Source organism: Lucilia sericata, unplaced genomic scaffold (genome assembly GCF_015586225.1).
Source record: "Lucilia sericata isolate MDLA Ls3-8-SP2 unplaced genomic scaffold, ASM1558622v1 Contig000859F_arrow, whole genome shotgun sequence".
NCBI classification, from domain to species: Eukaryota; Metazoa; Arthropoda; class Insecta; order Diptera; family Calliphoridae; genus Lucilia; species Lucilia sericata.
The window spans coordinates 1-205,726 of NW_023994850.1; the positions used below are offsets into that span (position 1 = coordinate 1).

Genomic DNA, 205,726 nt, shown 5'->3' on the forward strand with positions numbered 1-205,726 from the left:
TGTGTTTTTTCCACTTATCTTAACTGTGGCTTTCAGGTTGTACATTCACCATTTTTTGGGTCAACTTGTTGCTATAAATACAACCTTCAACTTTGGCCTTTAAGGTTGTATGTAGAGAGGAATTTGTTTTACCAATTTATTTTATTTTTCGCCATATTAAACAATATTATTAAAGAATATAAAAATAACTAAATGTATGAGTTGTTAAGTGACCGTACGACGGACATAACGACCAAACGGTTGCTTGGTTTGATTGTAGGCTAGAGGTTGTTGTTATAAATGTTTTTATCACTTTATTATCACTTCAACTTGAATGCACTCATTGCTATAACAATATCTTTCTCACTCTTTCTTATACATCATACTAACAGCCTCCACTCGCACTTTGCAACATTTTTAATATTGTTAAATAAATTTTTATAATATTATAAATTTTTTCAACTTAATTTTTTATTTGTGAAGGCGTTTAGTCAGTCGTTTAGTCAATTAATTCACCATAGTGAACAGTTCATAAAAAAAATTACACACTCTCACTCATTCATTCATTCACTCAGTCTTACAGATGACAACAAGTGGGAGATGGATGTCTTTTAAAACATTAAAAATAAAATTATGAAAAATATACCACCTCATACTTGTACTAACAATGTTGCTGGAAAACAAAGAAACAGCAACAAATATGATGTGGGGGGAATTTATGTTCATCAGACACTGTTGGATACTTTTTGTACGTTTTAGTGTTTTGTTTTTATTTAGCTATTTATCAACTCACCTGTTGTTATCAAACATGTCTGATGGAGACGAGTAGATGTTGGATCAAGACCCTACTGACACACACTGTGCGAACTTCAACAGGAAAAGTGGTAGACTAGACTCGACTATAGTCTAGACTAAACTATATACTAAACTGTAGAGTAGACTATAGACTAGACTATAACTAGACTAGACTATAGACTAGACTATAGACTAGACTATAGACTAGACTATAGACTAGACTATAGACTATAGACTAGACTATAGACTAGACCATAGACTAGACTATAGACTAGACCATAGACTAGACTATAGACTAGACTATAGACTAGACTATAGACTAGACTATAGACTAGACTATAGACTAGACTATAGACTAGACTATTGACTAGACTATAGACTAGACTATAGACTAGACTAGATTATAGATTTGACTATAGACTAGACTATAGACTATAATATAGACTTGACTATAGACTAGACTATAGACTACAATATAGACTTGACTATAGACTAGACTATAGACCAGAATATAGACTATACTATAGACTATTCTATAGACTTGACTATTGATTGGCTATAGACTAGACTATAGACTAGACTATAGACTAGACTATAGACTAGACTATAGACTAGACTATAGACTAGACTATAGACTTGACTATAGACTAGACTATAGACTAGACTATAGCCTTGACTATAGACTAGACTATAGACTAGACTATAGACTTGACTATAGACTAGACTATAGACCTAGACTATAGACTTAGACTAGACTATAGACTTAGACTATAGACTAGACTATAGACTTGACTATAGACTAGACTATAGACTAGACTATAGACTTGACTATAGACTAGACTATAGACTAGACTATAGACTAGACTATAGACTAGACTATAGACTGTATTAGACTGTAGACTAGATTAGACTATAGACTAGACTATAGACTAGACTATAGACTAGACTATAGACTAGACTATAGACTAGACTATAGACTAGACTATAGACTAGACTATAGACTAGACTATAGACTAGACTATAGACTAGACTATAGACTAGACTATAGACTAGACTATAGACTAGACTATAGACTAGACTATAGACTAGACTATAGACTAGACTATAGACTAGACTATAGACTAGACTATAGACTAGACTATAGACTAGACTATAGACTAGACTATAGACTAGCCTATAGACTAGACTATAGACTAGACTATAGACTAGACTATAGACTAGACTATAGACTAGACTATAGACTAGACTAGACTTTAGACTAGCCTATAGACTAGCCTATAGACTAGACTATAGACTAGACTATAGACTAGACTATAGACTAGACTATAGACTAGACTATAGACTAGACTATAGACTAGACTATAGACTAGACTATAGACTAGACTATAGACTAGACTATAGACTAGACTATAGACTAGACTATAGACTAGACTAGATTATAGATTTGACTATAGACTAGACTATAGACCAGAATATAGACTATACTATAGACTATTCTATAGACTTGACTATTGATTGGCTATAGACTAGACTATAGACTAGAAATAGACTAGACTATTGACTAGACTATAGACTAGACTATAGACTAGACTATAGACTAGACTATAGACTAGACTATAGACTAGACTATAGACTAGACTATAGACTAGACTATAGACTAGACTATAGACTAGACTATAGACTAGACTATAGACTAGACTATAGACTAGACTATAGACTAGACTATAGACTAGACTATAGACTAGACTACTAGACTAGACTATAGACTAGACTATAGACTAGACTATAGACTAGACTATAGACTAGACATAGACTAGACTATAGACTAGACTATAGACTAGACTATAGACTAGACTATAGACTAGACTATAGACTAGACTATAGACTAGGACTAGACTAGACTAGACTATAGACTAGACTATAGACTAGACTAGACGACTAGAGCTATTGACTAGACTATTGGACTAGATAGACTATTGACTAGACTATTAGACTAGACTAGAAGACTAGACTAATAGGACTAGACTATATGACTAGACTATAGACTAGACTAGACTAGAGACTAGACTATAGACTAGACCTATAGACTAGACTATAGACTAGACTATAGACTAGATATAGACTAGACTATAGACTAGGACTATAGACTAGACTATAGACTAGACTATAGATAGACTATTGACTAGACTATAGACTAGACTATAGACTAGACTAGATTATAGATTTGACTATAGACTAGACTATAGACTATAATATAGACTTGACTATAGACTAGACTATAGACTACAATATAGACTTGACTATAGACTAGACTATAGACCAGAATATAGACTATACTATAGACTATTCTATAGACTTGACTATTGATTGGCTATAGACTAGACTATAGACTAGAATATAGACTAGACTATTGACTAGACTATAGACTAGACTATAGACTAGACTATAGACTAGACTATAGACTAGACTATAGACTAGACTATAGACTAGACTATAGACTAGACTATAGACTAGACTATAGACTTGACTATAGACTAGACTATAGACTAGACTATAGACTTGACTATAGACTTGACTATAGACTAGACTATAGACTAGACTATAGACTTGACTATAGACTAGACTATAGACTAGACTATAGACTTGACTATAGACTAGACTATAGACTAGACTAGACTATAGACTAGACTATAGACTAGACTATAGACTAGACTATAGACTAGACTATAGACTAGACTATAGACTAGACTATAGACTAGACTATAGACTAGACTATAGACTAGACTATAGACTAGACTATAGACTAGACTATAGACTAGACTATAGACTAGACTATAGACTAGACTATAGACTAGACTATAGACTAGACTATAGACTAGACTATAGACTAGACTATAGACTAGACTATAGACTAGACTATAGACTAGACTATAGACTAGACTATAGACTAGACTATAGACTAGACTATAGACTAGACTATAGACTAGACTATAGACTAGACTATAGACTAGACTAGACTATAGACTAGACTATAGACTAGACTATAGACTAGACTATAGACTAGACTATAGACTAGACTATAGGCTAGACTATAGACTAGACTATAGACTAGACTAGACTTTAGACTAGCCTATAGACTAGCCTATAGACTAGACTAGACTATAGACTAGACTATAGACTAGACTATAGACTAGACTATAGACTAGACTATAGACTAGACTATAGACTAGACTATAGACTAGACTATAGACTAGACTATAGACTAGACTATAGACTAGACTATAGACTAGACTATAGACTAGACTATAGACTAGACTATAGACTAGACTATAGACTAGACTATAGACTAGACTATAGACTAGACTATAGACTAGACTATAGACTAGACTATAGACTAGACTATAGACTAGACTATAGACTATAGACTAGACTAGATTATAGATTTGACTATAGACTAGACTATAGACCAGAATATAGACTATACTATAGACTATTCTATAGACTTGACTATTGATTGGCTATAGACTAGACTATAGACTAGAATATAGACTAGACTATTGACTAGACTATAGACTAGACTATAGACTAGACTATAGACTAGACTATAGACTAGACTATAGACTAGACTATAGACTAGACTAGACTAGACTAGACTATATAGACTAGACTATAGACTAGACTATAGACTAGACTATAGACTAGACTATAGACTAGACTATAGACTAGACTATAGACTAGACTATAGACTAGACTATAGACTAGACTATAGACTAGACTATAGACTAGACTATAGACTAGACTATAGACTAGACTATAGACTAGACTATAGACTAGACTATAGACTAGACTATAGACTAGACTATAGACTAGACTATAGACTAGACTATAGACTAGACTATAGACTAGACTATAGACTAGACTATAGACTAGACTATAGACTAGACTATAGACTAGACTATAGACTAGACTATAGACTAGACTATAGACTAGACTATAGACTAGACTATAGACTAGACTAGACTATAGACTAGACTATAGACTAGACCATAGACTAGACTATAGACTAGACTATAGACTAAACTATAGACTAGACTATAGACTAGACTAGACTATTGACTAGACTAGACTATTGACTAGACTATAGACCAGACTATAGACTAGACTATAGACTAGACTATAGACTAGACTATAGACTAGACTGTCTGTAGTCTAGTCTATAGTCTAGTCTATAGTATAGTCTATAGTCTAGTCTATAGTATAGTCTATAGTATAGTCTATAGTCTAGTCTATAGTCTAGTCTATAGACTAGTCTATAGTCTAGTCTATAGTCTAGTCTATAGTCTAGTCTATAGTCTAGTCTATAGTCTAGTCTATAGTCTAGTCTATAGTCTAGTCTATAGTCTAGTCTATAGTCTAGTCTATAGTCTAGTCTATAGTCTAGTCTATAGTCTAGTCTATAGTCTAGTCTATAGTCTAGTCTATAGTCTAGTCTATAGTCTAGTCTATAGTCTAGTCTATAGTCTAGTCTATAGTCTAGTCTATAGTCTAGTCTATAGTCTAGTCTATAGTCTAGTCTATAGTCTAGTCTATAGTCTAGTCTATAGTCTAGTCTATAGTCTAGTCTATAGTCTAGTCTATAGTCTAGTCTATAGTCTAGTCTATAGTCTAGTCTATAGTCTAGTCTATAGTCTAGTCTATAGTCTAGTCTATAGTCTAGTCCATAGTCTAGTCTATAGTCTAGTCTATAGTCTAGTCTAGTCTATAGTCTAGTCTATAGTCTAGTCTAGTCTATAGTCTAGTCTATAGTCTAGTCTATAGTCTAGTCTATAGTCTAGTCTAGTCTAGTCTAGTCTATAGTCTATAGTCTAGTCTAGTCTAGTGTAGTCTAGTCTAGTCTAGTCTAGTCTAGTCTAGTCTATAGTCTAGTCTAGTCTAGTCTAGTCTAGTCTAGTCTAGTCTATAGTCTAGTCTAGTCTATAGTCTAGTCTAGTCTATAGTCTAGTCTATAGTCTAGTCTAGTCTATAGTCTAGTCTAGTCTATAGTCTAGTCTAGTCTAGTCTATAGTCTAGTCTAGTCTATAGTCTAGTCTAGTCTATAGTCTAGTCTACTTAGTCGTAGTCTATAGTCTAGTCTATAGTCCAGTCTATAGTCTAGTCTATAGTCTAGTCTATTGTCTAGTCTATAGTCTAGTCTATAGTCTAGTCTATAGTCTAGTCTATAGTCTAGTCTATAGTCTAGTCTATAGTCTAGTCTATAGTCTAGTCTATAGTATAGTCTATAGTCTAGTCTATAGTCTAGTCAATAGTCTAATCAATAGTCTAGTCTATAGTCTAGTCTATAGTCTAGTCAATAGTCTAGTCTATAGTCTAGTCTATAGTCTAGTCTATAGTCTAGACCATAGTCTAGTCTATTGTCTAGTCTAGTCTATAGTCTAGTCTATAGTCTAGTCTATAGTCTAGTCTATAGTCTAGTCTATAGTCTAGTCTATAGTCTAGTCTATAGTCTAGTCTATAGTCTAGTCTATAGTCTAGTCTATAGTCTAGTCTATAGTCTAGTCTATAGTCTAGTCAATAGTCTAGTCTAGTCAATAGTCTAGTCAATAGTCTAGTCAATAGTAGTCTAGTCTAGTCAGTCTAGTCTAGTCTATAGTCTAGTCTATAGTCTAGTCTATAGTCTAGTCTATGGTCTAGTCTATAGTCTAGTCTATAGTCTAGTCTATAGTCTAGTCTATAGTCTAGTCTATAGTCTAGTCTATAGTCTAGTCTATAGTCTAGTCTATAGTCTAGTCTATAGTCTAGTCTATAGTCTAGTCTATAGTCTAGTCTATAGTCTAGTCTATAGTCTAGTCTATAGTCTAGTATATAGTCTAGTCTATAGTCTAGTCTATAGTATAGTCTATAGTCTAGTCTATAGTCTAGTCAATAGTCTAGTCTAGTCAATAGTCTAGTCTAGTCAATAGTCTATAGTCTAGTCTATAGTCTAGTCGATAGTCTAGCCGATAGTCTAGTCGATAGTCTCGTCTAGTCTATAGTCTAGTCTATAGTAGAGATAGAGAGAGAAAATAAAATTTAATATAACTTTGCCTATTTATATTTTCAAACTATTTCTTTTAGCACTTCTAACACCATCCAACCTTCAGTTCGTATAGTTTTTCCCTGTTCTGCGTAGTTTATCAAACAAAATACAACATGTTGGAGCCAACTAGCAGCAGAATGATAAACAACGAAGGTCTTTAAACAAACTCACCACAACAACTAAATGTCAGACGTATACGCGCGGTGGAGCTTTCAAGACGTTACAACAACGGAACGCAACAATTTGTTTTAAGATTTAATTTAAACGATTTCTCAGTGTAAAACGGGCGCTGCTCTGTATATTTTTTAGTGGAGCTAAAATTACAATAATAATAAAAACAAAAACACAAGAAGAAAAAGTAAAAAATAAAACGAAATGTGTTAATTTTACAATAAATACTTAATAGCAACGATATTTATAATAACAACAACAGCAATACAATTTGTTAAACAGTTTAAGTAGTTGTTGTTATTGGTAAAGTGAAAGAATTTCAAAAATAAAAACAAAAAAGAAGAGAAATTCAAAAAATAATAACAACCAAAAAAAATTTTGGTAAAAATAAAATCGAAAAAGTGCATTAGCTCAACAAAAATCAAATAACACAAATTTTTTATAAAAAAAATAAAATGTTCCAAAAAAAATTAAAATTATCTCTTTAAATTGTGTTTTGTAAATGATATTTACGCCTTAAGTTTCAATTAATTAATGAAATTTTTTAATAGTTTAATTAATCAAAAACCCATACAATTTAATTGTAAAAAAATTCAGATGATCATTTTGCTTGTTATTGGGTAACTGATCTCTGCGTGTGTGTTGTGTTTTTTTTTAAATTTCTAAATAAAAATTTGATATTTTTTTGTTAATGATTGTTGTAACTTTTCGAAATAACAACAAATTAAGCTACTGTAAATTAAAACCAAAATATATTATTAAAAATAAAGCTTAATATTGATGAGAAACTAATAATATAATTATTTTTTTTTGTTAAACAAAAAGAAACATATTGGGAAAAATATATTGAAATATTAACTTATTATGGGATTAAATTAATAACTAATTTGTTATTTTTTTTTCTGCTGTTCATCGTACACTTGGAGAAAAAAGGTAAGTTTTTTAAAATCTTGAAATATTAATATCTGTTGGAGATCAACGGAGATAGACTGAAGACTCCACTATAACAGACTTTAGTCTCGACTATAGACTAAACTATAGACTAGACTATAGACTAGACTATAGACTAGACTATAGACTAGACTATAGACTAGACTATAGACTAGACTATAGACTAGACTATAGACTAGACTATAGACTAGACTATAGACTAGACTATAGACTAGACTATAGACTAGACTATAGACTAGACTATAGACTAGACTATAGACTAGACTACAGACTAGATTATATAGACTAGACTATAGACTAGACTATAGACTAGACCACAGACTAGATTATATAGACTAGACTATAGACTAGACTATAGACTAGACTATAGACTAGACTATAGACTAGACTATAGACTAGACTATAGACTAGACTATAGACTAGACTATATAGACTAGACTATAGACTAGACTATATAGACTAGACTATAGACTAGACTATATAGACTAGACTATAGACTAGACTATATAGACTAGACTATAGACTAGACTATATAGACTAGACTATAGACTAGACTATAGACTATAGACTAGACTATAGACTAGACTATAGACTAGACTATAGACTAGACTATAGACTAGACTATAGACTAGACTATAGACTAGACTATAGACTAGACTATAGACTAGACTATAGACTAGACTATAGACTAGACTATAGACTAGACTATAGACTAGACTATAGACTAGACTATAGACTAGACTATAGACTAGACTATAGACTAGACTATAGACTAGACTATAGACTAGACTATAGACTAGACTATAGACTAGACTATAGACTAGACTATAGACTAGACTATAGACTAGACTATAGACTAGACTATAGACTAGACTATAGACTAGACTATAGACTAGACTATAGACTAGACTAGACTAGACTAGACTAGACTATAGACTAGACTATAGACTAGACTATAGACTAGACTATAGACTAGACTAGACTATAGACTAGACTATAGACTAGACTATAGACTAGACTATAGACTAGACTATAGACTAGACTATAGACTAGACTATAGACTAGACTATAGACTAGACTATAGACTAGACTAGACTAGACTATAGACTAGACTATAGACTAGACTATAGACTAGAATATAGACTAGACTATATACTAGTATGGACTATAGTCTGACTATAGTATGTACTATAGTCTGACTATAGTATGGAATATAGTCTATAGTATGGATTATAGTCTGACTATAGTATGAACTATAGTCTGTCTATACAATGGACTATAGTCTGTTTATAGTATGGACTATAGTCTGTCTATATTCTGGCTATAGTCTGACTATAGTACGGACTATATTCTGTTAATAGTATGGACTATAGTCTGGCAATATTATGGACTATAGACTGACTAAAGTATGGATATTAGTTTGACTATAGTATAGACTTTAGTCAGACTACTTTATAGACTATAATCTGACTATAGAATGGACTATATTATGGACAATAGTCTAGCTATATTATGAACAATAGTTTCGACTACTTTTTATAAATTATGCTTATTTTTGCTCTAATTATTATTAAGGAAATATGTTTTTTTTTTTTAATATTTTACAACCTCATATTAACGTTCTTGACCGTTTCGGTCATAACTTATTACTTCTATAATTTTTGCAAAAATAATCAGAAAACTAAATCTAACTAATGTCATTAAAATTCGTTCAAGGTTTTAAAATAATCAGCAGCAATACAATACAAATTATAAATAACACTTTACGGTTTAATTATTTGTTTATTTTTGTTAACAAAAATCTACAAATGTCTGCAAGAAAATGGTCTGTCCCTCATTTGGTCTCATATAACCATTAAAAAAAAAACTATATAATTTACTAAAACATCATAAATAACCCAAGTAATATACAAACTGCAAAAGTCTTTAGGTGGACGGACTGACAATGCAAAACAAATTGTAATAAACACCTGTTTTATGTTATTAACACTAAACTAAAGCTTTAAATGAATAATGTTTGTTTAAATAAAATAAAATAACAATTAAGACAAAAAACACTCAACACTAGGTTTGAAGTTTTATTAAAACAAATAAACTTTAATTGATTTGAAGGAATTTTGTAATTATTATTAATTTTAATTGAAATAATAAAAATGTCATTACGGAATGTAAACAATAATGAATATTAAGATATTTCGCATAAAATTTCGATTTAGAGACAATTTTCTTTTTTTAGAAATTTAAAATTTTAGATAATTTTTTTTTTTTATAGAAAATTTTTGGAGAAATTTTCTTTTTACAGAAAATAGTCTAGTCTAGGCTATAGTCTAGCCTATCGTCTAGACTATAGCCTAGTCTATAGTCTAGTTTATAGTCTAGTTTATAGTCTAGTTCATAGTCTAGTCTATAGTCTAGTCTATAGTCTAGTCTATAGTCTAGTCTATAGTCTAGTCTATAGTCTAGTCTATAGTCTAGTCTATAGTCTAGTCTATAGTCTAGTCTATAGTCTAGTCTATAGTCTAGTCTATAGTCTAGTCTATAGTCTAGTCTATAGTGTAGTCTATAGTCTAGTCTATAGTCTAGTCTATAGTCTAGTCTACAGTCTAGTCTATAGTCTAGTCTATAGTCTCGTCTATAGTCTAGTTTATAGTCTCGTCTATAGTCTAGTCTATAGTCTCGTCTATAGTCTAGTCTATAGTCTTGTCTATAGTCTTGTCTATAGTCTAGTCTATAGTCTAGTCTATAGTCTAGTCTATAGTCTAGTCTATAGTCTAGTCTATAGTCTAGTCTATAGTCTAGTCTATAGTCTCGTCTATAGTCTAGTCTATCGTCTAGTCTATAGTCTAGTCTATAGTCTAGTCTATCGTCTAGTCTATAGTCTAGTCTATAGTCTAGTCTATAGTCTAGTCTATAGTCTAGTCTATAGTCTAGTCTATAGTCTAGTCTACAGTCTAGTCTATAGTCTAGTCTATAGTCTCGTCTATAGTCTAGTCTATAGTCTAGTCTATAGTCTAGTCTATAGTCTAGTCTATAGTCTAGTCTATAGTCTAGTCTATAGTCTAGTCTATAGTCTAGCCTATAGTCTAGCCTATAGTCTAGTCTATAGTCTAGTCTATTCTATAGTTTATTCTATAGTCTATTCTATAGTCTAGTCTATAGTCTATTCTATAGTCTAGTCTATAGTCTAGTCTATAGTCTAGTCTATAGTCTAGTCTATAGTCTAGTCTATAGTCTAGTCTATAGTCTAGTCTATAGTCTAGTCTATAGTCTAGTCTATAGTCTAGTCTATAGTCTAGTCTATAGTCTAGTCTATAGTCTAGTCTATAGTCGAGTCTATAGTCGAGTCTATAGTCGAGTCTATAGCCGAGTCTATAGTTGAGTCTATAGTCGAGTCTATAGTCTAGTCTATAGTCGATTCTATAGTCTAGTCTATGGTCTAGTCTATGGTCTAGTCTATAGTCTAGTCTATAGTCTAGTCTATAGTCTAGTCTATAGTCTAGTCTATAGTCTAGTCTATAGTCTAGTCTATAGTCTGGTCTATAGTCTGGTCTATAGTCTAGTCTATAGTCTAGTCTATAGTCTAGTCTATAGTCTAGTCTATAGTCTGGTCTATAGTCTAGTCTATAGTCTAGTCTGTAGTCTAGTCTATAGTCTAGTCTATAGTCTAGTCTATAGTCTAGTCTATAGTCTAGTCTATAGTCTAGTCTATAGTCTAGTCTATAGTCTAGTCTATAGTCTAGTCTATAGTCTAGTCTATAGTCTAGTCTATAGTCTAGTCTATAGTCTAGTCTATAGTCTAGTCTATAGTCTAGTCTATAGTCTAGTCTATAGTCTAGTCTATAGTCTAGTCTATAGTCTAGTCTATAGTCTAGTCTATAGTCTAGTCTATAGTCTAGTCTATAGTCTAGTCTATAGTCTAGTCTATAGTCTAGTCTATAGTCTAGTCTATAGTCTAGTCTAGTCTATAGTCTAGTCTAGTCTAGTCTAGTCTAGTCTAGTCTAGTCTAGTCTAGTCTATAGTCTAGTCTATAGTCTAGTCTATAGTCTAGTCTATAGTCTAGTCTATAGTCTAGTCTATAGTCTAGTCTATAGTCTAGTCTATAGTCTAGTCTATAGTCTAGTCTATAGTCTAGTCTATAGCCTAGTCTATAGTCTAGTCTATAGTCTAGTCTATAGTCTAGTCTATAGTCTAGTCTATAGTCTAGTCTATAGTCTAGTCTAGTCTGTAGTCTAGTCTATAGTCTGGTATATAGTCTAGTATACAGTCTAGTATATAGTCTAGTATATAGTCTAGTCTATAGTCTAGTCTGTAGTCTAGATCTGACGGTTTCTAGCGGTTTATGTAACATGATATAACGGGAAATGGTGAATTATATCTGTTGAGGCTCAATTCTCTCTTTAGAGACATTTTTGCAAAATGTTCTCTTGAATGGAATTTATCACTAAATTCTTGTTGTTTTTACAGTTCTCGACTTTCTTACGAAATGGTATGAATTAAAAATTTTATGTAGAACAATTCTTTTGACACATTCATTATCTCTCGGCCATTAATTTGTTTTAATTTTATTCCTAAAGTCACTAAACAAGTTGTATTAAATAAAACTCAAGTATTATTAACTTAAACAACCCCCAGTTTAAAGTTGAGTTTATTTTAACTTGTTTTGGTTTCGGTATTTATTTTTACTGTAAAAACAATTTAAAAATTTTTAAGGTTGTATTTAAGAATCTCATTACAGACAAGTTCATAGTCATGTCAAAATTTGTCATTTGAGGTAAAATTAACAAGTACAACACTTGTGTTTTTAAAAAAACTAATTTGCTGGTGCCAACGATTTGTTGAATTGGTTGCCATTAAATATTTAAAGAAAATTATACTTGTAGTTTATACTTAAAAAAAAAAGTATTTACAACAAGTGTGTTTGGTACAGGTTAAAAGAAAAAAATATGAAAAAAGCCAAGTTAACAAGAAACTTGAACTCCTACTTAATAATGTTGTGTGTATAAAAAACTTGTTCTTGTTTAAATTATTGTTAATGTTGACATAATTTATTTAAAATTAGAATATTTCGTTTTATTATAACTTTAATATCTGGTCTTTAAATACAGTTAGATATTTGTTGTGAAAACAAACAAATTATTATAATAAATACTTTTAACAAAAGACAGACGGACGGACGGATAGACGGACATGTTTTAGTTTGGATTTTTTTGTTTTATAACAAAAGTTTTTTTTTTTTAATAATTTAAGAACAAAAAAACCCCCAAAGATTTTTGTAAAGAATTAAAATAACATTAACCTTTCTGTATTAATGAGCAACTGTATTAAATACTTATAAAACACATGTCATCTGAAGTATTGTTTGTAAAGCTTTTATTAAACCAATATTAACATGAATTTATAATAAATATGTTTTTTATATAGAAAAAAAACTTTGTTAGTGTTTATAGCTTTTAAATGAGCCAGGTTTTTAACACCTGTATTTAAGAAAAAAAAAAAATAACATCATAATTTTTGAAACAGTTTGGTATTGTTGTGTACAAAAAAATCTAAAGATTTTTAACAAAAAGTATCAGGAATTGTTTAGTTTTTTCGTAAATTTATTGTTTTGTTAGCAGAATTTATTACTTTACATTTGAACTATTTTCTTTAAAAACCATAATTTTTCAAATCAAACAAACAATTGTTTGTTTTTAGGGCCCATTTAAAAGTTTATGTAACAAACAGTAATTTAGTGATTTAATAATTTGTTTATCTTGTATAGAAAGGTTTTGATTTTAAAGAAATTTATGTTTTTGAAAGTTGTTATTGTATAATTAACTTGATATTATGACAATAATTTTAAATAAATTAAGAACTATTAAAATACGAAGTTTTGTTACTAAAAGTCCACAGTTTTGTGAACAGATATATACATATATATTGATCTACTATGTGAACTGTAGAATGAGATTTGTAAACTATAAAATTGAGACTGATCTATAAGCCGATCTAGCCTATGGACGAAAGGAATAGCCTATGGTCTCTGCTCTGCTTCATAAACTGATATATATACTGACCACAGACTGATCAATAATCTAACCTACAGACTGATCAATAAACTAATGTACAGACTGAACTATAATCTGATCTATAGACCGAGCTCTTGAATGTTTTAGGACTGATATATACGCTGGTTTATAGACTGATCTTTAGACTGATCAATAAACTGCTCTGTAGACTGGTCTAAAGACTGATCTATAGGTTGGTCTATATACTGATCTATAGGCTAGTCTACAGACTGATCTATAGGCTAGTCTATATACTGATCTGTAGTTAGTCTAAAGATCAAACTATAAACAGATCTATGATCTATAGACTGGTATGGACTGATCTATAGTCTAATCTATAAACTTATTTATACTCTGATCTAAAGAGTGGTCTATAGTCTCATCTAAAGACTAATTCAAAATCTGATCAATACACTGACCTATAGATTGTTGTATAGACTGATGTATAGACAGGTCTATGGACTGAACTATAAAGTTATTTATAGTTTGATCTAACGAATAGTCTATTGATTACACTGATCTATAGACTGGGCTATAGACTGATCTATAGGCTGGTCTATAGACTGATCTATAGACTGATCTATAGACTGGTCTATAGACTGATCTATACAGTAGTCTATAAATTGGTCTATAGACTGACCTATAGTGCAGTCTATAGGCAGATCCATAGTTTGATTTATAAACCGATCTTTATATTGATCTATAGACTGGTCTATAGACTGATCTATAGACTGGTCTATAGACTGATCTATAGACTGATCTATAGACTGGTCTATAGACTGATCTATAGACTGGTCTATAGACTGATCTATACACTAGTCTATAAATTGGTCTACGGACTAGTCTATAGGCAGATCCATAGATTGATTTATAAACCGATCTTCATATTGATCTGTAGACTGATCTATAGACTGATCTATAGACTGGTCTATAGGCTGATCTATAGAATAGTCTATAAACTGATCTATTGACTAGTCTATAGACAGATCCATAGATTGATCTGTAGATTTATTTATAGACCGATCTTTATATTGATCTGTAGACTGATCTATAGACTGATCTATAGACTGATCTATAGACTGGTCTATAGACTGATCTATAAAATAGTCTATAAACTGGTCTATAGACTGATCTATTGACTAGTCTATAGACAGATCCATAGATTGATCTGTAGATTTATTTATAGACCGATCTTTATATTGATCTGTAGACTGATCTATATACTTCGTTTTAGACTGGACAATAGACTGATCGATTGTCCATAGATTGATCTATAGACTGATCAATAGATTGATTTATAAAACGATCTTTATATTGATCTGTAGACTGATCTATAGACTGATCTTTAGTCTGATATACAGACTGATCTATACATTGATCTACAGACAGAACTAAACTGATCTATAAACTGACCTATAGATTGAGGTATAGACTATAGAGCAATCTGTAGACTGATTTATAGACCAGTCTCTAACTGATCTCTAGACCAGTTAATAATCTGTTCTAGAGATCTGCATTTGGTCCGCTCTATACATCATTCTAAAGTCTAATATATTTTTAATTTCTTTTTAAAAAATTACACATTTTAATGAAGAAATTAAAATCTTAATAAAATAATTATAAATTTCTTTTAAAATTACGAAAAATCTCTAAGAATCACACTTATAATTACTATGATTACAATTATTTCATAAATATAAAAAAATTAGTTAAAACATTTATTATTTACTTTCTTTTATTAACTAAATTGTTAACCGAGTTTATGGCAAAGAAAGAAGAAGGAAAGAAAAGAAAGATATACTAATAAAAACCATGTCACGTTTTGCTCTAATTTTAAATATGTAAATTGTTAACTCAAACTAAAATTAAATACATACAAACAAACAAACAAAAAAATTGTATACAGTTTGTTTAACTTTATGTTTGCTGTAACGAAATGTTTTTCATTTTATTATAATGTTAAACAGAATTCTGTGATAATTTTATGACTAGATTTACAAAACGTACTAGAAACACACAAAGTGGAAATACAAATAAAAAAGAAGAAAATTTTAAAAAGCATCAAGGCATGGAGGAGTTATATGCTGCAATAATAATCTTAACACAGCACCATCAACATCATCATCATCCGACCAATAGCATTCTAATCATCATTCTAATAACAATCTCACCCACGTGCTGGAAGTCATAAAAACGTTTCGATTGACTTGAAGGTATTTAATGTAAATTTTTCTAACTTTATGACATGGCCATCATAAAAATTAAATAAAAAATTGTAGGAAAAAAAAAAAAGAAACGACTGAATGAATGAGCGCGAGCGTGTTGTCTGAAAAATCTGTGTGACTTCTATAAACATTGATTTAATGTTTTTTTCCATTGTTATTGGATTTGGTTAAAATGCACTAAAAAGTCTGTAACAAGTCTTTTTTTATAAGATTTTATTATTATTTTTTGTTCATTTATTTGTTTGTTCAAATTTTTAAATAAGCTTTTTAGTGGTTTCGGGAAATGTGTTACCAGATGCTGTAAAAAAGTAAGAAAGGGGATCAAAAAACACAAATTTTTGAACCCCCGCATCATAGAATATACTCTGACCAGTAGTTTAAACTATAGTTTGATCTTTATACTATTGTCTTATGTATAGAGTGAACCGAACTGTAGATTGATCTATAAACTGGATTATAGACTGAATTATAATCTGATCTTTGGACTGGATTATAGTCTGATCTATAGCTTGATCTATAAACTATTTTATAGACTGAACTTATCTAGACAAAACTTTAGTCTAATCGTCTATAAAGTGATCTATCCAAAGACTAAACTACAGTCTGATATGTATACTAAACAGTCTGATCTCTAGTGATCTACAAACTGGTTTTTACTCTGCTCTATAGTCTGGACTATAATAGTATGATCTGTAGACTATAATCTGATCTGTGAGTGCAGTATGATCTATAAACACAGTCTATATATAAGACTGAACTAAAGTGATCTACAAACCGATCTATAGTCTGATCTATGGACTAGACTATAGTCTGATCTAAAGACTACAATACAATCTGATCTGTACAATAAAGAGTCTGATCTACAGTGATCTACAAACTGCTCTATAGCGTGATCTACAAGCGATTTTATATTCTGGACTATAGACTAGACAATAGTCTGATCTATAGAGTGATCTATAAACAGATTTGAAATCTGATCTATAGACTGGTCTGTAGACTGCTTTACATAATGGCCTGATCTATAGACTGAACAATAGTTTGATCTATAGAGTGATCTACAAACAGGTTTGTAATCTGATCTATAGACTGGGTTGTAGATAGCTTTATATATCGGTCCACAATTCTTATCTATAGTCTGATCTATTGTTAGACACTAGTCTTTTGTAGATTAGCCTTTCAGCTGCTTTAAGGACTGAACTGGTCCTTCGCTTTAGTGAAACATCTGGCCACCTTGTTTACCTTAATATTTGTTTAGAAATGTTCTAATAGTGGCAGTGCATCTGTTTAAAAGCTTTTTTTATACCCACAAACCACAAAAAAATATTGAGAGAAAAAATTTGTATTTAAACAATTTGAAAAAAAAGCGCGTGTTGCAAGTTAACAAGTTTATTGACCGCATTTTGGTAATGGTATCTATTTTTAAACAAACTTGTTGTTTTTCTTAAAGCTTTTAAAAAGCATTACAAAAAACATATAGTTAAGATAATATTGAAGTTGTAACGAAAAATATTTATCTCTTTTTTGGTTTATTACTAAGAATTTGTTAGTTTGTTGGGTCTGTAGGCTTCAAAATTATGACACTTCTTAACAAATAAAGAAAAGTAGAAGAAGAAAAAAACGTTATTGTTTTTTTAAGTTACGTGCAGTTATTGGTTACGAACGCTGGTTATTGTCAAAGATGATGGTTTGGTTGTTGGATTTTATGTTGACATTTGAAATATCTTAAAGCTACTTAAGCTTTACTTGTCATTCTTTCTTTAAATGAGAACTTATATTTGTTTTGGTTCTGTTGTTTTGACTCCAACTCTGTTGGCCAAACAAAAACAAACATTTCTTTACTCTTTTAACCATAAAGCCTAAAGTTGAAAAGAACCCAAATAAACAAATGAAAACCTAGAAGTAAACCACCTACTTACAGATACTTGCAACACATATTAATATGTATCTGTGTAACTTTAAGTATACTAATGTTTATGATGATTCTTGTAATAATTCTTTTCCATAAGTTGAAGATGATGATGATGAATGCATTATAATGTTAATTTAGTCGTGTTGTTGCAGTGACGTCTGTTGACAATTCCATTGCATTATAGCTTCTGCTCTTGTTTTAAAGAAAAATTCATTTATTCTTAGAATTTTTATGATGCTGTTGTTTTAAACTCATATTTTAACTAGATACTGTATCTTGTTTATAAACATAGAAATTGTATAAACAAATGTATTTGTTTTTCTATTTTTTTTTTCGTTCCCTTTAACCAACTTTTTTGTTTATTATAGCTTACATTTCTTTTCGAGAAATTAGGTTGATGTTGTAGATAATTATTTTATATTTAACAAATGATAGATAAGATATAATTGTTACAACAATTACAGGACAAAAATAAAAGTTTGAAAAAACATAACATTTTAAAACTAATTAAGTGTAAAATTTTGGGTGTTTCTTTATGTTAAGATTAATTTGAAATGGGTTAATGTTTAAAGTTTAAACAACTCTTTAGAATATAGATAAAATCATAAATTAAAAAAAAATAGAAAATTTAATAAATAAAAAAAAAAAAAATTCTATGGAAAAAAATTTAAGACATTTTCTATCTTTTTAAATAATTGTGAATCAAAGGAAAATTTAATGAAATAGTTCTCTTTAGAGTCTTAACTCAACATTGATCTATAGTTTGATCAGTCTATAGTCTGCTCTATAGACCAGATTATATTCCGCTCTATAGATCTGTTATACAGATCTTTAAATAGTCTGCAGTGTAGATCAGTCTACAGTTTGCTCTATACATCAGTCTATAGTCTGCTCTATAGATCAGTGTATAAACTGGTCTATAGATCAATATATAGTCAGCTCTATAGATCAATATATAGTCAGCTATATAGATCAGTATACACTCTGCTCTATTGATCAGTATGTTGTCTGCTCTATAGATCAGTATACAGTCTGCTCTATAGATCAATCTATAGTCCGCTTTATAGATCAATATATAGTCTGCCTTATCAATCAATCTATAGTGTGCTCTATAGATCAATATATAGATCTTTCTACAATCTGCTCTATAGATATGTCTATAATCTCCCGTATAGATCAGTCTATAGTCTGTCCTATAGATCAGTCTATAGTCTGCTTTATAGATCAATCTACAGATCAGTCTATCGTCTACTCTATAGATCAGTCTATAGTCTGCTCTATAGATCAGTCTATAGTCTGCTCTTTAAATCAGTCTATAGTCTGCTCTATAGATCAGTCTATAGTCTGCTCTATAGATCAGTCTATAGTCTGCTCTACAGATCAGTCTATAGTCTGCTCTATAGATCAGTCTGTAGTCTGCTCTATAGATCAGTCTATAGTTTGCTCTATATATCAGTCTATAGTCTGTTCTCTAGATCAGACTATAGTCTGCTTTATACATCAGTCTACAGTCTGCTTTATACATCAGTCTACAGTCTGCTCTATACATTAGTCTGTAGTCTGCTCTATAGATCGATCTATAGTCTGCTCTAAAAATCAATTTATAGTCTGCTCTAAAGATCAATCTATAGTCTGCTCTATCGATGAATCTATAGTATGCTCTATAGATCAGTCGACAGTCTGCTCTGTAGATCAATGTAGTCTCTATATATAGATAAGTCTATAGACTGCTCTATAGTCTGCTTTATAGATCAGTTTATAGTCTGTTCTATAGATGTGTTTATAGTCTGCTCTATATATCTGTTTATAGTCTGCTCTATAGATCAGTTTTTGCTTTATACATCAGTCTTTATACATCAGTTCTATATATAGCTCATTACGTCTACATAGTCTCAGGGGAGATTGTCTACTATTTTAGTACAAAATATACAAAATTATTCATGGGGTTATTATTTCTCTACTCAATTTTATTAAAACCTTGCCTGGCATTTGTCTTTCAAACAAAATATTTGTCAAAAACGTATTTTTCCGAAAAAAAAAAAAAATATATTTCAAAAATTTATTTTGTTTACATTTCACAAAAAAATAACAAAAATAGTTGGAAATTTTAATTTTCTGCAAAACAGAAAAAATGTTTGCATTAAATCTTTTAAGACATCAAGCCACTAGACAAATTAACAGAAGGACGAGTAAGTCTAATGAAATTCTTGTTAAAAGCAGAGAGAGAGAGAAAAACAAAAAAAAAAATTAAAATAAAATTCTTTTTGAAATTCTTTACTTAAGGCTGCTACATGCAAACACGTTCGAAGGCAAAATTTAAGGATGGTGGAGAACATGCCACATTTAATGATATGCCCATACCACAGGGTAGTTGGCAGGAATACAATGCACGTAGACAAAATCGTTATATGATGGTATTTTTAAGTGGTATCGCTTCATTTGTGGCTTCAGTGATATTTGTAGGTGAAAAAAAGGGGGAGTTAAAGGGGGCTTAATATATTGATCTATTTGTGTGTCTTTTTTAAGGTGGCCAAATCGGGTAAAATGGAACTTAATTATACGGTGCCGGATTATCCCTATGAAGAAGAGGAGGAGTAAAAGATTTTAATTTAGGGACAAACAATAGGTCTTTTCATTTGCTTAATATAGCAAGAACTTTGGTTTATTTTATTAAAGGGGAAATAAAATAATCCGAAGTATTGATATATTGGCTATTTGGAAAAGATTTTTTATGGTAAAATTAAACTTGTTCCTGATTTCTAAACCCCCTTTTTATATTTAAAAATAGTTTAATATAAATAAAACTCCAATTTTTAAATGTATGTAGGAATGTAAATATTTCTTAATAAATCTCAAACTTATAAAGAATATGTTTGTATGTATAATGTTGTCAACTGAATGAATGCCTAAACGCCTGAGTAAGTTTTTAAAAACCAAACGAATGGAACCCTTTCATAGGTATTCAAACCATAGATAGTTATTGTGGCAATACATGCTATACCGTTCAGTTCTATTTAAAAAGCATAAAAATGCTAAAATTAATCAAAGTTGCTGTTGTTGTTGCTGTAGTTTAATGTGTATTCAAATCATAGTAATTTGTAGCCTTAAACATTGTGCTGAACATTGAAGCGTTACAAAAACGTAACATTTTACGCTTGATTACATGTTTTTGTAAACCCACATTTTTAAACCACTCTGCTACAACAAGAGAGATTGGAGCAAAACAAAAATATAAACTGACATAGTCATCATACCCCAACTACCAACAACAACTTTCATACTCATCAGCAACATCCTGTGGCGGTAGAGCAAAAAAGTAACAAAAACAAACCAGGCCTTCTCTTCAGCAGCATTGTGGCAAAAGTGTAACAGAATCATAACAAAAAACATTGCTTGCAACATGTACCCCAAGAGGGTGTTAAGTCTAAAGCTACTGGTGTACAACAAAAAAACACTAAAGTTTTTGTTGTTGTTGTCTTGTCTTGTCTTAAAGCTAAAAGATTCTTAGCCAAAATGACAGTGTGTCGAGCAACAGGTGTTTTTCCTCTCTCTAACATACTAAAGATACATCAAACACTTCTTCGTTATTTTCGTAAGAAATCAACTTTACTGTGAGAAACAGAGCTGTTAGACTATTAATTCAATTTTCTCTAAATAACAATTTCGAAAAATTTTAAGTTTGAAGATTATAGGCTAGACTAGACTATAGACTAGACAATAAACTAAAGTATAGATTAGACAATAGACTAGACTATATACTACACTATAGACTAGACTATAGACTAGACTATAGACTAGACTAGACTATAGACTAGACTAGACTATAGACTAGACTAGACTATAGACTAGACTAGACTATAGACTAGACTATAGACTAGACTATAGACTAGACTATAGACTAGACTATAGACTAGACTATAGACTAGACTATAGACTAGACTATAGACTAGACTATAGACTAGACTATAGACTAGACTATAGACTAGACTATAGACTAGACTATAGACTAAACTATAGACTAGACTATAGACTAGACTATAGACTAGACTATAGACTAGACTATAGACTAAACTATAGACTAGACTATAGACTAGACTATAGACTAGACTATAGACTAGACTATAGACTAGACTATAGACTAGACTATAGACTAGACTATAGACTAGACTATAGACTAGACTATAGACTAGACTATAGACTAGACTATAGACTAGACTATAGACTAGACTATAGACTAGACTATAGACTAGACTATAGACTAGACTATAGACTAGACTATAGAATATCTATAGACTGGACTATAGATGGAAATTCTCCTTAAATTTGCTTTCATAGAAAATTTTCCATAAATTAGCTTTTTATAGAAAATGTCCATTAATTTTTTTTTTTATAAAGAATTTTCGTAAAATTTTATTTTTATAAAAATGTTCATAAAATTTTATTTTATAAAAATTTTTTTTAAATATTTGTTAGTTGTCATAGAAAATTTTCGTAAATTTTTTTTATAGAAAATTTTCTAGTCTATAGACTGGACTATAGACTAGACTATAGACTAGACTTAGACTAGACTATAGACTAGACTATAGACTAGACTATAGACTAAGACTATAGACTAGACTATAGACTAGACTATAGACTAGACTATAGACTAGACTATAGACTAGCTATGACTAGACTATAGACTAGACTATAGACTAGACTATAGACCTAGACTATAGACTAGACTATGACTAGACTATAGACTAGACCTATAGACTAGACTACTAGACTATAGACTATGGACTATAGACCTATAGACTAGCACTATAGGACTAGACTATAGACTAGACCTATAGGACTAGACTATAGACCTAGACTATAGACTAGACTATACACTATACTATAGAATATACTATAGACTAGACTATAGACTGGAAAATTCTCCTAATTTGCTTTTCATAGAAAATTTTCCATAAATTAGCTTTTTATAGAAAACTGTCCATTAATTTTTTTTTTTTATAGAGAATTTCGTAAATTTTATTTTTTATAAAAAATTTTCATAAAATTTTATTTTTAATAATTTTTTTTTAAATATTTGTTAGTTGTTATAGAAAATTTTCGTAATTTTTTTTATAGAAAATTTTCGTAAAATTTTATTTTGATAGAAATTTTCGTAAAATTGTATATTTTTTGGAAAATTTTCGTAAAATTTTATTTTCTTAGAAATTTTCTCTTTATAGTAAATTTCTAATAAAATTGCACTTTTGTCCTTTGTTTTCCTAAAAAAAGTTTTATTTAAGTTTTCATTCTTTCTAACAACTGCCAAGATCATAATGCCAAGAAGTGTTATCATAACATGATAGTGGCAAGTTAAACAAAAATCCGCTACTAATGCCAAATCAAACAAAACAAAAACAACCAACTCTCTTTTCCTACTTAAAGATCATTTGCCATCACTTCTTTAAGAAAAATCTGTAACAAACAACTTGTTTTAATAAGATTTTTCCGATCTTTTTCATTATATAGTTTTTTTTTTTTTTTTTTGTTTAAAACAGAAATTAACAGTTAAAATGTTGAAAAAAAAAACGATCTGTTTTCTTTCACAAAGCTAATATGCTTTATTAAATAGACTAGAGTAAAATAAACTAAATACAGAGATAATGAATGTTATACAAAGCCCCGTACATATCTATTGTGTAAAAAGGAAGAAGACATGTTCATTTTCTACATAAAAAAAGATACATATTTACATTCTTAAGATAAACGCTTGTCGTCTAGCCAAACTGTATGGCAGCAGTTTGAAACAGTGCACCACTGATCATGATGACACTGATGCATATAGACGGGCCAACTGAATAATGATGATGAGGACGCGCCATGATCAACATGTGAATGAATGTGAATGATGATACCGTGTGACGAAGAGACGTCTTAGGAGTGAAGATATTAATACTTTTGGCGGCATTTGTTTTTTGACTTTCACATTGTTGCAAAAGTTGAGAAATGAAACTGTAACACTGATCTGGGTATTAGAAGTTTTTGCTTAATATAAAGTTCTTTTTTTGTTTATATCTAAGTACTTGGTAATACTAACTGGCTTTTTATTAAAAAAAATCTACATTTTACTATTTTATACAATTAATTAAATTTAATTAATTGCTTTGAGATTGCAACAATGTATGAATTTCAATTCAAATCTTTATGTAAGAAGATCATTAGAGATACATATAAATGTTTTTTTAAAAGTGTGCTTTAAAAATATGCATGACTTACATGGAACTGTGGCGAGTTTAATGATTGACGTATTTTGCTAGATAATTAATTTAATTTTGGTCATCGAGAATATACTATAGACAAACCTATAAACTAGACTATTGACTTGACCATAGACTAGACTACACTACAGACTAAACTATAGATTAGACTTTAGACTGAATTACAAAATATAGACTAGACTATAGAATAGACTAGACTATAGAATTGACTATAGACTAGACTATAGAATATAATATAGACTAGACTGTAAAATTGACTATAGACTGAACTGTAGAATAGACAATAGACTAGACTATAGACTAGACTAGTCTAGTCTATAGTCTAGTCTAGTCTATAGTCTAGTCTATAGTCTAGTCTATAGTCTAGTCTATAGTCTAGTCTATAGTCTAGTCTATAGTCTAGTCTATGGTCTAACCAAAAGTCTAGTCTATAGTCTAGTCTAAGTCTAAGTCTAGTCTAAGTCTAGTCTATAGTCTAGTCTATAGTCTAGTCTATAGTCTAGTCTATTTTCTAGTCTATAGTCTAGACTAGACTATAGACTAGACTATCGACTAGACTATAGACTAGACTATAGACTAGACTATAGACTAGACTATAGACTAGACTTTAGTTGAGACTCTAGTTCAGATCATGTATAGTTCAGACTTTAGTCCGGACAACTGTTTAAACTATAATCCAGACCATAGACTATATGTATATAGTTCAGACTCTTTTTTACCGACTAGACTTTAGTTGAGACTATAGTTCAGATCATGTATAGTTCAGACTTTAGTCCGGACAACTGTTTAAACTATAATCCAGACCATAGACTATATGTATATAGTGCAGACTATAGTTCAGACTCTTTTTTTAGCGATTTCAATATAGAAATTAATTAGAAATTTTGTTTATTATTTGATAAAATCTTCTAATATATGATGAAATTTTCTTGTGATTTTAAAACATTTGTTTGTTTCGCTCATATTTGGCTACATTTATGATTATATCAGACATCTCCTTGAGATGTATTTCTTTTGAAATCCAATTAAATAAATTGAAAATAACAATATTTTTTCATAATATTCTGCTGTTTTTTTTTCATGCCTTCATTCAAGTATTAAAAAAAAAGATGATCTATAAAATGCATTTAGAACACGCACTTTTAAAAAATATTTAAGCAAAAAGAAAAAACAACTCAAGTAACCAACAATAACAGTGATTCAAATTTTTTCATATAATAATGAAGAAAACACAAAGAAATTTATACAATTCCAAAGAACATACGATCTCTGGAGATAAAATAAAAAATTAATATAGAAATGAAATAAATAAATCGCAACTTGAGGCTGAAATATAAAATAAATAAAACACTTGTTAATCGAGCTTAACTGATGATGTTGATGATAATGATGATGATGATGTTTAAATATATGATCAAATTGTATATTTGCTCATATTACTCTATTGATAATCTTTTCTCTAGAGTTGCTTAATGAAACTTCATTATCATCTTCATTTAGATGATGTTGATGCTTTGCGATTTTTATAGGAAGTTTATATTGTTGTTTTGATTTACCCAGCTTTAGCACAAAATGCAGCTGTAAATTATTAAAATTATATAAATGATTTTCTAGTTTTTCTCTTTCTTTTTCCTAAGTAATTGAAAAAGATATTCTTCTTTATTTTTTCAATTAAATTGCAAAAAAATCTTGGAAATTGTGCAAAAAAAGAGATGCATTTAAACATCAACGCTTGGAAAATTTTTTCCTAGAGTTTCTACAATCACCATTTAATTGTGAGGCATTTGGTCATGCTTTAATGAGAGTTTTTTTTTCAGATAATATTACTTGAGACAGAATTTTTCCAAAGGAATCATTTGGCTAAACAATTGATTTTATTTATAAGTAATGATTTATTTAGGAAAAGCACTTGTGCTTATGAGTCATCGGCAGTAAAAACATAGACCAGATTATAGACTATAGTCGAGACCCTTAACTGAAGACAAGACTGAAATGTTTTAAAATTTATTAAAAAATTTCCTTTTTTCTTTACAGGTAATTAGCCAAAACTTATTGCACAACCTATGTATGTTTTAAATAGTAAGTAAAATACATATTTTTATTTTTCTATTATTTAAATAACATATTTAAAAATTCACTTTTTCTTAAAATTTCAAAATGTATGCATAACCAAACCCATGCTAGTTAGTCATAGTTTGTATAGAATATTAATAAATGGCTAATAACTTAACTTAAGGCTATACAAATAATTAAGCAACAATTTAGCAGAATATAAAGAAACAGAAACAGTAAAAGAAAAAGTTTTTAAAAACAAAAAAGAGACAAACAAAAAACACACCACAAAGATGTTTTAAAATACAAAACAATACAAAATTTCAATACTTAAAACATAAAGCGCTTCATTAAGAGATTATTTAAAAGGCAGTGATGGGCACTGCTAACCATTAAGTGCAGATCAAAACATATATTAACGAATCACAGCCTTCCCACAACCATAATATGTAATTTTTTTTGGGTAAATGTCAGTATTTTTTCTCCTTTTACTAACTATACAAGTTCTTTATGTGCCCACCGCTGTTCTTTTTATGAATGTTTAACAAAACACTGCTAAAACATCAACAGTATGAAAAGATGTTTCTTCATTAGTCAAACACAAAGAATTAAAAACAACAACAGATAATTAGGGGTTTTAAATCGGGTAAACCAAAGACGAGAATAGAGTCGTGACTCGAAAACAGTCAAGAGACTAGACTACGCTATAGCCCAGACCACAAACTAACCTGAAGCTCAGGCTCAACTAGACTAGAATATAGACTAGACTATAGACTAGACTATAGACTAGACTATAGACTAGACTATAGACTAGACTATAGACTAGACTATAGACTAGACTATAGACTAGACTATAGACTAAACTATAGACTAGACTATAGACTAGACTATAGACTAGACTATAGACTAGACTATAGACTAGACTATGGACTAGACTTTAGACTAGACTATAGACTAGACTATAGACTAGACTAAACTATAAGCAAGACTATAGACTAGACTATAGACTGGACTATAGGCTAGACTATAGACTAGACTATAGACTAGACTATAGACTAGACTAGACTATAGACTAGACTATACTAGACTAGACTAGACTAGACTATAGACTAGACTATAGACTAGACTATAGACTAGACTATAGACTAGACTATAGACTAGACTATAGACTAGACTATAGACTAGACTATAGACTAGACTATAGACTAGACTATAGACTAGACTATAGACTAGACTATAGACTAGACTATAGACTAGACTATAGACTAGACTATAGACTAGACTATAGACTAGACTATAGACTAGACTATAGACTAGACTATAGACTAGACTATAGACTAGACTATAGACTAGACTATAGACTAGACTATAGACTAGACTATAGACTAGACTATAGACTAGACTATAGACTAGACTATAGACTAGACTATAGACTAGACTATAGACTAGACTATAGACTAGACTATAGACTAGACTATAGACTAGACTATAGACTAGACTATAGACTAGACTATAGACTAGACTATAGACTAGACTATAGACTAGACTATAGACTAGACTATAGACTAGACTATAGACTAGACTATAGACTAGACTATAGACTAGACTATAGACTAGACTATAGACTGGACTATAGACTGGACTATAGACTAGACTATATACTAGACTATAGACTAGACTATAGACTAGACTATAGACTAGACTATAGACAAGACTATAGACAAGACTATAGACAAGACTATAGATTAGACTATAGACTAGACTATAGACTAGACTATAGATTAGACTATAGACCAGACTATAGACTAGACTATAGACTAGACTATAGACTAGACTATAGACTAGACTATAGACTAGACTATAGACTAAACTATAGACTAGATTATAGACCAGACTATAGACCAGACTATAGACTAGACTATAGACTAGACTATAGACTAGACTATAGACTAGACTATAGACTAGACTATAGACCAGACTATAGACTAGACTATAGACCAGACTATAGACTAGACTATAGACTAGACTATAGACTAGACTATAGACCAGACTATAGACCAGACTATAGGTCAGACTATAGGCCAGGCTATAGAGCAGACTATTGACTAGATTTATGACTATAGTTAAGGCTCTAGATTAGATTATATTCGACACTCTCGGCAAAGCTAAAGAATATAGACTAGAGTATTTATAATAGATGCCCAGATTCTTTAATTGTTAAAATGTTATAAAAATTGGTCGGAATTCTTAAAGAAATTTACAAAATCCCAGGGTCTTAAAAAAGTTTTGTTACTGCAAAACCTCTACCGATAACTCATACAAACCTGCATATAAAGAATTTATTGTTTAAATTTCAAGCATAAAGAACTTTTTTACATTGCTCACACTTTTATTTGTTGAAAATTTTTAAAGTAGCATAGCAGAGAGTTGAGCTATATTAGCACACAGCAATAATATTTAACAAATACAATAGCTAAAATGAGAACAACACGCTTAATATATTGGTCAAAAAACACGGGCAAGAGAAATTTATAACATTTCTTTGTTTATTTATTGTTTAATAAACAAGAATGTTTTTTTTATTATTTATTTATTTTGTTAAACAATATGATGAAAAAGTATTAAAGCCAGCAGCAATATATTTTTTAAATAAAAATTTCATTACAACAATACGAAGTCATCATAATGAACAATTTTACGAAGTATTTTAAATGGTAGTAGGTCACTGAGAAAAGTAAAGTAGAATTTTTTTAAATAACTGAATAAAAAGTATGCAAAAAATTTATATAAATAATTAAATTTATTGTCTTTTGTTTGACAGAGACAATGATATAAAAATTAGCAGTAGTTTTTTCTTTTTGTTTATAAAATTTAGCATTCTAAAGAATACTAATTAAGATTGAAATAAAATCTTTGTCATTTTAATAAATATTTATAAAAGATTTGTTATCAAACTATAAAAGACTAGAATAATGAATGAGTATTAAGTAAGTAGTAACTAATTTAAGCATTACAAGTGGCGAAGCAGATTAACTGGAATAATGCATAAGTAATGGGTAGCTATTACTTCTAGCATTACCTCTGAATATGAGCTTTAGTTTACTTTATATTTAGACTTTTAAAATTTTCTGTTTTAAAACTCTTAAAACATTTTCTCTACTTTGTGAGCAAAATTTTTAAATCAAATATTAATATTATTTCTGTTACAAGTGTGTGGTAACTAAGTCATGGAGAAAGTACACCTTGACCAGTATTTTGAAGTTTGAAATGTTGTTGTTGTTGTATTGCATACTACTAGTTTTGTTGTTATTTAATTAATTGCTTAGAAACATTTAATTAGTAGGCCGTATTAAGAGAGGCAGGCAAAAACTGAAGAAAAAAAAACAAATAAATAACTCAAAAGCTCATTAGCTGGATAATTAAAAATTAAAGTTTAAACAAACCAACGATTCCAAGAGCTTTTTTTAATAAATGTTTAAAATGAAACGTTATAAACAGAAAATTATAACGTTTAAGCGGAAAAAGTATTTTTCCTACTACTTTTTTTTTGCTTTTGTAGTAATTTTCTTTCTATCAAATCGATTTATTGTTATTTTTCTAGTTTTATTTAATACCATTTCTGTAAATTATATAAAAATATTTTGTTGTTAGAGGATTTTTTTTCTTTTTCAAATTTTATAAAAAAAACTAAACAACAAAATAAACATGTCTACTGCATGGCAAGTAAGTAAAGTGCGAGTATATATGTGTGTGTGTGTTGAGGGAACAGGCAGCGTAAACAGTTTACAATGCGAACCACATTCTTAAGTCAATAATGTGGTACTTGCAGTTAAATGAACATTCCATCATCACATCGAAACTACAATGCAGCCTTTAGCACAAGAAGAAAAAAAACATCACTTCAGTTTACTTACAGTGTTAAGTACAGAAAACTATAAACTAGTAAATACCAAAAGACTTCCCTGCAGTTCGGAACGAACACCACGACCAAATTAAACAATAGGAAAGAGCTCAAACTATAGACTGGACTATAATCTGGACAGACTATAGACTAGACAATAGTCCAAACTACAGACTACACTATACATAGTCCACACTATAGTCCAGGCTAGACTATAGTCCAGACTAGACTATAGTCCAGACTATAGACTAGACTATAGTCCTGACTATAGACTAGACTATAGTCCAGACTATAGACTAGATTATAGTCCAGACTATAGTCCAGACTATGACTAGACTATAGTCCAGACTATAGACCAGACTACAGTCCAGACTATGGACCAGACTACAGTCCAGACTATAGACCAGACTACAGTCCAGACTATAGACCAGACTACAGTCCAGATTATAGACCAGACTACAGTCCAGACTATAGGCCAGACTATAGTCCAGACTATAGACTAGACTATAGTCCAGACTATAGACTAAACTATAGTCCAGACTTTAGACTATACTATAGTCCAGATTATAGACTAGACTATGGTCCAGACTATACACTAGACTATGGTCCAGACTATAGACTAGACTATGGTCCAGACTATAGACTAGACTATAGTCCAGACTATAGACTAGACTATAGTCCAGACTATAGACTAAACTATAGTCCAGACTTTAGACTATACTATAGTCCAGATTATAGACTAGACTATGGTCCAGACTATAGACTAGACTATGGTCCAGACTATAGACTAGACTATAGTCCAGACTATAGACTAGACTACAGACTAGACTATAGTCCAGACTATAGACTAGACTATAGTCCAGACTATAGAGTAGACTATAGTCCAGACTATAGACTAGACTATAGTCCAGACTATAGACTAGACCATAGTCCAGACTATAGACTAGACTATAGTTCAGACTATAGACTAGACTATAGTCCAGATTATAGACTGGACTATAGTCAGGACTATAGACTAGACTATAGTCCAGACTATAGACTAGACTGTAGTCCAGACTATAGACTAGACTATAGTCCAGACTATAGACTAGACTATAGTCCTGACTGTAGACTAGACTATAGTCCAGACTTTAGACTATACTATAGTCCAGATTATAGACTAGACTATGGTCCAGACTATACACTAGACTATGGTCCAGACTATAGACTAGACTATGGTCCAGACTATAGACTAGACTATAGTCCAGACTATAGACTAGACTATAGTCCAGACTATAGACTAAACTATAGTCCAGACTTTAGACTATACTATAGTCCAGATTATAGACTAGACTATGGTCCAGACTATAGACTAGACTATGGTCCAGACTATAGACTAGACTATAGTCCAGACTATAGACTAGACTACAGACTAGACTATAGTCCAGACTATAGACTAGACTATAGTCCAGACTATAGACTAGACTATAGTCCAGACTATAGACTAGACTATAGTCCAGACTATAGACTAGACCATAGTCCAGACTATAGACTAGACTATAGTTCAGACTATAGACTAGACTATAGTCCAGATTATAGACTGGACTATAGTCAGGACTATAGACTAGACTATAGTCCAGACTATAGACTAGACTGTAGTCCAGACTATAGACTAGACTATAGTCCAGACTATAGACTAGACTATAGTCCTGACTGTAGACTAGACTATAGTCCAGACTATAGACTAGACTAGATATAGTCCAGACTATAGACTAGACTATAGTCCAGACTATAGACTAGACTATAGTCCAGACTATAGACTAGACTGGACTATAGTCTAGACTATAGACTAGACTGGACTATAGTCTAGACTATAGTCCAGACTATAGACTAGACTATACTCCAGACTATAGACTAGACTAGATTATAGTCTACAGACTAAACTATAGTTCATACTCTGTAGACTATAGTCCAAACTGTAGACCAGACTATAGTCCAAACTGTACACTAGACTATAGTTCAGACTGTAGACTAGATTATAGTCCAAACTATAGACTAGACTATAGTAGAGAATACAAACTAGACTACAGTTCAGACTACAGACAAGACTTCAGTCTAGACTAAAGTCTGGATCGTAGCCTGGACTATAGTCCATATTATACTATAACAAAGTCTGTGGACTAGACTATAGTAGAGAATACAGACTAGACTACAGTTCAGACTACAGACAAGACTTCAGTCTAGACTAAAGTCTGGACCGTAGCCTGGACTATAGTCCATATTATACTATAATATAGTCTTGTGGATTATCAGGTCGCCTAACCTGTCTCCCTCCCAAAACTACCGGGAACTAAATACATACTCGAACACTTTGCTAGGTACACGATAATATTTGTAGTTCTTTCTTCTCCCTCTCTCTCTCTCTCTCTTCGCAGCAAAACTATTTACATCGTTCATAATTATCATTTTCATTATTACATTATAAAAACATCATTATCTTTTTTGTGCATAAGTGTGTAAATGTGTAAAATATATTTTGTAATGTATAAAAAAAATGTTCGTACTTACTCTGAGCTTTGCTGGTAATAGTTTGTAAAATATTAAATGTTTTCATGTCACACTTTTTCTATTCACTCACTCCACTCAGCATTCACTTCACTACCTTTTGAGTTGTAAAATTTATAGTTGTGTTAGCACGTCGAAAAACATAACTTGATGTTTCCATTGAAATTTTCAGAGTTTTGGAATGAAACATGTTGTTGTTTAGCAGGGAAGAAATAAAACACACTTGTGTTGTAATGTTATTGTTGTTGTTGATGGATTTAATCATGTTCGAAAGATGTAAGATCTGAAAGAAATTAAGAATTAAGAGTAAGCTGTTAGTTAACGGACTTTGGTGGAAAATTTAGAGTTTTTATATATCTTTGGTAAAATTTTTATTTCTGATATAATTTCGAGATAAATTTCGAATTTTTGATGAAATTTGTCCAAGTTTTTGGACAAATTTCTAATTTTTGTTAAAATAATAAATTTCTCGTGAAATTATAAGTTTTTGGTAAAATTGAATTTCTATAAAAGTTTCGCATTTTTGGTAAAATTTTGAATTTTTAGTAAATTTTCTATAAAAGTTTCGCATTTTTGGTAAAATTTTGAATTTTTAGTAAATTTTCTATAAAAGTTTCGCATTTTTGGTAAAATTTTGAATTTTTAGTAAATTTTCGAATTTTTAGTAAAATTTCGATTTTCTGATAAAATTTTGAGTTTTTGGTGAGATTTTGAATTTTTAGTAAAATTACGAGTTTTTTGACAATTTCGTATTTTTTTGGTGAAATAGCGGAATTGTCGATTTCTAGTGAAACTTCACCAATATCTGTTAGAATTGAAATCGTAAATAACAATTGTACAGTATTGTTATTGTAATTCTCATAAATTAATAAACATTTGTAAATCACTAAAATATTTTTGTTGTTTTTTTATATTTATACTTAAATTACCTTTCATTAAGGCCGCCGCCAATTACTTTCTCAGACATCATGAATTTTAGTAATTTAGGAGTTAAAAACTGTCAACAAAAATTATGATAATTTAACAATAACATACATTTAAAATCCCACATTAAAGAAACGAAGAAACAAAAATTAACAGTTAAAGAGGCCCATAATAAAGGTCAAAAAACCTTAAAAAACATGACCACTACGAGAAAAAAAACTACCAACTTACAAAAAAAAAAAAATTAAACACGAATTTTTATTTATGTTTAATAAGCAATACGTTTTCTTCTTTATTTTATTTTCTTTCATTTTTTCAATATTTTTTCACTTACATTTACAAAAAAATATAATGACATTATTGTCGAAAACCTAAAAATTTTTTATAAGTTGCATGACGTTCATGATCGTTTCTTTGTTGCATTTTGCTTTATCATTTTAGTTTAAAGATTTTGTTAAATCCTTTGTAAAAAATTTTAGTTTATTCATTCATATATTTCGTTATTCATTCATTGATTCATTTACGCCATCATAATTTTTTGTTACTTAAATTCTCACATTTAGTAAGTGTGATCATTACAGTAAATGATCATCATGACAATTTTTTTAATTTTAATTTCGAAACTGTCTGTCAACATTATTTCTATATTAAAGTTTGTCATTCTAGCGGCCTAAAAGGCTGATAAATTTGTTTCAGCTCGAATTACACATGATCTTGCCTTAATGATCTTCATTTAATTTCGTGAATACCTTTATTATTTTACTTTAAAAATAAACGTGATTGTTTGTTTAAATTATATTTTCATATCAGGTTCAACTTTGTTTCTTTTTCTATAAATTATATTTTATTGTAAATGTAATAAAACGGAAGTTGCCCACCACTTCTAATCGTGAGTTAAAAAATTTGCTAATTTTTTTTAAATTTGTATTTAAAATAATAAAAAAATATATAATATAACTAAATAATTATAAATAACTAATATTCATTTTAAAATAAAAATAAAACTTTTATTTATATACAATTACTGTTGGGTTTTTTCTCTTTTTTTTACTTCAAAACCCCCCCTGGGGCTTTCTTATTATCAATCAATCTTTAATTAAATTACCGCCTGTGAAAAGATCACTTTTGAAAAAAAATACTTGTGCTTTAAGCAGACTGAAACCTCTTAAAAACTTGTTAGCAACAAAGTTGTGGATTTGACTGCGAATGATTGCAGTTTTAGGTTCTGCTATTGATTTTTAAAAAGCTCTTAATGAATACTCAGGTAAATAAATTTAAAATCCACTCTTTTTTGTGTTCTATTATATAAAAAGTTGTTAAAAAAAATCACTAAAAGTGTTAATCAATTTTTGATATCAGTTTTTATAACAGGCTTCACACAGTCTTGACTATAGTCTAGTCTACAGTATTGACTATAGTCCCGACTATAGTCTTGACTATACTATATTCTAGTCCATAGTCCTGACAATAGTCTAGTCTATAGTCCTGACTATAGTCTAGTTTATAGTCTAGTCTATAGTCCTGACTATAGCCTAGTCTATTGTCCTGACTATAGTCTAGTCTATAGTCCTGACTATAGTCTATTCTATAGTCCTGACTATAGTCTATTCTATAGTCCTGACTATAGTCTATTCTATAGTCCTGACTATAGTCTAGTCTATAGTCTTAACTATAGTCTATTCTACAGTCCTGACTATAGTCTAGTCTATAGTCTTGACTATAGACTAGACTATAGTCTTGTCTATTGTCTAGTCTATAGTCTTGACTATAGCCTAGTCTATAGTCTTGACTATAGTCTAGTCTATAGTCTAGTCTATAGTCTAGTCTATAGTCTAGTCTATAGTCTAGTCTATAGTCTAGTCTATAGTCTAGTCTATAGTCTAGTCTATAGTCTAGTCTATAGTCTAGTCTATAGTCTAGTCTATAGTCTAGTCTATAGTCTAGTCTATAGTCTAGTCTATAGTCTAGTCTATAGTCTAGTCTATAGTCTAGCCTATAGTCTAGTCTATAGTCTAGTCTATAGTCTAGTCTATAGTCTAGTCTATAGTCTAGTCTATAGTCTAGTCTATAGTCTAGTCTATAGTCTAGTCTATAGTCTAGTCTATAGTCTAGTCTATAGTCTAGTCTAGTCTAGTCTAGTCTATAGTCTAGTCTATAGTCTAGTCTATAGTCTAGTCTATAGTCTAGTCTATAGTCTAGTCTATAGTCTAGTCTATAGTCTAGTCTATAGTCTAGTCTATACTCTAGTCTATAGTCTAGTCTATAGTCTAGTCTATAGTCTAGTCTATAGTCTAGTCTATAGTCTAGTCTATAGTCTAGTCTATAGTCTAGTCTATAGTCTAGTCTATAGTCTAGTCTATAGTCTAGTCTAGTCTATAGTCTAGTCTATAGTCTAGTCTATAGTCTAGTCTATAGTCTAGTCTATAGTCTAGTCTATAGTCTAGTCTATAGTCTAGTCTATAGTCTAGTCTATAGTCTAGTCTATAGTCTAGTCTATAGTCTAGTCTATAGTCTAGTCTATAGTCTAGTCTATAGTCTAGTCTATAGTCTAGTCTATAGTCTAGTCTATAGTCTAGTCTATAGTCTAGTCTATAGTCTAGTCTAGTCTAGTCTATAGTCTAGTCTATAGTCTAGTCTATAGTCTAGTCTATAGTCTAGTCTATAGTCTAGTCTATAGTCTAGTCCAGGGGTCGGCAAACTATGGCTCGCGAGCCAAATGCGGCTCTTTGGATGTGGAGCTGTGGCTCTTTAGTTTCATACACACTTTTTTTATTTTATAAAAAAATATTTATATATTTTAAAATTTTTCGGAATCGATTAACGAGCAGTGTATTAATACTTACAAAACAATTCGCAAAAGTTTCTACAATATACATACACAACTTTTTAACTTTGCTTAATCGTTCTGTACATGAACGAAACAAAAACATATACTTTTTGAGTGAGAAAGAAAGAAAACAACACAATTAGCTTTTCGCTCATTTCCTTGCTTTTACAATCGTACATTTGAGAATAAATCCTCATTGAACCATTTGGAATTGGTATTGGATCTCTAGAAATGCAAAGTTTAAAAGTAAGTTGGAAGAGTTAGGTAAAAAGCCAATTAATAAATGAAAATTTATAGTCATTTTTGAAACTTTAAACAACAAGTTATGATCCAATCTTTCTAAAGCCATACAAACCTATCACTCCCATTGAATTTGTTCCATGTACAAGTTAATATTGTAAGAAAATTTTTAATTCTTTAAAGTGTTAATTGAAAAGTTCCTAAAAACAAACACGCAAACTCCTTCGAAGTGCAATTAAATAAGATGTATAACATGATCATACATTCCGAAATTTTCGTGTTTTTCGAATTAAAAGATATTTTTTGGTTATTTAAAATATAGTAACTAATTTATATGGAGAGTTTGGATACAGTTAAATACTAAAAACTTGGTTTATTTGAAAATTTTAAACTTTAATCTTTTTTTAAAGAATTTTATATTTTTTGAACGCTTTCTATAAAAAGGTGCCAAAAAATTTTTAAATATTGCACGTTTTAATGACAGTGATCTATGAAAGATTGATATATTTTTTGCATAAAATTTTTGGCTATAAATAAATAAGGGACCAGAAAGCGTATTATGGACCCATCCTTACAAAATTTGGTAATGAGATTTTGGATCCTATGAAACTTGTTTGTGTTGATTTTCATCACTATACTTGTATTTTAGACTGTCGTATGTATTTTTGTTCTTATAAACTTGTTTATGACGAATTTCACCACTATGCTAGTATTGCCTGTTTTAAGGGTGGGGATCTAATATAGGGGATAGGACCAATTATGAGCCGATCATCACCAAATTTGGTAAAGTTATTTTTGTTCCTGTTTGTGTTGAATTTCGTCATAATACTGCTATTATTAAGCCAGTTCTGATTGTTAAATTAAAATTTGGAAGATACATTTTTGTTCTTATACAACTTGTTTATCACGAATTTCGTCGCTATACTGCTACTTTAAGTCAATTATGATCGTTAGAGTAATTTTTTTAAAGGGGCCTTATATTGGGGTTGGTCAATTATGGTTCGATGTCCGCAATACATCACATAAAAAAAATTGTGCAAAATTTTATCTCGATTGTTGCCTAATTAACTATGATACTTTATACTGTATTATGGCAAATGCCTTTTAAATGATATCACTGTCGCCCCACTCTAATAAACTTTTATATCTTTATATAACAAGTGTTAAAAACGCATTCGAGTGACCCACAAAAATTCATTTGTAATGTTTTAATAAACAAACATTTTGTGGCTCTTTTAAAACCCATGTTTTGTAAACTGTAAGTTTTGGCTCTTCCGATTCAAAAGTTTGCCGACCCCTGGTCTAGTCTATAGTCTAGTCTATAGTCTAGTCTATAGTCTAGTCTATAGTCTAGTCTATAGTCTAGTCTATAGTCTAGTCTATAGTCTAGTCTAAAGTCTAGTCTATAGTCTAGTCTATAGTCCAGTCTATAGTCTAGTCTATAGTCTAGGCTATAGTCTAGTCTATAGTCTAGTCTATAGTCCTGACTATAGCCTAGTCTATTGTCCTGACTATAGTCTAGTCTATAGTCCTGACTATAGTCTGTTCTATAGTCCTGACTATAGTCTGTTCTATAGTCCTGACTATAGTCTGTTCTATAGTCCTGACTATAGTCTATTCTATAGTCCTGACTATAGTCTATTCTATAGTCCTGACTATAGTCTATTCTATAGTCCTGACTATAGTCTAGTCTATAGTCCTGACTATAGTCTAGTCTATAGTCTTAACTATAGTCCATTCTATAGTCCTGGCTATAGTCTAGTCTATAGTCCTGACTATTCTATAGTCCTGACTATAGTCTATTCTGTAGTCCTGACTATAGTCTAGTCTATAGTCCTGATTATAGTCTAGTCTATAGCCTTAACTATAGTCTATTCTATAGTCCTGACTATAGTCTAGTCTATAGTCTTGACTATAGTCTAGTCTATAGTCTTGACTATAGTCTAGTCTATAGTCTTGACTATAGTCTAGTCTATAGTCTTGACTATTGTTTAGTCTATAGTCTAGTCTATATTCCTGACTATAGTCTAGTCGATGGTCTTGACTATAGTCTAGTCTATAGTCATTACTATTGTCTAGTCTATAGCCTTGCCTATAGTTTAGTCTGTAGTCTTGACTATTGTCTAGTCTATAGTCTGGACTATAGTCTAGTCTTTAGTATTGTCTATAGTCTTGTCTATTGTATTGTCTGTAGTCTAGTCTATAGTCTTGACTTTAGTCTAGTCTATAGTCTAGTCTATAGTCTTGTCTATAGTCTAGTCTCTAGTGTAGTCTATAGTTTAGTCTGCAGTCTAGTCTATAGTTTAGTCTGTAGTCTAGCCTATAGTCTAGTCTATAGTCTAGTCTATAGTCTAGTCTATAGTCTAGTCTATAGTCTAGTCTATAGTCTAGTCTATAGTCTAGTCTATAGTCTAGTCTATAGTCTAGTCTATAGTCTAGTCTATAGTCTAGTCTATAGTCTAGTCTATAGTCTAGTCCTATAGTCTAGTCTATAGTATAGTTTAGTCTATAGTCTAGTCTAGTCTATAGTCTAGTCTATAGTCTAGTCTATAGTCTAGTCTATAGTCTAGTCTATAGTCTAGTCTATAGTCTAGTCTATAGTCTAGTCTATAGTCTAGTCTATAGTCTAGTCTATAGTCTAGTCTATAGTCTAGTCTATAGTCTAGTCTATAGTCTAGTCTATAGTCTAGTCTATAGTCTAGTCTATAGTCTAGTCTATAGTCTAGTCTATAGTCTAGTCTATAGTCTAGTCTATAGTCTAGTCTATAGTCTAGTCTATAGTCTAGTCTATAGTCTAGTCTATAGTCTAGTCTATAGTCTAGTCTATAGTCTAGTCTATAGTCTAGTCTATAGTCTAGTCTATAGTCTAGTCTATAGTCTAGTCTATAGTCTAGTCTATAGTCTAGTCTATAGTCTAGTCTATAGTCTAGTCTATAGTCTAGTCTATAGTCTAGTCTATAGTCTAGTCTATAGTCTAGTCTATAGTCTAGTCTATAGTCTAGTCTATAGTCTAGTCTATAGTCTAGTCTTAGTCTAGTCTATAGTCTAGTCTAGTCTATAGTCTAGTCTATATTCTAGTCTATAGTCTAGTCTTTAGTGTAATCTATAGTCTAGTCTATAGTATAAGCTATTCCAAAGGCTAAAACAGAATCTGAGTATTGGTCCAGTAGTAGTTCTTTAGCTCAGTCTTTAAATTCCTTGGTAGTGGTAGTGAAATAGTCGATGCAGTAAAAGTAACTGTACTTTCCATAGTTTTCAAACAATTAACTGCAATTATAATTGTTTTCTTTTTTTTTATTAAATTGGCTGAACAACATTGAAAATAGTGCTTACAAAATCGCTTAAAAACAATTGCCATTTCATTACAATGTTATTCGCTGACGTTTTTTATGTTGAATATTATTTTCTACCTTTCCCCCGGAAGCTATAACTGTTTACAACAAATATATAAATTTCCGTAAAATGTCCTGGACCAGACAACAACAACAAACAGCAATTGCAATTTTCAACTCACTTCTTAAAAAGACTGCAGGGGGGCCATTTATTAGGCAATACAACTTTCATTTACAACAACAACTTGTAAAAAACAACAACAGCTAAAAAATAATAAAAAACTAAATTTAAAGAAACTCTTTTGGAGGCTACAATATAGAAAATAAAAATAAAAAAACTATTAAACTCATTTGTAATTCAATTCACTTCATTTCTAAAACAAAATGCATTTGCCAGTCAGTATCTAATGTTTAACATTTTTCATTTCATTTTCATTTCAAATTAAATTTTTATTTCTTATTTTTTTTTTTTGTGGATTTGAAGTGTTTTAATGAGTTTTAATTTGATTAATGATAAATAGAACAGAAAGCACAAAACTGTTTGTTGCTTGTTAATTTATTTTCTTTTTTAGTAGAGTTGTTGCTACTGCTGTGTGGCGGCTGCTGCTGTTGCAAATGTTGATAGAGTGTTTTAATTTTATGATCTTGATCTACAGCGCGATAATGTTAATAACTTTCATTTAATCTCTCTAAAGCGGACACTGCACACGAGTCTTGAATTGCTTGAATTAAATTTAAGACATTTAGACTGTTCTTTCTTTTATTTCTTATTTTCTGTTCCAATTGTGTGTGTCTTTTTTAATTACTTAAGTTAATTGTCAGTTAAATGCTGTCTCTATATATTTGAAATTGTTTTCAAATGTCTATAAAAAAGAAAGATTATTTCTTTGTTTTCATCATAAAAACAAATAGAAACTGTTTTAAATCTTTTAGTAATAAATCTTAATCGATGACGTTTTTAAATGTTTTTCTTACATATTCTAGGAATTAAAAGATATGTCTTGTTAAACAAGATATATCTAGACTAGCCTATAGACTAGACTATAGACTAGACTATAGACTAGACTATAGACTAGACTAGACTAGACTATAGACTAGACTATAGACTAGACTATAGACTAGACTATAGACTAGACTATAGACTAGACTATAGACTAGACTATAGACTAGACTATAGACTAGACTATAGACTAGACTAGACTATAGACTAGACTATAGACTAGACTATAGACTAGACTATAGACTAGACTATAGACTAGACTATAGACTAGACTATAGACTAGACTATAGACTAGACTATAGACTAGACTATAGACTAGACTATAGACTAGACTATAGACTAGACTATAGACTAGACTATAGACTACTAGACTAGACTATAGACTAGACTATAGACTAGACTATAGACTAGACTATAGACTAGACTATAGACTAGACTATAGACTAGACTATAGACTAGACTATAGACTAGACTATAGACTAGACTATAGACTAGACTATAGACTAGACTATAGACTAGACTATAGACTAGACTATAGACTAGACTATAGACTAGACTATAGACTAGACTATAGACTAGACTATAGACTAGACTATAGACTAGACTATAGACTAGACTATAGACTAGACTATAGACTAGACTATAGACTAGACTATAGACTAGACTATAGACTAGACTATAGACTAGACTATAGACTAGACTATAGATAAACTAGACTATAGACTAGACTATAGACTAGACTATAGACTAGACTATAGACTAGACTATAGACTAGACTATAGACTAGACTATGGACTAGACTATAGACTAGACTATGGACTAGACTATAGACTAGACTATAGACTAGACTATAGACTAGACTATAGACTAGACTATAGACTAGACTATAGACTAGACTATAGACTACACTATAGACTACACTATAGACTAGACTATAGACTAGACTATAGACTAGACTATAGACTAGACTATAGACTAGACTATAGACTAGACTATAGACTAGACTATAGACTAGACTATAGACTAGACTATAGACTAGACTAGACTATGGACTAGACTATAGACTAGATTATAGACTAGATTATAGACTAGACTATAGACTAAACTATAGACTAGACTATAAACTAGACTATAGACTAGACTATAGACTAGACTATAGACTGGACTATGACTAGACAATAGAATAGACTATAGACTAGACAAGACTATAGACTAGACTGGACTATAGACAAAACTATAGACTAGACTATTGTCTCGACTTAAATTTCTTATAAATTTTACCATCCATGTACATTTACTTTTGCCAGTAAGTGTAAGCCACTAAATACGTAACTATTTTTTTTTTTTTATAAATGTGCATTAAAACTGGGCTACAGCATAAAAAATACTTTACTTTCTTAAAACAAAAAAAACATTAAACGTTTACAAATTGTTTAATGTTTTTTTTTTCTCAACTTTTTTTTCTTTACTTTTTCAGTCAAACTGTGTGTAAGTTTGCGTTTATTTTTTTTTTTTTTTTTTTTTTAATTCTCAATTTTATGCCTCTAAAACAAAAAGCCCCCCATATGTCAGCAGCATTTATTTAGGCAGCAGCAGTAGCAGTAGTAAAACTCATATGCTGTTGGTACATTTACTGTCGACATGATAAGTTGCTATTGAAGTTTAAGTATTTGGGTTAAAAGGTATTAAAATAATTGTTGTTAAGATACTTTTTTTCACATACCTTTTACAGATCGTTAAAATGCCAAAACTAAACAGCAACGGATATTTGTGGTAAAAACAATTTTGTTACTTATTTTTGATGAAGGTTAAACATTTATGTCTGTCGGTGAAAAAATGGGGGTTTTATAAAGATTTCTTCCTGTTTGTGGCAAAACAGTTAGTTAGGTGGGGATTAAGTTTAATTTAATATAATTTTTTTAAGATTAATGTCATTTGTGGTAACAAATGAAATGTGTAATTTTTATGTATAAAGCCTAAAACCTATAAAATAAGTATGTTTTAAGAAATTTAACTTAAATTTCTTTAGCTTTACTTTAATTTTCAATTTTATTCTTAAAACAATTCTGTTTTTACAACCTTTTGACATTAACAGTTTTTTCACCTTTTCGCGTTATTTTTTTTTTATTTTTCTAAAATTTCTTTCATCTTTTTGCTTCGCTTTAAACAAATACTTTAATTATGCTCACGTTTATGTTGGTCTTAACATTGCGCATGGTATTTTTTTCTAACACTTCTTGTCATAATTCTTGACAAAATAAAACCCAACAGATTATTTAACAATAATAACAACAACAGCAAACATCAGTGTGCAACATGCCACACGGATTAAGTACCTTCGCACTACTTCGTAAAGAGTCATACAATACATTCACATTCATAAATTTAGTCTAGTTGTCAGGGATGAAAACGTTTTAGAATGAAAAGGTACTAAAATAAAAGAAAAAGTATTATTTTCTAGACTAGACTATAGATTAGACTGAAGGCTTGCTATAGACAAGATTATAAAATAGACTATAGAGTAGGATAAGGACTATACTAGACTGGACTATAGCCCAGGCTCTAGACTATACTAGACTATAGACTAGAATATAGACTTGACTATTGACTAGACTATAGACTAGACTATAGACTTGACTATTGACTAGACTATAGACTAGACTATAGACTAGACTATAGACTAGACTATAGACTAGACTATAGACTAGACTATAGACTAGACTATAGACTAGACTATAGACTAGACTATAGACTAGACTATAGACTAGACTATAGACTAGACTATAGACTAGACTATAGACTAGACTATAGACTAGACTATAGACTAGACTATAGACTAGACTATAGACTAGACTATAGACTAGACTATAGACTAGACTATAGACTAGACTATAGACTAGACTATAGACTAGACTATAGACTAGACTATAGACTAGACTATAGACTAGACTATAGACTAGACTATAGACTAGACTATAGACTAGACTATAGACTAGACTATAGACTAGACTATAGACTAGACTATAGACTAGACTGTAGATTAGACTAGACTAGACTATAGACTAGACTAGACTAGACTAGACTAGACTAGACTAAACTAGACTAGACTAGACTAGACTAGACTATAGACTAGACTATAGACTAGACTATAGACTAGACTATAGACTAGACTATAGACTAGACCATAGACTAGACTATAGACTAGACTATAGACTAGACCATAGACTAGACTATAGACTAGACTATAGACTAGACTATAGACTAGACTAAACTATATATTAGACTATAGACTAGACTAAACTACATATTAGACTATAGACTACACTATAGACTAGACTATGGACTAGACTATAGAGTAGACTATAGACTAGACTATAGACTAGACTATACTCTAGACTATAGACTAGACTATACTATATATTAGACTATATACTAGATTGTAGACTAGACTATAGACTGATTACAGACTAGACAATAGTCTAGATTATAGAGTATATTATAGACTAGACTATAGACTGGACTATAGTCTAGACTACAGACTAAACTACAGACTAGATTATATACTAGATTATAGACTCGACTATAGACTAGACTATAGACTAGACTAGTTTAACTAAATTAGTACCTATTCCTTCAAAAAAGTACCAAATTTAGTACCTCATTCACCCTTGCTTCCATTCTATTCTAGTTTCTTTTCATGCTACATACTTTTTTCTTGTCATAATTTACTCCAGTTGGCTAGAGTACTATGGATCACAAATCCCTGTTTGCAGTTAAAATAAGTATGTAACTACGTGTTTGTTTGATGAGTAGTAGTACATGCGTGTTTAAAAAGATCAACGACACAAGTCACATACTTATTATATTTACCTTTGTCATTTTAGTTTTAAAGATACATACAAAATAAATTTTTCAACTTGTAAGTAGTTGTTGTAGTGCATAATATTATTATTATTTTTTATTTATGTATATTCACATTGTCGTATTGTCATATCCACTTAAGGCATAGAGTTCTTGAGATTTAGTTTGGTTATTTCTTTAGTTCTTTGTTTGATGTAACTTGTAACGTGTGTGTTTTTGTACTTAGTGGTGGTACTATACTACTTGATATTAGAATGTTTTTTGGTTGTGTTTTTCCTTTACTCTAAAGAACACCTGTTTTATAAAGAAAACACTAAATTTCCACTTACTTTAAGAGTTTAATAAATTTATCAGTAATTGTAAATGGGAAAATTAATGTTTAGTTTTACTAATGTTTTAAGTAAATTTAACATTTTTGGGGAAATTTGTATGAAATGTTCTATTAGGTGTGTAACTCCCGCCTACTAGACACTAAGGGGTCGCTTGGAGCCTTTTTGATGTAGTTTTTTTTTTTATTCAGATAAACATTTTATACAAATTATTAAGATAGAAAGCTCTATCTTTTAATGGATTAATAAACCAAATTTGACCGTTCCTAGTTTTGGTAAGCTACACATTTTTTGTAGTTTTTACTCATTTTTAAGATTTTGCTCCATTTTTCAGGCCTATTGATTAATTGTTTGCATTTTATGGCACGAGCTTTAAGAAAAAAGTTTTACTCTCAAATTGGAACAATTATTATTAATCATGTTTTTATTTTATATGCCACACTGTCTTACACGACCATAAACTGCTGCCACAGATCAGTTTTTATAACCAAAAAAATACTTTATATTAATTACTTTATTATAACCAAGAAAACTATAACAACAATTTAACAAAATCTTTTGCCCAAAAAAACTGTCTGAACAAAGACAAACGTTTACTCCCTAAAATATTTAAAAAAAAAGGGGAAAATAAAGAAAAAACTTTTATATAAAAGGGTCGATAACATAATTTAATTAAAAAATAAAGAGATTTAATATAGAGTTTTTTGTTGTTGCTGTAACCAGGTTGTATTGAATTTAAAAAGAAATTAACCGACCACATCAGAAGACCACACACACAGAAATTGAAACAGAATGGGTAAATGAGGTGTAAGAGGAGAGAAAGGTACAGAACGATAAGTGGCAAACCAAGAACATTTTATGGGCAGAATTTAAAAGAAATTAAAAGAATCATAAAGGGAAAATGTTAGGGAAAGAAAGAAAAAGAGAGAGGAATAAAAGCTTCAAAAAGCATCATGTTTTAAAAGAGCCTCTAGGATTACATCGCGAATGAATTGATTGTTATTGATGCCTCTTTAACCTCGCTTACTTAATGCATTCCATGGTAAGTTTATAAGCTTACCACAGAAGCTATGAAGTAAGCGAGAGTGGCACCGAACAAAATATATCAATAACAAATCCTATTAGAATCAGTTTTCAAAAGAATTAATCGCGAATGAATTGAATGTTAGACACATTCGCTTACTCTGTAGTTCCTCTGGTTAGTTTAACAGAAGCATTCAGTTGCCATAAGCTTACCCCAAAAGCAATAAAGTAAGCGAAAATGTGAATGAATAAAAAAAGTCAATAACTAAGTATTCTTTATAGAATCAGTATTCAAAAGAACTTAACGAGAATGAGCGAAAGAGAGAATGAACTAAAAAAAGTCAATAACTAAGAACTCTTTATAGAATCAGTATTCAAAAGAACTTATCGGGAATAAATTGATTGTTAGACTCCTTGGCTTACCTTGTGGATACTGTATTGAGTTCAAGAGAAGCTTGTAATTATCTTAGGCTTACCACAGAAGCAGTAAGTAAGCGAAGTTGTGAACGAATAAAAAAAGTCTATAAATAATCGTTCGCGAATGAGTTCTATTTAACGTTTTAAACATTTGAATGCAAACTTTTGAATTCTGTGTTGAGTTCAAGCTAAGCTTACAGAAGGAGATATGTATGAAGTAAGCTAATGAGTCAAGGAAGAAAAAAATATCTTTATATAATAATTCATTCGCGAATAAGTTCTACTTTTCGTTTTAAAACTTTCAATTCAAACTTTTGAATTTTGTGGTTAGTTTAAGAGAAGCATTTAGTTATCTTACGATTTCCAAAGAAACTTTAAAGTTAGCTAATGAGTCAACGAATTAGAAGAATAATAACTAACAATGCATTCGCGAATGAATTCTTGTATTATCAAAACTTTTGAATTCAAACTTCAAATTGTTTTCAGTGTATAGATCAAACAATAATAAACATAACTTAAGTTTTGAAAGCCTAAACTTAAGGAACTAAACTTTTAATCAAAATATTTAAATTATCTAATAAAACAACCACAAAAACAATTAGAAACAAACATATTGCCGTTATGGCCTTTAAACAAAAATGAAAGAAAACATTCAAATTTAAACGTCACAATTTAAAAATTTACATTAAAATTATAGAAAAACCGCTAATGATGTATAAGTAACATCGGCTTTAAATTTCAGCTAAATTTAAAAAAAAAAAATAATTAAAAAACCTTAAAGAACGTCAAAAAACTATATAAACCAAAAAATTAAAAAAAAACGTGCAAGGAATTTTAATATCTTAACGTAATAATTATTTAATAAATTTAGTTAATAGCTAAAAACAAAAAAACATTGATTAGTGTTGACATGTCTTAAAGCTAAAAAAAAAATAAGAAAGTTGGAAAGTTAAAACCCTCACTAAATAAAGCAGCAAAGTCATGCTAATGAACAAAGAAAGAAAAAAACACTAAACTCCATAAAAAACGTTTAAAACCTTACAATAACCATATTAGCCACACTTAATCAGCAAAAAATTACTTAAAAAAACAGGTGGTACTTTTATGGTTTTAATTTACTCTATATACATTTTTATTAAAAAGTATTAAACAAAATTTGTTAATAAGTTTTTATTAATACGTAATAAAATGGCCTATTGTTAAATTAACATGTGTATAGTTAATTTAATTTGTGGTATTATTAATATTTTATTGTATTCATATTTTTATTAGATTTTTGTGTTCAAGATATTGTTTATATTATCTATCTTTTTTATCTGATTTTGTTAAAAAAAAACCCTTTAAAGATTTTCTTTTGTTTAATTTGTATAATTTGCTTTTATGTTTTATTGTGGAAAAAAACTAATTTGGTTTTTATTTATGGTTTTTATACACACACACTTGGAGTTTAAACAAACTGGTAACAGAAACCTAAAATAGTACTTTAAGAAGAAAATGTGCCACTGGCTTAAGGAAATATTACCAATACTCCATATATACTAGACTATACTATAAACTAAACTAAAAACTAGATTGCAGACTATGGACTAGACTATAGTCTGGAATATATACTAGAATATAGACTGGACTATAGACTAATCTAGTCTATCATCTAGTCAATAATCTAGTTTATAGTTTAGTCTATAGTCTAGTCTAATCTATAGTCTAGTCTATAGTCTGGTCTATAGTCTAGTCTATAGTCTAGTCTAGTCAATAATCTAGTTTATAGTTTAGTCTATAGTCCAGTCTATAGTCTAGTCTATAGTCTAGTCTAGTCAATAATCTAGTTTATAGTTTAGTCTATAGTCTAGTCTATAGTCTAGTCTATAGTCTAGTCTATAGTCTAGTCTATAGTCTAGTCTATAGTCTAGTCTATAGTCTAGTCTATAGTCTAGTCTATAGTCTAGTCTATAGTCTAGTCTATAGTCTAGTCTATAGTCTAGTCTATAGTCTAGTCTATAGTCTAGTCTATAGTCTAGTCTATAGTCTAGTCTATAGTCTAGTCTATAGTCTAGTCTATAGTCTAGTCTATAGTCTAGTCTATAGTCTAGTCTATAGTCTAGTCTATAGTCTAGTCTATAGTCTAGCTATAGTCTAGTCTATAGTCTAGTCTATAGTCTAGTCTAGTCTAGTCTATCGTCTAGTCTATAGTATAGTCTATAGTCTAGTCTATAGTCTAGTCTATAGTCTAGTCTATAGTATAGTCTATAGTCTAGTCTATAGTCTAGTCTATAGTCTAGTCTATAGTCAGTCTATAGTCTAGTCTATAGTCTAGTCTATAGTCTAGTCTATAGTCTAGTCTATAGTCTAGTCTCTAGTCTAGTCTATAGTCTAGTCTATAGTCTAGTCTATAGTCTAGTCATAGTCTAGTCCATAGTCTAGTCATTAGTCTAGTCTATAGTGCTAGTCTATAGTCTAGTCTATAGTCTAGTCTATAGTCTAGTCTAGTCTATAGTCTAGTCTAGTCTATAGTCTAGTCTATAGTCTAGTCTATAGTCTAGTCTATAGTCTAGTCTATAGTTAGTCTATAGTCTAGTCTATAGTCTAGTCTTAGTCTAGTCTATAGTCTAGTCTATAGTCTAGTCTATAGTCTAGTCTGTATAGTCTAGTCTATAGTCTAGTCTATAATCTAGTCTATAGTCTAGTCTATAGTCTAGTCTAGTCTAGTCTATAGTCTAGTCTATAGTCTAGTCTATAGTCTAGTCTAGTCTATAGTCTAGTCTATAGTCTAGTCTATAGTCTACTCTATAGTCTAGTCTATAGTCTAGTCTATAGTCTAGTCTATAGTCTAGTCTATAATCTAGTCTATAGTCGAGTCTATAGTCGAGTCTATAGTCTAGCCTATAGTCTAGCCTATAGTCTAGTCTATAGTATAGGCTATAGTCGAGCCTATAGTCTAGCCTATAGTCTAGTCTATAGTATAGGCTATAGTCTATAGTCTAGTATATAGTCTAGTCTATAGTCTAATCTATAGTCTAGTCTATAGTCTAGTCTTTAGTCTAGTCTATAGTCTAGTCTTTAGTCTAGTCTATAGTCTTTAGTCTAGACTATAGTCTAGTCTATATTCTAGTCTATAGTCAAGTCTATAGCCTAGTCCATAGTCTAGTCTATAGTTTCGTCTATAGTGTAGTCTATAGTCTAGTCTATAGTCTAGTCTATAGTCTAGACTATAGTCTAGTCTATATTCTAGTCTATAGCCTAGTCTATAGTTTCGTCTATAGTCTAGTCTATAATTTAGTCTATGGAGGCAGGTATGGAAACAGCTTTCCAAAGAAATTTCTGTCTTATGGAAAATATCTATAGAAATTTATGTTATAACACAAATTTATTGATCTAATTTTCATTATTATTAAAACAAATCAAAAATTATAGTAAATTTTACTTTGTGCCTTATTTCCGTCACCTCAGCTTATTTATTTTGTTTTGATTTTTTTTCTATTATCTTTCGCTTTTATATTTTTCTTTATATCTCCCTCTAAACTCCACTTTAAAATCAAACGAAACCACTTGAGGTCATTATGCTAATACTTTAACACACAGCCACAAAACTTAAGAAAAAAAAAACGTCAGACTATAATAATTTCCGCATATTTAACAAATCTCTAACACAAAAACTACAACAAAGTAAAACCTAAACAACAAAAACATAAAAAAGTACCATTTCAATATATGGAGATTTAAAATTTTACATAAAATTTGCATTTATTAACAAAAAATACAAAATACAAACAATAACCATAATAAACACACGCTAACAACAATAATAAAATTTAAGAAAAAAAAAAAGAAAAGTTAAATAATCATGATTTTTTTTGTTTAAATTAGCAGAATTCCTTAAAATATTGATGAACAACAAAATATAAAAAAGAAATTATAATTTTTTTGTAAAAATTAAATTGTTACAGTTATATAAAACTTTTTAATAAAAAAATATGTTTAATTAAAAAAGCTTTTAAAATGTTTTGAGGAAAACAAAATCACGTTGTTAATAGTTTGAAGAAGTAAAGGTGTCAATATCTCATTTCAATTTAGTTTTGTTTTTCAACTTTTTGTGTTTTTAACCGAAAATAAAAAGCGAAACTGGAAAATCCTCTAAATTGTAAACAGCGCCATGAATGAAAACTTATATTAAATGGGAAAACTAGCTATAAACGACAACAACTTTCCATTTTCATAAATTTGCACAAAATTTCCACTTGTGAACCAAAACAAACTCGCAAAAAAAAAAACAGCTAACAGCTTGAAATTGAATGGATGGTGGTTGTAAGTGTGTGTTTAGGCCAGTCTTTAAACTGTATACACAAACATAGATGGATTTTTTTAAGATGCTTTTCTTGTTGCTTTAGCTGTACAGCAGATACTTAGTTTTATAGAGTTACTAACATATTTAGATATTTAGTTTGTTGTCTGGTTAGACTTAGAAAGGCTTTATAGAGGCTGCACGTACAGTGGGGAGAGAAAATTTTGTGTCTTAAGAAAAATTTCTATAAAGATTATTGTTTTCATTAAAAATGTCTAAAGAAATTTATGTTTTGAAAGAACTTTTTTTAATATCTAATGAAATGTGTGTCTTGACAGAAATGTCTAAAGATTTTTATGTCTTAACATAAATGTCCAAGGAAATTTATATCTTGACATAATCTCCTTTGTAGAAATCTACGTCTTGGCAAAGTAGTCTACAGAAATCTAATTACTGGCAGAGTATTTTAAAGAAATGTACGTCTGGACAGATATTTCTAAAGAAATTTATGTCTTAACAGATAAAGATATGAGAAACTTTTACAAGATAAACATATTTATAGAAATTTATGTCTCGAGATCTTTGAAAGTAATTTGTTTAGAATTTATGTCTTAAAAAATTATGTCTTAACACTTATTTTCTACTGATATCTATGTTTTAGAAGTTTATGTCTTGATATAAGTTTTGATAAAATTATGACTTGACATAAATGTCTATAACAGAAATATAATAATATTTTTTAAAAATGTATGTCTTGACACAAGTCTCTAGAGAAATGTTTCTCCTGAGAATATTTTCTTTAAAAATTTATGTCTTGAGACGAATTTCCTTAGAAATTTATGTCTTAAGAGAAATTTTTTTAGAAATTTATGTCTTGAGACAAGTCTCTAAAGAAATGTTTCTCCTGAGACTATTTTCTCTACACACTTATGCCTTGACACAAATTTGTATAGAAATTATTTATATCTTGACATAATTTTTTTTAAATGTATATCTTGACATAAATTGCTATTAAATTCTTAAGAAATCTATTTATTCTAAAAGAAAATTGGTATAGAAACTTATGACCAGATTAGATGCACCACAAACTCTTCAGGAGAGGCATTATGGGAACTTAAACTAACACTAAACATTTCATTAATTCTATCCCACTGTGCAGTTGTTAACGGTAACATTAATAAAACAGTGTGAGAGATGTTGTTTGGGGGATTGCGTGAAAAACCTCTTAAAGAAAAACTACTTTTCATTTCTATAAGTTAGCAAGCAATTGTATAGATACTAGCCAGCAAACCAGCAGCCAGCACTGAGAAGTGGCGGCAGCAAACACTATATTGCTGTAATGTAGCAGCAGCATTAGCTATTTGTATGAAAATGCGAAAACAAATGAAAGCGTTTAATAAACTCCTTATTTTTTTGTTTTTGGTGTGTGCCGTTGTAGTTTTTTTTAGTTTATTTAACTTTCGGTTAAAATACAAACGCTTCATATTAACACACGTTAACATTTTTAAGCCCAAAGTTTGTGAAAAATAGCATTTGCTACAAATGTAAAGGAACTAACAAGCAAATAATGTTGTAAAAGTGAAGATCTTTTTTTGCTTGATACATTAAATGAAATCTTGTTGTTGTTTACACAGCAGAAAATAAATAAAAAAAGTAAACAATTTTTGTCTGCCTAGTGTCTACACGCAGTTGTATTCAACAATTTCTACATGCAGCATTTATTTATTCCATAAATAGCTTTAGGTTGAGTAAACATTAACATCATTATTATCTTGAATGATCATCATGTTTAAGGTAAGAAAAAACTAACACAAGATTTTGCAAATCTTTAAAAGATTTAAGCAATATTGAAAATTTCTATATAAACTTAATTTATTTTAAAACAATATTAAAGTAATTACCAAAAAGGTAAACAAAGCTAAACAAAACAAAAGACTTCAGACCAAAACCTTTTGCCACATGTTGTTAAACAAAAGACTTAAGACAACAACTTGTTGAAGTGATTTTTGAAACAATAAATTTAAAAATATGGTTTTGTTTAAAGAGCTAAAAAAAACTATTGTTTATTATTTTTTTTTTTTTTTTTTGGTAAATATTTGCAAAATTTTAATATGTTTTTCAAAATCAAATATTTTAATTAGCAAAAAAACAAAACAATAGCAAACAAAACAATAACTTGTTTTCTAGGCCTTCAATTTGCAAAATTTGTATGTTTTAAAATAAATCCATCCACTTTCTTTTCAAAAAATTTATTCAAATTGTATAAATTTGCAAATGAATGACAAGATTTAAAAAACACAAAGTCAGTCAGTTCTTAAAATTAAAATGTTATTCTAATTTAAAAGAATGGAATGGATGCCAACTATAAAAGAACAATACAATACATTTTGCTATAAAAAGTACTTTTGGGTATGGCCTAGAATATAGACCAATGACTAGACTATAGACGAGATCATAGAGTAGACTGTAAACTAGATTATAGACTAGAAAATGAACTAGCCTATTAACAAGACTAGAGACAATATTATGCAATAGCCTATAAACAAGACCATATACTAGACTTTTAATATACCCTATAGACTAGACTGTAAACTAGACTAGACAATATACTAGACTAACGACTTGGCTATGGAATATACCATAGACTGGATTATAGACCAGACTATAGACTACACTATAAAGTAGACTATGTATAGATAGACTATTTATTGGACTATAGACTAACATATAGACTTGACTAAAGACCAGACTATAGATTAGACTATATACCAGTCTTTAAACCAGACAATTAACCAGACTATAGATAAAACTATAGATCAGACTATAGACCAGACTATAAACTAGACTAAAGACCATACTATAGACTAAACAATAGACTAGACTATAGAATAGACTTTTAACTAGACTATAGACTTCACTATACCAGATTATAGACCGGACTATAGTCCAGACTATAGAATACACTTTAGACTAGACTATAGGCTACATAACAGATTGTAAACTAAACTATAACCAGACTATAGACTAGACTATAAAATAGACTATAGAATAGACTATAGACTAAACTTTATATTAGACAATAGACTAGACTATTGACTAGACAATAGACTAGACTATTGACTAGACAATAGACTAGACTATTGACTAGACTATAGACTAGACTATAGACTAGACTATAGACTAGACTATAGACTAGACTATCGACTAGACTATCGACTAGACTATAGACTAGACTATAGACTAGACTATAGACAAGACTATAGACTAGACTATAGACTAGACTATCGACTAGACTATCGACTAGACTATAGACTAGACTATAGACTAGACTATAGACTAGACTATAGACTAGACTAGACTATAGACTAGCCTATAGACTAGACTATAGACTAGACTATAGATACTAGACTAGACTATAGACTAGACTATAGACTAGACTATAGACTAGACTATAGACTAGACTATAGACTAGACTAGACTAGACTATAGACTAGACTATAGACTAGACTAGACTATAGACTAGACTATAGACTAGACTACAGACTAGACCATAGACTAGACCATAGACTAGACTATAGACTAGACTACAGACTAGACTATAGACTAGACTATAGACTAGACTACAGACTAGACTATAGACTAGACTATAGGCTAGACTATAGACTAGGCTATAGACTAGACTACAGACTAGACTATAGACTCGATTATAGACTAGACTATAGGGTACAATATCGTCTATATTATAGACCAGACTATAGACTAGACTATAAACCAGACTATAGACTACACTATCAACTAGATTAGACCAGATTATAGATCAGACTATAGAATAGATTATAAACTAGACTATAGACCAGACTAGACTATAAACTATAAACCAAACTATAGACTACTCTATAAAATAGATTATAGGCTACACTATCAACTAGATTATAGACCAGACTATATTCCAGACAATAGTTTGGTCTACAGTCTAGTCTATGTGGCCTATAGTCTGGTCTATATAATAGACTATAATCAAGACAGTCAAAACTGTACATTAGACAGCACATTGGATAGAATATGTATATTTTATTAATTTTTTATTTGTACTCTTAAAGTATTTATTGTGCAATAAATATTACAACATCGCTTTAATAATCGCCTCTTAATCTACAGATTTTTTTTGATAACTACTCAAATTACACTTTATTTTAAACCAAAAAATAATAAATTATAAAAAAAAAAAAACTATAAAAATTTCTGTCAATGACATGTTGTAAAAGATGAAAAAAAAATATATCGTCATTAATTAATTGAAGCCTACAATAATTGCAACCCACTTGAGGTTTATTATTTTTCTTTCTTACCAAATTTGGTATTACAATTATTTGGTATTTCTTTCTTAAAATGATTTTATTAGTTTTATTTTTTCGAAAAAAAAATTAAAAATGAGGTTAAAATGTTTTTTGGTATAATTTGTTTTGTAAAAAAAACACATGTTTTTATATTTTCTTGTATTTTTTTGTGATAATTGCAATGCAGTTTTATACAAAAAAAAAGAAACATTATGAAATTATTTCTGCTGTTAACACTCACGCTTAAAAATAAAGTGTGTGTTTTTTTATATAAAATTTTTTTTATTAAATACATATTTTTAAAAAAAAAACTAGCAAATAAAATGGATGTTGCTGATATGTCAGTTTTAGTTTCACTTTCACTTAATTATTAGTTTTTATTACCCAGTTATCTTTTTAGCTTTTTTTCTTGGCAAAAATTAAAAATTATGATGGCCTTTAAAATGTTGGCAGTTTAATTAAAAAAACAGCACAAAATCGGCTCAGAAATTATGCTAAAATGTTTAATATGATGACATAATGCTAAAACATAATTAGCAATAAAAAATTTATTAAAAAAAACTAAAACAAAAAGTTTTTTTTAATTATTTTTAATTTAAAATTTAAACATTTTTGCTGGTTATAGGAAATGTATCACAATTTTTTTGTTTATTTTTTTAATTAAATTATAATTTTTGCTTTTTTTAATTACATATTTTTATTAAACAAACTCAAAACAAACTGTCATCATGTGTGTTTATGCATGTGTTTATATATTTTTATGTCAAATACCTTAAGCTGATCAAATTTAACAGTTATCTTTGGTTTTTTTATTATTAAACATAAAATCCACAAAAATATTTTTATGAATACCAACAATTTTGTACAAATTTTGTTTGTTTGACAAAACGAAAATATGTGTCAACGGTAGTTTTATTTAATTTTTTTGTCATTATTTTGGTTTAGGTAGACATACAGACAGATGGATGGATGGACGGACGGACGTTCAAATAACACACAAAAATATTTTTATTGAGCAAAAGAAACAAAAACTGGTTTGAGATTATTTCACAAGTTTGAGCAACCTAAACAGAAAAATTTTAAAATATTTATGCATATGGGGATGCAAAATACTTTTAATTTTCAAAATAGTTTTGAATACGCTAGACAAAACTGAAGACTAGACTTTACACTAGAATAAACTATACACTAGACTATAGGCAAGATTTAGCACTAAGCTATAGACTAGACCAACGGTTCCCAAAAGGGGGTCCTCGGACCCCTAGTGGTCCGTAGCAAAATCCTAGGGGGTCCGCGAAGACGAACGAAAAAAATCATAAATAAAAAATATTCTCTATATGTTAGAAAATATTAAAAATATCTCCAAATTTTTCATAAATACTAAAATACACAATTTTTATTCAATAATCCCAGATTTGTTGGTGACTTTTTGAATTTTATTGTTTCGGTCGTTTATCAGGATGATGCTAGGCCCTACAAATTTATTGTTTCACTTTTATAAAGTAAAATATTACGTGATTTGTAATTTTTATAGATGTATATGTATCGAAATAAATGTTTTTATATCAGACGGATAATGATTTGCCTTAGAATTAAATACTGATAGTGGTATCCAGGAATATGAAGTTAGGTCACATTTCATAATATTTTTTTAAATTGTAAGCAAAACTGTTAATCTAGTTAATTTTAAATATAAATATTCCATTCCGACGTGATACACAGATTTTAACTTCATTTTGTTGTCCAATATTATTAAATCAACATCAGAAAGTTCATAGCGTTTTGCGTAAATAGTCAAAACCACGCAGTAAAATAATTCGTAGGTATTTTAAAATTCAAATTTAAGATCCAAATTCACAGTACGTTCGCAAAGAGTTCAGGTCATATTTTATGTGGGTAACGCATTCCGCAACAACATCGAAGAAGTCTAACTTTCACGTATTTTCCTGAAAACTTAGCTTACATACTCAGCTCACTCCTATGCAATCGCAAACAAATTTAGAAACATGACTTTAAGCACATGTCGACAATACTTTATAAAGAGAAATGAACATGAAAGCTCTCATGATCATAAAATTAAACATCATGTTAGAAGTCATTCTATATTTAAAACCATGCAATTGAAAACATCTCCGAAATACTAAATATTCTCAATGTACGGGAATATTGTATAGGGTTTATGGACCAGGACTAAGAGAATTTTCTGATGAACAATTATTTATAACAATAAGATATCAAAATATGTATGGGGGTCCGTGAAATTAAATAAATTTCTCAAGGGGTCCGCGAAGTAAAAAACGGTGGGAACCGCTGGACTAGACTATAGACTAGACTATAGACTAGACTATAGACTAGACTATAGACTAGACTATAGACTAGACTATAGACTAGACTATAGACTAGACTATATACTAGACTATATACTAGACTATAGACTAGACTATAGACTAGACTATAGACTATAGACTAGACTATAGACTATAGACTAGACTAGACTAGACTATAGACTAGACTATATACTAGACTATATACTAGACTATAGACTAGACTATAGACTAGACTATAGACTAGACTATAGACTAGACTATAGACTAGACTATAGACTAGACTATAGACTAGACTATAGACTAGACTATAGACTAGACTATAGACTAGACTATAGACTAGACTATAGTCTAGACTATAGACTAGACTATAGACTAGACTATAGACTAGACTATAGACTAGACTATAGACTAGACTATAGACTAGACTATAGACTAGACTATAGACTAGACTATAGACTAGACTAGACTATAGACTAGATTATACACTATACTATAGAGTCTATTCTAGACTATAGACTACACTATAGACTAGACCATAGACTAGATTCTAATCTAGACTATAGACTATACTATATACTAGAGTATAGACTAGACTGTAGTTAGGCTATAGACTGGACTGTAGTCTGCCTATAGACTAGACTATAGCCAGGCTATAGACTAGACGATACTCAGCCTATAGACTAGATTATAGTCAGGCTTTAGACTAGAATATAGTGAGACTATAGAGTAGACTACAGTCAGACTATAGACTGGACTATAGTCAGACTATAGACTGGACTATAGTCAGACTATAGACTGGACTATAGTCAGACTATAGACTGGACTATAGTCAGACTATAGACTGGACTATAGTCAGACTATAGACTGGAATATAGAGTAGACTATAGACTAGACTATAGACTAGACTATAGACTAGACTATAAACTAGACTATAGACTACACTATAAACTAGACTATAGACTAGACTATAGACTAGACTATAGACTAGACTATAGACTAGACTATAAACTAGACTATAGACTAGACTATAGACTAGACTATAGACTAGACTATAGACTAGACTATAGACTAGACTATAGACTAGACTATAGACTAGACTATAGACTAGACTATAGACTAGACTATAGACTAGACTATAGACTAGACTACAGTCCGACTATAGTCAGACTATAGACTAGATTATGGATTAGACTATATACAAGACTATGGACTAGTCTAACGACTAGACTATAGACTAGACTTCTAGTCTGTAGTTTAATTTACAGTCTACTCTATTAAAATTAAAAAAATTTTAACAAAATTTGTTTATTCTATTAAACTCCAAAAAAAAATAGCTTTTTCTTTCAAAAACTATTAGAGCAAAACAAAATTCTATGTAATTATTGGCCGACTTTGAATTACATTTCATGTTAATATTTTTGGGTTAATTGGATAGTGATGATGTTTTTAATCTAAAAACAACATTCAATTTGTTGTAGTTTCTAAACAATTTATAAATTTTTATTTTGCTAGCAGGCAAATTTTAACTTTCATTCATATAAGCTTTCGATACCAGGGAAGCATGACAAAAAAAAATTATAATTGGTTAAGCTATCTATACAAAAGCATTTGTTTTATTAACAATAAACAATACATAATAAAAAAAATCATATACATAGTAATTGTGTGGCTATCTAGTCATACATTTGTGCACCAAAGTACATATGTATGTATGTACATTTTGTTTATAAAGTTTATAAAACAATATTCATTTATTTCCGTTTTATTTTCCTTTCAATACTTCACTAAAGTATTTTTATGATTCCCCCTCAATCATTATAAAAAATAATAATACAGAGACATTCTTTAAGGCAGGTTAGTTATTAACATTACTTTTAACTATTATCATTATTATTACTTTTATATAATTTTTTATATATTCACCTCTTTAGTTTTTTTTTGCTTTTTTATGTCTTTATGTAAATTTTGTTGTTTTTTTAATAATATTGTTACGGATTTCCTGCAGATTCTAGTTAGAGAAATTTCTAAATTACATTTATTTATAGTAGAAATGTTTTGTTAAATTATGAATTTAAAAAAAAAAATTGATTGATGTTTGTTTTGTATGTTTTGATTTGATTTCCGTTGGAGGATTTTTTTAAAAAACTATCAATTTTAAAACTCATTTCCGTTTTGAATATAATATATTTTTATATTTCTTTAATCAATATTTTTTCTGTTATTTCTTTTATTTACAGTAATTGGCTACCCACGTTAAAGAGGAATTTAATAATACTTATTTGAAAGTAAGCAGTAAAATTATAGTTTTTTTTATTTTTTAAGAATGAATAAACAAAAATTAAAAACATAAATAAAAGAAAAAGTATTTTAAGAACTTGTATTCTTTCTACACACTTAACGCGTTGGCGTAAATGACGTATAAAGAGGTCCTCACCTGATGCTCTTAAAATAACGAACAGAAACAGTAATCTGTAGAAAATTTGAGGCTTAAATAAAATTTTTTATCGAAATTTTGTCTATAGTCTAGTTTAAGGTCAAGTTTATAGTCTAGTCTTAGTCTATAGTCATGTCAACAGACTAGCCTATATTCTCGTCTTTGGTCTTGGCTATAGTTTAGTCCATAGTCCAGTCTATAGTCTAGTCTATAGTCTAGTCTATAGTCTAGTCTATAGTCTAGTCTATAGTCTAGTCTATAGTCTAGTCTATAGTCTAGTCTATAGTCTAGTCTATAGTCTAGTCTATAGTCTAGTCTATAGTCTAGTCTATAGTCTAGTCTATAGTCTAGTCTATAGTCTAGTCTATAGTCTAGTCTATAGTCTAGTCTATAGTCTAGTCTATAGTCTAGTCTATAGTCTAGTCTATAGTCTAGTCTATAGTCTAGTCTATAGTCTAGTCTATAGTCTAGTCTATAGTCTAGTCTATAGTCTAGTCTATAGTCTAGTCTATAGTCTAGTCTATAGTCTAGTCTATAGTCTAGTCTATAGTCTAGTCTATAGTCTAGTCTATAGTCTAGTCTATAGTCTAGTCTATAGTCTAGTCTATAGTCTAGTCTATAGTCTAGTCTATAGTCTAGTCTATAGTCTAGTCTATAGTCTAGTCTATAGTCTAGTCTATAGTCTAGTCTATAGTCTAGTCTATAGTCTAGTCTATAGTCTAGTCTATAGTCTAGTCTATAGTCTAGTCTATAGTCTAGTCTATAGTCTAGTCTATAGTCTAGTCCTATAGTCTAGTCTATAGTCTAGTCTATAGTCTAGTCTAGTCTAGTCTAGTCTAGTCTATAGTCTAGTCTATAGTCTAGTCTATAGTCTAGTCTATAGTCTAGTCTATAGTCTAGTCTATAGTCTAGTCTATAGTCTAGTCTATAGTCTAGTCTATAGTCTAGTCTATAGTCTAGTCTATAGTCTAGTCTATAGTTTAGTGTACAGTCTAGCCTATAGCCTAACCTATAGCCTAGTCTATAGTTCAGTCTCTAGTCTTGAGTAAATTCCTATCTAAAATATACAATCGATTCAATAATTTGTATAACAAAGTGGATCCACAATACAATTGAAATAGTGTTACATGTGTATCTCAGTTGTCTCATAACTTTTCAAATTCAATAAAAATAAAATGTTTCATAAACTTTTTTTATAAAAAAAATCATATTTTTTATAAATAATAACACTAATAAAACATTTGTATTGTGTGATTTGTTAAATACATTTTAATATGAATTAAATTGTTTCACACATTATTTGTTAAGACTTTTAAACATGATTTTAATAAAAAAAACACAAATCTATATGAAAAACTTATTTCATGATTTAAGACAAATTGTAAATTGTTTAACAACAATAATTCATTGATTTTTTACAATAGTAAAAAAAATTGTAAACAAAACAAAAGACTTAAGCAGCAAGCGCTAACATTGCTAAATCATTTGTATTAAACACACACACACATAAACACCTAACAAAAGACTTAAGCTAAAAACCTCTTAAACTTTGACAAGATTTGTTTGTTTATTTTTTTTTTTATTTAATATTCTTCATAATTTGCTTAATACATTTTTTTTGTGGGTAATTTGAGTTTGAAGCTTTTTTACGCAATTATTATTAAAATTCATTTTTCTATTAAGTTTGAAGTTTTGTTAAATGTTTTTGTTGTTGTTGTTGTATTATTAATAATTTTTCTAAAAGACCTGCATATAAGGTAACAACATTTGTTGTCTATATATTGTTAGTTAATAAATATAGTTGTTGTTGCTGTTGTTGTTGTTATGTCTAACCATAAATATGTTTATTGAATGTAAAGCCAACCCAAGCAGCCAAACAGCCAGTCAAGCCGGGTGGATGTTTATTTATATGTTTGTGTGTGTCTGTATAATAGAACGAACACCTGATCATTTTGTGTAATTTCTACGTGATTTGATTGGTATGTTAGCAAACAACAACAACAGCAACAAAAAATATATAAAATTACCTAGATAAATTGCATACCAAATAATAATATTTAGATAAAAGAAAAAAAAAAAACATAAATATAAATAGTAGTAGCAACTTGCAAGAAAAAAATTTATGATTTTAAATAAAATTGAGATTAATTTTTTTATTGTTATTGTTAATAAACCACAAAACCTGATAATTTGTAAAGAATTCAAAACATTTTTGTTATTATAACAAAAATTTATTGGAAAAAAATTTGAAAGTTTTTCTTTGAAATAAATAAAATTTTAATATTTTTATTTAAAATATTTTTGAAATAAATTTATTAAATTGTTGTGTTAACTTTCTTTACATAATTTTGTTTTATTGTTGTTGTTTATTTTTCTTTAAACTTTTCATACCATGATTAGTATGCAACTCTCACCATTGTACACTTACTCAGACCATATTTGTAGAATTTACTTTTATATAAATTTCAAGAAAAAGCAAAACAAAAAAAAAGAAAGAAAATAATTTTGCTAAGCAAAAAAACTGCAAAAAAATCAAATATCGACAACAACAACTTAACTAAAACATTAATGCAAACAACCTCTGAGTATTGGCGAAAAAAAGAAAAACACTAAAATGAAATAAATACAAAAAAAAACGCACAAAACAAATTTACCAAATTTGGTTTAAAATTGTTGTATTTACAGTTCCCAGTAAATAAGCAATAAACAGACGTCAATAAAACAAATCAATATTGAAAAAAACACACACACACATTTTTAACTGCAACAATGTTGACATATGGTCAACATTGCAACACGTGCGTTGCTCTTTTTTTTTTGTCATTTTATTTGCTGTGTTTTGCTTTCTGCTCAACAAACTCAACAACGTCTTGCTTTCTAGCTGTTACATTTTTAGTTGGATTTTGTTGTTGTTATTGTTGCTAATAAAACAATGTGGTTAATTTTGAGATTTCAAGAAACCGCTTTCTCGATTACCCTTTAAACTAAACTATATGGACCATAATCAAGACTAGATACTAGAAAAAGAAGACTAGACTAAAAAATAGCTATGGAATCGACTAGTCTATAGAACAGGCCATAGACTAGCCTACAGACCAGACTATAGACCAGACTACAGACTAGACTATAGACTAGACTGTAGACTAGACTATAGAATAGACTGTAGACTAGACTTTAGACTAGACTGTAGACTAGACTGTAGACTAGACTACACTATAGACTGTAGACTATAGACTAATCTATAGACTAGACTATAGACTAGACTATAGACTAGACTATAGACTAGACTATAGACTAGACTATAGACTAGACTATAGACTAGACTATAGACTAGACTATAGACTAGACTATAGGACTAGACTATAGACTAGACTATAGACTAGACTATAGACTAGACTATAGACTAGACTATAGACTAGACTATAGACTAGACTATAGACTAGACTATAGACTAGACTATAGACTAGACTATAGACTAGACTATAGACTAGACTATAGACTAGACTATAGACTAGACTATAGACTAGACTATAGACTAGACTATAGACTAGACTATAGACTAGACTATAGACTAGACTATAGACTAGACTATAGACTAGACTATAGACTAGACTATAGACTAGACTATAGACTAGACTATAGACTAGACTATAGACTAGACTATAGACTAGACTATAGACTAGACTATAGACTAGACTATAGACTAGACTATAGACTAGACTATAGACTAGACTATAGACTAGACGACTAGACTATAGACTAGACTATAGACTAGACTATAGACTAGACTATAGACTAGACTATAGACTAGACTATAGACTAGACTATAGACTAGACTATAGACTAGACTATAGACTAGACTATAGACTAGACTATAGACTAGACTATAGACTAGACTATAGACTAGACTATAGACTAGACTATAGACTAGACTATAGACTAGACTATAGACTAGACTATAGACTAGACTATAGACTAGACTATAGACTAGACTATAGACTAGACTATAGACTAGACTATAGACTAGACTATAGACTAGACTATAGACTAGACTATAGACTAGACTATAGACTAGACTAAGACTAGACTATAGACTAGACTATAGCCTAGACTATAGACTAGACTATAGACTAGACTATAGACTAGACTATAGACTAGACTATAGACTAGACTATAGACTAGACTATAGACTAGACTATAGACTAGACTATAGACTAGACTATAGACTAGACTATAGACTAGACTATAGACTAGACTATAGACTAGACTATAGACTAGACTATAGACTAGACTAGACTATAGACTAGACTAGACTATAGACTAGACTAGACTATAGACTAGACTAGACTATAGACTAGACTAGACTATAGACTAGACTAGACTATAGACTAGACTAGACTAGACTATAGACTAGACTATAGACTAGACTAGACTAGATTATAGACTAGACTAGACTAGACTAGACTAGACTATAGACTAGACTATAGACTAGACTAGACTAGACTATAAAAAAACTGTTACTAGAAAAAATTTGTCGTTACAGTAAAATTTTTTACAAAAATCGTCGTTTTGGTTTTAATTTTAAATTTTCTTAAAAAAATTTTTTAGCCACACTTTCCTCAACCAGTATTTCTGTTATTATTCTTTTTTTTTCATGCTTGTTGTTTTGGGTCTCTTCTCTTTGTTTTTGCCTTTTTATATTTTTTGTTAAAACATTATTAAAGTGTTTTCTATATGTTTGTCGACGACATGTAAGAGTGAATTTCGCGGGAATTCATCATTCAAGCGTGCTTAGGTGAATTTGACCACAAATGGAGTTATCAAACCAAATACGTCTCTTTCATATTGAATGTTTTTGTTTGGCGTTTTTTTTTTTCTATTTTCGTTTGTCGTCTGCTGCCAGTTAGTGTATGTTTAACTCACTAAAGGATTTAGTTAGATTCTAAAGAACTCTAAAAATGAAGTTTTCTTTAGAGTATATGAATGTAGTTGTTATTGTTGTTTTAACTCTCAAAGGGTATGTTTTTGTGTTTAGGTTTTTTTTTTCTTCTACTTGAAAAATAAAGATTTTTTTTAACGTGCTGCTGCTGCTGGTGCTTTGGCCAGAGGAGTGGCCTGCCTGTGTTATCTTGGCTACTGTATTTTTATAAGTAATTTTTTAACATGACCACTTATTAGACATGTTTGGTAACATGACGCAAATCAATCTTATTCTTTTAACAAAAAACAACAACAATAATAATAATAATAACTACTATATACAACATCTAAACGTGCTTTAGTTTATACAAGATTTTCCTCTTCTAATGGTTGCTGCTTAAGTATGCGTGTTTGTTGTACAGACAGACAACAGCAGCAAGAACAACAACAACAAAATATTGATTATTACTACTATGGCAAAGGAATTATTATAGAGATGTTATTTTTTTATGCTTAAATTTATAGTTTTTTTTTAATTTTTACTAAATATATACATATAGTTATTTAGCATAATTTCTAATAATTTTCTTAAGAACCAGGGCTATTTTTAGCTTAGAGTTAAATGAAATAAAAACAAAAGACTTAGAAAGGAAACTTGTTGGGGAAAAGTTAATTTATTTACATTTTGTAAGGAAAATTTAACTTTGAGGAAATTTTTTTCTAGAAAATTAAACGCTGGCGATTAAGTTTCAAAGAAAATTTATACTAGCGACAATGTTTTTTAAGAAAGTTTTACACAAGCGACAGATTATTATAGAAAATTTTAGGTAAGCAACAAATTTTTATAAAAACTTTTAAGATAGCGGCTAATTTTTATAGACAATTTTACCCTAGCGACAAATTTGTATAGAAACTTTTACGTAAGCGACAGTTTCTGTAGAAAATTTTATGCAAGTGACAATTTTTTTATAGAAAACTTTATACTAGCGACATTTTTCTATAGATTATTTAAAGCTAGCGACAATTTTTACAGAAAAATGTTATCCTAACGACATATTTTTATAGAAACTTTTACGTAAGCGACAGTTTCTGTAGAAAATTTTATGCAAGCGACATTTTTTTTTGTAGAAAACTTTACACTAGCGACATTTTTCTATAGATTATTTAAATCTAGCGACAATTTTTACAGAAAAATGTTATCCTAGCGACATATTTTAATAGAAACTTTTACGTTGGCGACAATTTTATAGAAAATTTAAATTTTTACAAAATATCTATTCTCATTTATTTATTCTTTGGATTTAACGTAAACATGTCGCCAACGTCAAAGTATCTATAAAAAAATGTACGCTAGCGACAAAATTATAATAGAAAATTACGTTAGTGAATAATAGTTAAAGAAAATTTTACGCTACGCTACGTAAATTTTTGTAAAAAAATTTTGAAAATGTATGTTTTTTTACAAAATATTTTCATTTATTTGCTGTTTTACTTTAAAATGAAAGTTTATGTCTGTCCATCCAAGAGCTATTAAAAAAAAATTCTTTCCTTGGCAAAGCTAGAAACTCCTGATTAAAGAATGTGAAAAGAAAACTGGATTTATGTTTTTATTTTAACATTTATAAAACACATACAAAACGTTTGTGTGGCTGCCAAAGATCTAATCAATAACAAAAAAACAGACATTTAACAGAATAGAAGGAAGAACTATAAAACAGCTACTGTCCAGGAAAGCTTTTCTCTTAGAAGTTTTATTAAACAATATTAAACTCCTAACTAATAATAACATTTAATTGTATTTAACTAAACAGTTTAAATGGTAAGGGGAACAGGGAAAGATAAATATTTGTCAACTTCAATAAATGGCCAAGATGAATGAGTTTAAAACGATTTATCAAAAAAAAAATTTTTCTAAAAATATTAGTTAGTGGGTTGCTTTGTAAACATTAATTAATAGGAAAATATTAATAATTGAGAGGATGAATAGCAGAGTAAAAAAAAAGAAAATATATATAATAAATAACTAAATATTATAAATAAATATTTTGACAAGAAAGAATTACCTTTAATAGAGGATTTGTTGCACAATTTTAAGGTGTATTACTAAATACCAGAAACATTTCATGCTGCCACCTCATTAGGGGTTTCAACATGTTTATTTCTAATTTATTTGTGGTTGCTTTTGCTATTTTATATTATTGTAATGGCCACCACCATTTGAAACATGTCATCATAATGATCGATGCTTTTATGGCAAACAATTTGTGTAATGCAGATGTTGTTGTTGTTGTTGTGTAATATTTAATGTTCAAATTTTATGGCTTGTTTTGTAAATGATCAAATCTATTAACAAATTGCTTCATAGATTTAATACTTCGTTTTTTTTTTGGAGTTTTTAATGTTTTGCTATGGTCATAAATTTAATTACAGATAATTGAAAAAAAATGTTGAAATATTCTTTGAAAAAACAAAAGACTTAAGCCATAAACTTTTTTACAAACAAAAGTAATATGAACATTAAATAATACTGATAATCCTCAAAAAAAGTTAATATCCTGTTAAACTTTTTTAAACATTTTTGTTAATTTTACTAAAAATTCACTTTATATCTTCTAAAGTCGTTTGTCAAAACAAAAGACTTAAGACACATAACTGTTAGTTTGTTTTTAAGCATTTTACTGCCATATTTGTTTACAAATTTAACAAATGCTTAATTGTTTATTAATTGACATTAAGTATTAGTAAAACATATTTATATAAACTTTCAATTTGCCATTAATTGAGTTTATCAATAAATTGCAATCATTTCAAAATACTGATACAACTTTCATTCAACTTTAAATTTTATTCAAACTCATTAACTCATACATAGAAAGTTATTTAAAAGAGACATTCTTTTTTTTAAGAATTTATACTAATAAACAAAAATCTCAATTATTTTCCATTTTATTTAATAAGAAAAAAACGTTTTTTAATATTTATTTGGTTAATAACCATATAAATCTTATAGAATAATGTCTCCCTCTCCTCAACCGCTTTAAGCTAAATATGGTTGTTTGTAGTCAAAAAAGCAGTAGCTCAAGATTTTTATTTATAAAAAAAATAAAAGAACAACAAAAAAAAAACATGTTTAATCATAATAATTAAGCATGACAGAGCAACAATATTTAAACAAAATTCTAATAACTTCTATAATTGGAAAAAAAACACATTGTTTCTTAAACGTTTCTAAAAATAAAACGTGTGAAAATAATTGGATGATAATGTAGTTTTGTTTAAAAAATAAAATTCTTTAAATATGATGCATCAAATTTTGAAAATTTCTACTCAGCGATAAAAAAAAATAACGTTTGATGGTTTTTTAATGACTTTTGTCGCTAACGTAAAGTTTTTATCAAATTTGTCGCTTACAATTTTGTATAAAAGAATTTTTCGCTTGAGTTTATTTTTGTTTTTTAACTGTCGATGTCGTTAAATTTTCTTTAAAACTGTCGCCAGTTAGAAGTTTCTATACAAAATTTTGTCGCTAGAGGTTAATTTTCTATAAAACTATCGCCAGATAGAAGTATCTATAAAAACCTGTCGCTGGGGTAAAATTCTCCACAAAAATTGTCTCTATAGTAAACTTTTCCACAGCAACTTGTCACTAGCGTACAATTTTCCATACAAATTTGTCGTTATATTAAAATTTTTTATAAAATTTGTCGCCAGTAGAAAATTTTTTTAATTGTCGCTGGCATAAAATTTTCTATAAAACTATGTCGCTAGCATAAAACTTCTATCAAAATTTGCCTCTAGCGTTAAATTTTCTATAAAAATGTGTTGTTAGATTAACTTTTTTTATAAAATTTGTCGCCAATATAATTTTTTTTTAAATTGTCGCTGTCATAGAATTTTCTATAAAAATATGTCGCTAAGGTAAAATTTTCCATCGAAAATTGTCGCTAGAGTAAAATTTTCCATGAAAACTTGTCACTAGAGTAAAATTTTTTTTAAAATGTGTCGTTATATTAACATTTTTTATAAAATTTGTCGCCAGTATACAATTTTTTTAAAAAGTTATCGCTGGCATAGAATTTTCTATAAAAATATGTCGCTAGCATTAAACTTCTATCAAAATTTTCCTCTAGCGTTAAATTCTCTACAAAAATTTGGAGCTTGAGTAAATTTTATCAAACTGTCGCTAGCGTAAAAGTTTTGTATAAAAATGTGTCGCTAGCATAAAACTTCTATTAAAATTTGTCTCTAGAGTAAAATTTTTTAGCAAACTGTCGCTAGCGTAAAAGTTTTTATAGAAATTTGTCGCTAACGTGGAATTTTCTATAAAAATTTGTCGCTAACGTAAAAATGTGTATAAAAATTTGTCGTTAGCTTAAAATGTTCTATAAAAATATGTCGCTTTACTAAAACTTTGCTTCAAAAATTGTCGCTAGTATAAAATTTGCCATAAAAATTTGTCGCCAATATAACATTTTTTTTTAAATTGTCGCTGGCATAGAATTTTCTATAAAAATATGTCGCTAGCATAAAACATCTATTGAAATTTGCCTCTAGCGTAAAATTTTGTATAAAACTGTCGCTAGCGTAAAAGTTTTAATAAAAATTTGTCCCTAGCATACAATTTTCTAAAAAATTTTCGATAACGTAAAATTTTCCATAAACATTTGTCGCTAACGTAAAAATGTGTATAAAAATTTGTCGCTAGCATACAATTTTCTATAAAAATATGTCGCTTTACTAAAACTTTGCTTAAAAAATTGTCGCCAGCTTAAAGTTCTCCAAAAAAATTTGTCGCTAGCATTAAAATTTTCCAAAAAATGTATCGATAGAGTAACATTCTCTTAAAAAGTTTGTCTTAAGCGTAAAATTTTCCATAAAATTTTGTCTCCAGAGTAAAACTTTCTATAAATATTCTCGCTTGTTTTAAATTTTCTTTAAAAATGTTTCCTTTTTATAAAAAATTTGATTCACCAGGAAAAAATTTTCGTTATCTTACAAAAAAGCTCCTTAATTGCTTTTAAGTTTTTCTAAACTCTTCCTAAGAATAGTTTAAAATTCAAGGCATTTTAATGCATTTTTATTATAAAAAGTTAAAAAAATAAAAAAAAAAAACTTAACAAAAAGTTCAATAAACTTAATGGCAACAATAACAAACAAACAAAAAAAAAAATAAATGAAACGAATAATATAAATATAAAAAAAACTACAACTTACAAACAGTAATTAAGTTTTATTTATCAAGCTTGCAACAGTAACAACAGCAACAAATACACAAAAAAAACTTATAGAAATTCTTATGTAATGACACAAACAAATACAAAAACTAAATGTTTATGATGAGTATTATAGTAGTTGTTGTTGTTGCTGGACATGTTGCAGTTATTGTTGTTGTTGTATTAAAAGTAAATATCTTTAATATAGGTGTATGATATTAGTAAACATTAAATCGTAGGCATGCATCTTTAATATGATGTTAAATCATCAGTGTAAGTAAGATTTCTTTTTTTATTTGTTGTTGTTGTTGTTTTGGTGTTCATGCAACATCTATACAAAAAAAAAATATTGTTACCATAGCTGTTTAACTGCTTTAGTTGAGGCTGCAGCATAGTTTTCTTAGTAAATATGATGTTATATTGCTGTTGCAGCAACAACTATTGTTGTTGTATATATGTGCAACCAAAAAGAGAGTGCAACAAAATATTGTAATTGTCATTACAGATCAGTGTCGACACCTGGTTAAATGAAGCAACACTAACAAATGTTGTTGTTCTTGCTGAAATGTAAGTCTATGTATCTCCGTCTGTCTGTCCTTTTATAAGTCCGTCCGTCTGTCTGTCCTTATCTCTGACTGTTAGTCTGTTTTGGTGTCTTTCTTTATGTTTGTTTTTTTCCTTTTCTTTGTTATTGTTGGTTGCTAGCTTGGTATGTTGTTTAGTTAAAGTTTCTTTTTTATTGTATTACTGTTGCATCACATTTGTAGCCTGCTGCAGATGTTGTCAACAACAACAAAAACTGAAATTCTCTTACTTTTTTGTTTCGTTTGCTTATTGTTGTGTAGTGTTAGTTAAGGTAGTTGTGTATTGTTAAGTTAGTAGTGCTTGCAACAACAACAACACAAGTATAGAATTACAACTTATTGCTAAAGCATGAACTGTCGTTTGAATCCTTGAGCCGACAGCATGTTAAAGCGCAAGGCGCACCTTTTAAGACAATGTCAATGTTAATGGTCAACATATGTTCATTTGCAACAAAATACATATGAAACGTCCAACAACAACAATAGCAACAACAACTACTACTACCACCAGAAACACAAAATAATGTTATAATGGTTTGCCAACAACAACAGCAACAAATCAGCAACACTAACAGCAACCTTAAGTAATAGCATTAAAATGAACACTCAAAATACTTAAATAAAATAAATCTGTTAGGTTTAACCCTTTAGATGCGGAAACAGGTCAAACGCTACAAAAATCCTTTCTATAGACTAGATTATAGACTAGACTATAGTCTAAACTATAGACTAGACTATAGACTAGACTATAGACTAGACTATAGACTAGACTATAGACTAGACTATAGACTAGACTCTAGACTAGACTCTAGACTAGACTCTAGACTAGACTCTAGATTAGACTATCGACTAGACTATAACTAAACTATAGACTGGACTATAGACTAGACTATAGACTAGACTACAGCCTAGACTAGACTATAGACTAGACTATAGACTAAACTATAGACTAGACTATAGACTAGACTATAGACTAGACTATAGACTAGACTATAGACTAGACTATAGACTAGACTATAGACTAGACTATAGACTAGACTATAGACTAGACTATAGACTAGACTATAGGCTAGACTATAGACTAGACTATAGACTAGACTATAGACTAGACTATAGACTAGACTATAGACTAGACTATAGACTAGACTATAGACTAGACTATAGACTAGACTATAGACTAGACTATAGACTAGACTATAGACTAAACTATAGACTAGACTATAGACTAGACTATAGACTTGACTATAGACTAGACTATAGACTTGACTATAGACTAGACTATAGACTAGACTATAGACTAGACTATAGACTTGACTATAGACTAGACTATAGACTAGACTATAGACTAGAATATAGGCTAGACTATAGACTAGACTATAGACTAGACTATAGACTAGACTATAGACTAGACTATAGACTAGACTATAGACTAGACTATAGACTAGACTATAGACTAGACTATAGACTAGACTATAGACTAGACTATAGACTAGACTATAGACTAGACTATAGACTAGACTATAGACTAGACTATAGACTAGACTATAGACTAGACTATAAACTAGACTATAGACTAGACTATAAACTAGACTAGACTATAGACTAGACTATATACTAGACTCTAGACTAGACTAGCCTATAGACTAGACTATATACTAGACTGCACTATAGACAAGGCCATACACTAGATCATACATTAGACTATAGGCAACAGCGGTTTAACGCCCGCTTTTAAAGAGTTAATTTATATCATCAAACCTTTAAGCAGGGAGAAATGGGCGCCAGTGATTAAGTTGGTTAAGAGAAAAAAAAGAAAGAATGAAAGAAAAATTATGTGGTCACTGGTCAATGTTTGGTTTAATGCTAATGAACATGAGATGACATTAAATATAATGTTCTCTTAACAAAAAAATAAAAGAACCTCTATAAAACATATAACAATTAAAATGTTTTTTTCTAAAGTTAAACAAATATTTAAAGGAAATAAAAATAAATCGTTTTAGATTTACACCAATCTTAATTTTTCAAAAATGTTGTATGTTTTTTTATAAAAAAAAAAAAACAACTAAAACATGCTAAGTGTGTATATGAATGTGTGTGTTCAAAAATGTGTTCAAGTTAAATGACAAACTCTTTGTGACATGCTGTTGTCACATTGCATGTCAAAAAAATGCATTTGACAACTAAACAAACAAAAAGCGAAAACTTTTCAGTCAATAGCACCAGCAACTAGTGATTAGTAGTGTCACTGATGGTGTCAGTGTATTGTTTAAATAAATGAAAAAAAAAACAAAAAAAAAAAATGGTGGAAAAAATTGCATGTGATATTTATCACTTTTTGTGCACAAACCAAGACAAAATTTAAAAATAAAAGAAATAAACACTTTTAAACAGCAAAATTATTATATGAAGTTTCTATTTGGATTTGACATCATAGATTCATAGATGCACAATGTAACATATACACACATATTTCATAGTTTATTTATGTGTAGCATTTCTAAGAGTTTTTTTCTTCTTATTTATGAATACAATATTTGATTAAAACATTTTTTTCTTTACGAAACTAACCTAGTCTGTCATATTTATTGTGTGTGTGTTGTTTTTTATTTACTTTTATGTTATGACAATAAACGTTGACATTAATGTGATTTGTTTTCTCATGTATAGTTGTGGAGGTATTAAAGAAATACTTGCGACAGTGTCAAGAGCATCCATCCATCATTTGTAGCAAAGAATTTCACACTTTTATTATGTTTGTATGGATTTCTTAAGAAATTCATAACAAAAATAAAATGAAAATAAATTTAATTGATTTCATGATTTCTTCTTTTACTTTCAACATTAAGTAAAAGTGAAATTTAAAAATTTTAAATTATATACAATTACAGTTTTGAGAAAGTTTTTTAAAGCCTCGAATGATATTTTATAAAAATTTGTCACTGGCTTAACGTTTTCTATAGACTAGACTAAAGACTATACTAGACTATAGACTAGACTAAAGACTATACTAGACTATAGACTAGACTATAGACTAGACTAAAGACTTTACTAGACTAGACTATAGACTAGACTATAGACTAGACTATAGACTAGACTATAGACTAGACTATAGACTAGACTATAGACTAGACTATAGACTAGACTAGACTAGACTATAGACTAGACTATAGACTAGACTATAGACTAGACTATAGACTAGACTATAGACTAGACTATAGACTAGACTATAGACTAGACTATAGACTAGACTATAGACTAGACTATAGACTAGACTATAGTTTAGACAATATATTATACTATAGACTAGACTATAAACAACACTATAGACTAGACTATAGACTAGACTATAGACTAGAAAATAGACTAGATTATAGACTTGAATATAGACTATACTAAAGACTAGACAATGAACTCTAGACTAGAATATAGACTAGACTATAGACTAGATTATAGACTAGATAATAGACTAGACTATGTACTAGACTATAGACTATACTATACACTAGACTATAGACAAGACTATAGACTAGACTATAGACTAGAATATAGACTAGACCATAGACTAGCATATAGACTAGACTATAGACTAGAATATAGACTATACTATAGACAATGAACTCTACAATAGACTAGACGATAGACTATACTATGGACTAGACTATATACTAGACTATAGACTAGACTGTAGACTAGACTACAGACTAGACTATAGACTAGACTATAGACTAGACTATAGACTAGACAATTTTCTTTAAAGACTTGTAGCAAACGTAAATTTTCTTTAAAGACTTGTCGCTAGCGTAAATTTACCTTAAAAATTTGTCGCTCACAAAAAAAATTTTGTATAAATCTGACGCCAGCGTAATATTTTCTATAAAAAATCGTCTCTGGCTGAAACATTTTTATAAACATTTGACGTTATTATAAAATTGTCTAATAAAAAAAATTGTCGCTAGCTTTAAATTTACTAAAATTTGTAGCTAGCATTTAAATTTTTTTTAATTTTTGTTGGTGATCTAAAAACATTAATTACGCCTTAAAATAATTTAACATTCCATTGTTATAATTTCCCGACATTCACAGATAATATTTATTTTTTCATTAAAAAAATTTTCTGTTTATCTCCAGCACACAATGTAACAATAATAAATATAAGTTCAATGTTTTATTTGTTTTTATTTTTGAAATGCAATTAAAAGCAAAAACAATTTTTTAGCAAAAAAAAAATATATTTTCTTATTTAAACAATTAAGTTCATTAAACCTGACATAAATTAAATATAAATATTTTACTTGACTTAAGCTTAAACACATTAGCATTATTTATAAACAATTTAAAACTACTTTATGTTGCCATTTCAATACTAATGTTCAATAGAAATACCTAAGTAAACGTTTAGACAGACAAATATTTATGGACAAGGCCGTTTGATTTTAAATTTATATTTATTAAATACAAAAAAAGTTTAGTGAACTTTTTTTTCTAAAATATAAAGCATATGTTAAATTTTTAAACTAATTAAGTGGAAATAATATATTAAAAAGGATTTTATTACTTTATGAGAAAAAATTTAAAAATATTTTTACTCTTTACAATCTTTACAAAAATTTCAAAAAAGCTTGCAGTTTTTTCTTTAAGTAGTGACCATGAGTCATAGTTTATTTTAAAAAGCTGTTGAAACCAACTGCTGCCACTACTGTTTCTTATCTTTAAGTGGTTTTTTAAACCACATCGTTATGGAGTCTTGGAAAAAATTCCGTTTTAAATAAAGAATTTATTTTTATTTTTTTAAGCCAAAGCCTTATCAAAAAGGTAACTTTATAGTCACTATAAATATAATTAAAATAGAAAAATTATTACTCTAATATTTCTGGGAGATGTGTATCATAAAAACACTTGTAAATTATAACAAATGTTTAAATATAAAAAAGCACCGTTTTTACGTAAATCATCTAAATTAGTTTAAAAATTCAAGCTAACAGTTTTTCTATAATATAACTTTCATACTAAATAATATAGATTCTAAAACATTAATCATTTACTTCCTTTAAATTAGAAATTTTACACCTTGGTTAGATGAACAAATTATAAATTTAATGAAAATTAATCATTTAATAAAAAAAAACAATATAAAATGAATAGAAATTTACAACAAAAAAAAAATCATTTCCCTTTTTTTGTTAGAAAAATAGGGATGGTACTACTTGAAAAGTACCTTTGGTAACCTACAAAAAGTATCATTTCAAAATTGAAGTTAAAAATTTTACAGTTTCTAGGGAAAATTGGGTCAATAGCGTCAAATATTTATGTCAGCGACAAATTTTTATAGAAAATTTTACGCAAGCGACATATTTTTGCAGAAAATTGAACGCCAAAGACAAGTTTTTATAGAAAATTTTAAGCTAGCGACAATTTTTTATAGAAAATTTTACACTAGCAACAAATTTTTATAGAAAATTTAACGCCATAGACAAGTTTTTATAGAAAATTTTACGCTAACGATACCTTTTTATAGAAAATTTTAAACTAGCGACAATTTTTTATACAAATTTTTACCCTAGCGACGTATTTTTGTACAAAATTTAAAGCCAATGACAAGTTTTTATAGACAATTTTACGCTAGCGACAATTTTTTAAAGATAATTTTACCATAGCGACAATTTTTTATAGAACATTTAACGTTAAAGACAAAGTGTTATAGAATATTTTACTTTAGCGACTAATTTTTGTAGACAATTTTATCATAGCGACATATTTTTACTAACAAATTTACCCCAGCGTCATATTTTATAGAAAATTTTATGTCACTGACATATTTTTAAAGAAAATTTTACGCTAGCGACAATTTTAAATGAAGTACTTTAAAAAAACTACACATTTTGTTAGAATATTTAATATTATAGGCAAAATTTTATAGAAAATTTTACTTCAGCGACAGTTTTTAAATGAAAAATTAAAGCGACAAATTTTTATAGACAATTGGCTACAATTTTTATATAACATTTTACGCTAGAGACACATCTTTGTAGAACATTTTACATGCAAATTTTAATAGAAAATTTAACGCTAGCGACAACTTTTAATAGAAAATTTAATGCTAGCGACAAATTCTTGTAGAAAATTAACTATAACGACAAATGTTTATACAAAATTTAACACTAGCGATCATTTTCTTTTGAAAGCGTAATGCTGGCGACAAATTTATGTAAAAAACTTTAAATCTAGCATCAAATATTTAAACAAAATCTTTATACTAGTTTTAGAAATTTTTACTCAGGCGACAAATATTTGCAGAAAAATATACGTTAGCGGTAAATTTTTATAGAAATTATAATGCTGGCGACAAATTTTTATAGAATTTTTTTACCCTGACAAAAAAATTTAATTGACAATTTTACCCTAGCGACATATTTTTGTAGAAATTTGTAAACTGGCGACAATATTTTATGGAAAATCTTATGCTAGCGACAAATTTTTAAAGAAAATGTCACGCTAGCGACAAATTGTTATTGAAAATTTAAGTCTAACGATAAATATTTATAGAAAATTTTTACCCAGCGATAATTTAGTACCTTTTTTTAAACCCCCCAAAACTAACAAACCAACTAAGCGAGACACAAAAAGACAAAAACAATAATCTCACGAAACAAATCAAAACAACACGAATGAGTGGTTACTATGACGAATACTGCACATACACATCCGTTCATACATTAACAAAATCGTGCATCGAACAAAAAGAATTGCATTAATACCAACAAAACTTTTTATAATCTCTTTTGCTCTCAACAACAATAAAAACAAAACAAAATTTTGTTGTTGTTGTTGTTGTTGCTGCTGCTGTTTATGGCTCATCAACTGCATATTGTTTGCAAGCAACAACAATAGCAAATGGTTTGAAACAAAAAAACATATAATGTTGTCAAACAGGTGCAGCAACAACTAATAACAATCAGAACAACAGCGGCAGAAGCAGTAGCAGTAGCCAACAGTATTAGCAGCAGAGGTGAGCAAACCAACAACAACAAAAGAAGTTTGAATTTTTTTTTAGATTTAAGAGTAGAGGGGTTTTATTATAAACCAACAGCAAAAGCTTCCATCATCAATAAAAAAAGTTCTTTTTAGTGATTTGTTTTTGTTGCTGCTTCTTTTTTGTTATCACATTTTTGTTGTTGTATTCACTGGGCCACACTGTGAAGGTCAGCAACTTTTCACAAAAAAATGCTTGATAAAAAAAATCGTTAAAAAAAATCAAAACCTCTGCCATAAAAACGTAGTCAATGTCTGTATGGGTTGTACACATGGCTGCATAATATGCTGTGATGGGGCAAGTAGCAGTAGTGGAACATTGAGGATGTTATTGCTGCTGCTGCTGTTGTTGTTTTTAGTTTCAACTTAAAGTATTTAAAAGTAAATGATAACATATGGTTTATGCTTTAATATTAAATTAAACCAAACAACAACTATACTCGTCATAATCACCCATAGTTCTTGATTTTTATTTTTTAATTATTTATACTGGATAAGCATAACGAAATCATAACAATAATGTTAATTATATTGTTTTTCAAAAGAAAGAAAGAACAAAAATTTAGTCAGTTTCAAGTCAGCACATGTGTGCTGTCATAAACCTTTAGTGTTTGCCAACTTTATTCTACACTTGCCATTTTTATGGCTAAACACAACTGTTCTTAACGGTTTGCCAGAGAGAGAGAAAATTCTTGTTTAAATTAAAGGAAAAATAGTTCATTAATTATTTCCAGTTAATAAAAGGTTTATTAGGAAAATAATTCTTAACTATTGCAAAAACAAGGTTTATTAGTTCAAAAACCTTAAACATTACTGATACATACCAAGAATCAAAATTTTTTTCAGAACCGTAAAAAAAGAACTGTATTATACTGTTTACAAATTTTAATAGAAAATTTTATCCAAGCGACAAATTTTTATAGTAAATTTAAACCTGGCGACTATTTCTAGGGAAAATTGTAAGCCAGCGTCAAATTTTTATAGATAATTTTACGTCGGCGACAAATTTTTATAGCAAATTTGAAGCTGGCGACAAATTTTTATACAAAATTTTAAGCTGGCGACCAATTTTTATAGAAAATTTTAAGCTGGCGACATATTTCTAGCGACAGTTTTTTACATAAGAGTTTATACTAGCGATAAATATATATACAATTTATTTTGGTGTAAAATTTGTTCAGATGAATTTAGGTAAGCGACAATTTTTTATAGAAAACTTAACGCTAGTGACAAATGTTTATATAAAATTTTATGCTAGCGACAATTTTTTACTGAAAATTTTTATAGAAAATTTTACGTTCAAGACACATTTTTTAGAAAATTTTACGCTCGAAACACATTTTTATAGAAAATTTTACGTTGGACACATTTTTATAGAATATTGTACGCTAGCGACAAATTTTTAGAAAAAACTTTATGGTGTAAAATTTGTTCAGATGAATTTAGGTAAGCGACAATTTTTTATAGAAAACTTAACGCTAGTGACAAATGTTTATATAAAATTTTATGCTAGCGACATAAAATTGTCGCTGGCGACAATTTTACTGAACATTTTTATAGAAAATATTACGCTCAAGACACATTTTTTAGAAAATTTTACGCTCGAAACACATTTTTATAGAAAATTTTACGTTGAACACATTTTATAGAATATTGTACGCTAGCGACAAATTTTTAGAAAAAACTTTATGCTAGTGACACATTTCTATAGAAAGTTGTATGCTAGCGACAAATTTTATAAAAAATTTGAAGTTGGCTACAACTTTTTTAGAACATTGAAGCTATTGACACATTTTTATAGAAATTTGGACGCTTGCGACACATTTTTATTGAAAATTGTACGCTAGCGACACATTATTATAGAAAATTTTAGACACATTTTTATAGCAAATTTTATGTTAGCGACAAATTTTTATAGAAAATATTAAAGCGTAAAATTTTAAGCCAGCGACAAATATTTACAGAAAAATTTACTCTAGTGTATTTTTTATATCGAATTTGAAGCTGACGACAAATGTTTACATAATATTTTATGCTAGCGACAAATTTGTATATAAAATGTTACAGAGACAGATTCTTACTAGCTACAAATGATTAAAGAAAATTTGAAGCTGGCGACAATTTATTTTTAAAAAATTTTAGCTAGCAACACATTTTTATAAAAAATTTAACATCGACGACAAATTTTATAAAAGAATATTAAAAAAACTTTACTTTGTCGCTGGCGACAATTTTCAAACATAAATTTTGAATTTTGCGACAAATTTTTATATAAAAATGTTACGCTAGCGACAAATTCTTAAAGAAAATGTTACGCTAGAGACAAATTCTTATAGACAATTTTACTAGCGACAAATTTTTATAGAAAATTTGAAGCTAGCGACTATTTTTTTTATAAAATTTTAGCTAGCAACTCATTTTTATAAAAAAATGTAACACCGACGACAAATTTTATAAAAAAATACTTTTATAGAAAATTTTACGACAATTTTCAAACATAAATTTTGAATTTTGCTAAAAATTTCAAATTTAATTAACTTTACCCCATTATTGTATTAAATGAACTTAATTTGATCTAATTCTTACAATTCTTAAAAATATATTTAAATTAATTTTCATATTAATGATTTCTGAACCCTCCATCTCTTCCTACATCTCTAACAGACAAGCATGTTGCATGCCATAGTTTCTTTTCAGTCAATATTTTTCTTAACCAAAGTGTGATTTGAACCCAAACCACAACAATTTCAAGTCAACAAAAAAAAATCGAAAATAAAACATAATAACTAAGGCAACAAACATTAAGCAAAACATATAGAAAAAACCTTAAAGGCGCACATGCCGTATTGGCTAGCCTGAGCCTCTCTATAAAGCCATGTTGCACTAAAGCATAAGCCACAATATTAAGCCACAACACAGACTCCAAACATAAAAGGCGCTTAAAGCTGTGCTTTTTTCCTGACTTGAATTATTTTTTTATATTTTATTCGAGTATATGTAAAAATTGCTACAATTCTTGCATATTTTTTTCCTAAAGGCCCGTTTTTTTTTTGTGGGGAGTTTGTGTTATTAGTTTTTTACGTTTATTGCAAACAACTTGAGTTATTCTAAAGGATAAATCAGTGGTTTATGGGGGGGTGAAGAGCAGCAAGGTGTGTTTGTTTGCTAATAACTGACAGCAGACTGGCAAGTCCGCATTCTTTTAAAGGTTGCCAACTTTAAAAATCTTTACAAAAAAGGTCTGCTTGCTTGCCTTGCAACTCTTAACTTGTTACAAATTCTTTTTTTATTATTATTGTCGCAGTTGTTGTTGTTGTAGTCGTTTTTGGTTTATAAGTAAATTAAGTTTTGGTTCGTATGCTTGCATTTTTTTCTGTTGTTGTTGCTTAGATTACGTTCGTTTTCTTTCGGGGCATTCTTTTGTGAAAAACGCATTCAAAACTCCACTCACATACTCTCACAACTACAAAAATGTAGGCGTGCAGCAAAAAACAACAAAAAATAGCCGGCTTTTGCATATTTTACTCTGCTTCTCTTTTTATGGTTTAGTTCTGGAATTTGTTTTTGTTGGTTTTAAGTTGCAATTTGACTAGAATTGTAATCAGGGATGGAAATTTATTCTTAAAACTAGACCTGGGGAAGATTTTTGAAAAGGACTTTGTTGCAAGTTGAGGCCAATGGTAATTTTAGTTTAGTTCTAGTTCAGGTCAAGTATCTGTTCTAGTTAATACCAGCTCAGTTTTAATTCAGTTCTAATCTAGTTCTATTCTTGTTCAATTTTAGTTCTAGTTCTCCACTAGTTATATTTTAGCTCAGTTCTAGTTCAGTTCTAGTTCAGTTCTGGTTCTGTTCTAGTTCAGTTCTAGTTCAGTTCTAGTTCAGTTCTAGTTCAGTTCTAGTTCAGTTCTAGTTCAGTTCTAGTTCAGTTCTAGTTCAGTTCTAGTTCAGTTCTAGTTCAGTTCTAGTTTAGTTCTAGTTCAGTTCTAGTTCAGTTCTAGTTCAGTTCTAGTTCAGTTCTAGTTCAGTTCTAGTTCAGTTCTAGTTCAGTTCTAGTTCAGTTCTAGTTCAGTTCTAGTTCAGTTCTAGTTCAGTTCTAGTTCAGTTCTAGTTCAGTTCTAGTTCAGTTCTAGTTCAGTTCTAGTTCAGTTCTAGTTCAGTTCTAGTCTAGTTCAGTTCTAGTTCAGTTCTAGTTCAGTTCTAGTTCAGTTCTAGTTCTAGTTCAGTTCTAGTTCAGTTCTAGTTCAGTTCTAGTTCAGTTCTATTTCAGTTCTAGTTCAGTTCTACTTCAGTTCTACTTCAGTTCTAGTTCAGTTCTAGTTCAGTTCTAGTTCAGTTCTAGTTCAGTTCTAGTTCAGTTCTAGTTCAGTTCTAGTTCAGTTCTAGTTCAGTTCTAGTTCAGTTCTAGTTCAGTTCTAGTTCAGTTCTAGTTCAGTTCTAGTTCAGTTCTAGTTCAGTTCTAGTTCAGTTCTAGTTCAGTTCTAGTTCTAGTTCAGTTCTAGTTCAGTTCTAGTTCTGTTCTGGTTCTGTTCTCGTTTTGTTCTCGTTCTGTTCTAGTGCTGTTCTAGTTCTGTTCTAGTTCTGTTCTACTTCTGCTCTAGTCATGTTCTGGTTATGTTCTAGTTGATTTCAGCTTTACATCCCTGCCTGAACAATTTATGTTAGGAATTTGTAATTATTGGTCTTTGGTTTCGTTATATATCTTGTTATTTGTTTGCCTTTTTCACTCCTAGTTTAAAATTTTTTCCCATTTTTTTTCGTTGGTCTGCGCTGCGCTGTCTCATGCATAAGGAATTTAATTTTTCTCGTATATAATTGATAAATGCTTTAAGACATTTAGAGCAGCTCCTGGTTATTACACACAAATTTTTTTGCAACATTCGTTAACTTTAAAATGGGCTTGTTAGAGTTTTGTGTCAATAGTTTTTTTTTTTTATTTTTGCTTTGGCTGGTTTCAATGTATATTTTTCCTTTAGAATTTGTGTTTACAGCAATTGCCTGGCCTAAGTAGTAGAAATATTTTGAAAGGATTGTTTTTTATGGGTTTTTAATTAATTTAAAATGATTTTTATAGATTCTGAGAAGATTTAAAGATCATAAGATAAATGAATTCATAGCTACTAGAGCTGTGGTGAAATTATGGAAGAAAAAATGGGGAAAACATTTAAATTGATTTTAATTAAAGCAAAGCAATAGAAATAAAGGACTTTTTATGAGTTTGGAAAAATTTAGTAAAAACCATGGGAGATCTAGGGCTAATTTTAAAAGTTAATGAATGTTTGAAGCAAATAATTACCCTGAACTGCAAAAAATTTATTAAATTTAAAATAAGGAAATTTTATTTATAATTATATGAAAATTGAAAAAAAAAAAAACATTTCTTTATTTAATTTGTAATTCAATTCAAATCTATTGTATTACATGTGATATTTGTAATTTCAAACAAAAACTAAAAAATGTTAACAACTAATTGTTAATTTATACATTTGAAAATAATAACAATTGTAGAAAAAAAAACTAAAATCTTTTAGTTGCAATATTAGTTTATTGCCATTTTATAAAAGCCACTAGAGCAAATAATTGCTTAAAACATAAAAAATATTGAAATTGAAAAAATTCAGCTACAAAATAAATAACCACAAATCGAAATGGAAAATTAGAAAAAAAGGAAGCAGAAAACTTGCAAGTTTTCACTTTAATACACATATTTTTTTCCAACATTTTCTTGTTGTGGTCATCATTGACTACAATTTTCAAATTTCCATAAAGTGTAACGGTCAACTTGAATTTTTATTTCTTATTCCACATTTCTTTATTACTTTTTTTTGTTTTGTTTAAGAGTTTCTTTTGTGTAAAATGTGTTATTACTGGGTGACTTACATTTTTTATTTAATACTATTTTGTTTTTAATGGAAAACAATTACATTTTGTAATTATTTTTTTGTGTGTTTTCTTTATACTTTCTTATTAACTAAACCAAACCGTTAAGTTGAATATTTAAACTAATTTTTTTGCAGTTTGTTTTTTATATTTATAATTTATAAAAAACCAACTAATGTGAGAAAATTTGTGTTTTTTATGCAAATTTGTTTATAAGACAGGTTTAACACTTCTTAATGAAAATATTTTGCTTTGTGGGAACATTTTTTTAAAATAAAACTTAGTATAAATTAAGCATTAAGAAAGCCTAGCTGTAAGTGTGTTAAACTACATATAATAAGCCTATCATTTAAAACAAACTGTAATTAAATTTTTTAATTCATTGAAGTTTTTTCTAAACTAATTTAAATTATTAGTGTGAAAATTTTAAGTAATTTTTAAACCACCCTCGTATATTTATTTAAATAATTTGTTTCCAAATTTTATCAGCTTTCCACAACATTTAAAATTTCCGAAATTGGTCTACTACTTTTGGAGTTATTGGTATTTTTCTAAAATTCTCTACAATTAATATTAATCATACGCCCTATTTGACAATTTTAATAAACTTAATAATTTTAAGCTTAGCAAGGTTTTAAAAGAGAATTTAACTATCAATTCGTTTATAGTTAAATATTTATCATATTTTAAGCATATTAAAACTTTGCACAGTGGGTCTTAAAAAAGAGAAGAAACAAGTGAAAATTGAAATTTATGAAAAATTTTTAATTAATAAAAACTTAAGTTTTAAAGGCGCTAAATAATATAGGGATGGACTTGTAACTATTAACATTTTGTTGTATAACCAAGAATCTCTAAAAAAGTGAAATTTTTAACAATCTTATGATGTCCGTATATCCGTATGACTGTTGCACCAAAAGCTTTCCAAATACCGAGATCTCTTACTACTTCTTGAAGCTATTAAAAGTCTTCTAAGAACCTATAACACTTAGGGGCAAACTTATAAAATCTATAAATCTATTATAACATCCATTTAAACAATCTAACCAAGTCCGTCTGTCTGGTAGAATTTTGAAAAAACTGATTTGAAAATGGCCATAATTCTTGTAGACATTTAGAGTTTTCAGAACCCTCGATAACAAAAGTACAACTGAAAGTTAGTTAAGGATTTGAAATTGATTGAATAGGATTTATTTTAACGTCCCAGCAATGTCCATCTCTGTGTTGCATCCATTTAAACATTCTAGCAATGTCCGTCTGTCTGAGATTAGCTTGAGATCAACATTTCTAGGGCCATATATATTTTAAAGGCCCATATTTTGGATCAATTTATTAAACACATGTACGAGAATCTCGCTATTAAAAGTTAGTAAAATTGTTCTATAAATAGCTGGGTTATAAGCCATGAACAAAATTAATTTTTATAATTTTTTTGAAATATATTTGTATGTGTAAGTCAAATCAACAACAAATTTAATGGTTTCAATTAAACTTCCATAATGTTCCTAATTATTTTGTTATTAAAATAGAACGTTCGATGGATTTTGCAAAAAAATGAGGTGGAAAATATTATATAAAACAGTTTTTAACAAATCAAATATAATATAATTTTTTTGGGCAATAAATTATTAAAAACTCATTAGATTGTTAAATATGTATAAATAAACCTTCAAAAAAACCTTTTAAAATTTTGCATTTGTATTTGCAATTAACACCTGCAAATTGTGCAAAAAGAAAAAATAAAACTAAAAATACCAGAAAAACATTCTTTAGCGTAATAAATATTAACATAATACTAAGATAAGCGGACAGACAGACAATAATATGTTTTGCATACAAAAAAAAAAAAAAAACTAATAATAATTACAAGCTTAGTATATAAGCAACACCATTTCCAACACAATTCCGAACAATTTTTAACTAAATTCAAAATTTTTTTAATATTTAAAAATTTTTTTGTTGTGTTAAAGACATTTTTTTCAAACTTAAAATTTGGTTTAGATTTTTTTTAAAATTCTTTAGTAAATGATGTAATATTCATTGTTGCAATTGTTTAAGCAGAAGTAGAAGTGTTACTTTTTCATTTCTGTTTAATACCTCTATTGAAAATGTCATGTTAAATTACTCTAAACACTATAATTATTTAACTGTCAATCAATTGTAAATATTTTAAATTTTTGCCATAAAAATTATGTATTATTATAGCAATTATTTTTCCTATAATTATTCTTATTTGTAATGTAATTTTTCTCTTCTTTTTTCTAGATTATGTTTTCTATAACAGAATTTCGCAATATCGTTAAGCTGTATTAGGAAAGAGTTCGGTGAGAACTTTTTGCTTAAATATTTATACCGAAAGCATGCGCCTATTTAAGACGCGCAAATCCATAGATACTTCTCAAAATCCCTTGGCATCGGATAGTCAAACCTCTAATCATTCACCGGTAGCAACATGTGCCTCGAAATTTACCAAATCAATAAGTGGTTCTTCTACCATATCATCGTCTTTGCCCGATTTGCACGATAATTCACCCGTTATGATTTTAAGTTGCACGAATTTAAGTACCAGCGGTACTCCAAATATAGCAGTTTCCTCTTCAGCTCATACTACACCGCCCAAGAGTAATGATTCCCTGTCGCCGCAACAATGTTCTACACCCGGTATACACTATCAAGCTGCTCAACAAAATCTTAATTACTCGCATAGCGGTAGGCAAACCCCTTCGGCTTTATCTGTGGCCTCTTTAAATGATGCTGTTCTACAGAGACCGGCCAGTGTGCATATTTTTAATCATAAGGCCAATTCTTTATTGTTAAATTATGGTGGCAGTAGTAATGATATAACCGGTCCACCAAATGGTCAATACCAAAAGTATTCTCAAAGTACAAATAATGGCACAATATCGCGAGGTTTGTTGGGGCAACATCATCGTAATACCTCTTCTTCGAGTAGTTGTATATATGAAAAGTCTAATGGTGCTGCTGGAGCAAGAAATTCGATTGGTGGCAGTTTGAATATAACACCGAATGGTTGTAATAGCAAACAGAGTAATTCTTTGCAACTAATGGGTTCGAATGGTAAGTTTGCTAGCTAGTTTTTATATTAAAAGCTTAAAGCTTTAAGAAAAAGCTTTTTTCGTTTGCGTTTAAATCCAAAGCTTTATGTTTAGTTATAAAATCTACTTTTATATTAAAAGCTTAAAGCTTTAAGATAAAGCTTAAAAGCTAATAGAACAACAATTCTGAGATAAGTTTTCCGACAATTATTTTACTAAAATAAAAGTTTTATGTTTTTAAGAGCTTTTTTAGTTTGTTGCTTACCATTAAAAGCTTTAAGCTTTATATAAAAAGCTTGAAATAAATTCAATTTAAGCTTTAAACGAAACAAAAATCAAGATTTTACTTTTCATATCAAAAGCTTAATGCCAATGTTTTCGTTATTAGATGATTTTTTGGAATTTCATCCAAATGACTAGTATTTTACTAAAATTAAAAGCTTTAAGCTTTTTAGAACAGCAATAGTTTTTGACTAAAAATTTTAAAATTTCAAGGAGAAGCTTATGCATTTTCGTTTTCAAAGTTTAGATGTGGAACCTACTTTTAATTGATGATCTAAACTTTATGATTTCGATTAGAAATGTATTAGAATTTAAAGCTTTATGTCAAAGCTTCATATCTAATGATTAATTATAAGGGAGTAAACATTGTTGGAAACTACATTTAAAAGCTACCAGCATTAAAAGTAAAATTTAAAGCTTTTAGTCTGATGTCGGAGTGCCTGCTACAAAAGTTTGTAGCGCAAAGCTTCGCATCGCTTGTAGCAGGCTCTCTGACATCAGCCTAAGTAAAATTTTAGAACTGGAATCTGCTTTTAATATTAAAAGCTTTAGCATAACATCTAATGAGCATAACATGTATGTACATAACATCTTATGTACATATTTTGAGAATACGTTTCAGAATTTCAACCAATTAAAATATAAAGCATTAAAAAGCTTAAAGATTAAGTTTTAAGCAAAGCTTAAAATTGGATGTTACTTTTAGTGCTAAGAGCTTTAAAGCTTTAAATCAATTTTTAGTTATTTACACTAAAATAAGATCCTATTTATTGGACTAACAAACGAACATGAAGAATCCTAAGAAGCTTTTTCATCTGTTTGAGCTTTTTTCCTCCATATACTAAACTTTTGATACTAAAAAGCTTTATTTCTTTAATCACACCATCAAAAGTATTTGAACCAGAACAATTTTTGATCTCATCTTATATAGTTAAGGCCATCGATAATTACTTTTTTATAAAAATAACTTAAAAACCTTGCATGTCTTAAAACAATTTCAATTTTTTAAATTCTAAACACTTGCACTTACTTCTCTATAACTAAACTGTGATATCAGCAATGATAGATAGACAATTAAATTACCAACAATTACCAAACAGTAGTAGACTAATAACACTTGTAAAGGAAAAACATGTTTGAAAATTTTTATTTATGTAAAAAAAACGACATTTTATTACAAATTTCAATTCAATTATACTCATTTACCAAGAAACGTTTTAAACTTGTACAATTATTTATAAACCACAAGCAATTAGTTGTATCTTTTAGATTTAAGTTAGTTTCCCAAATTATTTCAGAATTTTGCAAGCACAATATTTGTTTAGTTAATGAATTACATAAGTAATACTTATTATTAGATTTAGCTGTAGTGGCAGGTTTTAAATGATATTCATTGACATTATCATTTAAATTGTGGGGGTAATTAATTAAAATTTCCAAATTGTTACAGTTCGATTTCAAAATTAATTTATTTTCAATTAAATAAGATAACCATACAACATTATGGTTTACTGTTGAACTTAAACTAAACAAATTTTCTTGGTTGCCAGTTAAAAACGAAAGTTTTTCTTCATGTTGCAAGCTTAAGCAAAGTTTTTCACTGAAGACTAGTTGTAAAATATCGTAAGGTAGACTTTGTTTGAGATTAATTAAACCTAGTTTGATCTTATTATCATAAAAACATGTTTGTTGTAATATCAAACGTAAGCTTAAAGCTAATTTGTAATACAACATTGCACTTAAAGCTTTTTGAGCTTTAAGCTCTTTAAAAAATTCTATAAAATATATAATTTTTGTTTTATTTAAATGGTTTTGTAAATTTAAACGTTTTAATAATTTTGAGTGTAAAATTATACCATAAGTTTTATTTAAACTAAGTTTAACTGTCTGATATAAAACATCCAATGGCAAGCTGCTTAAATCTTTAGTTAAGTTTTCAAAATTTTGAAAATTTTTATATAAAATAAAAGCTTTTAAATCCAAAGCTGTTTTTTCTATAATAAGATATTCGAGATCTTTAAAAAACTTTTGCATACTTTTAAATTCCCTTAAATTTAAGTCCAGCTTTAAAGCTTGCCATAACTGTATGGCTTGTGTTTTATCTAAAGCTTCTTGCCATTTATAGTGGTTTTCATTAATAAGCTCAAAAAACATTAATTTTATTAAGGTCTGCTGTTCTAGTGTTAATAATTTTAAGCTGATTCGGTATAAATTTTCTATTTCCGTTATATTTTTTAAAATCAAAGCGGCTTGTTGTAACTGCTGTTTATGCAATTTATCCATAAATGTATCCACTATAAGACTACTGCTATTGTTGTTGTTTAAAAAAGCAGAGCTATCAGCAAATAACCCAAAAATTATCAAGAATTTTAACATATTTTTATTTAATTTTATAAATTAAACAAAAAGAGAAATATTCTTGAGCCAGCAAAGTGTAAATTAAAACTGATATAAAAATTTAAATTGTTGTAGAAGTCAAATGTTTCTTTTTCGTTTTAAAAATAACTCAATTTTAATCTTGTTGTTTGCTTTTGAATTTCATTAACAGTTCAATTACCCGATTATAAGCTGGTCACTGCTGTACCAGTGGTGGTTTTAGATGATGAACAGAAATCAATAATATCTACCACCTCCAACACCTCTACCAGTACTACAAATTCAATAGCCAGTACGGCTACAAACAGTGCTAGAAATGGTAAGTTTTCTATTAGAGCACTATAGCTCTTAAATGGACTCTAAATAGGTCTGAAACACTTTTTACAAATAAATTTATAATAATTTTATCGTTTTTAAAGATTCTAGTCTATAGTCTAGTCTATAGTCTAGTCTATAGTCTAGTCTATAGTCTAGTCTATAGTCTAGTCTATAGTCTAGTCTATAGTCTAGTCTATAGTCTAGTCTATAGTCTAGTCTATAGTCTAGTCTATAGTCTAGTCTATAGTCTTGTCTATAGTTTAGTCTATAGTCTAGTCTATAGTCTAGTTTATAGTATAGTCTATAGTCTAGTCTATAGTCTAGTCTATAGTCTAGTCTATAGTCTAGTCTATAGTCTAGTCTATAGTCTAGTCTATAGTCTAGTCTATAGTCTAGTCTATAGTCTAGTTTATTGTCTAGTCTATAGTCTAGTCTATAGTCTAGTCTATAGTCTAGTCTATATTCTAATCTATAGTCTAGTCTATAGTTTAGTCTACAGTCTAGTCTATAGTCTAGTCTATAGTCTAATCTATAGTCTAATCTATAGACTAATCTATAGTCTAATATATAATCTAATCTATAGTCTAATCTATAGTCTAATCTATAGTCCAATCTATATTCTAGTCTATAGTCTAGTCTAAAGTCTACTCTATAGTCTAGTCTATAGTCTACGCTATAGTCTAGCCTATAGTCTAATCTATAGTATACTCTATAGTCTAATCTATAGTCTAATCTGTAGTAGTAGTAAAAGTAGCAGCAAAAATTAACTCAAAAATGTTCTAATAAAAATTATAGTGTATATGTCAGCCAGTTATAGGGTCAAACTGTATGCAAGTAACTAAAACATTTGTAATATTCTTTACTTTCCTTATGCTACTACGTAATTCTAATCCGTTATTTAAAGTTTGAAAGAACACATAGAAAACTCAACATCTAATACCGGAAAAAATTTAACCTATTTAACCGCATCTAACACAAACACACACTTTTAGAGCTAAAAATCTGTGCTAATAACAAATAACAATAGATTTACTGACAGTCATCAGCCATGAGTAGTAAGTAACAAGGAAGTTTTTTTCTTTTTTTGCAAAATCATTTTGAAATCAATATTACACTTAAATGAAGCGAATTTGTATCAAATTACCCAACATGATTTACACTATTTCTAAGTTAAAGATTTCAAATGACATATTTTTCTTTTTTAACGAAAAAGAAAACTTTAATAGAGAAATGAAGTTAGGAGAAAGAGACAATGATAATAATGGGTTATGATGATAATGACTTGTCAAGAAAAAAGGGCTTAATAACAGATTTATTGGAAAGATAAAATAAAAATAGAGATATAAAAAATATATTTAAAAAATCTAAGTTCATTGTTCTTTAAAAAATATTATTATTAGTTATTTAACATGTGTCTTATATATTTTTTAAATTCCGCAGGTGCCATTTTTCTGTTTTGGCTATTTTGACTTAATAAACGTTTGATAGTTTTTATTTTTATAATGAAACAATTAAATTTTAATCGTTACCAAATTGGTTGAAAAATAATATTTTAAAAGGTTTTAAGCTGACCAAAAAAAAAAAATTTGATAATAAAACTGAAAAGAAAAACATATTTTGCACCTGTCATTAAAATGTCAAATATGTATAGAAATATTATATTTTTAGTTTTATTATGACAGTTCAACATTTTGATTGAAATAAGAATAAAACCAGTTTGGCAAATAAAATTTTGAATTTTTGTTGTTTAACACACAGATTAGCAATACTTAATAAAATTTATAAAAATTAAATGTTGCACCCTATAAAGGGCATTTAAAAAAGACTGGACCATAGACTAGACTAAACTATAGAATAGTCCATAGACTAGACTATAGACTAGACTATAGACTAGACTATAGACTAGACTATAGACTAGACTATAGACTAGACTATAGACTAGACTATAGACTAGACTATAGACTAGACTATAGACTAGACTATAGACTAGACTATAGACTAGACTATAGACTAGACTATAGACTAGACTATAGACTAGACTATAGACTAGACTATAGACTAGACTATAGACTAGACTATAGACTAGACTATAGACTAGACTATAGACTAGACTATAGACTAGACTATAGACTAGACTATAGACTAGACTATAGACTAGACTATAGACTAGACTATAGACTAGACTATAGACTAGACTATAGACTAGACTATAGACTAGACTATAGACTAGACTATAGACTAGACTATAGACTAGACTATAGACTAGACTATAGACTAGACTATAGACTAGACTATAGACTAGACTATAGACTAGACTATAGACTAGACTATAGACTAGACTATAGACTAGACTATAGACTAGACTATAGACTAGACTATAGACTAGACTATAGACTAGACTATAGACTAGACTATAGACTAGACTATAGACTAGACTATAGACTAGACTATAGACTAGACTATAGACTAGACTATAGACTAGACTATAGACTAGACTATAGACTAGACTATAGACTAGACTATAGACTAGACTATAGACTAGACTATACTAGACTATAGACTAGACTATAGACTAGACTATAGACTAGACTATAGACTAGACTATAGACTAGACTATAGACTAGACTATAGACTAGACTATAGACTAGACTATAGACTAGACTATAGACTAGACTATAGACTAGACTATAGACTAGACTATAGACTAGACTATAGACTAGACTATAGACTAGACTATAGACTAGACTATAGACTAGACTATAGACTAGACTATAGACTAGACTATAGACTAGACTATAGACTAGACTATAGACTAGACTATATACTACACTATAGGCCAAACTATAGACTAGACTGTAGGCCTGACTATAGAGTACACTACAGACTAGTTCATATACTACATGATAAATTAGTTTAAAGTCTACTGACTAAAGTATGACTAAATGCCTGATTGTAAACATTATCACAGATAACGCTTTTTGAAAGTCGTTATAACCGATCTTCAAAAATTGCTCTCTCAACTTAAGCTTTATTTGTTAAAGAAAACAAATCAAAAACGAAAAAAAAATATGAATTATGTGAACCATATTTTATGATTGTTATAAACAAAAGAATGAAAAAAAAGAGTTAAAACTTGATGGTTTTATTAATGTTTATCTGTCTGTCTGTCCTTCCAATCATACGTCTGTCTGTAACATGAACTGCACGGCATAATATCGACCATTAAATTATGCGTACGTGAGGATTTTTCTTGAATAATTGTAATTGTTTTCATGTTTTTCGTAACAAATCGAATACGATAAATGTGGTAAAAGAATGGAAATAAAGAAAATTGATTATTTGGAGTGGAAAAAAATTACAATTCTCAAGAATTCCATAATTGACTTATATAAAGTATTTGAAGAAGGTTTTTGTACCAAAAAAAAAAACAAAGTTTTGATGAAATATTATACACACGAATAAATGTGAAGTTATGCAATAAAAATTTAATTGAAAAGCGAGAAAATCGTACAAAATGAAAGTTAGCAATGGGAATTTAATACTAAATATGTATATAAAAAAGAAAATATTATTTTCTTTAAAATTATTATGTAAAATATACTATATGCGAAACTTAATAAATACGATTCTAACTTTAACTAATTAATAAATACTCAAAACTTAGCTCTACTTTGTTAAATTCCTTTTAAATATAACAATTTAGTTTGGCATTTCCTTTCAATTAAATACCAAAAACACACTCACAACCTATCAACACTATCACCAAAGAAAAGTTTTGTTAAAAAAAAATATTTCAAACATTTCAACTCTTATGGACGTTTTTAAATTTTATTTGACACTTGAGGCATTTAACATAACATTAACAATATATTAGCAAATATTATTACCATCATAATGATATAGGAAATGTAATGTAATATGATAGAAAAGAATGGAAAGAAATTCTTTTCAAACTAAAACTTCTCTTTGTTCAAAAAACTATCGCCCAACACATGCCAAACACTCATAGAGCTACAACGGCAGACAGTAAGACTCACAGACAGACGGACAGATGTATAAAAGAAGAAAAAAAAAAAACACCTCCACATATTTGAAAAATATTTTATGGTCATACTTCTAAGTACATAAAGGCACAAAACCAAGGAAACCCAAAGTAAAACTCCAAAACCATCAAATATAGTTTAACATAATAAATATGTGTAGTTAACGAGTTATAGACCTACTAACTTGGCCTTTTTGCTGTTGTTCAGCCACCACCACGACAACAACAATCATTTTTTTAAGGTGATATTTTATGAGTGTGGTATGTAAGTAAGTCTGTCTGTTTGTCCGATAGTCTGTCCCTCAGTCTGTCTGTTTGATTCTTTGTTTGTGTATATTTTGATTTTAGTAGTTTATGGTGAAATTTCCTTTTTATGAGTTAATGGCATTTTAAAAGTGTAAAATTATTGTAAAACTAAATTTGTGACAACAATTTATAACAAAAGATTTTTATATGATTATGAATTTATTAAGATTACAGTTTAAGAACGATTAAAATGTAATAAATTTAAATATTTATGGGTATAGCGGGAAAAGTTTGTTATAAATTTTAAGAATTTTTTTTTAAGGTGGAAATATAGATAGATAGATAGATAGATAGATAGATAGATAGATAGATAGATAGATAGATAGATAGATAGATAGATAGATAGATAGATAGATAGATAGATAGATAGATAGATAGATAGATAGATAGATAGATAGATAGATAGATAGATAGATAGATAGATAGATAGATAGATAGATAGATAGATAGATAGATAGATAGATAGATAGATAGATAGATAGATAGATAGATAGATAGATAGATAGATAGATAGATAGATAGATAGATAGATAGATAGATAGATAGATAGATAGATAGATAGATAGATAGATAGATAGATAGATAGATAGATAGATAGATAGATAGATAGATAGATAGATAGATAGATAGATAGATAGATAGATAGATAGATAGATAGATAGATAGATAGATAGATAGATAGATAGATAGATAGATAGATAGATAGATAGATAGATAGATAGATAGATAGATAGATAGATAGATAGATAGATAGATAGATAGATAGATAGATAGATAGATAGATAGATAGATAGATAGATAGATAGATAGATAGATAGATAGATAGATAGATAGATAGATAGATAGATAGATAGATAGATAGATAGATAGATAGATAGATAGATAGATAGATAGATAGATAGATAGATAGATAGATAGATAGATAGATAGATAGATAGATAGATAGATAGATAGATAGATAGATAGATAGATAGATAGATAGATAGATAGATAGATAGATAGATAGATAGATAGATAGATAGATAGATAGATACATAGATAGATAGATAGATAGATAGATAGATAGATAGATAGATAGATAGATAGATAGATAGATAGATAGATAGATAGATAGATAGATAGATAGATAGATAGATAGATAGATAGATAGATAGATAGATAGATAGATAGATAGATAGATAGATAGATAGATAGATAGATAGATAGATAGATAGATAGATAGATAGATAGATAGATAGATAGATAGATAGATAGATAGATAGATAGATAGATAGATAGATAGATAGATAGATAGATAGATAGATAGATAGATAGATAGATAGATAGATAGATAGATAGATAGATAGATAGATAGATAGATAGATAGATAGATAGATAGATAGATAGATAGATAGATAGATAGATAGATAGATAGATAGATAGATAGATAGATAGATAGATAGATAGATAGATAGATAGATAGATAGATAGATAAGATAGATAGATAGATAGATAGATAGATAGATAGATAGATAGATAGATAGATAGATAGATAGATAGATAGATAGATAGATAGATAGATAGATAGATAGCTAGATAGATAGATAGATAGATAGATAGATAGATAGATAGATAGATAGATAGATAGATAGATAGATAGATAGATAGATAGATAGATAGATAGATAGATAGATAGATAGATAGATAGATAGATAGATAGATAGATAGATAGATAGATAGATAGATAGATAGATAGATAGATAGATAGATAGATAGATAGATAGATAGATAGATAGATAGATAGATAGATTAATAGATAATATTAATAAGTAGATAGAGATCTAAACCGATAATTTGCTGAATGTGTTTATACCCTACACCTTCGTACAAATTTTATATATAACCTTGTCATTCCGTTTGTAATTTCCACAATATAATTTTGCGATTCAATAACTATATATCTAAATCAAACCCCAATTTTGCGAATAATCATTTGTTAAATGTTGTTATGCCCTTCACTCTTCACACAGAAGGTTATATATAAGTTGGTCATTCTGTTTGTAATTCCCATTATATAATTTTCGATACTATAACTTACCCCCGCATTTTATAAAACGAAACTTTCGTTAACGTAAAAAATTTGTATGAAGAATACTGGGAAATTTATGAAAATTTGAATTTTTTCCATACAAATTTTTTTGAACGTTTGTCGTTTCGTTTTATAAAATGAGACCCTTAATATATATTTCTATTCCTCATAGAGAATTCTATTTAACAATAAGGGTCTCATTTTATAAAACGAAACGACAAACGTTCAAAAAAATTTGTATGGAAAAAATTCATATTTTCAAAAATTTCCCTGTATTCTTCATACAAATTTTTTACGTTAACGATAGTTTCGTTTTATAAAATGAGGGGGTAACACAAATAAATTTTCTTAAGACCCCAGATATCTTCTGATTCCAATAAGTCTATGAGATATGCATGCAATAAGTTTAATATTGAGTATCTACAAAATTGGTTCGAAAATAACGAAGATATGAGTAAAAATTCGACAAAAAAACATGATTTTCTCAAAAAATTTAGCAAAAAAGGCAATATGTATATCAAAAGAAAGATATTTAGAAAATAATTATATGTTCGAAATGTATCCGAAAATATGGTTTAAAAATACGGATTTTTTTTGAGCAAATTCATTGATTTTTTTGTGAAAACTCTAGAAAAGCCTTTTAGTTTATACAAAAGATTCTTTCAAAAGAATTTTTCTTTTAAAACCACAACTAGAAAAAGAATTTTATTAAAAACTCATAAAAATTTGTTATATATATGAACAAACGATTTTAAGCAACAACACTTCCTCACTTCTAACAACTAAGCTCATAAGGAATAGCAACAAGCAACAACAACAAGAATAAGTCGACAATAAAAACAACACCTTTAAGTGACACTTATTATAATTGCAATTTTATAAGTGCCATTCTTAAAACAAGCAACAAACAACAGCAAGCAAGCGTTTCATTCATACAGCCAAAGTTGGCTCAAGACAACACAAAAGGGGGCGCAAAAGGCAAAGGAAAAAAAAAGCAACAAAAGAAAACCAAACCACAAGTACCATTTGATTTGAATTCCATACACATGAATAGTTAATGTTAAGTTTTAGGTTGTTTTTTTTTTTTTGTATTTTTTATTAAAAAAGATTTTTATTATTATTTTACATGTTGTTCTTACAACTAAGAACATCTTTAACTATCATATGTATGCAACCTTAGCAATGGTTTTATTCTACTAGAGGATGCAAGTACTTTTTAGTTCCATGCTATGCATATAGTAGATTCACTATTGTCTTGTTCTATAACTTTAAGTGTCAAATCTCTGAACTATTTGCATTTTTCTCTACAACTTTTCATACAAAACATTTTTGAAAAGAAACAAAAAAAAAATATTGTCTTTTTTATAGATTTTCCTTATTCATAATGCAGTTTTTTTTAGCTTTTAAAGCTTAGAAGAGACTTGTCTTAGGATTCCTGGGCAAAACAACAAAAAAATTAGAAAAAAGAAAGTCAAGTCTTGGTCATAGAATATGTACATTGATAATTCCTTATGGCGGCACGTGTTCATGTTGATTGTTTTGCCATTGGCATTGATCATCTTATTGTGGTTTATGGCGGGGATAAGACAAACCAACAAACACAACGAAAGGGTAACAAAAAAACCCAAAGCATACAGCTTCAGCATCATAAAAAATAAAATTTTTTTTCCTTTTACTTGTTCTATTAGACATTGGCTAATTCAATATTGATTGGTGTTGATAGTTAAGCTTATTGGCAACGCCTTGGTTGTTGTAGCCTATTCATAAGAAAACCTATAAATGAATTTGCTTCCGACTTGTGGTCTATGCAGAGTTTGCTTGTTCTTTTGTAACAACTATTTTTTGTTGTTATTGCTGTTGTTGTTGCTGTTCTCCTTTTTCTTTTATTTTTAATTTTGTGTGTAAAGGCGTCAAAATTTATTAGAGCGTTATGATTACAATATAGTTATAGAGATAATTTATAGGAATTACCTTTTAGCTAAATATATTGATTATGAAAATATATTGTATCTTTATATAATTTCATTATTGTTTATTGAGGACAAAAAAAAATTACTTGATTAACGTTAAAAAAATTATTAAAACAAATAAATTTTTTGCAAAATTACGAAAAAGTCTTGAAATAAACAAGTTTAAGCAACAAATACGGCTTTTAAATGGAAAATTATAAAAATATTAGAATTTAAAGTTAATTTCGAAAATTCGAACTTAATTTCGAATTTTGTTTTAAGATTGTGAAAAATTTTTTAAAGATAGTTTTAAAGAATATCATGAAATTTGTAAATTTTCTCTGTAATATTGAAGTTTTAAGCAATTTTCGAAAATTCGAACTTAATTTCGAATTTGGTTTTTATGTTAGAAAATAATGTTTAAGGCTTATTTGTAATAAAAATCATGAAATTTATGATTTTTCTTTAATATTTTCTTTAATATTTAAATTTTCGAAAATTCGAACATAATTTCGAATTTGGTTTTTTTGTTCGAAAATAATGTTTAAGACTTATTTGTAATAAAAATCATGAAATTTGTGGTTTTTCTTTAGAATTTCAAAGTTTTAAGCAATTTTTGAAAATTCGAACTTAATTTCGAATTTGGTTTTTATGTTAGAAAATAAAGTTTAAGACTTATTTGTAATAAAAATCATAAAATTTTTGGTTTTTCTTTTGAATTTCAAAACTTTAAGCAATCTTCGAAATTTCGAACTTAATTTAGAATTTGATTTTTATGTTAGAAAATAATATTTAAGGCTTATTTGTAATAAAAATCGTAAAATTTTTGAGTTTATTTGAAATTTAAAAGTTTTTAGCAGTTTTTTAAATTTCGAACATAATTTCGAATTTTCGAAATTGTCCAAATATAATGCTTAATGTTCTTTAATCTCAAAATTTTAATAGATTTAAACATTTTTCGCCATTTAAATTTCATAAATTCTCGTATTTTTAATTATTTTCGAAAATTCGAACTTAATTTCGAAATAATTGTTGATGCTTATTTGTGATATATATCATAAAAATTTAAATTTTATGTAAAATTTTTAAGTTTTTAGCAATTTTAAAATTTCGAACATAAAGTAGAATTTTCGAAATTGTCCAAAAATAATGTTTTCTGTTTTTTTTCATTTTCGAAAGCTCGAACTCTATTCGAAATTATTATTTTATAAATTCTTTAAAATATTAAAGTTTTTAATAATTTTCGAAATTTCGAAATAAATTTCAAATTTTCGAAAATATCAAAAATAACTTTTTTTTGTCCCCAAACTCTGAACTAAAAAATCGTATTTTAAACAAAACTTTTAAAAATTTCCTTATCCTTTTTCTTTCCAGTTTTTACTTGGGGTAAACGTATGAGCCGTAAACTAGACATTTTAAAACGTAGTGACACCCACAACACTCACAAGTCTCACACCGATCTACGCAGCCTCTTTCACTCGCCCAATCATCATAATGCCAGCAACAGCAACAACAACAGCAATAACACCAATCAAAGCAATAACACTCCCACACACAATTCAAACAATCGAGAAGGACACTATCAAAGCAATACATTAAAGAAATGCAAATCTGGACCCATAGAAACGATTAAAAATCGTGAACAACAAAGAAATCAAAGTATAAAATTACAAAATAAATTAGGGGAAACGCAGCACTCTGCCTCAGCTTCTAGTACACCAACACATTCGTCTCAAACGAGGCCGCAGACAAAGGCTATAAAGAATTTCTTTCATCGCATAGGATCGACAGGCATGTTAAATCATAAATCTCATAATCTGGTCAAAGCGGCCGAGCAACCAAATAATCAAGCATCAACAGCTTCTCTATATCGTAGTAGTTCTACGAGTCAGTTGACTACTTGTTCCTATGTGAAGTGTGATGATCCTAGTGATGGTTTAAATTTAGCTAATGGCCAAAAGAGGCAATCAATGAGTGGTTTACTTAAAAGTGGGGCTAGTTTGCTAAATGGCAGTAATGGTAGTATAGCCAGTGCGGGTATAAAGTCTAGTAGTTGTGATGATATAGCCAAGGTGGGACAAGTGGTTATAACAACAACAACCAATTCGGCTTCAGAACCCTCTTCAGCCACCTCACCCCAAAACTCGGGAGATGCTAATAATAGAAGAGCCGCCTTTCCTTATGCCTTTCTGCGCTCTAGGCTATCGGTGTTACCAGAAGAAAATAATGGCTCGGTGATGAAACAACCTTCCCTCTCCAGTTTACACACTTTGGCCGAGCAACAACAGTATCTACATGTACCCAATTCTCCTTTACCAAAACATCGCAATTCCACTATTTTACCTGCCGTCGAAACAGACTTTAATCAATTGACAGATAATCTCTCAATTGCTAGCTCTACACCAAATCATTCTGTAAAAATGATTTATCGGAATGATTCTTTAACGAAGCGTTATTCCTCGGATGATAGTGCTATTGGCAATTGCTCGCCCATGCAGCAGACATCTCAACAGTCCGGCGGCGGCAGTGGTGATGTTTCACGCAACAACAGCATTACTTCCAAGGACTGGGAACCACTTTACCAAAGATTAAGTAGTTGTCTAAGTTCAAATGAATCGGGTTACGATAGTGATGGTGGCAATAATATCACACGCCTAAGCAATAGTCTTGGTATCTCCGGAGGAGATACAGAATCCATTGCTTCGGGTACTCTAAAAAGAAATTCCCTAATATCACTCACCTCATCGGAGGGTTTGGGAGGTGGAGTGATGACAAGTGGTGGCGGTAGTAATGCTTTGCGTTCGAGTAGTATTTGTAGTACTATGAGTGGTCCCGTTTCGTTAGGTGGCTATAATTATGATTACGAAACCGAGACAATACGTCGTCGGTTTAGACAGGTGAAGTTGGAGAGAAAATGCCAAGAAGACTATATAGGTTTGGTACTATCGCCCAAGACTGTACAAACCAGCAATAATGAAATGCAATATAGATATTTGATTGTCGAAATAGATCCGTATGGTATGGCTCAAAAGTAAGTAGAATTCTGAATCAAATTTCTTTTAATAAAAGCGACACAATTCTTACTATAGAATGATATATAGTCGAGACTATAGATTGATCTATAGTCCAGACTATTAATTGATCTATAATTCGGACAAATCTTAAAAATCCCTATAAAATATTGCATTTTCCATTTAATTAAAAAATCTTTACAGAGATGGCCGCCTTCGCCTGGGAGACGAAATTGTCAATGTTAATGGCAATCATTTGCGTGGCATACAATCGTTCCAGGAGGTGCAACGTTTATTAAGCTCCTTTGTCGACAATTGCATTGATTTGGTTATAGCCCACGATGAGGTTCATACTATAACCGATTTTTATACCAAAATCAAAATTGATGGCTCTTCAGCTTATGGGCAAAAAACAGAAATGGAATCAAATCCAACACAAACTGATATGTATAGTTCTATGCAATCTCTAACTTCGGACACGCCACCACCACCGCCTCAATCAAGGAATGATTATTTAGCTCGAGCTAGAAAACGTTTAAGTTATACACAACGCACCCAAAGTACCGACAGTATCAATAGCTATGATTTGCATAGTTTACAATTGGCTTTGGAACATGAACGCGACGATGATGCCGAGTCTATAGCTAGTACTTCTACCATTAACTCAGCCGTGGATGTTACTTCACCGCCCAGTGGACCCATGCCCCCTTCCATGCCCTTAATGCAGCATAGGAGATGTTCCACACCACGTCATTCTATGGATGCCTCTGCTTTGGAACATTTAAGACGTCGTGCCCGTTCTTCTTCAGGTCAGCGCAATTTGGAATTAACCCCCATGCTTTACACAAACGAATACACTCCGGTCTATAACAATCGTTCGTCTAGTGTTTCTCTAGCTACGCACACGATAAGCGATGATGAGAAATGGCAATTGTTGAATCGTAAACGCTGTTCAGAGGGCGCCGCCTTACAGACACCCCTACAGCCGCCTCAGTGTGGTAATCGTAGTGCTTCTTTAAGTATAGAAACTCGCAAAGCTAGTCTCATAAGTCAAGATAGTTTGGAGGGTGCAGCACAAGCGGCACAACCCTTCCCAGCACGCACTCACTATACCCGCAATTCAATAAATCTCTCAAATTCGCATTATCGTTCGTTGCGTTTTGCACATTCTCGCCTTAGTTCGTCACGTTTAAGTTTATTTCTGCAGCCAAATAATACTAATAATCAAGCTCAAACAGCAACAGCCAATGCTAACCAACAACAATACACCAATAATACAACAAATAATCACAATAAGACTAATGCTAATACTAATATCCAAAACCAAACAAACACCAACAACAATTATTCCCTTCATAATGATAACACCAACTCTGCCACACCTACAATAACTTTAGCTAATAATGTCCTTGATTTAGAGGATGACAACGTTACTAGTTGTGGTGTTAGTAAACGTTTTCAATCGTCTGTAAATGCTCAACAACAGCATCAAACGGATGTTACACATGATCTCAATAGTACAACAACAACAAAACAATTGCATCAACAAATGCCACCAAAATATATAAGTAATACTACTTTAACCCTAAATCATTTAACCAAACACAATAATCATCATCATCAACATCATTTAAATGTTCCTTCCTCCTCTACAACAAATCAATCTAATGCTTCAACAACTACTACAGCAACAGTGGGTAATCGGACATATTTAACACCGGCTATGGCTACACCATCAGCAGCCATGCTGCAACATCATCGTCCCTCATTACCCGTGGCCAAACTAACAATTAGAGATGAAGAAATGGCTGAGGTAATCAGAGCCTCACTGAGTGATGGTAAGTGTAGGGAGAGATATAAATATAGAACATACTGGGGAGTAAATTAGGGAATTTTCGATTCAAATCATTTAAAATGTTTGGAATAGAATTTGAATCCTAAACTTGTTTGCGATTCATAAAGAAATTTTCAATTTTAGGAAGTTAAACAAAAGAATATATTAAACAGGGATGAACAAAATCTTTACTAAAACTTAATTACACCAGAATTTTTAAAATTTAGTTTAGTTCTCTAATCCACTTTTCTTATAAAATAATATATAACTAAACCTAAACCGATTTCATAATTTTTAACAAAGGCTTTATAAACAATAACTTCTTAACATATAAATTTAAATTATTCAATTAATATTAATCAAACAATCTATTTTTAATTAAACCCCTAAAGAAATACATTATTCAATTTTCTAATTTAGGCTCCCGACGCGGGTACTCCTAGAGTTGTGACTTTCTTTAAGGGTCCTGGCATGAAATCTTTAGGTTTCAGTATTGTTGGTGGACGTGATTCGCCTAAAGGCAACATGGGCATTTTTGTTAAGACTGTGTTCCCTACGGGACAGGCAGCAGATGATGGCACTTTGCAAGCTGGTAAGATATTTATAAAATGAACTGGATTTTCACTGAACTAAACAAGAACAGAACTAATCTAGAAGAGAACTAGAACTGAACTAGAAACTAAACTAGAACTGAACTAGAACTGAACTAGAACTGAACTAGAACTGAACTAGAACTGAACTAGAACTGAACTAGAACTGAACTAGAACTGAACTAGAACTGAACTAGAAACTGAACTAGAACTGAACTAGAACTGAACCTAGAACTGAACTAGAACTGAACTAGAACTAGAACTGAACTAGAACTGAACTAGAAACTGAACTAGAAACTGAACTAGAACTGAACTAGAACTGAACTAGAACTGAACTAGAACTGAAACTAGAACTGAACTGAGAAGCTGAACTAGAACTGAACTAGACTGAACTAGAAACTGAACTAGAAACCTGAAACTAGAACTGAACTAGAACTGAACTAGAACTGAACTAGAACTGAACTAGAACTGAACTAGAACTGAACTAGAACTGAACTAGAACTGAACTAGAAATGAACTAGAACTGAACTAGAACTGAACTAGAACTAAACTAGAACTGAATTAGAACTGAATTAGAACTGAACTAGAACTGAACTAGAACTGAACTAGAACTGAACTAGAACTGAACTAGAACTGAACTAGAACTGAACTAGAACTGAACTAGAACTGAACTAGAACTGAACTAGAACTGAACTAGAACTGAACTAGAACTGAACTAGAACTGAACTAGAACTAGAACTGAACTAGAACTGAACTAGAACTGAACTAGAACTGAACTAGAACTGAACTGAACTAGAACTGAACTAGAACTAGAACTGAACTAGAACTGAACTAGAACTGAACTAGAACTGAACTAGAACTGAACTGAACTAGAACTGAACTAGAACTGAACTAGAACTGAACTAGAACTGAACTAGAACTGAACTAGAAATGAACTAGAACTGAACTAGAACTGAACTAGAACTGAACTAGAACTGAACTAGAACTGAACTAGAACTGAACTAGAAATGAACTAGAACTGAACTAGAACTGAACTAGAACTGAACTAGAACTGAACTAGAACTGAACTAGAACTGAACTAGAACTGAACTAGAACTGAACTAGAACTGAACTAGAACTGAACTAGAACTGAACTAGAACTGAACTAGAACTGAACTAGAACTGAACTAGAACTGAACTAGAACTGAACTAGAACTGAAATAGAACTGAACTAGAACTGAACTAGAACTGAACTAGAACTGAACTAGAACTGAACTAGAACTGAACTAGAACTGAACTAGAACTGAACTAGAACTGAACTAGAACTGAACTAGAACTGAACTAGAACTGAACTAGAACTGAACTAGAACTGAACTAGAACTGAACTAGAACTGAACTAGAACTGAACTAGAACTGAACTAGAACTGAACTAGAACTGAACTAGAACTGAACTAGAACTGAACTAGAACTGAACTAGAACTGAACTAGAACTGAACTAGAAACTGAACTAGAACTGAACTAGAACTGAACTAGAACTGAACTAGACTGAACTAGAACTAGAACTGAACTAGAACTGAACTAGAACTGAACTAGAACTGAACTAGAACTGAACTAGAACTGAACTAGAACTAACTAGAACTGAACTAGAACTGAACTAGAACTGAACTAGAACTGAACTAGAACTGAACTAGAACTGAACTAGAACTGAACTAGAACTGAACTAGAACTGAACTAGAACTGAACTAGAACTGAACTAGAACTGAACTAGAACTGACTAGAACTGAACTAGAACCGAACTAGAACTGGAATCTGTATAATAATTGTTTTTCCATTTTCAGGCGATGAAATTTTAGAAATCAATGGCAATTCAGTGCAAGGTATGAGTCATGCCGAAACTATAGCATTATTTAAAAATGTTCGAGAGGGTGCTATAGTTCTAAAACTACTAAGAAGAAGGTAAGTTCAAAATGAATTAACATTTAAACAAAATTATTTCTAACAAACAAATTATTCTCTTCCTAACAGACTACAAAAGGCTAAATCAATGGGGGCTTAAAAGAAGACAAAAAATAATTATTCTTTCAAAGAATTTATATTTAAATAACGAGAAAAATTATTAATATTTGAATATTTAATTAAGTACCTATATAAAACAAACATTTAATTGAATGTAAGTGTTTTAAAACTAATAAAAAATAAAAATTTAGCTATATTTCAATTTAGCGTATTGTATTTGTTTGTTAAATATTGTTGAAATATTGCAATTTTTTAGAATTCTTAAAAATCCTTACTTTAACTTTTAGTTTGTATAGTAAGCAAAGCTATACTATAAGTAAATTTTTATTTATAAAACATTTTTTTGTCTTAAATAGTTAATTATATTAAAATTATGTAATTATTTTTTTTAATTATTAAGTTCTAGTAAAGGTAATTTATAAAACGTCTCATTGTTATTATACTATTTTATAGTTTAAGGCAGAAACAATTTAAAAACACGTACAAAAAAAGAGATAATGGAAAATATTGAGAAAAAGAAAATTTGTAATTAAGATTCAAATTTAAAATTAAACTAATTAACTGTTTAAAATAAGTTATTAAGACAGATAAGTGGCCGCAATTATTTTAATTGTAAATTAAACAAAAACACATATTAAAGAGAATGTTGAATGTGTATTAAACAAAAAAGAATTACTAAACAAAATGCTTACCTGGTTTTTGTTCTTAAATGGGATTGTTGGTTAAAGGAATTAGTTGTTTGATGGATTGCCGGATTGTAAAATTAAACTTTGTTTTTTAACAAAATAATTAAAAGAATTATTTGTTTGATGAGTTGTCGGGTTGTAAAATTAAACGTTGTTTTTTAACAAAATGATCTATGCGATTTTCTAAACTTTCTGTAAATATTAAAAACAGTATTAATAAGTTTTTATTAGTATTGTTTTAAAGAAAAGTCAACATACCACATCTTTTACGATTTAATAACTTTTGATATTGTCGCGGTTTTACACAATCCTGCAACAGTAAAACCTGCGTTCTAATATCCTGAGGTTGGAACTGTTTTTGTAAAGTATTTTCCAGTTCAAATAAAACATTACGTATCATGGTGGCTCTAAAATAAAAAAGAAATTTTATATTACAATATTTTGCTAGATAATTTAAGTTTTGTTCTAACTTACTTTATGCTAAATTGAGACCATTCACTTTGTATATTCTCTATAAGTTTTTGCAAGTTTTCCTCATTATAAATCCATTTGGTAATATCTGATTCTTCAGAGGAATTTTCATGATCAGGAGAGGGGTCAATTACATCCTCTTCTTCAGCCAACAATTCTTCATTGGTTTTACGGCAAGTTTTATTGCGAAACTCGCAATTAAATAGATTCAAAGGCAAACCAATGGCGGGTGTATATTGGGGTTTACTAAAGAAATAATTTAATTAAAAGAATTTTTAATATATTTTATTTATACTTACCAAGGATTCTTTTCCACATCTAATAGTTCTGTTATTACCTCAGGCTCTTCTTTTTCTTGTCCGATTAATATCAATACCGCCATTATGCAGCGTATTTGATGCCATAAAAATGCATTAGCTTTAATTTGTAAATAATACATATTATATCCAGTCTGCTCTTTTTCCGATTCATTGGGACATAGATGAACACTAGCTGATTGCAAGTTACGCATATAGTTGGTAACACCATTGTGAACATCCATTTTACAAAAATTGCGGAAATCTGCATGTCTCTGCAGTAATAAACAAGCTTTTTGCATGGCCTGAGCAAAAAAAAAAAAAGAATAACGGTAAATAAGAGATTGCAAGACAATTTGCAAACATGTGCTCTGCATAACAACTCTGTTTTAAAAAAAGCAACTTTGTTAGCAAAGACAACAACCTTTTTATAACAGCGAGCAAACATACATTCACTAGGGAATGGTATGTTTTGAAATTTGTTTACATATAAAATATAAGAATTTTATAAAACTAGTCTACAATAACGTTTCAATATGATATTTAAAAGATTTATTTTTTAAATTTAATAGGACCTACGTGAAAATCAACAATATTCAGATATTAAATACGAAAAAAAACAGAAATATAAATGAAATTGAGTTAGAACAGAAACTGAGGTAAACTAAAACTGAATACCTATAATTATAACAATCTTACTTACCTCTATATTCAAATCACCTTTGGGAAAGAAATATCTATAGGTCCTGGCGACACAATCGAATCTGGCACTATACACTGGCGTTTTTAAAGGCATCCAGGCTATACATTGTATATTTTTTGGCAATATACGATTTAATAAACCACAATAATCAATTTCATCGCGCAAACATTCCTCATCGAATTGTCTATCTGCAGGAAATTTACTACGTAAATCAATGGAAATTACCTGACAAAAGGCACTAACCTCTTTGTCGGTACGGCCACAACGGTGATAATTGGAAGTGGCACGTGATTCAATGAGACAGCAGCGAGTCAAGGCTTTGAAAAGATGGTGTTCTAAAAATTTAGACGATATTAGTAAACACATACAACAAACATTTCCATAGTCTTAAAAATATTACCAATAGTGGCATTAGAATCTTCCTGACATGCGAAGCCTTGATAATCCCAACCAAAATATAAAAATTTCATTAAAACATGACGTTTGGCACATCTAAGAAAAACATGAAATGTGGAATTTATTCAAAATATAAAATAAAAGTTATTGTAATGGTTCCGCATTACTTACTTGCTGAAATCAAATTGGCGTTTCTTGGATTTTTTATCACCTGCGACTTCCTCCTCCAAGTCTTTTTTATTAACACTTGCTAATCTATTTACTTGATTAGATTGCATAGTTTGCAATTCATTTAACTCCTTGAGAAGCTCCTCATTTTGTTCACTTTCATTAATACCATCAGTGTTAAGCTTTTTATTTAAAATATTTTTGAGTTGAAAATTATAGGCTTCCAGCTGCACAATTTTATCAATTAAATCATTTTTGGATAATTTTTCTAATTCTTCACGTGGTAAACCTTTAACACGTTTATTGATAACAATTTTTGAAGACATTTTCTAAATATTTTTATTAATTTATTATTAATTTTTATTGTTTACCCACAACCCGGCCACAATTTTTGCACGCCACAGAGCACTGCAACGACAAATATTAACGGCGGCGGCGGCTGACACTAAAAATATCGGCGGCAGCTTTTAATATCGACTGTAAGCCGGCTAAGTATCAAATATGTTTATTTTACAAATTTCCAAAGATTTTATATAAAAACGGAATCCGAGAGATAAAAAAGTGGGATTTTGTATATAATTTATAACAACAAAATAGAGCAAGCACAAAAGTTGTGTAAGAAATTATGCAGGGATGGAAAAAAATAACAAAATTTAAAAATTTAACTCTCTATAAAAGATACAAAAACAGTTTAAAGCTTATCGTAGCTCATTTAAAAAATAAGCGGACAGGTGTCTGGTACTTTTTTCAAATTCGGCCCCTTTAGGGAATAAACGGGTAAAAACTGTATTTTGGTACTTTTTTGCACCCCATGTATCTTTTAAGCCAGGGAACATTGAAAAAATATTTTTGACTCCTTTTTTTTTGGAATAGAATTTTTATATCCTTAATGGGGTGGAAGTAACAAAAGGGATAAAAGCGGGAAATTTGATTTATTCAAACACAATGATCTAATTTATATACAATTTTTAGATTTAGAAACTTTAAATATGCTAATGGGGTGGTATTTGGAACACCGGTACCAAGTGATATTTTTTGGTACTTTTTCATTCTCCAACTGGTACTTTTTGAGTTTTCTATGATATTGAAATCGAAACATGAAATTAATAAAGGGATTTTTCGGTACTTTTTCGTTCTACGCAGGTACTTTTTTGAATTTTCTTTAAAATTAAACCTAGAAACATGAAATTAGGTATATAGAGCCCAGATAAAGAGAGAACCTTTTTGTTCTTCAAAAGGAATTTTTTATTTTAATATTTATTTTATTCAATTACGATGAGGGTAGCTAGTCTATATAATAAAATTTTGAATAATCTAAATACATGATTAATTTAAAATGTCTGGGTTTAATATTATAGCAAACTCAAAAATTGCCAGTTAAAGAATGAAAAAGTATCAAAAAGTTCCTGTTTATATGTTCTTACTTAATTCGGGCTCTACATGCTTAATTTCATGTTTCTAGGTTCAATACCATAGAGAATTCAAAAAGTACCTTTTGAAGAACGAAAAAGTACCAAAAAATCCCATTTTATAAGTTCTCATTTACTCCGGGCCCTACATGCTTAATTTCATGTTTCTGGATTTAATTAAAAAAAAAAAAAACTCAAAAAAGTTCCAATGAAGAAGAAAAATGTACCTAACTAAAAGTCTCTTTATTATTATATTCATGTTTCGATTTTAAAATCATAGAAAACTCAAAAAGTACCAGTTGGAGAACGAAAAAGTACTAAAAATATTACTTGCTATCGGGGTTGACTCATTCATGTCTGTTCTGTAACCGAGAAGCTTTTAAAACCGAATTTTGTGTTCTGCAAATCGAATTTTTATTTGAACGTTAAATTCAGAAAAATAAACATATTTTAAATGAAAAATAGTCTAAAATGTCCATAGCATTTATATGAAGTTACAATTGTATGTATTCAAAAACGCCAAAAATAATTAATTAATTTATTATAATAGAATTAAATTCGATTTATTTAAAAATATTAATTATATAACCACCGTAAAGTATTCCAGAATAACTTTCTGAGTCATTTAAACTATGTCGGTCCGTCTGTCTATATAAACATAGTAATCAAACTACAAATTACAATTTTTAAATTTGTTATTCTTGCTTCTTTTGACACTAGAACGAAGTATATTGGAAATATTTGAAATCTAATCATTACTTTAGTGAAGTGTATATAAATGTATAAATACATACATACATTTACTAGAAATTATGGCAAAGTAGTATTTAATAAACATTTGACAACTAAAATCTTTTAAAATTTGAAAAGATCCCAATACCTAAATTAATTGATAAAAACAATTGGTAAAAATACAGTCTAACATTAATATCACAGATATAACATTAATATTACCTGCGAATAATAACAGTTTCAATTAGTTACGTTTAAATTTACGTTAAAATTTAATGATTTTACAATCTGGCAACAATGTATACAATTTAATGAAAAAGTGGTGCCAAGTTTCCTAAGATTTATGCAACCCTGATTTTTTCTCTGCCGTCCACCATATTGGATTTTTTCTTACAAAAGTTGTGACGCGACGAAATTTCACTGCGTGTGAAAAAATTAATTTTAACGCGTTAAAAGTGTTTAATTCCCATTAAATTTATTAAAAAGTGTGCTCCAACGAACATTTTCTATGAAAAGTGTAAAATTTACAAAAATTATATAAAGAAAGTAAGTGAAAATTGCGTTTGAAAAAAGTGTTGGCGGAGTCTCATGAAAAATTTCTTAAAGCGAAAAAATATGTATCAAATTTGAAGAAGAAGCAAGCAATAAAAGCAAATGTAAAAAAGTCTCTGACGACAACGAGAAAATTTTTTGTCCAATTTCTTTTCGTTGTATAAAGCGTAAAACAAAATAAATACACAAATAATCTAAAATAAAATACAGAGAATAAAAGAAACGAAACCCCCGTAAATTACTCGGCGTCAGACAAAAGCTCTTTCTTTGTCTTGTATCAAACAAAAAAGTTAGTTTAAGGATTTTGTAACAAAAAAGGCAAATTAATACATAAATAAAATTGCCCATATATTATTGTAATTGTAATGAGTGTCGCTGCAATGACTATGGACGATCAGAGACCTTTGATGAACAGTTACGATAAAATGTCTAAACAATATGAACAAAATTTACATAATACAGCCGGGGGTGGCGCAGTTGTGGGAGGTAGTGGTAGTCTAATGGTAAATAATGCTGGTCTTCTATCGGGACCAGCTTCACCAACACCATCGGCTTCAGAGGAACCCACTACATCCCATCACAACACCCATCATGCGTCGTATCATCATACGTCGCATTCGCATCATCATCACCATCATCATTCGCATCATACGCATCAACAACAGCAGCAGCAACCGGCCTCAAGGCCTGCATCGCCACCTTTAACACAAACGCATCATCAGGATACAGTTGCTGCTGCTGCCGCAATCGCTGCTGCTGAACAGCGTCAACGTTTACTCGAAGGTATATTTTTAAAACAAGTTTTTCTCTATAAAATAAAAACAAAATAATATAAATACGAATTTGAAAAATGTTTTGAAATCTCAAAAGAAAAAAATTAAATCGCAAATATTAAAATAAAAAATTTACAAAAATCTAAAGAAATTCTATAAAGAATTCTTTTTAAATAAACTGTGTTTTCTTGTGTGTGTTTTGTGCGCCTAAATTCTGAAACTAAAAAAAAATTATTAAAATATTTTAAAACCTAAAGAAAGTTTTTTATAAATTTAATTTTAATTTTACTTTTTTCTTAATTTTTGGGTGTTGTGGTTATTTTTACATATAACATTCTTTTTTAAATAAGATTTTGCCTAGACTGTTACTAAGATGATAACATTTGTAGACTTTTATAAAATCTGAACAATTAGACAGCGAACACTCTTATTGACTCTTAAGAACTTTTCCAAAAACTAATAATATTAAAAAATCTTGTAAACACAATTTTTTAACCTTTAGCTTTAAGTTTATGTGAAAAAGAAGTGTTTTTATAAATAATACAAAATAATTTTTACATTACAAATGTAAAATATATAAAATGAAATAAATTAATAGAAAAATATATAAATATATTAAATGAAAGCAATATACAAAAAGAACTTTGTAATTTCAAATGAAAAAATATTCAAAAATGTGCCCTTTATAAACTTTATATAAAAAGTGAAAACAAAAAATCCTAAAAAAATGAAAAATAAACATTTGCACTAAAAAAGAAAATATACAAAAATAAAAGATTCCTATGTAAAAGGAATATGTAAAAAGAAATAAATAAAAATGTGTATAGTTTTTCACGTACGACTTCGCCTTATCGTTTATATATCTACATTGTTTGTTTTTGTTTTCTTTACTTTACGCGCCCTATAAAACTTCCCCCTTCACTTCGTCACTCTGTAAAATTCTCTATCTGAAATAAAGAAAAAAAAACATATTTTTTTTTTATATTTTATAACCACCCGGTAATAATCAATCGGTCTACGTGCGCGAGTGTGTGTATACTTACAAAAATATTTTCTCGTTTTCTTTTTTTATTCCATTCGAATAAAAAATAAATGAGAAATAAAACCATAATAAAAATAATGATAAAGTAAATTATAAGCAAAAGCCATAGAAATGAAATATAAAAGAAATAAAATAATAAAAAAAAACCAAAAATTATAAAAAAAATTTACGAATATAAGAGAAAAATAATATTAATAAATTCGTTATCCTAATAAAGTGTTGCGTGATTTAGAAATTATATATTGTAATATAAATTTGTATAAATTATGTAAATTAAAATAGTGTACTAATTTTAGTTTTAAAATCCACTTTTAAAATTATACTATAATGATATTCTTATCATTAATTAAAATATACATATATTGAAACTGTATTGTTAAAGTTTTTGTCGCTACCAAAACATCAAAAATTCAGTGCTTTGAGATGAGGTTGAAATTTAATTCTTTAAATAAATTGCCAATAAACTAGTCCATAAATTAGCCAGACGAAGAAGACGATTATTTCATAGACCATATAATAGACCATAGTTAGTTTATAGACTAACCAAGAAGGCAATATCCTGGGATAACCAGAACACCTATTGTCTCATTTTCTAACAAAAGCCTTAGATAAACAATGTTCAATTAAAATAGATTAGACTTCATATATACAGCCCAATAAATACCTTGGTTGCTTTTGCATAATTTCTTAGTCGTAGTTCAGTTCAGTTCAAGTTCATTTCTAGTTCAGTTCTAGTTCAGTTCCTGTTCAGTTCTAGTTCTGTTCTAATTCAGTTCTAGTTTAGTTCTAGTTCAGTTCTACTTAAGTTCTACTTCAGTTCTACTTCAGTTCTAGTTCAGTTCTAGTTCAGTTCTAGTTCAGTTCTAGTTCAGTTTTAGTTCAGTTCTAGTTCAGTTCTAGTTCAGTTCTAGTTCAGTTCTAGTTCAGTTCTAGTTCAGTTCTAGTTCAGTTCTAGTTCAGTTCTAGTTCAGTTCTAGTTCAGTTCTAGTCCAGTTCTAGTTCAGTTCTAGTTCAGTTCTAGTTCAGTTCTATTTCAGTTCTAGTTCAGTTCTAGTTCAGTTCTAGTTCAGTTCTAGTTCAGTTCTAGTTCAGTTCTAGTTCAGTTCTAGTTCAGTTCTAGTTCAGTTCTAGTTCAGTTCTAGTTCAGTTCTAGTTCAGTTCTAGTTCAGTTCTAGTTCAGTTCTAGTTCAATTCTAGTTCAGTTCTAGTTCAGTTCTAGTTCAGTTCTAGTTCAGTTCTAGTTCAGTTCTATTTCAGTTCTAGTTCAATTCTAGTTCAATTCTAGTTCACTTCTAGTTCAGTTCTTGTTCAGTTCTAGTTCAGTTCTAGTTCAGTTCTAGTTCAGTTCTAGTTCAGTTCTAGTTCAGTTCTAGTTCAGTTCTAGTTCAGTTCTAGTTCAGTTCTAGTTCAGTTCTAGTTCAGTTCTAGTTCTAGTTCAGTTCTAGTTCAGTTCTAGTTCTAGTTCAGTTCTAGTTCAGTTCTAGTTCAGTTCTAGTTCAGTTCTAGTTCAATTCTAGTTCAATTCTAGTTCACTTCTAGTTCAGTTCTTGTTCAGTTCTAGTTCAGTTCTAGTTCAGTTCAGTTCTGGTTCAGTTCTAGTTCAGTTCTAGTTCAGTTCTAGTTCAGTTCTAGTTCAGTTCTAGTTCAGTTCTAGTTCAGTTCTAGTTCAGTTCTAGTTCAGTTCTAGTTCAGTTCTAGTTCAGTTCTAGTTCAGTTCTAGTTCAGTTCTAGTTCAGTTCTAGTTCAGTTCTAGTTCAGTTCTAGTTCGGTTCTAGTTCAGTTCTAGTTCAGTTCTAGTTCAGTTCTAGTTCACTTCTAGTTCAGTTCTAGTTCAGTTCTAGTTCAGTTCTAGTTCAATTCTAGTTCAGTTCTAGTACAGTTCTAGTTCAGTTCTAGTTCAGTTCTAGTTTAGTTCTAGTTCAGTTCTAGTTCAGTTCTAGTTCAGTTCTAGTTCAGTTCTAGTTCTAGTTCAGTTCTAGTTCAGTTCTAGTTCAGTTCTAGTTTAGTTCTAGTTTAGTTCTATTTCAGTTCTCGTTTAGTTCTCGTTTAGTTCTAGTTCAGTTCTAGATCAGTTCTAGATCAGTTCTAGTTCAGTTCTAATTCAGTCCTAATACAGATCTAGTTCAGTTCTAATTGAGTTCTAGTTCAGTTTTAGTTAAGTTCTAGTTCAGCTATGATATGCGGAGGAACTACCTTAAAGTTTTTAAAGGCGCAATAGTCGGAATACCAAATTATGCTTAAATGCACCTTCACAAGAGTCTCTATATAGTTCACCTCAGACACCTCACATCCTTATAGTGCTCTAACGAATACCTCAGTCGAGTAACCTTAACATAACTGAAATACATAATACATAATATGGTTCATTTTATATTGGAATTCCGTAGAGTTTATCTCAAATCGACTACCATATAATATTATTTATTATTTATAATAATAAATAAATAATTATAATAATAAAGGAGGACGGAGTTCAAACGTTTCCACTTTGTCATGTTAAACATTCTGCAAATGTTTCTTCAATCATTTGTGTCTATTATACGAAGGACTTCGTCCTCCTTTATTATTATAATTATTTATTTATTATTATAAATAATAAATAATATTATATGGTAGTCGATTTGAGATAAACTCTACGGAATTTCAATATAAAATGAACCATAATATGTATTATGTATTTCAGTTATGTTAAGGTTACCAAACGGAGAAAATTAAAGTGATTTTGAATGCTAGGGAACACTCTCTTATAGATCAACACTGATAATTTCGCATATTTCTCACAAAATGTTCGAATTCACAAAAACTAGACCATAGTTATGTATTTTTAATTAAGGTAAAGAATATCAAATAGATATAACATCATAATAAAAGCACGATTTTTAAAAACTAAACTGTACACTTAACACAAAAGTTAAAATATAAAAATTAAATAAAAGAATAAATAATAAAAAAATCACATATGATAAACTTTAAAGGTGAATGATTGAATAAATATGAATACAAAAGTTCTCAAAGCGTCAATAAGAAGTGTGTTCGGTATTTGCAAAAATTTCAGTGTTTTTTTGTCTAGATCACTAGAAAAATATCTAAAGAAATTTTAAATAAAGTGTAAAACACGAGATTTGAAATATTAATAATAAATTCTCACATTGAGAAAATCACAAAAAAAGAGAAAAATAAAGTAAACGAGAGAGATAATCTATAAAGTAAAGTGTTTAGTTTCGATAAGAAAATCTATTTTATCCATAAATTTGTTTTTGTATATCTATAGAAATAAAATTTAAATAAAAATCTAAACACTCTCTCAAAAACGCGTAACAAATTAAAAGAAGAAACGAAATAATCTGAAAAATTAAATAAAATAAGAATAACGTTGTAACACACACGTTCTTGATTAAAACCTTGGTTCGTTCCGTGGGTTCATTCTTGTACAGGTGTCTATTATCATCCAGCAACAGTCACAAAATAACAAAAATATTTTATTGAAAAAAAAAAAAAAAAAAAATCTCGCACAAAATGACACGATTTAACAACATCAGCAACAACAACACGAATGCGAATGAATGCATAGTATTGGTATGATTTCGTATTTTGTTTTTAACCCACCAAAAAATAATAATAATTATAAAAAAAAGAATTACATACTATTTCTGTTTTTTTATATTTATGTTTATTTATAACCACTTTATTATCATTCTATAAAAACAACAACAATTTCATTTATTATGTTATTATTATAATTATTGTATAGAAAGAAGAGTTAAAAGAAATAAGAGAGATTATTGAAAAAAAAAAACACTACAAAAATATATTTTTTTTAAAAAAATAATTGTTTGTAATGCTTTTTTGTGAACATTAAACTGTGTATGTGTGTGTGTTTTATGTTGTAGATAACATACGTTTAATGGATATTAAAATTTAATTAATTGTTGTTTATTTTTCTGCTTCTTTTTAACGTGTTCTGTTAACGCGCTAAATTTAGATGAAATTGAGAGTCTCAAAGTCGAGCAAACACGACTCACACAACAATGTGCCGATGCCCAGAGACGCGAAAAGATACTCATGCGCAGATTGGCCAATAAAGAACAAGAATTTCAAGATTATGTGGTAAGTTTTTTTGTAATTTTTATAACCTTTAGCTTTATCAGAAAAACTGATAGATAGATAGATAGATAGATAGATAGATAGATAGATAGATAGATAGATAGATAGATAGATAGATAGATAGATAGATAGATAGATAGATAGATAGATAGATAGATAGATAGATAGATAGATAGATAGATAGATAGATAGATAGATAGATAGATAGATAGATAGATAGATAATAGATAGATAGATAGATAGATAGATAGATAGATAGATAGATAGATAGATAGATAGATCTCATAGAACTCGACGTGAATATCTTATTAATTTCTATTTGTAATTGCAGAGCCAAATAGCGGAATACAAGGCAGCTCAGGCACCTTCTGCCGTGGCCTTAAGATCCGCTTTATTAGATCCAGCAGTTAATTTGCTATTCGATAAACTCAAGAAAGAACTAAAAGCCACCAAAGCCAAATTGGAAGAAACACAAAATGAATTGGCAGCATGGAAATTTACTCCAGATTCTAATACTGGCAAACGTTTAATGGCCAAGTGCCGTCTACTCTATCAAGAAAATGAAGAACTAGGCAAAATGACCTCTAATGGTCGCCTGGCAAAATTGGAAACAGAATTGGCCATGCAAAAAAGTTTCAGTGAAGAAGTTAAAAAATCACAATCAGGTATGTTTTTTTTTTTGAAAACCCTACTATGTATATTTCTTAACCAAAATATTTCTGCTCTAGAACTTGACGATTTTCTACAGGAGCTAGATGAAGATGTTGAGGGTATGCAAAGCACTATATTGTTTTTGCAACAAGAACTTAAAACCACCAGAGATCGCATACAAATACTCGAAAAAGAAAACTATCAGTTGAAAACAGGTCTGAATACAAATGCCACCGCAGACGCTGACGATGATGCCACAATGAAAGATGAACCAAGCCATGAAAATGAATGCCCACAAGACAAAGATGACAAATTAGCTGCAGTTAATGGCACTATCAGTTTTAGCCACAACAGCACACCACAACAACCTGCCAATGTAAACGAAAAGAATTTGAATACTTTGGAGACAATAGACGAAACTACATGCCTGCGCAATAATATCAATAACACAACGACCTCTACGACAACGGCATATTTCAATGGCACCGAAGAAACACCAACGGAAATCACACACGAGGGCAATGGTGGTGCCATAGGGGCAAAATTACGTACAGTGGCTTCACGTAAACGTAACTATGAATGCGATGCCGCCTTGGACAGCAGCAATATGACCCACACACCTGCCGTTAATGTAGTAGCTTCGCCCAGAACGTTGCCGCCCAAAAAATCTAAATTGCGTGTAGCTCCCGTACGTAGGCCGTCTGTGCAACCGATCGATGAAAATGAAATGCTCATAACCGGCAATAGTCATGGCAATGCCACCATTTTAGATAATGCGGTAGATGGTATGGCTAATGAAGAATGCTCCTCTTTGAATGATAATCTGGGCAATAACGAAAGCTCAACGGTGGCGAGTAACGAAAGCGGTGTAGTGGTTGCTCAACGTATTATGACCCGACGAAGATCGGTGCGTTTAAATGGTGGCAGCAATGGGGGTGATAGTAATCATTGAAAAATCTAAACCTCCTCCGCCTAACCCTCTCACAATTCTATTCTAATGGCAACAATAATTATATGAAAAAAAGGAAGAAAACATAATAATATTACATTGTATATCACTAATATTATAAAAACACAAACAAATCAACATAAAATATGCAAATATGTATCGTTAAACTTTTTTTTATAATTTTATTTTTTTTTTTAATTTTAAGTAATTTCATTTTTGCTGAAATTCTTGAAAAACAACAACATATTTACAGCTAACTCTCTCCTCATTGTAAAATTATTGAAAGAAAAAACAAACAATTTAAATCAAATAATGTTAAACTTATTAAAAATTAACAATTAATTACTCATTCTAGGCAATATTTTCGTATTAAAATTTATTATTTGATTTGACTTCACACTCGTATAATATTTTTTATTATTATGCTTAAATTAAACAAATTAGTTTTGTTTATTTTTATATTTCTCTGCATAAGAAAATTGCATTATAATCGTATCGAGGAAATAATGCAGCGTTTTGTTTATTTTAACATTATTATTTCTTTAATAATATTATTTTTTTTATTTTTATTATTATTACCTGTAATAAACTTTTTAGACTTGATTGCGTTAAATAAACTAATAAATAACATAAATATAACAAAAAAAGTAAAACAAAACAAAAAACCCGCAAAAAAAAAAAAACAAACAAAAAATACACATAAAAAACCATAATAAAAAAAATATTTTTCAATAAATTTAAAAATTATTGATCAATTCAAAATTGAGATAAACAATTTTTTTAGTTTAGTTATAATTATTTTTTATAGAAATTATATTTATAGAGTTTGAGATAAAAACAACAGAAAACATAAAAAACTAATAATAAAGAAAAAAAAGGAAAAAAAAAAATACAATCAATAAAAAAATTATAAAAAAATAAATCAATTGAAACTGGTAGTTATTTGTTAGAAGAAAGAAAGATGAATGGTTGGTAGACATGTACACATATTTATAATAAAGTTTTAAAAAATACTTTTTTTTTAAAGAAAATGTTTAAAAAGAAGTGAAAAACAAAATGTACCATGTGTATTAGGACACTTGGAGATAAGCGGTAATTTGTTATAAATGGAAGATAAAATGAGGACAAATGCAAATTTGTTACTCGGAAATAGGGCGAGTGAATTATATGCGATCACTTGGAACTGCAGTTATGACCACACAGATCCATGTCCTCAACGAGAGGGCGACTAGGAACCCCCTACAAAATGCCAAATTCAAAGTTTAGTATGATGTTACATATTCCGAGTAGACACAGGGTCACAACTGTTAAACAATTGGACTAAAGGGTTTAGTCGAATGTACACTTTTTGTCATTGCTAAGCTTCCTTCGAAGCTAGATTCAAATATCTTGGGAGCGATGTTATTCCATATATTTTATCCCTCAAAAGCAAAGATTGAAAAATTCAAAAAAAAAACACGTCTAGCTTACTGAACATCATCAGATGATGATTCTTGTCATAAATCTGTACTATAATGTTTTTTCATCAAAACTTTCTATCCGATAACGGTCTAGATGTATTTCTTCGAAGCTGATTTAGTAATATCCTTTCAATCTAACCCTAACCAACTGAATTCAAACCAGAAAAACTAGTACTTTTTATGAGATTTTAGTAAATTTTCTGATATTAAAACTGTGTCGTGGGGATTTGTCCCCAACTTGGATATTTCATAATTTATTTGGGGATCAATTTTTGTGGAAGGCATTTGGGGATTTTGGAAAAATTTGTTGATTTTTTTATAATTTTTCCGCTATTTTTGAGAATTTTTATATTTTTTTAATAAATATTAACAATTATTTTCGTTCTAGTTTAAATTTATAAATTAATTATATTAATATGGTTATCAGATTAAAGAGGATCCTTGGAAATTAAAAAATATATTTTTTTTTTCATTTTTCAGGTTGAAAGATTGTAAATTATGACCTTTAAATATATTATTCCTTAAAATTTATTTTATATAAAGTCAAAATTTTTCTGGCAATACTGTTCGTTCACGATATCGAATATTATGTTATATTGCGCCATATATGTTTCATTAAAAATTAAATGTACGCTTATCAAAGACACTTTTTAATTGGTTTAATTTCACATATTAACAATTATAGCAGCGCCATCTATATGTGAAACGAGTTTTTTAGCTTTTACTACTTTACATTAAACTGTTATATTCAAATTGTTTAGTTAATGCAAAAACCTTACACACACATTTTTAAAGCATATCTTTAGGCACCCAAAGATAGCAGCACAAAATGTGAGAACAATATCGATTTCAAACGTTTTTTTTTGAAAATAATATTAATCAATAATTTGTATTAATTTTGTATACAATTTGAAACACGATTTCTTAAATTAATCATAATTAAGGAGGAACATGGAGTTTTAGTGAATCTACCAAAAATCAAAACTTATGTTTCGCAACATATTACTAAATAATAAAATCTTTATTACAACTGTAATATACAACCACTACAATTTCCTAATTTCTTAAAATTATCTCTTGCAACGCATAATATTACCCCATAAACCAGAAATTTATAGAAATATTCCGCTGTCATATTGCTTAACAATTCTCTAATACCACACACAATATTAACCACAATTACCAGGTGTCATTTCCGTTAAGCTTAAGGTCACCAAGATAAGAATTACAATTTACAAAACAGAAAAAAAAAATTTATATTTCTATGTTAGTTTTACATAATACACAAATATGATTAAATCGACAGAAATGCAAATTATCACTTATAATTTATAATGCAACAAAGTTTTGCAAAAAAAAAAAAAAACAACTAAGCTATAACGACGTCTGCCAGATTAGCCATACTACACTACTAGCCAACAGACACATTCACTATTATGGTCATTAATAGTCTATTGAATGTGTTTGTTTGATTGCTTGTTGCTACTTGCTGCTAGTAAATGAGTTGCTTATGCAGTGACAACATTTTTTGAAAAAATGAAATAAACAAATCTCTAGTTACTTGTGCCAAAGAGTGAGTGTCATTGTTGCTGCTACTGTTGGTGGTGTGATGATGGTGGTCAGTGTCTTGGTCAGGTGTAATGAGGAAGATGTGCAAAAAATAAACATGTTATTGTCACTCTATAATAAGGGAGGTATTGCTGACTGCTCATGATAGTTGGTAAATAAAGAACTGAACTAGAATGAACTAGAACTGAACTAGAACTGAACTAGAACTGAACTAGAACTGAACTAGAACTGAACTAGAACTGAACTAGAACTAGAACTGAACTGAACTAGAACTGAACTAGAACTGAACTAGAACTGAACTAGAACTGAACTAGAACTGAACTAGAACTGAACTAGAACTGACTAGAACTGAACTAGAACTGAACTAGAACTGAACTAGAACTGAACTAGAACTGAACTAGAACTGAACTAGAACTGAACTAGAACTGAACTAGAACTGAACTAGAACTGAACTAGAACTGAACTAGAACTGAACTAGAACTGAACTAGAACTGAACTAGAACTGAACTAGAACTGAACTAGAACTGAACTAGAACTGAACTAGAACTGAACTAGAACTGAACTAGAACTGAACTAGAACTGAACCTAGAACTGAACTAGAACTGAACTAGAACTGAACTAGAACTGAACTAGAACTGAACTAGAACTGAACTAGAACTGAACTAGAACTGAACTAGAACTGAACTAGACTAGAACTGAACTAGAACTGAACTAGAACTGAACTAGAACTGAACTAGAACTGAACTAGAACTGAACTAGAACTGAACTAGAACTGAACTAGAACTGAACTAGAACTGAACTAGAACTGAACTAGAACTGAACTAGAACTGAACTAGAACTGAACTAGAACTGAACTAGAACTGAACTAGAACTGAACTAGAACTGAACTAGAACTGAACTAGAACTGAACTAGAACTGAACTAGAACTGACCTAGAACTGAACTAGAACTGAACTAGAACTGAACTAGAACTGAACTAGAACTGAACTAGAACTGACTAGAACTGAACTAGAACTGAACTAGAACTGAACTAGAACTGAACTAGAACTGAACTAGAACTGAACTAGAAGAACTACTGAACTAGAACTGAACTAGAACCTGAACTAGAACTGAACTAGAACTGAACTAGAACTGAACTAGAACTGAACTAGAACTGAACTAGAACTGAACTAGAAACTGAACTAGAACTGAACTAGAACTGACCTAGAACTGAACTAGAACTCAACTAGAACTGAACTAGGGGGGGTGTGATGTACTATTTCATGCGAAGTACATCACACCCCCCTAGAACTGAACTAGAACTGAACTAGAATTCAACTAGAATTGAACTAGAACTGAACTAGAACTGAACTAGAACTGAAAAAGTGGATTTTGAATAAAAAACTTGATGTTTAGTGAAAAATTGAATTTTAAGTAAAAAAAGCGAATTTTTAATGAAAACTCACAGTTTTAGTTAAAAATTTAATTTTCTGTAAAAAAACTTAGTTTTCAGTAAAAAGTAGATTTTTAGTGAAAAACAGATTTTCTAGTGAAAAATATAAATTTTATTGAAATTCTAATTTAAATGAAAAAATTTAATTTTTAGTAAATTCTTTTTTCAAAACCGGTGAACCTTAAACTGGGTTCAGCCTGTTTTGAATTCTTTTCTATTAAATTGAACCACTGCAAGTGTAATGCACCCAAATTCCAAACTATACCGATAGCAATTCGGAACTCTGATTGCAACATTAAACTATAGCAGTTGAGAAACTTAGCAACTTGTTTTTAAACATAGCAACATGTTTATAAACCAGCTTTTAATAGTTTCTTTCCTCCCATTAAAACACTATCGACTCTTCTTTAAAATTATATTTTATTTTAAAAATTAATTTTTTTTTACTCGTTTTTCTAACATTTATATTTTTTTGTTACACAAAATTATTTAAATCACTCCAAAATAAAAGTAGAATATTATAAAATTTTTAATTAAATAAAATAAAATTATTAAAAAATAAAATATAAAGTTTTAAACAAATCAACAAAGATGAATGAAGTCCTTCTTACTTATTCTTTTACTCTATACATTTCGCCACGCAGGGCATAAGTTACAAAACATATTTCTTAAGCAAGTTGTACGTGTAAAATTTAATTATTCTTTCTTTTTATTCTTTTAATTAAACATTATTCTCTTCTCTGAACGAGAGAAGAGAATAACTGAGATTGAGATTGATTGAGTAGTTTAAGTGGCAGTGTTTAAGGAGAAGGAGGGAGTTGTTGTTGGTGACAGGCAGTGTTAGAGATAGAATGTGTCTGGGAGAGAAAGTGTGTGTTTCGGGGAAGATGTGGTGGAGTTTAATATTTATAGCCTGGTCTTCCACCAGGTCCCTGAGGGAATTGAGGTTCACCTTCGTAACTGACATCTGCATGATAGCCAGTCTTCCAATCGGCTGTATAGCGCACAACTTGCATGCGACCATCGGGCAACTGCACACGATATTCACCGGTTACAACATCGCCATTACTGGAAGCTTTATGAGCATAATCGTTGGCAGTCTCAATATCATTGACAGCATATTCAAAGTCGAATGGATTGCCGGGCATGTGTACATGGTCCTGGTAAATAAAAGGAAAAGATAAATTTAAATTTCAAATGTTTACAATGAATTAAGGAAATAATTGTGTTAGCAACATGTTGCTAGTAACAAAAATGTTGCCAGAAGTTATATAAATGTATTTAACTATATTTTAAATGGTAAAAATTATTCATGTTTAAGTAAACTTACTGGTCCGGGTTCTCCATTTGGTCTGGGACGTGGTCCTGGACCTGGTGGGCGTGGACCTGGTGGTTTCTGCAATTAAAGTTATAAAAGAAATTTGTTTATAATTTGTTGTTAAGTTTAATTATTTATGTTCAGCTCTAGTTATCAAATTGACCCATAATATTTTCGTCTAATAAAAGTATATTTGTCTGTCTGTTAGTATTTCTTTTAAGGTGACGATATTTATGTTAATGCCAATTTAATGCTGTCAAGTTGAGGTGCGGCCAAGAATGTATACGATGGCTTCTAGCGCAAGTGGGTAGAGAAACATGTTTAAAATCAAAATGTTTTTCTTTAAAGTTCAAGATGTATTTCTGTTTTACTAGAAATTTCGTGCCATATAACAAAAAAAAAAAAAAAAAACACAAAAAACAGTTGGAAAATCACTATAAAAACTATTTGCAGACATTTACTATAAAAACTTTAATAAAACGTATATAAAAACAGAAAGAAGACTTGTTACCACCTCTTAATAATATGTTGCAAGTTTGGTATTAATTTCATATTTTTTTACAAAAACCATATCAAGGTTTTTGAGTCAATATAATTTTTACAGAATTGTGGTTAGTTGCAATGATATCGTTATATTTGTTACCAGTTTTTAATATTTAATTGTGGTTTAATTATGATGAAATGGTTATAGTTTTTTTTATTACATAACGTGAAAGATGTTTATAAAAAATCTGCTATTATTTTTTCATTAATTAAAATAACAACTAAACCATTTTGCCGACATAATTTCCCTTGAGAAAAATATTTGAGAAAAATAATAACAAATCTGTAAAACTGAAATAAAATCTCATGAAATGCACATTCATTCAGATGAACAGAGATACAAATGTCTGCTTAATACTAAAACTAAATCACCTAGTAGGAAATTTTTTCAATATTTTATGTGCCGATCTAATTTTCTAATTATAGACAATGTTGGATCAAAGGCTGAACTGAACTAGAACTGAACTGGAGCTGAACTAGAACTGAACTAGAACTGAACTAGAACTGAACTAGAACTGAACTAGAACTGAACTAGAACTGAACTAGAACTGAACTAGAACTGAACTAGAACTAGACTGAACTAGAACTGAACTAGAACTGAACTAGAACTAGAACTGAACTAGAACTGAACTAGAACTGACTAGAACTGAACTAGAACTGAACTAGAACTGAACTAGAACTGAACTAGAACTGAACTAGAACTGAACTAGAACTGAACTAGAACTGAACTAGAACTGAACTAGAACTGAACTAGAACTGAACTAGAACTGAACTAGAACTGAACTAGAACTGAACTAGAACTGAACTAGAACTGAACTAGAACTGAACTAGAACTGAACTAGAACTGAACTAGAACTGAACTAGAACTGAACTAGAACTGAACTAGAACTGAACTAGAACTGAACTAGAACTGAACTAGAACTGAACTAGAACTGAACTAGAACTGAACTAGAACTGAACTAGAACTGAACTAGAACTGAACTAGAACTGAACTACTGAACTAGAACTGAACTAGAACTGAACTAGAACTGAACTAGAACTGAACTAGAACTGAACTAGAACTGAACTAGAACTGAACTAACTAGAACTGAACTAGAACTGAACTAGAACTGAACTAGAACTGAACTAGAACTGAACTAGAACTGAACTAGAACTGAACTAGAACTGAACTAGAACTGAACTAGAACTGAACTAGAACTGAACTAGAACTGAACTAGAACTGAACTAGAACTGAACTAGAACTGAACTAGAACTGAACTAGAACTGAACTAGAACTGAACTAGAACTGAACTAGAACTGAACTAGAACTGAACTAGAACTGAACTAGAACTGAACTAGAACTGAACTAGAACTGAACTAGAACTGAACTAGAACTGAACTAGAACTGAACTAGAACTGAACTAGAACTGAACTAGAACTGAACTAGAACTGAACTAGAACTGAACTAGAACTGAACTAGAACTGAACTAGAACTGAACTAGAACTGAACTAGAACTGAACTAGAACTGAACTAGAACTGAACTAGAACTGAACTAGAACTGAACTAGAACTGAACTAGAACTGAACTAGAACTGAACTAGAACTGAACTAGAACTGAACTAGAACTGAACTAGAACTGAACTAGAACTGAACTAGAACTGAACTAGAACTGAACTAGAACTGAACTAGAACTGAACTAGAACTGAACTAGAACTGAACTAGAACTGAACTAGAACTGAACTAGAACTGAACTAGAACTGAACTAGAACTGAACTAGAACTGAACTAGAACTGAACTAGAACTGAACTAGAACTGAACTAGAACTGAACTAGAACTGAACTAGAACTGAACTAGAACTGAACTAGAACTGAACTAGAACTGAACTAGAACTGAACTAGAACTGAACTAGAACTGAACTAGAACTGAACTAGAACTGAACTAAACTGAACTGAACTAGAACTGAACTAGAACTGAACTGACTAGAACTGAACTAGAACTGAACTAGAACTGAACTAGAACTGAACTAGAACTGAACTAGAACTGAACTAGAACTGAACTAGAACTGAACTAGAACTGAACTAGAACTGAACTAGAACTGAACTAGAACTGAACTAGAACTGAACTAGAACTGAACTAGAACTGAACTAGAACTGAACTAGAACTGAACTAGAACTGAACTAGAACTGAACTAGAACTGAACTAGAACTGAACTAGAACTGAACTAGAACTGAACTAGAACTGAACTAGAACTGAACTAGAACTGAACTAGAACTGAACTAGAACTGAACTAGAACTGAACTAGAACTGAACTAGAACTGAACTAGAACTGAACTAGAACTGAACTAGAACTGAACTAGAACTGAACTAGAACTGAACTAGAACTGAACTAGAACTGAACTAGAACTGAACTAGAACTGAACTAGAACTGAACTAGAACTGAACTAGAACTGAACTAGAACGGAACTAGAACTGAACTAGAACTGAACTAGAACTGAACTAGAACTGAACTAGAACTGAACTAGAACTGAACTAGAACTGAACTAGAACTGAACTAGAACTGAACTAGAACTGAACTAGAACTGAACTAGAACTGAACTAGAACTGAACTAGAACTGAACTAGAACTGAACTAGAACTGAACTAGAACTGAACTAGAACTGAACTAGAACTGAACTAGAACTGAACTAGAACTGAACTAGAACTGAACTAGAACTAGAACTGAACTAGAACTAGAACTGAACTAGAACTAGAACTGAACTAACTAGAACTGAACTAGAACTAGAACTGAACTAGAACTGAACTAGAACTGAACTAGAACTGAACTAGAACTGAACTAGAACTGAACTAGAACTGAACTAGAACTGAACTAGAACTGAACTAGAACTGAACTAGAACTGAACTAGAACTGAACTAGAACTGAACTAGAACTGAACTAGAACTGAACTAACTGAACTAGAACTGAACTAGAACTGAACTAGAACTGACTAGAACTGAACTAGAACTGAACAGAACTGAACTAGAACTGAACTAGAACTGAACTAGAGCTGAACTAGAACTAAACTAGAACCCAACTAGCACCGACCTAAAACTAAACGTTAGAAAATTTCTTAAAAACAAATATAAAATTAGACTAGATTTCCTCTAGGGTACTTTTTGCAGCATATAGACAGACAACAACAAAATAAATGCATTTCATTAACAGACTTTATTTCCATACATACACCCAATGAAAAACTCTAACACTAATTCTCACAGACATTTACATACATGTAAATAAGCAAAAACAGACATGCATGAACATGCATATGCCGAAATTGTATGAAGTTTTTTTTGTTAGAATATCAGTGGTTTTTCCATTTATTTATTTCTTTTTTGTGGAATTTGTTAATGTTGAATGTTAATTTTAGTTGTTGTTGTTGTTATTGCCCCATCTTTATTAAAACTGTTGCTGACTGATATTGTTGCATGTTTTTTTTGGAGCGCTGTGAGTAGTTGCTACAAACAGCAAACACCAAATAGCACTTGAACATTGTCATTTGCCACATGCAACCAACCGCATGTCAACTTAATAAATTTTTCATGTCATGCCACAATAATTTTTACTCCATATCATCACCATTACACTTTACAGCTACTACTTCAACTTAATACTACTACAACTAACACTTGCAATAGTTGCATGCAGACAACGATTTCCACTCACAAACATACAAACCTATTTACCTACATAAGTGCATTTGTTGGTATGTGAGGGGCTATTTATTATTTTATTTTTTTGACTCTTTGTTAAAAAGTTCTGTTTTATTTAAAATTTATTTATTTTTTTTTGCTGTTTCATATTACATTTTAATTTTCTTCAATGTGCAAATGTTTAATGAAGTTGCATGCAACATAAAGTACAAATGACTTGCAACACCTAACAAACATTAAAGTGAACAAACACCTTCCTATTTTACGAGTGTTTATATGGAGTTTTTTTTTCGGTAAAGCTCTTGTTTTATGTTTACATTTATAGTGCATGTTGGTATTTCATTATTTTGTTTAAAGAAGGCTGCCAAAGAAATATTATATGAAATCCTAGTTAGAATATACAAATCTCCTGGACTCATTTACTGCTAGCGATAACAAACTAAAGTCCAGTTTTTAAGTTAGTTTATAGTGTATATTATTGTCTAATTTATAGTCTAGTCTATAGTCAAGCCTATAGTCTAGTCTGTAGTCTAGTCTATAGTCAAGTCTATAGTCTAGTCAGTCTTCTAGTCTAGTCTATAGTCTAGTCTATAGTCTAGTCTATAGTCTAGTCTATAGTCTAGTCTATAGTCTAGTCTATAGTCTAGTCTAGTCGTCTATAGTCTAGTCTATAGTCTAGTCTATAGTCTAGTCTATAGTCTAGTCTATAGTCTAGTCTATAGTCTAGTCTATAGTCTAGTCTATAGTCTAGTCTATAGTCTAGTCTATAGTCTAGTCTATAGTCTAGTCTATAGTCTAGTCTAGTCTAGTCTATAGTCTAGTCTATAGTCTAGTCTATAGTCTAGTCTATAGTCTAGTCTATAGTCTAGTCTATAGTCTAGTCTATAGTCTAGTCTATAGTCTAGTCTATAGTCTAGTCTATAGTCTAGTCTATAGTCTAGTCTATAGTCTAGTCTATAGTCTAGTCTATAGTCTAGTCTATAGTCTAGTCTATAGTCTAGTCTATAGTCTAGTCTATTGTCTAGTCTATAGTCTAGTCTATAGTCTAGTCTATAGTCTAGTCTATAGTCTAGTCTATAGTCTAGTCTATAGTCTAGTCTATAGTCTAGTCTATAGTCTAGTCTATAGTCTAGTCTATAGTCTAGTCTATAGTCAAGTCTATAGTCTAGTCTATAGTCAAGTCTATAGTCTAGTCTATAGTCAAGTCTATAGTCAAGTCTATAGTCTAGTCTATAGTCAAGTCTATAGTCTAGTCTATAGTCTAGTCTATAGTCTAGTCTATAGTCTAGTCTATAGTCTAGTCTTAGTCTAGTCTATAGTCTAGTCTATAGTCTAGTCTATAGTCTAGTCTATAGTCTAGTCTATAGTCTAGTCTATAGTCTAGTCTATAGTCTAGTCTATAGTCTAGTCTATAGTCTAGTCTATAGTCTAGTCTATAGTCTAGTCTATAGTCTAGTCTTTAGTCTAGTCTATAGTCTAGTCTATAGTCTAGTCTATAGTCTAGTCTATAGTCTAGTCTATAGTCTATAGTCTAGTCTATAGCCTAGTCTATAGTCTAGTCTATAGTCTAGTCTATAGTCTAGTCTATAGTCTAGTCTATAGTCTAGTCTATAGTCTAGTCTATAGTCTAGTCTATAGTCTAGTCTATAGTCTAGTCTATAGTCTAGTCTATAGTCTAGTCTATAGTCTAGTCTATAGTCTAGTCTATAGTCTAGTCTATAGTCTAGTCTATAGTCTAGTCTATAGTCTAGTCTATAGTCTAGTCTATAGTCTAGTCTATAGTCTAGTCTATAGTCTAGTCTATAGTCTAGTCTATAGTCTAGTCTATAGTCTAGTCTATAGTCTAGTCTATAGTCTAGTCTATAGTCTAGTCTATAGTCTAGTCTATAGTCTAGTCTATAGTCTAGTCTATAGTCTAGTCTATAGTCTAGTCTATAGTCTAGTCTATAGTCTAGTCTATAGTCTAGTCTATAATCTAGTCTATAGTCTAGTCTATAGTCTAGTCTATAGTCTAGTCTATAGTCTAGTCTCTAGTCTAGTCTATAGTCTAGTCTGGTCTATAGCATAGTTTATCTCTAGTCTATATTCTAGTTTATAGTCTATAGTCTGGTCTATAGCCTATTCTATAGTCTAGTCTAAAGTCTAGTCTATAGTCTGTCTCTATTTAAGTCTATAAAACATTTACTGTTTTTTTATTGACTACCACCATTGTCATTTGATCATTACTAAACTTTAAAGTTTCCTTAATCTTTTTTTATATTTTTTTTTGCAAAATTGTTGCTGTTGCTTTTATTGTTGGTAATTTAATATTACATTTTTTGCAGTTGGAAATTTTCAAACAGAATTTACAATCTTTAGTCAAAGTACCTTCCTGTCGCCCTCCCATTTTTATGTTTTTTATATTCAGCAAAAGTGCAAAAACCGTTACAAATTCACTTTTGTTCCACTAACCTATAGTACTATGTTTAGGAGTCAGTAGTGTTCGCGTACTTGTAGTTTAGATACTAAATAAACTAAATGTTTTTTTAGTTTTTTTTTTTTCTATAGCTTTGCATTTTTATGTACAACATTTGCTTATTCAAACTTCAAACTAAAAAACATAGTACAACACCCCAACAACAAAATTCACTTGCATATACACATCAACTTCATTATGCTGTTCCTCAACAGCAACATTTTTAAACTTCATTATTATGTTGCTGTCATTAATGTTGAGCAGCAGAGAGAATTTTTCACCAAAAAAGGTAAAAAATCAGTGGAACGCAACAGTGTACAATTCACGTGCTTTATAGGTTACTTGTTTGTTTGTTAGTTGGTTCGTTTGTCTGCATGTGTTTGAAGTTGTTTCCTTTACTATTATTTTATATTCTGTTTTTATTTCTACATTATTATTGTTGTTTTTTGTATGTTTATTTTTAAATATATAGTAAAAAAAGTAGTAGTATATAGGTTAACAGTTGTAGTTTTAACAGCAAACTAACAAAAGCAGTTCCATAGTTTTGGTGGGCAGTAGGACAAAGTAGTTGCCATTTTTCTTTATGTTGCCTGCTCTGTTTTGTTGTGATGTTTGAAAATGTTTGAATATTCTTGCCAAAATTGTGTTTTGGCTTAAAGTAAAACTAATAGCTGTAGTTATAGTTACTTTTTTTTAATAATATGATTGTGTTACTGTTACCAATTGATTTATAAGCTTATTTTTGAAATTAGTTTAAATTGTTGTACAATTGATTTGTTGCAACAAATGTTGCAGGGAATAGTAATTCAATTAATTTGTAGTTTTCATAATCATAAAAAGTCATGTCTAGTTAATTTTTAAATGAATTATTTGAGATTAATAATGAATAATGTCTAAAGTTTTGAATTGCTTTCGAATCATTACTCAATAAACTTAATCTATTAGAAGAATAAGTTTCTGTCAGAAAATCTTATTCGGATAACTTGGCTAATACTTACTGGGAATGGTGTATCTGGTTCTTTATAATCATAACCATTTTTTTTGGGAGGTAAATATTGATTTGATCCAGGCGCTATTTGGGCACATACACTGGCTAAACCCACTAGTGATATACTCTGTAAAATTGTACAAGATTGTAAAAAATTAATAAAATTAAATCTCTTCTTCAAATTTCTAAACTTTAGAAGTGTTGGTTGTTGTTATATGTTTTCATACATACCTTAAGTTGAAATTATAGTTCTTTTTAACAAAAAACTTGTAATAAAACTTTAACCTTCAACTTAACTTCCGTTAATGTTGCAAATCAATAAATATTTATAATAAGAAAATTGCAAATATTTGAAATATTGTTTAAATTAAAACAACTTTTATTTTTAAAACAGCTTTAAGCTTTAACTAGAATATTTAACTACTTATTTTTAAATAGATAAATCTTCTTTAGTTTTATTACAAAAAAAAAAAAAAAAAAAATAAATAAATTAAAAACTAATTACACTACTGTATACTAAGTATCTACACTTGTCTGCAAATAAATAAATATAAACAGCAGTGAATGGCACAAAGAGAACTAATAATTGAAACCAGGGAAACACTTATGTTATAGCTTTATTAACATTTTGAAACCGTCATTGATATTTCAAATATTCAAGTAAACGGCCCCTGTTGATTAGAAAAGCCACACGCTGCTATTTTATTTTAAATTTTTAACAGCTGGATTTTTTTTTTTTGTAATTTTTTTTTTAAACCATTAAATATCCAGACCCATTGAATTAACTGATATATTTAAGTTTGTATTTGACACTAGTGTATTTTATCACTCTTTATAAATAAACATGCGCTCTCTTAGAAATATAATTAAAATCATGTGTCATTTATGGTAATTTATTATTTTCTAAAGTTAACCAAATGCGTCTGACTGTGCTGATGATTATACTAAATATGGTTACTGGCATAAGACCAGAGCAGATCATTTAGTTAGAGTGTTATATATGAAATTAACGAATGTGGAAACTTCACTACAGAAAATTTATACGGATAACATTTCTTTATAGAACTGAATTAGAACTGAACTAGAACTGAACTAGAACTGAACTAGAACTGAACTAGAACTGAACTAGAACTGAACTAGAACTGAACTAGAACTGAACTAGAACTGAACTAGAACTGAACTAGAACTGAACTAGAACTGAACTAGAACTGAACTAGAACTGAACTAGAACTGAACTAGAACTGAACTAGAACTGAACTAGAACTGAACTAGAACTGATCTAGAACTGATCTAGAACTGAACTAGAACTGAACTAGAACTGAACTAGAACTGAACTAGAACTGAACTAGAACTGAACTAGAACTGAACTAGAACTGAACTAGAACTGAACTAGAACTGAACTAGAACTGAACTAGAACTGAACTAGAACTGAACTAGAACTGAACTAGAACTGAACTAGAACTGAACTAGAAACTGAACTAGAACTGAACTAGAACTGAACTAGAACTGAACTAGAACTGAACTAGAACTGAACTAGAACTGAACTAGAACTGAACTAGAACTGAACTAGAACTGAACTAGAACTCAACTAGAACTGAACTAGAACTGAACTAGAACTGAACTAGAACTGAACTAGAACTGAACTTGAACTGAACTAGAACTAACCTAGAACTGAACTAGAACTGAACTAGAACTGAACTAGAACTGAACTAGAACTGAACTAGAACTGAACTAGAACTGAACTAGAACTGAACTAGAACTGAACTAAACTGAACTAGAACTGAACTAGAACTGAACTAGAACTGAACTAGAACTGAACTAGAACTGAACTAGAACTGAACTAGAACTGAACTAGAACTGAACTAGAACTGAACTAGAAACTGAACTAGAACTGAACTAGAACTTGAACTAGAACTGAACTAGAAACTGAACTAGAACTGACTAGAACTGAACTAGAACTGAACTAGAACTGAACTAGAACTGAACTAGAACTGAACTAGAACTGAACTAGAACTAGAACTGAAGAACTGAACTAGAAATGAACTAGAACTGAACTAGAACTGAACTAGAACTGAACTAGACTGACTAGAACTGAACTAGAACTGAACTAGAACTGAACTAGAACTGAACTAAACTGAACTAGAACTGAACTAGAACTGAACTAGAACTGAACTAGAACTGAACTAGAACTGAACTAGAACTGAACTAGAACTGAACTAGAACTGAACTAGAACTGAACTAGAACTGAACTAGAACTGAACTAGAACTGAACTAGAACTGAACTAGAACTGAACTAGAACTGAACTAGAACTGAACTAGAACTGAACTAGAACTGAACTAGAACTGAACTAGAACTGAACTAGAACTGAACTAGACTGAACTAGAACTGACTAGAACTACTGAACTAGAACTCGAACTAGAACTGAACTAGAACTGAACTAGAACTGAACTAGAACTGAACTTAGAACTGAACTAGAACTGAACTAGAACTGACTAGAACTGAACTAGAACTGAACTAGAACTGAACTAGAACTGAAACGAGAACTGAACGAGAACTGACTAGACTGAACTACTGAACTAGACTGAACTAGAACTGAACTAGAATGAACCTAGAACTGAACTAGAAAACTGAACTAGAACTGACACTAGAGAACTGAACTAGAACTGAACTAGAACTGAACTAGAACTGAACTAGAACTGAACTAGAACTGAACCTAGAACTGAACTAGAACTGAACTAGAACTGAACTAGAACTGAACTAGAACTGAACTAGAACTGAACTAGAACTGAACTAGAACTGAACTAGAACTGAACTAGAACTGAACTAGAACTGAACTAGAACTGAAACTAGAACTGAACTAGAACTGAACTAGAACTGAACTAGAACTGAACTAGAACTGAACTAGAACTGACATAGAACTGAACTAGACTGAACTAGAACTGAACTAGAACTGAACTAAGAACTGAACTAGAACTGAACTAGAACTGAACTAGAACTGAACTAGAACTGAACTAGAACTAGAACTGAACTAGAACTGAACTAGAACTGAACTAGAACTGAACTAGAACTGAACTAGAACTGAACTAGAACTGAACTAGAACTGAACTAGAACTGAACTAGAACTAGAACTGAACTAGAACTAGAACTGAACTAGAACTGAACTAAAACTGAACTAGAACTGAACTAGAACTAGAACTGAACTAGAACTGAACTAGAAACTGAACTAGAACTGAACTAGAACTAGAACTGAACTAGAACTAGAACTGAACTAGAATTGAACTATAACTAGATAAAGTGACTCAAAAACAATGAAGATTTCAATTACTGTATCGTCTTCAGTATAGGGTATCAAAGTACCACTTGGATGTACCGCTCACTGCACATCATTAAATTATTGATTGATGAGCTCAACAATATAAGTACCTATGTGTGTGTGTGCGTTTGTTTGTCGTTGTTACATGCTGTTGTCAATTAAATCACACAGTTACACATACACATTGTATTTTAACATGAGTTTGTAAATATTTTTAAACACACGTCAAGTATCTATGCGAATATAGTATAATATGAGAGAAGCTTTTTGCAGAACAAAAAAAAAAAATCATTGTTAGTATGATTTTTTTGTGTTTGTTTTCTACTCGTGTTGCATGTAGAACACCTTTTTTATAGGCTAAATTGCCATTAAATACATTATAATTTATAGCGTTTTTTCGCGATTTTTTTTTAATACAATCGCTTTATTTTTTCGCTGAGTTCGTTTCATTTAATTTAATTGCCATTTTAAATGCCCTTTTAAAAAATGTTTTTTTGGTAACAAGAAATCGAGAAAAAAGAAATAAATAAAAAAGAGTTGGAAAAAAACTATAATTCTAACTAAAAAAACTACTTGCACCTGCAAAAGCATTTTTTGTTTGGTATTTGTTGTATGAATCTTTAAATATTTGTTTTAGTTGTTGTTAGTTTTAGTTTTATTTCAGTTTTTATTTGTGTTGCCTTATAATGTCAATTGTGATTTTTATCACATTTAAATGGTGTGTTTTTCTTCTAACATATTTTTTATGGGAGTTTTTTTTGTTGGTGCAATTATTTAAATGTTGTAATATTTCTGCAGGACATTTTTTTTCTATTTTTTGTTGCAGTTGTAATTTGATTTTGTATTGACGAGCTAAAATTTGATTTTAAATTGGATGCAATTACAAATTCTGTGAAAGCTGGGAAATTGTTGTGGAATACTAGGGAACGTATGAGTAATGTAATATGATGTATGTATAAGAATTTTTCTTTATCATGTTCAACTAAACTTAAACTTTTCGATACGAAAACGTAATGCGGATAAACCTTTCTATATGAAATATTTAATTTTACGTATGTACTTTTCTATAAAAAACATTATTCGGATAATCTTTTCCATATAAAAATATTATCAGGATAAACTTTTCCATATAAAAACTTTATCCAGAAACACTTTTCCATATAAAATCTTTATACGGATAAACTTTTTTATATAAAACATTGTACGGATATGTTTTTCTATATAGAATCTTAATCCGGATAAACTTTTCTATATAAAATCTTTATCCGGATAAACTTTTTTATATAAAAACTTTACACGGATAAACTTTTCTATATAAAACTTTTTTCGGATAAACTTTTCCATATAAAAACTTTATCTGATTATAGGTACTTTTCGTATACAAATTTTATCCGGATAAACTTTTCTATATAAAATCTTATCCGGAAAAACTTTTCTATTTAAAAACTTTATTCGGATAAACTTTTCAATGTTAAAACTTTATTGGGATAAATTTTTCTATATGAAAACCTTATCCGGATAAACTTTTCTATATAAAAACTTTATCCGAATAAACTTTTCAATGTTAAAACTTTATTCGGATAAACTTTTCTATATAAAAACCTTATCCGGATAAATTTTTCTATATAAAAACTTTATCCGGATAAACTTTTCTATATAAAAACTTTATCTGGAAAAACTTTTCTATTTAAAAACTTTATTCGGATAAACTTTGCTATATGAAAATCTTATCCGGATAAACTTTTCTTTATAAATAATTTATCCGGATAATTTTTCTATATCATAACTTTATCCGGATAAACTTTTCTATATAAAAACTTTATCCAGATAAAATTTTCTATATAAAAACTTTATCCGGATGTATTTTTTTATAGAAAAACTTTATCCGGATGAACTATTCTATAGAAAAACTTTATCTGGATAAAGTTTTCTATAGTAAAACTTTATCTAGAAAAACTTTTCTATATAAAAAGATTATCCGGCTAAACTTTTCCATATACAAATTTTATACGGATAAACTTTTCCATATAAAAGCTATATCCGGATAAACTTTTCTATAGAAAAACTTTACCCGGATAAGTTTGGATACATTTTTTTATCCGTATAAAATTTTCAATAGCAACTCATTGCCTGGATTAACTTCGGTACATGAAAACTTTGTTCCGACATAGTTTCTATATGAAAATTATTTCCGGATAAACTTCTCTATATGAAATCACTATCCAGATAATTTTTTTAAGGAAACTATTTTCCGCTAAACTTCTCTATAAGAATCGCTTCAAATTGTTCACTTATGTGAGCAAACTTTTCCCTCAAGGTGGATTTCAAAGTTCTTTATATTAAACAAGTTTGTTGTTTAAGTCTTTTGTTTCAAGGAACTTCACTGCTGATCTTTGCGTTTAATGAAAGGAATTTGTGTTTTAAGTCTTTTGTTTTTCTTTGTATAGAGAATAATTTATCAAAATCGTATATGTTTACCACAATATTTTTAATTTCAGAAAAAAGTTTGTGTTTTAAGTCTTTCGTTTTTAATAGAACAAATTGTAATATAAAAAAAATTTCACATTTTCTGTTATAAAATAACAATTAAATACTTAATATATTAAAACTTCAGCACTTCATTAAAGCTCTGAACTTTGGTTACAGTTGCCACAAATTAACGCCACAGGAGGTGTACTGTTATATGCATAATATGCAACTTCCAGACAATAATAATAAAAATGTCTATTAAAACAGATAACAATTTGGTATTTGCCATGTTTTGTTTAGAAAATCATTAATTATAATTTTTGTCTAACGGTTGTTAAGAGGAAAAAATGTGCAAAACAAAATCAATTGATAGATAGTGTAATAAATTTCATTATTTAAATTGAAATGGAAAAAAAAAACATATTTATTAACTATTGTTTTGTAAATCCATCAGTTTGAGATAAGATAAGTATTTAAAAAAAGTATGTTTAAAGTCAGAGGAGTGAGTGAATGAGTGTGTGTTTTGTGTTTTTTTCGTTTGTTGTTGTTGATTATCTGGAAACGTTTTGTAAATTGATTAACAATTGTATGTTGTTAGTTATTTTTAGTTGAATTTTTTTTTTGCTAGTTAAATTAATGTTGTTGTTTTTTACAATTTATAATATATGCTTTGTTTAATTGACATTTGCCATGAGGAACTTTTTTGTGTACTACGAAGTGTGTATAAATAATTATTTCCGTTTTTTTTTTGCAAACGATTGATTATTAGTTGTTGTGTTGTTTTTATTAGGGATGATATGCTAATTAAATGTTTCATAGTATCAAACAATTGTTATGATGTTAAGAGAGGAAAAAAAAACATCTAAACAATTAATTTTAATTATATTGATTGTATATATGACAATGAGTACTGAAAGTTGTGGTTAATATATACAGCAGGGTCTGAAAGTTGGGTTTGTTGATTTGCAATAAAAATTTTCAAATCCTTGACAATATGTTAAAAATCTTTAAGTCAGATCAAAAACAACATAAATCTTTCTCTTTTTAGTCATTTTAGGACAAAAAAACTGCAGCCATTAACATTTATAATTTATGAAAATTTAACTAAATAAATCTTTAAATTTCAATCCATAAAGCTTCTATTTCCCTTTAACGATTGTTAACAGCATTTTCAAACAATGAAAGGAAAAAAAGTTTCAAACAAATCTCAGCCAGCACCTTTAAACGCAAAAAAATCCAAAACATCGATAATATATCTCTAGAAGAAATAAAAAACACAGTAGTTTATGTTAAAATGTGACTTAAATGAAAATCAACAGCAAAAGCAGTGGCAGTGGCAGCCACATCAAGCTGCCAGAAACAAAACATAAGCCACATAATAAAGATGTTTATCTTAAGCAAAATGTTAAAATAATAAATATTTTTTTTCAAGTCTTATTGTTAAATGTGCCTATTATATATTTGTTGTAAAATTCTAATAAATCTTGGCATCTTGTTTAGCTATAATGTTCAAATTTTGACATTTGTTAGAGTTTCACTATTTTATTTTTTGGGGGGGGAAAACTTTAGTTTTGTTTCGTATTTTAATTAAATATCATGGGGGCTATTTAAATAATACTTTTATGGTTTACACAATGGCCAATTATTATTAAAAATCAAAATTATAGATGGATAATGTTAAATCACAGATATGACAGCTATCATTTCTTATGCTTCTGTTGATATTTTAAACAGGTAAACAGGTTAATTTGTTTATGTCCTTATTTGTGTGTGTGACTGAATCTAATGAACTTTTATTAAATATATTTTGGAAGAATTTGGCAGCAGGTTATTGCAAAGTTTAACATATTTTATTAAATTTGTTGCAGTATTTAATTCTATTTATTTGATAAAAAGGCTAGAGCTCAAGGTATATTTCAGTTTCAGTGGTAAAAAGTATATTTTCCAAGAAAAAGTTTTTTACTTAAGCCTTTGTTTTCCAGCTGAAGCAATGATCTTTTAATTTTCAACTTATAAATGGAAATGATCAACTCCTGTCGTGCTCTAGAAAATATCAAGCTTCTGGTTCAACTTATATGTAGTTCAGTTCTAGTTCAGTTCTAGTTTAGTTCTAATTCAGCTGTAGTTATAGTTCTAGTTCAGTTCTAGTTCAGTTCTAGTTCAGTTCTAGTTCAGTTCTAGTTCAGTTCTAGCTCAGTTCTAGTTCAGTTCTAGTTCAGTTCTAGTTCAGTTCTAGTTCAGTTCTAGTCAGTTCTAGTTCAGTTCTAGTTCAGTTTCTAGTTCAGTTCTAGTTTCAGTTCTAGTTCAGTTCTAGTTCAGTTCTAGTTCAGTTCTAGTTCCAGTTCTAGTTCAGTTCTAGTTCAGTTTCTAGTTCAGTTCTAGTTCAGTTCTAGTTCAGTTCTAGTTCAGTTCTAGTTCAGTTCTAGTTCAGTTCTAGTTCAGTTCTAGTTCAGTTTCTAGGTCAGTTCTAGTTCAGTTCTAGTTCAGTTCTAGTTCAGTTCTAGTTCAGTTCTAGTTCAGTTCTAGTTCAGTTCTAGTTCAGTTCTAGTTCAGTTCTAGTTCAGTTCTAGTTCAGTTCTAGTTCAGTTCTAGTTCAGTTCTAGTTCAGTTCTAGTTCAGTTCTAGTTCAGTTCAGTTCTAGTTCAGTTCTAGTTCAGTTCTAGTTAGTTCTATTGTTCAGTTCTAGTTCAGTTCTAGTTCAGTTCTAGTTCAGTTCTATTCAGTTCTAGTTCAGTTCTAGTTCAGTTCTAGTTCAGTTCTAGTTCAGTTCGTTCAGTTCTAGTTCAGTTCTAGTTCAGTTCTAGTTCAGTTCTAGTTCAGTTCTAGTTCAGTTCTAGTTTGTTCAGTTCTAGTTCAGTTCTAGTTCAGTTCTAGTTCAGTTCTAGTTCAGTTCTAGTTCATTCTAGTTCAGTTCTAGTTCATTTCTAGTTCAGTTCTAGTTCAGTTCTAGTTCAGTTCTAGTTCAGTTCTAGTTCAGTTCTAGTTCAGTTTCTAGTTCAGTTCTAGTTCAGTTCTAGTTCAGTTCTAGTTCAGTTCTAGTTCAGTTCTAGTTCAGTTCTAGTTCAGGTCTAGTTCAGTTCTAGTTCAGTTCTAGTTCAGTTCTAGTTCGTTCTAGTTCAGTTCTAGTTCAGTTCTAGTTCAGTTCTAGTTCAGTTCTAGTTCAGTTCCTAGTTCAGTTCTAGTTCAGTTCTAGTGTTCAGTTCTAGTTCAGTTCTAGTTCAGTTCTAGTTCAGTTCTAGTTCAGTTCTAGTTCAGTTCTAGTTCAGTTCTAGTTCAGTTCTAGTTTCAGTTCTAGTTCAGTTCTAGTTCATTCTATTCAGTTCTAGTTCAGTTCTAGTTCAGGTCTAGTTTCTAGTTCATTTCCTAGTTCAGTCTAGTTCAGTTCTAGTTCAGTCTAGTAGTCTAGTTCTAGTTCAGTTCTAGTTCAGTTCTAGTTCAGTTCTAGTTCAGTTCTAGTTCAGTTCTAGTTCAGTTCTAGTTCAGTTCTAGTTCAGTTCTAGTTCAGTTCTAGTTCAGTTCTAGTTCAGTTCTAGTTCAGTTCTAGTTCAGTTCTAGTTCAGTTCTAGTTCAGTTCTAGTTCAGTTCTAGTTCAGTTCTAGTTCAGTTCTAGTTCAGTTCTAGTTCAGTTCTAGTTCAGTTCTAGTTCAGTTCTAGTTCAGTTCTAGTTCAGTTCTAGTTCAGTTCTAGTTCAGTTCTAGTTCAGTTCTAGTTCAGTTCTAGTTCAGTTCTAGTTCAGTTCTAGTTCAGTTCTAGTTCAGTTCTAGTTCAGTTCTAGTTCAGTTCTAGTTCAGTTCTAGTTCAGTTCTAGTCAGTTCTAGTTCAGTTCTAGTTCAGTTCTAGTTCAGTTCTAGTTCAGTTCTAGTTCAGTTCTAGTTCAGTTCTAGTTCAGTTCTAGTTCAGTTCTAGTTCAGTTCTAGTTCAGTTCTAGTTCAGTTCTAGTTCAGTTCTAGTTCAGTTCTAGTTCAGTTCTAGTTCAGTTCTAGTTCAGTTCTAGTTCAGTTCTAGTTCAGTTCTAGTTCAGTTCTAGTTCAGTTCTAGTTCAGTTCTAGTTCAGTTCTAGTTCAGTTCTAGTTCAGTTCTAGTTCAGTTCTAGTTCAGTTCTAGTTCAGTCTAGTTCAGTTCTAGTTCAGTTCTAGTTCAGTTCTAGTTCAGTTCTAGTTCAGTTCTAGTTCAGTTCTAGTTCAGTCTAGTTCAGTTCTAGTTCAGTTCTAGTTCAGTTCTAGTCAGTCTAGTTCAGTTCTTCAGTTCAGTTCTTCTAGTTCAGTTCTAGTTCAGTTCTAGTTCAGTTCTAGTTCAGTTCTAGTTCAGTTCTAGTTCAGTTAGTTCAGTTCTTCAGTTCAGTTCATTAGTTCAGTTCTAGTTCAGTTCTAGTTCAGTTCTAGTTCAGTTCTAGTTCAGTTCTAGTTCAGTTCTAGTTCAGTTCTAGTTCAGTTCTAGTTCAGTTCTAGTTTCAGTTCTAGTTCAGTTCTAGTTCAGTTCTAGTTCAGTTCTAGTTCAGTTCTAGTTCAGTTTCAGTTTCAGTTCTAGTTCAGTTCTAGTTCAGTTCTAGTTCAGTTCTAGTTCAGTTCTAGTTCAGTTCTAGTTCAGTTCTAGTTCAGTTCTAGTTCAGTTCTAGTTCAGTCTAGTTCAGTTCTAGTTCAGTTCTAGTTCAGTTCTAGTTCAGTTCTAGTTCAGTTCTAGTTCAGTTCTAGTTCAGTTCTAGTCAGTTCTAGTTCAGTTCTAGTTCAGTTCTAGTTCACAGTTCTAGTTCAAGTTCAGTTCAGTTCTAGTTCAGTTCTAGTGTTCTAAACAAGGAACTATTTAATAATAGTATATTTAAAATTTTATTTTCTCTTTTCTATTCATTTACACGATTCATCATATGTATAGTATATGTTTCTAAAATTTCCCGTTATTAAAATTGCTCATATTTTATAAACATGTCAAAATATTGAAAAACAATCCTAAACAAAATTTAAGCGATAAATATGAAACACCATTTCACTTCAAAAGTTATTAGCAATTACCATATAATTTTCATGGATATAATTCATTTAAATAAATATTTTTTAATAGTTTATGTTTAAAAAAAATCCAAAGAACAACAACAGAAAACTAACAGATAAATAAATACCTTTAATTATTATTTTTTTTCCTACATTTATTATTTATTTGTATTTTGTTTAACATAAGCTGTCAATTTTCATATAATAAAAGACACTTTGTGTGCATAAATAAATTTCGATTTATTAAACAAGTTGGTTGTAATAACTGCTTATTATCTTGTTTAATATATTTATGGTTTTTAGTTATTTAGTTGTATTTTGAGCTTAATAATATTTATAGTTTGTTGTTTTATAGTTTTATAGTTGAGTTTTTATTTTTATGGATTTTTATGAAATAATTGCTTAACATAAATGAGTTAATGCATCATCATCATCAGCACCAAACTGCCAACCATTATCTGAAACCTTATTATGGAAATGTTAAAAATCATTGCAAAGTATCTCTAGTATATTGAAAAGTACTGAAGTATACATTCATATGTAGTTGCATGAGTGAGTGCATAAATGAATTAAATGAGTTGAAGTTCATTTAACCATTTATGAACATAAATGACACATGAGTTACAATCGCATATTCTTTTGATGACGAGTTTACCGAGTGTGTGGGCGTTATAACTAGATGTGGTGGTTAAATAAATAAGAGGAGGGTTAAGAAAATAAGGTTTGTCTTTTGGTTTTTTTCAGTTTTAGAATTTAATTGCATTATTCTTTTAGCATATGTTAATGAGATCACGAAAATTCATATATGAACAAATGTTATAGATTCTAACGAGTGTGTTGACAGTGATTTTACATGATTTTTATTTGGCTTTATTGACACACTTTGAGATTTTTGGTAATTTAATATTATGCTGATACTGCGACAGCAGAATATTAAATTTCGAAATTATTATTTTAATAAAATTGTATTTTTTAGTTAGAATTTTTAGAAAAAATCAAATTTTATAAAATGAACATTTTTGGAAAAGTCATATAAAATTTTTAGTAAAAACAACAAAAAATTCGCAAATTTTAATAAGTTTCTTTTGCTCAAAGCTATCAGATTTTCTAATAAAAAAATATCTAATGTTTTAATTTTTATCTAAATGTTTGTTTGTTGTTCCCAACATGTTTCATGAAAAGTAATTCCTTTTCGAGGGCATGTTATTTTTGCTGATATGCATAACGCCCACTTGTTGCTACTGTATATTAAACACATTTTTCTTCTCTACTAAGTATTTTAAAATTTTAGTTAGATTTTTCAATTAAAAAATTTTTTTCTTTACTAAATAATTTAAACAATAGACAATTGCTAAATGGATGTTGGATGGATGAATGGGTGGAAAGCTAAAAACGTGTGTAACAGCAGAGATTTACAGAGATACTTTTGAAATGTTGCAACATCTAGGTAAAAATAAGAAACTAATTGAAATATCGAAAAAAAACACGTTGATGTTAGGAAATCGATTCAAATTTAGAACAACTAGAGTTGATATAAAAACAATATAGAGTCTCGAGTTAAAATTAGTCTATAGCCTAAACTATAGTTTAAGTTATAGTTTGGACAAAGGTCTAGTCTGGACTGTAGTCTGATGTATAGTTTAGATTATAGTCTGAATTAAAGCTGACTCTGTCGCCTATATAGTCTAGTCCATATTCTAGTCTATAGTCTAGTCAGTAGTATAGTCTATAGAAAAGTCTGTAGTCTAGTCTATAGTCTAATGTATAGTCTAGTCTATAGTCTAGTGTATAGTCTAGTCTATAGTCTAGTCTATAGTCTAGTATATAGTCTAGTCTATAGTTTAGTCTATAGTTTAGCCTATAATCTATAGTCTAGTCTATAGTCTAGTCTATAGTCTAGTCTGTAGTCTAGTCTATAGTCTAGTCTATAGTCTAGTCTATAGTCTAGTCTATAGTCTAGTCTATAGTCTAGTCTATAGTCTAGTCTATAGTCTAGTCTATAGTCTAGTCTATAGTCTAGTCTATAGTCTAGTCTATAGTCTAGTCTATAGTCTAGTCTATAGTCTAGTCTATAGTCTAGTCTATAGTCTAGTCTATAGTCTAGTCTAGTCTAGTCTATAGTCTAGTCTATAGTCTAGTCTATAGTCTAGTCTATAGTCTAGTCTATAGTCTAGTCTATAGTCTAGTCTATAGTCTAGTCTATAGTCTAGTCTATAGTCTAGTCTATAGTCTAGTCTATAGTCTAGTCTATAGTCTATCTATAGTCTAGTCTATAGTCTAGTCTATAGTCTAGTCTATAGTCTAGTCTATAGTCTAGTCTATAGTCTAGTCTATAGTCTAGTCTATAGTCTAGTCTATAGTCTAGTCTATAGTCTAGTCTATAGTCTAGTCTATAGTCTAGTCTATAGTCTAGTCTATAGTCTAGTCTATAGTCTAGTCTATAGTCTAGTCTTAGTCTAGTCTATAGTCTAGTCTATAGTCTAGTCTATCTAGTCTAGTCTAGTACTCTTCTTAGGTCTAGTCTATAGTCTAGTCTATAGTCTAGTCTATAGTCTAGTCTATAGTCTAGTCTATAGTCTAGTCATAGTCTAGTCTAGTCTATAGTCTAGTCTATAGTCTAGTCTATAGTCTAGTCTATGTCTAGTCTATAGTCTAGTCTATAGTCTAGTCTATAGTCTAGTCTATAGTCTAGTCTATAGTCTAGTCTATAGTCTAGTCTATAGTCTAGTCTATAGTCTAGTCTATAGTCTAGTCTAATAGTCTAGTCTATAGTCTAGTCTATAGTCTAGTCTATAGTCTAGTCTATAGTCTAGTCTATAGTCTAGTCTATAGTCTAGTCTATAGTCTAGTCTATAGTCTAGTCTATAGTCTAGTCTATAGTCTAGTCTATAGTCTAGTCTATAGTCTAGTCTATAGTCTAGCCTATAGTCTAGCCTATAGTCTCATAAGCTTTTGTAATACCTTGATTAAACTAAGTTAAAAGCATAAAATTTCTTTCGTATTGCCTACATTCAGGCTTTTAAATAAAATACCTAATATTGCCTAAATATCACAAAATTTACCTATGACTATAAATGAATTTATCTCTAAAATATTATTTAACAACACAATGACTAAAATACCAACATAATCACTTTTTTGTTTATGTAATTGCAAGTATATACATACATATGTATGTATATATGCGTAACTAAGAGTTCAATTGCAATGAATACCTAATTATATCTAATATCCCATGGTTATGTGTTTAATTTTGCATGCAAAATACATACTTTATCTATGAATTCTGTTAATTTTTTTTCTGTATGTGTGTCTATCTAGCTTTTAATAGTAATTTACTACTACTATAATTGCATAATACCCATAATGCGTAGTACTAAGTATATGGAAAAGTATTTTAGTTAAAATAGCTAAAGGTAATTTTTGGAAAATTACAACAAAAAGATTTGTTAAATTAGCAAATAATTTGAATGAAGGGAAGACAATAACAAACTAACAAACAATTAAAAATGCTAGACAAAAGTGTGGGAGGTAGTTAGGAGGAAGTATTTTAAGAAGATTTTCAAAGAAGATTATGTAATTTTTGAAATTAATTTTAATATAGGCTGTTCTACATACAATAGCGATTTATATAAGGTTTTACTGTTTTAGTTGGCATTACTTTTAGTTGGCATTACTTCATAAGTATCTCTACGAAATGCTCATATTTACTCGAGAAAATATTGAAAATTAAATTAGGTTAAATCCTTAAAAAATTTCTCTGAAAAACAAAAAAGTTCCTCAAGTCTTCTTAAAATTACAAACTTTGAAGATGTGCAGAAAAAATGTCATGTAAATTAGGTGTTTTGTATAAAATTTAATCTACATTTATGTTTCACACATATTTTTATTACAACGACTCTTTAAAGTATGCTTTATTTTATGTCAACTTTATGTTGCCTTCAAAGTATGCTTTAAAATTTATACTTTTTGTTGTTTTGGCCATATAAAACTTTGTTTCCTATATATTTTTTGTTGTTTTTTAGATTTTTTATGATTCTAAACTATCAACAGCAGCAGCAAAAGCTATAGTGTCAGTAACAACGACAACATCAACAATGGCAACAAAATAAGGTCGTAAAACATTAGCAATAAACATTTCATTGACAACATATGTTGTACATTGTAGCAATAACAACTGTTATACATTTTCGTTGTTGTATTTTTTCTTTATTTTTCATATTTTTTAGATTTTTATTTCTTTTTTCACTAGTAAACCAAAAAATATATTGAAACAACAACAACAAATATAAAACTTTTGATACAATTGTCTAGAAACAATAATAGCAAAACACATACCAGGATCTATACATATACAAAGTGTTTATGTAGGGTTAGTTGTAATCGTAAATATGTATGTATTTGTTTTTGTCTTTATTGCAGCTATTTCTAAACAAATGTTTATAACACTTCAATGATGATGTGAACAGCAATTTTTTAACAATTTTCCTTAAACGTAAGAGCAAAAAAAAACAAACTAAACAAATGCTAAAATGTGTCACCCAAAAACGTGAGTTTTTTAAGATGAGGAAATAAAAAAAAGTTTATTTTTATACACGAGCATCATAAATACTACAAATTAGTTAACAATAAAAATATAGAGTTTAGAAAATATTCAAGCAAATTTTGCCCTTATACATGTGTTACCTAATGAACAAGTAGATCCTAATGATGTGACACATAGTACATACATATAGGGGTTTGAAACAATTTGTTTGTTTTTTTCCATATTTTTTTTTATTATTTGCTACATATATATTATATATAAAGATAATGATGAAAATCATTATGGTTTGAACACTGAGAGAAATGTTGGAGAGAAAATTAGTTATTGTTTAATATTTATTTAAATTTTCGAGTTTTTTATCAGTTTTTTTTACATTTTTCTCAAGAAGTGAATATTTTTCATAATTTCTTTAAATAATATTTTGTTTTCAGTAAACAGAGCTAAATTTTATCTAAATCGGCTGAAAATTACAAAAGTTAACAATTTTTAAAGATTTTTCCTAAATGTTTAATAAACGTACTTTTCAACTGAAATTTTTTTCCATAGCATAGTTTAAGGTAAATTTAGGAAAATTGCTGTGAAAATTGCAGAAAAGTTATACAAAAAGAATTGGTTCAAAAGTTTTAAAACAATTTACTTAGTTCTAGTTCAGCTCTAGTTCGGTTTTAGTTCAGTTCTAGTTCAGTTCTAGTTCAAATCTAGTTCAGTTCTAGTTCAAATCTAGTTCAGTTCTAATTCAGTTCTATTTTAGTTCGAGTTTAGTTCTAGTTTAGTTCTAGTTCAGTTCTAGTTCTGTTCTAGTTCTGTTCTAGTTCTGTTCTGGTTCTGTTCTAGTTCTGTTCTAGTTCTGTTCTAGTTCTGTTTTAGTTCTGTTCTAGTTCTGTTCTAGTTCTGTTCTAGTTCTGTTCTAGTTCTGTTCTAGTTCTGTTCTAGTTCCGTTCTAGTTCTGTTCTAGTTCTGTTCTAGTTCTGTTCTAGTTCTGTTCTAGTTCTGATCTAGTTCTGTTCTAGTTTTGTTGTAGATCTGTTCTAGTTCTGTTCTAGTTCAGTTCAGTTCTGTTCTAGTTCTGTTCTAGTTCTGTTCTAGTTCTGTTCTAGTTCTGTTCTAGTTCTGTTCTAGTTCTGTTCTAGTTCTGTTCTAGTTCTGTTCTAGTTCTGTTCTAGTTCTGTTCTAGTTCTGTTCTAGTTCTGTTCTAGTTCTGTTCTAGTTCTGTTCTAGTTCGGTTCTAGTTCTGTTCTAGTTCTGTTCTGTTCTAGTTCTGTTCTAGTTCTGTTCTGGTTCTGTTCTGGTTCTGTTCTGTTTTAGTTTTATTCTAGTTCTGTTCTAGTTCTAGTTCTGTTCTAGTTCTGTTCTAGTTCTGTTCTAGTTCTGTTCTAGTTCTGTTCTATAGTTCTGTTCTAGTTCTTTTTATTATCGTCTGATTTACTGATTAATTTCATAGCTTAATTTTATGTGCGATTTAGACAATCACTTCCTTTATCTCAGTGTACTTCCAAGTACCTTTTTCCTTTCCAAAAGTCTAAACGTTTTTGCTGTAACTGTCATTAAGTAGTTGGCAAATTGTGTTTAACAAAAAGGGCAAAATTATGAGATTTTTTCTATACATTTTACCAAAAAAAAAAGGCAAATATTGTGTATTTTTGGGTGTTAATAATCTTAAATAATAAAATTCTTTGTTCAGCTGCTCTCTAAATAGTACAGCAACAAAACCATTTAAGAAGATGTGTACAAATGGTTTTGTCATATATCGAAAACTCCTATGAGCAAGCTATAATATAAAAAATAACAATACCAAGCCTACTTTTAGGAAAATGCTCATCATAATAAAGATTGAAAGAAAATATAATATAAAGGATAAAGTAAATATTGAAAACAAAATCAATTTTATCCGCAACAAAAAGAGAACATCAACAAAAATTAATTTAAAGTCTTAAGATAATAAATAGTTATGTTAATAAAAATAATTTAATAAAATGGTTAAAACTAAAGAGTGTAACAAATTAATACTCCTTTTTAACTAAATAAATTAGTTGTATATGCAGTTAACCCTAAATGTATGCTTAACAGACTACTTTTACAAATGCTTTTAATTTTTCCCCATTTTGTAGCCTCCTTTGCTATTTGGAAATTCATTTTCCCTAAATCTTTTTATTGAAACTATTTTCAACGGTTTTGATTTTATTTATATGTTTTATTTTATTTTAACAGAACTATCCCTTCAAACATTTAGAAGACAAAACCATTGCGCATCATCCCAGACGCCACGTCAGAAACACTTCTGGACGATTGTCAGACAAGAACGCACATTTTACAAAAACAAAATACATTGATTTCGAATTTTCATCTTCTAGAAATATACTTTTAAGTTACTTCCGGATGATAGTTAGAAGAGTGCATCCATTTTGCTTAAACAAAAAACCATGACTGTTGAATTTTTTTATCTGGAAGTATATGTTTTAGTGACTTCTGTATGAGAGTTGGGTGAGAACACACATTTTACAATAACAAAATACATTGTTTCCTAATTTGTATCTTCTTGATTTGTATGTTTATGTCACTTCTGGAAGACAGTTTGAAGAGTGTTCACATTAATGTTGTATTTTATTCATCTGGAAGTGTGGATGGTAGTCACTTCTAGACGATTGTCAGACGAGAGCGCACATTTTACAAAAACAAAATACATTGATTTCTAATTTTCGCCGTCTGGAAGTATACTTTTAGGTTACTTCCGGATGATAGTAAGAAGAGTACAAAAACAAAAAAATATAAATACTCCATTTTTAGCCAGAACGCGAAAAAAATAAAAATAAATAATGCAGAAATTTTGCTAAGTTCAGTGATGTTTTGTGTTTTGTCCAGTCATGTTCAGTTTTAATTATTCATTGTAAAACTTAAATGAGTTATTGAATAATATTCATAATATTCATAGAAAAATAGTGTAATTAATATATTGTGAATCTTAAGTAATAAAAAACAATATGATAGTGTTGTGTTAAAAGTCAACTGTTAATAAACATTTAAGAAGGTTTTGTTAATTGGTGAAGTTTATTAAATATATACCAAAAAGTAATTATCTTCAAGGATTATATAAATAAAATTAAAAAGTAAGTTGTCATATTTTACATTAAAATACTATTTTAGGAATAAGTTAACAACTCTAAACGGCTTCCATTTCCATAATTTTTAAACGAAGTTCTAATATGTTTAACCTATTTAGATTTATTTGAGTTAAATCTTAACTTTCAATATTTTTTAAACTATTTGCGCGTTTAGGTCCTCTTTCTAGATTACGTATGATCACTTTGAGCTAAAATTTTATTTGTATTTCATTATCGTAACAAAAAAAAAATACATTAAAATTTTACTTAAGTATTTAAAGGCTAGCTGGAATCATTATATTCAAATTAATACTACTGTTTTATACATACATAAATTATTTTTTGACTTGGGTCACTCGACACGAAATTGCCTATATAAGATATTTAATATTAAAATCAGATATTTTTAAAACCACCTTTTTTAAATAAATACAATTCTATTAATTTTCATATAGCTTTGGATTTAATTATTTTAATTATAGGTACTTTTTTAGTTATTAACACCAGGTCTTTCTATGACCTTTATATGATACTAATATTATTAATATTGAACATGCCATTCCCAATATATTGAACCTAAGTAGACAGTTTTTGAACGTGTATAACTCCTTAATTAGAAGAAAGCAAACAAAAAATAGTATCGCAGTATTAGTGTCAAAAGCAATATCCTGTTTAGGGTCGTTAAGGTGTTTCTATCGTTAGTGATTGTAAATAATTTTAAAAATAATCCATGACTTAGTAATTTCAGATCTTTATAGACGGTTTAGTTTCAAGTTATTTAAAAAATGTTCACGAAAGGTAATGTTTTTATTGATTCAAAACAATAAATAAATTATTTAATTAATTTTTAATTATTTTATTTTTTTTAGAAAGCAGTAGCTAATATTGTACCCCCTATTAAAATACTTCTAACTGAATTAAAATATAAAAAAGGGATCTGGTAAGTTATATATGTCTTATTTCATCACGCGGTTCCATTAAAAATGTCGATTATTTGCAGAAAATGTAAAAAATGGATCTGACCGTTTAAACTTTGGTGGGAAATATATTGATCATAAGAGAATCCTATTTTTATTGCTTCCTAAAGTGTAACAGGTAATTTCAACAAATACAAAAGTACTTATGTACATATATTCAATATTAATTATAACATTATTTTTGTTTATTTCATTGAAGGATTAATGTGTTCCAAAATATAACTCTTACAATTTGATGGATTGATCATAAAATTTATGAAGAACTACAAAAATATTTTAGAGTCCAACGTTTTACAATTCCTGAAAATTATCTTATTATAAGGTAATAATTCTAAATTTTTGATACATATGTACATTAGACCGGCTCACTCTGTATGGAAAGCAAAAACGTGTTTTTGTTACCCCTCTCAAAATTCCCAAAATATTTTAAGTCTAGCGATGACCGTTCGTGAGCTGGACCAAATCAATAAAAGGTATTTTGGAATTATTTTTTTTTTAATTTTTGTTTGTTTTGCAACAAAATATCCAATACGGGGTATCGTTTTAAAGGTATTTTAAAGCCGCGTCCTATGATGTATTAATCATAAATAACCGTCTGTTTATAATTGTCATATTCCAAAATATTTAAAATGTTAGGTTTTTCACTAAGAAAAAATAAAATGTATGTACAATTTTGCGCACCACTAGACTTCAAAAAACCTTTCAAATGATACCACATACTGTATATATTGATTAAGAACTGCTGTATAATTTAAAACAAAATAACTAAAAAGGGACTTTTTTGTAACCGGTTCAGCTCACGAACGGCCATCGATAGAAATATTTTGGGAACCATTATAAAACATAACAAAGATTTTTTGAAGCTGGGTAAAATATTGAATTTAACATGAAGAATCATCATATTACATAACAGCGAATATTTTGAGGGGGGTAACTCAAGCACCATTTTTTGTGAGCCCGTCTAATGTACATATATTACTTTTTTTAGATTAGTTGTTAAATCAATTATTTTTTCTACTATTTTAATTTCAATTATTTCAATAAAAACTATAAAATTTCATTTTATTTAGATTTATTTTTATAGATTTTATTTTGGTGAGTATACAAATAGAAGAAGAGAAAACTCATCTTCTAGAAGACGAGAATACTCATCCTCTAGAAGACGAGAATACTCATCTTCTAGAAGAAGAGAAAACTCATCTACTAGAAGATAAGATAGGAACACTGCTAGATGATACTAGGTAGTCACTTCAAGAAGTGACTTCCTAGTCACATCTAGAAGAGTCTTTGGCAATACCTTACTTCCAAGAGTCACCTAGAAGTTTCTTCTGCGGGTCTACCAGAAGTATCTTCCACGTTACTCTTAGACGTTCCCCAGCTCGGCATCAGTTCTTCCCGACTGGTGACAAGAATTCTTATACTTCCGCAACATCGCTGGCGAGCTTTTAACACGTTTGGAAGTTTCATACGGGTAACTTCCGCAATAGAAAATGTTTGTAGGGATATGTTAAAATTGTTTATGTTTATAATGTGTTTATGTGTGTGTGTGAGTGAATCTTTTGTACAAATAATTGTGGCATAGTTTTAGGGTTGTTTAGCTTGTTTGTGTAACATTTAAATTCTTTTTCACAAATAAATATTTTTCATTCAAAAATTGTTTTTATTTATTTTTTGTTTTTTTTTTCTAAAACAAAAATTTTTGTTTGTTGAATTTGATTTATTTATATGTATTTATGTACTTGTGCATATGTTTTATAAATAGAAACTAAAAGTTTTATTTTTATTAAACCACATCAAAGAATTTTTGTTATGTATATGCATAAATGTTGCCCTAATGTGTTTTCAGTCTACTTAAAATCAACCATAATTTTAAACTGAATTAAACTAGACTTTGATTTCATTTTAAGGAAGTAACATGTAAAACAACCGAAACCTTTGGAAATAGGTTTCATATACATAAATTGAGTCATGACTCGATTGGTCTAAATAGTCTAGTCTATATTGTAGTCTATAGTGTAGTTTATAGTATAGTCTGTACTGAAGTCTATAATAGTAGTATATAGTGTTGTCTATAGTGTAGTCTATAGTGTAGTCTATAATCTAGTCTATGGTCTAGCCTATAGTCCAGTCTATAGTGTAGTCTATAGTGTAGTTTATAGTCTAGTCTAGTCTATAGTCTAGTCTAGTCTATAGTCTAGTCTATAGTCTAGTCTAGTCTATAGTCTAGTCTATAGTCTAGTCTAGTCTATAGTCTAATCTATAGTCTAGTCTACAGTCTAGTCTATAGTCTAGTCTATAGTCTAGTCTATAGTCTAGTCTATAGTCTAGTCTATAGTCTAGTCTATAGTCTAGTCTACAGTCTAATCTATAGTCTAGTCTACAGTCTAGTCTACAGTCTAGTCTATAGTCTAGTCTATAGTCTAGTCTACAGTCCAGTCTATAGTCTAGTCTATAGTTTAGTCTATAGTCTAGTCCATAGTCTAGTCTATAGTCTAGTCTGTAGTCTAGTCTATAGTCTAGTCTATAGTCTAGTCTATAGTCTATAGTCTAGTCTACTGTCTAGTCTATAGTCTAGTATATAGTCTAGTCTATAGTCTAGTCTATAGTCTAGTCTATAGTCTAGTCTATAGTCTAGTCTATAGTCTAGTTTATAGTCTAGTCTATAGTCTAGTCTATAGTCTAGTCTATAGTCTAGTCTATAGTCTAGTCTATAGTCTAGTCTATAGTCTAGTCTATAGTCTAGTCTATAGTCTAGTCTATAGTCTAGTCTAGTCTAGTCTAGTCTAGTCTAGTCTAGTCTAGTCTAGTCTAGTCTAGTCTAGTCTAGTCTAGTCTAGTCTAGTCTAGTCTAGTCTAGTCTAGTCTAGTCTAGTCTAGTCTATAGTCTAGTCTATAGTCTAGTCTATAGGTGTTTAAAACATTAAGCAAATTAATTGAATTTCTTAATAGCCTACCTTAAAACTTTCAGGATTTTCAAAAACCATTGCCTACTTCTAGGCATTATTGTATCTGATTTATGTTTAACACTTACAAGACAGTGTTTTCTCTTTTTGGTTATATAATTTCTAAAATCTGATCCGAAGAATATATTTTGAGGCCATATTCGTATTCAGCGCTACTTAATCCTTTAGGCAAGTATGCTGTGGACTCTGTGTAAAACATTTGTTGGCCCGCGTAATCTGTTTAACTATTTGATCTTCCTATTATCTGTGAATTTTTTTCTTATGTAATTTTATCTCTTGTTTAACGAAAAATATTTTTCATTTTTATTTAAATAGACAAAATTTATTATCCGTAACACTATAAAAGCGCAAATGAACAGAAAAAAAATAGTAAAGAAATTGTACCCAGTGTACTGGTACTCCTGTTAAAACTGGTAACAAGTAAATATTTGTCTGCGTATAATACTAAGATAATTTACAAACGTACATTTGTATATAGTATTTCCTTTGAAAATTCAAACTAAAACTAAAAAACATTAAAATTCTTTTGATGAATTTTCAAGATAAATAGCAAAAATTCAAAATAAATAAGACTTGACCTGTCTGGCTTCTGCAAACACACACACACAAAACATTGCTTGTCGTTTGCTGGAAATTAAAGAAAAAACGCGTAATTTTCTTTAGGGGTTAAGAAGAAAAAGGAAGAAAAAAAAGTACAAGGATTGTGTGATGTTATAACTGCAGGAAGAATTGAAAGAAAAATCATATTAAAAGTTTTTGACTTCTTAGCAACCAGTTGTAAATGTGTGGTAGATTTGATATGCCGCTATAAGGTGACCATAGTTAAATTAACCATTATAAATTTAGCATAGTTTTAGGCGTTATACAATACAATTGTTATGTAAAGTTAAATGACGTCTTTAAGTTTAAAAGAATTGCATAAAATCTACAACATGGACCTTTACAGTTTACAATCTGGCATTAAATTTCATTGCATATATTTAGGCTTGGCTATACACATCGTATGGAGAGTTAAATTAGAACTAAGATAATAAAATTTGAATAAACTCTTTAATTTTTAGCTGGTCTTCCCTAGTATAAAACATCTATTACTACAAAAAAGGGTGTCTACTTTTACATTAAAACATACAATTAAAAAAAAGCCAAAAAAGAATATAAAAGTTAAATATAGAATCTGTAAAAGTTTTCGTATCATTACAAATAACACGTTTTGTTGCATTTTGTAAGGCTTTCTTTTTTGCCAAACATTTCGAAAACAAGGTAAGAGCGGAGGGAAATAAAAACAACTTTAAAAAAATATGGCTGAAAAGCTATACAATACCGCAAAGATCAAAATCTAAACCAGAGTGTTGCTGGGTTTTAGTTGGGTTGCAAAAAAAAAAAAAACACGAAAAAACACACACAAATAACAACTAACCAGACACTTTTTTCATTGCGTATAAATACACAGACAACAACAAAAACCTTCCCTTATTTTGGTAACAGACTATGGTCTATGATCCTGTTCCTTTTTTTTCGTGAGTAGCATCAAACTGTAAAAAATCAAGTATAGAATTCATTTCTTTTTTGTGTAAGGCATAGAAATTGTGGCAATTTTTAGAAAGAGTTTTTTCCACAAAAAAAAAAAAAAAAAAAAAAAAAAATTGAAAACTTAAATATTTTGTAACCAAAGCTAGAACAACTGTTGTATGGCATGTGTGTATAGACTATATAACTTTTTTTCTTTTTTTTAATTCAAAAACGTTTACAATTCCTTTTATTTATTTTTTTCCACCAAGGAAGTTGGCAATTCATTGCTATTTTAAAAGTGTATAGCTAAGAGTAGTTATAAATGTCTACGTATGTTGGTATATTTTGTTTGTTTTGCTAAAGTCCTGTTGGTTTTGTAATGCTAAGGCTGTTAAATGTCAGAAAATGTGAGTTGCATATCTAGTTTTTAATTTAATTTTGTTTTCTCTTCTAACTTTAACATACAAGTGTTATAACTAAAACAGCTAGAAATTTCGAAATTTCGTCTGCTTTTTTTCCGTCCGTCCGTCTTTCTCTGTCTACCATGTCCATTAAAAGTTAAATGACAAGGCTTTAAGGGTATGAAAATTATCTTTTATTATAACTATGTAATTGCAAAGCAAATTATCACATTATGTTAAAATTTTTAGAAATTATCTAAAAAAAAACGAGAAAAACCTGTCATGTAAGTGTTAAACATATGACAGACACAATAATGCCTAGAAGTAGGCAATGGTTTTTGAAAATTCTGTAAGCTTTAAGGTAGGCTATTAAAAAATTGCATTAAATTTTTTAATGTTTTAAAAATTTATAGATTAATAAATATATTAGACCATTGACTAGGTTACAGACTAGACTATAGACTAGACTATAGACTAAACTATGGACTAGACTATAGACTGGACTAGATACTAGACTATATACTAGACTATATACTAGACTATAGACTAGACTATAGACTAGACTATAGACTAGACTATAGACTAGACTATAGACTAGACTATAGACTAGACTAGACTATAGACTAGACTATAGACTAGACTATAGGCTAGACTATAGACTAGACTATAGACTAGACTATAGATTAGACTATAGACTAGACTATAGACTAGACTATAGACTAGACTATAGACTAGACTATAGACTAGACTATAGACTAGACTATAGACTAGACTATAGACTAGACTATAGACTAGACTATAGACTAGACTATAGACTAGACTATAGACTAGACTATAGACTAGACTATAGACTAGACTATAGACTAGACTATAGACTTGACTATAGACTAGACTAGACTATAGACTAGACTATAGACTAGACTAGACTATAGACTAGACTAGACTATAGACTAGACTATAGACTAGACTATAGACTAGACTATAGACTACACTATAGACTAGACTATAGACTAGACTATAGACTAGACTATAGACTAGACTATAGACTAGACTATAGACTAGACTATAGACTAGACTATAGACTAGACTATAGACTAGACTAGACTAGACTATAGACTAGACTATAGACTAGACTATAGACTAGACTATAGACTAGACTATAGACTAGACTATAGACTAGACTATAGACTAGACTATAGACTAGACTATAGACTAGACTATAGACTAGACTATAGACTAGACTATAGACTAGACTATAGACTAGACTATAGACTAGACTATAGACTAGACTATAGACTAGACTATAGACTAGACTATAGACTAGACTATAGACTAGACTATAGACTAGACTATAGACTAGACTATAGACTAGACTATAGACTAGACTATAGACTAGACTATAGACTAGACTATAGACTAGACTATAGACTAGACTATAGACTAGACTATAGACTAGACTATAGACTAGACTATAGACTAGACTATAGACTAGACTATAGACTAGACTATAGACTAGACTATAGACTAGACTATAGACTAGACTATAGACTAGACTATAGACTAGACTATAGACTAGACTATAGACTAGACTATAGACTAGACTATAGACTAGACTATAGACTAGACTATAGACTAGACCATAGACTAGACTATAGACTAGACCATAGACTAGACTATAGACTAGACCATAGACTAGACTATAGACTAGACTATAGACTAGACTATAGAATAGACTATAGAATAGACCATAGACTAGACTATAGACTAGACTATAGACTAGACTATAGACTAGACTATAGACTAGACTATAGACTAGACTATAGATTAGACTATAGACTAGACTATAGACTAGACTATAGACTAGACTATAGACTAGACTATAGACTAGACTATAGACTAGAGTATAGACTAGACTATAGACTAGACTATAGACTAGACTATAGACTAGACTATAGACTAGATTATAGACTAGACTATAGACTAGACTATAGACTAGACTATAGACTAGACTATAGACTAGATTATAGACTAGACTATAGACTAGACTAGAGACTATATATTAGACTATATATTAGACTATATATTAGACTATAGACTATATATTAGACTATAGTCAGCTAAATCTGCGCAGAATTTTCTATAATATTGAACCTGGGAAACATAAAATTAAGCATTCTGAGTCCTGAGTAAATGAAAATCTGTAGGCAAGAATTTTTGGTACTTTTTCGTTCTTCAACTGGTACTTTTTGATTTTTCTGCAATATGGAAACTAGAAACATATAATTAGACAAATGGGATCCTGATGGAATAAAAATCTATAGGAGTATATTTTTTTAGTACTTTTTGTTTTTCAAACTGGTACTTTTTGAATATTTTATAATATTGAACCTGGAAACGATAAATTAAACACGCAGTATACTGATTAAATGAGAATTTATAATATCAGGCATATCGCATCCGAATGGAATAAAAATCTATAAGTGTTTTTGGTACTTTTTTCTATAAGAGTTTTTTCGTACTACATATTTCGTTGTTCAACTGGTACTTTTTGAATCTTTTTTAATATTCCTGATAGAATGAAAATCTATAAAAGGGTACTCTTTGGTACTTTTTCGTCATTCAAACTTTCTCGCTTGTCTCGCCCTTCTAATAACTTACTAATTCAATCAATTTGCAACATTATTATTATTTTTAAATACTTTTACAACTGTATAATCAAAGTTATAAATATTCTTTGATTATTATGTGTTTATCAACAATAAAGTTTTTTTTTATAAAGAAATATTTACTTAAAAATTTCATTTAATATTCTTGCAAAAATCTTTATTTAGTTTTTCAAATTCTTTGCATAATTTAGACAAAATTTCTTTACGAATTAAAAAACACAAAGAAAAACTTGAAAACAATTTCATAAGATTTTTTTTTTTTTGCAATAATAATAATAGACAATACTTATATAAACATTTTTCTAAAGAATTTATTTATACTAAATGTTTATATACATAAGTATGTTCTTTATATAATAATAAATATGAACATGTTTAAACATGCACACAGACATTTACTACATACAACATGTGTATTTAACAAAGAAAAGACAAAAGAATAATAACAACAACAAGAAATCCTTGTTAAAGGACATTTTAACATTTAAGCTGGACATTTTTATCTTTTTGACCATGATTTGTTTATAAGATTTATTTACGTTGTATATTTTATCAGGGAAATCTCTTAGAAAAAGAAGTAGAAGAAGAAGTGTAAGTTATATAGAAATATACGTGATTGTGACAGTTATGTATATATACTTAAAACATACAAATTTATATAAATATGTATGTATTTGTGAAGGACCAAACTAAATAGATATTGTTTATATAAGATCTCAGCAGTTTGGGTGGAACATAATATATATCCTCCAAAGACAATAGTTTCCTACAATTTTGAAATAACAATTGTTTACTATATACATTCCTGGTAAACTAAAGGGTAGTCAAATATCATGTTATTGGCTCTAAGTAATCTAAAGAGTAAACACATTAAACATTTGTTCTGTTTCATGCTATAAAAGTACAAGTACGGGACAAGTCCCCCGATCTACCGGTTCCAACTAATCATTAATCTAGAATGTTATATTCTTGTTAGTTCCTACATATACATATTTAAGTATATTTCTCTTCTGTATGTATTTGATTATTAAACAATATGATATGATTTACTCCTGATTTTGGATGGTAAAATAAATAAATTACAACATTTTGCAAGTAGTATCCAGCTAAGAAAATCTATTTACATTGTTGTTGAATATTTAGCACCCAAGAAAACAACACTGCTTGCTGCCAAATGTATTAGAATTAGATTTGAGCTTAAGTCCTTGACAAATCATATAAACAAAATTTTGTGGAATTATAAAACAAATCTAAGAAGGATTTGAAAGATTTTATAGAAACCACTAAGTACTTGGTAATTGGATAAAGAAAAATACTTTTAAATTGATTAAAATATTTTCTAATAACAACAGGATATGATTATGATAATATAAGGAAGAATTTAAAGTAATGTCCAGTTAGCATTTATGTATGTATGTATGTTCTGCTGATTATAACCACTAAGAGATAAAATATTAATTTTACTTAAGCTTTAGTAAAATGGCGAAAATACATTCGTATTTTTAGTGAAACTGTAGATTTTCACATTTAAGTGAAAAATCAAATTTTTAGTGAAAAATCAAATTTTTAGTGAAAAATCAAATTTTTAGTGAAAAAATCGAATTTTTAGTAAAAAATCGAATTTTTAGTGAAAAAATCGAATTTTTAGTGAAAAAATCGAATTTTTAGTGAAAAATCGAATTTTTAGTGATAAACCGCAATTTTAACGAAAAATCGGTTTTTATAAGAAAAACACATTTTTAGTGAAAACCATTTTTTTAGTGAAAAAAATTAAATTTTATATGAAATACCAAAATTTTAATGGAAAGTCAAGTTTTTAGTTCTAAAAAAATTGGTTTCTAGTCTATAGTCTAGGCTACAGTCCAGTGTATTGTTTAGCGGTGTAGGCTAGTATAATTATAGTCTATAGACTGGAATATAGTCTAGGTATGGACTTTAATCTAATCTATAGTTTGAACAGAAATGTTGACTATAATTAAGACTATAATCATGTCTGTAGTCTGGATTATAGTCTAGTCAATAGTCTGGACTATAGCCTAGTATAAAATTTGGACTATAATCTTGTCTGTAGTCTAGTCTATAGTCTATGGTCTGAACTATACTCTATAATCTGGACTATAGTCTAGCTTATAGACTAGCCTATAGACTAGTCTATAGTCTAGTTTATAGTCTGCACTACTAAAGAAATAGTCTGTAGTCTGAACTATAGCCAAGTCTATTGTCTTGACTGTTGTCTAGTCTATAGTCTGGTCTATAGTCTGGACTATAGTCTGTACTACAGTCTGGTCTATAGTCTGGACTATAGTCTGTACTACAGTCTGGTCTATAGTCTGGACTATAGTCTGTACTACAGTCTGGACTATAGTCTGTACTACAGTCTGGACTATAATCTGGACTATAGACTGTACTACAGTCTGGACTATAGTATGGACTATAGTCTGTACTACAGTCTGGACTATAGTCTGGACTATAGTCTGCACTTTAGTCTGTACTACAGTCTGGACTTTAGTCTGTACTACAGTCTGGACTATAGTTTGGACTACAGTCTGGACTATAGTCTGGACTATAGTCTGTACTACAGTTTGGACTATAGTCTGGACTATTCTGTACTATATTCATTCTGGACTATAGTCTGTACTATAGTCACGATTATATTCTGGACTATAGTCAGGAATATAATCTGGACTATATTCCGGACTATAGTCTGGACTATATTCCGGACTATAGTCTGGACTATATTCCGAACTATAGTCTGGACTATAGTCTGGACTATAGTCTGGACTATAGTCTGGACTATAGTCTGGATTATATTCTGGACTATAGTCTGGACTATAGTCTGCACTATAGTCTGGACTATAGACTGTACTATAGTCTGGACTATAGTCTCGAGTTTACTTTAGACTATAGTCTGGACTATGGTTTGGACTATGGTCTGGACTATGGTTTGGACTATAATCTAGTCTATAGTTTGGACTTAAATCTAGCCTATAGTTCGGAATATAATCTTGTTATAGAATCAGCTATAGTCTAGCCAATAGTCTGGACCATTGTCTATTCTTCTCTATAGTCTAGTCTATTGTCTATGGTCTGGACTATAATCTAGTCTATAATCTTGACTATAGTTTGGCCTATAGACTAGTTTATAGTCTGCATTATTAAAGAAAATAGTTATGTATATAGTCTGGACTATAGTCTAGTATATAGCAAAGACTATAGTCTAATATATAGCATAGACTTTAGTCTAGTATATAGTCTACAATATAGTCTAGTATATAGCCTGGACAATAGTCTATTATGTAGTCTCGACTATAGTCTAGTCTATACTATAGTCTGGATTATAGTCTAGTCCATAGTCTGGACTATAGTCTAGTCCATAGTCTGGACTATAGTCTAGTCCATAGTCTGGACTATAGTCTAGTCCATAGTCTGGACTATAGTCTAGTCTATAGTCTGGACTATAATCTAGGTTATAATCGAATCTATAGTCTGGACTATAGTCTATGGTATAGACTGTTATCTTGTCTATATTTTGAACAACCGAATATTTTCGGAAACAGTAGCATAATTAAGAATATTTGTATTTCGGAGCGAGAATAGTATTCGATTTGAAAATATTTGCAAAATTCTTATAAACATTCGTATTTATATTATTTTACAACAGTTCAATTTTATTTTAAATATTTACAACCAACACTTTTAAAATTTCAATAAAATTCGTTAAATACTTTACAATTTCCAATACTCACAATTAAAACAAAAGTTTTCATTGACAACATTTTTTCACCAAAAGTTTGTAATCCAAAAACGAGCACAGACAGAATTAAATTATTGATTTACGCGTTTTATTTTTTTTTTTTTTATTAAAACTCTTTTCCCGTTTTTTAACAATAGAACACTTTTAATAATCCATTATATAAAAGATATAAATCCTTTATATGCGTTTCGTTTAATCCTTTTTTTCAAATTATATACTTGCAAAAAAAAGGTTACTCTATACAATTATAGGTATTTTGTAACAAACAGTTTATTTCTTTTATTTTGATTAAATTAAACGTAAACGTTAATTGTATTTTATATTAAATTTGTTTTTTATTTTGTTTGTGTGATATTTCAATTATTTTGCTACAGAGTAGTATTTTATTATTATTATTATAAAAAGTATAAACCGTTCGAAACAACACGTTAGATTTGAATTAGGGTTTGAAACAGCGATGCATTGCTTTTTATAACAATTACAGATGATGCGGATGATTCTGTCGCTGCGGCAAACAGCAAACAATGAGCAACAACAACATTAGAAGCAGCAGCAACAACAGTGAACAACAATAACAAATATTTAAACTGGAGTTGCCAACAATAAGTTGGGTGAGCAGTTGCTGCTACCATCTCTACTACAACAACAAAAAATAAAAGTTAAGTACTACAACATCAAAATCAACTACTTACTATTAAATTCAAAACATTTTACTCTGTCTGTTTGCTGCTCTTTAGTTACGATCATCATTATCATCCTCCTCATTCTCATGATCATCATAAACAATAATGAACTGTTGTTGTTGTTGCTTTGTTTAAATGTTTAACCAACAATGTATAATGAACATGATCTTCTAGATCATCATCATTTTGCTCATCCTATTGATTATGATCATTAAGTTATATTTTTGTTTGTTCATAATGTTGTATATTAGAAGTTTTTTTCTGCTGTATTTCTTCCCACTTTTATTTTTTCTTCTTTCAGTTATTTAAAACTCAAACTGAGTATTTCACTCTCAATTACTCTTTGAAGAGTAATTTTCTATTTCTATTGTTATTGTTAGGAAACAATAAAAACTAACATTCAAATTGTGATCATCCTCATGATCAACAAGATTATGTTTTAGACAATAATGTTGCTAATAATGAGCGTAATATTAATGATGTTCATTTTTTTGTTGTTATTGTTCAAACTTTTTTTGGCCAATTTATTTTTCCAGACAGACAATTGCTCCAACGTCATGATCGCCATGATCATCTGTTTAGACTTTTATTTGATTGACTGCTGCTGACTTGTTGCTGTTGCTATTGTTGCTGCTGCCTTTATTTAATTCGAAGAGTATTTTTTTTAATTAAACTCTTTTGGAGCTAATTTGAAAAAAAATGTTTTTCTTTTGTTCTTTTTGAATGAAGAGCAAATGAAAATGAAAGTTTGAAGAATTCTTAGTCTGAAAGTTTTATTTACAGTTAATAATTTAAGTATAGTCTGATCTATAGACTAGACTAGACTAGACTAGACTAGACTAGACTAGACTATAGACTAGACTATAGACTAGACTATAGACTAGACTATAGACTAGACTATAGACTAGACTATAGACTATAGACTAGACTATAGACTAGACTATAGACTAGACTATAGACTAGACTATAGACTAGACTATAGACTAGACTATAGACTAGACTATAGACTAGACTATAGACTAGACTATAGACTAGACTATAGACTAGACTATAGACTAGACTATAGACTAGACTATAGACTAGACTATAGACTAGACTATAGACTAGACTATAGACTAGACTATAGACTAGACTATAGACTAGACTATAGACTAGACTATAGACTAGACTATAGACTAGACTATAGACTAGACTATAGACTAGACTATAGACTAGACTATAGACTAGACTATAGACTAGACTATAGAATAGACTGGACTATAGACTAGACTATAGACTAGACTATAGAATAGACTGGACTATAGACTAGACTATAGACTAGACTATAGACTAGACTATAGAATAGACTGGACTATAGACTAGACTATAGACTAGACTATAGACAAGACTATAGACTAGACTATAGACTAGATTATAGACTAGACTATAGACTAGACTATAGACTAGACTATAGACTAGACTATAGACTAGACTATAGACTAGACTATAGACTAGACTATAGACTAGACTATAGACTAGACTATAGACTTGACTATAAACTAGACTATTCTTCACTTAGTGTGGTCTTGAGAATATTCTAGTTTGTAGTCAGTTCGATGGTATTGACATGTTTTTGTCTATAAAGAAGTTTCTGAAGCATTCTGAATCTTTGTTACAAATTTCTATAAATAGAGACATTTAAATAATTTCAAATTCCTGCATGACTTAATACACTAATAAAATTTCCAGTTTAACAATGTACACTATTTTTCAACTACTGGTATGAAAAGTTTAATGTATTTTTTTATAATTTATTTCTAAATAAACAATTAATAAATAAATTATTTATTCATCTGCAAGTGTTTTTTGTTAATATCAGGTAGTTGTTGTTTTTTTTTTTTTTAATTTTTTCCTAGTCTTTGTATAATTATTAAACAAGTACTAAAAAAGAAGATGTAAAACACTTGAGAGGTTTTTTATTGAAAAAAAAAAATGAAAAAATAAATTGAACATCTTGAGCACACACACTTAAATGTTATTGTTGCTTTATTTAAATGATTTAAATTGTTAATGATTTTATTGATTAATAAATAATGTTATTGCTTCTCTAGAAAACAAATCAATAACTAGAAATGTTACATAAAAACAAGTGTATGATAAAGTAATTGAAAAAATTATTTAATTTGAAATTGTAAATATTTAAGAAATTTCATAATTTAAACTCTAGTTTGTTTTAAATCTTTTTTTTAATAACCTTTGAGGAAAATATTTTTATTGTTTTTAACATTTTAAAGCAGTTTAAATTATCGATGTCAAACACTCCCTGAAATTTGAACATGTTGGTTCAGCTTATTGAAAAAAGTATTTAAAAGAAGAATTTTTCTATTAACGCCCTGTTTGGTTTAGTTTAAGTTGTTTAATATCGTTCGATCTTTTTAAACAAAAGTTCATAATTCTGTTTTTTTCTTCTCGAAAACTAAAACCCATAATGTCAACTACAGTTTTAAACTTCTTTTAATTGTTTGTATTAAATTTATTGTTTATTTTATTTCTGTTAATAAGCAGTGACATTTACTTTAGTTGATATTAACATTCTAATAAAAAACCTAATTTAGGCTTTTAATAACAGATTTTTCTCTGAAGATAGAATTTTTGAAAGAAATTGAAATTTTACAACTTATAAAACACTTTAAACTCTAGCAAAACTTTATTATTAAAAAAACATAAAAAATCCATTACTATATATTCTCCTTAATCAAAAAGACAGATCCGCCTTAAACAATACAAAACAAAAAACTCTTTAATTAAACATTAAATTATCAAAGACATCATCTAGCAAAACAATCAATTTACAATCACATTTTATTATTTTAGAATTTTTATTACAATAAAGTAAGTAAATATCTAATAAAAACACAATCATAAAAAACAGTAAATAAAAAAAAAAATTAAATTACATTTATTTTACAAATCAACTATTTGTTATAATTAATGTTTACATTTGAAATATTAATGTTTATAAAACTGAGCAATAAAATATTTTGAAAAAGTGCAAAAAAACACTATTGTTGTACTATTCACAAAAAATGTTTTGTAAATTTCAGCAAAAAAAGAAAAATATCTACACTTTTAACGCCTTTTGTAGAAATCTGCTGTAAAATTTCGTAAACAATTCATTCCTGTGTATAGTTTGCATTTTTAATGGTATTTGCGAATAATTTTTAAACTTTTCATTTTTGGTTTATTTGCCTTGTTAACATTAAAGTAAGTGGTTTATAAATAAAATGGAAAAAAAAAACAAAATATAAAACTGTAAAGGAGGAGGATTTTGAAATTGTAGGAAGTTGCAGAATTTGCTATTAGCTACAGTCTGGATTCGAATCTGGTCGGTAGGACGGACTATGGTCCACTTTATAGTCTGGACTCTAGTCTATGGTTTGTACTGTAGTCTAGTCTATGGTCTGCACTGTAGTCTAGTCTATGGTCTAGTCTATAGTCTGAACTACAGTCTGGTCTATAGTCTAGTCTATGGTCTAGTCTATAGTCAAGTCTATAGTTTAGTCTATTGTCTACTCTATAGTCTGGACTATAGTCTATAGTCTGGACTAAAGTCTAGTCTATAGTCTGGACTAAAGTCTAGTCTATAGTCTGGACTAAAGTCTAGTCTATAGTCTGGACTATAGTCTAGTCTATAGTCTGGACTATAATCTAGTCTATAGTATGGACTACAATCTAGTCTATAGTCTGGACTAAAGTCTATAGTCTGGAATATACTTTAGTCTATAGTCTGGACTATAGTCTAGCCTATAGTCTGGACTACAGTTTAGTCTATAGTCTGGACTATAGTCTAGTCTATAGCCTGGATTATAGTCTAGTCTATAGTCTGAACTATAATCTAGACTAGACTGTAGTAGTCTAGATTATTAGTGTAGTCTGGACTACAGTCTAGTCTATAGTCTAGTCTATAGTCTAGTCAATAGTCTAGTCTATAGTCTAGTATATAGTCTAGCCTATAGTCCAGACTACACTAATAATCTAGACTACTACAGTCTAGTCTAGATTATAGTTCAGACTATAGACTAGACTATAATCCAGGCTATAGACTAGACTATAGTCCAGACTATAGACTAAACTGTAGTCCAGACTATAGGCTAGACTATAGTCCAGACTATAGACTAAAGTATATTCCAGACTATAGACTTTAGTCCAGACTATAGACTAGATTGTAGTCCATACTATAGACTAGATTATAGTCCAGACTATAGACTAGACTATAGTCCAGACTATAGTCTAGTCTATTGTCTAGTCTATAGTCTAGTCTATAGTCTAGTCTATAGTCTAGTCTATAGTCTAGTCTGTAGTCTAGTCTGTCTAGTCCATAGTAGTCTATAGTCTAGTCTATAGTCTAGTCTATAGTCTAGTCTATAGTCTAGTCTATAGTCTAGTCTATAGTCTAGTCTATAGTCTAGTCTATAGTCTAGTCTATAGTCTAGTCTATAGTCTAGTCTATAGTCTAGTCTATAGTCTAGTCTATAGTCTAGTCTATAGTCTAGTCTATAGTCTAGTCTATAGTCTAGTCTATAGTCTAGTCTATAGTCTAGTCTATAGTCTAGTCTATAGTCTAGTCTATAGTCTAGTCTATAGTCTAGTCTATAGTCTAGTCTATAGTCTAGTCTATAGTCTAGTCTATAGTAGTCTATAGTCTAGTCTATAGTCTAGTCTATAGTCTAGTCTATAGTCTAGTCTATAGTCTAGTCTATGGTCTAGTCTAGTCTATAGTCTAGTCTATAGTCTAGTCTATAGTCTAGTCTATAGTCTAGTCTATAGTCTAGTCTATAGTCTAGTCATAGTCTAGTCTATAGTCTAGTCTATAGTCTAGTCTATAGTCTAGTCTATAGTCTAGTCTATAGTCTAGTCTATAGTCTAGTCTATAGTTAGTCTATAGTCTAGTCTATAGTCTAGTCTATAGTCTAGTCTATAGTCTAGTCTATAGTCTAGTCTATAGTCTAGTCTATAGTCTAGTCTATAGTCTAGTCTATAGTCTAGTCTATAGTCTAGTCTATAGTCTAGTCTATAGTCTAGTCTATAGTCTAGTCTATAGTCTAGTCTATAGTCTAGTCTATAGTCTAGTCTAGTTAGTCTAGTCTAGTCTATAGTCTAGTCTATAGTATAGTCTAGTCTAGTCTAGTCTATAGTCTAGTCTATAGTCTAGTCTATAGTCTAGTCTATAGTCTAGTCTATAGTCTAGTCTATAGTCTAGTCTATAGTCTAGTCTATAGTCTAGTCTATAGTCTAGTCTATAGTCTAGTCTATAGTCTAGTCTATAGTCTAGTCTATAGTCTAGTCTATAGTCTAGTCTATAGTCTAGTCTATAGTCTAGTCTATAGTCTAGTCTATAGTCTAGTTCTATAGTCTATAGTCTAGTCTATAGTCTAGTCTATAGTCTAGTCTATAGTCTAGTCTATAGTCTAGTCTATAGTCTAGTCTATAGTCTAGTCTATAGTCTAGTCTATAGTCTAGTCTATAGTCTTGTCTATAGTCTACTCTATAGTCTACTCTATGGTCTAGTCTATAGTCTAGTCTATAGTCTACTCTATAGTATAGTCTATAGTCTAGTCTATAGTCTAGTCTATAGTCTAGTCTATAGTCCAGACTATAGTCTACTCTATAGCCTAGTCTATAGTGTAGTCTATAGTGTAGTCTATAGTCTAGTCTATAGTCTAGTCTATAGTCTAGTCTATAGTCTAGTCTATAGTTATAGTCTAGTCTATAGTCTAGTCTATAGTCTAGTCTATAGTTATAGTCTAGTCTATAGTCTAGTCTATAGTCTAGTCTATAGTCTAGTCTATAGTCTAGTCTATAGTCTAGTCTATAGTCTAGTCTATAGTCTAGTCTATAGTCTAGTCTATAGTCTAGTCTATAGTCTAGTCTGTAGTCTAGTCTATAGTCTAGTCTATAGTCTAGTCTATAGTCTAGTTCTATGTTTTTCTGCCTTGTAACAGGTGCTTGCATAAAGTTTTAAATATCCTCCTATTCTTTGCAGTTCTCCTAAGATCCAAGTTGGAATGCCACTATTAAAGGCCATTTTTCTAATTTGATTTTCTTTAGTTTCGCTTGCTTTGTTTAAATGCAAAATTTTTTACAAAAAGGAATACATATAAAACTAAACATTTAATAAAGATGCAAACATTATTTTAATGATATTAAAAGTAGTATTTTTTTTCTTTTGGAAAAACAAAAATGCTGAAAAGATTTATGACTTTTAAGTTATCTATCGGCCTGCCTGCCACCCTTGATGTTAAAAATACCAAATAAAATAAAATAATTTTGTTAACACTACTTTTGTTAACTTTTAAAAAGAGATTAAGTAATTTCTCATATTCATATAAATATAAAGTTTTTTATGAAATAAGTCAGATTTCAGAAAAAAACCTCAATAGCAAATTAAATATAAATTTTTTATATATACATGTGTGTGTATTTAAATATGTATGTATTTCAATGTGGTATTGTAGTTTGAAGACGTACTATTATAAAACCAAGAACCATGATTGCAAATATAGAAGAAAAAAATTAAATTAAAAAAAATAGTTATAATGAAGATAATAATGATGTAGTAATCTTTGGTATTGTATATGGTTAAATTAAAAAAAAATATAAGAAAAAACAATACTAGTAGTAGTGGTAAAAAAATGTTCAGTTTATTAAAATTACAACAAGTGAACTTATAAAATATGAACTGAAAATGGAAAAAATACCTTAAAGGCATGGTAACACTACGATTTACATTTTGTCTAAAGATATTCCTCATACTTTGTTTATACATGGCAATAGTTAGTCTAGAATGCATAAGTATCTGTATCAGGTAGGTATCTGTTGAGTCTGAGTGAAGTCTGAAGGCATTGGATTACTTGAGCTCTTAGTATAATTAAAAGAAGAACAAACCTCAAGATATGACGAGATACGTTACAGATTGTTTAACGTATTTTTCTGTTTCAATTTATTCCTCTTATTTCTTTTTATATGTATGCAAGTTTTATTTTTTGCATTATTTACTTTTTTTTGCTTATTTTTTTTAGACTATATTGAAAACAATACAAGTAGTTTTTCGGTTTCATTAAACATTAAGAAGTTTGCAAAAAAAAAAAAAAAAAACACATCGGCAGCAATAAAATTAAAAACAAAGAATATACAAGTTGGCTCTGAAGAATTTTTGTACAGGGTGAGAAAAGTTGTTTTTTTAATATTTTATAGCAAATGTTACTGCAACTTGTTGCAATACCTTGTTACCGCATTTACTTTCATTTCGCAAAGAATATCGGCTGAAATAGAACTGAACTAGAACTGAACTAGAACCGAACTAGAACTGAACTAGAACTGATCTAGAACTGACCTAGAACTGAACTAGAACTAGAACTAAACTAGAACTAAACTAGAACTGAACTAGAACTGAACTAGAACTGAACTAGAACTGAACTAGAACTGAACTAGAACTGAACTAGAACTGAACTAGAACTGAACTAGAACTGAACTAGAACTGAACTAGAACTGAACTAGAACTGAACTAGAACTGAACTAGAACTGAACTAGAACTGAACTAGAACTGAACTAGAACTGAACTAGAACTGAACTAGAACTGAACTAGAACTGAACTAGAACTGAACTAGAACTGAACTAGAACTGAACTAGAACTGAACTAGAACTGAACTAGAACTGAACTAGAACTGAACTAGAACTGAACTAGAACTGAACTAGAACTGAACTAGAACTGAACTAGAACTGAACTAGAACTGAACTAGAACTGAACTAGAACTGAACTAGAACTGAACTAGAACTGAACTAGAACTGAACTAGAACTGAACTAGAACTGAACTAGAACTGAACTAGAACTGAACTAGAACTGAACTAGAACTGAACTAGAACTGAACTAGAACTGAACTAGAACTGAACTAGAACTGAACTAGAACTGAACTAGAACTGAACTAGAACTGAACTAGAACTGAACTAGAACTGAACTAGAACTGAACTAGAACTGAACTAGAACTGAACTAGAACTGAACTAGAACTGAACTAGAACTGAACTAGAACTGAACTAGAACTGAACTAGAACTGAACTAGAACTGAACTAGAACTGAACTAGAACTGAACTAGAACTGAACTAGAACTGAACTAGAACTGAATTAGAACTGAACTAGAACTGAACTAGAACTGAACTAGAACTGAACTAGAACAGAACTAGAACAGAACTAGAACTGAACTAGAACTGAACTAGAACTGAACTAGAACTGAACTAGAACTGAACTAGAACTGAACTAGAACTGAACTAGAACTGAACTAGAACTGAACTAGAACTGAACTAGAACTGAACTAGAACTGAACTAAACTGAACTAGAACTGAACTAGAACTGAACTAGAACTGAACTAGAACTGAACTAGAACTGAAACTAGAACTGAACTAGAACTGAACTAGAACTGAACTAGAACTGAACTAGAACTGAACTAGAACTGAACTAGAACTGAACTAGAACTGAACTAGAACTGAACTAGAACTGACTAGAACTGAACTAGAACTGAACTAGAACTAGAACTGAACTAGAACTGAACTAGAACTGAACTAGAAACTGAACTAGAACTGAACTAGAACTGAACTAGAACTGAACTAGAACTGAACTAGAACTGAACTAGAACTGAACTAGAACTGAACTAGAACTGAACTAGAACTGAAAAAGATAACAAATATAATAGTTTTTGTATTATTTACTTTGTGATAAACTTTCAGTGTACTTGATATTGCAAAAATATAAAAGTGTTTTTGTTTCTAGCTCAATTTTTTTTTTGTATTTTTTTGGCTTATATTTAAAGGCCAACTTCACAGCATCAGTATTAAACTATAAACAATAAACATTTGATATGCACTAGAAACAAATACAAGAAAACACCTTCAAAATACCAAAAACTAAAATAATAAGAAAAAAAAAAAAAAAAAAATTTATATAAAAAACAAAAATACGCTCCAGCAGTAGACAAAAACAAAGATATCTTTAAAATCAGATAAAATAAATCAATAAAACCATAAAAAATGTAAGTATTTTAAACTTCGTATTTAGAGTTTTATTCCAGCGATGTGTGTAGCAAAAACGAATCACTACAATCAAATCAAATAAAACAAAAAAAAAAAAAAATCAAATGAAAAAATATTTTTAATTATAAAATCAAAATGCGATTCAAATCACACACAGGATTTGAACATTGAAATGTTAAAGTATCTTTAACGTGATGATGATGATGTTGATCATAGTCGCACATATAAATAACAATATTTTCCTTGATAACTTGATTAAAGTGCTAGTAAACGAGACTTGATACTTTGATTTTTATTGTCTTTTTTAAAAATATTCTAGCATTTTGTCTTTAACTCAGCACTTAAACTTGTTAGAGGAACAAATAACTTTATTTATGGTTGTAAATCAGTGAAGGAAACAGTAACTAAAACTAAATTTTGTACAAATTTATTGGTTTATTTTTGTTGTTTTGATTTGTTTCATTTTTTTTTTTGTAAATAGTGACTTCAAATGTCACTATGAATGTCAGTTTTAGTTTAATTCTTAAATTCCCCTTATAGATTTTTTCTTATGCCAGACAAGCCCTTTTTCTTGAATTTATTTGCTAGTTTTCATCATCATAAAAAGTGGAAATAAAGCAAGAAAAAAAACTAAATGAAACGTGCTGGTATTAAATGTTTGAAAACCATCAATAACAAGTACATTTCATTAAATAATTTTTTGATATTATAGTTTATGTTGTTTTTCCATTTTTTTGCTCTTGTCGATGTCTAGCATTAACATGCCACCAAAGTGGTGCATCATAGTTTTTTTTTCTGTTTAAAATTTAGTTTGTTGGAAAATTTCTGCTGGTACACTACTAGATTTCGTAAAGTTTGTTATAGTGATTGTATTTTTTAGCAACAATATCTCCGTAAATCATTTAAATAAAATTACCAAACTCAACTAGTTCAATTTAGTATTATGACGAAACATACAGTTTTGACTCATCGCTGTCAAAATCAAGCAACTCGCCCTATTTCAATAGTTAAAGCCAGAAGTGTAATTCAGTTCCAGTTCAGTTCTACTTTTTTTTTTAGTTCAGTTCTAGTATAGTTCTAGTTCACTTCTAGTCTATTCTATGGTCTAGTACATAGTCTAGTCTATAGTCTAGTCTATAGTCTAGTCTATAGTCTAGTCTATAGTCTAGTCTATAGTCTAGTCTATAGTCTAGTCTATAGTCTAGTCTATAGTCTAGTCTATAGTCTAGTCTATAGTCTAGTCTATAGTCTAGTCTATAGTCTAGTCTATAGTCTAGTCTATAGTCTAGTCTATAGTCTAGTCTATAGTCTAGTCTAGTCTATAGTCTAGTCTATAGTCTAGTCTATAGTCTAGTCTATAGTCTAGTCTATAGTCTAGTCTATAGTCTAGTCTATAGTCTAGTCTATAGTCTAGTCTATAGTCTAGTCTATAGTCTAGTCTATAGTCTAGTCTATAGTCTAGTCTAGTCTATAGTCTAGTCTATAGTCTAGTCTATAGTCTAGTCTATAGTCTAGTCTATAGTCTAGTCTATAGTCTAGTCTATAGTCTAGTCTATAGTCTAGTCTATAGTCTAGTCTATAGTCTAGTCTATAGTCTAGTCTATAGTCTAGTCTATAGTCTAGTCTATAGTCTAGTCTATAGTCTAGTCTATAGTCTAGTCTATAGTCTAGTCTATAGTCTAGTCTAAAGTCTAGTCTATAGTCTAGTCTATAGTCTAGTCTATAGTCTAGTCTAAGTCTAGTCTATAGTCTAGTCTATAGTCTAGTCTATAGTCTAGTCTATAGTCTAGTCTATAGTCTAGTCTATAGTCTAGTCTATAGTCTAGTCTAGTCTATAGTCTAGTCTATAGTCTAGTCTATAGTCTAGTCTATAGTCTAGTCTATAGTCTAGTCTATAGTCTAGTCTATAGTCTAGTCTATAGTCTAGTCTATAGTCTAGTCTATAGTCTAGACTAGACTAGACTAGACTATAGTCTAGTCTATAGTCTAGTCTATAGTCTAGTCTATAGTCTAGTCTAGTCTATAGTCTAGTCTATAGTCTAGCCTTTAGGCCTATAGACAAGTTTATAGTGTAGTCTATAGTTTGGTTTATACTCTAGTCCAGCCTTTGTACCTTATATTTTATTCGCCTTTGTCCAACTTTGATTTAATCTCATTAATTTATTTTTTTCAACTCTTTTCTCGATTTTTGTTTTAAAAGTTATAATTTTTTCGGGGGAGTTTTCCAGATTTTTCCTACCGAGCGCGTCCCCGGGTGGCGGATAGGGGGTGGTGATGGACCATCTGTCCTCTCCCAGCTTTAATTTCACTTAAGCTGAGGGAGGGCAGATTGTCCACCACCTGGGAATATTATATTCCCCGCGGACCAAAAAACTGGAAAAAAAAAAAAAAAAAAAAACAAATATGGAAAATAAAAATAAAAAGATAAAAGTTACGGTGCAGGGCCTAAATAACCCAGTACCGGCGGCAAGTGTTGATCTACTCGCGAGTCACGTGTCGTCGTCATCCTGCAATCGTGAGCAGAATACTACTACGGAGGTGGGTACCTTGGCCTCCGTGGCGGACAATGCGTCAAGTGTACAGCATGCCGCTGGCAAAAATATAGGGGTGAAAGAGAAGGATGTACTCGGAGAGAGCTCTAAGCTACCTCAGCCTTTAAATATAGGTGAGGGTTCCGATTCTGAATCCTCAGATGATAATAATAATAATACCATTATAGCAAATCCCAAAAAGGATGAAGTAGAGCAAATGGTGAAAGAGGTGAGTGATAGCATAGCTAAACTACCTATTACTAAGAAAAGACTTTCTGGAGCACAGAGGAGGAAGTTGAAAAAGATGCTTCAGGAAATCATAGTTAGTCAATCCCACGACACTCCAAAGGAAAAATCGGACTCTCTCACAAGATCTGAGGCAAAAAGGATCAGGTCTCCCGAGGAGTTGACAACTGAGAATAAGCCTAAGAAGAAAAAGAGCTCCCCGTCTTCTAATACACAGTCGAAGCCAAGCCATACTTCACTCAAAGGAATCTCAAGTGAGAATCCTGCGAGTAAGGGTGACAACGCCAAGCCAGATATTCCGAAGACGAACACGTCGGCGAAATCAACCTCGAAGGTAAGGGAATCTCAAAAGAAGCCCCGGAAAACGAGGAAGGAGAAGCTAGACGGAGGAAAAGGTAAAGAGCCGCCATCTTACGCCAAAGTTGCCAGAAGTAGGCACCGGGACGATCTCTGCTATGCAGTTTACGATGCCGGTAATCCGACAGGCAAAATTCCAATAGACCAACAGAGTAAAATAGAAGACCTGGTCAACAATAAGATAGTGGACCATGCAATAGCTTCAAAGGGCAAACAACCAATAGAGAGCGAGAGCTGCGAGTTCAGCATGGGCGTGATGTTGATGAGGTTGGCATCTCACCAATGTGTTAGCACCCTAAAGAACTTGGTGGAAAGTATCCCTCCTCCCTGGGACGGCGCTAGGCTGGGACTGGCAAAGAAGAGCGAGCTTCCGGTGCTCCTAAAGTCCACTGTCTACATAAAAGGATGGGGCAGTAAACTGGCTAATGAACGTATACTGGAAATTCTTGGAGGTCAAAATGCTGAGCTGGCCGTGGAAAAATGGGATGTCTTTTACAGGAAAGAAGAACCTGAGGGAACTTTATTTGTAATAGGTATCGACCAGAAATCCATGGCTAGTCTTGCCAAGAATAAAGGTAGGGCTTACTTCGCCTCTAAATCTGTCATATTCAAAATTGGGAAGGTGCCGATTGGAAGGGCTGTTACAACAAGCCTCGAAAAGGACACTAAAAAACCTAAGACCACAGTATCCACTACTGATAACGTTGAGGAGTCAAATCCTAAAATCGAGGAATTTACCATTAACTCGCCAGAAGAAAGTGTAGTTGCCCTTTCCAAAATTGGGAAGGCGCCGATTGAAAGGGCTGTCAAAACCGGCCCCGACAAGGACACTAAAACACCTAAGACAGTACCCAAAGCATCATTAGCAAGTACTAGCAATGTTGAGGAGTCAAATCCTAAAAGCGAGGAGGAAATCACTCACCCGCCAGAAGACAGAACAGCAATGCTCTCCAGAATTGGGAATGTGTCTATTAAAAATACTGCTATTCCTATGCCTGATAAGGACACCGCAGTGCCATCAACAGTACTCACTGCATTAATAGCCACTTCAGGCTATCCGGAGGAGTCAAATCCAAAGAGCGAGGAGGTGACCACCAACTCGCTGGAAGACAGTTTAATGGATGACCATGATTGAGGTTATCCAAATAAACCTCCATCGGAGCGAGACAGCTACCAACGCTCTGATGGCTAAAATCAACACAGGTAAAATACATATAGCTTTAATCCAGGAACCTTGGACGATTCGCAACAAGGTTTCTGGATTAAATCACGTAAATTTCCAACTTTTCTACGCTGATACAGGATCTCGCCCGAGAACATGTATCTTATGTCACAAGAACTTATGTTTTCTCCTCTCAACAGGATTATCAACATCGGATGCAACGGTGCTGAAGCAAGGTCGAGGCAACATATTCCTTGCATCTATTTACCTGCCTTTCGATTCTCCGACCCTACCACCAACGTCGGATCTGATGAAACTGGTTGAAGAGGCACAAAGGAAAAATAAGAAAATTGTAATAGGTTGTGATGCCAACTCGCATCATGTAGCTTGGGGTAGTACAAACACCAATCGCAGGGGACAAGCCCTCATGGATTTCTTTAATACTAAAGACTTGATAACATTGAACTTAGGTAATAAAGCTACCTTCGTCAATAGAATCAGAGAAGAAGTATTAGATATAACTATATGTTCAGAAGAGCTTATAAACGAAATTCAGGATTGGAGAGTTTCGGACGAGCACTCCTTTTCTGATCATCGGTACATAAGATTCAAAATACTAAGGCCACCACCAAAGCCGATAAAGTTTCGGAATAAGTCTAAAACTAATTGGACAATGTTCGGGGCCTTACTAAAGAACCGTTTAGGTCAGGATACTTTTCAATGTCGAAATAAAGAGGATATAGATGCCAAAGTGGAAACGTTCACAAGTGCCCTGGTTGAATCGTTCGAGGACAGCTGCCCTCTGCGAGAGCGGAGATCTGCCCAGGAAAAACCCTGGGTAACTGGGGAGATCCGGAACCTTGGGAAGACTCTTCGCAAACTATTTAACCGGGCACGGCGTAAAAAGACCGCAGTATACTGGGATGAGTATCGTAATAAACTTGGTGAATATAAGAAAATCGTTCGAAAAGCCAAACGAGACTCCTGGAAACTTTTCTGTGAACAGGTAGATAGCGTAAATGACGTATCGAAGATAAAAAAATTCCTATCCAAAACTCATGTCCAACCGGAATCTATGATCGATGACACGGGCAGGAGGCTTGAGGATATGGAGGAGACAATGAAACTCCTAATGGATTCTCATTTCCCACCCGGTATATCGAATAACATAGATGAACCGATATTGGAGGAAGGGGAGGGTAACACGGAAATAGTTATTACAACTGACATGGTTAAAGGGGCAATCAAGAGCTTTGCTCCCTATAAAGCTGCAGGGCCGGATGGAATTTTCCCGGCACTTTTGCAGATGGAGGCGGGACTGGTTTCCGTACATCTGTCACAGATATTCACTGCATGCTTAAAATTGGCATATACCCCAGTTAAATGGCAGGATGCAAAGGTAATATTTATACCCAAACCAGGGAAACCTAGCTATGCGACACCTAAGTCCTATCGACCGATAAGTCTTACGTCCTTCCTACTTAAAACCTTGGAACGGATAGTCGATAGCATGGTTAAAAGCAGCATACCATACAATGACCTTAAATATAAGCAGCATGCTTATGTAAAGGGACGATCGGTGGAAACCGCTTTAAATGAAGTTGTCCACTACATAAGTGAATCTTTCGATAGCAAACTGTATACACTGGCAGTATGCATTGACATCGAAGGCGCTTTCAATAACGTGCACACTGATACCCTTATCCAATCCCTAGACCAGTTTTATGTTGACCGGGTGCTCCGTAACTGGATCAACTACATGCTAAGGAACAGATGGATAAGCTGCGAGATGTACGATATAACTATCAGGAAAAAGGTATTTCGCGGTATACCACAGGGTGGCATTTTGTCACCTTTACTCTGGGTCACCACGATTAATAGCCTCCTAAGGACCCTAACCGAGAAAGGACTTAGACCTGTCTGCTATGCAGACGATGTCGTAATACTTTTAAAGGGAAAGGATCCAAATTACTTGTGTAGAAGAGCTGAGGAGGCTCTGAATACGGCCTTGAGCTGGGCTCAACCGAGAGGCCTCAATGTTAACCCGGCGAAGACGGAAATCTGTCTTTTCACAAGAAAGACAAAAATTTCTACATATACTGAACCTTGCTTCTTGGGCAAGAAGATACCGGTGACAGACAAAGTTAAGTACTTAGGTGTAATACTTGACCGGAAATTAAAATGGAGACACCACATAGAGGATAGGATCAACAAGGCACATCGGTGCTGGGCGATATGTAGGAGAACCATAGGCATGAAATGGGGTCTTAGTCCTACTATGACAAATTGGCTTTATAAAAGTGTAATTAGACCAATTCTAGCTTATGCTTCAATAATTTGGTGGAGTGCTTTGGACAAAAAGTGTAATATCAAACTACTGCAGGGAGTTCAGCGTACATGCTGCTTGGGTATAAGTGGTGCCATGTGTACTACTTCAACCAAGGCTCTGGAAACGTTGCTAGATATTCCACCCATTGAAACATATATAAGATATGAGGCGGCGCTTACAGCCGAACGGCTCTTTACTTTAGGCGAACTGGCCAAAAACGGTTATAGGACACGTCATCAATGTATACTGGACACATTGGAAGGTTATACACATTCATCGGACGTGCCTGATCGCATACCAGACACTGAATATGTCGGAAACTTTGAAACGCTAATCCCAGATAGAATGTCTTGGTCAAGCGGAACATTAGAGCAAATACCAGTAGGAATCCGTTGCTACACGGATGGCTCTAAATTAGGGGACAAAGTGGGTCTGGGGTTCTATATTGAAGACCCAGAAACAGAAATATACCACCGTTTACCTAATCATAACACAAGCTTCCAGGCAGAAGTACGAGCAATAACGGAATGTGTAAATTGGATTAGAATAAATATGGCGCCCACAGGGCTTAATATATTTACCGACAGCCAGAAGGCAATTTGTGCGATATCAGGTGATAGAATTAAATCTAAGACTGTATTGGATTGTAAGAAAGCTTTAACTGAATACTCTCCCAGAGGTAAGGTTCACATCATATGGGTACCAGGCCACTCGGGAGTAGTCGGCAACGAAAGGGCGAATGTAATAGCTTTAAAGGGAAGGGAGCTCGATGTAGTTAACCTGACAAACGCAAAACCATTCGACGCAACAAAAGCTGAATTAAAAATATGGATGAGAGAATCCCATAAGGCCTCTTGGAATAATGAAACGGTGGGTAGAACCACAAAGATTCTATGGGGTGACCCTGATGAGAGCAAGACGAGAAATCTTCTCAAAATGAGCAAGTCTGAGGTTAGTATGATGGTACGTATTCTCAGTGGACACACAGGATTACGAGCACATCTATACAAAATTGGACGTGCGAATTCAGACGAATGTAGAGCATGTGGAGAGGACAGTGAAACTCTGGAGCACTTTCTTTGCCATTGTCAGGCATTCGTCGAAGTTAGATCCAAGTATCTTGGAAGTGATGTTATTCCAGAAATAACATTCTTAACCAACACCGATTGGAAGATTCTTAGGAATTACGTCCAGGAAACTGAGTTTCTGAACATGGAAAAATAATACATTCAGTGAACAATTTTTTTTTTTTTTTTTTTTTTTTTTTTTTTTTTTTTTCTTGAATTGGAGCGCACAACAGGCCCGATAGTGGCCTAGGTGTATTTCTTCGGATTTGATGTAGTATACATCCTCCTATCAACCTACCTACCTACCTACCTATAATTTTTTTAAACCAACTTCAACCTACACTCATTTAACTTTTAAAACATTATTTAAGTTTTCTATTTTTTCTCTTAATTCTATATATTTTTTTCAGTTTTTTGAACTTCCATTAAATAATATTTATTTATGGTGGTTTAGCTGTAGTTATTGTGGTTGCTTGTTTGATATATGGGTTTGAGTCTGGGCTATAAATAATTCATTTGTTTTAAATCATTAAAAAGATGATTGAATCTTTAATACTTTATATATCATTTTTTGTTTTCTTTGGAGTTCTTTGTTTTAAGTAGTAGATTTTTTTTTTATTTTTTCTATTGCTTAAAAGAATGTTTTAGTTTTTTTTTTATTTATAAGTATTTAATATAATTTATTTGACATTTTCTTTGTATTTAGTGGAAGATTGTGTTCTGTAAAATGTCACTAGAGTGTGATGATGTTAATTTATTGTTAAAAGTTTAGTGCATTTTTGTTGCTTAGCTATAACTTTAAACATTTTTTAATTGATTTGTTAGAAAAATAAATGTACTAAGGCAGGAAATGACATAATGATGATGAGTTTGCTATTTTTTGGAAAATATAAAATATCAAGAAATATGTAGTTGAAGATTGATTTAAGAAAATAACTCTATTAATTGCTAAATATTAAACTATACATTTAGTTTTTGGTTTCTATAAAGTTCGGTTATAGATCAGATCTAGATCAGTTCTAATTCAGTTCTAGTTCAGTTCTAGTTCAGTTCTAGTTCAGTTCTAGTTCAGTTCTAGTTCGGTTCTAGTTCAGTTCTAGTTCAGTTCTAGTTCAGTTCTAGTTCAGTTCTAGTTCAGTTTGTTCAGTTCTAGTTCAGTTCTAGTTCAGTTCTAGTCAGTTCTAGTTCAGTTTCTAGTTCAGTTCTAGTTCAGTTCTAGTTCAGTTTTAGTTCAGTTCTAGTTTCAGTTCAGTTCTAGTTCAGTTCTAGTTCAGTTCTAGTTCATTCTAGTTCAGTTCTAGTTCAGTTCTAGTTCAGTTCTAGATCAGTTTCTAGTTCAGTTCTAGTTCAGTTCAGTTCTAGTTCAGTTCTAGTTCAGTTCTAGTTCATTTTCTAGTTCAGTTCTAGTTCAGTTCTAGTTCAGTTCTAGTTCAGTTCTAGTTCAGTCTCTAGTTTCAGTTCTAGTTCAGTTCTAGTTCAGTTTAGTTCAGTTCTAGTTCAGTTCTAGTTCAGTTCTAGTTCAGTTCAGTTCAGTTCTAGTTCAGTTTAGTTCAGTTCTAGTTCAGTTCTAGTTCAGTTCTAGTTCAGTTCTAGTTCTAGTTCAGTTCTAGTTCAGTTCTAGTCAGTTCTAGTTCAGTTCTAGTTCAGTTCTAGTTCAGTTAGTCAGTTCTAGTTCAGTTCTAGTTCAGTTCTAGTTCAGTTCTAGTTCAGTTCTAGTTCAGTTCTAGTTCTAGTTCAGTTCTAGTTCAGTCTAGTTCAGTTCTAGTTCAGTTCTAGTTCAGTTTCTAGTTCAGTTCTAGTTCAGTTCTAGTTCAGTTCTAGTCAGTTCTAGTTCAGTTCTAGTTCAGTTCTAGTTCAGTTCTAGTTCAGTTCTAGTCAGTTCTAGTTCAGTTCTAGTTCAGTTCTAGTTTCAGTCTAGTTCAGTTCTAGTTCAGTTCTAGTTCAGTTTCTAGTTCAGTTCTAGTTCAGGTCTAGTTCAGTTCTAGTTCAGTTCTAGCTCAGTCTAGTTTCAGTTCTAGTTCAGTTCAGTTCAGTAGTTCAGTTCTAGTTCAGTTCTAGTTCAGTTCTAGTTCAGTTCTAGTTCAGTTCTAGTTCAGTTCTAGTTCAGTTCTAGTTCAGTTCTAGTTCAGTTCTAGTTCAGTTCTAGTTCAGTTCTAGTTCAGTTCTAGTTAGTTCTAGTTCAGTTCTAGTTCAGTTCTAGTTCAGTTCTAGTTCTAGTTCAGTCTAGTTCAGTTCAGTTCAGTTCTAGTTCAGTTCTAGTTCAGTTCTAGTTCAGTTCTAGTTCAGTTCTAGTTCAGTTCTAGTTCAGTTCTAGTTCAGTTCTAGTTCAGTTCTAGTTCAGTTCTAGTTCAGTTCTAGTTCAGTTCTAGTTCAGTTCTAGTTCAGTTCTAGTTCAGTTCTAGTTCAGTTCTAGTTCAGTTCTAGTTCAGTTCTAGTTCAGTTCTAGTTCAGTTCTAGTTCAGTTCTAGTTCAGTTCTAGTTCAGTTCTAGTTCAGTTCTAGTTCAGTTCTAGTTCAGTTCTAGTTCAGTTCTAGTTCAGTTCTAGTTCAGTTCTAGTTCAGTTCTAGTTCAGTTCTAGTTCAGTTCTAGTTCAGTTCTAGTTCAGTTCTAGTTCAGTTCTAGTTCAGTTCTAGTTCAGTTCTAGTTCAGTTCTAGTTCAGTTCTAGTTCAGTTCAAGTTAAGTTCTAGTTTAGTTTTAGATCAGTTCTAGTTAAATTCTAGTCCATTTCGAGTTCAGTTCTAGATCAGTTCTAGTTAAATTGTAGTCCACTTCCATTTCAGTTCTAGTTGCAGCAACATGTTTAAATTAAATAATTTGTTGCAATTTGTGGATGGACAAAGTTGTTGTTTTATAAAATAATCATATCCAAACCTTAAATATCAAACACCTTAAAATCCTCAACCTTTATAACGAAGATACTTCTTAAATTTGACTTTGAAAATGTAAAACTATTTTGACATGATTTCATAGTGAACTTTACTTTTTATGGCTCTCAACTAGCGTTTAATAAATCATTAAATTCAAAAAAGTCAACTATAAATTATGCGTTTTGTAGTTTAATTAATATTCAATTAAACTTAATTGTGAAGGCATCCACATGATTTGGGCACACATGTCAACAAGAAAATCGCAACCAAACACGGACACAATACTTTAAAGGCAACATAAGTGGATAACGTGTGATAATTAAGTTATTTTTATAAAAGATCACACTAACTAATACTTACATACCACAAGTGTTAAGTAGAAGTTGCAACGAAAAAAATGAAGATCACATAAATCAAATAAATTTCGTTCATGTTTAAAGATTCTAAATCATACACGGATTCCAATGTAAATAGCTGAACAAGAAAAAGAAAAACGAAAAAAAAGATTAAATTAAACTGCTACAACGTTGGACTAAACTGATTTAGAAGGTTTTCAAAAATTCAAAACACAACAAAAAAATAAAACTGCAACATCCAAACATTTAAGATAATAATGTTTGATGTTAATGATGATGACGACGACGATGACTATGGAAATGATAATAATAATGATGTTGCTGAATAGTTTTAATTTTGGCTGCAAGTGATGTTTTATATGGTAGAATATGGCAAAAAAAAATATTGAAAAAAAAAAAACATGAACAACTAACAAACAAACTATTTGAACGCGATTTGCGTTCACAGCATGAAATGTCAAATACTAATGCAAATGCTAAAAGCAATGTACTACTCTATTCGTACAGAGGAAAGAAGACTTGTAAACTTGGACGGACGGACAGACAGCCAAAGCGGACGGACAGACGGACATACCAGCAAACAAACGTAATACAACAATAGCAAAAAGAGTCAACAAAGTTAATATAACTAACCGACACAGCAAACAAGAATCACAACAACAGCAACAACAACAACAGCTGCAACAACAATTATAATAATAGAAGTTTATACAACTCTTCTCGCACAAGAAAAAACATCAACAAAAAATATTGAGATTTTGATGCCAACGAATTATTTTGACACTTCACTAAACAAATTTTCCATTAAAATTGTTTGTACCGAAAAATTTACTTTTGTCTAAAGAACACTTTCTATTACAGGAAACTGAAATTAACTAGAACTGAAGTATAACTGAACTAGAACTGAACTAGAACTGAACTAATGAACTAGAACTGAACTAGAACTGAACTAGAACTGAACTAGAACTGAACTAGAACTGAACTAGAACTGAACTAGAACTGAACTAGAACTGAACTAGAACTGAACTAGAACTGAACTAGAACTGACTGAACTAGAACTGAACTAGAACTGAACTAGAACTGAACTAGAACTGAACTAGAACTGAACTAGAACTGAACTAGAACTGAACTAGAACTGAACTAGAACTGAACTAGAACTGAACTAGAACTGAACTAGAACTGAACTAGAACTGAACTAGAACTGAACTAGAACTGAACTAGAACTGAACTAGAACTGAACTAGAACTGAACTAGAACTGAACTAGAACTGAACTAGAACTGAACTAGAACTGAACTAGAACTGAACTAGAACTGAACTAGAATTGAACTAGAACTGAACTAGAACTGAACTAGAACTGAACTAGAACTGAACTAGAACTGAACTAGAACTGAACTAGAACTGAACTAGAACTGAACTAGAACTGAACTAGAACTGAACTAGAACTGAACTAGAACTGAACTAGAACTGAACTAGAACTGAACTAGAACTGAACTAGAACTGAACTAGAACTGAACTAGAACTGAACTAGAACTGATGAACTAGAACTGAACTAGAACTGAACTAGAACTGAACTAGAACTGAACTAGAACTGAACTAGAACTGAACCAGAACTGAACTAGAATTGAACGCAACTAAATGATCAATTCCAAAACACCTGCTGGATTGGTTGTAGGTCAGTATATGGTAACAATACACAACCCGAGACTAATAGTTATGACGACAAAACAGCAATAACAGCAACAAAAATAAAAACAATAACAACAGCAACAACAACTTTTACAACAGCTATGTATAATAGCAATAACAATGGTAACAGCTCAAAGAACACCATGTACCCATAATAAGGCTGCTAAAAACAAAAACAAAAGGCGACATTTACTAGCAGCATCAGCAACATCAAGCGACCCAACCATTGAACCAACAACAACAACTACATGTATTAGCAGCAAGTGTTTACATGAAATAATCTTTCATGTAGAATTTAGCCCGACTATTTGACTGACTGAAAGGAAGGACGGACGGACGTTGGGACAGGCCGTTTAACTGACTGACAGACAAATTCAATGTTTGTCTAGTTTTCATTCTCACTAAATGGCGCAGCTAAAGTATTTGTATTTGAAAACTTTTTTTTGTTTGATTACCAGCCAGCGCAATGGAAAATTCAAAATAGTTCAACTCTTTACTATTCGTACCGTGTTAAGCACACATACATGTTAACTCTCTCGTCCAACAACGTTATTCGTTGCGATTTTAAAGAATTTTTAAATGGATTTTATTGGGAAGGAAACGGAACATGTGCTGCACATAAATTCGTCTAATATATACAATTTGCTGATGACTGCAAGTGCTAAGTGCAGAACAAAGAAAAAAGAAACATATTTTCAGTGGCATTTCAATTTTTGTCAAAAAATTATTTGTGTTGTCGATTCTTATATTGACTAGCTGCCTGTATTCCCTGCCCTGATCCGTGTTTAGCTTTTTTTTTTTTTTTTCAAAAAAAGCGTGATGTTTAGTTAAAGTTTTGGGCTTCTTTTTGTTGCTGTTTGTTGGTTTTTTTTCGGGGTAAAAATCAGAATATGCAAGTGATACTTGTGTCTGCAATTCGCAAGTATGCATATATTATTAAGTGCTAGAGAAAAAAGAGTGACCAGATGAGCTTTTTAAGAGGAAATTTTGGTCATAATGTTATAGTAAAAAAAACTTTTTTGATGGAAAGTTTTGTTATAGAACAAAAGTTTGTAAAAAAAGAGTAATATTTAAAAAATGTTTAAGAACGAAAGTTTTCTTTGAGAAAACTTTGTAAGCTTTCTGTAATAAAATTTTGAAAAGGGAAGAAGACTTTGTAAACAGAAGCATTCCTTTAAAAAGCCTTGTAAACCAAAGTTGTCAATAAGAAAACTTTTTAATGAAAAGCTTTATATAACTAATTAATGATATTTGAAATCAAACGCTTTCTATTAAAAACTTTGTGGTCGAAAGCTTCCTATGTTGAAAAACCTTAGAAAGGAAAGCTTTCTAGCAAACATTTTTATCAATCGAAAGCCTTTTATAGATTTTCTTAAAAGAACAACTTTGTGCATGAGAATATTCTATACAAATACTATAAAAATGAAAGCTTTTTAAAGAAAAGAGTTCTTTTAAAAAGCTTTACAAATGAGACTATCCTAAATAATCTTTTTAAATTAGAGTTTTCTATAAGAAAACGTAGCTAACGAAAGTTTTCTATAAGAAAAATTTGCAAAAGAAAGTTTTCTATAAAAAAACTTTGCAAATTAAAGCTTTTTAAAAGAATAAACGGATGATTTTTATAAGAAAAAGTTATAATAAAAAAGTTTTTTATAAGAGACCTTTGTAAATGAAAGCTTTCTAAAAGAAAATATTGTAAACGAAAGCTTTCTATGAAAAACTGTTTAAAATAAAGTTTTCTGTAACAAAACTTTATAAAATTATGTATTCTATAATAAAATATTGGAAAAGAAAGTTTTCCATTAAATAATTGTTTTAAAGAAAATTTTTTGTAAACATTGTATCCTAGGCCTGGTCCCCTTTTTAACTGATTGTCAAAATATTTTCTTTATGAAATCAAATTCTATGCAAACAATCTGTAAGTAATAATATTGTGTAAAAACGTACTATAAGATGAGTTGCTCTTTTTCTGTTGTTGTTGTTGTTGTTCGTTGCCAACATCATAGATGTTGCATATTGTAAATTTGTAATACTTTATTGTTGTTGTTGTAGTGTGTGTTTTCAGTTTTAGTCATGATGCACTTGGCGCCTTGTTAAAAATAAACATATTTGTCTGTTTGTATGTAGATTTTCTTTTACACCAACAACCAGACTTGTTGTTTTTTTTTCTATATTGTGTTATTAGAGATAGAAAAAAAAATAAATTGTTATTGTAACCCTTTCTGCAACTTTTTCGTGTTCATCATCTGCTACTGCCGCCTGTTTGCTATCTTTTAGCGAGATTATTGACACTTTTAGTTTTTCTACACAATTTAAACGAAAAAGAGAAATAAATATTGAAGAATCTATAAGAACATTGCCATAAGCTGCAGAGCAATTTACATACTACAAAAATAGTTTCGTTGTTGTTGTTGTTGGATGTTCACTTTTTGAATGACATTGGCACAACTTAAAGGCAACAAAAAAAAATGTTTGCGACGCATAGACGTATGATTGTTGTAACATAGTTTAGTAGATTGTTTTTTTTACTATGTTACCATTTACACCAAGAAAAAATTGTTAGTTATTTGTTTCTAGAATATTACACCTGTTTGTTTATTTCGTAAAAGTTTGCTTTTTACTTAACTTTTTTGAGTGTAATATTCAAATCATGTCTTGTACTCTCGTAACTGTATGAAAAAGTGACGCAAATGCAAAAAGACGAAAAAAAACTCTACCAGAAAAAGAATAGTCTATTGACATTTGTGTCTGTTATCTGAATAACTAGAAGACGGTTACGTTTATGGTAATATAATCTTTGATTGTGGTCTATTGATTTTTTTTGTTGTGTTCCTGCTCTCAAAGTATTTCTGTTCCATACTACACCCCCGCACAGTGGTATTGGAAAAAAAAAAGAGGGAAATAATTCGGTAACTTCTAAACGGTTAATCCGATTTTAATGAAATTTGGTGTGCACAAAGAGGAGGTGTTGTCGAGTTTAGGTTTTGAATTTGGACCTTATAGGCCAACCAGGGGCCCGGCGGGGGTCCTCAAATTAGGACACCTCGGCTATGTTAAATTTTTAAAACGATCCTATTTCTTCATTTGAGTTCCGATTTAAAAAAAATTTCGTATATAGAATCTCCTCATCGAGCACTATAAAAAATGTCGTCGTAGCAGTAAATTATCTCTTATAGTTTAGGAGATATTCGCATTTGAATATTAAAATTTTAAAATTTTTACCGTCCTTACTTTAGTTTTTTTGATAATAGCAGGTCCAAATATTTCCGATTTTCGCCATTTTTTTTTATTTGCTTAACAACAAGTTTATATACCAAGCAGTGAAAGAATTATGTAAAAATCATGACTGAGTCCAAAGTTATAGGCATTTAAATTTAAAAAATTAAAAAAAGGCGATTTTTTGTCATTTTTTTGGGAAAAAAGTATCTTTTTCTTTTTAAGTTATCTAAAAAGTTTCTAAGAAGATGTATATAGAATTTATACTTTTTGGAAAGCTGACTTTACATAAAATACGATAAATGAAACAAAACCTAAAAATTTTTGATACCGAGGGGACCAGGTCCATCCAAAAAAACCCTATTTTTTATGGAAAATTAAATTTTGAGCAAAAATTCTCAAATCGCATAGTCGATATCAAATTATAGTGACCTGTTTTATATGACCCAATAAGTTCTTAATCATTTTGTAACGGGTTTCGATAACCCCGCCCCTGGTATGGATATAATAGGCAAAAAACCAAAAAATCCCATTTTTGGGATTTTTTAAAACTTTTTTGGGAATTCCGGGATTTCTAATAAGAAAATTCGAAATTTTTATTTAATTTTGGATTTTGAGTAAAAAAATCTACCTAACTGTAAAATTTCATCAAAAAATATTCATAAATAAAATTTTTATTGCAATTTGAAAAATTTGTATCTTCGCAAAAACTGAATAAAAAACATTTTTTAATTTTTTTTAAAAAAAGTATTCCGCGAATTTTTTAATTTTCAAAATTACCTTTCCATTGATATATAACATGCCTACCTAATGTTTTTTAAGTGACAAATTAATTAGGGAAAACTCAACATCTTTTAGAAAATTTGCCTAGCACTATTATTTTCATCCATAAGGTTAACTCTTAAATTTGTTACATATATGGATGAAAATAATAGTGCTAGGTAAATTTTCTAAAAGATGTTGAGTTTTCCCTAATTAATTTGTCACTTAAAAAACATTAGGTAGGCATGTTATATATCAATGGAAAGGTAATTTTGTCTATTTTTCAAAACTGTATATAATTTTTGAAAATTAAAAAATTCGCGGAATACTTTTTTTAAAAAAAATTAAAAAATGTTTTTTATTCAGTTTTTGCGAAGATACAAATTTTTCAAATTGCAATAAAAATTTTATTTATGAATATTTTTTGATGAAATTTTACAGTTAGGTAGATTTTTTTACTCAAAATCCAAAATTAAATAAAAATTTCGAATTTTCTTATTAGAAATCCCGGAATTCCCAAAAAAGTTTTAAAAAATCCCAAAAATGGGATTTTTTGGTTTTTTGCCTATTATATCCATACCAGGGGCGGGGTTATCGAAACCCGTTACAAAATGATTAAGAACTTATTGGGTCATATAAAACAGGTCACTATAATTTGATATCGACTATGCGATTTGAGAATTTTTGCTCAAAATTTAATTTTCCATAAAAAATAGGGTTTTTTTGGATGGACCTGGTCCCCTCGGTATCAAAAATTTTTAGGTTTTGTTTCATTTATCGTATTTTATGTAAAGTCAGCTTTCCAAAAAGTATAAATTCTATATACATCTTCTTAGAAACTTTTTAGATAACTTAAAAAGAAAAAGATACTTTTTTCCCAAAAAAATGACAAAAAATCGCCTTTTTTTAATTTTTTAAATTTAAATGCCTATAACTTTGGACTCAGTCATGATTTTTACATAATTCTTTCACTGCTTGGTATATAAACTTGTTGTTAAGCAAATAAAAAAAAAATGGCGAAAATCGGAAATATTTGGACCTGCTATTATCAAAAAAACTAAAGTAAGGACGGTAAAAATTTTAAAATTTTAATATTCAAATGCGAATATCTCCTAAACTATAAGAGATAATTTACTGCTACGACGACATTTTTTATAGTGCTCGATGAGGAGATTCTATATACGAAATTTTTTTTAAATCGGAACTCAAATGAAGAAATAGGATCGTTTTAAAAATTTAACATAGCCGAGGTGTCCTAATTTGAGGACCCCCGCCGGGCCCCTGGTTGGCCTATAAGGTCCAAATTCAAAACCTAAACTCGACAACACCTCCTCTTTGTGCACACCAAATTTCATTAAAATCGGATTAACCGTTTAGAAGTTACCGAATTATTTCCCTCTTTTTTTTTTCCTATACCACTGTGCCCCGCTTTAAACACTCATACTCTGACAATTACTTGAAGTTATATCTGGTTATTCTAACATATTGTTGAACAATATTGAAATGGTAATACTCTTTATATAGCGTTTTCGGATACCCTACACTACACCTAAATAAAAGCTTTTTTTGGACTCCTTCCTCTTTTATAATAATTTAGAAAGTTTAATAAAACAGATCATTACGATCAAAAGTTGTCGTAGAGAATAATCTTTCATCAAACGTTTTTTTTTCTAGTAAACTTTATAAGCAAAACTTTCTTAAGAAAAACTCTAAATTGAAAGCTTTCTTATAAAGAAATTTTTGATCAAAAGTTTTATTGCTGAAAATCTTATGGTCAAATGTTTTGATTTAAAAAGCTTTGATATCGACAGACTTTTATAAATAAGAAAACTTTTGAAGTGAAAGCTTGTTTTAAAACAAACGTTGTGATGGAATGTTTCCTTAATAAAAGTGGGGTGGAAGCTTTGTAAACAAGCTTTTTCTTCAGGAAACATTTTGATTGAAAGTTTTCTTATGAAAATTTAGTTGGAAAACTTTATGATACTATAGAAACTTTTTAACGGAAAGCTTTCTTATAAACAGCTTCTTGATTACCTTGTGGCAGAAAGCTTTCTTATGAAAACCGTGTGAACTAACTAACTAACTAACTAACTAACTAACTAACTAACTAACTAACTAACTAACTAACTAACTAACTAACTAACTAACTAACTAACTAACTAACTAACTACTAACTAACTAACTAACTAACTAACTAACTAACTAACTAACTAACTAACTAACTAACTAACTAACTAACTACTAACTAACTAACTAACTAACTAACTAACTAACTAACTAACTAACTAACTAACTAACTAACTAACTAACTAACTACTAACTAACTACTAACTAACTAACTAACTAACTAACTAACTAACTAACTAACTAACTAACTAACTAACTAACTAACTAACTAACTAACTAACTAACTAACTAACTAACTAACTAACTAACTAACTAACTAACTAACTAACTAACTAACTAACTAACTAACTAACTAACTAACTAACTAACTACTAACTAACTAACTAACTAACTAACTAACTAACTAACTAACTAACTAACTAACTAACTAACTAACTAACTAACTAACTAACTACTAACTAACTAACTAACTAACTAACTAACTAACTAACTAACTAACTAACTAACTACTAACTAACTAACTACCTAACTAACTAACTAACTAACTAACACTAACTAACTAACTAACTAACTAACTAACTAACTAACTAACTAACTAACTAACTAACTAACTAACTAACTAACTAACTAACTAACTAACTAACTAACTAACTAACTAACTACTAACTAACTAACTAACTAACTAACTAACCTAACTAACTAACTAACTAACTAACTAACTAACTAACTAACTAACTAACTAACTAACTAACTAACGACTAACTAACTAACTAACTAACTAACTACTACTACTACTAACTAACTAACTAACTAACTAACTAACTAACTAACTAACTAACTACTAACTAACTAACTAACTAACTAACTAACTAACTAACTAACTAACTAACTAACTAACTAACTAACTAACTAACTAACTAACTAACTAACTAACTAACTAACTAACTAACTAACTAACTAACTAACTAACTAACTAACTAACTAACTACACTAACTACAACTAACTAACTAACTAACTAACTAACTAACTAACTAACTAACTAACTAACTACTAACTAACTAACTAACTAACTAACTAACTACTAACTAACTAACTAACTAACTAACTAACTAACTACTACTAACTAACTAACTAACTAACTAACTAACTAACTAACTACTAACTAACTACTAACTAACTAACTAACTAACTAACTAACTAACTAACAACTAACTAACTAACTAACTAACTAACTAACTAACTAACTAACTAACTAACTAACTAACTACTAACTAACTACTAACTAACTAACTAACTAACTAACTAACTAACTAACTAACTAACTAACTAACTAACTAACTAACTAACTAACTAACTAACTAACTACTAACTAACTAACTACTAACTACTAACTAACTAACTAACTAACTAACTAACTAACTAACTAACTACTAACTAACTACTAACTAACTAACTAACTAACTAACTAACTAACTAACTAACTACTAACTAACTAACTAACTAACTAACTAACTAACTAACTAACTAACTACTAACTAACTACTACTAACTAACTAACTAACTAACTACTAACTAACTACTAACTAACTAACTAACTAACTAACTACTAACTAACTACTAACTAACTAACTAACTAACTAAACTAACTACTAACTAACTAACTAACTAACTAACGAACTAACTAACTAACTAACTAACTAACTAACTAACTAACTAACTAACTAACTAACTAACTACTAACTAACTAACTAACTAACTAACTAACTAACTAACTAACTAACTAACTAACTAACTAACTAACTAACTAACTAACTAACTAACTAACTAACTAACTAACTAACTAACTAAACTAACTAACTAACTAACTAACTAACTAACTAACTAACTAACTAACTAACTAACTAACTAACTAACAACTAACTATCTAACTAAATGACTATATATATCATATAAAGCTAAGTTGTCTTACAGAAGTTTTCATAGAAATACTTTAATTCCACAGTTTTCTTGGAAAAAGCTTTTTCGCTCAAGTTTCTTAAACAAGACTTAGCTTTTAGAATTTTTTACAGAAAGAAAGCATTAGTTGACAAAATTTTATTTGGAAAACATTCACTTTTAAACTATTATGAAGAGCTTTCGGTTTTATAGAAATATTTTTTATAGAAATATTTTACAAAGTTTTTATAGAAATATTTTTACAAAGTTTACTTGAAGAAAGCTTTCAGAATTCATAACATAAAGCTTTCCTTTACTCATTTTTCTAGTGGCAAACTTTAGTTTATACGACTTTATTTATAAAACATTCACTTTAAAACTCTCATAAAAAGCTTTCGTTTTCAAAGTTTTCTCAATTCAAGATTTTTTATTACAAAATTTTTGAAATGTTAGTTTTCCCAAAAAATTATTTTAGTGTACTGTAAATCATTGTCAGTTTTTTCTATCTTAACATTCATAATTGTTGTTCTTGTTATTGTCTCTATCGGTTAAAGGTTTATTGAACATTGTCGATATGTAAACCGTTATTTTGAAAATCATGTGCAAATATGACAGTTTTTGGTTTTTTTTGCAGGTTTATGGTTTGGAAATGATTTAAAAATTTTAATTTTTGTTCAATTCTTAAAAATCAAAATCGAAAGAAAAAAAGAACATAAACCTATACATTTGCAATATGTTTGAGAGTAGGTTTTGTTGTTTTTATGTATATTTCACATACAATAAGATTAATTGATAAACATAAATGGTAATGTTAAAGACAATGTTTTCGTTTTGTTTTATTTTTAGTTTTGACAGAATTTTTTTTTTTGGCTGAAAATGTCATTTGTCATTTTTTGGTAATGTTTGTTTATTTCTGTTGTTACTGTGATTAACCGTTAAAATATCACTGCATTTTAAATTGGAATATATACATAAATAATTAAAAATTAAAATTCTTGTATATTTTTTATTGTTTACAAATCATTCTGGGAAAAGATCCATCCATAGAAAAAATCGTAGTAACAAAATTGAGGTAGGTAGGATTTATGATATGATTGCAATTGTGTCGTGTGTGTGTGTTTTTTAATACACACGAATTCTTGGAATTTATTGAGTATTCAATAAATGAATGTAAATATTTGCCATAAATATATAAATGTCATATTCAAAAAGGGTTTTTGGTTTTTTATGCCGTTAATAAATAAATCGTTAAAAATAATTGCAGTTATTTATTTAATTTTTTAAGCTTTTTGTTAAAAATTTTAATTGAGCAGAATGTTTGAATAAGAAGTGGATGAGGTTTGGTTTTCGTTAGACAGTTTTTTTTACTAAAACTGATTTTTCACTAAAAATACGACTTTCAATAAAAATTCGACCTCTTAATACAAATTCGACTTTTCACTAAAAACTCGATTTTCTACTAAAAATTGGAATTTTTATTAAAAATTAAATTTTTCACTAAAAATTGGAATTTTTATTAAAAATTAAATTTTTCACTTAAAAATCGATTTTTCACTAAAATTTATATTTTTCACTAAAATTTAGATTTTTCACTAAAATAAAGATTTTTCACTAAAATTTAGATTTCTCACTAAAATTTAGATTTTTCATTAAACATAAAAACTTTATAAAATAAAATTTTCTTATAGAAAGCTTTGTGTTTATACAAAGTTTTTTTTTCATAAAAGTTTTTTTCTTATAGAAATCTTTCGTCTATTATGACTTGTAATATAAAGCTTTTTTCTTTGAGAAAGTTTTCCTTTAAAAAAGCTTCCTTTGAGAAACTTTTCTTACAGAAAGCTTTCTAAAGTTTTCCTCAATAAAGCTTTCGCTTACAAATGTCTTTCATATGACACTCTTGCCTTAAAGTTTTTTACGGAAAGCTTTCTTCTTTAAAATTGTTTTATTCTTCATAATGTTTCCTATATAAAGCTTTCGCTTACAAAGTTTTTTATATAAAACATTCCTCTTAAAGTTTTTTAAATTTAAATTTTTTCCCTCAAGCTTTAGTCTATAACACTTTTTAAAAAAATTTTCGTCCTAAGGTTTTCTTATAGACAGCTTTCGCTTACAAATGTTTTTCATATAAAACTTTCGTCTTAAAGTTTTTATACTCAAATGCTTTCGTCTTTAAAGTTTTTATAGAAAGTTTTATATTAGAAAATTTCCCTATGAAGTTTTTTTATATAAAGCTTTCGTTTTGTAAAAGTTTTCTTATATAAAGATTTCTTATATATATCTTTTAAATTTTTTTAATTAAAAGCTTTCTAATATAAAGCTATCGTCTATGAAGTTTTCTAATATAGAGCTTTAATTTTTCTTAAAGAAAGCTTTCGTTTTACAACTTTCTTCTTAATATTTTTAAGGAAAGCTTTCGTCTTTAAAGTTTTTTTAGAGAGTTTTAGTTTACAAAGTTTTTGCTGAGGAATTTTTCAGATATAGATCTTTTGCGTAAAAAGTTTTCCTGCAGAAAGCTTTATAGAAAACTGTTATTATAAACTTTTTTCTTAAAGAGCTTTCTTATAGATATTTTCGTACATTAAGTTTTGTAATGAAAAGTTTTTGTTTACAAATTTTTTATAGAAAGCTTTCATTTAAAAAGTTTTTCTACAAAGTTTTCTAATATAAAGCTTTTTACTATGAAACATTCTAATGCAAAGCTATCGTTTACAATTTTGTCTATAATTTGTAAAATACTTTTTCATATAAAGCTATGGTCTTAAAGTTTCTTTACCGAAAATTTTAGTTTAACTAATTTTCTTATTGCAAGCCTATGAAGTTTTCTAATATAAATCTTTTGCTTACAAAGTTTTCTTGTAGAAAGCTTTCGCCTACTAGATTAATTTATGGAAGACTTTCGTTTATAAAGTTTATTTATATAAAACTATTACTTATTATTTAGTTTTCTTATGAAAAGCTTTCATCTATAAAATTTTTGTATAAAAAGCTTTCTTATAAATATCGTCTTACATTAAGTTTTCTAATGAAAAGCTTTCGTTTAAAAAGTTTTTCTACAAAGTTTTATAATATAAAGCTTTTGTCTATAAAGTTTACTAATATAAAGCTTTCGTTTACACTTTTCCTTAAAGAGAGCTTTCGCCTATGATTTTTTCTTATAGAAAGCTATCGTCTATAAAGTTTTTACATTGTTTTCTTTTAGAAAAATTTTGCTTAAAAAACTTTTATTTATAAAGTTATCTCCTACAAAGCTTTCGTTAGCAAAATTTTCTCACAGAAATCAGAAAAAATTTTTTATTAAAAGTCCCCTTTATACTAGAATTTAATGTATTTTGATAAAACTATTAAAAAATATTATTATTATTTCTTTTGGCACTTAAATAAGCCTAACTTATGACTTTAATCCAGGTTTAACTTCTTTCAGTTTAACACACTTAATCCATACACAAACAAAATTTTATTTATAGACTTTTATTTATATAATTTTACTGCTGCAAAAGCACTTAAAATTCAACTTTAATAAACATTTATTTTTATTACAGATTAACTAATAAAATGACTAATAAAAACCAATTTTATAATGTCATTATTTATGTCTATGAAAAAAAAAATTAAACAAAAACTCGCAAAATTCAAAAAAGTCAAGAGATAGAAAAATGCAGGCCGGGAACAAAAAAATAAAAAATACCAACAAATAAAACCATTTAAAATGCAAATGACTTGCAATTGAACATTAACTGTATTTATTTGAAAATTATATTTTTTTCCTCCTTCCTTTTTTTTTCTCATTATGTGATTTTGTTTTATTGCAGTTGTGTGTAAAATTATCGTGTTTTTGTGTAGACCTCAATTTTAATTTAAACATTTTGTTGAAATTTAAATTACAGGGTGACAACAGGTGATTTTATTTGTTAATTTGCAGGTTATTAGTTAAGCTCTATGTGAACTTTTTTTTGCTGTTGTTGTTGCTGTGTCTTATTCTAGTATTTTATTTTCAAAATAATCACAAATGTTTAACATAACCCAGCAAACAATTCAATGGAAACTAAACAAATCTAAACATCAACTGTGTAATATGTCTATAATTCTTAAAGAGTTTATATTCATTAGAGTTCAAATAAGAATCGTACTAATAACTTAACTGAAATGAGGAGTTTCGAAGCTTTCTTCTGAAAGCTGAAGCCGAATACCTCAATAAGTTCTTCTAAAATTTCATTACCCCTTTCACACCTTAACTGGGTTACTGCTCTGACAAATAAATGTTGCACACATAGAGAGAGACATACAGACAGACAGACGGCAACCAGTCAACAAATATGAATTGCAAAATATAGAATCGAATCAATTCCAATCCGTATTTTACAAATACATATGTGGGTTTCTGTGGTATGTGTGGTTAATTAACATCACATACAATTTTAAATTTAATTTCAAATTAGTTTAAAACGGTTTTTATTATTATTAACAGCAAAAACAACTCATACACACACACACACACACACATAGACATTTAAATCACAAACAAAACAAAATTCTTTAAAATAAAATTTTATAAAAAGTTTTATGCCAAACCATGGCAAAACATTTCTATAATGTATAGCATTTGTTATAAATTTTATAATAGCAACTGTTTAAATTTTGTTTAAGAGATAATTAAAAAAAAAGTTTTTATAATATTTGTAGCAAATAATGATTTAATAGTTTTTTTTTATTATAAATAATTTTCTGTTTTTTATATACATAAATTGTTATATTTATATTATAATTTAAATATTTCTTTTTTATATTTGCTGTTTATTGTTACATTTACGTTTTATACATTAACATTTTCAAGTATTTGTTATGTACTTTAAAAAAACAATAATATTTAAGTTTTTTTATAACAAATTATTAACTCAAGTTTACTACTACTACATTTGGTTTCAGTAAAGTTTTAAATAGTTTAAGCAAACATTTTCAAGGGCTCTTGAAAATTTAATGTTAACAAATTTTTAAGTTTATTTTGATTGCATAAAATCTGTTAAGAAGGTCTAGTCAATTGACCATAAATGGTAGCAATGGTCAAAATTTCTGATTATTTTCAAAATACTTCATTTGAAGGATTATTGTCTAAACACTTGACTATATTAGAATCCATGTTATTGACTGTAGAATATTCTATAATCTATAGTATATTGTTTAGTCTATAGCCTAGTCTATAGTCTAGCCTATAGTCTAGTCTATAATCTAGTCTATAGTCTAGTCTATAGTCTAGTCTATAGTCTAGTCTATAGTCTAGTCTATAGTCTAGTCTATAGTCTAGTCTATAGTCTAGTCTATAGTCTAGTCTATAGTCTAGTCTATAGTCTAGTCTATAGTCTAGTCTATAGTCTAGTCTATAGTCTAGTCTATAGGTCTAGTCTATAGTCTAGTCTATAGTCTAGTCTAGTCTAGTCTATAGTCTAGTCTATAGTCTAGTCTATAGTCTAGTCTATAGTCTAGTCTATAGTCTAGTCTATAGTCTAGTCTATAGTCTAGTCTATAGTCTAGTCTATAGTCTAGTCTATAGTCTAGTCTATAGTCTAGTCTATAGTCTAGTCTATAGTCTAGTCTATAGTCTAGTCTATAGTCTAGTCTATAGTCTAGTCTATAGTCTAGTCTATAGTCTAGTCTATAGTCTAGTCTATAGTCTAGTCTATAGTCTAGTCTATAGTCTAGTCTATAGTCTAGTCTATAGTCTAGTCTATAGTCTAGTCTATAGTCTAGTCTATAGTCTAGTCTATAGTCTAGTCTATAGTCTAGTCTATAGTCTAGTCTATAGTCTAGTCTATAGTCTAGTCTATAGTCTAGTCTATAGTCTAGTCTATAGTCTAGTCTATAGTCTAGTCTATAGTCTAGTCTATAGTCTGGTCTATAGTCTAGTCTATAGTCTAGTCTATAGTCTGGTCTATAGTCTATAGTCCAGTCTATAGTCTATAGTCCAGTCTATAGTCTAGTCTATAGTCTAGTCTATAGTCTAGTCTATAGTCTAGTCTATAGTCTAGTCTATAGTCTAGTCTATAGTCTAGTCTATAGTCTAGTCTATAGTCTAGTCTATAGTCTAGTCTATAGTCTAGTCTATAGTCTAGTCTATAGTCTAGTCTATAGTCTAGTCTATAGTCTAGTCTATAGTCTAGTCTATAGTCTAGTCTATAGTCTAGTCTATAGTCTGGTCTATAGTCTAGTCTATAGTCTAGTCTATAGTCTGGTCTATAGTCTATAGTCCAGTCTATAGTCTATAGTCCAGTCTATAGTCTAGTCTATAGTCTAGTCTATCTAGTCTATAGTCTAGTCTATAGTCTAGTCTATAGTCTAGTCTATAGTCTAGTCTATAGTCTAGTCTATAGTCTAGTCTATAGTCTAGTCTATAGTCTAGTCTATAGTCTAGTCTAGTCTAGTCTATAGTCTAGTCTATAGTCTAGTCTATAGTCTAGTCTATAGTCTAGTCTATAGTCTAGTCTATAGTCTAGTCTATAGTCTAGTCTATAGTCTAGTCTATAGTCTAGTCTATAGTCTAGTCTATAGTCTAGTCTATAGTCTAGTCTATAGTCTAGTCTATAGTCTAGTCTATAGTCTAGTCTATAGTCTAGTCTATAGTCTAGTCTATAGTCTAGTCTATAGTCTAGTCTATAGTCTAGTCTATAGTCTAGTCTATAGTCTAGTCTATAGTCTAGTCTATAGTCTAGTCTATAGTCTAGTCTATAGTCTAGTCTATAGTCTAGTCTATAGTCTAGTCTATAGTCTAGTCTATAGTCTAGTCTATAGTCTAGTCTATAGTCTAGTCTATAGTCTAGTCTATAGTCTAGTCTATAGTCTAGTCTATAGTCTAGTCTATAGTCTAGTCTATAGTCTAGTCTATAGTCTTGTCTATAGTCTAGTCTATAGTCTAGTCTATAGTCTAGTCTATAGTCTAGTCTATAGTCTATTCTATAGTTAAATCTGTAGCCATTGTCCATTAGTGTAGGGTATAATTAAGTTGTATATAACTTTTCATTCCTGGCTATTATAAATAGTTTTTTTATCACATTAACACTTACACAAATACACACAAGTCCTTGATTCCTTTTTAGTTGGAAGGGCGTGTTTCTCTGTTTCAGTTTGTTAAATAAATTAACATTTAAATTAAAATGTCATAATTTTCTACAGATTTGAATGTAGAGGATGAATGTATGTGTGTGTGTGTTTTGCTATATTAATGTACAACATTTCTTTTAACTCCATTTATTAACATCAGGTCATTAAGTACTTGCTTGTAGTTGTGTAATCATTACTGGGTCATATTGAACCTACACACAGCCAAATGTATATGAAATCCTATTGCACTCATACATAAATATTATGTCCTGATAGCCATCGTCGCTGCCAACATTTGTGGATGTTGGCCAACAGTCAATATTGGCTGGAAGTTGTAGTAGTTGTAGTTATAGTAGAACTGTATAATGAACACTCACATACATACATATGTATATAAAAATGTGGTTAAAAGGACATTTTAAGCCAAATAACCTTTAATTTATGTTCGTTTGTTTCAAGTAATGAGTCCAAAAGTTTGAGTTTATGTGTGTTTGTGCAAATGAGTGTATTGATATAAATGTGAAAGGCATGTTCACTTAGTAAGTCGTATTTGTATGTGCAGATGTTCGATTATGGTGTAAGTACTTAATTATAAAATATAAAAATATTAAAAAAAGATTTTAATTATGTTTGTGGTTTTTATTATTTTTTTTTGTGTACATTTCTGCAAAATAAAAGAGGTTGTATTTAAAAAGGTTTCAAGTTTTATTAATCTTTTGCTCAACTCTACAATTGTGTGTGTGTGTGTGGTAATAAAATATTGTATGTCAAAATCATACCAAACATTTGTGGTTTTGTAATTTTGTGTGTTAAAGATCTTGTTGTTGTTATTTATTGGTTGCTGTAATATCTTAAAGAGATCAGTTGCTAATTTTATAAGAAATAATGTTGTCATCTTCAGCAGTTAACGGCAGACGGAGAATAATAGTAATAGCCTATAGTCTAGTCTATAGTCTAGTCAATAGGCTAGTCTATAGTCTAGTCTATAGTCTAGTACATAGTCTATTATATAATCTAGTCTAGAGTCTAGTCTATTGTCTAGTCTATAGTCAAGTCAAGCCAATGGTCAAGTCTATAGTCTAGTTTATAGACTAGTCTATAGTCTAGTCTATGGTTTAGTCTATAGTCTAGTCTAGTCTATTATAGTCTAGCGTATAGTCTAGTCTATAGTCTAGTCTATAGTCTAGTCTATAGTCTAGTCTATAGTCTAGTCTATAGTCTAGTCTATAGTCTTGTCTATAGTCTAGTCTATAGTCTAGTCTATAGTCTAGTCTATAGTCTAGTCTATAGTCTAGTCTATAGTCTAGTCTATAGTCTAGTCTATAGTCTAGTCTATAGTCTAGTCTATAGTCTAGTCTATAGTCTAGTCTATAGTCTAGTCTATAGTCTAGTCTATAGTCTAGTCTATAGTCTAGTCTATAGTCTAGTCTATAGTCTAGTCTATAGTCTAGTCTATAGTCTAGTCTATAGTCTAGTCTATAGTCTAGTCTATAGTCTAGTCTATAGTCTAGTCTATAGTCTAGTCTATAGTCTAGTCTATAGTCTAGTCTATAGTCTAGTCTATAGTCTAGTCTATAGTCTAGTCTATAGTCTAGTCTATAGTCTAGTCTATAGTCTAGTCTATAGTCTAGTCTATAGTCTAGTCTATAGTCTAGTCTATAGTCTAGTCTATAGTCTAGTCTATAGTCTAGTCTATAGTCTAGTCTATAGTCTAGTCTATAGTCTAGTCTATAGTCTAGTCTATAGTCTAGTCTATAGTCTAGTCTATAGTCTAGTCTATAGTCTAGTCTATAGTCTAGTCTATAGTCTAGTCTATAGTCTAGTCTATAGTCTAGTCAATAGTCTAGTCTATAGTCTAGTCTATAGTCTAGTCTATAGTCTAGTCTATAGTCTAGTCTGTAGTCTAGTCTATAGTCTAGTCTATAGTCTAGTCTATAGTCTAGTCTATAGTCTAGTCTATAGTCTAGTCTATAGTCTAGTCTATAGTCTAGTCTATAGTCTAGTCTATAGTCTAGTCTATAGTCTAGTCTATACTGCATTCCTGCTGCTTATGGAAGCCGACCTCTGCATTCAATAGATATTGTTTGATGTGGTGAGTTGGTTGTGTGAAAATGGTTTGATGCGTTTAACAGTAAAATGTGTTTATTATTTTTCATAATAAAAGTTTTTTTAATAAATCCCTTCGAACTTTGAGCAAAATCTCAGCTTTAGAAAACTTTATCTGTAATTTTAATTAAATGCTTAATATTTTTTCCAAAAGTAATCGAATAATAAGTACCTTTATATTAATTTTGGTTGCAGTTAATAAGTTTTTCATTTCCAGTTTAATATTGTTCTTTTCGTAATAAGTTTAACAAACTAATATTGTAAAAATTAAGCATTACTTTTCGTGCGAAATAAAGAAGATTTCATAAGCTGAAGGATAAAGTATGCTTCAATCAATCGTTGGAGTTATAATAACAATATATGAGTTTTGAGAAAGGAAAGGAAAAAATTGAAGCATACAAAATAATATCTATGTTATACATCTATCATTAAGGTCACGTCATATATTGAATTTTCTTTCTAACAAACCCAAAAAATAAAATAATAAGAAAATAAAAAATATTGAGGAAAAAATTATATTTCACGTAAAATCGTGAGTTTGTTTTCACATCTCTAGTTTTAAGCAGCAAAGGAAATGGAACATACTAACACACATAACACTAACTAAATATACAAACACCCACACATACACATTTACACTCCCATAGCCATAGAAACACTCATAACAACAAATATTTTATAAGGATACGAGTGAGTATAACAAATAAATACGTGCTTATCAACTACAACAACCAATATTAGAAGCCACACACTCACACTTACCCGAACATTCTCTATCATATTTTTAATCCTCTATCTCCTACAACCCAAAGAGGAAGTTAAAAACTTTGTTTTTCGAGTGTAAAATATGTATTTGTATTTCTCTATTAAATTTAAATTAAATTAGTTTTTTGTATGTTTAGTTGAGTTCGTTTTTTTAATTTAAATCAAATTTAAACAATTTATAATTGTGTGAGAATTTTTATATTAAAATTGTACATACTTTTGTTTTCTAAAACAAAATTCAATTTAATTTACAAAATTTCTGTTTATATCTGCCACAGTATGCATGAGAAAATTGGTAAATATAAAAATATAATTAAATAATTTAATAACTTTTAGTTCTCTTTTGGTTATTAATTTGTTTCTATTCTATTAAACTGGCAAAAAAAATCTAAAAAAGCTGGGAGTTTAGATTGTTGTAAAATGTATAACATTTTTCATTTGCTAACTTAAGATTTTAATTTATTTAATTGCTATATTAATTTTTCACATAAACTTTATTTTTAATATTTAATTACCGATAGTGTAAATATTGTCTACTGTCAATCTTTTTACTATGTTTGTGATCTCATATTATCAATATTTTTTTAATAATATGTATGTATGTATGTATGTATGTATGTATGTATGTATGTATGTATGTATGTATGTATGTATGTATATTTTAGTTTTTAATTATGTAGTTGGTTAATATGAGTACTAATTTATCATATTATTGTTTACATTTGCTGTTGCAACAATATTACTATTATTGTTATTATGATGATTTTTGTTGCTCACACATGATTGAAGAAAAAAAGAGGCAGAAGTTTAACAAGATGACATTTTCAAAAAAACTCTCATTTAGAAATGCAATAGAACTAAAAAAACTGAACCAGAACAGAACTAGTGCAGAGCAGAACTAGAACAGATCTAGAAGAGAACTAGAACAGAACTAGAACAGAACTAGAACAGAACTAGAACAGTACTAGAACAGAACTAGAACAGAACTAGAACAGAACTAGAACAGAACTAGAACAGAACTAGAACAGAACTAGAACAGAACTAGAACAGAACTAGAACAGAACTAGAACAGAACTAGAACAGAACTAGAACAGAACTAGAACAGAACTAGAACAGAACTAGAACAGAACTAGAACAGAACTAGAACAGAACTAGAACAGAACTAGAACAGAACTAGAACAGAACTAGAACAGAACTAGAACAGAACTAGAACAGAACTAGAACAGAACTGGAACAGAACTAGAACAGAACTAGAACAGAACTAGAACAGAACTAGAACAGAACAGAACTAGAACAGAACTAGAACAGAACTAGAACAGAACTAGAACAGAACTAGAACAGAACTAGAACAGAACTAGAACAGAACTAGAACAGAACTAGAACAGAACTAGAACAGAACTAGAACAGAACTAGAACAGAACTAGAACAGAACTAGAACAGAACTAGAACAGAACTAGAACAGAACTAGAACAGAACTAGAACAGAACTAGAACAGAACTAGAACAGAACTAGAACAGAACTAGAACAGAACTAGAACAGAACTAGAACAGAACTAGAACAGAACTAGAACAGAACTAGAACAGAACTAGAACAGAACTAGAACAGAACTAGAACAGAACTAGAACAGAACTAGAACAGAACTAGAACAGAACTAGAACAGAACTAGAACAGAACTAGAACAGAACTAGAACAGAACTAGAACAGAACTAGAACAGAACTAGAACAGAACTAGAACAGAACTAGAACAGAACTAGAACAGAACTAGAACAGAACTAGAACAGAACTAGAACAGAACTAGAACAGAACTAGAACAGAACTAGAACAGAACTAGAACAGAACTAGAACAGTACTAGAACAGAACTAGAACAGAACTAGAACTAGAACAGAACTAGAACAGAACTAGAACAGAACTAGAACAGAACTAGAACAGAACTAGAACAGAACTAGAACAGAACTAGAACAGAACTAGAACAGAACTAGAACAGAACTAGAACAGAACTAGAATAGAACTAGAACAGAACTAGAACAGAACTAGAACAGAACTGGAACTGAACTAGAACTGAACTAGAACTGAACTAGAACTGAACTAGAACTGAACTAGAACAGAACTAGAACAGAACTAGAACAGAACTAGAACAGAACTAGAACAGAACTAGAACAGAACTAGAACAGAACTAGAACAGAACTAGAACAGAACTAGAACAGAACTAGAACAGAACTAGAACAGAACTAGAACAGAACTAGAACAGAACTAGAACAGAACTAGAACAGAACTAGAACAGAACTAGAACAGAACTAGAACAGAACTAGAACAGAACTAGAACAGAACTAGAACAGAACTAGAACAGAACTAGAACAGAACTAGAATTGAATTAGAACTGAACTAGAAAGTACGTAATTAGTCAAAGAACGCAACTATTTACTTTTCTGTTTTTATTATGTATAATGCAAATATCTATTTATTAGTGTTATTATGCTGCTGTTTTTTTTATTATTTTATTGTTATTATTATTATTGCTGTAGTTGTTGTGATACTAATCATGTTTACTGTTTAAAAAATGCATAAAGTATGTTTGGTTTAGCGGTTTACTACATTTTTAATATGTTGAATCATAATTTTTTCACTGGTTTTTTGTATGAACAT

At 29.8% G+C, this 205,726-nt stretch overlaps 5 protein-coding genes across 7 annotated transcripts; 3 read left to right on the forward strand and 2 right to left on the reverse strand.

Moving 5' to 3' along the window:
- Nucleotides 1-20,147: 20,147 nt before the first annotated feature.
- On the forward strand, nucleotides 20,148-21,019 carry LOC119608626. Of its 2 annotated transcripts, none has more exons than XM_037963117.1 (3): nucleotides 20,148-20,343; nucleotides 20,438-20,613; nucleotides 20,681-21,019. In XM_037963117.1, exons 1-3 carry the CDS (start codon nucleotides 20,286-20,288, stop codon nucleotides 20,750-20,752), a joined length of 306 nt encoding a protein of 101 aa, XP_037819045.1. In that variant the 5' UTR covers nucleotides 20,148-20,285; the 3' UTR covers nucleotides 20,753-21,019. The 2 variants fall into 2 exon arrangements, with proteins under 2 accessions (XP_037819045.1, XP_037819046.1); XM_037963118.1 differs by having other exon boundaries at nucleotides 20,438-20,617; nucleotides 20,681-20,843.
- Nucleotides 21,020-26,468: 5,449 nt separating this feature from the next.
- On the forward strand, nucleotides 26,469-105,973 carry LOC119608624 (putative uncharacterized protein DDB_G0277255). The gene is given in 10 exon segments (XM_037963115.1): nucleotides 26,469-26,487; nucleotides 60,039-60,086; nucleotides 86,127-86,939; nucleotides 89,748-89,894; nucleotides 99,633-101,289; nucleotides 101,474-103,107; nucleotides 103,524-103,534; nucleotides 103,536-103,695; nucleotides 105,511-105,628; nucleotides 105,698-105,973. Coding segments are annotated over 8 exon segments (4,476 nt in total). The 5' UTR covers nucleotides 26,469-26,487; nucleotides 60,039-60,086; nucleotides 86,127-86,221; the 3' UTR covers nucleotides 105,729-105,973.
- LOC119608625 (tRNA pseudouridine(38/39) synthase) lies at nucleotides 105,970-108,830 on the reverse strand. 2 transcript variants are annotated; one of them, XR_005231830.1, is made up of 8 exons: nucleotides 108,412-108,830; nucleotides 108,245-108,336; nucleotides 107,845-108,179; nucleotides 107,145-107,446; nucleotides 106,849-107,091; nucleotides 106,633-106,781; nucleotides 106,381-106,566; nucleotides 105,970-106,249 (listed from the first exon to the last, which is right to left on the reverse strand). XR_005231830.1 is itself a non-coding variant. In XM_037963116.1 (7 exons), exons 1-7 carry the CDS (start codon nucleotides 108,732-108,734, stop codon nucleotides 106,487-106,489), a joined length of 1,524 nt encoding a protein of 507 aa, XP_037819044.1. In that variant the 5' UTR covers nucleotides 108,735-108,830; the 3' UTR covers nucleotides 105,970-106,486. The 2 variants fall into 2 exon arrangements, 1 of the variants encoding a protein (XP_037819044.1); XM_037963116.1 differs by having other exon boundaries at nucleotides 105,970-106,566.
- Nucleotides 108,831-110,924: 2,094 nt separating this feature from the next.
- On the forward strand, nucleotides 110,925-118,940 carry LOC119608628 (pre-mRNA-splicing regulator female-lethal(2)D). The gene is made up of 4 exons (XM_037963119.1): nucleotides 110,925-111,884; nucleotides 116,899-117,023; nucleotides 117,352-117,685; nucleotides 117,749-118,940. Exons 1-4 carry the CDS (start codon nucleotides 111,467-111,469, stop codon nucleotides 118,621-118,623), a joined length of 1,752 nt encoding a protein of 583 aa, XP_037819047.1. The 5' UTR covers nucleotides 110,925-111,466; the 3' UTR covers nucleotides 118,624-118,940.
- Nucleotides 118,941-123,483: 4,543 nt separating this feature from the next.
- On the reverse strand, nucleotides 123,484-163,175 carry LOC119608629 (pro-resilin). Its single transcript, XM_037963120.1, has 4 exons — nucleotides 162,727-163,175; nucleotides 132,063-132,179; nucleotides 124,411-124,476; nucleotides 123,484-124,240 (listed from the first exon to the last, which is right to left on the reverse strand). Exons 1-4 carry the CDS (start codon nucleotides 162,754-162,756, stop codon nucleotides 123,980-123,982), a joined length of 474 nt encoding a protein of 157 aa, XP_037819048.1. The 5' UTR covers nucleotides 162,757-163,175; the 3' UTR covers nucleotides 123,484-123,979.
- Between the last annotated feature and the right edge of the window lie 42,551 nt (nucleotides 163,176-205,726).

Bases quoted from the DNA above. Each gene is read 5' to 3' on its own strand.
- LOC119608626 (XM_037963117.1), top strand. From the start codon at position 20,286: ATGTTTGCATTAAATCTTTTAAGACATCAAGCCACTAGACAAATTAAC. The intron at 20,344-20,437 runs GTAAGTCTAATG...TCTTTACTTAAG, and splicing joins ACAAATTAACAGAAGGACGA to GCTGCTACATGCAAACACGT. The intron at 20,614-20,680 runs GTAGGTGAAAAA...GTCTTTTTTAAG, and splicing joins TTGTGGCTTCAGTGATATTT to GTGGCCAAATCGGGTAAAAT.
- LOC119608625 (XM_037963116.1), bottom strand. From the start codon at position 108,734: ATGTCTTCAAAAATTGTTATCAATAAACGTGTTAAAGGTTTACCACGT. The intron at 108,337-108,411 runs GTAAGTAATGCG...TGTTTTTCTTAG, and splicing joins CGCCAATTTGATTTCAGCAA to ATGTGCCAAACGTCATGTTT. The intron at 108,180-108,244 runs GTAATATTTTTA...CTAAATTTTTAG, and splicing joins AGATTCTAATGCCACTATTG to AACACCATCTTTTCAAAGCC.
- LOC119608628 (XM_037963119.1), top strand. From the start codon at position 111,467: ATGAGTGTCGCTGCAATGACTATGGACGATCAGAGACCTTTGATGAAC. The intron at 111,885-116,898 runs GTATATTTTTAA...CGCTAAATTTAG, and splicing joins GCGTCAACGTTTACTCGAAG to ATGAAATTGAGAGTCTCAAA. The intron at 117,024-117,351 runs GTAAGTTTTTTT...TTGTAATTGCAG, and splicing joins AAGAATTTCAAGATTATGTG to AGCCAAATAGCGGAATACAA.
- LOC119608629 (XM_037963120.1), bottom strand. From the start codon at position 162,756: ATGTTGTCAATGAAAACTTTTGTTTTAATT. The intron at 124,477-132,062 runs GTAAGTATTAGC...CTTTAATTGCAG, and splicing joins AACCAGATACACCATTCCCA to AAACCACCAGGTCCACGCCC. The intron at 124,241-124,410 runs GTAAGTTTACTT...TTTATTTACCAG, and splicing joins CAAATGGAGAACCCGGACCA to GACCATGTACACATGCCCGG.